The sequence below is a fragment of the Hoplias malabaricus genome, chromosome Y, assembly GCF_029633855.1.
Source record: "Hoplias malabaricus isolate fHopMal1 chromosome Y, fHopMal1.hap1, whole genome shotgun sequence".
Taxonomy (NCBI): Eukaryota; Metazoa; Chordata; class Actinopteri; order Characiformes; family Erythrinidae; genus Hoplias; species Hoplias malabaricus.
In genome coordinates this window covers 3,429,880-3,703,108 of record NC_089820.1, presented here as the reverse complement: position 1 = coordinate 3,703,108, position 273,229 = coordinate 3,429,880, and the positions used below count along the sequence as shown (strand labels likewise).

At 39.0% G+C, this 273,229-nt stretch overlaps 7 protein-coding genes across 10 annotated transcripts; 1 reads left to right on the top strand and 6 right to left on the bottom strand.

The window, feature by feature from the left end:
- Positions 1–12,685: 12,685 nt before the first annotated feature.
- On the bottom strand, positions 12,686–13,306 carry LOC136677836 (transmembrane protein 119-like). The gene has a single exon (XM_066655502.1). It carries the CDS (start codon positions 13,304–13,306, stop codon positions 12,686–12,688), a length of 621 nt encoding a protein of 206 aa, XP_066511599.1.
- Positions 13,307–27,190: 13,884 nt separating this feature from the next.
- On the bottom strand, positions 27,191–31,280 carry LOC136679296 (P-selectin glycoprotein ligand 1-like). The gene is made up of 2 exons (XM_066657743.1): positions 31,187–31,280; positions 27,191–30,501 (listed from the first exon to the last, which is right to left on the bottom strand). Exons 1-2 carry the CDS (start codon positions 31,187–31,189, stop codon positions 29,569–29,571), a joined length of 936 nt encoding a protein of 311 aa, XP_066513840.1. The 5' UTR covers positions 31,190–31,280; the 3' UTR covers positions 27,191–29,568.
- A 185-nt stretch (positions 31,281–31,465) lies between these two features.
- Positions 31,466–89,358, bottom strand: LOC136678022 (coronin-1C-A). Of its 2 annotated transcripts, none has more exons than XM_066655776.1 (11): positions 87,604–89,358; positions 63,183–63,382; positions 49,636–49,758; positions 45,575–45,704; positions 42,430–42,611; positions 40,981–41,100; positions 40,213–40,317; positions 39,929–40,074; positions 39,138–39,195; positions 38,317–38,565; positions 31,466–35,905 (listed from the first exon to the last, which is right to left on the bottom strand). In XM_066655776.1, the coding sequence occupies exons 1-11, from the start codon at positions 89,012–89,014 to the stop codon at positions 35,786–35,788; spliced, it is 2,844 nt and encodes a 947-aa protein (XP_066511873.1). In that variant the 5' UTR covers positions 89,015–89,358; the 3' UTR covers positions 31,466–35,785. The 2 variants fall into 2 exon arrangements, with proteins under 2 accessions (XP_066511873.1, XP_066511874.1); XM_066655777.1 differs by lacking the exon at positions 87,604–89,358 and adding an exon at positions 85,021–85,168.
- Positions 89,359–100,992: 11,634 nt separating this feature from the next.
- Positions 100,993–170,820, bottom strand: LOC136678114 (protein phosphatase Slingshot homolog 1-like). Its single transcript, XM_066655972.1, has 15 exons — positions 170,386–170,820; positions 165,474–165,511; positions 137,560–137,657; positions 125,224–125,288; positions 123,751–123,872; positions 120,891–120,959; positions 119,170–119,235; positions 116,772–116,966; positions 116,071–116,164; positions 114,753–114,881; positions 114,553–114,599; positions 113,946–114,092; positions 111,509–111,709; positions 110,628–111,288; positions 100,993–109,513 (listed from the first exon to the last, which is right to left on the bottom strand). The coding sequence occupies exons 1-15, from the start codon at positions 170,470–170,472 to the stop codon at positions 108,470–108,472; spliced, it is 3,063 nt and encodes a 1,020-aa protein (XP_066512069.1). The 5' UTR covers positions 170,473–170,820; the 3' UTR covers positions 100,993–108,469.
- A 2,338-nt stretch (positions 170,821–173,158) lies between these two features.
- Positions 173,159–194,288, top strand: LOC136679128 (D-amino-acid oxidase-like). 2 transcript variants are annotated; one of them, XM_066657435.1, is made up of 11 exons: positions 173,159–173,229; positions 178,087–178,282; positions 179,872–179,986; positions 180,432–180,508; positions 182,240–182,305; positions 182,796–182,850; positions 186,660–186,764; positions 187,909–187,991; positions 189,480–189,597; positions 190,127–190,225; positions 193,310–194,288. In XM_066657435.1, exons 2-11 carry the CDS (start codon positions 178,089–178,091, stop codon positions 193,439–193,441), a joined length of 1,044 nt encoding a protein of 347 aa, XP_066513532.1. In that variant the 5' UTR covers positions 173,159–173,229; positions 178,087–178,088; the 3' UTR covers positions 193,442–194,288. The 2 variants fall into 2 exon arrangements, with proteins under 2 accessions (XP_066513532.1, XP_066513531.1); XM_066657434.1 differs by lacking the exon at positions 173,159–173,229 and adding an exon at positions 176,638–176,695.
- Positions 194,289–194,322: 34 nt separating this feature from the next.
- LOC136678001 (synaptic vesicle 2-related protein-like) lies at positions 194,323–222,827 on the bottom strand. Of its 2 annotated transcripts, none has more exons than XM_066655747.1 (16): positions 222,692–222,827; positions 214,218–214,378; positions 212,872–212,957; positions 211,734–211,832; positions 211,354–211,425; positions 211,124–211,248; positions 210,449–210,512; positions 209,419–209,544; positions 208,206–208,334; positions 206,692–206,765; positions 205,882–205,958; positions 204,992–205,096; positions 203,978–204,089; positions 202,401–202,482; positions 201,435–201,524; positions 194,323–198,327 (listed from the first exon to the last, which is right to left on the bottom strand). In XM_066655747.1, the coding sequence occupies exons 1-16, from the start codon at positions 222,724–222,726 to the stop codon at positions 198,115–198,117; spliced, it is 1,650 nt and encodes a 549-aa protein (XP_066511844.1). In that variant the 5' UTR covers positions 222,727–222,827; the 3' UTR covers positions 194,323–198,114. The 2 variants fall into 2 exon arrangements, with proteins under 2 accessions (XP_066511844.1, XP_066511843.1); XM_066655746.1 differs by having other exon boundaries at positions 214,218–214,381; positions 222,692–222,826.
- Positions 222,828–226,343: 3,516 nt separating this feature from the next.
- Positions 226,344–272,383, bottom strand: LOC136678000 (kinetochore-associated protein 1-like). Its single transcript, XM_066655745.1, has 61 exons — positions 272,189–272,383; positions 266,104–266,224; positions 265,896–266,011; positions 264,519–264,597; positions 263,836–263,913; positions 263,696–263,730; positions 263,429–263,539; positions 262,806–262,896; positions 262,437–262,489; positions 262,070–262,182; positions 261,766–261,817; positions 259,405–259,509; positions 259,239–259,282; positions 258,376–258,441; positions 258,198–258,273; positions 257,988–258,113; positions 257,587–257,753; positions 256,983–257,094; positions 255,398–255,541; positions 254,795–254,851; positions 254,579–254,650; positions 254,153–254,272; positions 252,883–253,026; positions 252,177–252,272; positions 251,764–251,867; positions 251,239–251,341; positions 250,423–250,557; positions 249,296–249,415; positions 249,131–249,203; positions 248,651–248,718; positions 247,983–248,317; positions 246,736–246,908; positions 245,776–245,873; positions 245,397–245,538; positions 245,085–245,141; positions 243,722–243,885; positions 240,361–240,465; positions 240,143–240,271; positions 239,943–240,059; positions 239,260–239,369; positions 238,584–238,818; positions 237,808–237,897; positions 236,724–236,892; positions 236,263–236,321; positions 235,533–235,749; positions 234,296–234,369; positions 233,633–233,843; positions 233,053–233,165; positions 232,401–232,456; positions 232,220–232,298; positions 232,000–232,124; positions 231,043–231,178; positions 230,193–230,288; positions 230,023–230,079; positions 229,096–229,150; positions 228,921–228,984; positions 228,653–228,782; positions 227,511–227,600; positions 227,241–227,395; positions 226,898–227,000; positions 226,344–226,472 (listed from the first exon to the last, which is right to left on the bottom strand). Exons 1-61 carry the CDS (start codon positions 272,315–272,317, stop codon positions 226,437–226,439), a joined length of 6,690 nt encoding a protein of 2,229 aa, XP_066511842.1. The 5' UTR covers positions 272,318–272,383; the 3' UTR covers positions 226,344–226,436.
- Between the last annotated feature and the right edge of the window lie 846 nt (positions 272,384–273,229).

The window sequence follows — 273,229 nt, the reverse complement described above, 5'->3', positions numbered from 1 at the left end:
TGAACAGCAAATAAAACTGCACCTGACTTTTAGACTTCCCAAAGCAACAGGCCTCAGTCAGGATCCAGAGCAGAATGTCCTGCTCTGGATATCTCTCTGAGCAGCCCACCAGGACGAGTCCTCTGTATTGTCAAACATCACAAAAACGTTTAGATTTTTAGGTTAATTTCTATCAATGTTAACAGAGCCTACAGAGAGGAACCTGGAGTTGTGGTGTAAAGACAACAGGCTCTCAGAATGTCTGCAAGAAAAAATAAATGATTGTGGATTAAGGAAACAATACCACCAATAACTTTGGATGGGCCTTAGGATCATTTGGGTGTGCCAAAATGTTTTGAGAATGGGGGGTTGTGTGGTGGGGGACGAAACGCCGGCCAGCCATATTTTTCAATTAATTTGTTTCACTATATCGGATGGGCAGATAATTCCTCTAGTTGAGCATGATTCCGCTGGGTTCGCATTGCCCACCCAAGCCTACCCTTGGACTTGCTTCTGGAGCAATGGAAATCCCCATAACAAAGAAAAGGGTTTTGTGACAAAACACAAAGGGACCATCTTTTCCAAGTTTTCATCATTCTCAATATTAGATGACTGTCCCAGGATTTACAGTAACTGTTTCAACTAATCCATTATCTGTAACCCTTATCCAGTTCAGGGTCACGGTGGGTCCAGAGCCTACCTGGAATCATTGGGCGCAGAGAGAGACAGAGAATATCATTAAACAATCACAAAATGTTGCAATTTCAAACCGTTTGGAGCCAAGAGTGGTTTTAGGGCTGATTTTTTCCCACTGGGTAGAAAGACGTTCATGTGAAAGTCTATGATTTTATTTCATATACATTGTATTATTAACAAGTACATTTAGTACATATTGTACAAACCCCGGGAATGGTGTTTTTCAAAATATGTAGGAAAGACCAACCTGAGGGGAAAGCATTACCCCTCTACTCAAATAATTCTGGTCACTCATCAGATACAGAGTGTGTTTTAAGATATCATTGCTTGTTTTTAAAGTTCCGCCTTAATTATTAAATTTAGTATATTTAGTTTTAGTTTACTTAATTATATTTAAATAGGCACTGTGGACGAAACGAATGACACAACATCCCCTTTAAAAGTCATACCCACAGTAGGAGTGAAACGGCGCCCCCTGGCGACTGTATGCGTCGCCGTGTCTCAGTGCTGTATACATTCGTCCCCGTCTCTGTGAACCAATGTGAACATGGCGCTGTCTTCGGTCGGGAAGTGTTTCTCGTCTCTCGGACTTTTCAATCGAACTCTGTCGACTCCGGAGCTCAGAGCTGCTTGCTGCTACCACAAAAAGGTCGGTGGATATATTAACTGCTTTCTTCGAGACCTAATACACACTGTATCTTAATGGACTTATTTTTGTAGCTTGTTATCTAACGTTGCGTCGTTGTCTGGGTCGTTAGCTCGAGGCTAATGACAACTGAACTCAGTCATTTTTTTATTAATTTACAGCGTAAGTGTATTTATAAAATGTCATACAGGACAGTTTTGCAAGCGAATATATGGATACACTGGCCGGTTTAAAGCGTTTATAGACTTTAATTCGACGGTTGTATTATTTCAGATATTCACTTCAAAAGATGACATCTCACACGACGTTTAACTATTAGCTAATGTCTGTCTTTTGGGAAGAAAGTAGCCACAGGTGGTTTTGTTGTGTTCCATTCTCGGCTGTAGTTTCTGTTGAATTGTTTCTAGCTGTTTTGAGGTATCTATTTCAGTACACGAATTTACAGTAAATTTCTCAGTAGTGTTTCAGTTCCACCTTAAATGATACATAAGTTAAAGTATACTGTTTAAGGTGGAATGTGGATGAGGAGAAGCTAACGGTTCCTGTTTTCTGACAAGGCAGCGTCACAAACCAGTGTTAACTTATGTAACTGAAGATATAGGTTGAAATCATGAATTTATATCAATTTTAACGGGGGATTCCGCCATTTACTCCCAAATGTCTGCACGATTCAGTGGTGGTGGATGTAATATATATATATTATGGTGAGAAATTATTAATTGTGGAGAACCTCACAGAAAGAATGTTCTTTACAGTGGTGATGATAAGAACCGGGGTCATGATGTCTACAACACAGTTATGAACACTTTATACTGTACAGAACCAGAATAATTACACATATTTATAAAGTGTATTACTAGTGTGTGTATGTGCAAATATATAGTTTGGATTTACAGTTTTATACATGTATCTTTCAGCCATATACATACATCTCAAAAATATCATAAAACACCATGTTGTAATTTTTCATGATGTTTCATTTTATACATTTTTGTGAAAACGTTATAGAGACATTTCTGATGCCTGATTCCTATTAACACCTTTTTTTAAGTTACATTATATACATATATATAAATAAACAAATCTGCATTGTCACATTTATTTAAACCATGGCTTAGAGATCAGGGGTTAAAGGGACTTTATTTTAAACAAAAACAAATGTATTATATAAAACACCAAGGGCCAGTTTCCAGGACTCAGATTAAGGCTAATCCTAGACTAAAATGTATTTTCAATGGTGATTTTCCATTGACACTGCAGATTAGTTTAAGTCTAGTCCTAATCTTGTTTGGAAACTTTCCCTGAATCTCTTTAGGAACTCAAGACGTTCAGTAGGAATAGTGCCAACACACACTTCACAGGGTGAAAACTTGCTTACTGTTTATTTATTTATATAAAGAAAATAGATAGTATGCGCCATTTTTGTTAAGTCTCTCACCTTTTATAAAATAAAGTACTGTTTTTAACTCAAGTTATTCATTTTAAAGGTGGTGGACCATTATGAGAACCCAAGAAACGTCGGGTCGTTGGATAAAAACTCCAAGAATGTGGGGACAGGTTTAGTGGGGGCACCTGCCTGTGGTGATGTTATGAAACTGCAGGTATGTGTTATGAGTTTGACCTGTCCACTAAAAAAATGTAAGTAAACCATGCACTCGAATCTCCTGTACGTGGCTTGTAATGTTTTGAGACTTTTTTCTTTTTCTTTTTAAATAGATCCAGGTAGATGACAAAGGAAAGATAGTGGATGCCAGATTCAAAACTTTTGGTTGTGGATCAGCCATTGCCTCAAGTTCCCTGGCAACAGAATGGGTCAAAGGCAAATCGGTATGTCACCTCATGTTTTAATATTAGTTTTAGTTACAACATGATTAAATTATACATTACTCATATGTAATAGCGTTGGGCATTCCTTTGCTGTGTTTTTGCCTTTCAGTTATGGAGTATTTTAGATTCCATTACGTATGTAGAAACCTATATTAATAACTGCTAAAGTGGTCCTTGTGTCTTGTATCCATGCCCATAACACTTCTTTTCCTTCTTAAACGATGTCTAAATGTTGATGACCTCTCCGCTCTCCTTTAGGTTGATGAAGCTCTAAAAATCAAGAACACAGAGATTGCTAAAGAACTGTGTCTTCCTCCAGTCAAGCTTCACTGCTCGAGTAAGCTTAAGAGAAGAGCTTTACAAGACTGTTAGCTTTATAAAAGCCATTTGTATTGAGCTGCTCTTTAACTTCATATATAGGTATGTTTCAAGGAATGTCAGCCTAAGCCTGACATGGAGGGTGGGTGGTCGTATTTCAGTTTATCAAGTTTAGGGTGGCGTCTAGCTATAAAAACTTAATAACGATGTCCTCATAATATGTAAACATCCTGTGCACATACTTTGCTTTCTAATAGTTTTCTTTGTTTATTTTCCTCCAGTGCTCGCAGAAGACGCCATCAAGGCTGCACTGGCTGACTACAGACTTAAGCAAAAGGATGAGGAGAATGTAGCGGAGGCTAGAAATTAATTGCAGTAAATCTGTCGCAGTTGCAGAAGAATGCCATGACACAGAGTGTGTTGTGTTTATCCCAAACCAAATATATCCCTACAGCAATGTCATCCTCCTACTGAATATGTAGATAATCTGCTGTGTTGATGGCTTGAATGAAGTGATGTTTGTGTTGCAGGAGTGTTTTTAAGCATTCATTTTAAGAGTGCTGTATGAAAGGGTGGTGGGTTTTGATCCTCAGTGTCTTTTTGAATCACGCACAAAAGCTTGCTTTCTAGACAATGCTTAAGTCATAGGCAAAGTAGGGACTTTTAGAGGGTATCCACCTCAAACTCAGATCCCAGATGAAGTGTCATTTAATACAAGCCTGGACTTGTCCAGAAAAGCAGTCCAATAACTCCTGGTGATCCTTTATTACTACGTTGTTGTTGTTTTTTTTCATAATTCTGACCTTGTTGGCATCTTACACTGATGTGGGGTGATTTTTCCAAAAGTGAATTAGTACAAAGGTAATTCTCAAATTGTTGAGTGAGAGTCTCACTGAACACTCTGCACCAGTTAAAATGTTCTTGGCACTAAGATGCTGAGTATGCCAGCTTATTTTTAACACGGTAAAAGAGATAAAAGGCCATTTGTAAAAACAAAAAAAAAAGATTTATATTTGTTTACATCTCACTAGTATATTTTGTATTTGCTGGTTTCTATTTTTTTTCTTCTTCTCCTTTTATTTTCTCAGAATTGCTCTCTGATGTTAAATGTCCTGCAAAAAAATGGCAGTTGATGGAATGCAGTCATACACGCACAATGCACAAAGTGTATAAACAACACAACAATACTGGGAAGTGAACGATGCTGTGTCCTCCATTGGATTAGCTTAATAAAATTCCTCAGAATATTTGTCTTGTGAGATTTTTACTGTTCCCATTCACATTTTAAAACAAGTTTAATTATTTACAAAATTATAAACCAAATGTTTCACATAATTACAATATCATAATATATTTATATAACAATATTGTGTGGTCCTTGAGAAATGCAGTTTCCTTTGTAAACATGAATCATAATTGTGCTGTTTGCCCCCACACCCTCCTTCCCCTTGCATGTATGTTAGTGATTAAAACTAGCGTTCAATTTACAAACTGGTACATGACCATAATTTAAAAAAAAATTCTTACATTTATATGAATTCCTATAGACTTGATATTAATATTCATCCTGCATCTCTTTTGTATTCAAACCTGACTGAAGCCAATTTCACATCGGAAAGAATGTCCGTACAATTCCACAGTGCTTGATTTTTCACACCAGACACCAGGTATACGTTTGTCCTGCTTTATTCCTGGATAATACCATCTACAGAAGTCTTTATTATTTGTATATTGCTTAATTAACGTTTATGATGACTAAAGTTAAGCACAGTTTTAATTTAAAAAAAGATCCAGGAAAAAAAACCCTGATTTGCCACATCATCCTGTTAGTACTTGTACAAGGTCAGGGGTCAGGGACTGAACACTTACAAAGCTGCTACAATTTAAAATATATGTTTGCTGACATGTCTGTTGGCCTAGATTGTACATTCTGCAGTACTGAATTTTGTACTGTTTCTGCATAAAAACTACTAAATTGCCACATGGTACACATCAAAAATAGACGCAAAGTATATTTGCACACCCGGTTAGTGTAAAATGTCACACTGATTAATATACCAGTGTATTGCATGTGGCATGTTTACACCATCTGGTGTGAAATTAGCTTGAGAAGTGCTCATCAGAAACTTCACTGGACATCATAGTCTGTAGTTGGCTAACGTCAAGAACTCGCATTCCTTTGACTGCTCAGTGAGGATGGTAGTGGAACTATTACCTGATTTCTCCACAAGAGGCTTTTCAGAAGCAGAAATACAGTTACCACCAGAAGCCCTGTTAGCACACACAGCACAGAAAGTAACGCAATCATCACTGTATCGCCAGTTTGGGCCAGAGTTTGAGAAGTTGCACCAATATGCATTCCAGTGTCACTTGTAGGGGAAGATAGGTCTACAGGGACTGCAGTCCTAGAGACAGCAGTCTGGAGATTGTCCCTATTGTCTGTACACTCAGGTTCCTGTTCTGGGGCAGGGCTGTATGGCATCTGGGTTGACTGCGGGACAAGATAAGTGGAGTTTAGTAATAAACACTGTTCATAGCTAAGTCCTGCTGAAGAGGATTTGTTTGACCTGAAATAAGACATTGAAGCAGGGTGATTAGTGGAGACCGAGTAGCGTGTCCTGTTTGAGTTCAGAGTCAAGTTCCTACAAGAATGTCTTAATGTTCTGGGTATGCTGGCGGGAGGATCTGAAAGTTCCTCTGAAGGTAGATTCTCTGTTATTTGCTCTTTGGAGTGCCTCTGCATTACTCTGCCAGAAGCTGCCGTCATGTTAAGTAGAGCTGATCTCTCGCTTGGCTTCAGGACCTTGGGGCAGATGGCCATGATGGACAGGGTCAGGAGCAGCTTGTGCGCCAGGTGCAGAGGGGCGGTACACACGAGATCCACTGCCATCCTTAACCTATCCATGAGCAACCACCTGTAGAGATACATGATATCACATTCGCAGACCCACAGGTTATTGGCCAGCTCGACAGAGCGTAGGCGTGGTAGTCCATCAAAGGCATGATCGGGTACAGACCGCAAGCAGTTGCTGTTGATCTTTAGCACTTGGAGGTTGACCAAAGTGACCAGTGAAGCCAGGTCCAGTGTTGAGATGCAGTTGGCTGACACGTCCAGGTGAGTTAGTGACGATGGCAGGTGCAGAGGCAAGCTGGTCAGTTTGTTCCCCTTCAGTGACAGCATCTTCAGCCGGCCCATGCCCAAGAGTGCCCCTGGCTGGATGGCCCGTATACGGTTGTTTTCCAATTCCAGCCTTGTGAGGTTGCCCAGATGCCTCAGGGCCCCTGCTGTGATGTATGTGATACGGTTTTCCCCAAGCTGCAGGCTCTCCAGGCTTGACGGAAGCCCACGAGGGAAGCGATCCAACCAGTTATGACTGAGGCTCAGTTCCTGCAAACTGGAATAGTGTTGCAGGATGTTGTCCACATTGCAGAGGCGGTTCCATGCCACGGACAAGGCTGAAGTAGTCAAAGGGACGGAACGAGGGAGAGCATGAAGACCCAAGGACTCGCAAAGGACTAGCACACCTGGCCGTGGACAGCAGCAGCCTGCAGGGCAGGGAGAGAAGATCGAATGGCAAGGACGCAGAGAGAGGAGCAACAGCAAGAAGAAGCAAGGATGCATGGCTCACTGAGGGTGGAGAGGATAAACCATAGGACATGTCAGCTGTGACATAACTTGACATAAATCAGTTACTTAGACTTGGTATCTAGCTTCTTTTCTTGTATCTCTCGTCCTGATCCTTATCTTCCTAAACAACACACACCAACTCTACAGCATGAGTGACAAAGTTCCCCAAAGGATCACTCACCATTCTCTTGCTGCTCTGTTTCCTGTCTCTCAAAACCTCTCAATCATCACCCCCTGGCTCTGTGAAGCTCCTTCCAGAAACTGCAGAGCTCTGCGGCCACCTGGAGAATTCTGGGCAAGGGCCCATCAAAATTTAATGGCAGACCTAAGGGTGTTGCCTTACATGTTCTGTGTCTTCTTCACCATGTGAATTAATTGCATTATCCAGTTGCTTTTCCCGCTGACACGAGTGCCTAAAGCCAATAAGGTGGTCTGTGCTTTTCTCCAAATTACTTAATCTATAGTTGCATCTGTAACTGTATCAAATGTCAGTGTAGTACATTTTGATTAATGAAGTCCACCTTCTGCCAAAGCACTGGGAGACCTCAGAAAGCCATATGTTAGACATACAGTCAAAATCAAGATCATGCTGCCAGTGTTTTTTTTTTTTTTTGGGGGGGGGTCGGCATGTGAGACATGGGTGTTCCATTCTTTGCTACAAAGGCGAGAGTGAAAGGATGGCAGATTCCCGGAATAATTCAGCACCCTGAACACAAAAGCAGGGCAACTTGAGCTGGAGCTGAGGCCTTTTCTGGGCTCCGGTTGCAGCTTTCACTAGGAGCGCAGACATTCTATCAAGGTTTCCTTTTTTGGGTAACTAGAAGTTGCCAACACTTGGCCTTGTGCCATGGCAGTTTGTGCTCTTATTTGCATTTCTAACCTAATTTGCCAATCAGTCTACAGAGAACTAATACGGTCAAATGAAAATTATTGAATTATTGAGCGATTACTGTGACTCTGAACAGTGATTTTCCTCTATTCATTTTTGAAAATATCTCCATCTCCAAAAGGGTTGCATTATTAGTATGGGGCCATGGTACCTCTTAAAGACAGATTTTAAAACACCACAGAGCATGAGAGAAACCCAAATCTCAAATCACTCAATACTCCCTACATAGTGCCGTATAGATGTCATAAAATTACTGAATCTAGTACATTATATATTTCTAACAGAACATCAAATGTATATATTCTAAATCTAAATCTAGTGCTACCTGCACTAGATCCACTCATACCAGCACAACACACATGAACACCACCACCACCACCACGTCTGTGTCACTGCAGTGTTGAGAGCGATCCACCTCCCAAATCATACCTGCTCTGTGGTGGTCCTGACCATTGAAGAACAGGGTAAAAGTGGGAAAACAATGTATACAGAACAACAGGTGGCCTACGGTCTGTAATTGTAAAACTACAGAGTCCTCCTGTATGGAGAGAATGGATAGTGTGTGTAGAAACAAGGAGGTGGTCATATTATTATAGTTGATCAGTGTATAATGTAAAAATGTACAATTTCCAAAATTTTATGACACTGTCACATCAACATTTATTCTAATATTGGCAATAGCAACTGTATAAATGTTGATTCTGTCATTCAGAGACTGCAAGTTCATTCCTTGGTGTTGCCCCCAATTTTGTTCTCTTGGACTTTTATCTGATTGGTCAAATAGTTCTCATCTTCTTTGCCATTTTATATGTTTTTCAGATTTTGTAATCATCACTATGTAAACAACCTACATCCTGCCATTCTTCTATGTTTGTATCGCTTTCTTCACATATTTTAAATGAACAATGCCGTTTATAAATTTCTGTTTTAACTGAACTGAGATGTGAGAGTAAAATCTAAGCATCTCAATTCAGACATGAGCCAAGCCTATTTTCAGCACACAGAGCAGAAGCTCTTGTACCGGCCTCCTGAAATATTGATTGAATTCTGTATTGCAGACATTGTGTGACCAAGGGGCCTTTTCTGCCGCTTTGCTCAGAGGCCTTTGGAAAAAAACAGAACAGAGTGTGCTGGTACATTCACCAGATCTAAGTTTACACACCACCTTCCAGACCGGAGTACTAGGTCTCACTGAAATCAACATTATACAAGCATTGTGATAAGTTTACTGTGGAATGGATGTTAAAATTATAGTGTGGAGGGTACGGATGAAGAAATGTGGGTTCACTCAGCAAGGAGCAGGCAGGACTCAAATGAACTCTTTCCGTGAGAATTTATTCAAACGTAGCACACGTGATGACGTCACAATGAGAGAGGTACCCGAAAAGAAATGAAAAGAAAAGAAAAGAAAACGAGCGCGTTGGAACTAAACAGACAGTTTGTCCATACAGCAGTTCCCTCTACCTTTACCTGGCTACTGCAGCCAAATCCCCCTCTTTTTTAGGAACTTAGCCCCACCCCTCTCTTAATTGGACTAACCCAACTCTGGCAAAGGGGTAAGAAAGTTGCTCCCAGGAAGATATTTATTCCCTTTAATATAACCATTAACAGATATCCCCCGCACATCTTATTCCGGCTTCACTGGTAAGTGTTTATCTATGTATATAGTTTGTTAATGGTTTTACTTATTTGCTTTTTCCCTTTCACAGGTTCCTGAATCCAGCTCTTCCCTCCCCCTCTCTATACCTCCCCGTGGGCCCTTCGGCTAGCACAAAGAGAGACAGGAAATTCGCTGCCATTCCCCTAGGAACAGGAACTGAAACACAAGGTAAGTAATAATACCAAGATACATTCCTTAATGTATATTCCAGTCTTGGTGATGGGTCCAATTCACTGACCTCATCACATTTACATTAAAAATTAAATAGAAAATTAAAAAATAGAAAACTGGCATTTTTGTTAGTTACACTGTATGTTCAACCCAAACTCCCTTCCCTCGGAACTGTAGGCCAAACAAGGTGGACCTATAGGAGAAAGTGTAGGGGTTTCTAATAAAGGGGATCTGGTTATATGAAGATGATTTGTGTTATTCCTCACAGAACAGACTACACAGAATACACAGTTCTCATCTGAAAAATGTTTTAATATAACAAACAGTATGTTAAAATACATCTGATATAGAACAAATGGCTGACTTTCAACAGAGATAATGGATATAACTTAGAGTTGCCAAAAACCTCTTCACAAAACAATACCGTTTCAAACAGACTGAATACTGAAAGCAAAATCACTGTTAACAGATAAAAGATTTTTCAAGTCACTGAAATGGAAAGGCAAAGTACACTCATGTTCCTCAACTCCAAAATTATCACACAATGGTTAAGTATAGTTTATGCTACGAGTACTAATGATTGGCTTCAGGTTTGCAAGTCATCCTGTGAGTGCCCAACTCTGCTCCTGAATAGTTTAGCCAGAGGTGGGTAATTCAGGTCCAGAAACTAAGAATCCTCCTCCTTATGTTTTCGTTAAATCTGACATTTATGAGTGGGTAACAACTAAGATTTCGCCCTGTCTTTGTAACTATATTACTCCTGTTAACTAGGACTACCCCGGTTAGCTGTTGTGAAATAACACTATCTAATAACTTCTAATAACATAACTGGTTTAAAAAAAAAAAAAAAAAAAATTGGCACCTGGAACAAAATTTTTTTTATGACCCGCTCACTTGTGGTTCTAAAAGAGACGAGTTGGGACTAAATCATGACGTGTAATCCTTGCAGACTGCCAATTGGCCACAGAGACTTGTCAATCACTAAGAGATGCAGACATCCAGCACTAATTAGGAATTTGTAAAATCTCCAAGCTAGAGCAGTGATTTGTTTTAACCCGCTAGGGTCAAAGAACATGCCGGCGCATCAAATACAACCATTCGTGATGTTTCTATTAATATCTTAGCAATAACACAGCGCAGAAATACAGTTTAAACACTCCGTGAATGTGCAGAAACTGCTCTTTCGATTGTGTGTTATCACGGCAGTATGCGATACTGTACATCCCGAGTTACCAGCTTCTGTATAAGCTTGAGACACTCCTCCTCTGCCTCTCGCCGTGTCTAACTGGTGGACGCTTGTTTTTAAGACTCTGATAAAACTTTTTCAATCACCAAAACAATCCATCCGCATGAGTAAAGGGATGTTTTGACAAGAGATATAAAAATTTTCTAAAATTGGATTTTTCAGGGTTAGAGACAGATTATCTCTTCATAAAATTCTCTAGGTGACATAGGCCTCTCTTAATGAGAGAGTTGAGACTGTTCTAAACATTTTTATATAAAACATGTGGGTAATATATTATAATACAAGTGCTTTAAAGGCAAATTTCAGAAAATTGAGAAAATGTCCTTAGACCCCAAAGGGTTAATCCAACTCACAATGGCAGCTTGTAAAATTAAGTCATTGTCCCTTGAAAAGGTCCAAACTTTTCTTGGATTAATGGCCAACAAAAGAATCATGTGAATACCACATGGCGCAACAAGAAATTAAAGAACTATACTCATCTGTCTGAACGCATGCAGCTAAACTATGTTAATTCCCAAAACACAACACACAAATACATGCCAATTGTGCACATTTGTACTCCTTGTCTTGAATGGCACCATTAGGGATTAAACTTGCATTACTGGATTGTTTTGGTTGTTTTATAAATGGTAGCCCACACCAGACGGTTAAACAGCATGGAATAGAGGGCTTTTTTTTTCGTAGGGCACGTGTGGTAGAAAAATCTAGCAGCAAATGTTAAATGAGTTGTCCTGAGATAACATCTATTACCAAAGAAGTATCTGGATCTGAACTACAGACTTCAGGAAACGGTCCTAATTTAACACCCTTAATCCGCTTAATTGTGAGGAACATATATAAGAACATCAGAGGTAGGTGTGTTAATTTAGGGTTGGTAATAACCTCCTTAGGGAAGCAGATCTCCAGAAGCAGGGTTGGGCAGAATTACCGAAAAAGTTGCTCTGTAAAAGAACAAGATTCGTCTAAGGTGGTCCCACCCTGTGCACTTTTTTGTGCTTTGTCTCATGTAACACCATGGATTTGTATTGTTAATCTTTTTGCGGTCTGGGTCAGGTGTAGTAGTGAGAGGAGAATGCAAAAATGTGCAGAAAATGGAAGTCCTTGGACTGGAATCGGGTACCTTATCTGGCTCTGTATCTCGAAAACAAGTATCTTTGCCACTCTCTTTGTTTCAAACACACAGTACTTGTCAAGCCTCTCAGAAAAAGAGTGCTGATTCAGGTTAACAATAAAGACTGATCCTGGATCTGCTGTTTTGGTCTGAGAAGTTTCACAAGTACAAGTTAAACAGAACTCTAGGAGGAACAGTAAGGTAAGACCTATCTGTATCTCCAGATGGTGAACACAGCTTAAAGTTAATTTCAACAACGGGGAAACAGGAAAAACACACATGATCCAGGTAAATCTGTAATGAATTTGGGCAGATAATATTCAAATTCACCCAAGTAAGTGGCAACCCAAAAGCAGATGACCTCAAAGCCCTAATATGATCCGTCTCATGATGTTTCCCAGAGCAACAGAAACATCTGAACAATTGATCTTACAGGTTAGACAAGAGTCAAGTGTGTAATTCCTGACAAATCCACTAGATCCCAAATGCCATTCCCCTGTCATTTGGCCCCTGCTCAGTGAGCCTTCCTCAGGTGGCAGGTACACACCAGCACTTGGCCGTTTCCTGCTGAAGTGCTTGGCATTGGCACCTCCGTCTTCTTCTTCTTCTTCTCCTCTTCCTTCGGTACCTCCACCTCTTCCACTTCCTCAGCGGGTTTTGTGGCCTCTTGTGGCTTGGGCCTGGGGTCCTTGCCCTCCTTTTCTCCCACTAGAGCCTTGGAAGGTGTGCGAAGGTAGCTTGTGGTTCCCTGGGGCTTGTGGTCTGGAAGGGCTTGCTGTTGCTGTGGTCTATCCTGCCCAGGGTTTGTTGTATACTTCCGAGGCACACGCTTCTTGGGCGGGTAGTAGGCCTCAAGCTTGCGCTTGTGGCTCATGGCCGAAGCACAACACACGATGAAGACAATGACGACAAGCAGTGATGTTACGACGATGATGAGGAGCAGGTTGTTGCGCAGAAAGTCCACCACCCGATTGAACAGGAAATCCTTAAGGCGGATGAAAGTGGTGGTAATGCTTGGTGGAGGAGAGGAGGATGGAAGTGATGCAGGTGGGCCTTGTGTGCTATGCGATGTGGGGAAGATCAGTTCCTGTTCATCCCCGCTGCCTTCCATGGACATGTTGAAAGGGAAAGCCATGCTGGAACAGCTCCATCCCAAGAGGGCAAGGAGGAGGATGCAGGTAAGTTGTGGAAACCCTGAAGATGACATGGCGCTCGTCTACACCTAAACTGGAGTCAGGACAATAACAGTAACAATCAGCTATTTTCAGCAGTAAAACAATACATTATGTTTAAAAAAACAAATATAATCATAATCAGAACAATAGCATGTCAGGGAGGGAGGATCCTGGAGCTATGTGACAGCGAGACTCTCTCTTGCACCACCCATATATCGTATTAAGTGTACAAATACATTTTAAAGCACTTTTGTGTAACATATTCTAATTGAGGGTGGCACGGTGGCGCAGCAGGTAGGTGTTGCAGTCACACAGCTCCAGGGACCTGGAGGTTGTGGGTTCGATTCCCGCTCCGGGTGACTGTCTGTGAGGAGTTGATGTGTTCTCTCTGTGTCTGCGTGGGTTTCCTCTGCGTGCTCCGGTTTCCTCCCACAGTCCAAAAAACCCACGTTGGCAGGTGGATTGGTGACTCCAAAGTGTCCGTAGGTGTGAGTGAGTGAGTGTGTGTGTGTTGCCCTGTGAAAGACTGGCGCCCCCTCCAGGGTGTGTTCCCGCCTTGCACCCAATGATTCCAGGTAGGCTCTGGACCCACCGCGACCCTGAACTGGATAAGGGTTACAGATAATGAATGAATGAATATTCTAATTGACAATTCACTCATTTCCTACTCTTTGATCATTTTATGGTAACTGATCTACAAATGATGCATTAATATGTCACATTCACAATCACCAACTTTGAAATCCCCAAAACCAAAACAAATGTTTTTTTCCAGTATGAAGCTCATAACGAATGCATTGACAAAAATTCTTTATATTATATATGTATATATATTTATATATGTATTTGACAAAAAGGTTATTTTTTGTTGAATATAATGACATTCGTCATTCTTAATACTATGCAACAGTTACCATAAAATGATAAAAGGTCAGGAGAATGTTTGAATTTTAAAATTCAATTATACATTACCAAAAAATTAAAAATTAAAAAAATGCAAACCTAATAAAAAATATTACAGAAAATATAATATATTTTCATATATTATACAATATATATTTCTGCTTTTCTATGAGATATATAATATTGAAAACACATGGTGATATACAGAATCAAAATGTTCCCATTATGGACATCATATATTCAGTTCACAGCTTGTACAGAGCTTAAGGTCACTATGCCCAGTAACATGTTGGTGGTAGGAGGTAGGAGGCACAACACTGGGATTTTGAGCAGTGGAACATCCATCCATCCATCCATTATCTGTAACCGCTTATCCAATTTAGGGTCGCGGGGGGGTCCAGAGCCTACCTGGAATCATCGGGCGCAAGGCGGGAATACACCCTGGAGGGGGCGCCAGTCCTTCACAGGGCAACACAGACACACACACATTCACTCACACACTCACACCTATGGACACTTTCGAGTCGCCAATCCACCTGCAACGTGTGTTTTTGGACTGTGGGAGGAAACCGGAGCACCCGGAGGAAACCCACACAGACACAGGGAGAACACACCACACTCCTCACAGACAGTCACCCGGAGCGGGAATCGAACCCACAACCTCCAGGTCCCTGGAGCTGTGTGACTGCGACACTACCTGCTGCGCCACCGTGCCGCCCGCAGCAGTGGAACAGTGTTCTTTTAAAGGCAACCTCTAAAACTGGTGGGGGAAAAACTGTTGTCTCTTTTTTTTTATGTTCAGAACAGTATTTCTAAGGGGAAAAAAACGACTGATATTTGTAGCTAAATTTGAACTTGTCTGTAAGCTTTTATTCACTGTTTAAATTGCCACAAAACTCGTTTGTAACATGAGTTGTTTAGTCGCACTTCACAGTCTGTGTTTACTTTCATGTCTTTACCACTCTCCGGAATTTAGAGTGAGTTCTACCTTAATAGAACGTAATAGCTACAGCAAAAATGAGTCGATATTACCCATCTATGGAACAGAAATATCCTCATCCCAGTTCCTGCTTTTTAGTGTTTGAAGATCTATTTTTGGTGTAAAAGCCTTGAAAATGCAGTTGTTCTGCCATGAGCAGAGAGAGAGAAAGAGAGAGAGAAAGCTTGTAAACCAGACTGAGACGTTTTTTTTTTTTACCCATTTACAGACACTGGGGCTTCATAAACACAGTTTTGCGAATGCAAACCAACTGGAGAGTTAGCAAATGGTGAGAAAACATCCTCAGCGTTTTATAAAATATAGTTTTTTTGATTAAAATAGTGAACGTCACCTTTAAGTAACAGAGCATCAATCAAAACAGTGGTGATGTTTCAGAGCGCCAGAATTAATCATCAGTCCCTGCCCTGTCTAAAGCTGACTGAATGCAGTCAAATGTTCCAATATCTAGCTTTAAGCCTTCTCAGAAGAGTATAGCAGAACAAGCTTCTGTTCTATACAATAATGTTTGGCAACATTAGTGTCTGCTGTGATTTCATTCTCAATGGGTGTGTTGGCTTTTCTTAGAGAAGATCTCAGCACATTTTTATCGCTCGTATGCAGATACCTTGCTATGGTCAGGATGTGGGAAGTGTGCCACTGTTCTCCTCCCATTAGTTTGAGCACGGGTATGAACACCTTTACATCTCAGAAGTAGTTTAGAAATGAAAGATTACAGTTTTAACAGAATTCTGCTGATAACTATATGCCAGTTTGTCAACATTTGCATTTCAAACAATGCTCTCGTGGGCAGCATCTGCTGTGTTTTGTTGTCCAGATTCTAAGATTAGAATGGTAAGAGACTTAGCAGTCATGTGCGCCAGAGGAAGGAAGCCTATCATCTGAAATCTATTTATTCATTTCTTAGAATCTCTGACAGGAAAAAGATTGCTTTGTTCAAACCATTCACATCCGGGCTGAACAATATATTTGTGTTTGCATGGTTATATACACAATACACAAGAATACAAGTACTGTAGTAACAGTGCTGCTACTGAACATACCGGAGCACTTTGCAGAGCAAGAGATGGGCTACAGTCTCTTTTTTTAATTGTAGAGCGCTCCTGTTTGGTCAGTGGAGCTGGAAGTGAGTGTAAACACAAGGAGGTGGTCATAATGTTATGCTATATAGCGCAATGGACAGAATATTAATATTGCAGCTATATAAAGATATTTATCCAGTTCATGGTCGCAGTGGGTCCAGAATCACTGGGCGCAACGTGGGAACACACCCTGGAGGGGGCGCTGGTCCTTCACAGGGCGACACACAGTCACACCTATGGACACATGGGGAGAACACACCAAACTCCTCACGGACAGTCACCCAGAGCTGGACTTCAACCCACAACCTCCAGGTCCCGGGAGCTGGGTGACGGCGACACTACCTGCTGCACCAACGTGCCACCGAAGATACATATTGCAACAGCCAAAATATGAGTATTAGAATCTAACTGAATATTTGTGTTACAGTTATTCTGCCTCATATGGCAATTGACAGATTACTAATATTAGTATTATAGTGCATGCTTAACAGGCTGTATATTAAAATTGTGATATACCTGTACATACTGCAATGCCAGAACACTAATATCACAATTAAATGGTTAAATGCTGTATTGCAATATATTTAAATGTATTACTGGAACACTCCTATGGAAATGTGATTGGTTAAAGGAGCTCACACCAGAAACAAAACACTGACTTTCTTGAGGCCTCATTTAAGAATATAAGAATAAGAATATTATAAACAGCAATTAACTTCTCTGTTTAGTGGTTTGTGCACTTCACTCTTTCTCTTTTTAATTTTTGCAGTTGGACTTTTGGGTGTTGGAGGAAACCCTTTATTATGCCCTTAACGTATCTCTCACGAACTACGAGCAATTATTTCAGTGAAAGCCGAAGTTAAGGGAGTAATATAAAACACATAAAAAATCCAAAATGCCTCGCTCTCCACTACCTTATGGCAAATGTTCTCTGTGTTTATACAGATGCCACACTGCATTAAATCTATTCTGGTCACTGCAGGTCATTACTTATTTGGGGTGGGGACAGAGCAAGCCTGGGTATGCTTTGTAATTTGGCTTCGGCCCTCTCACCACAGCAAAGAGAGAGCAGTGTGCCATCTGTGTGTGTGTGTGTTTGTGTGTTTTTGTGTGCATGTGTGTGTGTGAGAGAGAGAGAGATACCCTATACTTACATAGGCCTATTTCTGCAGCTCATTTATATTTCTGCGTGTACAGTCAAGAAACTTGCACAATATACATCTCAGTACAATTTGAACAACTCAGTACACACACAGGCTTGTGTCCCAGCCAGGACTATGTCTGTCTGAAATGATGGAAAATCACAATTCAAACCAGGACTAGGCTAAATCCCTGTCTAGAAAACCGCCCCTGTGTGTTTTGTATTTAAAGGAACATAATATTTATACATTAAAATCACAGTTTAAATATCATTGTGATGCTAAACTGGGCTGTAATAGTGAGAAGAGTCTTTCTTGTTGCAATTCTGGGCTCAGAAGTGCAGAAACTGCACTATATCGTGGAACTCCCCCTAGTGGAATTCATTTTTACAGCACTGTACTGAAATCAGTGGGAGAGGGGACATTTCCCCCCTCATTTCACCTCTGCTATTGATTTCAGTACAGTGAGAGTAAAAATTATTTCCACTAGGGGGAGCACGAGGAGCAAAAATCCCAAATATTACCTAGTGTTCTTTTAATCTGTATGAGACACTACGGTCCACTCAATTAGACACACCACAGAGGTTTCTAATAAAGTGGCCAATGAGCAGTATTTCAAGGTAGGAGTTTCTAATAAAGTGCAGTTTCTCTTAGGAACCGCTTGCCGTCTCTGGTCACTTTATTTGGAATCCACTAGCTGCCTTCTATTTCCACGAGTTCCATTCCTTGGCCACTTTATTAGAAACGTTTCCACTGCACTTCTACTGGCTGGCCACATTACTGGAAACCTCCATCACATAAAACCACTCACTAGGCATTTGTTTAGAAAGCTTTATCCTGAAATTCACTTCACTGGCCACTATTACAAACAAAGTATGTGCTTATACACTGTGGCGGTGTCTGAAACGGCTCCCAAATTACATTTTAAGACACACAAGTGTTCTTTGAGTGTTTGAACGCTAAAGTGTAATTCAAGTGTGATTTCGAGGGCAAAAAATCCGCCCACAATGCAGCTGTAGCTAATGCCCCTTTTACACGTGCGCGGTAATCCGGATATGTTCCGGCGTTTACCGGGCGGAGCTGTGTGTGTGAACGCGACCACCCGCACCATTCGTCCCGGACTTTATCCGGACTTTATCCTTCTCGAGCCCTATGCCACTTTCACACATGAGCTCCGGAGAACGTCTAGAGAAACTAAGGAGTATCGGGGTTCGGAGGTGTCCCGGAGTGGTCGTTCACACATGCACCTCGCAGCGAGAGATGAAACGCGAGTTTTAGGCGTGGTGCACAGAGATTGTACGGAGTGCTGGAGAAACCCCAGAACATTTTCAGCACCATTCTCACATGCGCTGACTCGGACTTTACCCGGAACATTTACTAGGGCGTGAGGAGCGTAAAATCCGGGTAAGGTCCGGGACGACCTGGAGGGGGCGCCGGTCCTTCACAGGGCGACACACAGTCACACCTATGGACACATGGGGAGAACACACCAAACTCCTCACGGACAGTCACCCAGAGCTGGACTTCCACCCACAACCTCCAGGTCCCGGGAGCTGGGTGACGGCGACACTACCTGCTGCACCAACGTGCCACCGAAGATACATATTGCAACAGCCAAAATATGAGTATTAAAAGTCCGGGTAAGGTCCGGGACGAAGGTTGCGGGTCGCGTTCACACACATAGTTCCTCCGGATAAACACCAGAATATTTCTAGATTACCGTGCTTGTGTGAAAGGGGCTATAATAGTAAAAATCGTAGCTCGCTATGAGCTGAATGTGGACCACGGTGTATTGCAAGTTTCTTTGTTACTAAGCAACAGACAGTGGAAGATGTCTGAATTCGCTTGTGTTTCTCTGAGCTACTCGTGATGCTTTTCCATTGCTTGGTATTAGCTTGATTCGACTTGGCTTTCAAGTAATTTTAGGAACCTTAAGCAAGCAGGGATTAATTTGTACATTCTTCCAGGGACCAGATTTGACTAGTGGAATAGCAAAAGTTGAGCTGAGTGAAGTCGAGTGGTGTAGGTTCCATGAAGTGGAAAAGTGCCATTAATAGTGAATTTAATAGTGCCTCACTATAGTAATCCCTCACTACTTCGCGGTTCATCTTTCGCAGATTCGCGGGTTTTTTCAAGGGAGCTTATGGCCGCTATATCGCCTAAAAATATCATTTTCTTATGGTGTGTTTAAATTAAAAGTATTTTTTAAATTATTTACATGTATTAGACTGGGCCTGTACGTGACAAAATATATCATTTACAAGTATTTCTTACGTACAGTACATGTGTTGTTCATGTCCATATCCGAGTGAAATTTACTTACGCTAAATCACAGCTTAGGATTTACTCTATCAGAAACCGGTAGGATATCACATGTAGTTCCAGCTGTAGGTCTTGGAACGCATCCCCCACAAAAAACGAGTGATCACTGTATAGCACAATACGAATAAGGGATTAGGGAGCAATTTTGGCAACAGACTATATTCCATGTGTTCAGTTAAAGAGGCTCTGTCAGGGGCTTTTAAACACATCAGTGTCTCTACGATCAACAAAAATATATAAAAAAAAAAAAATACAAAGCTCACGCTCAGTGGCTAAAATATAGCTGTGCTTTGACTAATGTGCTACAATCTGTAAGCAAAGGTAAAGTAAGTGCCCAGTGGGGCCTTAAAGAAGAAAACTTGACAGAGGTTTGCTGTTTAGACAGAACCATTACCTTAGGAACAATAGATAAGATGTGGTTTTTTTTTGTACAGTTGCAGAATGTAATTCACATTTACAGCATTGTCATAAAATTAAGAGTAAAGGGGGAAGGTTTTCTACTCTTCTTCATGTTACATAGTGCAGATTCTGCAGTGCAGTGAAAGATGCTCTTTTTTCTCTGTTAAAGGGCCATGGAGCATCCCAATGATTTTGAAACGTATGTTGCTTTAACTGTTAAAGAAACTGCCAAAAACAAGCTTTTCCATAAAATCATAATGAAATTTTAGTCACTTTGATCTGATACTAATTTTAAAAAGAGGAAGCCTCAACAAAACCTCAATAATAAAAGAAGGCCTTTGATGAATGTGGTGTATATATATATGGTGTGCACATATTTTAAATTATATTTGTCTTAATATCTTTTACACTTTTTCTGTTCTTAATGGTCACAGTTCCTTTATTCATTCCCATCATTCATTCACAAGTTATTATTTTTTATTTTTTACTTTTCTTTGTAAGATAGAAATGTTATTTTATGTTAAAATTGGAGCGACAATTTGAAAACTTTGGAAACATTATGAAATTGTCTTTGATATAAATCACTGAATAGCACCCCCTTGTGTAGCGGGTTCTGGACTAGCTTTGTAGACATTTAGGCTAACCATGAATGAGTGAGTGAGTTCCATGAGCTGCTTTGCATCTAAACATGGTCAAATAATTTGCAAAATGTCAAAAGTTTGTGGACACCTGCTCATCCAATATTTCTACTGCAATGACAGCATTGTCTCCCCTTTGAGGATTTGATGCATCTGAGTAATCATGTTGGATCCTTAGCTCTGGCACTCCAGCTCATCCCAAAGTTACTAGGAGGAGCTCTATCACTCCAGAAAACCCAGTCCCACTGCTCTACAGCTCAATGCATAGCTCTGGCAAACACTTGAAATTGAGCATGGGGATTTAAAACATCCTGTTTCTTGCTTTTTTATGGTGTTAATTTAAGCTGTGTGCACACAATTAAATATCTGTGAACCAAATTCACTAAGAAGTGTCTACAAACCTTTGGACATAATGTAATCTACAAATAACCTATCTTTTGGTTTAGTTCAAAGACTACATTTGACAAACAGTACTTGATCTTAAGGTGGGATCCTTGAGTCTACAAATCATCAGAAATACATGCTATGTGTAAACCACATCTAATGAAAGGCTTGGGAATGCCTCCTTGGATGGGGCTAATGTTTGGGTGGCTCCTGCATGTAGAACCTAGCGCAGTCCAAAAATGTAGCAAATAAGTGCTTAAATTACATCCTGAAACATTTAACTCTCTCATCTCAGATGTGTGGACACTGTCGAAGATCTCCTCATAGGCTTGGTTTGAAGTTTAAAGGACTGGAGATAAGCTAAAACCGATACTAGCGTCATACATGGCATGCTAACATAGCACAAGAGAAGGTCTCGTTACTGGGGGAAGCAGATGAGGGTGATTTAAATATCATGGAAACCCCTGTTCTGTTTTGGTCTCTGTTCTAGGGCCTTTATGTCAATTGGTTTGAAAAATGTGGCTTTATATATTTTTTAATGTTTTATTTATTTAATATATTTAAACATAACCTTAATAAAAAGGTTTTGCTTAAATGTAATTGCTCTTTGAACAGGTTCAATTGCATTATTATGCTACTAGATATTATGATATTAGATATCACTTCTCAATTATTTTTGGAATAATATATTGATCACACACAAAAAGTGCTTCGTGAATCCCTACTGTTAGAGCATAAAGATGCCTCTGAGCTACATTTTATTCCTCAGAAATACCACATAGATTTTCACATTTTCATAATACAGTATAATGTAGTAGAGTTCACTTTATCTAAAAGCTAATTCAGAGGAAATTCTTACATGAAAGTTTTATGAAGACTCATTAAATCTTTATCAAATTAGATTTGTTTTCTTCTTTTTTTACAGCAAACTTGAACTACAGATTGTTTCTATTTAGATTAGCTCTTACAAGGACTGTGAGATAAAGAGTTGTTCACAAATATTATTATACAGAATTTTCCTAAAAGAATCATTTCATGGCATGATTTGCCAGTATTTTTCCATCATCATTATATATAAAAAGTTGTTTGTTCCATGTTGATAGTAGAGAGTAAATAAAATGAATAAATTTGCATAGTGCATTTTAGTAATTAAACCTTACACCACCATTGTAGCGGAAATATATGTGAATAAATACTCGTTAAAACTGAACAGAAATATTCTGTATTAAAAACAGCATTTCTAAAACGCTTGGACCGTATGTTAAATTTACAAAAAAAAAATAAAATAATATAAAATAATTCATAACTAAACAAGGGCGGCACGGTGGCGCAGCAGGTAGTGTCGCAGTCACACAGCTCCAGGAACCTGGAGGTTGTGGGTTCGATTTCCGCTCCGGGTGACTGTCTGTGAGGAGTTGGTGTGTTCTCCCCGTGTCCGCGTGGGTTTCCTCAGGGTGCTCCGGTTTCCTCCCACAGTCCAAAAACACACGTTGCAGGTGGATTGGCGACTCGAAAGTGTCCGTAGGTGTGAGTGTGTGAGTGAATGTGTGTGTGTCTGTGTTGCCCTGTGAAGGACTGGCGTCCCCTCCAGGGTGTATTCCCGCCTTGCGCCCGATGATTCCAGGTAGGCTCTGGACCCCCCGCGACCCTAAATTGGAATTGGATAAGCGGTTACAGATAATGGATGGATGGATAACTAAACAAATGAAAGCGCTTGGACCATGAGAAGGCAGTGGATCTTATGGATCCTCTTTATATACATTTTTTTTAAAGACATGTTTAAATTTCTTTTTTGTGAATGCAGCACTGGGAAGTGGTTTTCGGCCCCTGCTATGATTTCCTCTACAGAATCCTGTATGTATTTAGTTCATTGCCATCTGAGGACCTGAAGATTACCGCTGGCTAATTCTGGTTTTTGGCCTTGTACATTACATATAGAGATTTCTCTGGATTCTCCAAACCTTTTAATAATAATAATGTTCTTTACTATTTTTAAGTTTGAAGTTTTAATTGATTCTTATTTTTTATTTTTATTTTTTGCACGTTTTGCCCACGCAGTCTTTCACGCAGTGGTAAACCCCTCCCCATCTTTACGTCTAAAAGACTCAGCTTCTCTGAGATGCTCTTCTTAACACCAATCATGTTATTGACATGTTGCCAATTATCCTCATTTAATTTTTGTAGCATTACACAACTTTTTTACAGCATTAAACAACCTGTTGCACAGGTTGTTGGCATCAAACTGAAAATAGGCTTTTTTATTCTCATTTTTAACATTTGAAATATTGTCTTTGTATTACTTCCATTTAATAAATGGCTTAAATGGTTTGCACATGATTGCATTGTGTTTCTATACACTCTCAGAACTAAAGGTACAGTAGAGGTACATTATTGGTCACGATAGGTACAAAAAGTTTAAATGTACAACAGTGTTTAAAAGTTCTGTTCCCTAAAGGTACATTACATTCTCTTCTCTAGGAGAGATACGTTTGTAATCTTTCTTTATAGAACTGTGTCATATAAAATAAATAAATAAAAGTCCTGGAGATGAAATTGCGCATATGAAATCAACACAATTTTAAAATCTACAATTATGAAAAATAAAGTACAGTTATGTTCCCTAATTCAAAGGTACAAATATGTGCCCTTGAGAGTACCACCACAGAGACAGGAAAAGGTACCACCACAGAGACAAATTTTCTGACAGTATACATTATATATGTGTTGTATTTTTGGAAAAGAGGTTTGTATATAGAAACAGAAAGATGTGACATTAGCTTCATATTTTAGACAATTGTAGGCAGTTTTACACTAAAGCAGTCACAAAACATGATGTTTGAATTCAAAGCAGCTTCCAGGAAAGGCCTAGTAATTTCTGAGCAAGAGATGGGTTGTGGCGCAACTCTTTGCCAAACAAATACACCGCAGGATAAACCAGAAGTGTATGGGCAAGGGATTTTTGAGATTTCACCCTCTACAGCGCACAATACCATCTAAAGATTCAGGGAAATTCGAGAATTTTCTGTGTAAAGGTCAAATAAATATATACAACAATGAAGACCAAGTGCTTCTGTAATCAAGGCATGTTTAACAGAAGTATTATAAAACTGGATCAGTTGATGTCTTCAGCCTTAAGTGCTTATTCATTTTTGATAAAAGATATAGTGTTATAAGCATTTGAAGTATAAACATTTTTTTAAATATTTAAATACAATGTATATACAGCTTTTTCCAGGTTTCACTAGAATTTCACATACGATCACACACTGTGTTTGTAACTGGAGTTTGTATTAAGGGTATTAATAAAAATACTTACTTGTATGCAGACTGAATTCTTGTCTTTATTCTCTGTGGTTCCTGGAGCTCCCAGTGCTCTCCCTCAAGAACAGGAGGGCAAATGGGGAAAAAAAAGGATGGAAAAGGAGGAGGGAAATCACAGGAAGTGCAGCCGCCTCTGCTCTGGCTTGAGAATCACACAGTGCTATGTGTAGATTTCTCCTTCCAAAAAACAGTGGTGAACATTCCCTCCCCTTTTCTCCTTCTCCATTTCGGTCTCCTCCTCTGTTCCAAGCCTGAGGAGGGCAGCGAGGGTCCTCTTAGGTACAGTGCCACAGGTAACCACACTTAGGTCAAATCACCCATTTCTCCCCAAACCTCAACCACCACCCAACTTTGGAGCAGCTGCATCTGACGTAAAACTCACTATACGCTGTGCCAGTGGTTGACCAGAGGGGTTCTCCATGTTCTCTGGAACGATGGCGCAACTTCCAATCACTCTGAGATGAGTTAGAGTGGCTCAAAAACCAATAGGAGTATCTAACAGGGTAGACAGTGAGTGGACAGTATTTAAAAATCCAGCATCACAGCTGTGTCAGATCCACCTGTACCAACACAACAGATACTAACACATGACCATCACAAATCAGTGTCACTGCAGTGCTGAGAATGATCCACCACCCAAATCATACCCTTTGGGGGTCCTGACCATTGAAGGACAGGGTGAAATGGAGATGAGAAAGTATGCAGAGAAACAAGTGAACTGCACTATGTAATTGGAGAATTACAAAGTGCTCCTGTATCCAGTGATTATTCAGTGTAGTGCTCTGCTCCATCATGAACAACCTTTTATATTACAGTTATAAAGTCTTTGGACTCTTTAACCTCTGGATTACTTCGTTTTCCCAACAATGAAAACTGAACACATGTAGCATGACATGTCTAAACAGTGTTGGGCAGCACCATAACATTTAGAAACAATACATTACAGCAGGATGGCCAAGAAAAGAACACATTTTTGCCCTGTTTATTTGGGAGAAATGGGACTGAGCATTTCTATGCTCTCATTGGTTACATTAATTAATTGCTAAAAGAATGCATGGAATATCTTGGATTCCCACAAAAAATTAACACCATTTTCTCCACAAGTTTTCTGAACACATTCTTCAGTCTGCTGTAGGCCTGGGAGGCTCCACCCATGGGTGAGGTTCTGTGGCTGCTGGGTGTAGTTATATATATATATATATATATTTTTTTTTTTTTTTCTAAACCCACTTTTTGCCCTCTCTCATCAGGCCTCTGCTATTACAGCCTCAAGACCCACAAAACCAGACACATACAGGACCTGAACAAGCTTTAAATAACCCCTACGTCTAGAACATAAATACACAGGCCTACTGCAGCCTACAGTGGAAACACAGAACTTTAAACAAGGAGGAAAGGCAGAATAGAAATGGCATTTCAGATTTGAATATTCAGACAAATCCAAAAAGGGTTTGTGAAAGTACCAAAGATGTAAAAAAAACAGAAATCAGCACATTTTGTTGAATCTACGTTAGAAAAATCATATCCAAAAGCGTATAATAATTGTTTGGCTGGCTCAATCCAGTTTTGGAAGCTGATTTTTTGTACAGATAACCAACTTCATTGCCATATTTTCATGTTTTTCAATGAGAGACAAATCAGAACGGCAGAAAATCATTTTGGTACCTGAACTTCAGTTCTGTTGTAACCTGTGTATTCGTGATGCATATGAAAGTCACCATCAAGTAACTCCTGGTCCAATCCATCCAATACATTTAGAGACACTGGGTTTTGAATTCTGCACTGGTAACACAACAGGGTTTTATTATAGCGCTTGAGCCATGCACTGTTGATATTTACTGATGTGATTGTGTCTCAAGAGTTGAAACAGACTGGTTGTATTAATTTTGTTTGCTGACACTTATCGTCAGTATTTACATTCAGCTTCTTCATGTTAAGCATCGTCTTCAATAAAGTCAAAACTACAACAGACAGCATCGAGCTGCTCGAGACGCTCAGCTGGCCTCCATGTTTAGGTTCTCCTCCATGTGGCTGATTGGATGGGGTAATGGTTTTAAGAGGACAGTACATGAACACAGTGAAGGACATTAACAAAAATAAAATAAATAAATAAATAAATAAATGGAAAAATCTATTTAATATCGGCAAGATTACGTCATTCAATTAACTGCCAAGTTGTAGTTTACTACTTTGGCTCGTAAAGATATGCAAAATCTATTATTTCTCCTATAAATATCAAAAGTTGCCTCATCAGACATCAATACATTTTCATACATTTGCAACAAACATTTGCAGATGAAAACTCAGCCGTGTTGCCACTGGTTGGACCTTGATGAAATATGGCTTCTACTACTTTTTGTGAACACTTTTTTTTTTAAAAATATATATATTTAGTGCTGAGTCGACGTGGTGACACTGATCTCAGAAACATGGGTCTGTTAATAAAGCGGTGACTGAAGCATTGAAAGACACAGGCATTCAGTTGTGGTTTTTTGGCCTTGCCCTTTACACAGATTTCTCGAGTCATACTGCTGTTAGACTTATTTTTTTGCTGTTACCCATTTAATTCTTTTCTTTTGGAACATTCCACAAAGTTGCTACTCATGTATTGCATCATGCAATTTTATTTGTTTCAACGTATTAATTTACTTTGAATGTGTAGAAATTGATGTCTGCAACACATTTACAAAATACTATTAAAAAGCTATTAATTAAATGTCCATGTGCATTTATTTAAATACAGCTAAAATAGATAATACTGATATCAGCATTTGGATTTATTTACATTTTACATGTTGTCTGGTGGTGCAGCAGGCGGTGTCACAGTCACACAGGTACAGGGACCTGGAGGTTGTGTTTTGAAGTCCTGCTCCGGGTGACTGTGGTGTATTCTCCCCGTGCCCACATGGGTTTCCTCCGGGTGCTCCGTTTTCCTCCCCCTCTCCGAAAACACACATTGGTAGGTGGATTGGCGACTCAAAAAGTGTCCATAGGTGTGAGTATGTGTCGCCCTGTGAAGGATCTGTGCACTCTTACAGTACCAATCTTACTCCACTGGAATTGGAATAAATTACAAGGCTGCTTTCACCACAGGAGGGAATATAAGATGCCCAGCTGAATTTTTTTTCCAACTTACATTCTCAGTTTAGTCTTTAGTCAGCTCCAATGTCATTATGATACCAATCCTGGAGAATGCTCACACATGCCTCTTTCAAGGCATGTAAAGGCAGCCTTCGCTTGTTTTTGTAATAGGTCACACCACTTGTCTGGCAGTTACGCATTCATAACTGTGTAACTTCTTCAGTACTTTACAATAAAGTCATTCTAATCAGCTCTGACTTTCAGAAAGCACAGAGCAGTTCATGGTTACAGTTGCTATGCAGGTTTCTATTCACTCACAAACATGCAATGGACATTATTTAAAGAAGCCTACTTCCTCTTCCACACGTCATTTCTCAGATGCTTCCTGTGGCTGATGCTAATGTGTCTCATGTGGGCTGACGGTTTTAGAAATTCATCAGTAAAGGAACCAACAAGGCAGATGAACTAGAGAAAAGGAAATGGGTAAGAAGTAGGAGTGGCTTGCTCTCAGATCGTTTAGGTAAACTCTTAACACCATCAGAAAACCTGCAAAAACTCTTTCAGTTCATACTCGAGTTTCGGCAAAGTGGGCGAAGCGTCTTCCTGATCTTTACATGCATTTCTTGAAATGAAGCACTTTCCAGTTAAAGGCATGAAGTGTCATTCAGTCAGTTTTAAAGAAATAATCCCCAAATGTTTGACTGTTGAAAATTTGATAATATTTTGCTGTTTCACATCATGCACATCTTTGAGTGATGTATCATCAAGAACCCAAATATATACTGTATTTGTAAATAAACTGAACGTGGCTTAGGAACACCTACTTTGTATATACACACACTGTCCATTTTATCAGCTCCACTGACCACACAGGAGCACTATGTAGTTCTACTATTTCAGCCTGTAGTCCAACTGTTTTTCTGCTTACTTTCTTTCTTCCGTTTCACCCTGTTCTTCAGGGGCAGCACCCTCACAGGACTCCCACAGAGCAGTTATGATTTGGGTGGTGCAGCATACTCAGCGTTGCACTGACACAGAGGGTGTGGTGGTGTGTTAGTGTGTGTTGTGCTAGTATGAGTGAATCAGACACAGCAGTGCTGCTGGAGTTTTTAAACCTCTCGGTGTCACTGGTGGACTGAGAACAATCCACCGACCAAAAACATCCAGCCGACAGCCTCTTGTGTCCAATGATGAAGGACTAGGGGACGACCAGCACACACCTACGTCTCTGGCACAGTGTGTCTAACATCAGTGTGACTGCAGAGCTGAGAATCATCCAGCACCCAAATCATATCTGCTCTATGGTGGTCCTGTTGGGGTTCTGACCATTGAAAAGCTGGGTGAGAGGAGATAAAGTATGCAGAGCAACATATGGACTACAGTCTAATTGTAGAACAACAACGTGCTTCTGTTAGAGGTTCCTAATCCAGTCAGCGTTCAGTGCATATATAGAAAGTTGTACAAAAATGTAAAAATAAAATTAATTAACTCTAACCCGCTCACCCTCACTTTTAATACCAATGGTGATGGGCCACCCACATCTTTGGTGTCTATAGTTAACTCTTTTAGATGTGCATGCTGCAAAATATTACAAGTAAGCACGGAAACCATCTTACATTTATGCAGTATATCTAATAATATTCGATGAAAGAATATCTGATACCTATGTGCATACAAGAAGTAATGTTTACAATAAACAAAATGATCCACTAATGAACGTACCCAAGTGCACCAGAGCTACGGGGCTAAGCTTGTACCTGCCTGAAGCCTGAGCAGTCACACACTTGTGCACAACACGCCATAAGATGGTAAGTAATCACTTATAGATTTACATGGACCAAGCGTCGGAATAATTGAGGGTTATAAATTTCTACTTTTTTGCAATAAGCAAACCTCAGAAACCAAATATGTTCAAACGAGTTCTAAAGCCGTTGACGAAAAAACTAATAGCAACTTTTACGCCACCGCTTCTGTGTCAGGGAGGAAGCTGTTGAGGGTGAGATCGTCCCCGTCCTCATCCTCAGTGTTGGGAATCAACGCACCGTTGCTTTTGGGGTGCCTCGGTTTAGGAATGGGGTGTTCCGTGTCGTTCATGAGGGCCGAGATGCAGACCATCTCCGTATCCTGAAGGAGGATTTCACTGTGGCGTCTGTATCTCCTGCCCGCTATCTTTGTGGCTAAGATGATAGTGGACATGATGAAGATAGTCACCAGGGCGGCAAGCGTGGCGATGGCGATGAGGCAACGGCCAACAAGGCCCTCTCTCTTTGGGGCCTCAGTGGGACAAACGTGAGCCGCCTTGGTGGTGGTACTTTTGCTTGTTGTTTGCTTTGCAGTGGTGGAACTCTCTGTTGTAAGTGTGGGAGAACCATTTGGGGTTGTCAACAAGTCAGTGACTGCACCTGTGGTCTGCTGCTGCATTACCCAAGCGGAACTGTTGGATGACGACGTATGACTGGAGCTCACAGACGACTCAGTACGCCCAGGGATTTCTCCGGTTGTGAGACTTTTTGTACCTGCCTCCAGGTGAGTGGTGTTGGCCCTTTCAGGTCCACTGCTGGAAGTGAAGCTTCCAAAAGTTGTGTTTCCTTTTGAAGAAGTTTGGCTGGTGGCCTTTTCTGGAGCTGAGGGTATGGTTGTATGTTTTGTCATAAGCTCCTGTTCCTCGACCACTGCAGTGTGTGTGGTATGTGAAACCGTTGGACCCATGGTGGATTGACTTTGAAGATTGGTTTGGGGTGTGGTCTCCATAACACGTTCCTGTGCAAGGGTGGAATTGGTGGTATTCATTTTACTGTAGCCATCCTCACAGAGGACATGTATAGAATTCAAGCTGCACGCAGTCAGCAGTAAAAGAAGAAGTGCAGATCTGTTAGTCATGGCCATCATCTGTATCATGAAAAGAAAGCAGAACTTAGAAGCGAGGTCCAGAATAACAGGGTTTGACAGAGTTTTGAAGCATCATCTTCAAAACAAATTAATTCATTTTATATATACACACACATGTATAAAATTGTCCAAAGACAAAAAAATTAATCTCCAAAATAGCAACTTAACAGGAGAAGGAATAAACCTTAACTTTCAATGGAAGTCAAATTTCTATTGGTCCATAGATCATGACATTTTCACATAGTGAAGGACAGCTGCTGTGTTCAAATGATATAATAGTAATAATAGTAAATTAAAAACCCAGCTCTAATCTGGGCTAGGAATAGTGTTTTTAAATCACTAAAGAGGAAATTTGAAACAGAAATATGAACCATTTGTCAACCCAAGTAGAAACTCCCTATATTCAAATATGGCTTGGGTTTTGTTGTGTGTAGCATGTGCTACCAGTACACATCACTAAAGACCCCCTCACATGAAGCACAGCGTTAGCCAACACCAGCTACAAAAGTATTATCAAACAGGTTTTTTGTGCAAATGGCAGATGGAGTGGTCGTAAGTAGACACTGTGGAACATCTTTAAATACTCAAAACCGTTCCACATCGACTACAGTCTTCACTGCATGTTAAACAAAAACACCAAAGCAATTCAGCAAAAACAAGTGAAAATCTAGGTACATGTACTGACCATGAATCTTGGAGTTGAATCTATGTCAGGTTCTCAAAGAGCTTGAACTGCGTCGAAAGCTTATCGTAGCTTAAATTTAAGTTCAGGAAGTTGTCTAAGCGTCAGACCAAGCTGAGGTTTCAGACTCTGACGCAAGCAGCAAGCGAGCAAATGTGAGTGTTTGTCAGGCTTCAGTTCCCTTTGCGAGCAATTGACAATGACAGTGACACACCGAGCAAAATCAGATCATCCTTAGCCAAGTGTGCTCAGCGCTGGAAAGAACGAAAAGGTACAAAGCGATTCAACAGTTAATATTTATTTTGTCTGATAGCCATTGAGATTCTCGGATGCTTGCAACAGAACGAGGAAGAAAACAGTACAAATATCCACAAAGCAATTTATGTCTTAAAAATGGTCACCAGTTGTCAATTTGGTCTTTAAAAATGGTTTTGAATGATGGGGGCTGTATTTGCTGTAAACAAAACAAAACACCAAAAAAAATTAAAATAAAATAATAATTACACAGCAATAAATGGAATCCCATATACTAAACTTTCTAGTTGCTACTCGACCTACAGAAATCCCTTTAAAACTTTACTACCTACATATCTCCATTCCAACACACAAGCGAGACCACCACACAGTAACATTAGCTTCTTCACCCTTCACCCTAATAGAGAAACAAGCCTGTTTTCATGATTTGAATTGGGGCTGACCTAGATAGACACTGGACAAGGGCACTGAATGGGAGTTTGGATCAGCTGCAGCCTGAGACCACTCAGCCAAGTGTTTCCCTTAAGTGGGTATAAAGGCCCCTGCCGCTGGGCTATGGAGCAGTGAATTGTGTTGTCTGAAGTGACAGAGCTCCATCCAAAAACTTTGGCATGAGTTGACCTGGTGGCGATGGTGACGTCCAATGTCAGAACCTGAGCTCACTAACGGTGCCTTTCCACTGCATTTTCCCTACTCTATTTGGCTTTTTTTCCATTATCTAAATTTGATTTCTAGTACCTGGAACCAGGAAGGTTTATAGGCCCCTGCTGGATCCTGGTTCCAAGCGAGCCAAGTATGGAGTATAAAACATTGCACATGACTGGTCAGAGACTTCTCAATCATAATGGAATGCAGACATCCAGCAAAAACTAGCAATTTGTAAAATCTACAAGCTACAGTACAAATTGCATTTATTTATATTTGACTTTCAATGGCAGATTTCTAAAATGATGCTGTTTTGTGATGAGGTTCAAATGTTCCTTGGATTGGTGGCTGAGAAAATTATTCTCCAAAGAGAGCCTGAGCAACAAGTGGGTTACTGCTGCTAAAGTTTTCGCTGCCATTGTTGTGATTTCCAAAGCCTGTGGTTCCCAATAAAGATGGTGTTTTGCAACATTAACGTGTTACATTTCGGTGGGGGGAGGGACCAAGCACTAAGGTAAAAAGGGAGTAGAGCAAGTACCATACAGTGGAAAAGCACCATAATACACTTGAATTGAACGTCATCAAATCCTCAGAGCAATTTCTTCCAACATGTAGTTTAAGCCTTCCCTGAGGAGTAGAAGCCGTTACTGCAGGTCAAACTCCCCAATGACAGCCTTGATTTCAAGACTTGTTGGATAAGCAAACATGTTACCCTTTGCTTAACGACATGGTTTTAGATTTCACTGAACTAAACTCCTCTATTAAGGCCACCAGAGTAAAGGCTTTTTTTTTTCCAAGAATCCTTTCATCCATCTTTCCTAGCTCTCACTAATCTACCAATTCACAGGGACATTGTAACCCTCTCCCACTCTTCCTAATCCATTTGTGCATATCAACGCTTCTTCCAGAAACCTAATCTGGCTAATAATGCATAGAACCTACTGCAATGCCTACAACACGGCACACTTCTCTTTCACCTGTAGCGCTCTTCCAAAAGCTTTCTTTCTTTGTTAATCAACATTATTTGGGCAGGAACAAGATTTGACTGCACTCATCAGTAAGTGTACTGCACTGACCCTGCGGGTGGTGTGATTAAAAATAAAGAGGATGTAAAACACCTGCAGACATCTCAGTTCCTGCAGGAATTAATTACAAAGACATGCTTTGCAGTGGGGACAAGCAAACAAAGGGTGAAAACACACTTGATACATGTTCAGATGTTTGGTCAAAAATGGCATTGCACAAAACAAAGGGGAAGAAAAAAAAAAAGAAAAAAATTATTGGGTTCCCTCATTGTCTACAATAGAAACATTTGAATATTCTACTGATCCAGGTCTCCATCACATCATAAATGAGTCATGGGTGTGTGGCAAAGTTGTCAACGTCAGAAGAAGGTTTAGACACAGCTACAGCCCTAAAGAGCTGGATTAGCATGGCTAATAGAGCAGGGCAGTCATTGATTCGCAGCGGAAACAGGAAGTCAAGCACGGCATGACTGTGGCACTCAATGCCCACACTGATAACACAGGACCAAACACTCATTTAAAATATTAACCTTCAGTAAGCAAACTCCTGAGCTTATGGTTCAATGAGGTTGAGACGAAACAAGAGCTCAAATGTTTCAAAGATTAGGACAGAACGAGAAAGCGGAATTCCAAAGTTTAAAAAAACGACAAGCTGCAGAATTCAACGACTGAGACGTAAACAAAGTCATTTACAGTGGTTTGATGTGCAATGGTCCATTCCAGAGAAATTTAAAGTATTTAATGGTAAGGAGTCACAAATCTGGCCATTTTACTCATCATGCAAAACACACAGTGGATCTTAACACGTGTTTCTAATGGAAAACCTTTTAAAGCTGAAAGTTTTTTCTTGTTTTTCATTGCTATTTTGCAAAAACTATTTCAGGTGTTAGGCACGACAAAAGTAGGAACTTATAAAAAGGTATTAAAACATTAAAGTGGCTATGGAATAAAGCATTTCACATCAATCCAATTTTAATGACAGTTTACTTGTTTTAAATAATTGATCTGTTTACTGAGTTTACTGAACAATGCGGAAATGATGAGTGTAGAGTTTGTCCAATTATCCTCAACTGCCGGTTTCTATTTAGTCTAACAAAACACAGTACACAACACAGCCAATTAAACTTTAACAATAACATTAATGTTAAACTAAGATGCAAGTTTTGTAGGTTTGGTCACTTTGGAAGGGTTTCATTGAATTAGCCCTTTTATGAACACTGTAATATTTTTATCTTAAAATTACAACTTCAAAATCCTTGTTATGCTTCGCTGACGGGGGAGAACAGGGCCTCTGTCATTGCTACCCTAGGCTCAGCACTGTGGCAATGTTTTGCTGGAATTGAGTTCAGTACAGCACTGTAAATAGAATTAGACTGGGGGGTTATTTATAATAAAGACCACAGTTTGACAGTTAGACTCAATGTAAAACAAAGCATCAAAATATTATTTCAAAATTATTTTATCCTCTTCTCTGGTTAGGAATCCTATTCTATGATCAGATTCCAAAGAACACAACTCAAACTGATCACAGAGCAGTTCACCTGAGAAGTCTGCTGAACCTGGAGCCTTGGAACTACAAATAAATCTATGATACAATTACGATGAGACAGATCCACTGCTTTCTTCACTCTGAAACTCTGAGTAGGGTTTTAACTGAAAAGAAAAAAAAAACAATTAAAAAATAGTGGGGTAAACCCAGGAATGTAAAAATCCAATTTCTAATTAGAAAAAGAAATTTTATTGCCTGCTTTCAGCATAATGAGAGGATGTTTTTGGGAGAGAGGCAAGTTGAAGGGAATGATGGGAAACGTCAGATCTCAATGGCTATGTCCATGGCAACTAGAAGAACCAGGCTGATATACAGTATTTCAGTATGAGGAATGCTCAAATTACTCACGTTTTAAATGGGCACCTGAACAATGATCAAACTAAAGACTTAAGACTCTTTCAGTAGGTGAATGCTGTTTTACTTTTGATCTGTACATTCACATCGACTGTACACATTTGCCTTGTTGGTTAAAATCAGCTTGAAAGGAATTTTTTCCTTGTACTATATGGTTCTAATAAATCCCCCTCCACTGCATTACCAGCCTATTGCATTGTCCCTTATTAGTACAAAGTCAGAATAAGACAAAATGAAAAGCTAATGTCAAAATACTGTCAAAGAGTCATGTACACAAGTCTCCCCCTAATGAATTTGGCAAACAAATGGGGGTAAGGAGGGGAAACGGAGGAGTACAATACTGATGGCTATTTCAACATCTCAGCACATGTGAGTGCTTCACACTCGAACGTTGGTCACAATTTTTGACAGTAACAAAGAATGCTAAGACCTCTGAGAGAGAGAAAAAAAATCCCACAAAAATAAAACACCAAGTGCCACTGAGAGTGTCAGAGTAAGGTTAAGTAAAAGATCAAATCTTAAATTTGTTGAGAGACCTATGCTTTTTCTCTCTCCCACTCTCTCTCTCATTTTGCAGACATAATGGGTTTGACGGTTAGAAAAGGGATTTAAAAGAAAGCAAAAAAAAAAAGTTCATCTCGGAATGTTGGTGGGGATCGTTGCTAGGCAGGTTTAAGACGGAACGCTGTCGTGGTGATTGGCAGTGACGGGTCCCGCCCACCTGGCCAATAGAACATCCTGAACAGTAGCTGGGTGGAAGGGGATACGGGTCCTTTAGATGTCCATCTGGGACAACTGCTCCTCAAGTTTGGCGATTCGCTTTTCCTGACTGCTGACCAGCTCTCGGAGAGACTTGATTTCCTTTAGCACCTCATCAAGCTTCGCTTCACCTTTCTGCAACAGAAAGTACAATACATGGGACCAACAATTATTTAAAAAATGTGGAGCACTATCAAACTGATAGCAAGCAAACTTTTCACCAAAAATACACATATCAGGGCTGGAAAACATTAAAATAATTAACTGCAATCATTCAAACTGATTTGAAGATAACACTTGACTTGTTTATCCATATTAACACAGGTTTTCACATTTTCCTCAATGGCATCCAGTAAGAGGACGCATGTCCCAGTAAATGAATGCACATATCACGTACTGTACAGAAGATCCAACTCCTGTAGCCTCCTTTTAGCCTTTCTACCTCCCACCCTCTCCTTCTATTCTTGATACAGCAGAGTCTGGTGAGGACCTCTGTTAGTTTGCTGCTCTTTAATTTATCCAAAGCGTTCATGTAAGCCCTGTCCACCACAGTTTGCTGCAGTTGTTGCAGGTATGACATTAAAAATCATTTAAAATCAGTCAACTTAAAAGGCCATATTTGTAAATTTTAGCCTAGCAAACTCTTGAAGGGTCAACTTGTGAAAATGCTTTTAAATATTAAAAAGGTTATGCCTTCACTTTTATAGCCCTAATAAAGATGATATATAATATACTTAGTATGCATGCTGTTATCCTTTAACTGGGTGGTCCAACATCAGCCTTGATGACTCAACTCTAGGTACAAAAATGAAGCAGTGCCTCCTCCCTAGAGCATTTCTTCATGGATACAGACTATAATTATGATCACTTTGACCTTGCTTGTTTCCAGTGAATGTAACAAAATAGTTGTATGGACCTTCCTTCTGTTACTTCCAGATTTATTGCTGACCTCATCGCAGTTGTTTATTATGAAATAGTTTCAGTGCTCTGAGGTGTAGAAAACATGCGGAAGACATGTTCTACACCATTTTTCATCTACGGGAACTTTTCAGGATACAAACATACCTACCATATATTTTAATGTGATCATCTTACACTGTAAACAAAATTACAAGCTTTTAGGAAACTAGGTGTCCATGCACTACCTTCCCATGAAAGCTGAACTGCAGCAGGGTACTATACTATATACATGAGGAGGAGTAGGTGCGTCAGCCTTTTGCTGTGTCTATGGCGTAGTAAATCTGATTACAGATATGATCTGGACTGTGATGGGTGGAGCCACATTTGTGGTTGCTATCATGTGGTAAAATAAGGAGCGTCAAATTTAAAGGCTCAAAGGCTTTAGCAGTGAAAACCCTCATACTACAGAGATGAAAGTTGCTCTTTTTAGACAAGAAAAAAAACAATGTGGGCGAAAAGTTAAGACTTCCTGCTAATACACTACCTCTACAAACTGTCGTCTACATACGAACCTGCAACATTCAAAGATGTAAACATCCATATTCCTTTGTTTAAAGTTAGTTTAAATAAGAGCTGTTCATGAAGCACAGCATAGTTACCTTCTCATCTATGAGGAAAAGAACAGAACCACTACCCAGATATCAATAAATCTGTCCTTCAAGAAGGTGGATTAACACAGGCCATGCTTTGAACTTAAAACGCCACTTAAAATGCCATTGACATCAAGTGTTACATCTTGCTGTCCATCTCATGTTGCTGAAGACCCATCTCCACTATCTCCCACTATCATCTTCTCCTCCTGCAGTCAGTAAATCATTTCATATCACCACCTGCCATCAGTTCAGTGTTTATTACAATACAGTGCTGTGTGTCATAGGTTAATTACAATGCTGGATGCAGAGGCTAATTATGGAGCTGTGAGCAAACTAAACATGTGAAGGAGCTCTCAGAACGGACCTTGTTTGTAGGCAGAGGACTAACATTATTAAGGTTATTAATAAGGAGTTCCTCTTTGCTTTGCTGATGTCTCCTTTAGGCTGCATGTTGAAATATATATAAGAATATTAGTGTAGCCATGTACTGATATTGAGGTTTAATTTTGGATCACAAAATCCACTTCCACACATCCAAAACTCGAAACCACATCTTTCTACAGAATGCAGTTCCACTGCTTGGGACCAATCTAGCAGAGACTTGGCACTGGCTAGGTAATCTCAGGATCATGTGTATAATAATCTTTTAATCTTATTTTAATTTTAACTAAACATGCCAAAGCTTTTCTGAGGTACTAGATCTCAGAAATGTTCTAATACTCTATTTTTTCATGCTTTATAATAACTGTGAATCAACAAAGGGTGAATTATAAAGTAACTGAATTTACTATATTTACATTTAAAGCATATATATGAAAAACTAAGTTTCTAATGCAGCTAGGAAGGCAGATGCAAATACATGTTACATGGCGGTGACAAACAGGTAGTGTCCATAAACAGAGGGGAATGCAGATCAGGGCTAAGAGTTAAAGAGACGGAAGAGAGAGAGAGAGAGAGAGAGACAGATACTGCCATTAGTTTTAGAGCACTCACAATAGATGGGGCTGAGGTGGCTGTTTTGGTGGCAGGGTTGGCATGCTCAGTGTTCTTGCTGGGCTTGGGCTTGTTGTCCAGAATATTCTTCTTGACCACCTTGAGGTCACGGTTCTTGCCGGGAATGTAGCCGTGTTTAAGCGAGATCAGGATGGGATCGCCGCTCTTGCCATCAAACCAGTCCTCTGCCTCCAGAGCAGGGTCCGGACCAGCTGTGTCTGGATACAGGTCATCCTGGAACAGGTCCGACTACAGAGAGCCAGAGAAGTCACAGCACACGTTATGAGATATTGCAGCAAATGTGGACGCAGAAAAGCAGCCTGTTATATTCTAATAAGCCCTTTTCCTGTCCCTGTGGGTTGAGGAGCTATTTAGTAATGAATCGTCTCACTTTTGTTCCAGACTGCTACCCAATGCCATGATCTCCAACACAATTCAAATCAATTACCAGGCTTTTCATGAGCTGAAATTAGAGAATTTACAGCAGTAACATGCACAGAGAAAAAAAAATGCTGTGAAACAGTACGTCAAGTTGTAATGCCAGAAATTCCACCTCTGACATTTTATTAAAGTCCTTATCTGCAATATTTCTATTTAACTGACACTCCCCAAAGGTATTACAGACATGTTTTTCTAAGGATTCTAAGAGCAAATTCTAAACTAGGATATTCCTCCTCTCAGTGTCAAGGGAGGACCCAAAGTCAGAGCTTCTATCCAGCAATTCTTTAGGTTTGTGAATTCCAGTTTATTCAGTGCCCTCTGGTGTAGAATGACTGTAGGAGCACTGCAAATTAAAATGGTTAAGAAATATAATGGCTCACTTTTCTTGGCACTGTCATGACGATAGGCTCGCACTTCCTCTCATGCAGTTTGTAAAACCTAAAAAAAAAAAAAAAACAGAAACATTGTTAATGTCATGCTTAGACTGACGGCAATTTAGGAACCACTATCCACACTGATACAAATCCAATGAATCACTGATACAACCCTGGACACTGATTCCTCATTAAATGAATATACTAGCTAGTCCCATTAATCAGGCGATTATTATCACAATTCACATACAATTCAATATACAATTCACAGACCATTCAGTGTTCTCAAGAAATATGTGAGTTATGCCTTTGCAATCTAAAGTGGCAATTGCAAGACTCCTACCTAACCTGTATTTCTCAACTGTGGCTCAATGACGCCCTCTAAAGGATCTCCTGTGCAAAGGTTTTTGAAATGCAGATGTGTATTCAGAAAAAAAAAAAAGAAGACAATTTCAGAAACCAAACCATTTTGGTAGCACTGCTGCTGGGGGGAAAATGAATTTAACATACAACAATCAAACTAATATCTGTAATAACTATGCAAGTACTAGTCCAGATTATTGCAGTCAAAAAATAAGAATTGGCAGAACACTGGCAGGCATATTTTGAGAGCCAGATTAATCATTCAAAAAATAAATAAATAAATAATAAACTTTGTCCATCAAGCGTTTCATACTGGCTCCAAAAGGCAAGTCAGGCTTGATCTCAGTTGGCTGCCACCTCTGCATAAATACTAATTAAGTTGCAAATATTTTACCCACTGTTTCACCAGCCCAAATACACAAAAAACATCTCACCTGGCGATTTCACACTTGTTGACATCCAGGCCTCTCTTGGGCATGTAGCCCATGCCCCTCTGAGGCTCCTTAGTGGTGAAAGTGTTGAGGTAATGCACATAAGGAGCTTCATCCGTGATCTCAAAATAACGGATGCTGCTATCACCCTGGAAACACACAAAACATTGACAAGTTACAAGCTTTAAAGAAACCTCGGGTTTCTAACCTCAGGTTAGATCTTACAAGCAATATCTACATGAGGGAAAGCACACAAGAACTTCCAATATGCAAAGGAGCATGTTTACCTTTCCACACAGGTAGACCACACTGGTGTCTGGATCATAGAAGGGCAGGAGGACTCCGTTACTAGTGTCCAACTCATGGACTGAGATCGGCTCCTCCATGTTTTGCTGGAAAATAAACCAAAAGTCAACAAAGCAACAAAGAAACAGTGTTAATGAGTAATGCTCATATAATGTTAATATACATACATTTAATACAATACACATATTCCAAACATAGACTCAGCATCAGTGATGCTTCCTTCCAGTTCTGGAGGGCCATAGCCCAGGATTGCTTGGGTAAATTCCCTACTCAAACACACCTGATATGTTACATAACAGATCTGTTAAAACCAAACTCTGCTGAACATAAATGAGTGACACACGAAATTAATTCTATGCCAAGATATCCGGGAGGAGAATTTAATATTTTGAAAGAACACCATTGGTAAGTGATTACTGGCTTCTTTCAAAAACTTGCAAGCCTGATCAGCAAAGAAGGGTCTGTTGGAATAGATGTGTAATGATGAATGGTGCAATGATATGAACCTAGTAATGCAATGATGGTTACTAGACATCTCTGATTGCTACAATGATGAAAAACCAGAGAGAGCTCTCTATAAACTGTTGAGCACTGCTGAGTAAACCATAAAGTCTTGAAAAGAACCCAAGTTATTTGCATGAGTTTTGAAAGGAAATGTCACAGTTGAGCAGGATTGACAAACATAACATTCCATGCACATCTGCAAGGTAAATGAGAAAAAGCCTTTCTTATTTTAGCCTAGAACTCACCGGGTTCCAGAGTGCAAGCTGCCTCTCGCTCATGCGGCTGAAGCCAGTGGTTAAGACGTTCCCATCGGCAAGAAAGATAGCTCTCATGGGTCTTGCTCCTTCATGAGCCTTATCCTTCTCCTGGCAGGAACAAGGAAGAGACTCGTTTTAACATGCAGAAGGTGGAGTAGGTCATGATGTCACCATTTTGTCATCAGTTTTCCCGATTACACGGCAGAAGCTCCCAGTGCAATATCACACACATGATGTGTAATTTTCAAAGAGTTGATTTATAGAACTCTGCATACAGTCAAGACAGGTAAGATCTGTCTCTGAATATCTGGGTTTGAACAATGCCGTAGGGCTTGGCAATTAATTGAAAATGAATAAAAACTGACATTCAGAACTTCTAATCGACATAATCTTGTATATATTCTGTTATGTCCCCAACGTGTCTACGTACTGTCCCTTTAAAATCAATCTACCAATCTGTAGTCACGTGATTCTGCCCCCATCTGCCACATGGACGCAACCTAAACACAGAGACCAACCAAGCGACTCAAGCAGCTCGTACCCAAAAAAAAAAAAAACTGCGGTTTGGACGTGCTTTGTTTTGACTATAATTAAGACAACACTGAAGAAAAAAAAGTTAAGAAAAAGAAGTTACAAGCCTCATCACTGAACTATGAGGGTCAAAAATACAAAAACAAAATTTTTCAGTAATTGTAATCGTGGTAAAATGTAAAGTTAGTCGTGATTATTGTTTTGCGCTCATATTGCCCAGCACTACATAGGAGTTTGAAAGATTCTATGCATTCAGAAAAGGCAGCTTTCTCGATGTGCCATGAGAGAAACAGAAAAAAGACAAGAAATTAAGACACATCAAACAAAAAAAAACCCAATATTTCTGTTCAATGTTTTTATTACCTTTAAGGCACTATTTACTCACCATTACATTTCTCCTCCACACACAAAATTACAGTCTGAATTACCCAATTTTCTCAAAACTCAGCAATTGACTGATAGTATCTGCGTCTAGATACAAATATTTGACTTTTCAGGCAGTATTTAATATTTTGTGTTCATTATGTAGTCTGCAACCACACCAATCATATCTAGAGACCTTCCTGAAGACAAATGATGTTAATGAATATTTACTTAAGCATTTATTGGTGGTGGTAATCTTCCACTTCCACTGGGGATGCATTTTTCTAGTCATCACAAAAGATACATTTCCAGCTACATCCAGCTGTATGAAAAATTATGGGCACCACTAGTCAGACTGGCATGTGTCGTTAACTTCTAAAGTACACATCTTGGATAGGAAACAAACTTGTGCATGTATTAATGTATAATTATTTAAAAATCTAAAGTAAAAAAATTGCTAAACAAAAAGATTTCCACACAATGGCATTCACAAAAGAGAGAGAGAGAGAGAAAAAATCAGAAGACATATCGAAGAGTCCATACCGCAGTGATCTCCTCCTTGCGTGGGTCAATAACCCGGACTTTCTTGTCCTTGCACGCAGTGGTGATGAGGCTGCCATTGCGGTTCCAGCACACGCTGTAGATGACATCTGGGTGCATGTCCTCCAGAGTGATCAGGGCCTCACCTGTGCCCACGTTCCAGATCATGATGATGTTGTCACAACCTGCACACAGAATAACACAACGATACAAACAGTTCTAAATACACACTTAACACTGTCAGGGTGTGTGTTGTTTTATAAAATACTTGAGAAACAGCATGTGTCACTATTCTCATATAATATTTTCTAACTTTGCTTACTTCCAGTCTAAGCAAGGAGTAAGTTTGACACAAGGAGTGTCAAACATATCAAGTCAGATTGCCCCATTAGCTATCCCTTAGACCAATGGTCCTCAAACTGTGGTACGCATACCACTAGTTGACCTAGAAAAATGTACTACTTAATTAAGGATTTTATTCATATCTGAAAATCTAATGTTTGTGTGTAAATTACATAATATTTCACAGTTTTCATAATTATGCCCCAATGAAATTAATTTGTGTTGTAGAAAAATACATGCTACGCATTCACCGTTTGTAAGGGAATGGTGGGTTGAGGGACACAGCGTTCCTCTGCTTTTTTTTTTCCAAGGAGGGAACGCGATCCGCCAGTTTTTTGATAATCTGCATAAGCGAAGGCTACAGACAGACCTGAGCAATTTGAGAATGCTGTACACATGAAGACAAAATAGAAGAAAACACTCGGCTGAAGGAAAACATGGCCGTTCTTTGCATCATAACAGCCCTAAAACAAGGTTTAACACAGCGCCTCCCCTCCTTCCCCACCTGCCCAAAGCTCCAAGCTGTTTTCACCTCTAGCCTATTAAAGCACATAACTGATATTAAATTGACCTCTTCTCATTTTTTTTCTCTTTCAAAATGCATATTGCCCATAAATTTATGATCTCATACATGTATAAGTGTGTTTAAAACATTTGGTTTAGGCCTAGTTATTTGTATCTTCTTTCTATAATTTTTAGCAATTATTTTAGATAATTTTGTGTTATGCATGCAAATTTAAAAATAAATAAAAAGCAAAAAAAAAAAAACATGCAAAAGAGAAAGAACACAGAAGAGAGAAAGAACCACGTTACCACATGTTTCTGTGGTAAAAATCATAGCTGGTACTTGGAGGATTTGGTTTGATAATGGGTGATGCTGTGTCTAAAAACAGTCCCATTAGCTATCTCTAATATCTGTAGTAACAGTAAAACACAAGTGGAAATACCAGTGAAGTAATTACCATCACAGATTGAAAAAAACATGGTACAGATTGTGTAATTTCACATGAATCATGTCAGTGTGCCTCATTCAGTTACTCACAAATATATCTTGAAATATTACATTTTTCTGTACCCAAGCTGTACCATGGTATTCGATCTGCAAAGTTACTTCATCACTAGTAGTCACACAGGGTCACCCTTTAGAGAAATGTATTATAAAGCTAATAAGAGCATATAACTTTATTTAAATTGCAAAAAGATATAGCTACAAAGATCAGATAGGACAAACTGTGTGTGATGCATATGAATGCAACATTATTAGAAATTAAGATTTTTCTGGGTAAAATGATGATACAAACTATGAACATTATGAAGCTAGCCTCTTAAAAGAACAAACAAGTATAGAAGGGTGGGAAAACAGAAAAGGGTAAAGGAAGAGCAGAAGAAAATCTGGCACTGAGGCATTCCCCCTTCACTGGATGTGTTCTCAAAACCACCACTGTTAGGCTGCAAAGATAATTTAGAGTATACGGCTAAAAACGCATGGTACAGCAACTTTGCTGCTGTGTACATAAGGATACCACTAAATATTTTAAAATATATATTCAGCTTATTATCGGAAAAGTACCTTTGATATAGAACCAGAGCTCAACAACAAATCATAGCATTAATTTAATGTCCCTGGCTAAGAAATGTACTTTACTTTTATGGTCTGTCTGCTTGACTGCAGCTTCTCCCTGTGCCTGGCTCGTATTTTGATTGTGTTTGTTCGGTTTGTGTTTATCTTTATTTGTGTTATATTTGTGTTTATTTATGAGGGCATCAGAGTGCGGCAGGTTTCCCTACTGTGCAGCTGAGTGTTCTGACTAGGTGTGTACGGGATTCTCCATCGCTGCCTGATGGTTAGCTGTCTACTATCTCCAAAGCTAACAGCTGACTAGGAGAAACTGTATTCTTCAGCTTGGACTGTGGACAGAGAAGTACGTTGTCATCACCTGTGGTTTGTGTCTGTAACAAATGACGACCAGGGACCCACTGAAACAGTCTGACAGGCAATGGTTTGCTAACACCGGAGCTAGCTGCTGCTGTTTCGGGAAGTGTGTCGTTATGGCGCTGCTTGGCAGCGGGACGTTCACCTGGCGCTGTCCCGGTTGCTGGTGGTGATGGCGGCAGTGAGCGCAACCTTATGCCGCTGGCTGTTCACTCTGCTGCTGTGTCGACATGGCAGCCAATTTCAAGCTACCAGCTGCTAAAACTGCCATTATCTACAATGACTGCTAATTATAGGACACGATTTAACACTTTGGCCCTGTGTTGTTCATTTGCCACTACATGCCCTCATTATTATTTGTGTTGTCTTGTATTGTTTTCTTTATTGCTGTGATGTTCTTTGTTTTAGTTATTTTGTAAGCGCTTTGGGTTCTTGAAAAGCACTATTCAAATAAAATTTATTACTATTAAGGTCAACTCCTCATGTTCTATTTGGCTGAGGTACTTCCTCTGGAAAAATTAGTATCAGAAATAACATATTTTGGCAGATATGGCAAATGCTGACATTATCTTGAAGAATAGTCATAAGCTATACATATTAGCTATGAACTCCTCTTTTTAACCTGTATTTCTTCCTCTGGTGCGATATGTACAATGGTAATTATGAACTTGTTTGTCCAATGTTAACTAACTTTGAACCTGATTTTGTGCTATTAAAATAATTCAACTATAAAAACGTTAGTTGCTAATTACAAAGAGGCAGTAAAGAGAGTGTAAATCAAACATATTTACCAACATTTACAAAGATATTGTTAATCATTCCAAAACCTTAAATGGACAGTATATTAGTGTTGGAGCAGGTGTTGTCAATCACCTGCACTGAGGAGAATATTGCGGGCAGTGGGGTGCCAGGTGATGATGCCCACTCTTTTTGAATGACCCTCCAGCACCACCACAGGTTCTGCCATGGAGGTCACCAGGCCATTCTCAGGAATCTGCCACACCTGAAAAAGCATGCAAGAAGAAACAAGACTCTCAAATCATAATTTAAATCAGTTTTTATATATTCCAGGACATAGCTTTGAGAACAGTGTAAATATGCACTTAAACAGTCAGTCAGAAGAGGGCAGCAGAGTGTATGGATTGCAATCTAATCATCACTGCACTGCTGATGTAGGGGATCTAAATCTGAACCTAGATCAGTACTCCTACTGTGAGCTATGTTGCTCTAGCGGTAGTACATAAATCACAGGGACAAGCATGATTAAAAAAAAAAAAAAACTACACTGTTTAGTACAAATGATGGGCCAAATATGGTAAAACATTTAAAATCCCCATTACCAATCAGTGAACACAGAGGGAACTGCAACAAATTCTCCTATTTACTACTTTCTCAGTATTTTTTTTTTTATCTCAACCACTGTTCCTCTTTTCACTTACACTTGCAATTTGTTCTGTTTGCCTCCATCTCCCCCTGACAAGTTCTACCCCAGTTTTGTCTCTCTAACCGCACCTCCGTCTTAATCTCAGTAATGCCAAACAAGTTCCCTTGTGCCATTATCTGTGTACTAGTCAGTTTAGAAAGTACAACATGCCTTACATGTAATCTGTGTTTTGTATTCCAGTAACTACCTTTTTTTCTGAAACCATGTGGTCTGACATTAATTTAAGGTTTATAATCTAATTATGCTATGATCATGTAAACAGTATGGTTTAATGGCCATGATTCACCATAGGGTTTAATTAATGAGAATGACTAAGGCTGTGTTAACAAACATATTTGTACTTGTAAAATAAATAAATAATAATAATAAATAAATGAATAAATAAATCTTGGCACATCTTGCCTTTGATTTTAATAAGAGCAATGCATTCATGGATGAAGGAGAGGAACGCAGGGCAATGTGTTAAATTTATTCTCTGATGTCTGTTTAAAAAGTTCAGAGTTTAACTTTGATATAACGCACTCTGACACAATAGTGCATCAGCCAATAGAAGATAGTTTAAGGCTGGGCTTAATTCACTCGCAGATTTTGAGCAACATGGAGGAAAAAACTGCTCAACAGTCTAAAATATTACTTAAAATGTTTGCTATGGAGATGCAACTCTCAGACTACTCTCTGTTAGGGGTGAGCAATATAACATCTTATTCTGTTGTTTCCAAGCAATATTGTGGGTGTTCTTCAAAAAGAATTTCAGGTTCAACTTCTAGCCCAAACCCTGTCATAAGTTTTGTACAGCAAATTCTGTTCTAGTGTTGCTGTGGGCTGAATTTAGTGCCCCAGTGGGTCCATCAGTGGTTACCAACTATTCTTACTTATAAGATCACGTTAAAAATCTAAACAAATGAAAGATCTACCTGCACAAATGCCATGCTTAGGCAACTTTAAATAACATCTGTATATGTCCCTTTAGCCTCCAATAACATAAAATGGAACTGTCTGCAAATGCTAAACAAGTGTTCTGACAAGTCGTGCTACCAATCGATACTTATCCTATAGGAGCTCTACCCATGCTGAGACCCACAATTTAAAATGTTTTGTGTATTTTAAAGGTAAATCTGATTTCTTCTGGTGCGTTATACTGTTATACAATCTTAGCTTACTGTTATTTGCTTCAGCGTTCTAAAGTGTACATGCCGAATCAAATTTGCAAAGAAACAACCCGCAAGGATAAATTGTTAATTATTTTATCGTCACCGTAAAGACTTTATCTACGTAGGATTTAGACTGTGCATATCTCCTGCTTATAATTCCGTTGGAAGCATTTTCTGATGTGCTTCTTTTAGCTTAGCAAAATATTCTACCTACTGCTTTATTTAGGCAGCTGTACTTAAAGTACACTATGGTAGCACATTTCCACAACATAGCACAATTTGACAGAACACTGGGGTACAGTATCTCACTTGTGTTGTATTTTGTAATCTGCATGAAAAATTTGTATAATATTTCCTGTTTTGAAACTGAAACCACCAGCTCTGCTGCCATGTTGGCTCAGGCAGGGCAGAGACAGTACAGAGCAGCGCTATTCGTCAGGGACGCGAATTAGCGTGCCAGAATGTACGGACAAAAACTCTCTGTAACCACGACGTTAAATGTCCCTGATTAACTGGTTAGCGAACCACTGGAGATACAGAATGACGCAGCTATAGTAACTTAAACGCTATAACTAGAGTAGCCATGATTTATCGTGATCAACTTGCATGGGCTTGAAAATCGACCTGTCAATCACAATTTGAGTGCACTTTGAGCTTCTTTAGCTTGACACACCCACAGAAAATACCATGGTTCATGCTGAAGGGCTCATCATTTGTTGATTCCAAACAGGAAGGACCTTTTCTAGTTCCAGAATCTATTTAGGTGGAAATGCACCGAACGATTTAAAATTAGGTGTGGGAATAGGTACGGAACCTGTTCCATGTTTGTGGAAAAGGCCTATGTAAAAGGAAGGTTAGTGGCAATAGGCAGCAATGCTTAAGTACTTTCTCTTCATAATCTTCATAACCAAAGAAAACTTCCCTAACATCAACTAAACGAAATTATACAACTATACATTTTCCACCACTGAGGTTCACATACAGAAACATATAACCTAATAACCTGTAGGGCTGTTCCAAATAGCATTTCTAGGGCTTCGAAACTTCGGCATGGATATTAAAGTATTTGCACGACTGCACTGTGGCTCCGCTTGCTAACCTGCTAAGGGCAGAGTATGAGGTAACCAGACAATCATAGAGGTTGTCAAAAAGAAGCTGACAAAATCAGCTGTGGTGTTGGCATGCTTCATTGTAAGTGAGCAGTTTTAGTTTTTTGCTGACGAGCCTGAATACAGCTAGGGTGGAGCTGTGTCTATATAGATATCATTTTAATTTAGGGAGGAAATAAAAAACAATTAGAAAACGGACTAAGATAATCTTATAACATATTAAATTAAAACTACTAGAAAAGGATACAAGCAGAGCTTAACATGGCAGAGCTTAAATTAATCTCAAGTCACACATGAGAGGCCCATCGCTGCCGTCTTATCGGCAGCTATTTTAAATGAGTCACGACTATAGGGTTACCGCCAATTCAGATGTGAATGGACTGTGTGGGTGGTACCCATGAGTGCTTTTACTAATGTACATCATCTGGCTATTAGAAATGACATGGATACAGTACTCTGCGAAAAATCAGAACCCACATTTCATTCGTGTTATTTTAAATCAAACCAGTCCATTTTTGGGAGATATTTCAGAGGAGATTATATACAAGATAATCAACTTGCATACACAAAGAGGAAATTCAAAAGTATATAGTAATCACTTGTCAACAAATCCATAATTAACACTCATAATTAAAATGACTCAGCCTTAGCAGACTAGAAAAGAAACGCTTAGAAGTTTATATATATATATATATATATATATATATATATATATATATATATATATATAAAAAAAACACACACACTAAGTTTAGATTAGTAAGCCTATTAGCATTAGACATTGATTCTGGAAATACGTGCTTTTGTCAGCTGCTGTGGCTATAATGGCTAGAGTACAACCAAAGTTACACTTTATGGCTGTAATAACACGCTCCAGTGTATATTATGAGGACTTGGGCCCTGTACACATAGATACAATCATTTCTAAAAACTGATTTCTACTCCCTCCATTTTTTAAAAAATATCCCCTTTCACACAAATATGAAAACAGTTGCAATATTATACCAGTCCAGTAGGAGGCCAAGTATGAGCAACACCCTACGCATTGCACTACACAAGTCATGGAATTACAGAACCTAGATCTTAATGGTGCATTATACATTTCTAATACAACATAATTTATATTTATTCATATGTGGAAATCTGTAATCTAATAAAAATTGCATGTACTCACTGTATTCAGGGACTTAATTTCTTGGACAAATGTATAGAATGATAGATGGAACATACCATGACAGTGCAATCCTCCGACCCGCTAGCAATGACCTGGTCGTTGTGGGGACACCAGTCAATGTCCAAAACTGGCCCTGTGTGTCCACATACCGTAGGGTAGGACTTGTCTATGCGACCCGTCTGCAGCAGGGGAAAAAAAAAAAGGAGGGGAAGATATTAGATAAGGGAAATACATTTTATTCTGTGAAACGAGACCAATACATTCAAGAATGATGTCCGTATCATAGCACACTTCAAAATTTGTAAATACTCTGAGAATAAGCAACACACAACCACCCCAAAAACTGAAAAATAATACTTTTCTAATATGCACTCATGAACAATGGCACTTCCTACCAGCACAGCTTTTGTTAACATGCCTGTGTTTACTTACACATACGCTTGTGAAGTAGGACTGGAATGAAGCCAAATTTGCACTCTGGGATGGTCCGTTCAAATAAATCCCTATCAAATGGTCAGGATAGAAACTCTTCATATTTGAGGAATTACTTATGCATGCAAACAAAGCTCCATGATGCCTGGATGTTGGCAGCCTTCCTGAAAATATCGTAATCTTTTATGACTGTAGTGTGTGTGTGTGTGGGCTGATTTCGGATGTTTGTCTCAGTGTCATGCTTTTGTCCTTTCGGGTTTCATACCGCTTGAATCACAGAACCGCATGATAGGCCTGGCTCAGTGTAACCGAATTCCTCTGGAATGAGCTTATGGTCAAATTCCTTCAGAACGTGTAAATGAGTGCTTCAAGAGGGACTGTGTACTGGACTGCAGAAGGTCAGACCCAAGATTCTCCAAGAAAATTTATAGCTGTTCTAAGGTATATGTGCAGGCACATGTGAAATTGAGCAATATTACCATTTCTCCTCACTGACCCCCCTTATATAAACCAGACCGGAGAAGCACAACATGTTTAGAAACTCTTATGATCCTGATCATCATAATACTGACATTGCAGACTTGTGAATGTGTAAATAAGTCCGCCAAATAGTGCACAACGGTTTGTTCTTTGTGCTTTCAGCATCTTGAAATATAAAGACAGAGGTGGAAGGTTATAGACAAACAAGAGAAAATAGAAGCCAGGGATATATAGAAGTGAATACAGTTAGAGAATACAGTTCAGCAATAGAGTTTTGTATGTGACGAGTCCAAAAAACAGCAAACCCTAAAGTGTCACATCTGCAAACATTTAGCGTAGTGTACCAGCGTACGTTCTAGAGGTTTTCTACAGGCAAAACTCAAACTGCATTAGCCTAACTCTAACAGGACTTTAATTCGAAGTCATTCTGCATATGCACATTTGTGAAATGCCTATATTGTAAATGCAAAAACATAGCCCAAAAAAAAAGAAAACAAAAAGTCAAACAAATGTAATAATTTAAAGAATTTGTAAGAGAAAGAGAGAATAAGAACCTGGCCTTTAGAGAGTAAGAATGAGCAATCTGAAGGTGTAGCCTAAATATAAAATTAGGAAAAATCTTTTATTTCTTTTGGAAATATTCTTGTAAAGAGCAATATTCTAAAACTATCCTTATGTATACAGATGAAGTGTGGGGGGGGGGGTTATTATATATAGTGCAGACCATGCGAGATAAATCATGACAAGGTATATACTGGAACATATCCCACAATATACAGCATTGCAGTAGTATTGTAGTAGGACTTAATGGGCAAGAATAACCACATCAGTGAACCCTCTCTCCCCACTCACTCACTCTCTCACACACAAAAGGCACCAAATAAAAGAAAGCCTGCGGATTTGCTCGCCACCAGCTGACATCCTGATGACATCAGCTCCCTCTGGGAGTGCTGGGCCAGGCACCTTTGGCCTCTTGCTCAACAATGAATGAGAAGGGGCGCGTGAGCAGGTGATTAGGCACCCAGTCACTACAGAAGAGTGTGTGTGTAAAAGTGATCACATTACGGCTTTTTGGTCCCTGGTTCCCACTGCTGGACACCATGCTAAGCCAGTTGGGGTAATAACCTCACTGGAAAAACACTAAATCCAACTCTATATAAAACATAACCTGACCTGCTGTAAAAAAAGAAACAGCATCCACACAGACACACAAACAAACCACCATGCCAATTTAAGCTTGCACGCAACATGTCTGGGCAGGGTTACAGCTCTATGAAAGAGCTACTACGCAAACATAATTTGCTGATGATGATGTCGATTTAAAGCCCCAGGGAACATAAATCCTTACCAGTTTGCTTTCTAAGTAGGTTAATCTTGCTCTTGTAGGCAGAACACAAGGTACATGTACCATGTCCAGGGACAAACTTAAGATTGCAGTGTTGCCAGAAAATTCTCCGCTTTGGATGAAACTAGGCTGTCTTAATCTTCGGTAGACATTGCGTAAGCATTACACGTGCCCATTACTAGGCAGACACCACCAAACCTTTAACAAACATCAAACATGTGTCCCCCACCATCTCATTGAGTAGGAATGCTTAATATAGTAAAAGCAATAAAAACATGAAATGAAAACACCCAGTGAAACAGTGTAGACATAGCAAGGGATACACCAGAGATGTCCACAAGTCACAAAATACAAAAGTCAGTGTCAAGTCACGAGTAGTCAGAATCAAGTTTATATATATATATTTCAACATGTCAAGTGAACAGTAGTCTCACATTGCCAGACTATGGAAAGTCTGGTACCTTTTGACACTTAAAGGGCCAACACCCACCTACTACTGCAGAAATTTGACTGACGCGCAAAATGACTGATCACAGGTCTGCTATTCTGGCATGATGTGTGGAGGCAGACTTTCCATCAGACCAGTAGCACAGCCAGTATAAAACGATACACGGAAGTACGTGTTCACGGACGTACAGAGAGCCAATCAGAATGCAACTTGCAGAATCCTGACAGTGAAGCCAGATTAGTGCACTGAAGGTATCAGATTCTCGTCTGTGTCTGAGAATGTCTGTACAGTAACTATGTCAAGCCAGAGTAAGCTAAGATATCAAATATCATCCAGGAAAAAAGCGTGCTGTGTCCCAAATCAATTAAGGTCAATACAGATAGAGAGAGAGAGGGGGGTGAGACGCTTATTTTTCGAGTCAGGAGTCATTAGGTACGAGTCAAAGTCGAGTCTGACATCTCTATGTATGCATCTTAAGTGCAGCTCAAACTTGATTAGCTAAAAGAAGTGCCCATCCATATACACTTGCATGTTCTCACTATAAGAACAATAACTGTTAAAAATAATAGTTTAAAGTTAATATAAAAAAGTGTTTAAAAAAAAACCCTTAACATTGGACTGGATTGGACCCTTATAAATTTAAGTCAAATGGTCCTTGGTTTTGAGTTTGTGTGTGTGTGTGTGTGTGTGTGTGTGTCAATTTGAATGAGTGAGATAGTGTGTGTCGGTTCTCACACACAAGCACATGCCACAAAGAGGTCAGGGCAAGCATCCAAACAGATCCAAACCTGCCAATTAAACTGAGCTGCACGAATCTGCTGAAAGTCATGAGGAGAAAGAAACCATAAATGCTGATAAAGCCATTTCTTACTTTGAGTATGGCAGCTTATGTTAGACTTTCTACAGTCTTCTATCCCTTGATTACTGGGAGTTTAAGGTGTGCTTAATTTACTGGGAGTTTAAAGTCACAAGTTAACACAGTTTTCTGGGGTAATAGGACGTGTTTCATACTTTGTATACAATAGCTAAAAATTAAATAACAGCACTTTCCTATACCCCATCTAATCAGCCCTGTTCCTCCAAGTAGGAAAGAACCTCTGTTTACTCTAAATGCCATAGAGCCCAGCAGTGAGGCCGTTTATGGACTGGTAGGAGCTTTAAATAAATCTCAAAACCAATGTGTTAATGAACATTTAAAGCAAATGATCAGGCACAAATCAAATTGTAACAATTTGCCCCTGAGTCTTCAAGGTTAATGTAGCTAACTCATATAGCAAGCTTGTAATCTCAAATTCGATTTGATTAAGTAGCCTCAAATAGATGAATAGAATGAATCTTCGTGTGTTTTCAGACTTGTCGGCTTTTGTTCACTTAAAATAAACCCTGGTGCAATTGTTCTGTTATAGCCCTTTCCCACCAAAGAGGAATCGGAACGGTTCCAGTTTGCGAACTAAATTTGGAAACGTTCAGCGTGTTTCCACCAACAAACTGGTTCGCGAACCAATAAAGTTCATTCCCAACTGGAACCAAGGAAGAGTTGGTTTTTCAGTGCAAACCGTGATGTTGTCCATAGGTATGTTGAGGTTCAGTAACTCAAGAAAGGGCTCAGAGCCCCAAACACAGCATTATCGCCCAGTGGAGCTGGACAGGGTCATTTACAAAGTTTCATATAAATAAATAATAGAAAACAAAACAGGAACACGCTCCGGAACACACACACCAAACAAGTGGACAGAGACCGCCTGAGAAGGTGGGGGTCTGTTGGTTTCTAAACACACTCTTTTGTAGTTTAAGTATGAATGCCATATGAACCAAAGACATCTAAATGAACCAAATACAGTACAGTCTCCAGATTAGTGGTCAACAGATGTGATTTCTTTTAATGGTCAATATAAATATTTAAATTGCATGGTGAGCGATGGCTGATGCATAATGCCAATAATAAATCAATAAAACCTTCCTTTTTGACACTAGATAGCTTAAAGTCTGCTTCAGTGGAACAATCATTCAAGGCTTAAAATAACAGACACTTGGGGCAAGTTATTCATTCAGCTTCAGGATTTTATATCCATTTAGTTCCATTTGCGAACTTCAAAACCAGTGAAAAAAGCCCCCATTATTTTAGGGGTTACTCGTGTGTAATTGGGTGTTGGGATAACAGATTAGCACATTTTCTCATTTACTAGGGTCTTAACACAATTTCAGCCTATGCATTTTCTCAATGTAGGCAGTATGTGCCCAAAAAGTTTAAAGTAGTCTGTCACAAAACAAAGACTTTATTTGGTCACTCATTTATTAAACAAGTAAATTTAGAAGTTTATTCTAAAAATAATTTGGCCTGCATGCCGTTCTAAAGTGCTCCTTCAGCCATTATCATTCCTAGCAGTCTCCCCCCAACAGAGCCGCTCACAGCCTGGAGCTGCTCATAGGTCCATAGTTACACTAAATCTAAGGAGGGATGCACTAAGCTTTGGATTCTGATGGGAAGACTTTATGTAAAAACTGTCCAGTGCCTGGGGCTAGGAGCACCGATATGCTGTATAACCATTACGTAGGAAATAAAGGGATGTTTACTGTGACATGGGAATAAAATGATATGGCATGGTAAGAACTCATGGTAAGAATCACAAAATCTGAAGTCACCTCACATGTTTGTTATTGTTTAATAGTCAGACTTTTAAATGGCATCATACTCCAGGTATAAACTGTTAAGACACGGCAGGGTGAGCTTAGTTTACTTTTTCTGAAAAACAGCTGAAAATCGTTGTGCACGTAGTTGAACAATTTCTAAAAAAATCTGAGTTGGTGTTTATGGTGTGATAAGAACATCTGATGATATCAACAAATTTACTTACAGTAAGATTGTTGCAGTAAGAAATATTCTAAAATTCTTAATTAGATTTAATTAGATTCTTAATCAGAAAGCCATACAACCGTGTAAAATCAGAAATTCATCACTAAGGAACAAGTTAATCAAATATGGTATGTTAATAGAGACAAAGGGAGAGTCCTACGCTACATCTACGAACAAATAAACAGCCAAAGGTTAGATATAATCCATGTGTGGAGTCCATTACTGTAGATATGAAAGAAATTGGACAGGGTCTTTGGTTTTGGCAACTGTTTAGATTTTCTGACCACGTTTTTGTTTATTTTCTGGGTCTCTGATATCTGAGAGGAAGGTCAGGAAGGGTAGAATAGTAATTATAGCATGGGTCACCAGGGTGATACTTGTCTGACCCTGGAACCCAAAACATACTATAATCAACAACATACAAAATCAAACCTGACAACAAAGAACAATGGCAAGCCCAATCGTAAGTCAAGTACAATATACTTGATAGCATCCTGATCTTTGCCTCCTGTCCCAGCAAACTTGGCCAACCCATAATATTTTGAAACTTTTACCAGTCTTTAAAATACACATAACCATGTCCAACACAGTATTTCCTAAGATGTCAAGAAGCAGCACATCAGACACAGTCAAGCTTTCAGACCTGTTGCATAGCAACCAGACATCACTGCAGTCTAACAGCCCACTTGCTAAGTTTAGGCCAAGAGCAAGGGGGCTGTCATCCTGACATTTAACGATTTGAAAACACAGCCATTAAAACTCGAGAAATTCTTCGAGATTGGCCTCTGGGGGAGAAAAGCAAACAGTGTGTCCCCATTAGAGTTCAGCATGAGGGCAATGGGAGAGAGAAATAAGGGAAGGCCAAATAAACCACAGTTAAAATTTTGCAGAAATTAGTTTCCAGGATATATATATATATCTGGGGATTATATATATATATATATATATATATATATATATAATTCCCAGTCAAATCTGTGTGTGTAAGGCCTGTGTTTATTTGTCAACACTTGAGGAAAATTGTCAACACTCATACTACAAATGGAATATTTAAAACAACATATGGCAACTGAACACATTTTCATAATACACAACATTCACCAAAATGTTTGACAATATTTATTATTATGAATATTACTTCAAAGCTAAGAGACTACTGGATATTTATGTACAAGTCACGTATTATTATGGAACAACATTTATGTATAGGTGTACTACAAATAAACTTGATATAGTTTGATACTTGATACTCATGACACCTTAATTTTCTACTCAATGGAGGAAGTGAGGAAGTGTTTGTGTAGTGCTACTAGTGGATGTGTTTCCTATGAAAACATCCTTTTTTAGGAAACATTCAGCCAAGGCCAGGTTATTCTCTGTTACAGAGAATAGGAGACAGGACATAGGTTATTTGACATTCAATCTGTTTCAAAGAAAGGGTCCTACATGGACAAACCTCATTATGCCCTGTCTAGTGCCTAAAATGGGGAGGAATCCGTGTGGAAATCTCCATTTCCTGTTTCCGTTCATGCCGACCCAGAGGGTGACTAGGCTACAGCTGCGCCCCAGCCCATGCACAGCAAAAGCCAGCCATTCAGACTTCTGGCTGTTTTGCATTACCCATGGCAACAGCCAATGAGCTGGTACAAGGATGAGCACCTCTTGAGGATGGCCAGTTAGAAACCAGGCTAGTGTGAGTGAGTCATGGGAGTAACCATTCAGGTATGAGAAAATAAGAGAGCAGCTCGGGGCTGTCAGGTGGACCAGAATGTCTTGTTAATGTCAGATCCTGTTTTTTTTTTCCCCCCAAGAGAAATCTTTATACAGGGGGGGAAAAAAAGAAGAGCAAGCATCTTTCCTGCAGAGCAATAATGACTGGAATTTCATCTGTCCATATTCAAAGCATGCATTCAGTTCACACATGTTCAACAGCCTACGGCTGCAAAATCCAAACCGCCATCACCACACCCCTGAACGTATGCCTAAGAATTTGCAGCGTTCATCTCCCATTGACCTGCATTCAGAGTGGGCAGAGCTACCGCAGAACACAGCGAGGCACTTGACTCAAATAAAAGAAAGGGGGGAATCCTCAATCCACACCCCCTCAGACATCTATCAGAAGATCTGTTGGACGATGGCCCTGTAGCTTAGCCAATGGTAAGGCAGGAGGAAGCAGTGCTGGAAGGCTGACAGGCAGGGAGCTGAGGATGACCATATACGGTAAAATCTGCACTCAGCAGCCTTCAGAGCGGGGCCTGCGTGGAGCAAGCAGGAAGGGGCTCCTGGAATACAGATTGGGAATGACAATGACACATGCAGTACAACACACACACACATATTAACACGCAAGAGCAGGTGAGATGGCTTCCTGCCATTTGCTCCTTAGGGGAAACATTCATGAAGACCTATGCTATCAATATACTGATTGGTAAACTTGGTTCTGGGGCTCATTTAGACTTGATCACATTCTAAATCATATACACACAGTTTGACATTAGCTTGGAAGCTTGTGTATATCTGCACACATTAGCAGTCAATTTTATAAATCCTGATTTTATACATTCAAAAATATTTTATAAATGAGGCTCCTGTTTTTTGGGTGCTTCTAAAGTGCTAATTTTTGTGATTTTAAATATTTCTAATTTTATTTTCTTGATAACTTATAACACATAATAAGGCTCTCTTTCATATCTCAAAAAAAAATATCAGTCAATAAAGAACTACTAAAATTATTAGAGAATAATCAGTATTATTGGTTATCCAACGTTTCAGCCACATATATTCAGTTAATAATAAGGCTTGAGAGGTGCAGAAACATGCATACACTTCTGTTTGCAAGTTACTGTATAGCAGAGTTTTAACACAGGATATAAAGAGGACTTCCTATCTCCCCGTTCCTCTTTCCGCTTCTCTGTCCCCCTCTTTCTCACCGAGTCTGTCGGTCAGGCAGGAAGAGACAAGGCCATTATGTGGATCATTGTTCCACTCAGCAGATGCTGGAATACTCTCGATCATCTCCAGCACAATGGAGACTGGAAATTGAATACTACAGCAGTGGTGGTGCTGAAAATTCATGAATCAAAAGAATCAATTTCAGCGGCAACAAAACTGTAACTACCAAAATTTAAACTGGGGCAGTCTTGGATGAGAATCCAGATCTGACATACCACCCAAGGGATGCCCACACTCTGACTCCACAGTGCGGGTGATTAGGAGAGAATGAGGTCTCATCCGCTTTTGAACCGTCGGTCCAACCTTTTCATTCACAGTGGACAAAGTCCAAACAGACAGCTGGAATGCTAGAGCAGAGGCTGTTGCTGGTGCTTGTCACAATCTATCTCCTGTCTTTTCTTTCATATGATAATGAGAGAATATATAATTAAGCTGCTATAGGGAGAAATAATAAATTAAAAGGAGAGAGAGAAACGGCATGTGACTAGACACCTGATGGTCTCAGAGTCTTGAAAAGCAGGAAAAACTATCAGTAGCTCAGTCACTTAGGCTGAGTCATGCGCGTCATACTCCTACACAAAAAAACAGGAATGTTCCCGCCCAGAATCCCCTAAAAGGCGCTGCTGGGCATGCATATGCTGCTGATTGAGAGGTGACTAAAGCTAAGCACAGCCTACACACTGTGTGGTGACGTAATACTTGACTATGGCTAAGCTTCATGCTGGCAAAATGTCTACTAAAGTATTAGGCCACTCTTATGTAAGGAATACCGTGCTCCATTCAAATGATTCATCTTAACAACTCTTTGCTGTCCAAAATGTTGGTTTTAAACTTTTAATCTTTACCAGATAGTAAGCAGAGCATATATAGTTACGATATCAATTTAATATAAGGTTTCCCTGTGCATTCAGTAAGTCCAAAAGAAGTGTTTAAAATACAGAAGCGCTTAACATACAGCTCGTTGTGCAAACTGAGAGATGACTGGTGTTCAGTGAACCATCCCATAAGTACTACCATGCAGATGCTTGTCTAGTTCCTCATTGCTGGAAAAACAAGAAGTCTGAGTGAATGTTGAAGCAGCAGAAATGTGGGTCTGAAGGCATGAGCTGCTGGAGGGTTTCTGGAGAACCCCAGGGGAGCTTTCAGTAGACAAAGGCCTGGGCAGGGCTGGGACGCACATGGGAACAAAAGAGTCCCCCCCCTCCCAGGGCCAGCTGGCCCACCAGAGACAGTGTGGTCAGGACAGTGTGGCCAGATGGGCAAGAGACAGCTGCTCAGACACACTAAGGGGTATGGGAATAGAAAAGTGAGTATGTGTATTTGTTTGGAAAGTGTGTGTGGGGACAGCAGGGTGGTGGGGGTGACACAAAAAATTTAAATAATATCAGGAGTGGGAAATATGCTCTTTACTGCTTGAGTAAAAACTAGCTCATCTTAGCATTGTGTAAATTACTGATACTCAATATAACAAATTTAACACATAACTAAATAAACATAACTACACAGTTACAGATTAAATCAGATGGGTTTAATGTGAATAAAATATAATTGTGGCCAAACGTAATGTTTATCAATAGTTTTGAATGGCCCCATCCCTCACAGCCATTTTAAATATCAATGTAACCTATCAACCTATAATGTACAAGAGCTTATTTTGTCTTGCAATGCCCTGCATGTATCTCTTCACCTTAATTTTAACTTAACTTTAAAACATAAGCTTTAGAAAGTGTATTGGTAACCATTTTATGTATCTGCTTTCTTTGAGGTGGCTTTCAGAATGATTAAACTCTTCAGGTGTGAGGGGGTGGGGGTGAGATAGATCAGTTTAATTTTCTTTTAAAATTTATTCTTCATAAACATGGAATTTAACTGGCTCTCAAGATTGGATGTTATGGTGCTATTCCACTGCATGGTAGCTACACTATCTGATTTTTTTAGGCATATTTGGAACCTGGATCTAGGTACTTTAGTACCTACTTGCTTGTGGTTCCAAGCGAGCTGAGTGGGGACTAAATGTGACATGTAAACCTTGCAGAGCATTGACTGGTTGTAAATTAGCTCTTTAAAACGAGTGCCCTTGACTTTAGTGTGGAGATTTTTCAATCTGACTCAATGGTTGTGTAAAAGTTTTGCTGTGGTATTGCTTTCCTTGAATTGATGATGGAGGAGAGACACCAGCAAGAGCAAGACAGTTCAACAAGGAACTGTCAAGGAATGGGGGGGCAAAGTGCAAAGCAAACAACAAAAACAATGCAAACTGAAAATAGTTGTAGTGTTAAACAAACCAGGTACCAAAAAAAGAGTGGAGTCAAGTTGCAGAGATGTGTAGGTACCATGCCGTGAAAATGGACCATAAGGTTTTCTTACATGTGTGTTTGCACACTGCATTCACAGTAATTGCACTCAGCACTTTCAAGAACATGTTCCCTGTTTTTCTGGTGTAGTCTGTTCCACATTCCTAAACCTCAGTTTGCATTGTGAAAATGCTTTATATTTAGGTGGTTATATTTTGCCATTACACCCACCCCTAACAGACACACAGAAAGGCCAACATACAACATTCAATCTAAGTGTAAAGAGGCATGCCACATGCACAAACCAAGATTCAACGATCAGAAACCAAAACTGAAAGCTCAAAGCACAGCAGCACCTCAGGGCACACTCAATGACGCATTTTAAATCCAGACCAACAGGCCGAGTTTAGCACTTTAGCCTGCGTCAGAAGAGAGGACAGATGGGCCAGTCTCAATCTGACAGATAAGCACAAAAGATGCAGCAAATTGACTAGAGTAAGAGCTGTGTAATCTGTCTTGCACATAGGGACGTTTCTCAAGAGCTGTTGTAATATATGGAAGCAAAACTACATTTACTTCTGCTTTGTAATTTAATTTGAGAAAAACACACAATTTCTAGAATAATTATGCTTGAGAATGTTCGAGAAGCGTGTGCCCGAATAAGTGGTCATGTGAGACGTTGATGACAGGTCTCAGTAGACGGGTGTCAAACATGTCTCGTATGTCATGGTCATATTTCAACACCCTCTAATCAACTGCTTGAGTTTGGCTTGTCAATGTCACCGCAGCCACACAAACCCATCCTGGTAAATATCACATTCCATCACCACCGTAGATGGCTAGACCGCTGAACGAAAGACAGAGAAATGTTGTCCATCAGCCAAGATGTGTTTGCTTTTTGAAGTTTGCTTCTTTGATTTGCATTGGAGCAAAAATATCTAGCTTACTGAGAGCTTGTTTTTATATAGATGACTTCATGTCATACAATACTAAAAACCCAATATATTTGAGTCTATCATTCAGAAAAGCTTGCAATACACTAGTTAAATTAAATGGAAGGGAAAAGTTTCCCCAGTTCGTGGCAGGTATGATTCTTTAGCCTTGCAGTTTGCACAGTGCTGTTTAGAGGTGTACAAATTTCAATTATTTGTTAGCTCCTTCAGACACATCTCTAGCCCAAAGAGAAAGATGCTTTAGCCGATAAGCTAAACTTGGGCAAGGGAAAATAGTTTAGATATTATAATGTTGATAAAATGTGTTCAAAAATGTGTCTAGCTAGCTTCCTAATCCCTTAGGAAAACAAAGACTGCCCTCACAAGATCTATTTGTGCATGTTTCAGGTGGACCTCACCTTGATGATGCATGTGTTTACTAGAGAATTACTGTCCTTCAGGGCACAGCTGAGCAGTTTAAATGTTTAGAAGCTTACACCCCACTCCCAGGCTAAGCCATTGTTTTTAAAAGTTTGTGTTAACCAGCAGCATTCATTTATTGCATTTACATCAATTTTAAGGTAGATATTCTTCCTGCTAATTGCCAAATCAACTGAGCTAAACCTAAATAAGTATCTGAGGAACAGTAAGGATTGTCAAAACTTTGCTTTCACCACTAAAAGAAGCAGCTTTTTGATTTATCCTAGACTGTTGCAGACGCCACCGACAGATAGTTCTAATTCCTGACTTTCTCAAATTATGTACACATCTGTGGGTGCGCCTCATACACTAAACCAAAGCTGAAGCCCTTGAATTGCTGTGCTGTACACAAGCAACATTAAAACAACTTGTTTTGTTGTGCCTTGTTCAGACTCTATTCACATACCTCAAAGACAATATGTTAGACATGTCCAACCATTTCTATCCTAAACACGGCAATTATCCAGCAATTGCTTTGGTTAAAATTTCGCCAGATCAACAGAAGTTAAAACCTTAAAAACCTCATAAGGAGAACCATGGGCATAATATTTACAAAAAAGGAGGTGTAAAAGCTAGAGAGACAATGCAACTGTGTTATATCATAAGTAAATCTTTGTCTTTGTCATTATGGAGGATTTCCAATCAGGCCAGTGAGGACTGTGCATTACGTTCTGAGGTTACAGAATCCCTGAGGATACTAATCACCCGTATCCAGTAGCAGAATGTTCTAGGTGTGTTGTTGCTTGGGAAATCCATTTTTCCTCCTCTCGAGACAAAACCATTGAGAAACATGATCTGCTTACACCACCGAGAGACAGGCATCACTCTATTTGCTGCCTTGGCAAAGAGCTAGCGAGAGCTAAATGTCAATACCGTGGCTCTCAGGAGGCACTACAGATCTGAATAAGCAAAAGTTACCTATTCAGGGGTTGAGTGTAAACGCTTAAAGAAGAGGGGATGACCTTGGAGAAGAATAGTAAAATATTTAATATAGATCTATAGCTTCAAAAAGACACAAAGCTTACATTTTCCACTCACTAGACTTATTGAGACTCTCTATTCTCTGTAATATGACACCAGAGGGAAGAAGAGAAAATAAGACAAGAAAAGGAGAATGGGGAAAGAGACATCTCCCGATGTCTGTGGGTGAAGCGGTATCTGGCTAACATGCGATTTAAAGCATGAGTATCACTCTCTGCAGTAAATCCAACTCAGTGTGGAGTACAGGTCATGCCAAGTAATGGGAAGTGTAACAGCCAAAACCTCAAAAATTGTCAGTCCTCTCTGTATAGTTTGAATAGTAATGGTTGACACAAAACAGTTTTTTTAATAATACTTTTTTAAATTCACTTTCAATACACTTTTGTTTAATTCCCTGTCACTTACCTTATGCAGGGGCAGGACGAGGAAGGCTCCACCCCCACTGGCCTCCACAATTATGGCAACAAATTTGGGGTTGACTGCGCAGAAGGCGCTGTCCCATGTGACCCTAGACACCCTGATATCATCATAGCACTGGTCGTTCTTCACCGCCTGGCCGAACACGTGCCGAAATTTACTCTGCCGCACCACTCGTCTGAACATATCTGTTGAGAGAAATAAAGGGAGAGAGTGAGAGAAAAAAAAAGCCAGGGCACACTAGTTTTCTAAGCAGGAAAAATAATGAAAGAATACTATCAAATACTATCAGGCTCCTCATTTTATGCCAGGGATACATTATACAATTTTAGTCCTGAATTTCAGTCGAGAAGGTTTTGCTGGTTAGCTTTAGTCTGTAGATTTTAGGTCAGCTGGTTCAAAAGCAGATGGGAAATTCAAGCAGTGCAAGGCGCATAGATACTAGTGATGCACGGCGGCCAGGATATTTGCAGATATGTGGATTTCTGTTCTTGTCATCTGTCCGATATTATGGTATTTTAGCCAATATTACAATCAATAAATTGGTGCCTTTTTGTACTTGCACATGACGCCTGTAAATACACAACTTCTGTCTGCCGTGTGGAAGTTTTTGCGGTGAACAGTTCCTGGGATTAAATTTCTCTGTGTTGAAAGCTAATTTAAAATATCAGCGAAGCTCAGTACACACACATACACACACACACACACACACAGATGACGGTGTAAACCCATACACACACAGATAGTGGTGTAAACACACACAAAGCAGGTTAAATGACAGAAAGATACTCTCAACCAACCCAGTGCAGAAGCCCCTCTTATATAAAACACATGAAAATTGTGTCATCCAGCACCTGAACTTATTACTGAAACACGATGATAAATGATTACACACACTTGCTCAAACACTCTCTCCCACGCTCTCCAAAACAAACCCGGTGCTGTGCTAATTAGCGCCCCTCTAAAAACCATATATGCGGAACCAGCAGTAAACCTTTGATAAAAGTATAAATGAACTACAACTAATAAACTTCAAAACTAAAAAGTACAAAAATGTACAAATACTGAAGAAAAGTCTATGAAAACCTATGACAAAAAGAATTTTGTCTTGCTTTAATCTGCTAATTGTTAATTTGCTTTAATTACAGAAAGATAAAATGATCAGTTTTTAATATCAGTACCAGCTACTCCACAGAGCTAATTATTGATATATCGTATCAACCCAAAAACTTAACTGAACTTATAAATTGGTGCTTAGATAATAGATATTTTGCCTCCTGATCTTGTTTCAGACTTGCATAATTATTTTTTTTAATGATTTTAATATTTAAACGGACTCAAGTGTGAACAGGTCCTGTCATTGGCTAATGAAAACACAGGAACCAGATAAAGAAACTAGCAAAGTGACAAATAACACTAAGAAAACCATGGAAGTTGGAATGAAATTCAAATAAGATGACAAAGTATGAAAAGTAGCTTCCAATATGCACTATGCTACTCATTTCGCACTCCCTTTGCAGTCAGTACAGACACTCTTCCCAACAGCAAAACCACCCAAAGGCGTTTTTCTCATATTTTTCTTTTTGGGTCAGCACAAATGGTGATGCAAACAATGAGCAAGCTGCTTTACTTTCACGTATCTATCCGCATCTCCTATCTGCCCAAGTTTTGGAACATGTTCAGTTTAGTTCAGCTGCAGGATCGAAGGCGAGTAATGAATCCCCAGAATCCCATTTTCTTAGGTACAGGGTGAGTGTGTCCATGGGGTTTAAAAAAAAATTATAAATTAATGATAAAATGTATATAAACATGCATTAATTTCTTTAAACATATGTGCTGCAGTCATGGGGGGTGGAGTGCTCTGTAGAGTGAGGGAGGTTATTTGGTAACCAGACTAAAGAGAGTGAATGCTGCATGTTATTGTCATTATAATGAGAGCAAGCTTTTGCAAATTTAGTGTCAAATCAAATTAAAATATAAGCTGTATGAGAGGTCTGACCAAGTAGGTCCAGGGCAAATCTGAATAAACAAATGTAGATGAAGAGAACAATCTTTACATGGCCGAAGCCACATTTGGTTTTACACTGGTCAAAGAGAACCGATGATATCCATTTCAAAGGCAGTAACTGTGGAGTTCAAATTGAGGCAAGCCCACTTTGGCAGTGCCCATGCCAGGTGTAGTCATGAAATCAAAACGTAGAAAGCTATGGATTATAAACTCTCCTTCAGGCACAGTACACTCAGCTAGGACCATATACACTTCAACACCTGCCTCTTTTGTGTCCTAATTGTCATCCAATTGTCTTGCTCCACTGCTAAAACAAATCTATAATACAAGAACATACTCTTTGCTCCATGCTGAAATTATGTGATACTTCCCAATATAAACAACAGAGAGCCAATGACAACTTGGGAACTTTTGGCATGGATATGCTCAAAAGCTTTACAGAGTAGGAGGAAAAAAAAAAATTAATCCATGCAAGTGTTTAGCAAAGACAGGTCTGTAAAAGGACTGTTGTATAAAAATGGTTGCATTTACAGCTGAGACATATTTTAAAAATAATAATAATAATAATAATAATAATAAGTGTAAAGCTGTACTCATACAGGATTAGATTTACCTGTAGATTTGAGGTTATATATATATATATATATATATATATATTGTATATATATATATATACACAATTTTTTACAGGCCTTCTTAAGAACGGAGGTGCTGAGTGACAAAATATACTGTTCAAAAATGAGGCAAAAACTAAGCTCAGCTTCTGAACACAGTGCATGTCTGCAGACACACTATTGGGACTTCTCACCCATTATCTATTTTGAAAGACTAGAAGACACTGTCACTACAGGTTGGATATTTTTGGTGGGAGGGCCTTTCTCAGAACAGTAGTGACAGTATAAAAACTCCAGTAGCTTTGCTGTGTATGATCCACACTATGTAACAACAATGTGTGTATAGAGTAGCCACTCCCATTTCTGTTATATTCACCAAGATTTCTTATCCAGTGCAAATCCATCATAAACATTACTGACATCCATTCCCCAAACTCCCCACATAAAGCTAATGCCTTTCAAGTAGGGCTATAGACAGGACCAAAGCATTCTCTCTGGTGTTTTAAGTTGTGGGGCAACAATTTATTATCTCAAATGAAATTTTTATAACCCTTCTGTGGGTGAACATTGTCCCAAGTATAAATAAAACAAGTGAACTTTAAGAGGTTCCACTGCTGAAAGGAAAAGGGAATGATTCGGGAAGTGGATCCTGCTGGTGGGTGTGGTAGCCAGTGTGACTCAAGCAGATAATGTGGACTTTGTCTCTTGATAAAACTTCGCTTGTGGTCACATGTTGAGCTGTTGCCTCTACAGCTCCCTACATATCACTTGAATATTTTACAGTGCACTAAGCAAGAATTTAGGTCCTCATGTAACAGCATTGATTTGGGACTGTGACCAAAAACGGATTTACATTTGTGTTTTAAGGCACCATTGTAAATGTTTTCTGAATCATAAAATGGAGACTTTGAGGGCCTCACAATTTCCCCTAATGGACTTCTTGTTTCAAGTGAACTCTTCAGAGAACAGACAGAAACGCTGGCTAACGTACAAATAAATAATTTTTTTTTTTTATGTATGGACATACACCAATCAGGCAGAAAATGACCAAGTGTGTTTCTACACTCACTGTCCATTCTCTCATCTCCACTGACCATACAGAAGCACTTTAATTCTACAAACAGAAATGCAGTCCATCTGTTTCTCTGCATAATTTGTTTGCCCCTTTCAATGGTCTTCAATGGACCCCACACAGAGCAGGTATGATTTGGGTGATGAATCATTCTTAGCACTGCAGTGACACTGGACTGTTGGTGTGTTAATGTGTGTTGTGCTGGTACAAGTGTTGTCGCGATACCAAATACATGACTTGCCTAAATATCTCGATACCGATACTGAAACGATACCATGGCAAAAACCTAAAACATTATGAAAAGCAATGTACTTTCTCTACAAGCTGAGGGCGGTCAGCAAAATCTCTGGTATCTGTTAAGTGTGACGCCACACGTGACATTTAGTCCTGTGTCATACTTTCATAAGACACGTCTGCTGTTTCAATAAAGCTGAATGCTTCAATCAATTGTGTGACCTCAATTCAGAAAAAGGAATAATCTCAACATTAAAGGAAGCAAACGTTTCTTTGGCAGCACTTTTTGCACATTCGCAGCTCATTCTCAATTGTGTGAGCTGCTGTGCGGACAGTCTCTGGAGCAGATGAGCTGCATCGAGGGGAGCAGCGTCTCCGGGACGCTCCCGTTCTCTGGGAGCAGAGAAGCCGTGGAGAGAGAGCTGTCTCTGCCACTCACGGTCAGGGCGATTATCTTCTATATAAAGTAGCTAAGGTTTGTGCAGAAGTTGCTGATGCTAGTCGGGCTTTTTTTTTTTTTTAAACTCGCTAGAAAGCACACTTCCCCCCTGTGGCACTCGTGGGAAATACCGCTCTAACCGCTAGAACCGGTACTAATTATATGGGATATTGTACTGTTTTTAATGACAAAGATTCTTTTCTAGTATCGGTATACTGTGCAACACTAGGTACATGTGGATCAGACAGCGTTTAAACATTAGTACCCACTCACTGTCCACTCAGTTAGTCACCTACCCCTGTGGTGCACCTTGCAGATGTAAAGTCAAGAAACAGTGGCTGGAAATTTTTGGTTGGTTGACCAAGAAACTTATCCGCACTGCTGTGTCTGTTCCACTCATTCTACACCGCACTTTTTTACTGAGACACTGAGTATGATCCACTACCAAAATCACACCTGCTCTGGTTTTTAACTGAAATGATTTTAAATTTGACCTTTATTCCACCTCTCATTATAGACATGAGAGGTCAAATGGAGAAGTTTTTCCCATAAACGGTGACCATGTCGCTCAGTTTAAAAAAACAGGCACTTCAGCTTCAAAAAAGATGCATATGTACTTTTGAGGCTTCATTCTAACCCTTCACTGCATGCTTGCCTGGCCATGTGAAGTCCACCCCAAGGTTTCTAATGTAAGAGTTCCCTTATTATGCTAAAAGGTCACACAAGACCAGTTTAAGTCAGAAGGCCTGAATTCCACTCAATCCATGCAAAACAAAAGCAGTGTCACTTCCTAAATCTGACCCTGTCATCAACTCATTTCCTCTAGGCTTGCCTCAAGAAGGGTGAGATGTCTGGAAGCTGCACGTGAAGCCCATAAAAAGGACAGAACATTTGGCCTCTGGACATCTTGATTTGTGGGACCTTTTAAAAAGGAACAGAAAGCTTGAACAAAGATACGGATTATTAAGAAGAACGGATAAAACAGTCATTCAGTTACAAGGTTGTGAAACTGTTGTGCACATAAGTGAAGAACAGAACAGTAACTGAAAACTGTTTTTGGACAAGCTTTTTTTTGTGTTATTCATTTCAACACTGACATCCACTGTATAGTAGTTCATTAAATCAAGGAAATAGTTCAAAAACCCTTGACAACAAGAACATCCAGAACATACAAATTTAAAAAGAAAATGCAGACACTGGAAGACCTTGTAAAAAAAAACTTGGAGGTTAAAATAAACAAACACAGGAAAATAAACATAATAATGAGTGAACATTAAATCTTGACCAAGAAAAACACTTGCCAGTCTGAGCAAAGTAAGCCACCCCACCCCACTGTAAAAAGGCTTCTTCAAATATCCATGTTATCTGTTGCAATGAACACAGCGCCCAAGCAAAGAAATTCCGAAAGGTATTGCTCAGGCTCACGCTTTTAAACTCTGAGCGAATTTCTCACTCTGTGCTGATATAGCCTACAGCGATCTGGCTACTGCAAAGTCATGATTCACAGTAACTTGGAACAGGTGTCCTAGCAGATTCCTCACGTTCACTACATGAACATAAAAGCAAATAATTCAAAAGAGGCAGATCATACACATAAATCAATGTGAAGTTAATGGGGTAACAAAGTCATACAAGAAGTACAAGTTATATACTAATGTTTCAATATGTCAAACGGCTAATACTAGTACTACTACTACAATTTCTCTATCTTAAAATGTGATACGAATAACTTAAAAGTTATGAAGCTAAATCATGACATTAATGGTTAATAAAGAGGAAGCAATATGTGTGGAGATAAATGGCTCCCTGGCAGCATTCATGTGTGTGAAGTGGCTAATTGAGGGGACTCTCTAGCAGACACCTCAAAAGTGGTTCAATTAAAAGCAAATGGCTGATGGCAAAGCCTCATGTCACTATTTGCTTGCCAAACTAACTCTGGCTACAAGCAAGGAACTGCTAGGTTGTTGGCCGAGCTTGTGCATTTCAGACTTCCAACAGGGGAAGCTTGAGGGGAAGAACAGCACAAGTGCCCTTTTCTAAATGAGCAAGAGAGACGTGCTTTAAGAATTGTTTCATCCATCATTTAGTGTTACCACTGTAATCTAACTATAACAGTGTTTTGATGACAAAATTCTTAGACTTTCAGAGATTCAGAGATTGTACAGGACGAGTACCTTTGAGTACTCAAAAGAAAAAAATAAAATAAAATATGAATTTGATCCAAGCTTGTTCCAAAATCTAGCTCAAAATAGTACACTCACATTGTGATACGTCTGCATATTTTTATTTTTATTTTATTAGTTTAGATGCTTGTCTTAGGTGAAATGCTTAAAATAAACAATAGCTCATTGTACAGCACAATTCATTCCCCTATTAAGAATTGAGTTCTAAGATCTATTTTAACATTTAAGAAAAGTTTAATAGACAGATGACTCTCTTCCACACAGGGTAATTTCAGATCATGTGCAAGGCATCTTGAGCTCTGAATACACCGAAAACACACCGAAAATGCAGAATAAATTATGAATAGCAGGGCTCCAGAAGCTATTCCCAATCATTTTTTTTACATTACAGAAAATCCCTATTGTCAATAACAACCATACATCATATTATTACCATCACACCGAACCACAGGGTTAAAGAGGGGCTCACCAAATTGACAGGCACTGTAGGTTACTAGTTGGATATGGGCTCTCTTGGTCGACGTTTACATCAGCTAGCAGTAGAGTCAGCAGGTTGCTAGCCACCAGTTAGCAGCAATAATGATGTAAAAGGAATAACATGAGCCCTTTCCAGGGCAGCAGAATTCCATTCAGCCCATTGTAATATAATAGCATGGTCTAGTCTAGCACTGTCTTATACAATATATTTTTCATAAAGAATTTATGATATGTAAATAAATTGCAACACCAAAGTATGTAGGGATGCAGGGGAAGTGATAATGACTAGAATCCAACATAAAAGGAAAAAATTAAGCCAAATTATGCAATAATAATTTGCAGACATCAGCTGACTTTCTGTAACACTGGGTTTTTGCTTTTTCGCTTCACTTCGCAAAAGGGACACTGTAAACACTCCATTTGGTCAGCAGTGTTCTATTTGTAGAACACAAGTATTATAGCAACAGTGGTGAAAATGAGGCGCTCTCAGAGGAGGGTTTATTAGTTGTAGCTGTATTAACGGTTACATTTGCTTGTGTTGTATTTTGTTATCTGCACTGAATATATGTATAATCTGGTGTTCTGAAACAGCAACAGTTAGCTGTACCTCCATGTTGATCGTACAGAGCATGTCAGTGGTCACACAGCCATAGCAGCAGCACTATTGGTCAAGGATGTGATTTTGCACGTCAAAGTTGAACTCCATTGCAAAACATCATAGGCAAAATGTATTCACCTGGAAGGTATGTATGTTAAATTCACCTATCAAGGTGAATCTGGTCAAAATGAATGGGATTTCGCACACAAAATCACAGAAAATGCCAGTGTGACAGCAGCGTAAGGATATATGGTTCTTTACTGTTATATACGAAAAATGCCACTCCTCTAATCTAAACCCATACTACACAACCAATGCTAAATAGGCTCTGATCCTCAGAGGGAAGGGAGTGTGGAAGCCACTTCAGGAAAGAGACTGGGTTACTGTGAAAACCTGCACTGTACACACACCCAGCTGGCTGTGTTAAGCCACATGACAATGCTGTCACGCTAAAAACAAGACACGCTGGGATACCACACTGCTTTAACTTGCCTTGGTCTGCTGTGCACAGGGTCAGCCCAGGGTCACAAGTGCAGCATTCCTGGCAAACATACATCAAGTATAGTGGGGAGTGTGTGAAAGGGGTGGGGGGTTTGACAAGCACATGTTTTCTCAGAGTGGCTTGTCTACAATTCAGGGCAGATGTGCAGTATTCATTCAGGTCAGGCCAGACTGCAGGTCAACGTGTACACAGACTACATAGAGGCTGGTTGCTGGTGAGTGACTCACTTAAGCCTAATACTGGAGACATAGAGCAGAACCACTGTGCCAAGACACATGCAGTCCTCTAGTCAGTGTTTACCAACACTTTCATGCTGCCTAGCAACATCAACCAAAAAGCCCAGCAGGCACTTCTTGCAAAAAAAAATGAACTAAGCGGAGAATCAAATCTGACCTTTTATGTACAAAAAGCTCAGAGGATACTGCTGGTTTTAAACAGCCTTCTAGGAAAGTACAGAGGGTGCTCTGGAGGAAATAAAATAAATGGTGTAACAAAACTTCCTTTGGGGCATCTCTGTGTCTGCACATGTGTGCAGTATAAGTGGGCAAAAATGCACTATACAAAAATCATCTACTCCACACATGATAAATACAAAACAAATCCCTACAAAAGATTTCTATTACAGTTTAACAAAACATTCTAAGATTTCACCAAATGTTTCTTGCCAAAAGGTGTGATGAAGAACAGCAGTAAGGCTATAATAATGACCAATGATATCAGCCTAAAAACATGTAGCACTGTGTTACTTCACCACTGCATTACTGACACTTCTGCAATGAGCAAGTCACTTATGTAACTCCAAACCTCAAAAATAAGTCTCACAATGCTAATAAATCACATAGGCTAATCCTGTCATAATGACAGTCTATAAGGCGAGGCATTGTGGTTGCTGCATATACTGAGCAACTTGTTGAATGAAGATGTTGAATGGTATGAAAATGTCCTTTCAAAAGCAACAATGGAGACTTTGCCGAGCCGTGACATAAAAAGCACAACTGCGTCAATTTAGAACCAAGCCACACAATATCAGTTCCCAGCTGGGTGACGAGCACTCATCTAATCATTAGTTGTCACAGCCACAGGAAAAAAAATGGTCAGAGTGAGAAATGTGCTATGCACAAAGCAATAGAAAATAGACACAGGCCTTTTAAGATTGTAATTTTAAAAGTTTTGATGTGTAGCCTGCTTGATTTTGCCTGAATTAAGGAGGCAAAATGCTAGCAAGTTGCAAAATGCTTTCTAAATATCTTTGTCTCAAAATAGTGGCCATGTCTCTGAAGAAACTTCTAACAAAACATAGGTAACTGCTTTTCAGCATGGACCACAGGCCAAACTTTTCCTGGAAAACATAGCCAGTGCAGATGACTTCAGCATGTAGAGATGGCCTTGGTTTCTGTGAAAAATTACACTGTTGCCTCCCTCCGGGCCTTATGTCAGCTAATGGTGGAAAAAGAATTTCCTACTGCTTGCCTGGCCTGTCTTTCATTGAACTTTCAAGTGCTTGAAAACATTGTATCAAACGTTCTTCAAAAATGTACAAAAAATTGAATATTTTAAATGACAAGTAAATGTATGAAAATTGTTCCTGCTTGTGCTGCTTAGGTTTAGTTTAATCTCATCTCCAAATTAGGAATGGTTAGGCTTCTGGTTTCCTGTAAACGTGTCAGGACTGGGCCAGTGTTTGATTAAAATACTTCAATATCAAGTGTGGCCCAAAAAAAAAGCTTTAGGACAGAGTACTAAAAATAGAATACCTCTACAGAAACAATGGGCAAACAGGTCACAGTCAACGATTCAGCAGAAAAACATCATGGTCAAAGGAATAAGCTCTTCACGTCTGAAATCCCAGTTAGACAATGAAAGAAGAAAACAGGGGCCGTCCAACATGCCTGATTTGCCCCAAATTGGGCCACGTAAAACACCACCCCCCCCCAAGTACTGGTGATGCTGAATTTCCATTTCCTTCCCATGTTTTCCAGTGCCTATTTGGCTGTCAGCCCACATTAAGACAGGAGGTCTTCAAGGCAGAATCAGAGGAGAGAGAGAGGGGGAAAAAAAATAGTACAGCCCATGCAAGCTTACCATCCAGACAAGCCGGCAGGCAGGAAGGCAAGCATGACCCAGAAAGAAAGAGTATCACATGATCTTATGGGCAAGGCATGTTGTGAACACATGTGCCACAAAAAGGAGGTCAAAGAAGCAGGAGTACCACTGGATAGATTCTCCATATGATTACAAAGGTGTAATTTTCACACTTTTACTTCCCACTCTCCAACCAAGCATTTAGCCCAGAACTGACAAACTGTTGGGGTTTTTCTCTACACAACAGGGTGAGGCTAATTCAAAACGACTGAGAGATATGGTAAATTTTCAGGAAGAGAAGGTAGCTTACCTAAAAACTAAAAAACTAAAAAACAAGGGGGGGGGGGGTGGAGGGGGAGAATATATAATTGTGATTTTTATGACCAACATTGCGATTACAATTTGAAATTCAGTGTTTTGCTATAACTACAAGTCCAGACCTATTCTCATTACCAAGACCAGTAAGATCTGGCTCTCATTTTGAGTGCCAGACTGCCATTTAGTTATGTTTTTTTAGGATCATAAGGTAGTAAATTTACCTCAGTTTATAGAAACTAAATACTCCTGTTTTAACATTTTAAGACAATGTTTTGTTAATGCAGTATAACAATAAAATACTGAATACTGCAGCGTATGTGATTTGTAATTTGCATTTTTCACATTGTGATTTCAATAGAAAAACTACGAATCGTTCAACTCAACTACAGATCCTGGGGAAATGGGATTTAGGAGGCTTGAACAAAGACAACTATTCAGAATTTCTGTTAACATTACATTCACATTTCATAAACAACTGCATCATTAATAAACATAGCCTAAAGATTCAATTTTACAAACTCTTAGATCAGGCTTTATGTTGACTCCTCTTTGAAGGAAAAATGTGTGGTCCTTAAAACCAAAAGCAGGGCACCATATTGTTTTTCAGTTTGACAGTGACAGATTTTGACAGCTTAGTGTGGATTTGGCCATGGTTTGCGGAGGATCACACCCCTCCCACTTCAACAGCAGCATTAGTTCCCATACTGCACGGTAAAAATGCCCAACACAATGCTACATTAGCAAGGAACTCACTTCCAGATCTGGAGGGCTACAACATTGCAAAGGGAAGCACTTCTAATTAAGTGCTTGCTAAATAGCTGACAAGTTAATTTGACATAGTACAAGGGGTGGATATTTATGACATCTGTATAGCAGAAATTTATATAACAGAAGCTATTACTGAAATGGGAACCTATTTACAATTTAGGGAACTACTGAGTATGTCGGACATTGTGTCTGAATTGTACAAAACGAATTTGAGCGTGATTTTGAGGGCACTAAAATCTCCCACAGTGTAGTTGTAACTTATATTAAATATTGTAGCTCACTATATGAGCAGAATGTGGACCACAATGCAATGTGAGTTTCTTTGTAACTAATCAACATTGTTTATCGTTACTTAGTTTAAAAAAATAAATAAGTAAAGCAATATAAAACATGAATATCTAATATCTGCATAAATGTTCATGACAGCATGGCAAAAGTATGTTCAGCTTGAAGCACTGTTACAAACAATGAGTCCAAAACACGAATGTCTAAGCACTAATCACAGCAGAAACTCATTACACCCTTGAACAGTACAAAGTTCAAAGTTCAGCAAAGTTTAAATAAAAAAATATATATATATGATGAATCTCTCCTCAAATACGACCAAAATATCTCCTCAGAGCTCTCTGAGAACGATGTGAGCATGGTCCAATACACTAATGATCGTGCATGACTGACAGCTGTCTGAAGAACAGAATGCTGTTTACATTACCATGGCATCACACAGCCTCGAGACAATTGCATGTTTTTTTTCTGGGTTTTTACTCTGAACTGCGGTTGTCATTTTACACAACATACACCATAAAATGGCAGAGGCAGACAGAATTGACATTAAACAGCCGTTCGTGTATGAACCTACGAACGTCTTTTTTCCTTTTGTGTGTATGTGATATGGTTTTGTGAGATTAGTTTGTTAACACGATTGTACGATTGCTTTGGAAATTTAGAAAAAACGAATAACTGCATAGGTCATGCGGAGGCTTCGCTCACAATGTCACATGCACAGTGAAGCACAGCGAACTCCACGGACATAAACTCTATGCGCCAAAGCTTTTCACTGGTCGGTACAAAAGAGACGTGTCACAACACAAACATGGACAGCTTTACTTGTGTTCCTGTATTCATGGCATTTATCATAACATATCATATCTCCATCTGCAGTAGTGGAAAGTATGCGACAGGGAAAATGAAACCGCAGAAAGCGGTTTGTGTTGGGGTTTTTTTGGTTTGTTTAAACATTGCTGAATGCTTCACATAACACTCAAATCTAAAATAATAAATAAATAAATAAATAAATAAATAAATAAATAATAAAAAAAACACACACACACACACACACACACACACACACACACACACACACACAAAAACTAAATTTCAAAATGAGTTCCCAGGGGCTTCAACCTGAGACCTTAGTTTAACCTTCCGCTTCATCATCAAGAATAAGATCTAAGTTGCATGCAGGACTCTTTTTACTTTTGCCAACTTTCTCTTCCCTGGGCAATGAATCAGAGAGTCTGAAGCCGCCTCCACAACCAGTATGTGCTGTGATTTCTTCAGTTCCTGAATTTATCTATGCACAAAGGATACATTGAAAGCCCTGCAGAATCAGACCTGGAGGTCCACGGGGAGGCAGAAGTGGAGAAAGGTTGGTAGTTGTCCTTTGACAAATGATCTACAATTGGTCCTGTAATTCCACTTACAAAGATGTTTTTCGACAAAAAGTGTGCATGTATCCAGCAATAGAAGACAATATGCAAGGAAAGAGGCAAGGAATAGGGTTCTCTTGCATTTAGCCCAAGATCTATGACTTGTTTAAGATAACGCTGGTCACCACGTGTTTGGGCGTTTTTTTCAAGAGCGCTATAAAAACTCAGGCACATTGTTCTGCTCTGACATAACTGGGGGGGGGGGGGGTGCATTCACTAAACTCCAGAAGGGCTTCTTTAATTTCACTCTCAACACAGACATTTAACACCATACATGGTTATGTTCGAGCCAATCCAATTGCCATGGTTCATTTACACCTGAGCAGCATTGCTTAAAAAATAATAACAAACTGGAATGAGATTGTCATTAAAAAACCCTATTCCTGATGCTCTTAAGCTAGGCCTGCAAATGCTACCATTGCTGCAACGTTCTTGCTGTTCTCCCTAAATCTCACCAACCACATAAACATGTTATGAACTCTGACAGAGATTTTGCTTTTAGCAGTCAAATTAAATAAGAAACATCAGGGTTTCCCACTGTGCTTTACAGTTAGGGCGGCCACCTCGACAACGTCGCCCACAATTCATTTCGTGCAATACGTTCAGTTTCTTATCAAGGCTTCTGATGTGTTTGCGCGTGGCTTTCTGCTATGTCCAGTGATCCGTGATTAATCAATCCATTGTAAAAAACACTCAATAATAAGAGATCCTTCAAATTTCCAAAGTACATTCCGCGACTTATTTAATGCGTTTTTCCTTTTCAGTCACAAACACATGTTCTGAAGTATGATCCAGTGTTTAAGGTGAGCCGTGTGTCATCTCTGAGACCCCAGTGGCTGTGAGTACACAAGGTCAGAGCATATGCAGCCCATGCTCGTAAACAATGTTTTGAATTCGCATCCATTTTGTGAATCAATTCACTCAATGAGTCGACTCTACACTCAACCCACTGTGCAAGTTCCTCGAAGCGTCCAAAGACCGTACAGCACATAATTCACAAAATATCAGTGGATTTTTATAACACAGAACGATGACTAAGTTTGATGACAATGTTGTTGCCCTGTTGTCCACCACCCCCCGTCACAAAGAAGAACCGGTGAATCGCAACCACCACACCCTCGCCCTCCCCGGTCAACAAAGGTACCACCCTGACTAAGCGATCTTCTTCTGCAGGAAACCCTGAACATTCAAGGTGCCCACAGCCTTTCCCCATAAGGGACAAGCCTGTAATCTCATATGATGATCCAGAATCAGAGTCAATAAACCAGTGGCTCTTTTGATAAACCTTCTGTCAGTTTTGATGCTCTCATGTTTTCTTTAACAAAAGGTTACTAATTAACATGAAGGGAAGTGAAATTTACATTATTCTTCACAGTCATGACCATCTAACAAGTTTAGCAACACACCGCATTTTGTTTAGCTCTGTTTCAAAGCAACATGCCTGTAAGTGAAGTCGTTTTTGACATAGTTTTTGACTGAATCATGTTTTGCAGACAAACGCACTTTACTTCCTGGTTACAACTGCTTTTTCGAATTCTAAAAACCTCAGTGTATCAGTCTGTACTCATTTTCAAACCTTTGTCTAAACAGCTCAAAACATTTGTATTCATTTCAAGGTTTTGAGAGGTCATAAAAAAAATATAAAAATCATACTAGCAGTAGGCATAATCTAAACTACAACACGTATTAAAGGGAAAATTAAATTAGAGACACGTTTAAATTATGTAAATGGAAAACAGTAAGAGTGGATAAATAAGAGAACCAAGCATAAATGACAGACAACACTTCTATTCACGACTATGCCAGCTGATTAACACCAACCCCACCCCCGCTTTTATTTATTTATTTTTTGTTTAATTTAATTTTATTTATTACTATTTCTTAAACTAAATTAATTGCTTATTCATACTCTCTGGGGTTTAGAGCTACTGGGTTAGTGTTATTGGGGTTTTTTCTCATTCTCTGTGATTATTACTAGGCTGCTGAATCCAGTCATTCTGAACAGGGATGCTTGAATAGGGAGAGAAAGGCTCCGTGTTGTTTGATCCTTGTGGTATTTTAGGCAAAGCATGTCAAACATTTCCTTAAGAACCAGTGATGTACCAGTGATAACTTGTAGAAAAAGGTGCATAACGTCACCTTTAAAGCTGTTACTAAAACAAAGTTTATGCTTTCAATTTTCTAATTTGTCAATTAATGGCACTTGCTTGCAGCCATAGTTTCCAAGCATCAATCTGCCTTCTGTCAATAGGAATATGAAGACAATGACATCACCAAGATCTCTTTCCTGTGTGCTACAAAAACAGCATGGAATACCAACTAAAACACGATCTTTCTAAGAAGCCAGATAAGGTGAAGGTTCCTGTTGCTGCTTCCAGAGAAATTCCCATTGGGAGATGACTGAAGGCTGCTGAATGGCAGAGCTGCACTGTTTTACTCATTCTGATAGCAATTTGAACTGAACATGCTTATCTGGGAAGGAAAAAGAAAAAAATATATATAAAATAAAAAAATTGGTCAGTGAATTCAGCTTGATCTCAATCAAGTTTTATCATATTCCTATACTGTAGTGTAATTCAGACAAAGTCCAAGTAAGTAGTGGCAAACTGAAGGGCAACTTTCACCACTGTGATGTATACATGGCACCTTCTTTGCATGGACTTTCTTGCTTTACATTTTAGTGAGTGGGTAATGAATGTTCAAAAAAATATTATTATTATTAAAAATTAAAGAAAAGTTTAATTTTTCCCAACTGTTGACATCTGAACCGCAGTGTCTGAACGACACGGGTGGTAATATCGAATATTGCAGCTAAAGGTATTTTTCTACAGTTTCTATGTTTACACAAGCCATGTCCAAGGTGTGTTCCTGCCTTGTGCCCAATAATTCTGTGGCAGCTCCCAACTCATTGCGACCCTGAACAAAATAAAGCATTAGGGAAGATGAATGAATGAATACTGACACTGTAAATACTGATGGACCCAACTATTCTATTAACTAATTATTCAAGTTTTGAACATTGATTAGTAAAAAAAAAGGACAATTTACCATATAGCGAAAAAATGCCTGAGGAATTGTGGGACATCTAGCATTTACTGTATGCAAATTACACACAACACCCATGCCACTCTAACCATTCAGGTAAAAGCAATATCCTGTTGTGTGTGCACAACCGTATTTCCATCTGTGTCTCACCTTTTAATGTCATTTTTTGACCCAAAATGACATTAAAATTAAATTCAATTGAAGCATTTAACCTTCATATTTATAGCTAAATACATCTGCTTTAAAATAATAGCAAATTTGATCGGGAATGCCTGATCGGGTTTACAAGAGTAGTGCACTCAAACAATTTAAAATATATTTAAAATCCACGACTTCATGCGTGACATGCTTCTTTGCATCCTGCGATGTAGACAGGCTTCTCAAGCAACAAGGCACTAGCAAAAGAGGCAGACAGAAATCCATGACACGTAAAGTGGACATGTATCGTTACACTAAGCAACGGTGTGTAATGTTTGCTTATATGAGTAGCAATGGAACAGGAAAGGCCAATTGGAGAGATTTACTCAGAAATAATAATCAGCTTAATGGGGAACAGAGATAATAGCCCAATACCGGCAGTGCCATTAACACTAACTGGTGACTGCAACTGAACACTTAACTGCCAGTGTCAAACTTGATATCAGTATGTCCTTCTCAAAATGTTTTCACAAACTAATATAGCAAGGCTCGACTGTACTAGCTCATTGACTGCCCCTTAGACAGAGCCAAATCAAACAAAAGCAGTCTGTCATGAGACAGAACATCAGCAGCCCTGTTTAAACACGCCACCACACCCCCGCCACACTAATCTCAGTGAAATGGGATTAATTTTTAATCAGAAGGGTTTGCTTCAGGCATGCATGAGGATAAAATAAAGTAAGTCTGAGAGAACAGGGCGTAATATAAGATCGAGGGAGCCTAGCACTTGAGCAGAGCACACACAGTTTAGCCATACCAGCTACTGGATGAATCCTGGAATTGTGGCGAAAACATAAAATCACAGTACAATTAGTGATATGCCCAAGCAGGTACCGTATAACCATACAACAGAGCCAATAGAGAATCAAAGCTAGCTAAAAACATAACATGCTAACATTGTTATTCTATTATTGTAAGGCCACACAACAACTGTTTTCATAAACTACCCTTCCAAGTCCTTCTATGTTGCTTTATCTCGTGAGAGAGTAGGCTGTTCTTGAGAATATGACACTATGTTGATTATATTATACTTCAGATCAAATAATTTGCCATTTAACTTGAAAGAAATATTTATGAGCAGAATGAATGCTATCTGATTATTTATCGCTGTGTCCCAAGTTACACAGGGACAGACCCAAAATGAAACTAAGAGAAGACTGCCAAATTCCTTAGCAATTAATTTCCTTTAACTAAGCTAGCCATCAAATGCCAAACATTTCACTTTGTGTAAACAAATGTGGTAACCATCTTGCAAGATAACTTACTCTCCGTCTGTCTCCCTTACATGCACATACTTCCTTAACCGCATCCTTTTCAGCTTTGCAGACACTTTTCTGCATCCTTCGCCTAATTTTAACCAGCACCCTGACCCACTTCCCATCAAACACAAAGACATAAGCGTTCGAGACACACCCACACAAAAAGCATGTCCGGCGTTGGTGACCCACACTGACATTTGCAGACATCCAGTCCCTATATGACCATCCCCCCCCCCCCCCCCATGTTCAAAAGGCTGCTATTAGTAAGCAGATGAATTGTTGACCAGTGCTGCAGAACTAGGGTTGGGAGGTATAACGATAATATACAATAGTATTTTAAAATGAGGGAGGTATTTATGAGGTGTGTGTCAAATTTCGGTTCTGTGTCTTTAAAAGTCATCTAAAATGATCATGTGCATTTAAGAGAGCCACAGGGAGGGGGCGCTGTGGGAGTTCAATGACTGCTGAAAATGGGAGGAGAAAAACACAAGCCCAGTAGCCCACTGCAGTTGTAAGTTTAGCGGCGAGTTTGGGTTAAAAGAGAAAGGAATTAAGCTGTAAACAGACGTAATTCTCAGAAAATCCTTCACCCGACTTGTGCTCACAGGTATATGGCTTTATCCTCTAAATATGTGTGTTTTGAGGCTCAATTCGCTGAAAAATCTGCTGTGATGTGCTAAACCACAATTTATTGTTATTAACCATGCTTATCTTCACACTTTTCTGTTCTTTCAGCACCGGCTGCTCAAACTTGCTTTCCCAGAAACGGGTTTTTATCGTCAACTTCTGGCTGTGTTTAGCTAAATTCACTTGACTTTGTGCTCAAAAGATACAAGGCTCAGCGCAGCCTGACAGAGAATACCGAGATATTATTCTGAGACGGTATTACAATATGAAAATCGTGGATACTGCCCATCCCTATGCAGAAAAATATTTATTAGACAGAAAGCAGGAGCATACCACACAGCCCTCCCAAAATACCATTCTATTTAGAAAAGTGCATAAACAGTAAAGGAGTGACACTATTATTAGGCAGTAATTTTTCCTCCACAAGAAAATACTCTAATAGATGTTTCACCCCTACCTCCATTAGATATCAAACCAAATATTGTAAACTTGTTTTCAAACAAACTGTTATAAACAGACAGTTGTGACCTCTATTTAAAACCCTTTGGGAGTCCAGGAAAGCAGCACTGATCGCACTCTCTTTGGGTGTGTAGGCTGGCCCCTCTCTCTCCACCCCCACCACTCTGCAATGCCAGACCAGCACAGGCATTGGTTGGCTATAATGGAAGTGGGCAGTAAGCAGTGGTTTGAAAAGACACAGTGGCTGGTTTCACATGTCTCAGAGGAAGAATGCGTTTGCCTTCACTCTCCCAGCCTAGTAGCATTGTGTGACTGCGGGAAGAGCTAGCGAATAGGTGGAACCGGGGAGAACATTAACCCCCCTCTGCCATATAGCACGTCACTTTTTCTAGATTTAAAACCAATCACCAAGTTTGATGTTATGTTTTAGGAGGAATTTGGCTTATGGCTCACAGAGGTTGGTGTGTCCTCAATAAAACAACAATAGCAACTATTAAGCCACACAAGTGAGTAAAAGACATGTGGGCAACCCAAGAAACCACTAGGTTTCATATCTTTTACATCACAACCCACAATCCTTTATATTTAAGTAAGGTTTTCTGTAACTTTCAGTGATGAGAATATGATTTCTTTTTTTTTTCTCCTTTAAGTGTTCCTGTTTTAAATAAATGGAGGGTACTCATATTGGCAGCTTACTGTTCAAACTACAGCTGGGTTTTAAATAGTAAAACACCTTGGCTGACCCTGGTTTGATAATAAACCCCAATGCTGAACAAGAGGTTTTAGATCAAAATTATCCCAAACTGCTGGACTGTAGCTCCTCTTTTGCAAACCCTTTCACAAAATCCTCTTCCTCACCTCCTTCACCCTCTTTCCCCAGTATTCCAAGAAAATTTTCTTTTTGATCTGACCTGTAGTTCATGGCCTCACTACATATATATTTACAGAACTGACTATTGTTTGGATGCACACAGTTTTAAGACCATCGAACACTAAGTAATGCTGGCAGTAAAGGAAACGCAATTGTTTAAACTCAATCTTTATCTACCCCCACACACTTTTTCTCCCTTTTCCCCCTCTCCTCCTATCTATTGGTCTTTCTCTCTTCTCACTTGCCCCACCTCCCAGTCCACCAAGCAGTGTCCCATTATCACCCTACATTAAACACTCTATTCATTCATAACCATTCGCCTACACTTCCAGTGAGGGCATGATACAAGGTTTAGACACAAGAAAATAATTTCTCTTTCAACTTTGTAGCACTATTTTTTTTTTTACCCCAGTGTCTGAGCATACTGATTTCACAATCTGTCAGTAGAGATATTCATATATCTGGTACATACACCCAAATATTTAATAAACAAAGCTGGAGATAAGTGAGTGAAAGCATCTGTAGGAAAGCTGGAACCAATGTTTTAATCGTCTACCAAGCTCCAAACACATCATAGTTATTTTTAAATAAACTAACCATTTTTGACTTTTCATGACTGCATTGTGTTTTGTATTTGTCTTTATTGCACATGTTCTAACCATAAACTAATTTTATGAGCAATATGAGCACAATGGCCAAAAATCCACCTTTTATTAAGTTGCACAAATCATGGACAACATCATTAAAGCATGAAGTGAAATTATCTCCACCAACTACACATGAACTTATAGTCACACCCTATAGGAAGCATGGGCTAAAGGGGCATAGAGCCTCTCCAGCACTGAGCTCAGAGGAACTGTTCTCTGAAAGGAAGGAGCTCAGTTGAATAACTCTGGGAAGAGCTGAACTAATCATCCAACATTAGTACCTCACCTCACTAACGTGTCCATGGCTGACTTGCAATTAGAAGCTCAGAGACATGTTCCAATGTTCACGCACAGGCTGATACTGCAGCAAAAAGGAATGTGCGACCTCTCAGAAAATAACAACAAAAAAGGGATCTCCTTAGTATATCTGCAGTTTCTAGATCAGACGGAAAGACAAAGCTCTCAAGCTCTTCAGACACTTCTCTGGAGCAGAAAATGACAACAATCCTAGAAAACTAACCCTAACCCTGGTTTTTGTCAAGATTTGAAAAGAAAAAGCGGCACACACTGTGCTTTCTATACGCGAGATACTAATCTGCAACTGAACTCTCATCTCTCCATTATCTCTCCTGTATCTCATGCTTCCTTTTGGTCTGATGCCATTTCTCCTGAGGAATTTTTAAGAGCCATTAAGTCTCTTCAGATTTCAGAAAGCAACATCGGAGCAATGAAAAATGTACCACTTGGAGACCCGTACAGGATTGTGTAAATAAACATATTCAGTGTTGAAAAAATATAATAAAATGATCAGAATCAAGCTTCCAAATGAGACCATAAGAGCAAAGCCTTGCGGATAGAGCAAAGGAAAGAGGAAAAAGAAAACACTACCGCCCTGAACTGCACCAACTGGAAAAACCAGTGCATGTTACTTCACGCACAATTTTATGAAACACTGAAGCATAAGTAGTAACGTTACTGCTTCAAAATTAAGTCCAAGGCCTTTCTTACTTTATTAACCCGACATTTTTCAAAATGTAATACCTGCATCGTCTCTGTCGTCTATGACTGAAAAACTACTTTATCCAGCTGTTCAGCACTGGCCTGTAAATGCTTGCTAACACAACCGCCTCCCTCAGCGAGCTACACGTTTACTCCGGGATTTCGGACCCTTATAAACAGCCTAGTTTTGGCCATTTTCGTTCATCCAAAACCTCCGGAAATATGAACCTCAAAATGCCCCTTTAAAAGGCTCCTAAGACCTATTTGGCCCCAGCTGTGGTCCAACTTTGTCCCTTCACGCCTCCATAAGGATTCCATTCAATAAACATTACACCAATCACGATTGTAGACTCCAACCTTTCAAACAATTTTACAGCTGCAAACACGCGATTTCTACAAGAATGACTCGCAAATAATGGCTCTTTAAAACAGTCGGACCCTGTAAAAAATAAGAAGAGTGGGTAGCGAGTTAACCCGATCTCGAGTTTCCCCAATTCCACCTTAAATGTTCCCTCGGCGCCTGAAAGTAATATAACCGCTGCTCCGTTTAAGGTGGAATTCTGAAGAGAATTCAACTACAGCTGGTCTAACGCTGCCGAGCTAACGGGCTACAGCGCTGCATATCAGCCTTTAAAACGGAGCTAAAATGTATGGACGTGTGAAAGGACTGCTTTTCTTCACATGAACGAAAAAGAGCGGCTTTTAACCATTGCTCACCTTCTCCGAGAAAGCAGGAAAATCCTTTAACCGGCGACAACTGTGGAGTATGTTAGATAGAGCGGGAGGTTGTTTCTTTTTTCTTTTTTTTTTCTTTTTTTTTTATCCAACGGCCCGGAGCGGTTTGAATGTTCGTGGCCTCAGCGCGGCGGACTCGCCCTTCTGGCCCCGGCGCCGGAGGCCACGCCCCTCTCCGCCTTTTCTAACCATATTTGGAAAAGCCGACAGTTAACCTGACCAATCCGAAGGCGTGTTGCGAGGAGCCCCGCCCACACAACCAAGTAAACAGGTAAATAAACAACAGTTTATAACGTTAGTAAAATTATTAATACATAGCATTTTACGGATTTTGAGGGTTATAGGTATGTGTCAAAAAAAAAAAACATACTAGTATACACAGTGTGTCCAAACCAGTGTGTCTCAATCTCAATGAGAGTATTCCTTTTTGTATAGCATACAGAGTACAGTAGAATGTGGATTTGGAAGTAGGCAATGTTTTCTTAGCCACAGTCACGTGAATTTCACAATGCAAAAATTACCAATTAGCCAGATTACTTGAGCCCAAAGTCTTGTAACAGCAACGTTTTTTTAATTACCTTTTGTTTGTTAGGTTTGAGCTAAGGTCATCAACAGAATATTCCACAAAACAGGATTTCTCATCTAACCAGGGGTCTGTTCCACAAAGTAGGATTTCCCAGTTTAGCCAGATAAGTTAAGCTTCTATCAAATATATCCAGTAGGACAAAAGCTCTGGGACAATTCCCAGACCCCCTGTTTAGGAGAGAAATCTCAATTTCTCTAATACCCCTTGAATTTCCCATTTAGACAGATACATGCAAAATAGAGAGTAAAAGATTTTACAATATTAGTTAATAACAGCTTCATTCACATGAGACAAGCTTGACTTTGACTTTAACTTATCTGGTTAAAAAGGTTAGTCCTGCTTTGTGAAATATGTCCCTAGTTAAACAACACATTACTGTTATCCATCCATCCATTATCTGTAACCGCTTATCCAATTTAGGGTCGCGGGGGGTCCAGAGCCTACCTGGAATCATCGGGCGCAAGGCGGGAATACACCCTGGAGGGGACGCCTTCACTCACACACTCACACCTACGGACACTTTCGAGTAGCCAATCCACCTGCAACGTGTGTTTTTGGACTGTGGGAGGAAACCGGAGCACCCGGAGGAAACCCACGCGGACACGGGGAGAACACACCAACTCCTCACAGACAGTCACACATTACTGATATTCAAAGTGGATATAAATACGCATCAATTTTACGTTTATATATTTTTTCCACTGTATTATTATGTTTTCCTTTAGAAGATGCATTCAATTAATTTTTCAAATATCAACAATCCATACCTTTTGATCAAAGGTGTCAACACATTTGCCTAAAACTATGTGTGGGTTCCTTTAATTAAACAGTGAATGTGTTTCAAACACGTTTCCCACAAGATGGCACTATAATGCAATTTCAGAGGTGAAAGGGTTCAGGGATTGCATCCCAGATTTGTAGAGCATGTCTAGCATCAGCGTGTGCTTCTCATGTCGTAAGATTTCAGATTTATGAACAGCTGGTACCCTATAACCGATTCTAGATCAGCAGCCTGTCCTTGAGATGCATTACAATTAGCCCTTGAGGCTTTAACTGTGCACTCTGGCTAAAATCAGCAACGTTACCATGAATTAATCTGTTGTAAACATGTCTAGTCTCCTCGATATTATGTTACAGTGGTATCTAGAAGGGGATTTTCAGTCCAAAGACATTGAATACCCACCTTCTGCTGACTTCAATAGAAGGCCAGTATCACACCTGAATCTATCAGCTTCTAAATAAGTGGCTATGGTAGCACTCGGGATTAGTGTTTTTTCACCTAGGAGGGATTCCTCATATTCAGTATTTTACTGAGTGAAAACTGTGGAACAGACTTATAATAAAAGCATATACAATATCATGAAACCTTTGCGGTTGCGAGATGCAATGCTGCACTGCACTACAAAACGTTACATAACATAACAGAAATAGCGCTTAAAAGGCAGGCCCAATGTTCAGTTCATCACTCTCATCTGTACACAATCCTAATCTTAGTTTTATAGAAATATGAATTAATTTACTTAATTTCAGCTCAATTAAACCACTAGGATGTTGGTAAAGTAAATATAAAATATTCTGAAGAGTTTAAAGCATTGCTTAAATGGGAGCAGACAGTAAAAGCAAAAATTGTTTACAATAAATGGGCTTTTTTTTTTTTGCCTGATTTCTGAGACATGATTTTTTTTGCGACTATAATGTATTTTTTTAATATGTTGGAAGGTCAAAGAGAAAAAAACAGCCCCCTTTTTTTATTACTACATCCAAAAATTCAGATGTGTGTATGTCCCCTGGTGGTTCTAAATAGTACATAAAATTTACGTGGTGAACCCTTGTTCCTATCTATTTCAGACCATATCAGAATGTTGCAGTATTATTGCTGGAATTGCCATTTAATAGTGAAATAAATAACTGAGTAAGTCTGAGTAAGCCCATATATATATATATATTTATGAAAGCATGATATAGTCACAATTTCTTACCTTTCCTTGTTGAGGACTTTCTCTCCAGCCCTTTGTCTGGGGATTTTTTCGGCGTGTCAAATGCGGCCTTCATCTGCGCCACTTTAACTGACTGCGCAGGGTCTAAAGCCACGTCAGCTTTGGGCTCTGCAGGTTTGGTCCACTCCCTCATCTTCTCATGTAGCTGGATGGTCTCTTTTATCAGGTCAGACACAGGCCTGCCTTTTGAAGCGTTTTGTGTCTTTTCTCTTACCGTGACACCACCTTGCGTGGCAGGAGTCGTCTGGTCATTCCAAGTTCCACTGCTTTGATCTGTCTGGCTTTGCTTTGTAGTAGTCTCGGGGTCACCCTGCACCCTGCACCCTGGAGTGGAGTTTTGCAGATCTAGGCGAGCTATATCCTTAATCGCAGGCTTCTGCAATGCATCACCATCCTTCAATTCTTTTATGGGGTCTTCCATGGAAAGGGTTATGTCATTTGATAGATTCTGTTTGTGCTTGTCCACAGGTAGAGAGGAATTACTCAAAGCATCAACCACAGTCTTTGACTGTACATGAGAAAGCAGTGGTTTGTTTTCTGGCCTGTCCTTTCCATGACCTGTGATGATCCCGGGTTCACTAATGAGCTCAGAGAGAGAACTGGACGCAGATGTTTCCTGCAAAATATGAGTTTTCTCAACACACTGGCTCACTGTGTCTCTCTCTGATGATGTCTTCATATCCATGGGTTTGTGACTATCTTTCTCCGGCATTACCCTTGATAGCTTGTCTAAATGTCCGTCTACTGACGTCAAACCCTCCCTGTCTCTCTCTGATGTTGTATTATTGTCAGAAGGCTTGTTCCACTTTTTGGGTTCTGACATCATGTTCCCATCGCTCTCAAACGCTGCCACTTTGGCAGAAAACACATCTCTGGCTTTTATCTCTCTCTCCTTGATTAGTGTTCCTTTAGATTCCATTACTGCACCCAAGGCCAAGCGAGGGTCTGATTCACTCTCATTGCCATATGCAGTGCCGGAGAGTGAAAGCATCTCTGGTTTAGTGCCCACCATCACAAAGCTCCCAGGCATCTTCTCAGTTTGAATTTTGGGCTTTTCAGCTGTAGGGCAATCCTCGTCCTTTCTCCCAGTCCAAATACCTGGTTTAGTAGATAGGTCACTGTCTGTTTTACTTGAAGAGGATATTATATCTTTCTCGTTCTTTTTGGTTCGCATTGTGGGTTTATTTTGGCCTGGTGCACAATCGGTGGCAGGCTCCAACCTTTCAGCCAATGCTTCTTCCGTCCTTTGTGGAGACAAGAATGTGCTCTGGGGTTTTGTTTCACAAGAGTGAGAAAAGTTCTGTGAAATAGACTCTAGCTCCTCAAACATTCCTCCAGCTGGTGACCTGTCACATGAAGTGTCAGGTTTTCTGTTCTCCCTCCGATGGTCCATGCCTAATGCTGAACGGTGATTTTCTTCTCTCTGATACTTGTCCAAATTTGATGTTGGTAGAACTTGGTTGTGGCAGTCTGAGTCGATCTTGCTCCTCTCTCCTGTGTCTGGTGATATCACTTCCAGTTCACTTGTTAAATTATCACCCTCAAAGTTCTCCCTGGTTTCTCTTGTCACTTTGAGGACTTCAGGCACTTCTCTACCTGATAATACTGCAGTTGCTGCTGTGTGTGGCCTATCTGTTGGCAATTCTGTGTTGTATTTGTGATCTAAAGTTGGGATCCGCTGCTGCAATTCAGGACTTCCCTTCGGAATCAACTCATCGGACACTGCCTTCTCTTGAGATTTGGTCCATAATAATGGCAAGTTTTCCCTGAATGGAGCAGAAACATGTGATCTGTCTGCCGCCATATTAGACATGGCTGAGCCAGGGGCCTTTACCACAGGTCTATCTTGGCCTAATGAAGATACAGGATTTGAAATGTGAGGGGTTTCGTTTGACAGCATTCGCGCATTCCATAGATCATGGTTGTCCTGCTTTTCCACACCACTGGAAAATGCATCAGGTTTCTGCCCAGGCATTCCATCCAAGATGTTCTCCGTTACTGGGAAGGCCCTGACATTTGAAGATAGCAAAAAATCACTCAGGGTCTTTCCTTCTTTTTTTGTAAGGTTGTCTATATCCTCTTGCTCAGTTTCATTGTAGATTTCCACCCTTGAAGCGGCTTTGTTCGCTGCCTTCTCGTCATTAATTGATGGTTCCTGAAGATCCTTGTTAGGTGGCAAATTCCCATCTTTGCTATGTAGAGAATCCTTATCCTTTCCAATTAAGTCCCACCCAAGGTCCTGGATGTTCTCCTGATGACATGGAAGGGGCTTCAGTTCTTGTCCCTCATTTAGTGAACTCTCTGGGTCCATTTCTTCCACAGCTGTGAGTTCGGGAACAGGATCTGAAGAGCCGGCCACCCCAGCACACAATATTCCTCTCTGGGATATTCTGATATTATACGGCTGCTGTGCTACCCAAGGTTCAGCCCAACCTCCCTCCCCTCCTCCTTTTTCTTTTCCTCCCTCTCTCTCTGCATCTCCTCCCTTCGTCCACAGTGTCTGTGCCCGGTCTGTGGGAGGGCTGTGTTTTGCGTGAGAATGCGTGTCCAGCTCCAGGGTAGGTAATGTTGGCTCCATGCCTAGGAACAAGTCCAGCCTTTCACCGTTGGCTTGCGCTTGATCCTCCCCCTCGCCACAGGTTGCCTCTTTGGGGTTTCCTTCCTCCTCTGGCCCTGGGCTGAGTCCCATTTCCTCCAGGTCTGCTGGACCACCCTCATGTTCCCTCACGCTGCCTTGGTTCTGACCCATTGCATTCTGTGGAAAGAAACATTGTTATTGCCAGAGTACAAGAGTGGTGGTCCAGCAACGAATGATGCCATGGGATTGGCATGCGAGCTATGCCAGGTCTTATCTTGCACAAGGCTGAGCTTTCTCCAACTCCTTCATATTCACTCCCCAGTCTCTTCACATCTGTATCTGCAATGACGTTCGCATGCCATATCAATTTCATGCTTCTACGCAATCATCTTTAACAACATCCACCAGAGCTGCAACTTAATGGTGCCGTTGTTCGTTATTCTTTTCCCGTTTGAATATGTCATAGTTATATCACATAGTTAATCTAGCCCACAATTTCCTGTCCAGCCATAAGCCGGTAAAAGTGTGTTTTGTCTTCGAAACAACAGTGAGGTTGGGAACTTTGAGCTTTTTGTGGGAACTGAGTGTTTTCCCTCGGTGTCTTGTGACAGAGGCATTTCTGAACGACCATTGATCGCTCATGCTGCTCTCGTTACATGGGCCACAGCATCAGCAGGAAAGTGGGAATTAGAGTCACAAGGTTATGCTGGAGATCTCCGCAATGAATCGCTCTCTCTCAATCCTTCACCTCAGCTGTTAATGGTACTATCAGACACACTGGCTACCTCTCCAGGCCAAGTGGTGACATGCTGTTAAATAAGAGCTTGGATGTAACAGTCGTGTTTCCTCCATGCTCTCCCTCTCTCTCAGCTGTCGCTCTTAATGTGTCATTTGTGTTTTCTAACGAAAACCATTCTGGATTTTTGTCAGGGATTCCTGTACACAGCCACTTATTTACACAAACACTGATTTGACCTTGTAGGCCCTGAGCTGCACATCTCTAAGACTGAGAATGTTAGAGGTCTGCTTGGGCATAATTTTGAAGCCTGAATGCAACTAACCAATTTCAAGCCAAACATACCGAATAACTGCAGTCACCGATTTAATGGGACATTACTTAATATTAGTACATTACAAATATAGCTTCAGAATCATTGTGATGCTCCACTGACCTGGTACAGGGAGAATAGAGCCTCTGGTGTTGCTACACTGGGCCCAGCACTGCAAAAACCGCACTATGTAACATCTGAAGCAAGGTATTACAGTAGGGCTAGCCTAGTGTTTCTTTAAGAAACAATGCTGAATGGAAAATTCAAAACAGAGACCCTTCATTTATTACATTTCCAGTCAATGGCTACTAAGTTCAAGTAATTCATTTTTTTATACCAGGAATGTAAGTTCCTTTTGTACACTGTTTGATATTATTCCATCTTTCATTCGTTTCAAAAAGCTTTATTTCAGTTTTTAGCTTTAGTAAAAGTATTTCAAAACAAATTCCAACATTCAGCATCACAATTATATACACAGCATTTGAAAAGATTTCAATAGGTTACTCAATACAAGTCATGTATTCTGAATACGTTTTAATTTGTTTCAAAACAGTGTGAAGTTGGCAGCAATGAAAATGTTAGAGTTTATTTATACATTACTTTAAAGGAGTAAAAACTATGAGTATGTAAACAAAAAATATTCAATGAAACAAGATCCCAAAACTCCCACCTTAACGCTAAATTCTACGTGTATTTTGTGTTACAATTCTCTAAAACAGAATAATAAATTTCAAACACCAGTTAAATAAGACCAGAACTGACTTTTGCCATTTTCTTTGCATTATAAGTGGTGTGTTTATTTCAGACAGCACATAAAACACAAACGATACGCGTTTGAAAACCATTTAAGGTGGAACTTTGGAGCGGCTGAATGTTGTGAGCACCATATAAACTGGAAAGTGTTTCAGAAATTCTTCACCATTTAAGACGGGGAAACAACACGTCATAGTTACAGCAAATTTTAACGTGGATCAAAGGGCCGAACTATAAACCGCCACACAATTTAAAGTGGAACGCAGCAGCAGAGTTTGGAACTCTGGCTAGAACACAGTCTCAGGGCCGAATTAGACGTTTGCTTGTCGTTAAAAATGACACAAAACGAACAAACCGTCGTCAGATTTGTACACCCACTGTCTAACAACTACACTTAATGATGTGTGTTTACAAGAGCTTACTTTTCACTTCTTCGGCTCCAGGAAATCTTCGATTAATCACACGAATCGGTTGAATGAATCAGTTCATTCAGGACTAAAGAAACCCAGTCAGTGAACAAGCGATTTTAGCTAGAAAAAAAAGGCCTGAAATGATGTTAATAGCTGACAAACAGAGGCTGTGCTGCATAATAACAGCCATTTTCCTTGCTTAATTGTGAAATAGTGTTTGAATTTTGAGTAGTGTGAAAGACAATAAACGCATTTCTGTCCTGTCTTTAGGGGCGGCACGGTGTCGCAGTCACACAGCTCCAGGGACCTGGAGGTTGTGGGTTCGATTCCCGCTCCGGGTGACTGTCTGTGAGGAGTTGGTGTGTTCTCCCTGTGTCTGCGTGGGTTTCCTCCGGGTGACTGTCTGTGAGGAGTGTGGTGTGTTCTCCCTGTGTCTGCGTGGGTTTCCTCCGGGTGACTGTCTATGAGGAGTGTGGTGTGTTCTCCCTGTGTCTGCGTGGGTTTCCTCCGGGTGACTGTCTGTGAGGAGTGTGGTGTGTTCTCCCCGTGTCCGCGTGGGTTTCCTCCGGGTGCTCCGGTTTCCTCCCACAGTCCAAAAACACACGTTGGTAGGTGGATTGGCGACTCAAATGTGTCCGTAGGTGTGAGTGAATGTGTGTGTGTTGCCCTGTGAAGGACTGGCGCCCCCTCCAGGGTGTGTTCCCGCCTTGCGCCCAATGATTCCAGGTAGGCTCTGGACCCACCGCGACCCTGAACTGGATAAGGGTTACAGATAATGAATGAATCAATGAATGTCCTGTCTTTGCTGTGCCAGTTCCATTAGCTTGAGTGAACAGGCAACTGCAAACATGTTGCATGTTTTATTTCAGGGGCTTCTAGGAAATATGATGACTATAATTGGATTTGAGAGTGAACAAACATGTTAAATAGATTCCCTTTATCTAATTAATGAATTTCACCAAAGTAACTGCACTGTCTATTTACATTGTAACCATACTGGAGTACTAATATATTAGTTATATTGTGTATTCTAACGCTCTACAAGTATTACTACCCAACACTGGATATTCTGGACTTCTGTGATGTTGAGGTGTGGCCACTTCGTTGTTCAGAGGACACCAGCAGATTGTGTTTGATTTCCATTCCCCCGCATGCCCCCAGTAAAATTGGCCAGATGTGGGCCAAACATCCTGAGCTGGGTTAGAATTGTGTTAACATCATAATTCAAGGCCATGTGTGGGCCATAAGAGAACTGCAGATGTACCACATTTGGGCCAGATATTAATTGCTATCTGGCATATTTTCTGTTGGAAAATTTAATTATTCATTCATTAATTCATCGTTTGTAACAACTTATCCTGTTTGCGGTGTGTCGGGAGCCTATGCAGAATCACTAGACAGTGACACACCGTGGAAGGGGTGCCTGTCCATCACATGGCACTGTGACTCACACACTCACACCTCTGGGCTTCAGGATTCTGGATCTATGTGACAGTGACACTACCTTTTAGCGCCTATATATTTTTAAATTCACATAATTTCCTGTTCATTCATTCATTATCTGTAACCGCTTATGCAGTTCAGGGGTCATATTTTCTTAGATATACGCAAATTGCATCCAATTGCAATGGCACCCAGTGTGCAGTACCTTTTTTCTTCAAGTCACACTCCTAGGACCCCTTCTCTTTAGGTGGGTGCGCATAATTCATTACATAACATTACATAAGATTACATTAATACACATTATCTGTCGATAAAGCATCTTTTTTTTAATTATTTATTTATTTATTAGGCCCCAATGACAAGGTGAACTAGGATGAAGTGTGTATTAATCAGTTTATTGTCCTGCCAACCAGAGTTCAAACCTGCCCCCACCCCACAAATCACATTATTTATGTACTATTTACAAATATTTGCCCTGGGTGATTTTGCTGGTATCACCAACCTGGAAGCTCCCTTTCCTCTGAACAATGTGTTTCAGCTTTATCTGCGCTCGCAGACTCCTCCTAACTTTCAACTACATGAAAGAAAAAATCCATCACCTCCATTATCTCGCCATCGTCCCTCCTGCTGATTAATGGTGCTTAAGGTCTAGAGGCCGCATCAATAGTGATAGGTTTACCAGAACTGTTCAACTTCACCACTACCTGCTGCTGATCAAAATGAACAGTTAGGTAATGTATGTGCACGTCTAAATGTATGTGGACACTCCTTGCTGACACAGGTTTTGAACTGTGCAACATATATTATCTCCATAGAAATGCATTACAAACAGGCGAACAAGAGCCTAAGATCTGCACGCTCATTGCCAAGTGTAGCAATGGAACTACATTCTCTGGAGTGATGGAAGTCCATCCGATACATTTTGATTATCCAGCAACAATGATTAACCTCAGTAATTCTAAGGCTGGATGCACTCTGATTGTCACAGCACTGTTCCAATATCAAGGAAAGCAGGTGGTGTCGCAGTCACACAGCTCCAGGGGCCTGGAGGTTGTGGGTTCAATTCCCGCTTCGGGTGACTGTCTGTGAGGAGTGTGGTGTGTTCTCTCTGTGTCTGCGTGGGTTTCCTCCGGGTGACTGTCTGTGAGGAGTTGGTGTGTTCTCCCCGTGTCCGTGTGGGTTTCCTCCGGGTGACTGTCTGTGAGGAGTTGGTGTGTTCTCCCCGTGTCCGTGTGGGTTTCCTCCGGGTGACTGTCTGTGAGGAGTTGATGTGTTCTCCCCGTGTCTGTGTGGGTTTCCTCCGGGTGACTGTCTGTGAGGAGTTGGTGTGTTCTCCCCGTGTCCATGTGGGTTTCCTCCGGGTGACTGTCTGTTAGGAGTTGGTGTGTTCTCCCCGTGTCTGTGTGGGTTTCCTCCGGGTGCTCCAGTTTCCTCCCACAGTCCAAAAACACACGTTGGTAGGTGAATTGGCGACTCAAGAAGTGTCCATAGGTATGAGTGTGTGAGTGAATGTGTGTGTGTGTGTGTGTGTGTGTTGCCCTGTGAAGGACTGGCGCCCCCTCCAGAAGTGGGACAAACTATCGATTACTCTCATATAAACCTTTTGAAATACAGTGTATTTAGTAGCAAACATATTACGAACGATCAGAATATGTATGCACTGGTATTTTATGACGCACACATTGGTCCATGACTCACATTGGACAGAGGTTCTACAGTGGCAATGTGTTTCCTGTCCCTGTGCCTTTCCCTACCTCTTAGTCACATTTAGTCAGACAGGCAGACACAGAAACACACCAGCTTAGTGATAGTTTAGGTGGCAAAAAAAAAAAATAATAATAATATATATATATATATATATATATATATAATGAGAGAGAAAGAGTAAGAGACAGAGATAGCGAGAGAGACCTCAAAGTCATCTTGAAAAAAAACAAACAAACAAACAAAATAAAAGCACAAACAACTTCATTACTCACTTGATATAACCATAAACATATAAATAAATATGGGCTTCATTCTTGCCTCGACCCAAGCCACATTTCTAAACAGAAATGCAGAGTTGTGAGCTGGAGGATGTTACTTTTTCAAAACAGAAAAGCTATTATGGTAATACAGCAGTATCAATTGTGCATTAAACAAAGATTATATCTTTATTCTCCACATAGACACGGTTTTATTTATTTATTTATTTATATTTACCCTACCAGCAAGCGAACAGTAGCCAAACATATCTAGGCTGCCAGGTAGAAACCTCACTGACATTTAGCTGAAGCTTTTGCTTGTGTGCTGTATCTGACTAATTCATATTTTAATTAATGATGATGACTTGAAGAAGTTTATTTCTATTGTTAAAATAAGATATCTGTCTTCTTCCTTCTGTAATCACCAGCTAACGAAAACATATCAACCAGCTTGTCTCATATCAGTTGTTCAGATGTTCCTCCCACTTTCTCTATCATCAGAAGAGGGGGTTTCCAAAATATCATTCCACAGAGTGTCCGTTTATAAATGGGCCCCTAGAGATCCTGTCCACATCAGAGTAGGAGTGCTTGTCATAAATAGTGTCCTCCAGAGCATATACTGTCGTTTGTAAAAACATGAGAGAGGAAAAAAGTGAATCCCAGACCAGCCCACAGTCTGAAGCGAGACCTCTATCCCACCCTGTGCTGCCACAACTGCCTTATTGTGCTGTTGTTTTCAATCAGGCTTAAGGCGAATCACTTGATCGCCTTGTGCTTTCCCATCTTTTCCCCTCCACACAACACAACACACTTTGGGGAAATGTTCCTCGAACTCTACGGGTTGAAGGGAGTTAGGATCAGAAGAAGTGCTGAAGTCAAAGCCTGGTTCCAGAAGGACACCTTAACCAAGTAGCCATGCCTTTGAAATATGTCACTCACCGGTGTTCCTGGTTGGATATCTGCAGCTTAACAGCCCTGTCCGGTGGGACAAAGCCACTCTTTGTTGGAAGGACAGATGAGGCTTCTTGTCCTGCTCTTCCCCTACTCCAGTGTGTCTTTGGCAGGGCCTTTTATTGCTCTCCTGTGTTGTGATGTCACGGTCTCATTTGCCTAATGTAATAAGTTACTCCTGTTGGACATAGAGCTGGTGATAAGGGCGAAGTGTGAGAGCAGTTCTATAATCGGCCTCCTCCACAGTCTGTAGACCTTTGTCCACTGTGGACTGATGGGTAAAAAACATCAGTTTTTTCAGCCTAAATTTTAAGGGAGATCAGAAAAAAAACGTTTCTAATTCACAGCGAACAGAAGGTTCTCTGTAGTGTTTTTCACTGCTTTAATGTGCCCCCTCCTGACATGAGCTTTAAGCTGTGCATTCACAACTTGTATAATCCAAAATGAGGGCGGTTACATGAGTGTAATTGTCCCTTTAAAGGTACAACAGTGTTCTAAGAGTCCAGCTGTGTTCCCTGAAGGTACATGATATTTGCTTTTAAAATAGGAAACCTAAATAGAAGTCCTGAAGTGAAATGAGATTTATGAAAATAATGCAATTTCAAATTCTGCAATTAACCCATGGGGACCAACGTTTTTGATTATGTCCAGAAAATGGCCACCATCTTGAAAGCTGCCCTATTGGGTCAAGGGCAAGTTTTTTCCAATGGGAAAGTGGTCACGTAGCATATCAAAGAAATAAAAGCATGTCCTGCGAATTTTGACTCACCCTGTGTTGTATATGCACCCTTGATGGTACCACTGCTGTGACAGTTATTGTGAGAGTGTATAAAAATGATAGTAGATGTAATATATCATCACTTAATATCATATTAATATCATATATCTCTGTTTTTGTTGATTTTTATTTTACTACCTCATTGAAACAAGGCAGCTGTCCTTCACATTGTGTGATTTATTGACATCCAATATAAAAAAACTAAGACGTTTATTCCTTCTCCTGTAAAGGTGCTATTGTGGAGATACTTTTCCTTGGACAGGGACAATATGTGTATTCTTGGGGGTCATTTTTTTCATTAAATGTCCTTGAATATGTAGTATATCCTGGTATATATTCAGTAGAAGAGTTTTGCTGGGGGCGGTACGGTGGCAGGTAGTGTCGCAGTCACACAGCTCCAGGGGCCTGGAGGTTGTGGGTTCGATTCCAGCTCCGGGTGACTGTCTGTGAGGAGTGTGGTGTGTTCTCCCCGTGTCTGCGTGGGTTTCCTCCGGGTGCTCCGGTTTCCTCCCACAGTCCAAAAACACACGTTGCAGGTGGATTGGCGACTCGAAAGTATCCGTAGGTGTGAGTGTGTGAGTGAATGTGTGTGTGTCTGTGTTGCCCTGTGAAGGACTGGCGCCCCCTCCAGGGTGTATTCCCACCTTGTGCCCAATGATTCCTGGTAGGCTCTGGACCCACCGCGACCCAAAAATTGGATAAGCGGTTACAGATAATGGATGGATGGATGGATGGAGTTTTGCTGGAGGAGAAAACTTCAATATCGACTAAATCTCCTCCCATTTCTTTGTAATTCATAAATATGTCAACTATGTTTTTTTTATAAGCTTTTAGACTAGACTGTATATAAAACATCTTATAAAGGAGATGTTTTAGGGTGACACGTCTATGCTGTATTCAGCGTAAAACACTGGGTCTCTTAGACTTTGATGCTGACGTATGATGTCACCAAACTGTAATGCAAAAACACACAATCCTTCTTTGGGCCCAAAGGCTACAGTGTTATCAATCCAGTATATGACCCATTAGTCTTACTGTATCAACAGCATTTCTATTCCTGGTCGTAGACAGTTGGAAATCCATCCCTCTGCTGCTCATTTATCTGTATTTATACATGAGCTGTGCCACGTGGCGAATGACTAATTCTATTTTGTTAAGACGAAAATCAATCCACATTCCAGAGGCAGTTGAAGTACAAAGTGAAAAAGGGACGCCTTGAGCTTCTTCCAGACTACGTACAGGATCCTCTGGACTAAAATAAAGGCCAAAAGTTTGCCAGCAGTGTTAACGTTCTGGTTAAACATTGGTCTTATTTAGTTAATTTGTTTTGGACTAAATTCTACATTTAGAAGGGAGAGAGAGAGAGAGAGAGAGATGCATTCACTAAACTCCAGAAGGGCGTCTCACTCTACAAATTAATCACATCATCAAAAAGAGTAACAGCACAGTGGTGCAGCAGGTGGGTGTTGCAGCCACACAGCTCCAGGGACCTGGAGGTTGTAGGGTCAAGTCCCACTCTAGGTGACTGTCTGTGAGGAGTGTGGTGTGTTCTCTCTGTGTCTGCGTGGGTTTCCTCCGGGTGACTGTCTGTGAGGAGTGTGGTGTGTTCTCTCTGTGTCTGCGTGGGTTTCCTCCGGGTGACTGCCTGTGAGGAGTGTGGTGTGTTCTCTCTGTGTCTGCGTGGGTTTCCTCCGGGTGATTGTCTGTGAGGAGTGTGGTGTGTTCTCCTTGTGTCTGCGTGGGTTTCCTCCAGGTGACTGTCTGTGAGGAGTGTGGTGTGTTCTCTCTGTGTCTGCGTGGGTTTCCTCCGGGTGACTGTCTGTGAGGAGTGTGGTGTGTTCTCCGTGTCTGCGTGGGTTTCCTCCAGGTGACTGTCTGTGAGGAGTGTGGTGTGTTCTCCCTGTGTCTGCGTGGGTTTCCTCCGGGTGACTGTCTGTGAGGAGTGTGGTGTGTTCTCTCTGTGTCTGCGTGGGTTTCCTCCGGGTGACTGTCTGTGAGGAGTTTGGTGTGTTCTCCCTGTGTCTGTGTGGGTTTCCTCCGGGTGACTGTCTGTGAGGAGTGTGGTGTGTTCTCCCTGTGTTTGCGTGGGTTTCCTTAGGGTGACTGTCTGTGAGGAGTGTGGTGTGTTCTCTCTGTGTCTGCGTGGGTTTCCTCCGGGTGACTGTCTGTGAGGAGTGTGGTGTGTTCTCCCTGTGTCTGCGTGGGTTTCCTCCGGGTGACTGTCTGTGAGGAGTGTGGTGTGTTCTCTCTGTGTCCGCGTGGGTTTCCTCTAGGTGCTCAGGTTTCCTCCTACGGTCCAAAAATGCACGATGGTAGGTAGATTGGTGACTCAAGTGTCTCCCTAGGTGTGAGTGAATGAATGTGTCGTCCTGTGAAGGACTGGCGCCCAGTGATGCCGGGTAGGCTCCGGATCCACCGCGACCCTGAACTGGATAAGTGGTTACAGATAATGAATGAATGAATGAATGGAATGCTGTCCTGACTCTCAGAAATACACTGCAGAAACTGATCCTGACCTAGTACTGACTCTGTGATCAGGGCCTGGCTGCCATTTTATTCTTAATTTTAAATAATGCACACAATTGGAGAATCCTAGAAACCTTTTCTGGAGAGGGCTACCCCACCACCTCGCCCCACTGTTAAATATATAACAACATGCCAGCGCCTGAGGGTCAGCAGGAACATTACATTCTTGTGCCAAAGACGACAACTGAAAAAAGAGCTGCACTCTTATTTCCTGTTTTCTGTCAGGTTCTCTCACTATCACCATGGAAGCAGAAGCAGTCTCCCTGGAGTAAAGATATGTTATCAAAAGACACACACACACCCACACACACACAAACACAGAGATGTCCTGTAGACTGAATGAAAATGAGAATGTGATAAATAATATTTATCACTATTCAAAAAAAAACAAACTAACTCTCATAATTCACTAAATTCATAAGTTTGCCTTTATTTTATTTCATATTTATTTATTAATTTAAGTTCATTTTAAGGGAATTTTTAGTTTGTTGGCTGTTTTGCTGTGAGGGAAATCTCCCAGTTTAAACCCCCTCATTTACAGTACATAGGAGCATAGTATTTTAATTCACTAAATCTTTAGTTGCATCTTCTGCTGTTCATGAACTAAAATATATCTTCCAATGTTAATCAATTTCTATTACTGAAATTGACTGGCGTCCCCTCCAGGGTGTATTTCCGCCTTGCGCCCGATGATTCCAGGTAGGCTCTGGACCCCCCGCGACCCTAAATTGGATAAGCGGTTACAGATAATGGATGGATATTACTGAAATTTCGGTGACAAATGCTCTGAAGCCGATGGAACTCTGGCAAAACTAGTCTTGTCTGGTTCTTGTTCATTTACACTTTCAAGCCTGTTTTCCCATTTGAACAAAAACAGTGAAACTTGAATGCAACTGAATGAAAAAAAAGTTTATTCCCATAATATACACACAGTACATCATTTCCACAAAATGTACAAAGTGCAATATGCATCGAAAACTACAGCAAGTTCGCAGTACAAAAGACAGAATTACTGCATACTTAAATATAAAACAAACCAAAACATAATAAAAATAATGGTAACAGTGGTGACAGGGAGGAAGAGAGAGGTGAACAGAGAATTGCTTGAGGGAGTCAACTTTGTCACGGTTTGTCTTTGTTATTAGCATCAGCAACATGGCGGCTTTTTTCTTTTGGTTGCCGATTTAGGCCCAGGCCTGCTGTGGCCTGGATTAAGATGACCTCTCTCTCAGTCACTGTAACCATCCTTTCTAAAGGTGCAATAAAAGTGGCATCAGCTAAAGAATGTTGGCGCGACTGTGGTTACTCAAGAAAGCGAATTTCTATACTGTGGTGTTTGGACATTTTTTTCGGTAACGTATGACTTTGGTCGTGGCGAACCACACTTGCTTAAAAACAGTTGCTTTTATTTATTTCGTTTTTTGAAATGAATGAGAAAACACAAGGTTGGCAACTCTATAAAGTCAATTTGAAGCATATTTTGCTTCATCAGGATTTGTTAAAAGCACTCGTATTCTTCCAAGCTAATCTAAAAAGTATAAAAAAAACAAGTCGAATTTAAGAGCACAGCAATAACGAACTGGAGCAGCCGCGACATAAAACATCCGACATCTTCATATAACAAAACTGCCTGTTTGACCATCGCTTCTCTCTCTCTTTTGGCCTGCTTGGCAACGTGATTGAAGGGAAGATGTGTACGAAACTGCCTCTGGAATCTCCGGGTAAGGCACTTTTACACTGAAAGTATGACACGAAACCCGGCCGACCTGAACCAGCTACTCTTGCGCAACCTTTCAAACTTGACGTGGCATCAGAGGCAAGAAGACGAAGGCTCGGGAAAGAGGGGTGGTTTTCAGGACATGAAACTTGAAAATCCTCTTGGCATGAACTGGAGCTCGGTGGAACAGGATTGGCAAACATTGCAAGCAAGACGAAAGCTTGAGCACTAGGGGGCAGCACAAGTGTTGAAGCGGCAATTGCCTACACAAGGACTTGCACAAGGACCTCCAGCTACATACTGACAACTGCATATTAACCTGCGAGAGAAGAAAAACAGAGGCCCTCATCCCAACCGCCAGTCTTGTAAAATTGAGCAGTAACATGTCTACACTATCTTGTTTATTAGAAACACCTCGCCTGCACATACACACACTGGACACTCATTCGGACCTAAAATAAGAATGAGGTCCTTCACCGTTTTAGATCCGGTAATTACAGACAACTTTGGTGCTTTTCCACTGCATGATACCTACTTGACTTGACCTTGCTCTACTCTGATTTTTTTATTTTTCCATTAAGCAAAATTTTGAACCTGGAACCTGGCACTTTTTAGCACCTGTTTGTGGTTCCAAGTGAACCAAGTAGGGACTAAATTTGACGTGCAAAACTTGTAGAGTGCTGTTTGGCCAGAGAGACTTGTGTGTCACAACAAATTGCAGCAAAAATGAGCTAGTGGAAAACCCACCAGGTACCAAAAAGCAAGTCAAGTAGAGTAGAGTAGGTACCATGCAGCAAGACTGCTGGGGCAAAAGTGACACTTGCATTACAACCTCAAATGTCAGCCACAACCAGCTCTGTACCAGCAACTGATCATTGATAAAGGACTGGAGGATGGCCAATACATATCAGGGCTGGTATCATTAGGCTTTATGTCTGACACTCAGTAGTTCAGAACAGTATCTTTACCGATCTGGGATCACATATTTTGTCACCCTTTCGCCCAAGCAAGCATCTCCAAGAATTTGTGTGACCATCTCTCAAACTAATCCCATCAACATTGACAGTGCTGTGATGTAACATGGGCACAGGAACTCAACCAAGGTACGGACAATTCTGGATTCAGATTAGTAACCATACTGCATTGCTCACTGGATGAACCCTTTAAGCACACACCAGCAAGCTGAACCTACAAGGTAGGAGTGTTTAAAAAAGTGTCTGGAATTCCTTAAAGAACAATTACCTGACAAGTCAACATAGTGGCTTGTATAAGGGACTTGCTCAGCAAAAGTGGCTCTGGAAAGCAAATAAGAGCTTATTCTACTCTGCAGTGGAATCAGAACCCATTCATTCATAGTGGAAGCATTTAGGACAGCTCATGTCAAGCATTAACTGTATCGCATGCAAAGAAAAAGACAATTGTAAACAGCAGTCAAACTCATCTATCAGGTGCTAGCTCTACTGGTTCTGGTTCAAACTGATGCATGTCCTCAATTATATCTGAGACACTGCATCGTGTCTTCGGTTAAGGGTCAGTGCACGTATCGGAGAAAAAAAAAAAAAATTACATCCCAAACACAATTGCACATCCCGAGCTAGGAACAGACTCGTAAACTCTTTCCAACAACAAATATCACAACGTGGACAGTACTAGTGTTGAAGCATCGATTGGGATTTTGACAGTAATCAGGCAAAAACTGCCCCAAAAACAGTGTGTGAACTGTTGCCCCGAGGAATTCGTACAGCTCTGCTCCATAAAATGTTTTTTTTCCATAGGAGGTTTATAATGGATCTGCATGCATGTGAGGTAGCGCTTTTTCCGACCAGAAAGCGCATGATATTTATGGACAGCGATGTGAAGAGAATTCAAGTCTTGAATTGATTCCATCCAACTCCTTGGACACAGGTACCATTGGTTGGCCTTTGCAATTTGGGGACCTACACGCATCAAAAGTTTGTGCATTCCTAACTTGTTAATACATGAGCATGTTTTCCTTGTCAATTTGGAATTGCATATTAAAGACTCACCCAGTTTAAGCTGAGAGAAGCATAAGCAGTTCTAAATATTTTCAACATTCAGTCAGTTGTTCAGGGTCAGTTTACCTAGGTTTTACTCCCCATTTTAGTTGCTGCCAAACTTCACTTGCTCTTTAAAACACTTAACGGCTAAGTATCAGCTAACAGTTACTCACATTGTCTAGCCTCAAACTAAGTGGATGAGGGTAGGCCAGAAAGAGCAGGGGCAATTAAAATTTATAATTGGCCACCAATGTTTGGCATCTAAGGCACCTAAGTAGTGCCACTGTCTAATGGTACTTTTCCACTGAATGGTACCTGCTTGGCTCAACTCAGCTCTACTCATTTTGTTTGTTTGTTTGGTTTTACTTTTCCATTAGGCATATTTGGTACCTGGTATGTGGAACCTTGCCTTTTTTTCAGTACCTGGTTTAAACAAGCAGAATTGGGACTGTTGTAGTTGAAAAGCAACCCGAGGACCAGGTCCCAAAAAAGTGAGTACAGCAGAGTGGAGCAAGTACCATGCAGTGGAAAAGCGCTATAGGTATTGGCCCAAACAATCTACTAAAGATCACAAGTTCAATCGCTCAGTCATCCGAGACATGGACTTGGACAGGATGGCAGGATGGCCCTACTTCTCCCCCATCACTCAGCACAATGCTAGAAAACATTGGCATCTATTAGTTGACATAACAAAAGCACCTTGGTGTTAAATCTAAAATGGTACAGAGATTATTCAATGTTAAGCTTGTTCTACCATTTACAAATGATGATAAAATCCGGCTCATGGCAGTTAGTGTTCTCCTCCAATTCGGTTCAACTGTGGAATTCTTTATGTTTCAGACAAAGCATGTGCAAGCTTTCACACTCCCAATCTAAACGTACTGTGTGACTGGGAGACCTAAGTAGTGGGTGGGCACCTGAAATGAGAACTGAGAAAAACAGCGAGTTTGTGATGAGGTAGTAAGATGGGCTTACCTGATAAATTCAAATACAACGTCTTTAGTCTTTAATATGTTAAATGACCACTAACTGTCCAAGAAAACATGCTTATGTTCATGAAGACAAGTTGGGATTTTTTAAAAACATTTGATGAGCAATTTATAAGTATTTATAGATATATATTTATATATATTTTATGTACAGTGCATTGCCATGCATGTGCATTAGGGTGGAGGATGTGTGTGTTGTATGAGCCTGCTCATGACCTCATTGATAAATCCTAGCACGCGCGCACACACAAAATTTGAAGGACTTTTTCCTCACTTTCTCATAAATATTTCACAGTAATCGCACAAATGCCGCTCAAGCTCATTTGCACACTTATGTACAAGACACTCGTACGCGCACACACTTCACATTTCAGAAGCGCACGTCCAACACAGTAACAGCATAGTCAAATGTACAAAATAAAAAGTTATTAAAAAAAGTGAATAAAAGTCAAAGTGTGTTGCATAATAAAAAATAACCTCAAGTAATTCAACGTTGTAATTCCCACAGTTGGCCGAATGATCTCGAAATAAAGGGAAGGAACCTGCTGACTGAACAAGAAAGAACCAGCATGATATACACTTTATGTCCAAATGTGTGTGGACACCATTTGTCATTTGTCAATTCAACAATTGTAATGTGCACTTAGCTCCTAGGATCTCCAAGGAAAAGCATGAAATGAAAAGGGACGCACTGGAGCAGCTGCACGAGTAAGGTCCCATGCGCGTTGTCAAGTCCTGGCTGGAATGCTCTTAAGCCCCTGTGCTTTGGGCTGTGGAACTGTGTTGCTCTGCACCTCTATGATGAGTTGAATTCTGTACATGTCAGTGCACATAGCAATCTGACATCTAGTATAATGCCTTCCCAGAAGAGTAAGAGCTGTTACTGCTCTCTTTAAACACCCTTGGTCTAAGAGGAAATGTGTCCACAAACTTTTGGCCAAATAGTGTAACAGAATGGTAAATCATACATTAGCTGGACTGATGGAATGTGTGTATGACTGTGTGTAAAGAAGGGGGGGGGGCTGGGGGTTAAGCTGCAGATCTTGTGATCTCATGAACTACAATAACGGAACCCTCAGGATACACACACATACACACAAGCACATGATTCACGTTTTGTTGACTGTTGTGTTCCTGGACCGACACTGTTGTGAAACTGCATGGGCAAACAGGACCTTGTCTTACAGCAGAACATTAAAAAAATTGTTTGGCAAATGATTTAATGTTCACAATTTCACACTTAGCTCAGATATAGTTGATCACCCAAGACCTGTTTGGTGTCTAAACTTTGCTTCTTTACTTTAGCGCTAGAGATTTAAAGCTAACATTGACATCAAACCTAAGTCAACAACGACCATAATCTTTTTCCATTAATAGACTTCATGCCCAGGTATTTAGAAAGTTGATGAACACTCTTTAAATCAGAATTCAGTGTAAAATGGCTGACTGATACTTTCAGCTACACAGTGAAGTTCTATGTCCTAAACCATATCAACAAGTCTGTGTGAACTCAGTGAAGGCCAGATGTAGTTTGAATGGGCTGAGAGAGGTTTTGTGGATTTATTTGCACACCCCCTACCAAAAAAAAAAAAAGTGTGTGACTATCAACTTTAAAGCAACACTAGGTATTGTTTTACCGTATAATTACATATTCAAATTCATTGTAAGACTCCTATGACCTGTAATAGGGAGAACAGAGACTCAGTACACTGGGCTCAGCACTGCAGAAACACCGTTATGTAACATTTGAAGGAAGGTAATAAATCCTGCCCTTCCCACTTGATTTCAGGACTGTGCTGTAAAAGTTAAGTAAACTACTGTAGGGGGAACCAGGGAGCAAAAATACAAAATCATACTTAGTGTTCCTTTAAGTACCGAGTAACATTAGCTTTGTAGCTCCAGAGCTAAAGAAAAGAAGCAATCTGATTGTCTACTTTGCAATTTTACACTGGGAAAACTGCAAATATTTCTCCTATTTCTTTAATCCACTCAACAAACATGGGTGATGAATGGAAATGGAAGGACGTCAATACACAAACCCTGCCATGCTTGTGTAACAGATTGTTTCTTAAAATCTTTAACTGAAAAACATACAAATACCTGTCTCATTCTTCATTAATCTTGTGAAAATCAAAATCACTCCTTATTCCAAGATTTAAAACAATTTGGCTCAATATGGAAGTCAACAAATATCACCTTCAAGCCCAACAGCTGAAAAGAAACATCTAACGTTCCTAGTCAACAGAAGAAATCCGGAAGGTTCTCCACTCCTTCAGCACTTTCAAACTACACCAGTGCATAAAATATCAGTGAACTCAGGTTAGAGGTCAGATGAGACAACGGAAACAGTCATCTATTGCATTCGAGAACCAGCCTTGAATGTGACTGCTAACTGGAGTATGGCTTTCTATGGCTGTAATTTCCCTCTCCAAGGAAATGGAGATCTGCTCCCAAGGTAAAGAGGTTCAGCTTCTGTCAGATCCTCAGGAATTTACCTTCATGATATTGTTATGATTACCTTGCTTCTTATATTAACCATTCCTTTAATAATGTTACGAGACGCACATCGTTAAATAATGAAGATATTTGTGCTATTTTTCTTTTGCTATGGGAAATGCACCGCCAGTGATGGGTTTTTTTTCACATTGACGTGAAGGAGAGCACCACAAGGAACTGACATGAAGGGTCCAAGTCAATCGACAGCTCTCTAAAGCATTTCGAAGAAGGCTGTAAATCTTTGCACACAGACACACTTGCGCACATTAGCCTTTCTCTATTATAACATTTCCAATAATGTGTAACCATTCTTGTTTGTTGAAATTCAGTAATAAAATGGATTATGGATTGCAGACCAGAGCAAAGAACAACCAAAATGTCTCCAGCGACTTCTGCGGATATACCGAGCAGACGGAAAACAGCACAGAGATTGAAACAGAATTGTCTTATCTATCGGCGGTCCGTGACTCAAAAGTGTCGTTCAAAGTCAGCAGGAATATGTGATTCACACTGAGACGGGACACAAATGGGTGGATGAATGGAAAAAACAGGTAGCAATCTCTTCTGCCTCGCGGGGCAGTGGCCTAGGGAAATATGGCTGCTTGGTTCTGCCTCAGACACAGCAGATCAGTATCAGTAGGAAGGGCAATAGTGTTGAACCAAAGCAATGATCTCCTCGAGGGTTTGGCCATAGAGCGGCATGTGCTCTACACGTTTTTGTCACACACATTTAACTTTAGCTCCATGCAAAAGCCTTTCAACCAGTGGATCCATATTATCAGTCAAGGAGAACCTCGGCTCTACATATTTCAGTTTTCCTGCTTTAATAACTCCTTCTTCTGCTCCACAGGGGCTACAACAGGGAAAAGCCTAAGATATGCAGTCTGGGGGCCCTCCAGGACCTGGGGAATCAATCACTGCTTGAAACCAAGTGGCCTCTCTTGAAATATTTGGCTATTTGTTTTATTTCATTATTTTTTTGTCTTTTTTCTTTAAATAGCATATGTTTATATCAATGGCCTTTAAAATGTCAGTCTTTAATCATGTACAGTACTCCTCCCACAGCTGCGAGAACACGTTCCCCTCTGAGGGCTTTGCCAAAGATGAGAAAAGGGTTTTCTTGGGCCGTGAAATTCTCCTCAGGCATTAGCTCACAGGAATCCTACACCCATGTGGTCAGCTGCTGGGTTCATCCGGGCCAGTGCTCCCTGGACTGAAAAACCAATCTGGGCTCATGGTATGACCTGGCTCTGGCGACAGAGAGAGGAGCAGCAGGGTCCCGGCGTCAGAGGAGCACGCTGAAGAGCATAAGTCCTCCGAAGAGAAGGTGAGGCTGCCCAGCTTGGCGAGTGAGTTGGAGCGCTTGAGTCGCGAGGGCACTGTAAGGCCAGCAAGCCTCATGCGAGCTTCAATCTCCTGTGCCCGCTGACGCACAAGGCCTGGCTTCCCTCTGACACTCCGGATGCTGTCGCTGCTGGAGCTGCGAGTGAGCGTGGAGCCGTGTGGCGAGGAAACAGGCGTCAAGCCCCCTGATCCCAATACGGCTAACAAGGCCTCGTTTGTTAGTGGTACAGCTGCAGAATCTAGGGACGACTCTGCTTGTGCTCCAGAGGACAGGTCTGCAGAAGTATGCTCCGGTGTCTTCAGAGGATGATCTTTGGAGCGCTCTTGAAACAGCCCCGCAAGTTTCTCCAGGCGTTCGGCTCGCCGACGGACAAGGCCAGACCTCTGGAGGTGCGCCAGTGCCTCCTGCTGTGGTGGGTTGCAAGATCCTGTTGCCTTTTCTGAGCCCAGGTTCAAGCCACCATCTCTGGGTATGCTTGTTGGACTCACCCCTGCCCTGTCTCTTTCCACTAAACCTCCATGGCCTTCGACCGCCTGTCGCAATGGTCTGTCCACTTTCACCTGTTGGAGGTTCTGTGATTGGCTCTCTGGCTTGTTCAGCATGGCAGAATCAAGGCACGGATTCGAAGCTGCCTTGCCGCACTTGGCACAGTCGCAGCTAGGGCCGCAAGCGCGCAGAAGACTGGGCACCATGGGCATGACCGGCACATTGGCACAGGCTGGCACCTCAACGGAAATACTGGGCACATTATGGAGGGGTAAAGGGGCAAGGCCTCGTCCGCTAATATCAGAGAGTGTGCTCCGGCTGGGTCTGGGTGTGGGGAGAGAGCCAGGTGATGGTCTGGGTTTGCCTGGCTGCTTCTTAAGGATGCTTTCCTATAAAGGAACAGGAGAATAGAAAGATGAGACCTAGGAAAACTGAGGAACTTCACCATTCTAACTGGAGAGCTTCCTCTGACAGTACAGTTAGTGTTTAAATTCATGCTAGCCATTCTTAAACAAAGGTTCTTGGCTGCATATTTTTGTGTATCCACTATCAATTTAGCAGTGACACTGTTGTGCCTGATACAATAGCACCATGCCTCTAAAATATCAGTGTACAATGAGAATGGTACATGGCACAAGTAATATCTGGTAAACAGGTGTCCGGTCGTCAGTCTGGGAACTGTACACATACACAGTGGTCCTAAAAGGTATGTGCTAATAACAAAGTTGCCAGTAAGGGGAAGCTGAAGGCAGGAGTTTATAGGTAAGTGGATGGTGAGAATTTGGGAGCTAAATGCTGTAGCTATAACACAAAAAATCCACATGTATATAGACAGTTTTAAAAACAATTTGGCCTATCATCCACACTCAAATGATGTTTGGAATACATGGAATACATGGATAAATGGAATACATGTGTTATGGGCAAAACGAAGCTTTTCAAAAGCACTGATGTGAGCAAAACAAGTCTGTTTCGGTTTACATTATTATAGCATGTTCAGAACCTGGGGGACAGCCGTGGCCTGGGTGTTATGAAACTGGGCTTGTAACCGGAAGGTTGCCGGTTCAATCCCCAGAGCTGGCAGTCATGACTAAAGTACCCTTGAGCAAGCTAGGGCTACCCACAGCTCCGGGCATGTGTGCTCACTGCCCACTGCAACCCAGTTTCACTACATGGATTGGGTTAAATGCGGAGAACAAATTCCTCTGTGTGATTCTAATTCTAAGACCATAGATACATATGAACAGTGTTTTGAGTTGTGCAGTTTTTAAATTCTTGATACGTGTGGCCAATCTTTAAAATATATTTTAATAGAATCGACTTGAACTACAGTGAAAATGTGTTGTTTGAAGGTACAGTCCTATAATTTCATTAAATGTATTTTATTTTTAATAGTTTTCAATATAATCCTGATTTTAGATGTCATCTTGTGGTAAACTGCAAATAAAAAATAAAATGTTCGACAGGTAAATAAAAGACATTACAGGTAAATGATGTACTCACAGCGAGGCTGTTTCGTGTTCTGAGGTGATTGTTGTTGTTGGAGTTTTCATTGCAGAGGTGATTCATGGATCCCAGATCGATCCCACTCTCCTCACACTCTTCCTCCTCCTCTTTTGCTCCTGCTGCACCTCTCCTTCCCCCCTCAGCCAAAGCCTCCATCTCCTCCTGCTCTTTCTGCGCCTCCTCTTCATCTTCCTCCTCCACTGTGCTGAACTCCAGACGCAGCCGCAGCTCCTCCAGAGGCTCTGCCCCCCGTGATACGGTCTGGGCTGCCGTTCCCTCTCCTGGTGCAGCAAAGCGTGGCAGGTGGAGGCCCTCCCGCCCCTCAAAGGTCTCATCGTCCAGGAGGGCATCCCGCTCCACGTCCTCGATCTCAATGAAGACGCGATCAACGTCCAGAAGTGGTGGGGCACGGACAGGGGTCGAGGGATCGCTGTCCAGCGCAGAGTCAGACAGACGGCGGAAGTAGTAGTTGTAGTTCTGGGGGTTGGAGGGGTCCAGCTCCAGGGCAAGGGGCGAGGAGTGGGCTGCAACTTCGCAACATGGAGTAGCGCCAGGGGTCACACCCTCTGGGTCACTGCAGCAGGAAGCAGCGGCCTGCTGGCAGTCCGGGTGGTCACATTCTGTGTCGGGACGCCACAGTCGATTGTGACGTTGCTTGCTGAAGAGTAAATGCAAAGAACACAGTTCAGTTAAAAAGGTATTTAAGATTCAGGTTTAAAACCAATGGAAATATTTACAATGCATTGTAACTTTACATGAAACCTCAATAAAAATAGCGTGTATTACTCTGACTCTAGTATCTAGTGCTAAACAGAATCTAGCACCTAACAAAGACCTTTCTCTAACAGAACCCTCCCCACTGAGCAGTAAATTGTCACCTGGCATCCAGAATGCCCTCGTATTCAGCAAGCTGCCTCATGAAGCTGTCGTTGGGCCGTGTGATGCTGCGTTTTTGTTTGACAAAGTTGTACGCCTTCTCCAGCGTCCAGCCGTACTCTTTCATCGCATAGGCAATGACTGTGGAGGCTGAACGACTCACGCCCATCTTACAGTGCACCAGACACTTGGATTGAGTCTTTCTGTGAAAACAGAAGATGAAGGATGATGGTTAAAAAATTTAAATTAAATAAAAATCTAAATATTTATATATAAAGATACTCAAAATTGTGGTAAACATCAATAATAAAAATATTCTGCCAGGCTTTAAAAAAAAAAGTCACAGTATGGATTTTATTCATTATCTGTAACCCTTATCCAGTTCAGGGTCGCGGTGGGTCCAGAGCCTACCTGGAATCATTGGGCGCAAGGCGGGAATACACCCTGGAGGGGGCACCAGTCCTTCACAGGGCAACACACACACACACTCACACCTACGGACACTTTTGAGTCGCCAATCCACCTACCAACGTGTGTTTTTGGACTGTGGGAGGAAACCCACGCGGACACAGGGAGAACACACCAACTCCTCACAGACAGTCACCCGGAGCAGGAATCGAACCCACAACCTCCAGGCCCCTGGAGCTGTGTGACTGCGAAACTACCTGCTGCGCCACCGTGCCGCCCAGTATGGATTTAAGCAAGTAAATACTTATCTGTGATTGTATTAACTGTTCAACTGGTCAACTGTTATTTTAACCCTAATTGATCCACTGAATCGCTACTGATTTCTTAAAAAAAACTAAACATACTGGAAGGTGTAATTTCTGGCTGTGGAAAAGATGTTATTCAGAAGAGTCAAAACACCGGTCTGAAGCAAGCAAAGAAAATACAACTAATGAAATTGAAATGACTAGAACTGAGTTAAGAATTCCATGAACTGTCTGAGTCTTCTGAGTCTATGAACTGTCGACTTTACAGAATCATTGTGGTTGGGAAAAAAAAATTTGAACGGCTGTAACTGGAGATGAATTAAAAACTTCATAATTTTAGATCATGAAAATCCTCAATGGATTGGCAGGACAGGAATATTCCAGGACCACTGTGCCAGGAGTCTCTAGATGCAAAATGTGAAAGAGTGCTTCTGGGAGCTTGAGGAATCATTTTCACACATGAGCTGGGCACTGCAGAGTCCTGACACAAGTGCATTCAAAGTCTTCAGGATGTGCTGGAGCAGACATTACAGAATTGTTTGTCCTGCCAACAATATTCAGAAATCTCAGCCAAAAATGAATGTAATTCTGGATGCAAATAAATTTTATGACACTGCTTAAGATTGTCAAAGCAATCACACAGCAAATGTGCACAGAAATGAAAATTAAAGGCAGTCCAATGAAATGTTAGTGTGTGAGACTTTTAGGCCAAGCAGTATATTGTGGCTGTCCAATTTAAAACATGTATCTTAAATTTTTGTGGATTTTTTTTATTTGCTACACCGTTTGAACACAGCAGCTATCCTTTCATAGTGAATGAACCAACGGAAATTCTCCAAAATTACTTCAAAATCACTTCTATTGAAAGTTAAGAATATTTTTTCCTTCTCATGTAGAGTTATTATTTTGGGAAATACATGTTTTAATTGGAGAGCAACACTATATATATATATATATATATATATATATATATATACATTTTTTTTAAGGGAATACCAGACGAAGAATGCACAGTTAGCAGATTGTGTAGCAGAGTATTCTGCTTTTAGTTGGTTTAACAGAAATGTTGTATTTTATTCACTTAAAATATCCTAGCATGATTTATAGCAAAATATCCTAAATCCTATAGAAATCTTAGTGATGTGAACCAATCCTGTCTGCAAGCTTACACACTGATCTAAAAGCTAATAAGTACAACCAAGCTAGCTTTATGAAACCCTTATCTTAATCATAAAGAAGGTCCTATATTTAGTTCACTCCAGTTTTATTTTTAGATGTTCTCTCAAAAACAAGTCTAAAATAATTACTAAAACAATGTAAAGTACGTTATTTGTAGTTTAAAAAGTTGAATTTTCAAGAAACATCATTAGAAATGGATTTCTTTGTTTTTAAACCAGAAAAATTCACTCTACAGGCTATACGAGACAGTTAAATCCGCCATTTTGTTTTAAATATCCTATTAATAAACACAATGCTGCCTGTAAATATTATCATACAGCTTACCCATTTTAAAAGGTTCTGCCTGTTGTACAATGCCTATCTGTAGAGTTTGAATTGTATCTGCAGTGTACCACACCAAAATATCTCACAGAGGATAAAAGGAATACATACTGCAAATTTTAGTAGCAGTCTAGTTCTTATTGTAATGTCCATCAAGTGTTATTACCAAACATGAATTGCCCATCATTCATTTCCAGACAACATGAGTTTAGGTCTGATCCCTTACTTTGCTTTGACAATGAAGTTGTATGTGTCGTTCCAGTGGGCCAGCAGGTCAGTGGTTTCATCATCATAGACGCGGACATTGTGGTAAGAAAATGTCCCAGGAAAGAAGTTGTCGATTTCGCGTGTGACATTTAAGATGTAGCCCACCCTTAAAATAAAGCAAAACAAATTTCAGTTCAGATGAATGGTGGGTGTAGCAAAATGGGTGACAACAGGTTAGGGGGTTAATTCCCAGGCTGGTATATTAGAACCAATGAGAGTTCTCAAGCAAGGCTCAAAACACCTCATCTCCATATTTAAAACTGCACTTAGCTCATCAATTGCATAATGCTAGAAATATAGACTTAATTTGTAATGAGAATGGAAGGCCCATGACAAAGAATTAATCTGGTTTTGATGCATATTAAATTAAATATGAAATAGTATTAATACAATATTAATATATAAAGTGTATTAATATATAATAAGGGGAACTGAAAGGTATTTAACCCCATTTATGGCAGTAACAGCTTCTGCTGTTCTGGGAAGACGTAGACAAGGTGTTTACATTTTTAGGTCTGGTACTAATATACTATATATTTAACTTCACTCATGTTATTGAAACTTACCCAGTCTCCTGGAGCTCTTCTAGATTGGAAGCATTCCATTCAGAGCCCTAAAAAAATTATGCAAATCTTTAAAAAAAGTTTTCCATCACCAACGGCATTCATTCAACCCATGTTTTGTCAAATTTATCTGCATTAAGTGAGGTTTAACAGTTTCTCTAGGTCAATTTATCTATCAACAAGTAGAAAGAACCTCCACTGACCAGGTAGAGGTGGTCGAAGATGAGTGTGGCCTTGTCCATCTGACCCAGAATCAGCAGCATCTCATTGTCGATGAACTCTTTGTACTCTTTTAGGTTAAGGTTCATGTGCTGCTCTAACTCATTACGGATCTGACAAAACAGAAACACCACACAGAATGTTGTTTTCATCTTTTATACCTCAATTAATTTAAAGATTAAAATTAGGGAGCGCAGTTGAATATGTTTATTCATTATACTGCATGATGCCTACATTATCATCTCATGACATCTCACCTAAACCTACATTAAACATCAATAAAGCCTGATTTAAACAAGAGGGAGTTCTCATATAGGCTGTTTTACAAAGCGTTAGGACACTAACACTCATAGGAATATATCCTATATTATAAATAAATGTCATTTGTGTCATCTTGACAGCTTTTAGAGGTGACACAATAATCTACTGCTTAATCCTTAATCTACTGCTAAGTTACTTAATATGATATCAATTCTACTAATATCTGAGCTACAAAAGTTGTGATATATATATTCTTTGGTATTTGTAAGCAAACAGACATTTGTCCTTTTTTCTTTAAACTGGACAGATCTCTCTCAAAATGGCTGCAGGTTTGTAGAAGTGTGGTTATGTTTTATACCTGGTTTGCACTACAGGATTTTAAAAACCCTACCCTGGTAAAACACCCCACAAATAATTATGTTTTTCATGGATTATTTTGTGCTTGAACATTGTTAGTCTTCAAAGTCCCTACACTACACGACCTGCCCTGAATGAAGCACCACCCACTTTCAGATTGCTCACGCCCCACAGACCGCTTTGTTCCTCAAAACCTTGCAGGAGCAGGTGAGAGTTTCTGATTAACTAGATGCAAAAAACACAGCGGATGGCAGTGAAACAATAAACCTAGCTCGGCTCTCATTAGTTTACATCTTTCAGGCATCAGAGCTATCGGAGCAGTCCCGTCTGCAGTGGGAGGAGATGGGAGAAGTCCCCACAATACAGGAGAATGTGAGAAGGTAGCTGTTTACAATCACCCTAATATCAGGAGCCTGATATTATAATCTGACTGACTATACTGCAGTGTAGGACAGGCATTAGCCAGTTGTGTACTTACATAAAACAATGCTTTTAAAATGAACCATTTTTTTGGCTAAAATGACTGCAGTGCTTTGACTGTGCTTTTATGTGGTGGCCAGCTTGAACTCCTAATCACCACATTGTTCTGAGACTTCCCCCCTGTCGCTCACTGGTCCTTATCTCTGTATCACTCAGTCTGAGGTTCCTACAGCTGTGCAGGTGTTGGGGGGTGTAATCGCGCACCTCTTTGGACGTCACATTCTCCAGGTCCTGAAACATCATGATGCTTCGGAGTTTGGCTTTGACGAGGCACTCTGTCCTCTCCCTCTCTGTGGGCCTGGAGAAGGGACACAGAAAATAACAGAGAACAGTTAAAACACACAGGACGCAGGACATTCTCTCCAAAACTAAGCAGGCAAAGAAACTGAGTTTTGAGTTTCATTAAAGTCTGTAATGCACCCAGGCTCTGGTTCAGTTTCAAATGTACACTGAAGTTCTGCAGAGCGCTTAAGCAACTCTCAAACTCTAAAGCTTCAAACCCTTCTTGAATTCTGACAGGGTGTCTGATGAGGTATTTGGAGATATTATGATTCCTCAAAAATTATGGAGAAAAGGAATATAATAAAAGGAAAGGAATAAAAAAAAAGCAAGAGAAGTGAAAAGGAAAACACAAGACAAGAGCAACTGAAAGTCATACAACAAATGATAAAAGAGAGACCAAATAAGAATCTGATTCATTTGTAAAAAGAAAGCACATTAAGTGAAAATAAAAGACAGTAGAAGAAAAGGAAGACAGACAAATGTTTAACAAAACAAGATAGAATAGATAAAATAAAATAACAAAAAGCAAAGGAAAGATAGAAAAGATGAGAACCCAGAAGGGAACATTAAAAAAAAAAAGGAGACAAGAACAAATTTCAAAAGAAGAGACGAGAAGAACCAACTTGTCGTTGAACATGGTGGGAGAGTCTGGTCTCATCGTCTCGAGGTCCTGCATGGCGTTCCACTCATTGATGCAACTCTGGTCTGAGGAGATGCAGCTCTCGTAGTATCCTATCCAGGTCAGAGCCATTCCCCCAGGAAAGTAGTTAAACCGGCGTGCCACCTCACACGCCTTGTGTAGCACCTGCAATGCTGACCTGAGGAGAGGGTCCAGATCAGAGGAATATAGTATATTTAGTTTCCAGTTAAAATTACCATGAGGTACTACTCGCTTTTCAGAAGATATTAGAAAATCCATGTTTTTAAGAAGGAGAAAATCAAGGGTAAATATAAAATTCAAGAGATTCAAGAACAAGGTAAAAACATCTTGAAAAAATGAGACTGTCACCATGTTTAATCTTTGACAACAAAAATTAAGCTCCACTTTTGCCTCAGATCTGAACAATCCAATGGCTGTCCCTCCTACCTCTGTGAGAGGAACAAATCAAAACTGGAGGACTCAAGGATGTGTAATTTTAAATGCTACAATTGTAGTGAAGACCAGTGAAGTTCTGTGTTTATAATGACACATCCTGGAACAACGAAACGGACACAGTGTTCCTAACTGGGGGAAAAATTTAATAAAAGGCTTTTTCATTGATATAGAATTACAATTACACGTTATCACCACCAGGTGGCAGCAACAAAACTAGTATGATCACTCTCAGCCAATTTCCCAAAGGTCCTCATTGCTTTAGAACAGTGTCTGCACACCACTGCAGACCCCAGAGGAGCTGCAGCCCGCCTTTCACTCGAAAATAAAGCTCAGAGGACACAGACACACCCAGTTGAATCAACAAAGGCTTCTGAATGAGCACAACGACTCGTATGAAAGCCCTTGCGTTTCACAACTACCAGCGCTATGTTTGGGTGTAACGCCTCCTGCCCGGAGTGACCACCATGAAACTGAAGCTCACTAGAGCTGGGAATAAATATAACAGTGTCCATTCTGAACACAGTTATGTAGAGCATTATAACACTTCTCAAATCCAGAGTGTTCATCAAGGATCATTCATTTCCATTGCTATGTTCATAATAGGTTCATGTCCATATTTGGAATTCCAGTTCTAACCTCAATTTCTCAATTAAAGAAATGAATGGATGCATTTTGGTAAAGGAAACAGTGCCAAGCCCCATATGATTTATCATACAGATATTGCTTTTTCAAATATAGTATCCACCAAATTATGACCTTATTAATGAGTCAAAACATGACTCAAAATCTGCTCACCCTACATCCTACATCTACTTTGTCCCCTTTGCTAAGGTAATGGTGTTTGAAGGCAGTCTTACACTAGATGTAGGTACATTTCTGTGAGGATCTAATGGCATTTGGCTATTAGAGCATTAGTGAGGTCAGGTGTAATGATGGATCATTAGCTCTGGGCATCAAAAACTACTCCAACTCATCCCAAAGTAGTGAGCGCAAATCAATATCACGATTAATTGTATCTTTTATCACGATTACGATTAATGAAAAATGACTTTGTTTTTGTATTTTTGACCCTCGTAGTTCAGTGACGAGGCTTGTTCTGAAAATATTCTCCAGTATTAAAGCTGGGATATTTTTTTCTAATGTTGCTGGGAGCTTGTTCCTCTCTTGCTTTTTGAGCACTGTTTATATTTGGTGTGTGATGGTGCTTTGGTCGTTTTTTCTCAGCATTTAGATTTGACTTCTTTTTTGTTCAGTGTTGTCTTAATTACAGTCAAAACACGGCACGCCCACACCACAGACGCTGTGTTTTTCTTTAGTATGAGCTGTTTAAAACGCTTGATCGGCCTCAGCATTTAGGTTGCGGGCAGAATCACGTGACTACAGATTGGTAGCGTGGTTTTAAAGGGACAGTACATGAACACACGGTGGGGACATAACAGAATAAAAATAATTTATATAATTGATATAGACACGATTATGTCAATTAGAAGTTCTGAATGTCAATTTCAATTAGGTTTCAATTAACTGCCCAGCTCTATCCCAAAGGTACTGGAGGGAGTGCCATCACACATCATGCACACTTTACAAGGCTCTGGTGGATGCTTTAAATTTTGCCTGGTGACTTAGGCTCATAGTGTCCTGTTAGTCTACAAAATGCATGCCTGCAAACTAGCATTGCTACACACTGCGATAAAATAATCAGACAGGACACCTCAGCAGGATAACATTTGCTACATAGTTGAACTGACTGGACTTAAAGGCTGAAGGAGGACTAAATATCTAATTGTGTTATTAATAGTAATATTAAACTTCAAATATGGTGTAAATTAAAAACCAAGCAATCAACAGAAATATAGTTTAAATAAAGAGACGATGGTAGACATCGAACTATTGGTTTCAAAGATGTGTGTATGTTGTTCTCTTACCACATGGCCTGTACAGACACAGGTTTGAAGATGTGCGTGCGGCCGGCGGTGTTCACACTGAAACCCCTGGAGACGAGAACAAATAGTTCAGCCAAGTTCACTCCACACAGTTCAAATTAACACATTCATTCCATAGTCATTAGCCCTGCTATGTTTCCATACCAATTAGCAGGAAAAAAGGCTTCTAAACAAAACGTGTGGTTTCATAATGCACATATTGTAATATATTTTACATTAACTAATATTTAATTTCAGTGACACAATAATAATTTCTATGCTGATATCTGTTGCCACAGTAACTGCTGAAATATGTAACGCTGCTAACAGCTATGAAGAAAAAAAACTTGACTATTTATCTGCAACAAAAATATTTCAACAAGGTTTTACATTTTTTTCTTGTTGACCTATGAATGTAATTGTATTAATATCAAATGACTAATATAAATTTCCTTGCATAGTTTATGTTGTTTTGTAGAAGTACAGGCACTTACGGATTAAAATCTGTTATATAAAATATCTGTATTCCACTGATAGCATCTTTAATATTTTCAAACTAGTTTGTGTTAAATATAAGACCTAATATCTAATGGACTAGTGATGTGTTGGTCGCGAACGAACCGGTTCAAAGAGCCGGCTCTTTTAAGTGAACGATGAGAGCCGGTTCCCGTCTAAGACCGAGCCATTTTTTTTCTAAGGCTTGTCATTCAACCAATCAGAGAACAACAAGCAAAAGAAGGCCATTCAAAGGCCTCAGTTTACCCACGGCTAGTCAAGGTGACGGCAGGGCGACTGTGTATTGTAGCGACATCAGTACCCTCTGAAAGGATCTTTTCAAAAACCGGGCAGATATTAACAGAGAAAAAAACGAATCAACCCCTCCGAGCTGAGACACTTGGTTTTCCTGAATGCCGATCTGCCTTCCAAAAAATAGTTGAAGAAATCAGTTAAATGTCTGTTGACAGTTGTGGTTGTTTTAATCACTACCGTTGAATGCTGCTGTTTTGCACTTTGCAGAGTATTTGTTTATTTTATTACCCAGAAATGGATGATTATTTAATTTAATAAGCTATTTTATAATACCTACCTTTTGGGTTCCATTGGCTGTATTTCAGAGTTTACAAGTGATTTTTTATTAAGGTGTTTAAATAAAAATCCAGTTATTTATACAATTGAGAGTGTGAGTGCAATCAGTGAGTTATTACAAGACAGCCATAAAAACAATTGGCCATTGCAACACTATGTATTAGTTTTAATATTGAACAATAATATTTTGTCCATATAGGCATGTAAAATGTAGATAATATTGTTCTGTACCAGTGGAAATAAGTGGTAAAACAAAGAGCCATTTAGGAGCCGAAAGAGCCGGCTCTTTATGAAGAGCCGAGCCAAAAGAGCCGGCTCCCCAAAAAGAGCCGAAATTCCCATCACTACAATGGACTCTGCCAGAACAAAACATGAGTGTGAAGACTTTGTTTCCTATAAACTTATTGGTGGTCTTTGCAGTGTGATCTTTGTCTTGTTGAAAGGTAAAATTTGACCGTTCCTTTTTTCAGTTGTGGGAAGCAAGCCTTTCTGCAATATTATGTTCAAAAAAAGGCTATATTTAATAAAAAAAAAAAAACTACGTGTTTGGCCATTGTGGGCTCGGCTCATTTTTATTACGTATGAGAGACATTTGCATTCATTGCCCATAAGGTGGCAGTGCAGCAGTGCTCACTCACCCATCTCCATCCAAATGGATCTTCGTATCGCTCCAGAGAGGCAGCACCATCCCAATTGAGCAGCTCTTACTGTGGAAAAAAACACATTAGACAATTACGTAATAGGGTAAATCAAAGACAAAGAGCAGGGGTTCTGATTTCACTCCCCAAAAATCCCCCCCCAAAACACGACCAACTGCACTGACCCATGGTATGGACTGACAGAGATACAACTGTTGATTCAAGATTAGGTGCTTTCGGTTCCACTCATTCTGCAGTGTTTAATTTAGAAATTTTAAACTAAACAATAAAACTCCATTGAAAATGATAATATAAATATAAATGAACCTTCTCAATTTCAACACTATAATGTCATATTTACTAGTGTGACTTCCTGATTTTTCTATGAGCCCCAACTTCTAGGCTTAGGGGGGAGTGTGGAAAAACAAAACGTCATGGCGACCCCAAGATTCACTGCATGTTCACTGCATGGGGTCCCCTAACAAAAGCTATATGAATGCATATGGCGGCACGGTGGCTTGGTGGTTAGCACGTTCGCCTCCCAGCACTGGGATCTTGGGTTCAAGTCCCATCTGGGTGGAGTTTCCATGTTCTCCCCGTGTCTGCGTGGGTTTCCTCCGGGGTCTCCGGTTTCCTCCCACAGTCCTCCCACAGTCCAAAAACATGGAGGGTAGGTGAATTAGCTTCTGTAATAACTGTCCTGGTTTGTGAGTTAATGAGTGTGTATGTGTGAGGTCGTTTCTGGTCGAGAGTACGCTGTACGCGTTTGGCTGCCGCTTCTCGCCAGTGTGTGTGTGAATTGAGCGTTTTGAGCAGTGTAGATTGTAAAAGCGTCCTTGGGTATCTAGAAAGGTGCTATATAAGTGTAACGATAATAATAATAATATAATGTCATGGTTACAACTTCTAAACCTGTAAACTAGGAACTTCCACCAAGGAGAACTGAAAGGCAGCTCATCCTCTTTTAAAGAATGGCCTGAAACCTAGTTTTATTCTTCCTTATACTAACATTTATTTTTATTGATTTATTGTGAAGCACATACAATTGACTTTTTAAAATGACCTCTTTAAGCAGCTTATCATATCATATCAGTTTTAATTCAGATTCACAGAAGTTCATCGAAGGTTAATTTAGACTCAGGTCAAATGAGGTCAAATGATAAGACAAGACAAAGCCTGTCCTGCTAAACTGACTGGGCTAAATTTTAGCCTGCCAAACGTAACCTGGTAACCTGCAAAATCAGCTAAAAATGATCAGCTCTATTTAGTACGCTTCAATATTAGCAGGTTTTATGTGTGAATTAATTAATTTTCTTGATTAACTGAAATTCTAATTTTTGCACTGATTATTAAAAGTTATAACAAGGTACACATTTGTTTCAACTGAGCTTAAAATAATGGCTAAAATATTTTAAAATGTATTATTTAACATATCATTTTTTTATTTTAGTTATGTGTGTATGTTCAGGGTTAGAGGGAGAAGAAATTTACCATTTTGTGTTTTTGTTGTTTCTGTCCAACAACAACAAAACAATCTTACTCCATTGTTGATTTTTAGTTTTCTGTATCACTTGAACACAGCAGCTGTCCTGGTGTAAAAATGCCATGATGAATGGACGATAACTTGGAATAACATCTCTTTACATGGCTTTCCATTAAAAATTAAGATTTTTTTTTCTTTCTCCTATAAAGTTACTATTTTTGAGATAAACATTTTTCTTTGGACAGCGACGACATGCAAGGTTTAATTACAATGAATATCCTCTACTCCGTGCCAAATCCAGTCATCGTGAATATGAAAATGAGAAGACGTTTCCAAACCAGTTGAAACTCTACCTACATCTTCACCTGAAGTGAATCACTTCAAATTAAGTTCTGCCACTAGTCTGTTTTTGCAGCTGTTCCAGATCAGCGTCCTCACCACACTGACTAAGACTGCCTGAGTGTGTTCAACCGCAGTGTTAGACACAGTGAACTGGATGACTGCATAACCACAAGGATTAATGTACTGTAGCAAAGCTCAGGTGGCTTGTCTTGCAATGGTGGAAACAACCCAATGCTCGTCAAACTGCTAACAGTCAAAACACTGAGCTTACTGTCTCAAAAGCAATCAGAACATTGCTGAGATTCCCCTTGATGGAGCAGTCTGGATTTGTTTTTGGCAGCACTTGGCCATCTGTTGTTTGATGCTAGATGTTTTGCTTAGTTCTGAACAGCATTCACATTGTGGACAGATGTGTGAGTGGGAAGAAAAATGGGTCAAGCTAAGAAAAGAACACACACCATAGCTCATAGTAGAAACAGTTTATCGACAAATTTAATTTACAGTGTCCATCTTACTCCAGATGTAGACCGTCAGCCAACATATAGTTGGTTTATGAAGTTGGATTTGGGTTTGCATCAAAGCTACAAGGCTAAAGTAACTCTTATTTGTAAAAAAAAGTATATTGCTTAAACAATATCAGCAGCATTAGTAGCACCAGTATTCTTTTTAGTCCAACCACAGCGAGTCAATTTGAGCTTATTGAACTCAATGCAGCAAGTGCCTAAATCTTTAGACATGGAGTTTACATTAAGCTAATATTATTACATTCACGTTGGTCCAGCTAAGTGATAAACACAAGAGCAGCTGACCTCCTACTTCAGTTGGCTGCACATGAGTTTAATCCCTGCAAGGTGCATTCTTGTATATTCAACGTGATATATATTTTCCATTAAATTATTTATTTCTTATGGAATGACATTAAGAGTGAAGGAATATAGCATATTTTTTCCCCTCTGAATTACAAGAATGTTTACATGGTGAACAATTTGCTTGTGCTTACTGCTGTCTTGATTCCACAAGTGTGGGGCAGCTCACCTGTCTTTGTTGCTGAAGTCCATCCCAAGCAGAATATTCTCTTCAGTGTCCTGCCTGCCACTAGTGTAAACCACCACCATGTACCGCACTCGGTCTGACCACGCACTCTCCAACCGCACGGCCTGACACACAAACACATTCCCAACCAATTAACAATTGGTGAACATATACATTACATAAAGACATTGTGTTTGAATATGTGCATTAAAGGATTACAATCAACTGACAAATGTATTCCTCTTGTCCTTAAATGTAGCCAAACAGCAAGACAAGCTGTCTTTTTCTTTCAGGGTTGCACTGGAACTACAAGGCTATTGTTATTTCTAACAATTAAAATATGCACCTTAAAATCTAGTAATATGTAATCTACATGCAAGCATAGACAAGTCAGCACACATTTGCCCCAAACTATGTGCTAATTGCTAAGTAATTTCAAACAGACAAGTGTATGTGGTTTCTAAAAGGTACAAAAGGGCATGCAAAATACAGGTTTCAAGATGGCTGCTACTACTATTTTTAGCTATGTATGCGCTTAAAAATAATGCTTCTACAAAAGGTTCTTTAGTAAAGAAAAGTGTTCTATTTAGAACTCTGAACATTTGAAGAATCTTGATTAAAGCGTTTAAAGGGTTCTTTGTACTGTAAAGGGATTCTTCAGATTGACGACTATGTGCTATTGTTCATGGTCCTATATAGAACCCTTACCTTTAATAAAGAACACTTGTACAACAATCGTTTTTAAGAGAGTACTATAATGTTGTTAATTTCTAAATATTGTGATAATTTGGGCATTCAGTTCAGCAGCATGTTAGCTTCCATTGCTCATTAGCTACTTGTAGTTCCAGTGTAGAAGTTAAGAATCATAGTTGTCTAGGCTGATAAAATAATTCTGGAGTGCATTTAGAGAATGTTTGCTGGCCAAACTATTCCTGGGCTCAGGTTGGGTTTGGACTTAATGCAAAGTTATGGTGTCCACCACGACTTGTCCCTCAAGACAATGTTAAACAATTCATGAAGATGTTGGTTGATATTTGGTGTTGAGCTCTTTAAAGGTAAATTGCTTTATCACTTCATTTGACTGGGATTAAGAATATGCAACACTACATCCTCCTGGGTTGGTAGTATCATTTCATAGGGCTGAAAGCTAACAAGTGTGTAGTTTGGCCTAAATTGGAGCGGACCGAACACTCGGACTTCTTAACAAAGAAGAATGTGGGCCACAAACACTTGTGGACATGTGAAAAATGTGTGCTTTGCACACAGGATGAATGCAGGCAAATGCATTGGCCCCCGCATTTCACTCGTCGCCTCATGTTGTGCATGGAAACACTCCGCAATAACACATGTACACCAGAGCATGTTCTCATCTCTTAATGAACACAACAAAACACACACAGCCTCCAGCCAGCAAGCAGTAAAATGCATCCAGGCATAAGTGAACGAGTATGTGTGTGTGTTTGAGGGTGGGCTCACCAATTTGATTCGGTCCTCCGAGCGAAGAATGTTGATCATTACCTGCAAGTGCTGAGGTAAATCTCCTATGGAGAACCAAAGAGAGTGAAAAAAAAATGCTGTTAAAACAAAACAAGACCATGACAACTTGACCCAACTGCTTCTGAACCCAAGAACATTGCTCAGCAGCATGACATACCTCATACATTAAAACAACACAGAACACAGCACGGCAGCTAAAAAATGAAACAGAGTTTACAGAGGTGAGACAGGAATGAATGATTCATATCTTGATGAGTGAGGAGATAGTTGGCCAGAGTTCCCTACAAGCAAATACAGAAAAGGCAGCTTCAAGTTTTACAATGGCTTAGTGACTACTCAATATTTCTTAAAGTAAAAAGATAAAGTATTCAAAAATATTTTACACAACTCAATTTTAAACAATTCTGAAAAATTGCTGTTTTCAAAAATAGCTCATTCCAATTAATATTTTAAAATCTTGGATGTGAAAATTCAAAATTCAAAGAAAAGGAGCTTAATGTATTGAAAACAACACTAGTCAGAAGGGCAGCTCTGTCAGGAACACAGGGAATGTCCTATTCACTGTTTTTTCTTGCACTCATTTCCTATTATTCTTTAGTCATCCTGAATAGTCAGAAAAGTGTCACACAAGTGACACAAAAGGATTTAACATTGTGAAAAAAACCCAAATTATTGCAAACCCATACCTATACTACTGCTGCCTGAATTGACCCCTTCACCCCCTAAGGATAGTGATCTCTAAAAAAATATAAAGACAATTTCCCAAAGGCATTGTTTGTTTCATTTTTTTCATTTAATTTTAAGTAACTGCTTCATTCTGTTCAAAGTCTTGGTGTGTACGGAGCCTACCGAAAATCACAGGAGCACACGCTGGACGGGGTGACAGTCCACAGTCACACGTTCACTCAGACTCACAAATTTTGAATAGTCAATCTACCTACTAATATGTGTATTTAGATTGTATAAGGAAACCCGGGGACCCGAAGGAAACCCACACAGACACTGAGAGAACACACCACCTTCTCACAGACATTGGCGCAAGGCGGGGCTCCAACCCAGAATCCCAGAACATTGGAGCTGTATGAGAGTGACACTACCTGCTGTGCGACAATACTGCACCTTTCCCAAGTCTGTAAAAAATAAAGTGATGAGAGGAACCAAGAATTACAACAGAAACTTATCCTCCTCCGGGATGCTCCAGATGATGTCGTTATGATGCAAAACTGTTTTTTGATCATTGAAACATAAGGATTTTAATCTACTGAACTTCACTTTCAGGTCTGCCAACAGGTCTCTAAAGGCCTATTGTCTCTTTGAGGTTATTTAGGGCTCAAATTAGCATGAAGCGGACTTAAAAAGGTACACTATGTAATATTTATAACTTACAACTTGATTTGCAGTTCCTGAATGAAATACATAGTGCTTGAAAACAACTGAAAGAGTGTGTGTGTGTGTGTGCACATCTGTAGGAGTGTATCTGTAACTGTGGGTGTGAGTGTGTGTAACTGTGTGCGATTCTGTGAGTGTGCATGTGATTTTGTGTGGGTGCTCGTGTCTGATTTTCGTTCATTGAGGACAAACTCGAGCAGAAATCCCAGTGTGTTATTTGTAATGAAGTGCTGGCACGAGAGCATGAAACCATCCAAACTAATGAGAGGTTTGTAAGCTAAACTTTTATACATGCAGTTGTCATGTTCCTCCTCAGTTTCTTAAAAAGATTAAAATTCTCTTTGCATGCATATGTATGTTTAAATGTATTTTTGAAGGCTATTTTTCAAAAATAAATTTGCTTGGTTTGTATTCTATGAAGGGCGGCACGGTGGCGCAGCAGGTAGTGTCGCAGTCACACAGCTCCAGGGACCTGGAGGTTGTGGGTCCGATTCCGCTCCAGGTGACTGTCTGTGAGGAGTTGGTGTGTTCTCCCCGTGTCCGCATGGGTTTCCTCCGGGTGCTCCGGTTTCCTCCCACGGTCCAAAAACACACGTTGGTAGGTGGATTGGTGACTCAAAAAGTGACCGTAGGTGTGAGTGTGAGTGAATGTGCGTCTGTGTCTGTGTTGCCCTGTGAAGGACTGGCTCCGGGGTGTATTCCCGCCTTGCGCCCAATGATTCCGGGTAGGCTCTGGACCCACCGTGACCCTGAATTGGATAAGCGGTTACAGATAATGAATGAATGAATGAATGTATTCTATGAAAGTCGGTCGCGACTTAATGACCATGAGAAAATGTGGATCCCAGGCTGAAACCAGTTGAGAACCCCTATATTAGACATAGCTGTGCTGCTGGAGTTCTTAAACCCTGTGTCCATTCACTGTCCACTCTGTTAGACATTCCTCCCTTTTTGGTCCACATTGTAAATGTAATGTCAGAGACAGCAGCTTATCTGTCACTGCACAGTTTGTGTTGTTTGTCCTGTAGTCCTCTATCAGTCGACACAGGATGCTGTCGGCAGGAGGTTTTTGGTTGGTGGACAACTCTAAGTCCAGCTGACACTGAGGGTTTTACGTCAGCATCACTGCAGTGCTGAGAATGATCCATCACCCAAATCACATCTGCTCTGTGGTGGTCTTGCCCTTTGAATATCAAGGGGAAAGGGAGCTAACAGAGCATGCAGAGCAACATATGGATTACAATTTTTAATTTAAGAACTACAAAGTTCTCCTGTCTTTCTCCTGTGTTTGTGTGTGTAAAAAAAAAAAAAAAAAAACTCGGCAAAGAATAAATAAACCCTCCCAGGTACGGAACTGTTCCTGCCTTGCGTTCAGTGTTTCTGGGTAGGCTCCGTACCCACAGCGACACTGAACTGGATAAGTGGTCACAGACAATGCATGAATGAATGTGCGAAACTGAAAACGTTCTAGCTTTCCCACTGTTATAAGCCTTCCACTGTTGTAAGTCTTCTAATGGGTCAAGTGCAATATGTTTACAGTTCAGCACAGGGAGTGATTATTTATTTATTTATTTATTTAGTGTATTCAGTCTATGTTTATAGAAGGATGTCCTTTGTCACAGTGTGACATAATGTTAATATTGTGAAAAATATCAAGATCGATCAATACAGAAAAACCTATCGTGATAAAACTTTTGGCCATATCGCCCAGCTCTATGTGTTGTGATGGTACGAGTGGATCAGACACAACAGGGCTGCTGGAGTTTTTAAACCCTGTGTCCACCTCACTGTGTGTGTGTGTGTGTGTGTGTGTGTGTGTGGTGGAAGAGGTATGTGTCAGTGAGAGAGAAGAGGGGCCAGGCACGTGCTGCGTCTGTGAGACTCCGTAGCAGTTACATTTTGGCTGTGACATCATCGATGGCCGTTAAGATTACATTCCGTCATGTATTTCATTGGGGGATTTTTTTTATATTCAAATTTATAAAGAACGACAAATCAGATGACTACAAAAATACATAGCACACTTCTCAGAGCCGAGAGCTTCAAAAAGCAGTTTGAACAAAGTCTGTACTTTAAAAGGTTCGGACCGTATTAATTGCAGAAAACTGGAGAAGAATAATAACTAGATTTGCATTTCCTGAAGGAAATACATAGAGCTTGAAAAGAGCTGAAAGTGTGTGTGTGTGTGTGTGTGTATGTGTGTGTGAGTATGTCTGTTGCTCTGAATGTGAGTGTGTGTAACTGTGTGTAATTCTGAGTGTGTGTGTGTGTGTGATTTTGTGTGAGTGCTTTTGTGTATGCGATTGTTTGAGAATGAATATACACCCATATCATTATGCCATCCTCCTTGCTTCTATACTCACTGTCCCTTCTCTCAGCTCCATTGTCCATAGGGGCACTTTGTAGTTCCACAACTGCAATCTGAAGTTCATCTGTTCCCTGCATACTTTGTTTGCCCTTTTTCACCGTTTTTCAAATGGTCCCCACAGAACCGCAACAGAGCCGGTTTAATTTGGTGGTGGATCATTCTCAGCACTGCAATGACACTGATGTGTTAGTAGTGTGTTAAGTGCTGGGCAATAAAACAATATTGATTTGTTTCACGATTAATTTTTGCTCAATATCAATGGTAAGCTTTGTGTAATAGAGCTCAATAAACCTTCATTTCTATTCCTGGTTAGCACAGCCAGCTGCACTCTATCAGGCGTGTATACTCATGCTATTACGGTAAATGAACATAGGAGACGGCATAAATGTGAGAACGTAAACAAGAATATAACGTTTTATTCAAGTGCTTGTGTTTATGTATTTAAAAAAAACGATATATATATATATATATTTTTTGTTTTTCTCCGTTTGCAAGAGCACTGTTCGTTGCTTGACGTGGCTTTTCCTCACACAAAATAATTTTCCCCCACTCACGGATTTTGAATTGGATCCTGACGCCATAGAGCAGGCTGCATCTCATATTTAAAAAAATAAAATAAAACACTCGGCAAAGAATAAATAAACCCTCCCAGGTGCGGAACTGTTCCTGCCTTGCGTTCAGTGTTTCTGGGTAGGCTCCGGACCCACAGCGACACTGAACTGGATAAGTGGTCACAGACAATGCATGAATGAATGTGCGAAACTGAAAACGTTCTAGCTTTCCCACTGTTACAAGCCTTCCACTGTTGTAAGCCTTCTAATGGGTCAAGTGCAATATGTTTACAGTTCAGCACAGGGAGTGATTATTTATTTATTAATTTAGTGTATTCAGTCTACGTTTATAGAAGGATGTCCTTTGTCACAGTGTGACATAATGTTAATTGTGTGAAAAATATCAAGATCGATCAATATAGAAAAACTTATCATGATAACACTTTTGGCCATATCGCCCAGCTCTATGTGTTGTGATGGTACGAGTGGATCAGACACAACAGGGCTGCTGGAGTTTTTAAACCCTGTGTCCACTCATTGTCCACTCTGTTAGACAATCGTACTACTTCGGTCCACCTTGTAGATGTAAAGTCAGAGACAGTAGCTCATCTGTTGCTGTACAGTTGTGTTGGTTGTCCTCAGGTCAGCAGCGACACTGAGGGGTTAAAAAAAAAATTCCAGCACCCCTGCTGTGTCTGATCTACTCGTATCAGCTCAACACACACTAACATGCCAGTATCACTGCAGCGCAGAGTATGATCCGCCATGAAAATCATACCTGCTCTGTGGTGGTCCTCTGGGCGTCCTGGGGGCTGATCGGTGTATGTTTGTGCCTGTGACTGTGTGTGTGGGATGGGGATGTGAGTGTGTGTCAGTGAGAGAGAAGAGGGGTTGTGCATATGTGCTGTGTCTGTGAGACTCAGTTAGGTTTAGTTAGAGAGTGACGGTGACATCATCAATGGCAGTTAAGATTTGAATCTGAACATTCCCCCATTCATTTCAGTGGGGGATTTTTTAAATTTAAATGCAAATTTATTAAAAACGTTACATCTATACATAGCATACCTCTCAAAGCAGAGAGCTTCGAAATACTGTTTTAACTAAGTCTATACATTAAGCGGTTCAAGCTGTATTAATCACAGAAAACTGCAGAAGAGTAATAATAAAATTTAAGACGAGGAATAACAATACAGTGCTTTTCGAGCACTATAATTACAGCTTCAAAATCACTGTGATGCTTCACTGATCTTTAATAAATAGGAACAGAGCCTCTGTCATTGCTACTCTGGGTTCAACATTGCAGAAACTATACTATGTAACTTTTGAAGGAGAGTAGGAAATTACCACCCTCCTCAAATCTTACTAAGTGTTCCTTTAAGAGATCAACAAATTATCAACAAAATATGTACAGCACCAGAAAATAATAGACCTCTGAACTTGTACTGTACATTTGGCTTAAGTCTTTAAACCTAAATGTATCAGATTAAGGAAAACATACATTCAGATTATGTTTGACTGTTATTGAATGACTCTCCTAATTGTGTAGCTATGGGGTGGCCTGGAAGGCCTTAATCTTCTCATGAAGCTTCAAAGATTTACAATAGTTGTTGGATTTCATCTTCAATATATCAACGTCTCAGGGACTTTCAAGCTTGGCCTCCACACCAGCTGCTGTAAATTTTGCCTATACACCACTGTAACCCCTGTCAATTAAAATAAACATTCCCACACTTAATCACACTCATTCAGGGCTTCCAAATGAGCAAAAAACCCCATTCTCCACGACCTGAAAAGCACATCGAAGCCAGAAATCCAGTCTCGAGACAAAGACAAATTTTACACTCATTATTATGCGTGCTGTTCCCAAGTTGCCCTGGCATGAATGTGGGCAACTCAGCAAAGGATGGTGAAGATCACGTGTCAGTCAGACGAGCTCATAAATCTAAACCACCATCGACAGTTTGGGTTCATATCAGTTGATGCTTCATGCTCAGTTTCTCTGGCTGTTTTTCCTTTATTTATAAATAGAATTGAACCTGTTTGAACTCCTATTTTGTAGGACTGTTTTTTTTTTTTCTTTGGCAGCCTTGCAGGTAACTAGTTTTCCATCACTGTCATTGTGCGCCCTCCACAATCCCTCCTTCTGTGGTTGTCATGGTGATAACGTGTCTGGTGTCTTATCTGAAAAGAATCTCTCAGGAAACTGGATTTAATTTAAACAAACCCACCTAGTTTATCTAGTTTCAGATTTCTTCCAACTCTGGTTCATTTTCTAAAGAAGAATGCTGGTCCAGGATCAGTTATTGGCCTTCTACACATTAACATCTATGTGTAAAAGTGGGAAACATATTCTAGCTCCGCTTTGTTACATACATTGCTCTTGCTATTCCACACTGCTTTAAGAATAAACAGGTGCAACTTTGCAAAGTAGCCCTGGGTCAAATTTCTGTTTCAACTCATTTACAATCAGCTCCACTTTCTTAACCCTCAGTGACCTCAGGTCATTGCCAAAGGGGAGCAGCTAACCCCAGCTGCACACCCTCTGACATAAAAAGTTATTCTATTTTCAGCATGATCATAGTTAATTTATTTCTGTGTTCTGACACACTTCTTTTGAGGGTTTGCAAAAGCAGAACATCTGAGTACTAGAAAATGATTATGAGGGAAATGCACTAGAAAACAATACATTAAAATTAAATTTTACCCCATAGTATTTGCCTCACTTTGCCTCATAGCCACCATTTTAGGGGCAGGAGAAAGCCCCCCCAAAAAACCTAGGCAGCCTACCAATTTTTAGCCTACTAATATTTAGCTAAATGGTCTGAATGGTTTTATACATTGGTAAATCACCAAAATACATCATAATTATTTTTAGACATTTGATGTTGCAGCCATTAAATCAGTTTTAAAAGCCCACAACCCCTTAACAACCCTGCCTATGTGATCCTATTTTCACAGTGTTGCAGAAATGGTGGGTGGTGCACAATAAAAGTGCACAGTCACGAAGATACACAGCTCATATACATCTTACCCCACTCTCCACTACTTGGAGTACTGGCTTTTTCTGAGGACAACCATTACCTACTTTACATCACAAATCATGATCCTGCCTAGTGTGCAGGATTAGAATGAATAAAATGTTCTGTATTTTCACCCTTTTTACTGATATCCACATCTTAAACCTCCAGGACCCAAGAACATTTTCTACATTTTTGCAAATCTTTTTATATTCTGTTTTAAATGCACTTGAGTCCTGTATGTTCATGTCCATAACAATTTTGTCTCTCTCTCTCTCTGTAATGGCGCCCCATTTGATCTTGAACCCTGTGATAAGAGATCATTTGGCTGTAAACCTGTAAAGCCAATGTCTGATTTCAGAAATTCCCTTTCTTTGTGAGTGTTCATTGGTTAGTTTCACACAAAATGAAGACGGATACATGAATCCACCAATTTCACAACTATAACTAAATGTGTCATGTATTAGAATCAGTATCAGAATCACTTTATTGGCCACAGTGCTTGCACACAGAGGAATTTGTTCACCACATTTAACCCAAACTGTTCAGTGACACACATTTACACACACACTAGTGAACACAGTTGGGCACTAGGCACTAGGCAGTGAGCACACATGCCTGGATTGGTGGACGCCCAGGGAGCAGGGGGTTAGGTGCCTTGCTCAAGGGCACTTCAGTCATGACCTGCCGGCTCTGGGGATCGAACCGGCAACCTTTTGGTTACAAGCCCAGTTCCATAACCACTAGGCCACGGCCACTAGGCTCCCCTATCTCTTGAGACAGAATCAAGAGGCCAAACTCTTTGGGTTCAGGAAATGTTTGAAGCATATTTTTTTGTCTATACTGTATTTTCACCAAGCTATTAACAAAAACATCTATGAACACTGAATTTAGCACATAGGCACTCGTATCCAGAAGTATTTCTACCGTTCCTTCAGAGTAAACAATGATGTAAATGTCTGAGGGTTGCCAACTTACTTGTTCCAACAATGATCTGAATCATGGTTGCATGTTCACGTCAACAAAAATATCACAAGAGTTTGACATGACATGAGCGATACAGACATGCAAGTGTACAAGAAACACTTTATACCAATGTTTTCTATACTACTGTTTTGACAACCTTTACAAACAACTCTTCCTCTCTTTCTCTCATCCTGATGAACACCCCCCCCCCCAACACACCCAAAAAAGGATGGTGTATCATTCCTGTGTCCTCAGACTAGCTGATGTATTCAAAAATAACATGTAAAAATCAAACCCCCTTTTTTGCCATCAGCAGCATAATCAAGAGCAGCTGAAACAACGGTGCTGAGATAACATCAGATGAGCTAAGTGGGTTAACAAGGAGAGTAATAAAGAAAACTGGGGCATATGAGAGTACAAATGGCAGGACAAGATGTTCAAAGTGAGAGGGAGTTTATTTACCCCAAGCAGGCAAGTTCTGCCTTTGCTGCGTTGTTCTTGTCCCATTGATTGGAACCAGAACCCCCAACCAGCCAAAGCTAATTTGTAATGCCTCTGAACATGTCATTCAAGGTTTATTCATTGACTTAACGTTTCACATCTCTGGGAGCTGAAACTACGTTGGTGTCCGCATTGCGCCCAGTGATTCCAGGTAGGCTCCAGACCCACTGCGACCTTGAACTGGATAAGCAGTTGCAGACAATGAATGAATGAATGAATGACTTTCTGCACACAACTAAACTTCCAGTCCCAAAGAAACCCTGCAGTTTAAAGCACTACAGAGACAAGAGCAAACACCCTGAGAAGAGTCCCCACAATATCCCGGTCCTGAGACTCTCCAAGCCTCAGTCAGGCTCTAACACACATCATAGCACTCTCCAACACATCACCCCCACCCAGACCACCTTCTAAAACCAACTCGTTACTAACAACAAGAACAGGTATCTAGAACACTGGGAGAACGAACTCCAGGCTCAGAATATACTGGAATGTTTCTGTGCAATAAAAAAGGGTACAGACTGGAACTGTATCTCCTGAGCATCAGAGATCCACAGCAGAGAGGGATCCTGACCTAGTACTGGCTCGGTGACCATAGCCTGGCCACAGACAAGGGCAGGAATAAAAAGTCCTGGCTTCCCAGAGAGGACAGAGAGTGTGTCGTCACTGTGAAAGTGGCAAGCAATATAAAATAAAGACACAGGCAAATAAATGACCAATCACAAGTCTGCTATTTTGGCATGAGGTGCAGGAGGAGGCAGAAAGCCATCTGGAAGAATCCTGACAGTGAGGTTTGCTGAAATGATCAGACTCTCCGTCAGCCTGTGGGCGAAGCGTCGGTGGATGAGACAACCTACATTGTATCTACACTCATTGTTCATTTTATCAGCTCCATTGAGCAGTGGATCAGACACAGCAGTGCTGCTGGACTGAGAAAAGTCCACCAACCAAAAACATCCGGTCAATAGCATCCTGTGTCCACTGATGAAGGACTAGAGGATGACCAACACACACTGTGCAGCGACAGAAGAGCTACTGTCTCTGACTTTACATCTACAAGGTGGACCAATGAGGTAGGTGTGTATTAAAGAGTGGAGAGTGAGTAGACACAGTGTTTCAAAAAGTGTCTGATCCTCTTGTACCAGCGCAATACACGCTACCACACCACCACCACCACATCAGCAACACTGTGTGCTAAGAATGTCACATTCTCTGTGGTGGTCCTGAACATTGAAGAACAGGGTGAATTGGGGATAAGAAAGTATGCAGAGAAACATGGGGACTACTGTCTGTAACTGTAAAACTACTGCGGTATGGTCAGTGGAGTTAAAAGACTGGACAATGAATGTGTTCTGGATGAATAGTTCCTAATCCAGTGATCGTTTGCTGTATAATGCTACACTGTGGCTGTAAAAAGCATTCCCCATAATGTGGTCAGTGAGCAGAAGCAGACAGGAGGTATCACCCACCTGGTGTGTGGGATAAAATACGTTATATATAAAGCTGAATGGAAACTCTAGAGTGTGGTCAGTTACCCCTGCCCTACACCTCATCCCACACATTGGAACAGAAGTGCTGTGCTAACATCTCCAATATGCTGCGCTAAACCGCTAATCCGGCTAATCCACAAAAACACACGCATGCCACCCTTGTCTGGAACATGCTTAACCAGCACTGTGGAGTGTGTGTGTGTGTGTGTGTGTGTGTGTGTGTGTGTGTGTGTGTGTGTTCTCAGGCCCTGAGAGTGTTATGAGCCACTGCAGGTGCTGTACAGCATCTGTTTTCCTCACACAGCCTCAGGACACACACATACTTGAACAGCGCTGGCTGAAGGTTATCACTACAGCATCAGGGGCAGAGCACAGGCAGAGAAAAAGGGAGTGAGAGCTGAAGAGGATTGGGAGATTTATAGCAGAAATTGTGAAGGGAGGGAAGCAAAAAGGAGAGAGAAATATTGGTATAATAAAAACTGAACACATCTGACTGGAGGTATTATTTACAGAGTAGTTGTACACAGATGATAAAACCAGTGCATCACAATTTAGAAGTACTTGGAAAATTCTCATGAGAATTACACTTTGGCCAGAAAAATGAACTCATTTATCCCAGTGCGGTATTGCATCTTTCCTTCTCGACCGCGCCGCATCAGACCCATAGCAATGAGTCTTTTCTAAGCACAGGGATGGACACCAAACTGCAGCTTTTCAGATCTGAGTGGAACTTGAATTTGTCCAGTCTGATTAATCTGATGAAATTCTTGGAGCAATACTAGGGCTGTTCACATTACCATTCTGGAGTGTCTCAAATGATCATTTTCTGCGCTAATGTGACTCATATCTGATCTTTACATGGCTGTGAAGACTTGTCAAATCCGATTTAATGCATCTTTTTGTCTAGAGCTTTCACCTCAGCCAGAATCAGCAGCAAAACAATAACGAAGGACAGGCTTGAGTAGTGTCCCAAATAACACAGAAACTCCCTAGATAGTGCACTTCAAAGATTATGAAACTAAAACTCCTACACCCAGAGAGGGCACTAGTTCTACTGGAAGATGTGAAGCTTAAGGCCTATTACTGTTTTATAATTCTATGTAAAATACACTATAAGTGCAGAAACTGTTATTTTATTACCTACAATGTGCACTACAAAGAAGGTAGGGAGACATTTGGGATTCAGCCAATCCCCTGGCCCAACAGTAAAACCCAATGGGCAGTTTACGCCTTCTCATTCTAATCATGTACAGTCGACAAGACGATTGCAGTCCTTCTGGCCAAAATGTGATGCCACATAAGCTATCAATGTGTCTGTTTCTGACGTTTTAAAACAAATTTGTCTTTCTTGGTGAAAGAGGCGATGTGCATAAATGTTTTAGTGTGCACCAGCGTGTCTGTTCGGAGACAGATTCGTTCACAATAAAGACAGATACAGGCCACTTACACTTATGAATGTGAAACCACCAAATCCGATCTGAGCCAAAAACTGGAATTGACGAATGAGGCTTGTAATGTGAACGCAGCCTACGGCTTTGGAGGTATTCGTTGTTTGGAGTTCCATTTATTCTGTATCTTTGAATTATTTTTGAGAAAACTGGAAATTCCTGCTTTTTTATATTTATTCCTTTGACTTTCCTGTTCCTGCGATCTTTAGCCTGTCGTATATCTAATCTCCTCAGGGGTATCCGCTTTACCTTTTACATTAAAGTAAATAGATAAAGTAAATACTGATTTGAATTTGTACTTGATTTTGCTTGCAATTGTCTGTAAATATGTTGATTGAAAAATAAATAATCTGTGCCTAATTGTATTTTTGACTGGAAATTAATTAAATGAAAGCTACATTATGACTTTTGTACACTTCTATACAATTACAAAACAGATGTAAATTGCCATCTACATTGTACATTGTATTTCGATATTTTAGACATGTTTTAAAAGAGACATAGAAGAATATGCAGTGTAAAGGCGGATTAGTATTTATATAATAAGATAAAACTGTTTCTGTTTGTGTCTGGTGCATGTGCACTCACCTGCATGTTTGTGGTGGGGGTGTGTCCTCTGACCCTGTGCACTGCCCTGCTGAAGAAACAATGCTGCCCCCTTCACCATGAAAAAGCTCTCACTCAAACTGAAACAGAGAGAGAAAAAAGAAAGGAAAATATTTAATGTTATATTATATAGCTATTTTGTTCAAATTCTTCTGATTATTTTCCTATCAAAGTGCTATTTACTCTAGATGTGCTCTGAAAATAAAAAACACTCTCTCCAGCTACAGCCAAAGTCTTAATGTACACAGAATCCCAGCCAGTACAGTATGTGTCAAAATGTTGAAAATACATAGAAAACTGGCAAAAGGGTCCATTATATACAGCACCACACTGGCTCCAAGAATTGGCAAATAGATCCAATGCACATAGCACTACAACCATGCTAAGAACAAAGTGCAAAAAGGTCTAATACACTCGCCACCATACCAACCCCATTAACTGATATAAAGGTCCAATGAACACAGCACCACGCCACCTCCGGTGAGTGGCAAAACGTAAATGAGAATCTTCTACAAAAACTGCCAAAGGTTCCAATATGTTCACCATATCTAGAGATGGGAAAAATCTCATGACATGACATGGGTTGAGCCAGGTTTAATAAACTCCTGAAGGCTATGCTAGTTTGGAAGCTTTATCCCAATCTGGAGTCATCTCAGGAACCAGGGAGACAGTTAGGTTTGGGGATGGTTATGCAAGCTGTTTCACCTGCTCTGTCGCCAATGCTCATGACAGCTCTTCATGGTTTGTGTGTTCAAGCGGGATGACGGTTAATTTCCCATGTCTGACTCCTTGGCAAGAACAAAAACAGGTGGACGGCGTTAAATCACATCAACCTCCACATATTTCAGACTGAATAACAAGGCTGCAAGTTCAAAACAGGGGTACCTGAAAAATATTTTTGGCTTTATCAGTGATTCATGATGTGATCCTGTATCAAATGAGCCAACAATTCATAGCAAATTATAGAAAACAAATGGAGGCTGTCACCTGGAGTTCCCTACGAGGAAATCTGAAGTGAATCACAATTTACGATAGTGATATGACCACTAGCATTTAGGGGTTTCCCTATTCCAGCAGTTACACCAAACAAAGTTTTGGAAATGTAGCAGAATAACTGCAATATAGCCTTATCCCTAACCAGATCCAATCATTGAATGCTTCAGAGGTCCCATTTTGTTTGGCACCTGCACCATTTAAAGTGGAATGTGAAAATTAGAACTTATTCACTGTTCAGAAATTATTCACTGTTTCAATTAACACAGAAAGTCATTTGTAACTCACCAATTTTGGTACTTTTTTTTTGGAATAAAAATGAACGTAAACAAACGAGAGAACAACAGTTCCCTGAAATTGCCAAAGTTGCCTTTAACACCACTACAATAAAATGCATCTGTAACCATTGCTTTTTATATAATCCTGTACTGGAGTTGTGAGAGGAATCAAACACTTAAGATGTCTGGTTCCTGTCACCCCCACTGAAAAACTGACTGATGGGTTTTCAAGAATAACGCCGCATCACACCAAACCTCTTAACAACGATTTTCTTACAAAGACAATATGAAAAATCAATGGAATTCCCCTTCTAAACTAAACCAGCTCCAGCATGTGAGTCAACCTGCCAAGCAGGAGGGATGGAGGAAGGGCACCAAACATTACTGGGCTGTGGGGTTTTCTTTCCTTGTCCAACTGGGGTCACGACCTTGTGCTGACTCACCCTCCTGAATTTTTAGACCATTGTCTTGCTCTGACTGGACTTCTCCATGGCTTGTGTCCAGTGTCCTGAGGAACTCTGAGCCACGCCCACTCTCAAAAGATAAAGAGACAAAAACAGAAGTGGCTTTGTCCTGCCACCTCTCTTTTCCCCCCTACTCCCTCTCACTTTATCTGAATCTCACTTTCCCTTTTTCTCCAGTCTCTCTGTTTCTCTCCAACCCCTCCATCTCTCCCTCTCTCTCTCTCTATCGCTCTCTCACTCCAAAACAAAGTTGAGCTGTGTAAAGGATGCGGGGGTGTCTGCAGATTACAGGGGCTTTTGTTTCACCCCCGTTTATTTCTCTCTCTGTCCATCCTGCCTGCCACAAATTTACACCAGGCCTAAGGGTAAGGGTGGCTGATGTCTGACGCCCTGTCTGAGAAAAAGAGAGTGATGGATGTGACAAGAAACCACAGAAAAGAGAGAGAGAGGTAAATCAAAGACACTGCACTCATCCTGAGGTGTGTAATTACGCGAAGTTTCGTAGCAAGGCTTCTGAAAGCAACCGTACAAGTAAAAGAGGCTTTTGTCTGCAGTGAGCCATTAGGATTAACGCTGAGTTTACAGACAGAAAACCTGGCAAATGCACATACTTTTTGTTTTAGTGATCATACAGGTGGTAGTGGAGGCATCTATAACCACTGTGCAACCACATGTACTACAAAGTATCCAGTAAAAATAATTTTACACTACATTTTCAAATGTGGGCAACACATAATATAAACAGTGAATTCAATTACTTTAAGGTGCACCCTGTGTTGGCAAACATCCAATTACACACACCCAAGCTTGTACAAACCCTGTGTTTGGGACATTTTGTAAAATGCATTAAAAACAAGGATTCATGTCTATCACTAACTATATTGTAAGCTGGGATGGTTTAACAGTAATACCATATGCCATATGCCATGATATTTTAAAAAAGTGGATGCTATCTCAAAATGAGGACACAATTTCAAAATTACGATGAGCCTCGTGTGTCAAATTTCTGTATGTGTGACCAAGTTAAAGGTGACGTTTATGATTGTAACCAAAAAGCACTTTTTATAAAATTCAGAGGATGCTGCTCTCAAGTCTGTTCGCTTGCTGAAAACCAATTGAATTTGTTTACAAAGCCCTGATGTCAGTAAACGTTTTTTAAAAAAAGCCTTGGTTTAGACATGCTAGGCTTCCTCTCAGAGAGCAGAGAGTCCTCCAAACGAAAAATCATGACAAGACATTAGGATACTGCTCTATTCTTGCTCTATAGGTGGGTAATGTTGACTCATCTTTGCAGTTTCAGATTATTTAGATAGGAACCCACTCTAAATTCAGGAGAGCGCTAATTACATGAAAGTAAACACAGACTGTAAATGCTGCAAATCAAAATAACTGGAGTTACAGATGAGTTTCTGTGGTAATTCAAACGAGGGCATTTCAGCTATGGTTGTGGGGATCAAACCGGCAACCTTCTAGTACCAAGCCCGGTCCTCTAATCATTAGCCCACAGCTGCCCCTGTGAGTTTAGGGTCCATTTGGGCTTAAAAGAGAGAGAAGTTAAAATCTGACAAAACACTCTAAAGACTTTTGCTTGACTTTAAGTGTGTGTGATTTGAGTTTGCATGAACAAGGTCTGTGCTGTGAAGTTTACCCATAGCTCACTTTTCTAAGCCTATATGTTTCTAAACAGTGCAGAACCTTTTTTATTTCTCTTATTTTCAAACTTTTCTGTTCCTCCAGTGCCAGTTGTTGGTCTTTGTTCTCAGACGTGTTGTTTGTGCCCTTTCAGGCTGTGCTGAACTGAACGGCGCAGCCAAGCACAGTGCAAACACTCAGAAAAACACTTCACTTGACATTGTGCTCACAGATATTAGGCTCAGCGAACTGAGGGTATGACAAATATGCATCCAGCCATCCCTATTATATATATCATACATAATATTGTGAAAAGATTCTGGAAATCTAGTGTAGGGCAAGTCCAAACACCACTGAACACTCTGCAAGTTAAACCAGCAATGTAAACTTGATAAATATAGTCACTTGGGCAGTGGAGTACATTAGAAACCACTGTCATTTCATACAGCTGGCTATCGCTTCAGGAAATACAACCTGACACTTTATTTCTCGAAGAAAAAGCCATACATTAATTCTATGCAGAAACACTGCTGAGCTCTTTGGGCCCAAACTCAATTCAAGAGTCGTGTGCAATTAATTGTCACTGTACAATGAATGCACTTCATCTACCTTAGTGAAGCGAGCACATGCACATTTTTATACACACTCACAATTATGGACAATTTTGAGTAGCCAATCCACATACCGATGTGGGAAGAAACCCACACAGACACAGGGAGAACACACCAAACTCCTCACAGACAGTCACCCGGAGCAGGGATTGAACCCACAACCCCAGGACCCTGAATCACTTACACATGTCATATACAACGCTGCACAGACCCTGCTGTAAACAATGGATAAACCATGACTCTGTGCTTACTCTATCCATTTATGTCCTGGAGAACACCAAGCTTCCAAGAATGCAGAAGGGAACCAGTTTAAGAACCAGACGTCATTTGGTCGAAAGAGGGGCTTCTCTTTGAGTGTGCAGGATGACCCAACTACTCAGTTCATCACATCATAAGCAGTACCCAGTGCGGACGACTGTCAGCTGATTCTGAGTTGGGCAGGACTTCTCAAATGTGTTCGGCTCTCCAGTGGCCTGGAGGCATCCTAGCTAACTTGGTAAAATGAGCCCAAAACCCAGAAAAAGTTCAGAAATTAGCAAAGGTGTCATAAAATATATTTGGGTCCTGAAGAATAAAAAAATGCTCATATTCTAAATAAGAAAACAAACATCATAAAGTAAACGAGTAAACAAATAATCACCATTCAGAATGTGCATCACGGTGAACGCTTGGAAAGATATTTTTCCTCAGGCAAGGGGTGTGCATTGTTGTTTTCATGAATGCTTGAGTTGGTTCAAACCTTAGAAGACCTACTGACTACGTTAATTACGTAAAACAAGCAGAATTTGCAGCAAGTCCTCCAGATTAGATCGGTCATCTGTAAGAAAGGTCTAGGCCTTTGTTGACTCTTCTTTTACATATGTTTTTGGGATGAGACAGAATTTTCTTGGATTACAGTTGGGTGCAGACAGAATTTTATTGTGCTACAATTAGATGGAATTGGAATTGTCGCTGAGAATTGTGTCAGCATAAAGTAAGGTTAGGACAAAATTTTGTTGGATTTGCAGTCGGGTTTGCAGACTCAGTACAAAATACAAAAAAATATATATATTATAAAAAACAGAGACACCAAAGAGCCAGAACCAGCACAGTGTAATGTCTCATATAAACCAGGTTTGATGGCATAATAAATCAGAGAACAAGCTTGTCATACTGGGGCAAACTCAACCAAGTGTTCTCTACAGCCAGCAGCCTCAGGGAACCTGCTATCACAAACCCCGCAAACTACAGCTGGCTAAAAATATACTCCCTATCGCAGCAAACAAGAGCCTCAAGCATGTGTGTATGTATGTGTGTACACTCAAACGTGCACTCAGCCCTAACAGTCTTGAGGAATACCTGAGTTGCATTCATAACCCAAGTACAAAGGCTTTACTGAAGTATTCCAGCAAATTCATGTGCTAATTAGAAATGGAACGACCTGTCACTCAGCCCTATGTATTCTGACAGATGACATTTGGCATTATAATTTTCAAAAGCAATGCTGTGCTAATGATCGTAACCCGCTTACGCACCAATGGCTTACTGTCAGGCACTTCCCCGCCTTCCATGACAGCTCAGCAAAACAAAACCCCAAAGGATAAACACTGCACGCTAAGCCATTTCTCCAGTTCAAACCAGGCCTACATCAACTTCATCTTAGGCATTATAATAAAGCAGCTAGGAGCTGATGCTATTGCATAACAGCTTGTCCCTATTTTCTTAAATACTTACTGGTGGATGCCTACCACAGCACTTGGACACTTCTTACTTGATCCTGTGCAAGAAACAGATTGCAGTCATGGCTTCATTTATTCTCTTCCTGTTTTCTCCAAGAGGGTGTCAAATTCACAGCGCAGCACAGTGCCAAGTTAGTTTGTTAAAAATTAGTAAGGAGCAATTTTATAACAATTTTATGACAAAACTGCAATTTATTCCCCTTAAAAATGGATGCCACATTTATGTTCATTAGGGGTGGGCAATATGGCACCGAAATAATATCACAATATTTCAGGGTGTTTTGGCAATAACGATATTCTTATATGACAAAACACTGAAAAATATTTTTGTTTCATTCAAGAACAGACTACTGCAACAACATAAATGTTATATTAATATTAAATATATTTAATATATTAATAATATGTGTTTGTCATTTCTAACATAATACAACGGTTTAAGGTACATCTCATATTTTGTAACCAAACCACCTCCACACTACTGATGTCACTCTCCTTTTTTGGAGCTAATTCCTCCAACTCAGAGCCACCTTACACCGTACTTCACTGTGCCTAAACGACTCATGTAAAAAATGTACACCATATTATGAATAACATGCTTAATGTCATTACGTAAACAAGTCAGAATATCACTTTCATCACAATATCGGTTTTTTTTATATAGTTTTAAAACTTATGACAATATTATTGCGAAAGATACAATATGGCACAGCCCTAAAATTCAGACACTATGCCCAAACATTGTAGATACTTCTTTTAATGAGCTACATTAGGATGCACCCACTGCCTCAGTGGCATTAGATAATCGTCACAAATCCGATGAAACATATACAACTCCAAATTGGTAATTTTACAGGAGATAGAAAAACTATGTATCTATGTAAAAAATAATTATTCCAAGTAATTTTGGAACAATTCTACTGGTGCATTCATCATGAATTTTTCACACAGTGTGAAGGCCAACTGTTGTGTTCCAATGATTAAGTAAAAAACAAAATATCTCCTCAAATATGGAGATACATGTTTTTCACCGGACAGCGACACTACACACCAACAATATGTACTCCTCCGATAAAAAGTGGTGTTTGTGATTTACAACTAGTCTGGCAGCATCCATACTTGACTTAACCTATGTTTTTGTGGCAATCAAATCCACACAGTTAAACATTCTGATGCTTACAGCAAAATTTCCATGAGGAGTAGAGGCTGTTCCTGCTGCAAAGGTGGAATATCTACTTATTAATACCCTGGACTTCAGAAAAAAAAAGGAAGTAAATAAATAATAAGTAAACAGGAAGTAAATAAATAATAATCTGCAGTATAATAGAGTTTGCTAACTTATATAGGTCATATTAAAGCCACAGCCCTTTAAGCAAACAGTATATTGACATCAGGTTTAAAATACTCCACTTCTGGTTTCATAATTCAACAGATTAAACCATCCCTGAAAAAAACAACGTAATCAAAGTAGCACAGACATTGTCATTTTTAACAATGAGAGATTTCTAATGTGGCAAAGAGCAAGGTGTATTCACAATAACCAATAACAATGACCTGCACAGCTTGACATCAATAGAGATCTTTCACAAAGAAAGGCTTGGTCCCAAACTCTATCCTCAAGAGAGGTTTTAAACAAATATGTCTGAATGAACTGCTGACATGCACGTAGTTTGGTGTACCTCATCTACAAGGCTGATCCATGCAGAATGGCTTAACTGTAACAATATATTGATGCACTGGTTAAAACAGCTTGGTCATTAAAATGCAGTCAATCAATTAAGATGTGTTTGGCATCCAAATTAAATTTATTTTGTTTAGAAATCTATCAGTGCCACCATTAATCAGTATAATCATACATACGAAAAGCTTAGCATTTTTTTATTTATTATTTTTTTTGTGTGTGTGTGTGTTCATCAATTTTTACCGCTTCCTACAAATTACTGCAAAATAGCATCATCATTAATTAAAAATGTTATGCAAATCCATTCAACAAACTGTAACAGTTATTCCAAACTTTTGAGCAGTAGTCATATGCCATGCAAGTATTCAGGGACCTCAGCACTGCCTAAGCTGCTCTGTAATATTAAAGTTTCATGACCAGAGTCTGAAAAATGACAGGAAGAATAGCAAACAGAGCCTGTTCAGCACGCAATACTGTAATCAATTTCACATTATGCTTATTCTGATTGGAAAACCATTCACATGCCACATGCACATAATTACAGGAGCACATTAAACAATGTAATGTTCCTTTCAATTAATCCTATAGCATTGGTAAAATCGATATCTTCAGCCTGGTACCTTCTGAATATAAATGTATAAATATACAAAATATCGATACAGCCGTATATCATATAGTTAACGTTTGCAATACGTTACCGATAAGTGGCATCAAATACCAATATTTTTACTGAAACGTAGGTGCTCTACACTCCCCAAGACTTCATAAAGTCACTGCTTCAATACTCCATGTGTTGGCGCTAATCAAATAAATATGGTAAACCTGCGGAGAAGAAAAAGAAATTCTCAGTGGAGAAATGGCGGGAAAAAAAATCAAACACCATCCTTTTTCAAGTCAAAAGTTTGAGCCCACTTTGGCTTTCACAACACAGAAGGGATAAACGAAATAAACAAATACTATGAGATTTGCAAGAACTGTCTTGTTAAAATAAAGTACAGACAACTAAAATAAAGGCAACACAACTTATATGCAAAGACACCTTGTCCGTCATCATCCTGAACTAATTGTTGAGAAAACATTTAACGTTACCACAGTGTATGTTAAAGAGAAAAGAGCAAGCTTAGCTATGTACTAAAATGTACATTGAGTGGATAGAGATTTGTCTTGTAAATTCACAGTATCGTAATATCACTGTTATCGTGGGCAATTATCGTGATAATATCATATCGTGACATGCCCTGTGATTCCCACCCCTAATAACTACACTACAATTCCAAATGTTACACAGATGCCCGGTTCTGAAGGGTAGAAAAGCATGAAATGAAATGTGACTCTGTAGAGAAGCTGCACATCAACGTAAGGTCCTTGGTTAGAAGGGTATAAAGCCCCCCAGCGTTAGGCTGCATAGCAATGGAACTACATTCTCTGAAGTAAACGAGCACAATCTCTGAGAAGAGTGGAAGTTGTGTTTGGGATCCCGTATGTGACCTCACTGCTATTGCCATAAAATCCACACAAACAAAAGTTCTAATATCTAGTCTAGTATCTTAAAAAGCAGAAACTGTTACCACAGGAAAGGTGGACAGACGTCTTATTGATATCCTTCATTTCAGTACACACATTTAATGAGCAGATGGCCAAACGTTTGACCATGTAGTGTAAATCTGTAGGTCTTTCAAATGTTTCTCCACATAAATTCTCTCTAAATACAGCCGTACAATACAACAGTCTGAATGCATGTTAGGATTCCACTGCTACATTTTTAGTCCCTTTAGAGACAATGCTCTGTGAATCTCTATGTAAAATACATATCTGTATCCATACGCCTTGCAAGTATATCTCTATACCAATGCCACCTTTTAGACTTTCTCCCTTTCTCATAATTTCTCATTCTTAGTGCCTATAACCAACAGGACTTCAGAACTGTCCAAGAATTTAAGTTTCAAAAACACACCAAAAAAAAAAATTTTTCTATTCATTTACATCAAAACCTAAGCCTTAGGTTCACACTCACATGCGGTAGATCTCATTCTGTGTGAGCACTGCGTTCTCCACGAAGTACGGCAACATGGTGAGCACGGCCTGTGGACGGGTGTCCAGCACCAGGTGCATCCTGCTTGGGAACAGGGAGCGCTGCCTTGCCTCCAGCCAGAACCAGCAGTCGCCCCGTCCCAAAATGCAGCACACGAGAGAACGTACACAGTGGCTAGACCCCAGCAGAATGAGCCTCTTTCTGTTTGAGCAAGTTCCTGGTGGGCTGGGAATGTGTTGCTACTCCTCCCTCTCTTGCTTGCCCTGTCATTTGCTTCCTCTCTCTCTCTCTCTCTCTCTCTCTCCCTCTCTCTGCTCTGTGTTCCCTCACAAGAGAGTGGAGGTAGACAGAGTGAAAGAGAGAACGACAAACCGGCTTTCCCAACTCTGTGCTCTTGAGTGACTGGCAAGATCTCCGCCCCTGAGCCTGAGGCAGGCTGAGGCGGTGTGTGTGTGTGTGTGTGTAGGTCTGTATCTTCTTTTGTCTTTGAGGAGAAAAAAATAAATAAATAAATAAAAAATACAACTCCAACAGGGTTCTCAAATACAATCTGGGTCTATTTTTTTCAGAGAAAGCTGCCCAAATAGAGAGACTACCTGGCTTTTAACAGAGCTGGATTAACGGCAGGCCGAGAGAGACTGGAAAAGAGTATATGGAAAAATGAGAGAGAGCGAGAGAGAGAGAGAGAGAGAGGGAGAGAGAGAATATAAAATCTCTCCATTTCACCTTCTATGGTCCAAAACAAACAGCTTATGTAATTAAAAAAATAATTTAAAAAAAAGGAAATATATTAAAAGTGAAAAATAAAAATAAATCAAATCCCAGCCCTTCTCACTTATAGTTCTGTTGTTCTGGTTTGACCTATAGTGCCTGGACCCCTATTATTTGCAGCAAAATACAACTCAAAAGGAACACCAATCTTGACACTCGCTTGTTCTTGTCTTCCTTGACAAAATGCCCTTCTTTTTCCCCACTGATGCCGTCTGTTTTTCTACAAATGATAAAGAACAGAATGGAGGACATAACAAGAAGTTTGCAACACTTTTGTTGCTTGGTCCATTATTACAAAACAAAAAACTCAAGAAGCGCTGCTCTTCTTCTCTTCTTTGATAAAAGAACCACCCTTGTACCTCCTTCTGGCAGACCCTGAACTGCTTTGACAATTAAAAGAGACCAACAGGATGATGGATAACAGAAGAAAGCGTTCCTGCCCTGCTCGGACCCCTATAACAAATAGTACAATATGGCGTAAAGTAGGGCCAGTCTTCACAGGAGTGGCTTTCTCTTCTCTGCTATTCTCCTTTGTCTGATAAGAAGAAAATCAAGAAGCTTCCAAACTTTTTGTCCTCAAGGTCTAAGTCTGTCGGTACTGGCTTGTTATTGTCCAAGATGGCATTGATGGATGACAGGGGGGAAAAAAATAAAAAATCAAGCACGCTCCAGTATTTCCAGTATTTAGTCCCCAATAGCAAACAGCAAAACAAGACCTAAAAAAAATCCCCTCACTGGAAGCAACAGGATATTCTCTGGCTAGCTATTTGGACTGACCGGAGCACAGCTGCTGCCTGTCCACCCTCTCTGTCTCGCATGGGATGCCTATGGCTATAGGATGAACTGGCAGAGCTCCGGCTAAATCTTATTAGGGCCTAAAGGCAGAGAAGGGCTTCCCCCACCAGGCTCGGAGAAGTCACGACAATCCCAGGACACAGGACAGGAAGGAAGCTCTCCAGCTCTGCCCACTCTGCTTCAGTATCTAGCTGTGGGCAAGAGGGTCCAGCCGTAGACAAGATGAAGCTAAGCACTCATCCCCTCTTTCTCTATTTCTCTCTTTCTTACTCTATCACTTGCAAGCACTCACAAACAGATTAAAGAGGGGAACTGAGGGGCGGGGGGCTCTTAAAGCTGATAAGACTGTACTGAGGCAAAGCAGAGCGGGAAAAGAAATACAGGAATGGGGAATGGACAGAGAGAGACAGAGAGAGAGAGAGAGAGAGAGAGAGAGGACAAAGAGAGGAAGAGGAAGACAGAGAAAATAGACAGAGGAAAGAAGGACAAAAATACAGAACGTAAACGTCAATATCCTCAGTGTTAATATGCTGACCTAAGCTATCACTTAAAAAAATGTAATAAAACAATAGGTACCACTTTTTTACATATGATTATTAATGTTTGAAGTGTTTACAACCTAATTAACAACTATCCTAAAACAGACTGTAAAATCATTTCTAAACCTTTATAAGTGTAGTCTTCTTCTAAAGTGGTAACCAGCAATGTTTTAAAACGTGAAGCTCAGGGACACAGACGCATTCACGTATCACAGTTTGCTTTCAGAGAGCACTTTTTCCCACTGGAAGCTGCTCTTAAGTCATAAATTAATGAATAGCCACGACTCCAAACTAAAGACACAAAGGGTCCTGCTTTGTGTGCCCTGCCCTTCTACCTGCAGCACATTTAAATGCTGAGCAGCAGCTACAAAACACATTACTTTTCACAGTATATGGTCAGCGTGTTCAATACAGTTCAGCGTCCTGCCCTTCATCCATGACTGCACAGCTTTTGTGTTCTGAGAGTCGGAGTGGTATCTAAACTCTTTTCAGCAGGCAGCACTGGTGCTAGAATATTTGCAAGTGTTGGAGCACTGAGTTAACTTCTCCAAAAGCAGAATCCATAACTGAGAAATTACATTTCAAAAAGGAGAGAACTGTTAATAATATTGAGAAATTTAAATACATGGTTGTGTACAGAATATTGCTGTATTTATTTGGTATTTGCACGTTTCATTGGGCTTCTTCTTGGTTACACTTCTCTCAGCATCGCTTTCAGTTCCAAAACCCTCTCAATTTTGTTTTCCTCTGCCTCACTTTCTGTTCAAAAAGCTTCTCACTTATGAGTCCAGGCCCTGTTTTAGCGGGAGGGCAGGATCTAGTCAGCCACTGGCTACTGGAGATAAACCACGCCCACTGTGGTTCTCAAAACCTTTAGCCGTATTTTAACGCCATAGTATGAAAAGAATGTATTTACTGTGACAAGCCTAGTACTGATCTCACTAATGTTTATTCGGCTAAACTCATCTATGTTCCAATATCTAAAGCTTTTTGAGAAAAATAAAAGTTGCATTTCCAGTTAATACTCTTAATTTCCAAAGAAATGTTGGAACAATACTGGATCTTTTTTTCTGTGAAGGTGTCTGCAGAACCTCAATATTAAACAAGATAGAATGCCCCTTTTCCACAAGTAAACAAAGTTCTGAGGTCTTAATGAAAATCTGCTATATTTGGTCAAAATCAAACAACACAGCAGCACTCTCTCCCTGTCAAAACAGCCCCGTTCAGAACGACTGGTTTCAGCACCCGTTCCTTTAAATGACAATGAGTCTCAGCTCAGTTCATGTGCAAGAGCCCAGGAGTGAGGTGCAAGGAGCAGAAGCTCTGGTTTTAAGTGATTTTCCTCTTCTATACATTTGATCAGTACTCTTACTTCTCTATGCTCTGTGTGTCTGTTTTACTCAGATTAACCTCATCTTTGGACCCTCACAAACTGGCAAGGACGTGGGACAATTCTTATTTTCTTGCACATTGCATGTACTTTTCAATAAAAAAAATAAAAAATTCCTCATTTCCTCGTTTGTGGGTTGGAGCTCCAGATACACAAATAAAAAGGCTAATGCACTGAAAAACATATTTATTTCCATAACATGGCTCCTTGATTCATAATAAGAGAGAAAAGAATCCCATGCTAAGTAACTTTATGTATCTGTTTAATTCTTGCAAAATATATAACCCTTTAGGCATGGCCCTTCCATTTTGCACAGGTGTGTATATGGTCCCTTTACTTAGCCACATTGCGGTTGGCTTGTGCTTGTTTGCTCCTGCTACCAGTTGCAAGCCTGGGTAAAAGGGTGGAGTTGTGCCACGTAGGGCATCTGGCATAAAACCTGCGCAAAGTCTAGTGCGAGGATTACCTGCTGGCCACCACTTGTGAAACCAGCAGAAAGTGGAAACAATTTTTAGCCATATTAGTCTACCTTTGGAACAGAGGAAACACCAACCTTCAGCCTTTAAATATGGCACACAATCACTTCAGTTTTCCTGATTCCTAAGGTTGCTGTAATTAATAAAACATGCCATTATAATAAACCCAAAACATCAATATTGCTTAAAGGAGACAACAACAGAATCTTCATTTCTCTTGGCCATATGTTACATGAGCGTGTGTGTTTCCAGATTAGCCCTGGCTGGCTCTACTGCTGTAACGCTGATTCACAGTACATACAAAACACCCTCCAGCTCAGGCCATGTGACTCAGCATTACCATGAGGACTGCATCCAATTGCAATGCTCCAAGCAGACCTCAGGAAATGCCGACAGGTGTCCTGGGTCGAGATGCCACCTGCACACTGGCTGAGCTGTACACACAGGTGTGTGTGCGTCTGGCTTAATCCAGTCAGCATATCCACACTCATAAAGGGGTTTGTTTTTATACACAGTCGGGATATGGAGTCATACATATTGAGCCTATACACGGATATATGCATACATCAAAAACAGCAGCTGCTACCTGCATGACCAAGAAAAGTAACAGTATTCATAAACACTGAATGGTGCTCCTTCACCCCACAGTCCAATCTTTTAGCTATCTAGTCAACACTCAGCACCGGGCCTGGCGGTTATTCAGCTGCTCCAAAGGGTTCCACTAAATTTCCTGCTTTCCTATGGAGATTTGACAAGATCTATATTCGCAACTGAACACCTGTGTCAGCAATAGTTATAACATGAAACTGTCTATATCACTCTTTAGAAGAGGTTTCTACAAAATTTCTTAATGGAACTCTAGATCTAACCCAAAACTGAAATTCACTATTCCCTACAAAAATGTTGTGGAAATTTTCTTTTTTTTTTGCAAAATGCTCAAGAGTATTATATTGGGACTGTCCTGAAAATGTACAAAAATAAGCACACACTCTATCTCTCTCACACACACACACACACACACACAGTGCTACAACACAGAGAAGCTTTATTCTTCTGCAACATCCACACACACACACTTACTTCAGCACCAGCAGCAGTAACAAAGAAAGTCCCTTCAACCTCCATGGACCAATGTTACATAACGTGTATATTCTGTCACTGACTCGCACTGATGGAGGGATGGAGGAATGAAAGATGGTGAAAGATTGAAGAAAAGAAAAAAAAAAAGGCTAAATCTACAGCTGTACATTGCCAGCCCAGTCACAAGCTTTTGTGAAAGCAGTGGATGTACAAGCAGCCTCAACACAAAACACCTTCATACTTTTAATAACTTCAGATCATGTTGTGTAAAACATAACTAATTAGCCAAGGCATGGTTGTGGTCTGAAGTTTGCTTTTTTAAGTAAGCACACCAGTATCGTGCTGTTCTTTTGGTCATTAGCTGCATTAGCAAAGGCATCTGTGATGACAATGGACCTAAACGTATTTAAAAAATCATGACCTATATGAATGATATCAAAAAAGGGTTGTTTTTTTTTCGTATACAGAAGAATGGCATTACATCAAGATGTAAGATATAAGACACATTCAAACAAATACAGAAAATAAAACACTCAAACCAGAGAGCATATTTTCATAGCCATCTCTATGTAAACTATCCTAGTAATAAACTATTTTCCTGAAACTTCTTAATGCTCAGGCCTAGCTATTCAAGGTGGAAAAAAAGTGTCCAATAATACCTTTTTACTGCTGCTCCAGTAAATGGCAACATTAAAGCATGTTTGAAACGATGTATGAGACTTCTTTGCTTTTTTTGCCCTTTATTTCACTGTTGTATAAAAGCAAATGAATACTCAAAGTTGTTTATTCCTGCAAATAACATCATGGCTGAGATAAGATGACCTGCAGCTGAATCACAGAACATGTGGTAACACCTTCTTGTGTTCTACAGCTTAAGCATAGCTTATGTTGGATAAGAAAGTTATGAAGTTGCTGTCCACCAGCAATAAGTCAAAGGCTGCCCAATTGACACAGAGATTTTCTTCCCCCTATGATGGTCATGCAAGGGTAAGACCTTTACAGCTGGAGTATCACAACTGTAATTCTGATATGTTAGGCGTACAAATGAGTTTTAAAGTGTTTGTTGTGTAACCATTCTCCTGCTCTTTTGTCATTTTGTGGTAACTGTTGAATGGTATTAGAAAATACAACTGTCATTTTATAAAAATAAATAAATAAATAAATAAAAATACAAAACGTTTTGTAAAGATTTTGTAGTTTTAAAATTGCATGCGAGAAGAATTTATTCATCATGTATGTTCTGTTCATGGGGATAGTATTGTATCCAAAACTAATTGAGAGTTTTGGTTGAAATTATTTAAATATGTGGTTTTAATATTAGTGATTATGAATGTGGGGCGGCACGGTGGTGTAGCATGTAGTGTCACTTTCACACAGCTCCTGGGACCTGGAGGTTGTGGGTTCAAGTCACTCACAGTCTGTGAGGAGTGTGGTGTGTTCTCTCTGTGTCTGCGTGGATTTCCTCCGGGTGACTGTCTGTGAGGAGTTTGGTGTGTTCTCCTCGTGTCTGCGTGGGTTTCCTCCGGGTGACTGTCTGTGAGGAGTTTGGTGTGTTCTCCCTGTGTCTGCGTGGGTTTTCTCCGGGTGACTGTCTGTGAGGAGTTTGGTGTGTTCTCCTCGTGTCTGCGTGGGTTTCCTCCGGGTGCTCCGGGTTTCCTCCCACAGCCCAAAAACAAACATTGGTAGAACTCGTTGGATTCTCGACTCAAAAGTGTCCGTAGGTGTGAGTAAATATATGTGTGTGTGTGTGTGTCACGCTGCGAAAGACTGGTGCCCCCTCCAGTGTGTGTTCCCACCTTGAACCCAATGATTCCAGGTAGGCTCCGGACTCCCTGAACTGGATAAGCGGTTACAGACGATGAATGAATGAATGAGCATGAATGTAGTGTATTAACATTTTACATTTTTTATCTATTTATTTATTTTTTTTTAATAAAATGACAATTGTCTTTTTTTTTTAATTCAATTGTCTTTGAATTTTAAATGCTTTAAATTCTATTTGTACACCTTATCAGTTACGATTCAACACCTGCCCAGTTGCCTTAATTGTAAAGCAGTTTTCAGTTCATTTTGGATTCTTTTCCTCAGTACAGGGAAATAATATTTTGCGGTTATGGAGGGTACGATTCAAGTGCAGCACATAGGGGTGAGGTTAAAAAACTGGAAACATTCTCTCATTCAACTCATGCAGAAATAACCGTATATCCACCTACCCTAATTATACATTAAGTTATGAGCGTTCTGTTTAACAGACTGGAAAAGCTGAGTCATGCTCATAACTAGCCTTATTCCATATTGTCCACAGGGCAGACACAGTTAATAGGCAAAGAAGGAGACTGCTTCACTGAATCGACCAAGAGGACCCCAGAACAATGCCTGTTTTCTGCTATTAGATGACCAGGTGTCCTCGAGTGTCACATTTGTGTGGGGTTTTCTGTCCATTCAGAAACAAAGCTTGTCTAAATAAAACAGGCCAAAACAAAAGATATTGCCAGTACCACACAGAAGCATGAGCTCCTCCCAAATTCAATCCAATTTATTTCTGTGTAATTATGCAACTGCTGCACTTAATGCGTTCTAGCCAAATTCCGAAATTCCTCGCACGTGTTCTCTGATAGGAGAGCGAACCCAAACAAAAACACAGATAGCTGTGCTTGGCTGCTCCTGCGGCTGTCTCTACATGCAGAAATTACCCGGCTGGATCACAGATGTAGCAATATGACTGATGCCACTGTGGAGAAAAAGCACGTACAATTATCTCGGGAAGAAAGTAACAGTATAAGTATGAAATATGCTATTTTCAGTATTGTGGAAATGTACAGCCTTATAAAGCTAGCTTGTGGGAAAACTTCTGAGACATGTAAAGCGAACCTACCACTTATATTTGAATTGCTGCTAACACAAAGCCACTGAAAAATTTATCACACCAGGGAAGAATGCAAACTATCCAGGTCAATCACATCAGCTTAGAGACACCCATGCTAGCTGGCACCGTGAGCAGAGAGAATAGGGGAGACCATCCTACCTACAAGGCCTGACTCCTAGCCTTTTGAATAGTCACTTTGAATCAATTTTGCCTCATTTCCCATTGATTTCAGAACAGTTCTGCAAAAGTGAATTACATTCTGAAAGTGTAGGGGGAGCCAAGGAGCAAAAATACCAAACCAAAGTTTGTGTTCTTTTAACTAGTTTTTGAACCGAAATCCAAAATGTTTCGTCTTATCAGCTCATCTCAGAATATAAACTGACTCTACTCTTTTTTCTTTTAATATATATATATATTCTTTTTTTTAAGACCCTTTTGTGCCTAGTACCTGCAACTGACCTGCAAGTCAAAATCTTCACCCTCTCCTGATACTAGGGCAATTGCTCAGTGATATTACGTTTTTAATATATATATGGCGGCACAGTGGCGCAGCAGGTAGTGTCACAGTCACACAGCTCCAGGGACCTGGAGGTAGTGGGTTCGATTCCTGCTCCTGACCTGCAAGCCAAAATCTTCACCCTCTCCTGATACTAGGGCAAGTGCTCAGTGATATTACTCAGTGGGTTCGATTCCCGCTCCGGGTGACTGTCTGTGAGGAGTTGGTGTGTTCTCCCCGTGTCCGTGTGGGTTTCCTCCGGGTGACTGTCTGTGAGGAGTTGGTGTTTTCTCCCCGTGTCCGTGTGGGTTTCCTCCGGGTGACTGTCTGTGAGGAGTTGGTGTTTTCTCCCCGTGTCCGCGTTTGTTTCCTCCGGGTGCTCCGGTTTCCTCTCACAGTCCAAAAACACACGTTGGTAGGTGGATTGGCGACTCAAAAAAAGTGTCCGTAGGTGTGAGTGAATGTGTGTGTGTCTGTGTTGCCCTGTGAAGGACTGGCGCCCCCTCCAGGGTGTATTCCCGCCTTGCGCCCAATGATTCCGGGTAGGCTCTGGACCCACCGCGACCCTGAATTGGATAAGCGGTTACAGATAATGAATGAATTAATATATATATATATATATTTTTTTAATATTATATTAAAAAAAACAAACAGTAGTTGTAAGATGACAATATGCAACAAATCAAGCAATCTGACCTGGTGCAACCAAACTTCTGTACATGGCTGGTCACAAGGAAATAAGTTTTGGACAATACTACAAACTAAAAAACAGCAAAAATGAATTCTATGCATTACACCCAGCCAGATGAATATTTGTGTTTATAAAGTTTAATGATTCCCCACACCAAAACTAACTTCCCTGTGTGAGCACCAACTCTTAATACCTAACAAACACTTCTACTTGAGGTGCACAATATTTAGTGTGAAATTCTGCAAAGATTACAAAAGTGTTCATGCAAAAAGCCTTCCATGAATGTGTTTATGTTGGCCTCTCTCACTCTGTCCTTATCAAAAGCTGCCTGTTTCTCCCTCTTTGAAGGTTTGATAACTTCTACTGTACTGGAATGCAGAGCGAGTGAAAGAGAACAGTTGTAGGAGGCAGAGTTAGAAGAAAATGTCTATTTTGTGCTGATCTAATATCGCTTTCTGATCCTTTAGCAAAGATTTGAATGGGGTGATGCTGATCCTTGACCATAGCAAAATGGAGTGGGAGGCCAAGCATTCTTACAAAACAAAAGCAATGGAGGGTCAAGAAGCACACAATAGCAATTGCTTTGTTCCGTCTGAAAGACGGGTTGTGTCGGGGGCGGCGAAATCTGAGCCGAACAGTTGAGAACAGTTACACTGGGCCAGGAGGACAGAGAGGCAGCAGTGCCTAGGAATGCAGCAAAGTTGCACTTTGAAATCTAGAGACAGCACTGGGGGACGTGTAAAGGCCTACAAAATGAAATATTATTCAACCGAACTCTGCAGGATTAAGGCTCTACAATCCATACAAAATGTAAAAGTGACTTACAAAAAACTAGCATGTATAATAGTTTGACTACTATTATATCAAAACACCACCGAACCTGATTATCTGCAACAGTGATTGGTCAAGATGCTAACAGCTCACGTCGCAAAACTCTAATTGGTCAGAGCAGAACTTTGGTTTGCACTGTGAAGACTAATGGGTTGCAAACAATATGAGTTTGTTTATTTTAATTCAATATGCTATATCATTTAAGGCCATTTTGAAAGGACCCACCGCGACCCTGAACTGGATAAGTGGTTACAGATAATGAATGAATGAACGAATTAATTAATTAATTAATTATTTTTTCCATTTATTGTTCATTACGTTTTAGGGAAAAAAAGGATATAAATATTATTTCTCCACAAGGCAAATTATGAGAAGCCTAAGATTCGAGAGAGACTTTGTACCTAATGAGTTTCAGTGATGACAGTACTAAGTATCACCAAGGCTTGTATCATAAAAATAATATTAATAGTAATAATAATACATTTTTATTGCTATAGCACCTAACATACATAAATGCAGCTCAAAGTGGTTTACACAAATACTTTTAAAAATAAAAATTATAAAATATGAATGGGTTAACAGTGTAGTAGTGCAAAAACGTGATTTAGCGTGTGATTATTTTCTAGAAATTAAAGACCATGTGTTTTTTGGGGGGAGGAGGTTATACCACAGCACACATGAGTGTGCTAGACATTGATTAGGCTTATTATATATCTCTAGATAGTTCACATTCTCTGTTGCACTGCGTTACAATTTCCCAACTTTTAACTTAAGACACCATTGTTAAAGATGTAGGCTGTAGGTAATAAATACTACAGCTCTTACAGTTTGAAAACTGTAATCTTTCAAATTGCAATTAATCTTTCTGCTTGTTGGCTGTATCTAAATTGAGGATAGATACCAGTCTGGAGCTAGACATCTACCCTGGGTTTGGTGATATCAGTCCTAATCTGGGATCTGAGGTGATTTATCAATACAAGCTCTGGACCTTTTCACATAAAGTCTTTTCCATATGTGCTCATTAAGAATCTATGGAGCAATCTGCACCATGTGGTACAGTAATCTCATTTTTCCACCTGTCATTTCAGGCACATATCAAGCAGGTCAGTGTTATGCAAGTGTAATGGAATTTGTGAGGGTTCAAACATTTTTACAAGAATTTTTTTTTTTTGTTGCGTAATAGACGGCTGTTACTTCAGGGATAGATGAGATCAGCACAGGACAGGCCTGAACTCATCATGGCTATCTCACATTTCTGCAAGCACACAGGAATATAATATAAAATTAAGAGAATTCAATTCTTAACACAATTTATTAACATGACCATGAAGGGAGTAAATGTAAATCTGGGGTTCATCTGTGCATGTACAGCTTGTATAATCTCCACAGAACAGTAGCTAACAGCATGGGACACTTAGGAGCAGCTGCACATAAGCTAAAAGTACAGATCTGAGACAATGGACTTAAACACAAAAGGCTACAAAACAAGCACCTGAGAATCATTGGTCAGTTTAATAACTAACCACTCACAGGTGCACCATAGAGTAAATGAGGGGCAAGGAGCTGAATAAAACAAAAACACATCGACTGGAAGATAAAGCAAGAAAATATCATTACATAAGGTCACCATACCCAATAACAAGCATAGCCTAGAGGGCCTAACTGGGCTGTGGAACTGTGTTACACGGACCATCCAACTTCAGAACCAATGTTCTCATGGGTGAGTGCCACAGATACTAACAGCAATGTTCCAACATGTATTCTAAAACATTCCCAGGAGAACAGAGGCATTTACATCAGGAAAAGGGGGGCAAACGACCAGATTATAAACTGGATTCAAGGTTATAACAAATGACTCTACCTCTGATTTCACTACTAAAGTGTAAAATGAAAATCTAAAGTATACAATTATATTGGAAGTTATCATCAATTATTTAATTATTATTTTAATTCACTGTTTGAATTACCACAGAAACTCATTGTAATTCAAGTTGTTTAGTTTTATAGCACTTTTGGTAATGCATTTAGGCATCTCCCGAATGGAGGTGATATGTAACAGCAAAAATAAGTCAATATTACCCACCTATGGAGCAGTCACTAGCAATATCTACATCCCAGTTCATGGCTTTTAACGTTTGGAGTTCTCTCTATTGTCTAAAAATAATCCAGATGCCTCTGCCATGAGTAGGGAGAGAGAGAGAGAGAGAGAGAGAGAGAAAGAGAGAGAGAGAGAGAGAGAGAGAAGCATAACGGACAAAACCAATGGGTCTTTTTACTAATCTACACACTTTGGCTTCATAAAAACACATTAGACCAGTTTCAAGCACGCAAACAGACTGGAGATCTGTTTGGAGATCTGGAGATCTAGCAAGCGAGGAAACACCTTTTGAATTTCATGTAACACTTTACACTAATGTTCACTTAATTATAAAACGAATAATGATTCATTTCCCATTATTTACTCAATAGTTAACTCTTCATTACCTGTTACTAAGCATTAACTGATACTTAGTAATTGATTGATTTACTAGGCATTGGAAATTAAGTGAACTGGTAATTAATAGGTTAGTTTATATCTTAATTATTCATTAACTGTAAACTAACTGCTACTTAATCCATTGTTAATAAATTAGTAAACATGATGGTCATTCATGTAAATAAGTAACATAACTTACTATTACTTCTGCATTAATGCCACTAAATATTTTAATGAATCATTATTAGTAAATATTTAAAGTTTTATAAAGTTTATTATTAAATATATTAGTTTATTCCGTATCTTATACAGTAATCCTGTATATTATTAAATATTATTCTTATATTTAATAATTTCAAGCTTGCTTGGTGGTTAGCATGTTCGCCTCTCAGCGCTGGGGTCTTGGGTTCAAAGCTCGATCTGCGTGGAGTTTCCATTATGGAGAGAGATTAGTCTCAAAATACTTTACAAATGCGTAAATGTTAATCCACAAATTAAACACAAGTCACATGTGTTTCACTGTTCACAAATGAATACATCCCAATCTGTGTCTCACAGTCTGCAATTTGTACAAACACAGTCACATTCATAAATACATGTTTTTGTTTTTCATAGATATATCTCAATTTTATGCGAAAATAAATACATTTGTTTAAATTTACTACCTATTGCAAACGCACGTCACGAAAAACACATGAGTGACTTGATTCACAAACGCAGATTCTACATTTTACAAATAAATTTTAAATTCGAGACTTCAACTTTACAAATATTTGCAATGTAAATTTAAACAAATGTGTTTAATTTCACATAAAATTGTGATATATCTATGAAAAACAAAAACATGTATTTATGAATGTGACTGTGTTTGTACAAATTGCAGTCTGTGAGACACAGATTGGGATGTATTAATTTGTGAATAGTGAAACACATATGTGACTTGTGTTTAATTTGTGGGTTAACATTTACGCATTTGTAAATTATTTTGAAACTAATCTCTCTCCAATAGAAAATGGAAGCCCTGACAATCGTGCAAGATCAGTGAGTCCACCAAAACTTCACAACAAAAATTAAAGTTCACACTTGCTTCAGAGCAGAAACTCACAGGAGTTTCTGTCAAAGCTGTAGTAGGAGGAACACAAAACAAAATATTTTTTTTATTTACATTTATTTTTTGAGGCTTGTTTGTAAATTTCTTGTTTTCTGGAAAAAACAACACAATTTTTTCTTCTTTTGAATTGTAGTTTAAAATGTGAGGGGGGAATGTTCATGGACAAACTTTGAATTTGGCTTGCCACATATCGCTAACATCATTACAAAGTTAGCTTATATGCTTAATAGCTATGAGGTTACATTTGTAGAACAATCAATCCAATGCTACCTTTAAAATACTACCAGCTTAATAAAAATGTCAACTCAAAAGTGATCATTTTATTTACTCTTCCATATTAAATAAATTACCCTTTTTAAATAAACCTCAAAACCATGAAAATACTGCCAAGATATTTTAAATGCCACATTTAAAAAATAATTTAGGCTTCCACTTTAAATAAAAAAACACTTCATATAATCTTTAAAACCTTTAAAGGGCTGGCAATATATTTTTAGACTACCACCTTAACATTCTGCATTAAAACATAATATTCTTAATTAAATGACCACCTTAAAAACTACACCACCTTAAAAATACAGCCATTTTATTTTTAAACTTTCACATAAATAAATTGCCACCTTTAAAAGACTGCAATTATACTTAGTCTGGTACCTTAAAACTAATTCCACTTTATATTCACAGGACCTATTATGTCCTATCCACCTTAAATTACCTGCTAAATGCACTGACTAAGGGCTGGATGGCCCCTGAGCTCTTCCATGTACTGACAGTACTGCAGGACTGAAGGAGAGGAAGGGAGCCATACGCATTCTCTCCCTGGTGGGAGGTGCTCACTGTCACATCATCATCTGAACATTCCATAACGCATTTCAATGGGGGGATTTTGTATGATAATTGTACGAAAATTTTGCAGTTTGGCTCAGTGCATTCCTATGGAAAAAAATTCCCATTTTGGAAGCTCATATTCTGAAATTCTGAAGTCGGATCGCTCCAAAAAACACAAACAAAGTGATTTTGGTCCTATAATCCTGTGAAATTTTGTGGTTGTAACTTGAAAACCCTAAGAGTAGCAGCATTAAAAACAAAAAAAATAATAATAAGATTTCGATAAACAGTAATTTGGCTTGACAAGGCAAATTAATTAACTGAAACATAGTTTGCATCCCAATTCCAATGACAAAGTGATTATTCTGGAGCTCTGAGAAATGGATAAATCTTCCACAGCTTGCTAAAGAACTAAACTTCAGACACCAAACTTGTCTTGACTGATCAACAAAATGGGGAACTGTTCCATTTGATATCAAAAACCTTTCTTTATTTACAGTGCAATTACAAGTAAAACAGATTCTATATCATAGAGCAGTATCACCAGGAGGTAAACAGCTAAGTATCACAACATACAGTAGAGCTGGGTTTACACAAAACAGTAACAACACAAGTTTTAAGCTAAGAAAAAGTAAAAACTAAAAACTATATAAAAAGTATAATAAGCACTATAAATAACACATCAGAGGCAGACACTGTTGGCTTCATGCTAAAAATATCTGACCTCTTTTCCCGCATCCTGGTTTTGAGAATAATTTAAAAAGCACTGATTTCTGAATCTGTCATTATATATATATATAAATAAGAGAGAGAGAGAGAGAGAGAGAGAGAGAGAGAGAGAGAGAGAGAGAGAGAGAGAGAAAGTGGGTGTGTAGTGTTCCCAGAGAGAACAATTGTTCCTTTACTTTCCACATGAACTTATTTAGGTCAAAAACACCTTCTGTGCTAAACAGGACACTAGAGAAGAATAAAAAGACAGGGGGAAAATCCTCTTTATAATAAGCTGTCATCTATTTATTGAGAATCATTGTGGTCCAAATAGTATGATTTATGTAATTATCACGCAGCAGTCTTAAATTAGCTTGATTATTATCTTTTACATGAAACATTCTATTAATATCATTATCACACAAAATGGCTTTCCACAAATAAGGGCTGCAATCACAAAACGGCTTAAATTAACTCATGCAGCCCTGCAGTGGTGCTATTACATGGACAGAATGTAGTTTTCAAAGTGGGAAATTTTAAACAATTATCTAGTCCTTCATCAGTGAACACAGGACGCTTTTGGCTAGACTGACTATTCTCAGTCCACCAGTGACACTGAGGGCTTTAAAAGCTTCAGCAGCACTGCATTGTCTGATCCACTTGTACCAGCACAACACACAATAACACACCACCACTACGTCAGTGTCACTGCAGCAATGCAGTCACTGCAAAATGATCCTCCAGCCAAATTATACCTGCTGTGGTGGGCCGGACCATTGAAAAACAGGGTGAGAGAGTGAAAATAAAGTATTCAGGACAACATATGGACTGGTCTGTAATTGTAGAACTACAAAGTGCTCCTGTATGATCAGGGACTCAGAGAATGTGCAGCGAGTGTGGACGAGGTCGTAATATTAAGGTTGATCTGTGCATGTACATTTATTTAGGTTTTGACTATAGAAAATTATAAAGTTTGTAAATATAACTGGTAAAATCTGAGAACAGCATCAATAAAAAGGTTCTAAGTTATTATTAAGCACTTAAAAGTGATGTTCATAATTGTAATAATAAAAAAAACTTTTTATAAAATTCAGGAGATGTTTCCTCACCATTTGCTAGATCTCCAGCCTGTCTGCATTCTGGAAACTAGTCTGATTTAAAAACAAACAAACAGACGGACGGACGGACGCCTGTCTGTCTGTCTCTCTATGGCAGAAGCATCTGGAGTACTTTTAGACAACGGAGAGAAAGTATTGACTTAGTTTTACAATTTCGGATTACTTACATTTCAGCCACATACAAACAACACTCTTTTTTCCCTCTCAAACAAATTGTTCCACATTAAAAGATGCTTAGCTTCTGAATGAAAACAACGAGACAGCTGTGTTTAACCACAATCATAGATATTCCCTTTAATGCTTTGAAGAATTTCCTTAAAAATTTGCATTAAATGGGCTACCATATTTGGTATATACATTTATTTCTCATATAGATTTACTGCTTTAAATTTACCTTCACGGTGTAAATAGAGTTACTACTTTAGGCACAATAAATTCTCCATGTTATTCACACTTATTTAAAACATTTTCATAGGATTAAATGCTTATTTGTTGCTCAGCCTTGTCCATAACATTACAACTAACATTCAGCAGTAGACTAACATCAGGCAGCAGTTAAGCTCAGCCAGGTAACACAACTACATGTGCCATCTAGAAAAGTCCAGATTAGTTTTCTAAAAGCGTTGCTGCACATCAAGCAGTGAGTCTGTGACTATTAGTGCTGTCTCCTTTGTAGCTATTACACTGCTAAGTCTATGGACAACAGAGAGGATTAGGGGTCAGAGGAAGCGGAAGTCTGCAGAGGATTCTACAGGTCAGTCTCCAGAGCTGCAGAGGTCATGTAACACAGGAAGTGACTGGTGGATTGAATTTGACATCCCACCCTCAGAAATAACTGTACTGCTGATGTTAAAGGAGAAATATGCACAGCAAATAGTTGGAAAAACATGACAAAGTCATTACAGGCAAGTCTGTCCACTCAAGGGCCAAATTAGTAATGTTGAGTAGTTATTGGCAGTCATAAAGGGAAGGGACATATAAAAACTTCTTCACCATTTGCTACTTCTCTGTTTGGTTGGCACGCTGGAAAAAAATCCGGTGTTTGTACACTACCTAGGCTCTGTAAATGGGGAAAAAAAACAAAGGGTCTCGGTCCAAAATGGTGCAGTACATCGCTGGCTGAACCACAACCATGAAAAGGCATCTGGAGGTGTTTGGATTGTGGCACTACTTCTGAACGTTCAAAAACATAAAGGGTTAAGAATGTTGCTCCATTTCTGCTTGTTTTTTTCTACTGTGACAGATTACTTAAGGTGGAAATGTCTCCAAATCCCAGAGACCGCAAATTGCATGAAAGTAAACACAGCACGAAACTGCTACAAAACTAAACAGCGTGTGTTACAAACGAGTTTCTGTGGTAACTTGAAACACTGAATAAAAGTTTACAGAAAATTTCAACCTCAGCCATGTCCAAGCTACTGTCTGTTTCTTACTCATACCATTCCACCTTAAAAGATGCAGAGTCGTTGGCATTGCCTTCAAAATAAGTTGTATAATTTTATAAATATGGCTTGCTTAAATATCACAACAAATTAAGACTATTGATTTCCAGTGGTCACTGGTCTGGTCAAGGTCAAGCCTGTTTTGTGTCTCAGCTGACCGTCTCGACTCAGTGCTGTGTACATCTCTGAGATGAATACTCAATACTGACCTAGTATTTACAAAACTACATCAGTAAATATGGTTAAAAACATTTCACCTACACATTTTATTGCTGTCGGACTCTTGCCCCACATTTGGAATGTGAAAGCACTTTTACCACTGCTGACTGTATCGCTCCCCGAGGACCCAAGGCCTAGTTTAAGAGTAATTTTGAGATGCATTCTGCCCCAAAACATAACCTGTCATGTTTATTCTAGCATCCTCACAGTGCCAGGACTTAAATATTTCATACAGCTCTATTCAAAAATGCTGAGTCACCCTGCATGACATTGACAAGGCAAAATGTAGCAGCTGGTAAAAAGACAAGCATTAAAAGCACCTCTCAATTCTGAACTTGTGTGACCTCTGAGACCTGACCACATTAAAAGTCTGTGTGCATCTCAAAATAATGGCTTGCTGAGAGTGCGCAGGGTAGTGATCAACCCATTGGAGACAAAGTCTCCTTGATTACCCGTTACAATACAGCAGCAATGCAGACAACAGCCTCTTAAGTGCCGGCTGAGGTGAAGGCTCCACCAAACACAGCTCAGATGGGTTTCTTAATCATCTGTTACCAAGGCTTGGTGCGTACTCGCGAAAGGACACTGGCTCTCCCTTTTCCACACACTAACATACGCAGCCACAGACACACATTCAGCAGAATTCTTACCTTTGATTTAGCCGCCTTTCATCATCACTGCCAAAGTCCTGAAAAAAAAAACCAGAAAGAAAGAAGTTAAAAGGGCTGCCAGATCATCCACTACATAAAAACCCCAGACAGAGGTCTGAAATAGTAGGCTGTCACACAAGCCACCGTTCTGCACGTTAAAGAAACATTCAGGCATTAAAAACACCTTACAAAACAGATCACATCACACTAGGGCTGGACGATACGGCCAAAATTTATATCACAATATATTTTTACATTTTTGTCAAAATGATATAATTCTGATATCGATATAAACAACATAAAAGACACAGAAAAACTGCCAACACCAAACAAGAAACATGAAATCACCATGAAACATAAACCTATTGACTTTATTAATACTAATATTTTTAAACTAACTTTAAAGGTGAGGTCAATAAACTGACGAAAGTGCCCTATAATGAACAAGTCAGTGACTGATGTATATAGCTGTAAATAATGTATACTGAAATACTGAAAATGTGATTAAAAACCATATCAGTGTTATTGAAACATTTTATATTGCAATACTAATCAACCATAACAGTTTGAACACCTCCTTGTTTCCACTCACTGTCCATCCTCTCAGCTCTACTGACCATACAGGAGCACTTTGTAGTTCTACAAATACAAACTAGAGCCCAGCTGCTGCTTTGCATATTTTGTTTGCCCCTTTCACCCTTCAATGGTCAGGAGATCATTCTCAGCGCTGCAGTGACACTGACGTGGTGGTGGTGTGTTAGTGTGTGTTGTGCTGGTGTAGAGTGGATCAGACACAGCAGTGCTGCTGGTGTTTTTAAAGCCCTCAGTGTCACTGCTGGACTGAAAATAATCCGCCAACCAAAAGTATCCAGCCAACAGCTGTGTCCTGTGGATGGCATCCTCTGTCCACCCATGAAGGACTAGAGGACGACAAACACAAACTGTGCAGCAACAGATGAGATTCTGTCTCTGAATTTACATCTACGAGGTGGACCAATGACGAAGGTGTGTCTAACAGAGAGGAGTGTGAGTGGACACAGTGGTTCACAGAGCAGCAAATGGACTATAGTCTGTAATTATAAAACTACAAGGCGCTCTTGTATAGGAGGATCAATGGGAGGTGGGAGGTGGTCATAATGTTATGGGTGGTCAGTTTTTTTATATTGATATTGAATTATTGCCTAGCCCTACATCAGATAAGATCCTGAAGAATCCCCAATGGCCCCCTTAGACCTACATATATTAATATCAAGAGGTGAAAGGTTTTGGTGAAATTTTACATTGCTTTCCCATTATTCTGGCTGGCTTTTCAGACATATATGTTCTATATCTTAAGATGCTGAAAAACCTGTTGTACAAATTTGGTTTCATCACAACAATAACCACTTGAAAAATAGTTCCTCACTGTATGTAGGATGAGAGACTCTGGTGATTAGGTTACTGTCAGACGCAGAGAACAATAGGAAAGGCAGGTGAGCCAACTAAGGGCAAAGGCCTGAAGGGAAGTGTCTCAGCTTAAACCGAAACTGGCCCTGGGAAACTCTTCCACAATGCAAAGTTCTCTGTCTCAAAACTGAAGTTATGTTCCTGTACATATAACATCAAGGGGAATACCATAGATATTTTAACATTTCTGTGGAGTTTAATTACGGAAATGTAAACAGAGTCGATTAGAGCAGTTATGTTTAAAATGTTGCGATGTAGAGTAGGTTTTGGTCGAAGTCTGGATGTGTACAACACAAATATAGCCATTTCATTCAAAATGACAGTTTTGGATATGATTTTCCTCAGCCTAAGTTTGAAAATGTTTAGCCAAGTCATAGCTGAAAAGAGGTATAGGAAGCATCTTAGGGCATAAATCTTTATCATAAATCTCTAACAGATCACAAATTTAGTGTCAGAAAGTTTTAGCTCCAGTGCCAATCTAAAAAGCAAAGATACCTCTCTTGATCAACCAGAAATGGGACACAGTATAATTAAGTAGATGTGCCTATAAATATATTGAGACACTGTATGATGCATGTGGCGGAGGATATAAAGAAATAACCAAACTGATCGGCCGGAAATTGAGCCTGTGCCAATTTTGCTTGACAAATAATTACAGTAAAGCCAGAGGTGCCACAACGCCATCCCACACTTGCAAGTGTCTATGCATCCTAAATACTGTCGTCTTGCTTTCTTTTTCCACCTTCTATTCATCACAATTCTCTGCTCCTCATGTGCCTATCACTCCCTCTCTCTCTGCTAGTGCAAAGAGGTGACATCATTGCAGCTGTGTGTTCCTCGGCTGGACTGGCGAGACTGTGCTGTGAATTTAAATGTGTGAGTGTGTGCAGCCATAAGGCGCTGGAGCAGCCCCACCCTCACTAGGGACAGTCCATTTCATTCTACAGGGGGGGGGGGGGGAACCCCAACCCATCCCCAAAAACTATGACCATCCCATAGCGCATTCCAAGGATGTGGAAAGATTCACTGGCCCCGTTTGGGAACTAACGACAATGATGTCATACGGACCGCAATGGAACCTTCCATTAAGCCCAAATAAAACATTTAGTTCCTCTAAGCAAAACTGACAATTACCTCAACAAGGACCTTGCAGTGTCACCCACTAGAATGAACATCCAAAGCTACCGAGCACAAATCTGGCTCTTGCTGTTACACATTAACATGACTTTGCGAGGAGAGGGCTAGAAATAAGCAGTTTTCACCCATGACGTAAGCATGGGTCATATGCAATATTCATATGTTATGCAATAACCAGAGACCACATACTAATCTGTGAAGGTCCTCTGACCATACTGCAGGGGTTGATTTAATAAAACTGTGCCTATCAGGGACCTAATCCGCTTTGTTTACATCGCGGTTGGCTCTAAGCTTGTGAACCTAGCGCCCTCTGCTGGACAAAGCCACAGGTTACTGCACATCGTCTGACAAAATAAACATGATGTCAGGGTTAAACTGAATGGCCAGACTGGAAAAACCACAACGGATTGTACACCTGATTTAAAACATTTTATACAGAATAAACCTAACTAGTCAGCAGTGTCTGGAGCTGCTGTTGTTGATATGCATCTCTAAAACTGCTCTAATGATGCTGGTGTGTTGCTACACTGCGGTAACCTGAGAACTCCTGTGCTTGGGCAAAAGCCCAGCAGTACCAGGGCACGATGACCAAGCTTTAATCACTGCAAAATGGAAGCCCGGTGGTCCTCAGGGCTTTCACATCTCTTGCACAACACAACACCCTGGAGCAAACAGAACCAGGGTAAGCACATCCAAGGTGGACTTGAGTACCAAACTAACCACTGCATTCACAGGAATAAGGACAACAATGGTTGATTTTGTGAATCCTTACAGGATAAAAACAACCGAAACAGGGAAACAAACATGGATGAATGGTTTTAGTGTATTTGAGTGCCACATGAGGTTAATGGCACAGGCAAATGCCAGGTGTGTGCGTATATGCAAAGTTGTATAGGCAAATGACAAGTGTGTTTTGTGTGTGTGTGTGTGTGTGTGTGTGTGTTACCGCACTCTTTTCTTTTTCTATTCAGATTGAAAGCACATGACCAAAACCTAGTCTCTGCTTTGACAAACATCTTTTCAAAACGTCCTGACTACAACCATGGCTAAACCACAGGACTTAGGATGTATAATTCAAAATATAAGAATAGGCTACATGTACACAAACCTACATGACTAAGCTTTGTGCTAACACTTGGGCAATTTACAACATATTTAGCTACATTTACATTAGGACTCTAAGCCTAGATATGACGCATGTTGACAAAAAGTGGTTTAAATTTTTAGGTAACTTAAAATTTAGTCATTTAAAATTGTTCTTCTTGGGTTCCTGAGTTTTATATAGAACACTTTGGGTCTTTGCAGTGTTCAGTGTTTCCTAAATGACAGAAAACTTGATATATTTGCCTCAACATAACGTTTTTCCTTCTTTATTTTTGTATTATACAGAATCTTTTTTTGCTAAGAGAGTATAGAGAACAATACTTCTTCACTATTCAACACAAAAGCTGAAAGCTGTGATTTTTTTTTGGCCAAACGAGACCAAGCCTTTCTAAAACTGAATTCTGAGGAAAACTGACAGGTAGCTTAGCTTAGCTTACCCGCTACCTCCATTACATGAGCAACATTATAACCATAAACAGCAAATAAGCACGCAGCGAAATGTTAAAAGATGTCATTAATGGCGAGTTATTAAAATAATTTAGTCAGACTAGGACAGGATTAATATCAGAAGCGCCTTCTTGATAGCTATGAAGTACAAATGCCAATAAACCATTTGTAGATTTAAGGATGCCATGACATAAATGCTAACAAGAATAAAATGAAATAAAAGGACATTATCGTTAGTCATTAGAACTTGTTTGAGTTTACGATAAATGTGTAGCTATTTATTAAATACATTTTTTAAACGCCAATGAGCAAGTCATTGATATACTGGAGGGATGGAAATGACAATTAAAAAACAGTTTTACATTAGAAATAACGACTGGATTTACAATATTGCTAATAGGCGAATGGGCCGTTCAGTTGGCTAAAAACATCTTAAAGTGACAGTAAATTAGCCGTATTTTTAATTTTAAAATTTATTACGCAGAGGCCGAATGAAGTGAGTCGTGTGGGAAAAGGCGGTTTTCCTGCTAGCTGCTGTTGGCAGAGCACCAAGCGTTTGTCAACATAAGCGAGCTCTAGCTGAGGGAGCTAAACGTTCAGTGAAAACGCTCAGTTCGCTTTAATGTTATGACGCTTGTAACCCAAACGCTGGCAATAAACTAGTGGGTTAATAATTATGAAGCTATTTTAGCTAGCGAGTCGGGCCTGCCCCCTCCTCCTCCTCCCCGGTGTGTCGTTAGAAGCGGCCGTGGTCCGGAGGCGCTCTCGGCGGCGTTACCGTTGTGTCCGCCGCGGCGGCGGTGCTGGTGCTGGCGGTGGACGCGGCGCTGGGGGTGGGAGACCGCTGCAGCGTTACCAGAGCCATGGCTGAGGAAAGCACCCCTCGCCCCCTGCCCGGATAACGCCCGCCTTCCGCTCACAAAGCCGTTATTTTCTGGAAGACAATATCCCGTACAAAGCGCAGTCCCACGGTCAAGTCACCGACTCCACCGCCGTTAAACCTCCATCGTCCTCCCGTAGCGGCTAGCGTCTCCACCGCCCGTCCACTGGGATCTGGGGGATTCTTAAGTATTCTTTTGCCAGATTAAACCCTTTCTGATAAGTTAAGGCCAAATACAGTCTCCTTGTCAGTCCGCAGGCTTCTCTTGTGTATATGAAGCAGCCGTCTCTGTGTACGGTCTGCTGAGGGATGCTGCTGAAGGCGGTTAATCTGAATCTGAATCCACACACAGACAGAGTTAACGCTGCTGGAGTCTGTGTGGAGAACCTCAGTCTGGGGAAGGACAGAGATGACTCTGTTCTTCTCATACTCACACTAACACTAACTACTCTGTCGAATATGGAATAAAACAGCTTTGGCCGCGTTTTTTCAATGAAAACTAAATCTGTCTATGAAATATAGCAAACCAGTCCTTGACAATGCATAATTATCTATCTATCAATCATTCTATCTGTCTGTCTATCTATGTTTAAACCCTGTATCCAGAATATGTCAGACATTATTTTAAAGGCAATAAAAACTAAAATCTGTGGTTTGTTAATTCTCTTGAAAATGTAGAAGAATTTACATTGTTTTTCTCTGAAATTGATTGGTTAACCATTTTAAACAAATAAATTTGCTGTCTGCAACAAACTCCAACTGTTGGGACAGAAAAATAATTTTAATTATTGTTTAATCATTTAGAAAATGAGGATACTATTTTTTTAGTATGTTAAAGTGTTTTTTGTGCATTATTTCTTGATACAAGATCAAATCAAATCAAATTTATTTATATAGCGCTTTTCACAACTGATGTTGTCACAAAGCAGCTTCACAGAATTCCAGTAAGACAAGACCATGGTTGCTGTCCTTAAATAATACAGCACAGGAGACTGGTCTGGACTACAGGCAGGTCTGACATGCACATACACTGTGCCTGTGATGCCATTTTGCTGTAGGACATGCAGAATGAGGCATGGCATTGTCCTGCTGAAATAACCATGGAGTTCCCAGGAAAAGACATCATGCTATTGGTAGTGTATGTCTCAATGTATGTCTCTGTATGTCTAAAACCCACTGTTTGCCTCCACATCAATGAAAATGTCTCACGAGTGCACTCCCAATATCGTGACCATATCTGTATGGTCCTTTCTTCATTAGCATGGAAATACACAACATTAAATGTTTGCAAAAACAAGCTGAAACATGGCTCTTCCAACCACAGCGCGTTTGTCTTTTGTTATATGAGAATTGGCGTGTGGCTTTCGCCTTGCATAATCGAATTTCATTGCTTTTTTCATTTTTTTTTTTTGAGGTACTCCCAATCCCATGTGGCTGAGTGTATCACTGTTTCTTGACAGTTTCTTATGCAGAGCCATCTGGGGGATTGAAGTCACACACCAGTCATATTTTGCCAATATTTAACTGTATATATGTACTCCAGTAAACAAATTCTTATATAACTTCCAATGCTTGCTCACCTGAAAAAGACTTGCATCCAACTAAACGAGAAGCCATATGGTGATAGAAACAATAGCAAATTTTAATACTGGACTTATTATTTTATTTTGGCCAGTGAAGATGCCAAGAAGAGTGTGACAAAAATGATTACAAAGACTGAAAATTTGTTAAAATTATTATTGTCTCCCCTGGCAAAGATAAGTAAAAAAAGGTTATAGGAATTAATATTTCGGTAAATTGGCTTAATCTCACACTGAAACATGAGAAAAATATAAATGAAATCAATTTATTTAAACAAAACATTTCTAATCAAGACTAGGTTAAAACAACATTACATAAACATACACCAATCAACCATAACATGACCATGACCACCTGCTTGTTTTCATTCTCTCAGCTTCACTGACCACAGGGGCACTCTGTTGTTCTACAATTACAGACTACTGTAGTTTACTTGTTGCTCTACATATGTTTTTTGCCCAGATTCACCCTAATTGTCAATGGTAAATGGTATATGCCAAAATGATTATTATTCAGTATTTTGTACAGCTTCCTTCTACTTATAAATCACAACAGGGAAAATGAGACAATTTAACAGAATCTCTCCAGATCATCCAGGGTTCTGGGTAATTTCTGGTGCACTCTCCTTTTAGCCCGCCCCACAGGTTTTCTCATTGTAAACATGAGCATGGTAGATACATGTATTTGTGTTTAATATACTATTCATGTGCTAATCATGTATGCTAATCAATGTATGGTGGACATCACAGATCCTCCACCATACTCAACAGTGTGCATCTTTTCAGTGTAGTCATACATTGTATACCCCAAACCTACCTTCTTGCTAATGAATCTCAATTTTTGTTTCATCTGATAAGAAAACATTATCGTTTAGCAAACTCCAACGTAGACAACAGGAAAACACTTTATTTTTTTTCCGGAATGTCTTCCAAATCATCTGCTGGCATGAAGGTGATATTTGATGGTAGTTTTGGAGAGTTTGTATCCCCAAGACTTTACTTTTTCCTGTATCCCTCCAGCAGCCATTCTTGGGGATTTTTTTTTTTTTTTTTTTTTAATGGATCCATCATGTCGAACTGGCAGCTTTGAATTAAGGAGAATGCCTCATCCATTGGAGGCCTGGAGTAATAGAGACAACAATTAGCTTTGGTGTCTGGGTAGGTAAGATGGCCCCCTCTCCCTACATCAGCTTATTGTGCTAGCTTGTGACAGATCTGGACAGTTTGCAAACTTCCCTGACACACAAAAATGTTCAATGAAGACACATCTGCATCAGTTCGGAACAAAAAGCTGTTGGCTGGACTCATGTACATTGTGTGGGATTGTGGGTAATTTGAAGAGGAAATTTGTCAAAAAGTGTAAATGAAAAAAGTCAAATATTGTTGATGAGAATATACACATGTACACATCGTTTGCTTCCAGACACCACTGGAATATATTTTAAACATTATAATACGTACAAAACTGAACCTTCTTATTGGACAAAATGAAATAATGCGACAAATCACTGTTAGAGTGGAATTCACTGGAAACCACTGAAATAATGGTTGAATTTTCTCACTTTTACTTTGCAAGATTAATTTACCAAAAGGTGAATTTCTTTTAACTCTTTGTACTTACCTTCAATAGGAGTGCCGATTATTGTGAAGGGAACTCTATATTGTGATTACAGCCCACATTATATGATGTAGCAGTTACATTCACCAGGATATAATTGCTGTACCATTTAAGGTGCAATGGCAAATTTTAATAAGTAGCTGGTAAGTAAGGAGGTAACTTCGGTTTTGTCTACACCAATTAGAATTAGCCTGGGTACCTCTCCATAAGTCTATTTGCTGCGTTAGGTTACCCTGTCAGATTACAAAAAAGACATATAGGTGCATAGTTGTGAAAAAGGTATCTGTAGATGTCACAGTCCTGTTAGCAACAGGAGGCTGTTGAACTATAGAAGAAGATTTTGGAAAATGATCTGCCTATAGGGCGGCACGGTGGTGCAGCAGGTAGTGTCGCAGTCACACAGCGCCAGGGGCCTGGAGGTTGTGGGTTCGATTCCCACTCCGGGTGACTGTCTGTGAGGAGTGTGGTGTGTTCTCCCTGTGTCTGCGTGGGTTTCCTCCGGGTGCTCCGGTTTCCTCCCACAGTCCAAAAACACACGTTGGTAGGTGGATTGGCGACTCGAAAGTGTCTGTAGGTGTGAATGTGTGTGTGTCTGTGTTGCCCTGTGAAGGACTGGCGCCCCCTCCAGGGTGTATTCCAATATTCCCAATGATAAGCCTGTGCTGTTTTAGAGTCTTCACGCTAACCAATTGCGCTACTGGATTTTGCAGTATTGTGCCTTATTATTGCATACACACTTAAAACGTAGTTATGATTAGAGACTGAAGTGGTGAGTCTTCAGACGATAGCAGTAAGAACGGAGTGCAATGCAGAGAAGTTTGTTTGACAAAGGGTAAAAGCACTAAAGCGCAATATCTCGGCTTGATGGGCATGGTTACCATCATTTGAGCCTGAAATAAGTGGAAACTAAGTGGAAAAGAGATGATAGAATAAAGGCCAGAATCTGAAGACCTCAACTTAACCCCTGGTGTGTATTTCAGGACACACACTCCGTACTGGAGAAAGGCATATGGTGGAAGGCCGACAAGTAGGGTATTGTAGTGAAGAGTAGAAGACTAGCACTAGCAGCCAAGATATGGAGTTAAATCAGAGTCAGAACCTGAACTTGAAATCATGATGCCTGAAAAAAAAAAGGTCTGTGAAATTATTTACATTTTTAATAATTTTTTTTTACACCTACAGTTCTGTGCAAAATGACAGAGCATTTGCAATTTCTCCTCAGCGGCTAGTATTTTGGATCCAAGTTAAATAGGTGCTCCAGATGGAGCTTGAACTCACAGTCTTGGTGCTGCTTTGTAAATACTCTCATATAAGTGCTGTGCGTTAAATGTTAATACTGCGTTAATACTGTATTCTAGCCTAAGCTGCTATGCTACACATTTACATTTAGTCAAGATTCAGATATGGCAGAAAGAATTGAGTGACTGTAGTGCAGAGTTCAAGGGGAAGATTTTTTCAACAACTGTGGGAAACCCTAAAACAGTAACATCTGACTTTAAGAAAATAACCAATCAGAAAACCATAGCTGATATTCTGATGTGAGTTCTTGATGAATAGATGAGAAAAATCATATACATCCATAGATCTAAGTGAAATGGCCCAGTACTTAAGCTGCTCGTCCACATTTATTTTCATGTTAACACCTTGCACCCAACTGTGAAGCTCTGTAGTGGAGAAATGGCACATGGTGTCAGGCCTTTAAAGAGAACAATCAAGTTAAGAATCATTTTTAAACATAAAGGGGTAAAAAGGCTTCTTTCCTCCTGATTTTGTGCACAAAAAGAAATATGGATGTTGTGTGATAGGAAAAACTGAACCTTCTGTAACAACCCCAAAAAACTTGAGTTCTGCCTGACAGATGGACAGTGAAGGAGTAACTTATTTCTTTGTAACAGCTTTTAATCTGTGGATCTATGACTAGGGACATCTGAAGGTATCTACCCAATGTATGCAGACCAGCAGATTATGCACATCTTCAGTTTTGGCTCATACACTTGCAGTTCAAGGTAAAATGTACATGGAGTAGGTCCTCTACCTCCAGTTTGGTGCAAGCATTTTGGATCTAATCTAAATGCTTCTCCACATGAGGCTTGAACTCACAAATTCAGCACTGCTTCACAATTTTCTGTATATAAGTATCACACACTAACCCTGTGGTTCCCAAAGTGGAGTCTTCTAGACATAGGGGGACTTGCCATGCAGAGCTTGACTGGCCTGTCTGAGGTCCAGATCTGTCTCCTATGGGTTATCATTAAGAGGAGAATCAGACAAGTGCGACCTTTGGCTGAAGTCTTATATAAAAAAAATAATGGATAAAAATTCCACTCGCAAAACTGCAACATTTAGTATCCTCAGTTCCCAAATTATCAAAGAGTGTAATTAAATGTAAATGTGATGTAACACTGTGGTAAACCTGCCTCTGTTCCAACCTTTTCGGTGCGGTTGCATGTGTCATAATTAATATTTGTTTATTTATATTTACAAAGCATAATTTAATTGGTTGTTGAAAACATTGGATATAATTTTATTTGTGTTTTAGTCAGTTACATGTAATGATTCAAATTTTCGGGTGCATGAGTTTGGTCACAAATACATTGAGATAACATGCAAAAATATTTTAATGTTGTCGACATTAAATACAATTCCTTAATTAAAGTGCCTAAAGTTATTTATTTTAGCTTAAATATTCACTTATATTATATAATGGTCGAAATCATATTCATTCCAAGTGGTGTTTTCTTATTGTTAAAATAAACCAAAGTTTCTTTATCAGCCAAAGTGATCGTTGGGTTTCATTTGGCAGAGAATCGCCAAAGTGATGAGGTAACACGATGTAAAGGGCATGATTTTACGAGTCAGCAACATTCACCCACGTTAATATTGAACATGTCCTCATCAAAGGCCAGTTCGCCGTTTATGAGGAGCTCTTGAACTCTGCATTCACCACATTCCACCCACCATCCCTCCGCTGCTCCGCAGTTTTTGTGGTTTACGTAAGAACAACGCCAGGGTAAGTACATTGACGGTTAACTCTCCGACACACGCTTGCGCTGTAAACTCAACTAAAACAACTATTTCGGTTTTAGACACTAGTGACGTCAGTCATATTTTTTGTCGAATGCGAAATCCCCCTTTCACCTCGGTTTAGTTTCGGGAGTCGTCCGTCTGGGAGCCGTTGTAAACAAAGTAAAATATAGTGGAGGGCCAGTGGAGCTACAACAGCTGTTTAATAAATAGTATATAAGTCTGATAGGCTTAAGACATACATTTTAAATTAAATTTTAAAACTTTATCATTTATTGTACACCTCATTTCAAAACATGCACATTTAATGCTTTATGAATGCATGTCTTTATACTTTTATTCACTGGCGACACCTGTTAAAATGAGTGAATTAATTTAGTGTCACCCATTACTGACTGGTTCAACTGGGCACACACAGCTTGTCTAATCTTAACACTGAAAAAGTATGGTCAGTAGAATGTGATGCTTAGGAGCAGCTCAGAAGAATTGGCCTGCACAGCCCTGGGAATGTTTTTTTTTTTTGAGTGATGGTGATCAGTACCTTTGGGATGAGTCGGATGCACGTTCTAATCCAACACCAATACCTGACAAAATCTACAAGATTTAAGCTCTCCCAGAAAAGTAAAAATGGTTACTGCAGCAAAAGGGGACATGTAATTTCAAAAGATACATTTTCATGAACTTTTGGGCATATATCCATCCATCCATTATCTGTAACCGCTTATCCAATTTAGGGTCGCGGTGGGTCCAGAGCCTACCTGGAATCATCGGGCGCAAGGCGGGAATACACCCTGGAGGGGACGCCAGTCCTTCACAGGGCAACACACACACACACACATTCACTCACACCTACGGACACTTTCGAGTCGCCAATCCACCTGCAACGTGTGTTTTTGGACTGTGGGAGGAAACCGGAGCACCCTGAGGAAACCCACGCGGACACGGGGAGAACACACCAACTCCTCACAGACAGTCACCCGGAGGAAACCCACGCAGACACGGGGAGAACACACCAACTCCTCACAGACAGTCACCCGGAGCGGGAATCGAACCCACAACCTCCAGGCCCCTGTTAGTGTCTGTTAAATCAGCATTATCAGAAGTCGCCTCACTGAGGACACATTGTACGCATGAACGTTTTGAGTGGTAGAGTGGTTCCCACATATTTTTCCTGAGGTACCTAAAATGCAAAATAAATACAACTAAATAAGTAGTGCTTTTAAAAATGTATTTTTCCATAACATTATTTGGTGTGTTCAAATACCTAGTCAGCTGTCTACATAGGTTGAAACAACAGCCTAAGCTATAATGTGCTCATCTTAATATTTATGCAAAAGTGAAATTTATAATGTTTTGTGTCCTATTATCTCATTGCAGCCATGCGGGTGGCAATCATCGGAGCAGGGGTCATTGGCCTGTCCACTGCCCAGAGTATTTATCAGCATTACCATGACAAAGTCAAGGCCCTGAATTTAGAGGTGTATGCAGATGTGTTCACCCCTCTCACCACCAGCGATGGAGCAGCAGGGTTGTGGCAACCCTACCTCTACGACGAGGGCAATGTCCAGGAAACGTGAGGACTGTCACGGTCTTTCTGTAGCTTCAGGTCAAACTCCAGTCCTGGAGGGCAATATATGTTCTCTCTGATTTAACACAGTTGCAGCTGAGCCAATATTACACAGCCGGTTTATTCACTACACCCATTGTGTATCAACACTCATTGGCTATTTTAGCTGAAAGATTGTGTTGTCTTATCTCTATCTCAGCTTATCTTATACAGGTGCACTTTGTAGGTTAACAATTACAGACAGCAATATTACTGCATGATAACTAACAAAAGCAGCTAACATTAGAAAAACATATCGCCGTCACTGAGCTGGTATTATCGGGTGGTGCACCCTTCTCTACACAGCAGAGAATCTGACATACTTCAATCATGGCAAATGTTGTTACTAGTGTAAAGTGTTCATTTCCATTGAACAATATTTAAAGCCAGGAAACACTGTAAAATTACTGTCCACTCTATCAGACACCTTGTTGCTCCACACTGTACACTGTAAAAATAAATCCATAAAATTTACGGTAAATACTGGCAGCTGTGGTTGCCAGAATTTCACCATAAAATACACGGTCACGTTTTTGGCAATCATACATTTTACATTTAAGGACTGTTTTGTTTACAGTACATTTCTGTTAAAAAAACAGATATACACTGTAAAAAACATGGTATTTACATAAAAATAACAAAGAAACATTGTTTTGCTATAAAATTAACATGTAAATTGTGTGATAAATTAGAGAAAGGAGACTGAGATAAAGCCAAACTACATCCTGTATTCAGCCCTTAAAAGGAGATATTGCTGAAAGGACTAAAGAAATGTTCGGTATCTGGGTGCCACACGCGGAACACAGGCTGATGGTGAACTTTCCTGACCAACACACGTCTCGACATAATATCCACAGAAACACAAACACACGCAGTGATCACCCCAATGCAACCCAAAATCAGTAAGTCTCAAAGACAGAAAAAAACAAAGAAACTCTGAAAATCACAGAAAATATGGAGAAGCAAAGCATGCTGGGAGCTCCCTAATGAGTCTCAGCTCCTCCCAGTCTTGGACACTTGTACCGCTCCCTAATGGTTTGTGTGTTTAACAGTGAAATAATGTATATTTTACAGTAAAGAGTTGTAAAAAATGTTATTTTGGCTGATAAAAGTATTTACGGTATTTCATTGTTACAGAAACTGTTTTCAACCTTTTTAGAGTTTACAGTAATTTACTGTCATGATTTTACAGTTTTCCACCGTAAAATTCACAGACATTTTTTACAGTGTAGGTATAAACATACAGGAAGCACATTTGTTGCTGCACTGTTTGTCCTACTCATCATCCAGTCCTCCATTAGTGGTCAGTATTTGGCTAAAAGAAGTAATAATAAAAACTTAGTAATTGTCACACTTTCTTACAGTAATTTATTACATAAAATTGTAACGAATGTGCTGCATCTTGTCTGAGACACCTTTATGTGGTCAGTTTCTTGCCATAGGACCCGGTTAGTTGGGTATTTTTGGTGGGAGAGTTCTTAACACAGACGTGAAGCAATGTTAGATTCTTGTTTGATTTTTTATGTCTATGTCTAAACCGTTGAAACCTTTTCCAGGAAATGGAACAAAGAAACATTTGATTACCTCCTGAGTTTCCTCAGCTCTCCAGAATCTATTAAAATGGGGATATTTCTTCAGTCCGGCTACAACCTGCTTACTGAGCGTCTCCCAGTAAGCGCCCCGTCAGTTCTTCCATGTTGTTTCTGTGATATCCTTAAGAATCTTGTTGTGTACTATTTTCCATATGCTTTTTAAAATTGTTTTGTTGAAATAGAGTTTTATAAACAAGTTATTGGGCAGTAATACAGTCATGCAGATATTGCTATATTCCCAAACATCAGATTTGAAACAATGACTGTGGTCTTAAAAGGGAATTCTCTGTTTTTCCAGATAATTTCCAGATTATTAGGTGGTTAAAATATTCATAATGCTATCGAAAAATGAAAATAATCATATATGATGCTTGTATAGTTCACCCAGTATTAAGACTTAAGATGAAATTTATTCATTACTGTTAACAAGTAAGTGTTTCAAATTTGAATGACAGGCCAAACTAGCTACATTATCTGCAGCGTTTTTGTTCTTTAAGTCTTTAGTGACTTATCTTTTATTGCAGGAGCCCTCTTTTAAAGATATTGTGTTGGGTTTCCGTGAGCTCACCCAGCGCGAGCTTGATGTGTTTCCAGGATACAGGTATTGACACATATTATATTTATTAACGCTTTCTTATTATCAGCTTTAAGACACTGCACTAAATATGTGTTTCATAAATGTTTAAATGTCTCCATACACTCAGAAAATAAGCTAACGTACAGGTACGTTTACATTTTCATAAAGGAACAATCAGTGTAAATGTACATTTAAAAAGGTACAACAGTGTGTTCCCTAAAGGTACATTACATTCTCTCCTCCAGAAGGAGAAGTGAATATTTGTAAGATTTCATTGTAGAGCTGTGTAAAACCATCACAACTTAAAATATACAAATATTATTAAATAAGGTACAATTATGTTTCCTAATTAAAGGTACAGAATATGTTAAAGGGCTATAAATGAATCCTGCAAACAGTTGTGGAGCAGTGGAAAAGCTATCATTCTCCGATTCTCTCTTTGTCTGGAGGGATAGAACTTATTTCAATACATTGGAGATGAGTTTCTTTGGATTATTCCTTCCAGGACTAAGCATTCAACATCAATAACCTATCCCACTAAATTTCCCGTGACTGAATGCAGTCACATGCTCACAGCTATATTCCAACGTACAGAGAAAAGCCTTATCAGAACAGTAAAAGCTGTTACTGCAGCAAAGAGGAATAAAACTCACTAGTCATGTACTTACTCTCAAAAGAAATGTTGGATGAGCAGGTGACAGATTTTTGCTCATGCTGTGCATTTAAGGGGACATAGTATATCCCCTTTCAACAAGTTAACACAGTTACCAAAGTCTTAATGAAACATCTGTGACATGCTTTGGTCAAAATACCACAAGGATCAAGCAATTCCCCCTTCCATTCTAAACAGTCTTGTTTGGACTGGCTAGTTTCAATGCCTGTTCCTTTAAACGAGAATCTGTGCGAGAGTCCAAGAGTGAGAAACAAAGAGAAGTTCTGGTTTTTAACATTTTTTTTAACCCTGGACATTTTAATTTGGTTCTCTTTGTTCACCATTCTCTTTTTTGCTGTATTCTATTGGTATTTTTCTTTTTACACAGCTCATTGTAATGTACTTGTTTGGGCAGGTCAAAAAAAAATGAATGGGTTGTTTAATTTCACAGTTTGTATGTTGGTAGCAGTTTCACATTCACAAATTAATGTGCTAATACATTGAAAAATATTTTTTCACGATATGTATCCTTTAAAACATGGTGTCGAACCCATACATGACCAGCAAAGTCCTGTCATTTTTCAATCTCAGTACAACAGACACTTTTGTAACTGTCCAGGTTTCAGTGACACTGGTGACATTCACATATTGTGATGGCATTTATTAGTTTATTTTTATTCGTATGGTTGTGATCTCTGTGGCGACATGGTGGAGCAGCAGGTAGTGTCGCAGTCATGCAGCTCCAGAATCCTGGGGTTGTGAGTTCAATCCCACTCCGGGTGACTGTCTGTGAGGAGTTTGGTGTGTTCTCCCTGTGTCCGCATTGGTTTACTCTGGGTGCTCCGGTTTCCTCCCACGGTCCAAAAACACACGTTGGTAGGTGGATGACCGTAGGTTTCCGTAGGTGTGAGTGTCTGAGATAACGTGTGAGTGTGTGTCGCCCTGTGAAGGACTGTTGCCCCCTCCAGGGTGTATTCCTGCCTTGCGCCCAGTGATTCCAGGTAGGCTCTGGACCCACCGCGACCCTGAACTGGAAAGCGATTACAGACAATGAATAAATGAATGGTTGTGATCTCTTCTCTAATAGTATGTGTTCTTTTCAGTTATGGCTGGTTTAACACTGCTCTGATGGTGGAAGGGAAAACCTACCTCCCCTGGCTCATGAATTGGTAAAGGAGTCATCTTATGACTCATCTAACTATATTGAATTAAATATTGCTTTTTGAATAAACTTTATTATTTTCTTGGATATTTACCTGGGTCTTACTAATCCTCAATATATGACAAAGTGAATGGGACAAGACTTGAAATGAGTAATTCCAGAATATCTATTTTTAGAGCATACCTCCTTAATTTGGCTCACTGTTCAATAAATGAACAATAGCTGTGAATGAATCACAGCATGCAACACACTCAGAATTTGCTGTTATTGTATTGTCAAATTCAGCAAACTAGGCCAAAACAACAGCTGTTTTTTATCAAAACAACAATCTGTTGTTTATCATAGTGTTAATATGTGTGATGATATTCTCTATTTAAAGGCATGCGGTACTGTCTGATGTGGTATATTTTACATGATACATTCTGGCTCTTCGCATGTTTGGTCTTGATTCACTTCATCACTTTGTCCTCTTTTGTCTGTTTTTTATTTCCTGTTAGGCTGTCAGAAAGGGGAGTCAAGTTTTACCACCGGAAAATCAGTTCATTTAAAGAGGTTAAAGAGTTCCTGTTTACACACATTCTTACAGTTAGAAGCATACTGTAAATTGTTGGACATAAAAGGGACTGCATTGTGGATAAACAGTTTCCTACATAAATCAAAGAGGTTTATGTAGTATGTAAAAGCTCTTTATATTTTTCCATAACACTATTCATTGATGAACTATGTAAGCTCTCAATTTTTAAAAAGCATTATAGAACATGCAGTGTAGAAATCAAAAAGGGTCTATATTACTTTTAAGCAAGAGATTTTTTTTAACCAAAGTATACAATTGGACTAACTGCTTGTTTGGATTCACTGTTTTTATGATGTCACAATCCTGAACACATGTATTCAGTTCTAACTGCTTATAAAAAATTAGCCTCAGACAAAATCTGTGAAGTTATATGACCTTTCTCAGATGGTTTTTCAGGTTTATTTCTGTAAGAGGCACGTAATCAGAACAAAACTGGTTTACGAATAACGTCTTAAAAACAATAAGAAATATAGCCGCAAGCGGCAATTAACGGGGTTCTCGCTTAACAGGCCTGTTTGGAAGCAATAGGCCTACATCGCTGACATGCTACATTTAAAAGCATTTCTATAAGTAGAATCTGAAATTTGAACCCATTTGAGTAAAGTATGAAGAAGTTACAGATGTTCAAGTAAAACCTGTGATAAGCTGAAGAGGTTCATTTGCATATGGCGGCCAACTTGAATCAAAATGTCAACATTCGTTCTATAATTATCTAGGGTCAGACGCATGTGAACGTTTTGGCACCAAGCTCAAGGGAATTGGTCAAAAATTCAAAGACTTATTGACAAAAGTATATTTTGCAAATTAGCTCAAAATCTAAGTGGGCTGAGCTAAATGATCCAATAGCAAATTAGTTTGTCTAAAGCCAAGGAATAAGGGAAAAAAAAGATTTCATCTATAGGCCTTATGGTGTAGGAGATATAGACCTCAATGCTTTTCCCTTTGCTATAGCGCCACCATCTGGCCAAAGAGTGTCATTTTCCTTGGCTGAGTCATTTCACACCTGCTGGATGTTGCTGCCAACGGAGGTGTTTCTGGGCCTTATGGTCTTTGCTCCACATTGCATTTTGCATAATGTCTCAGAGCCACTGTAGTTCAACAGCACAATGTGTAGTTTTAGACTGCCATCTGCTGGTGAGAAATAACTACTTTCACATATATTTAGCTCTGCCATGAATGCACATATAGAAACATTTGAGCGTGTAATCCTATGTGGATATTTACCTAACATGGACATATGTGGTATTAGCTGAATCCTAAGGATCCGAACTTTAATACTGATCAAAAAATTGTTGCCTTGCGCCCAATGATTCCAGGTAGGCTCTGGACCCACCGCGACCCTGAACTGGATAAGCGGTTACAGATAATGAATGAATGAATGAATGAAAAAATGGTTGCACTTTTATTACTATGTAGCTTACAGGCCCCTCACAATAAGAGAAATCTAGCATGTATTCCACAAGTCAAATATATGCTATTTTTGTACACTAATATACAACTATATCTCAAAAACGCTTTCCCAAAAATTTTTAAAACTTCACATGCTTGATCAGACTGAGGAGCAGATGTCATAATTAAGTTGGTGTGCCACTGCATTCCTAGATGGCGCTATAACATAAAAAAGCCAATTAAATCAGTTTTTGTCCAATTGTAGCGCCCCCTTTTGGTAAATTTTGATCATATTGTACATACTTCTTCAGGGTAGGACCATACATACGTCTGTCACGGTTGGTCTTGATTAGATTTAATTTGTTTGAGTTATAGCTAAAAGAATGTTTAAAGCTCCACACGCTTCAATTAATTGTTTTATTACAACAAAAGTTTGTCCAAATGTTGAACTTTTTTTCATAATTATTTACCTACAGACTCTGCAGATTCCAACAAGGTCAACTGTTTGGGAATATCGCAAAATTCCACGGACTAGTTCGAAAAGCTTCAATTTTGAACAATTTAAAATTGAGAAAAAACGAAGCATTTTTTGACAACATTTGCAATTGCAAAGTTGTTAGGCCCTCTGCAGAGTATAAAATGAAGCAAACTGTGTGTCAATATGCTTAATTTTCACAGAGATATATAATATTTTCTTGATATAGCGCCCCCTAGTGGCTATCGTTATGACAATTTTTCTGCTCTTAGGGAGGCCTCCCAGGGACATACCAGTCAAATCCCATGATGATTGGACCTTATTAAGGTTGTCAAACAGCTGCTGACAGCTGATTGGTCGATGACGATCACAATTTTGCCCGAATCGAGTTGTCCTTAATTTTCCCTCTACAGCCTTGCCCATAGAAGCAGCGTGCCAAGCGGCGGTCCAATCCGCCTTACGGATGCTGAGATATAAACTTGAAGCATTTACAGCGCCCCCTATATGAATATTGGCTTCTCCTTTGACGTGCTACCTCAGAATCATGTCTGAAAGTTGAAAATGAAACGTAAACACATTTGAGTAAAGCATGAATTTGTTATAGATTTTTAAGTAAAACATAAAATAAGCCGAAAAGGTTCATTTGCATATGGCGGCCATCTTGAATCGAAATTTCACATTTTTATTGATAATTATTAAGCTACAGACTCCTGCGAACATTTTGACACCAAGCTCAAGAAAATTGGACAAAAATCCACGGAGGAGTACACAAAAGTAGGTTTTGCAAATTATGCAAAATAGCAAAAAAAAACTAAGTAGGCGGAGCTTAGTGGTTGTATGTACCTTTTTGATTCGGCAGGACCCAAGGAATCAGGGAAAAAAAAGATTTCGTCTCTACGCCACACGGGGTGGAAAATCTTTTAATGAAAGCGTTTACCTTCGCTGTAGCGCCACCTTGAGGCCAATTGGGCTGATATTTTGCGCCTGAGTAGAGACCGACTACTACCTATTGACCAAGTCTCAAGTCTCTAGGCCTTACGGTTTGGGCTGTGCGATTCGTTTTATGGCAGAAAAAGAAAAAGAATAATAATAATAACAAATTAAAATCAGAACAAACACAATAGGGTTTCAAGCACTTCGTGCTCGAACCCCTAATAAAGCCTGTGCAATTTATCAGGAGGGCAGCATGGTGGCGCAGCAGGTAGTGTCGCAGTCCCACAGATTCAGAAACCTGGATGTTGTGGGTTCAAGTCCCACTCCAGGTGACTGTCTGTGAGGAGTTTGGTGTGTTTTCCCCGTGTCTGTGTGGGTTTCCTCCGGGTGCTCCGGTTTCCTCCCACAGTCCAAAAACACACGTTGGTAGGTGGATTGGTGACTCAAAAGTGTCAGTAGGTGTGAATGTGTGAGTGTGTGTTGCCCTGTGAAGGACTGGCGCCCCCTCCAGGGTGTATTCCTGCTTTGCGCCCAATGATTCCAGGTAGGCTCCGGACCCACAGCGATCCTGAACTGGATAAGTGGTTACAGACAATGAATGAATTTATGAAGAGAGGTTGAGAACTGGTTAAGCACATAATGGCTGAGTTTGATCCATAAAACCACTTAAATGTTTACACTCTCCATATCTACGCAACTGCAGGTTCATTAAAATTGTTGTGGTACAGTAGGTTAACAGAAAACACAAACACAGGTTTCTATCAAGTCATCGTGGCTGTAATCTGTTAGAGAGTTAATTTACTATCTTTTTCTTGTCCTCCTAACATTTCCAGCATTAATAAATTGAAATATTTTCATGTACAGAAATGGATTTTTGTAATCACTGCTTAAATTAATTAATGATTCTTAATGTACTTTTAGGAAAAAAGGTTAAAACGCATGTCATAATTATTCTAGCATGTTTTTTTTTTTTGTTTTTTTTGTGAGCAGCTGGCAGACAGTGGAGCAGATGTCATTATCAACTGTTCTGGTGTTCGATCAGGAGAACTACAGCCTGATCCTGAGCTCACTCCTGGACGAGGGCAGATCATTAAGGTCAGAGTAATGAAGAGGTGGAAAAAAAAAATCATGACCACGCTCAAAATTATTTGAACACATAGGAGATACTGAAGTAATGCACAAATTCTGCAAAATGTACAATGCCCAAATGCAATTGTTCAGCTATGATATGTTTGTGTTCAGATGTTTTTACATTTTAAAACATTAAAACTGGAGTGTTGAAAGATGCTGATTGGATAAAGCCATGGAATCCCACCCACAATTTTTATGTTCTTAAAACAGCCATCTTTAGAGTTTTTTCCTTTATTTATTAGTCATTAAATGTTTGCCAGATTTTCTCACCAATTATTACTCATCACCATTTTTACCCATCTACAAGTCTCTACCAGTCACATATAATGCCACTAAGTCCTTTAGTACACAGGGTAATCAGGAAGCATACACGACGGACAAACAAGGGTTCATAGATACAAGGAGCATACACACCCCAAAGGTCTAAACATGAAAACGGGAAACTTAAACAGGAAAAAATTCGGTACACAAAAAGCCATGAAAAAACAACTAATAATGTGCTCAGTAGGTACAAAACCAAAACACTAAGCACAGAACATGGTTAAACAGACAGGTGAACATTGTTAAATACATTCCAAAACAGCTGAAAAGAGTCAGTACTCAGGGGAGGCTGAGCAATGCTGTCGAGTATGATTGGCTGAGTGAATGTCCCTGGGAAATAGAGTTCCTGCTGGTTTCAGTGGTGGGAACACAACCTAGAGACTCACATTGTGCCAGAAACTGCCCTCTATTCACTATTTTGGGGTTCCGCCATTTTGTATTAGTGTCCGAAATCATTCACTGCCTTCCTAAAATTATTTCCTGTTAATAGTGGACTATATAGTGATTATTATAGGAAATAGTGAATAGGGAGCCATTTCTAACACAGGGTCAGTTTCAACCCAGAGAGAGAGGCCAGTTGTGTTCCTTGGCTAAAAGAATTTTTCACCAATGATACTTGTTATCTATAAGCTTCGGTTAATGATGAGCTGCATTACCCTCATAACTCCAGTGTGAAACAAAAGAGGCAAATTTTCACTACATTTGATACATACAATGTATTTTTGGTTGAACTGTGACTTTAAGGAGTCTTATGCTGTTGATATTTATTCTATTTTTCTACTACTAGGTAGATGCTCCTTGGATAAAGCACTGGATTCTTACCCACAATTTCCCAAAAGGAGTTTATACCACACCTTATATTATTCCAGGGTAAGATTTATGCAATGTGTTTCATAGATTAAAGGCATAATCTGAATTAGAAAGCTAATGTTACTTAACTCTTCAGGCAAGAAGTCAAAAGCAGCTGAAAGTCTTTTATGATGAGTGACAATCATGTGCAGCTCTGCCTACGTTTGTGCAGATGACTTTGGGGTGGTGATAACCAATCAGAAACAATGTACTCTGGCTCCTGAGTGGTGGAGCAATCTAACTGTTGGCTCTGTCAACCTGAGACGGTCTGTTTGAGCCCTGGTGATGCCTCAGCTATCTGAGGCAAGGAGTTTCAGAGAGAAGAGTTGACCTTGCTTTCTCTGGGTGGGTAGGATGTGGCATTTGTATATTGCAGATTTAGGCAGTAAGGGTTGGCAGTTAGTGTGTTAAGATGTTCAGGACTAGCATGTGTTTCCTGGCAATGATTCCTTCTGCTTAATTTCTATGAAAATTACAGGAAAGCTAATACGGATGGCTGTATGGATTTTTTGTTTTTTTTTGTAGTATTGACCAAGATAGCCTTTTTCAGGTATGAACTCCAGAGAAACAGGTCCAGAGATTTTCTGGAGTTATCCTTTTACACATGTAGTGTACAGCTGGAGCTTTTTTGTGTCAAATGTGTTCTTGAAGTTGAAAATGTTTGATGTGTTTTAGACATAGGAGCCTGTGCAGCGTGTTCAGTAAACACAGCACAATTCTCCAGAACATTAGTGCCTCGTTTCACAAAAGTATTACTCAGACAAAGTATTACCTGGACTTTGTACTAGGGGGCTAGCTAGATAAAGTCACAGTAAAGTCTGGGACAGATGTTTACGTTCACACATACAGCTCCTCCAGGTAAGGTTTGGTTAATTCTAGGTTTTCCAGTTCAGGGTCATTGTAGGTTTAGAGTTTACATTGAATCACTGGACGCAAGGCAGGAACACGCTCCAGTCCATCACAGGGCTTACCTCGTGAAAGTAAATGTTAAATAAAACATATATAAAATTTTCCTCCATAGCAGCAAAGCTGCAGCCAATAAAGCTAAAAGCTGTGGATGAGGATAGCCACAGAACTGATACATTTAAATTATGAATATTCTCAAGTAGACTTGCTTATGTGTACATACAAAAAAGAAAAAAAAATCCAACAAGCATGGTAGTATAGCTGAACACATTGTAACATATAACTTGAAACAGCCACTATATATAAAAATGGAGTATATAATTCTGGTTTGGGTGCTGCCCCCTGTTTTATGGAAGCATGCTAGCAGACAAGAACGTCTGCAAACAGTCATTAGTCTTTACAATAACTGCCTGACCACTATTCTGCTTCATTCAAAAAGCAGACTGAGTGGAAATGGGTCCAACAAACTGTCAGACGCAGTTATCTCTTCACTTCCCTCTTGTCGGGAACAGAGCATACACATTTAAATATATTAGCCCTACAGGGATACTGTATTCTAATAGAAACTGTGCACTAAGCAGGTCTTATTTTTTTCGTCTACAGGAGTCGTCTTGTGACGGTCGGTGGAATTTTTCAGCGGGGTAATTGGAGTACACAGAACAATTCCATTGACCACAAAAAAATCTGGGAAGAAGCCTGCAAACTCGAGCCCAGTCTTAAAGTATGAGAACTATAGTAGATTTTCTTCCTTTGTGGAATGGATTATTGTGACCAGGAACTGTTTTGGTTTAAGTAGGGTTTTAAATATGTGTTTGATGAGCACTTGTTTTCTTTCATTCATTTTTTTTGTTTGTATTTGTAAACAGAGCTGATCTTGTGATCTAAAGTGAATCTGAGGACTCATAATATGAATTTATAAAACAGGTGCATAATTCTCAGACATATAATCAATTATATTGCATAGGTTTAAGTGGAATTAATGATATACATGATTGCAAATTAGTAAGTAATTCTTGATTAATAGCCATCATTATAGTTAGTAAAAGGTTATACATTCGGAAACTAAGCTATAAAAACATGTAATATCTATGAAAACTTGTTAGTTTGTATATGCCCATCCATTCATCCTTCACCAGTTTTAGACAGTTATTGGAGTGGAAGGTGTGGGGAATGTGAGTTAATGTTACTCTCCAAAGTGTGTTTGTTATGTCTATCACTTTTTTTGTTTTCATCTCTTTCTTGCCACTTAGCATGCCCAGATTGTGGAGGACTGGACTGGTCTCAGGCCAGTACGCAGTAAAGTGAGGCTGGAGAGAGAGACCATTCCTTCAGGACCAAACACATTTGAGGTGAACCAAACTCATTTTAATGTAAACCACATTAATCTTGTTGAGGTGAATATATTGTCAGGTCTCTTGCCAAAGCATATATATGCAAAGAGAATTGTGAGGTTACCTTATTGGGGACCAGAACCTCAGTCTGATGCATAGAGGGCAGTGACATCACTACACTATATTAAGAACATAGTAACAAGCTTTCAGTCAACTATGGCCTTAGTTTTCTCAAATGAAATGGTATTAAAGGGAATGTCTACAATTATGGGGAAATGCTGTTCTCTCTGGTTTGTTTATGTTTAGAAGCACTGCGTCTTTTAAAGTGGAACAGTATTTTTGAAGAAATGAAGGAAAGTTGTTTGTACGTGGTTGAAGATTAACTTGTCTAAGCTTTTATTCACTCTTTGAATTACCACAGAAACTCATTTGTAACTCGAGTTGTTTAGTTTTGGAGCATTTTAGATCTTTGTTTTCTTTCATGCAGCTAGCGATCTTAACGAAGTTTCCACATTAAAGTTCCATATTAAGTAATCTGGAACAGCAAAAATTAAAACTATATTACCCACCTATGGAGCATCCTCATCTCAGTTCAAGCTTTTCAGCATTTGTCTAAATAACCCCAGTTGATCAGAGAGAGAACCCTAGCATACCGGACCGAGACAATTTACAAAACCCCAGTGTCAGTAAATGGCTAAAAAAAGCAAAGACATTAGACTGGAGGTCAATATCTATTTCCCAAATGTATTGCAGTAAAAGTTTTTAATCCCTTTGGGAATGCTTTACAATAAGTATTTGTAAGTCCTGTGTGATTATTTCCTGTGATGTCACCAACTTGCCATTTCTGAGATATTGTTACTGAGAGCAAATGTTTTATTCTTGCACAGCAGTGAAGCACTAGATCTGAAGATTGACTGTAATCAAGAAAATTTGTGCTAAGTGTCACAGCCGTCATTTCCTTTAAAGTTTGCTCTCATTAAAACAAGACATTACAAATATATTCCAAATTTAGGCTGTAAAGGTAATCAAAATTAAGTCATGTTAAAAAGTTAATGTATATATGATCAGGGCTCGACATAGCCCTAAATCTGAAACCTTGACCAACAAATATAAATAATACAAAAACAGTAACGTGTCATTGTAATGGAAAACCAACAACATTTGACACACAAATAACCAGAATTTCTAAAATGTATACAATAATTAAGTGTATTAAATTAAGCTACAGCCTTATGGACAAAGCAAAAGTTAGCAAAAATTTAACAGGATTTAAAATCTTTCCCTTGGGCAAACACTTTTTTTTTCTTTTCCATTGTGGGTCTTATTAGTGGACCGTATTAAATAATCTTTCACACAACATGAATGTAACAGTTTACCAGTTAAAGGAAGTGAAAGAAATGAAATGTCTAGGGTTGACTAAATATACAGAATGGCCTTGGTAACAATGATAAAAATGGCAGTGAAAAGAAAGTCCTTTTTGGTTTCAAGTCATGTGTCAAAGACTGACTGATATTGTAACAATTCTATCATGGTTTGGTTGCATTCTTCCATGAGAGAATTAGGTGAAATCAGGTGTTATTTAATTTTGGATTTTTAATTTTGGATAAAATTCCATCACTCCAGAGAACAAACACAGTTCCAGTGCTGCACAGCCCAGTTTTGGAGGGACTCATACCCCTCAAGCCAACATCTGGCATTAAGCATGGTAACCTTAAGCTAATCTGAAAGAGTTTCATCGCATCCCATTTCATGCACAAAGTGTATATTATTAATACCACCTATAGAAAAGATTCAAAAATTTTAATATTTGTCAAATGTTTGGGATGATCTTATATCTCATTTTGATTCATCATTGGATATTATGGGTGATGTTTAATTGCAGTATAAATCATTTTATTCCTAATGACACAGACACTGAAAATGGATGTGACTGGATGAATAGCCTAGCCTTTAATCAGCTGACAATACTGAGTCATAGTTAATTGTTACGCTCTTAAACAAAAGTGAACTGTACTTCAGCTGGCCAAGGTTCAACAAGACATCAGTAAGATCACTGATGACTTAAAAGAGTTCAACTCTGTTTTGGTCAATTTAGAAAAGAGTTTAAAAAAAAAAACTGAGTAAAATTAATTTACTTAAATTGCATTTCCAAAAATACCATAGAGTTTAAGACAGAATTGACTGCTTTGGTCTCACTGATGATAGTGAATGCTTGGGGGAACAATTGGCACAAGCTAAGGCATCGCTGCTACATAATTAAATGTAAACTTTGTTTCAAACACCTACTGTTTGCAAACAATTCAGATCGCAACCTAAGATGGATGCCTAAGACTTTTGACAGTTCTGTATTCCGTAGGCAAATGATCAGCATGGTAAAATTGAAATACACTCTTCTATATTTACTTCATCATCTGAAAATTGTCATTTCATTATGACTATAGGGGACTGTGTTACCTTTTGGAAAAGGAGTATTCATTCATTGATTCTTTCATTGTCTGTAACGTCTTATCCAGTTCAGGGTCTCGGTGGGTCTGGAACCTACCCAGAATCAAGGGTGCAAGGCAGGAACACATCCTGGAGGGGGCGCCAGTCCTTTGCAGGGCAACACACACACTCACATATTCGAAAAGGAGTATGTCTCTTTTTCTTTAAACTTTGAGACCACTTATAGAAGGTGCACACAACTTGTATAATTTCCATTAAAGTGCACTGAAAATGTCATTAGATGCTCCAGAGAAACAATACATGATCTCAATACAAGCTCACAATGCCCAGTGCCAAGCACCAACCAGAAAAGTATAAAATACCCCAGCACTGGACTGTGAAGCAGTGTAAATACATTCTTTGAAGTGATTTAAGTTGTAGTGTGGTTTGTGATCTAGAACTAAGCAGTCAACAATGGTATAACATCAAAAACAGACCTCACTAATGTTTGGGACTGATTGTAGCCAAATCCACACAGAAAGGTATTAGCATTGAATGTCCAGCCTAATACTGCAATGGGGACAACCACCTATTAAAACCCTTCGCTGCAAAAGAAATGATGCTTTAATATTCTTGTGTAGAATTAAGCTCTATTTTCCTGATTCTGTCTCGTCTCAGGTCATCCATAACTATGGCCATGGAGGCTATGGTCTGACCATCCACAGAGGCTGTGCTGAGGAAGCTGCTCGCTTGTTTGGAGAGATCCTTCAGCAGAATACCTGGCAAACAAAACCGAAGTCTCGTCTCTAATTCGTCAAATTAATAACATTGATACTAATCCAGCACTATGACACCATTACATAATGGATTACTACAAATGATGCTAGGTCCATTCCATTTAATGTTGATTTCTACAATTTTTTCTAATGTTCTACATAATGTACTAATGTCACTCTTTTGTCACTTACAAAACTCAAATTTTAAATTTTAAATTAGAAAAAAAAACAATCAATCAAAAAATCAATGTTCCGCAAAACATTGATTTCAAGATTCCAAGCTGTTGGTTGCTGTAGGAAAGTGATCTCACTCTAGTGAAAATCAGTGTTTTCTATAAAAATATTTTTGTGATTAAACCTAACACAGTATTCATTTTGTAAATGAGTGTAGAGTGTAGTGTAAAAGTCGGAGACCACCCTTCATGAACTTAATTTCCAGTTAAAATTAACCACTAAATTAAAGTTACTAAATAAATAGGAGATATTTTTGAGAAGACTAGATAGATGATGACAGGCATGCATAAAGAATGTTTTTGAAAATAAATGCACCAAAAAACTGAAAGCTATAGAGACTTAACAACCAAGAACGATGACTGAGAGTCTGTTGAGCTGTCGAGAAGCTGTCAATGAAAAAAAGAAAACCCAAAAGAAGTGAATTTTCAAATAAAAAATGCAGCTGGTGTTCTCAGAACAATGGATTGAGAAGAAAATGCTGGAAATTCTTGATATAACTGATGCTGTGGCTTCTGTGAAATTTTCCCCTTAAATGTATTGTCTGCTTTCTTTCTTGATGCCGAAAACTAAATCGTTTGTACTTAAATTAGTTCATTAAAAACTACCTGAAATGTGATCAAATGACTTACTGAACTAATTTACAAATAAACAGAATGGAAAATTGATGTTTAATTTGCTTTTTTATTTGAAATATAATTTATTGATACACATTGATCCAGTGTGGTGTGGGATATCTGTGCACACACACTAAACTCAGAACTGAGGCAAAGGCAGGCATGTAGGAGACAAGACAGCTCTCAGTCAGGACACACACAGGGCTGGGGTCAGTTCCCACAAAGAGGCAACTCAGCAAGGTGAAGTTGTTTAATAATTCACAAATTCTGTTTGAAATGTAAACCGCTGGGTTTCAGCCACTTTACTGAAATAGCTGAGGAGCACTAAATGAAACCTAAATGGATTCAGTGACAATGTCTAGAGAAAATAAAACGTAAAGGACCCCAACCCTAAAGTGCCACACACTTCACAACTTTTTGACCATTTATAAGCCTTGAAAAGCTCCCATCCCTAATATAAAACCAAAACTTTAGTTACTGTACAGTTGAAGTGTGGAAACAATGAACAGAATAAATGAGTGGTGATTAAAAGAGTTGTGTACAGGAGGATTTCACTGTGGCTCTGGAGGATATCCATGTTCAGTCTCAATTAAATCAAAGCCTTAAGTAGTCGAAGAATTGGAAGTTAAAATCCTTTACAGTAAGCAAATAGTTGCTGTTACACCCTAACCTTTATATGTTTTTTTTCTCGATCTTCTACAAATGCCAGCTGTCCTTGGCAGTGGGTCATATTTCACAACCAATGGACAAACAGAGATTGTCCAAGGAATTATTTATGAGTATGTCAGACACATTTTGGAGATAGAAGGATTTGTTACTACAGGGGAAAAAAAAGACAAATGAACTAGACCAGGGCCTGGATTGTTACAGCTTCAGAGTTAAATTTCCGCTATAGGATCTGTTCCTGTTTAAAAAGCCCAGTGTGTAAACAACGCAGAATGGTAATGGGATACAAATTTCATAACCATTTACTTCAAATCAGCACCCTTTTATATCAGCCAATTTACTTATCGTGAACTCTTCTTCCAGTATTGGGATAGTAATAAAGACAGGCTAAAAATTTAACAATCTTCTTGTTTTCAAGACGTTAATTTGGCAGTCTGTAAAAGCCATTACAAGTTCTATGTCACTTAAGAGTGTGTAGGTGTGTAGAGCAGACTGAATCCATACTCAAGTGAAAATGATGTTATATGGATAAAATACTAATACAATAAAAGTATTTTGAGTGGCAGTACAAACTACTTCAGTACTGAGTAAATTCTAAAAATGAAGTGGAGCTTCTTAGAACAGCCCAGGGACTGAAGTATGTTTGGCTCTGTTCTTTTCTTTTTGGATCCTTTTGGTCTAAAATAATTTGGTCCAAAGCTCCAAAGTCTGTCTCACTAACAAAAAAGAAACAAACTGAACAGAAAAAAGGGGAACTGGTGACAAAACATGAATGGTTAAAATGGTAAAACGTTGATTGATTTACTAAGTAGAAGTACTGGGAATGAAAACTCAGGAAAGTACAAATCCTATGAATGTTTTACTTAAGTATTTGACTTGAGTAACGGTACCTTGATACTCCGCATCTCTGCTCAACATCAATTTCTGACCTGGTTGCAAGGTTTAATTTAATGCAGCAATGGCAAAATGCTGAGTGGAACTTTGTCAGTATGGGCCCTAGTAAATCAGGGCAATTTCACTTAAATTGATCAAATAGAAGCCACTGGGCCACTGGTTTGTTGAAGAAGACTATATTCTCCTGGTAGAATCAAAGACCTTTGATATGCTTAATGCTAATAAATAATAAACAGAGTGAAATTCACATCTCATACATTATTAAAGTGATCATCAGTGACACTGCGTTAATTGGGAACACCATACTAACACACTTGGATCCTGGTGGGCAGAAGGAACCCACTGAATGCCAGAGAATATCAATTATATGTTGGAGTGGTCAAAATGACAACGGCTTTTGTGTGTACAACACATTTCATTCCACTTCACAGCGATAATGGCAGCAAAATGAACTGTGGGCCCTAGGTGGGGTCATTAAAAAAACTTTTTAAATTTAGATTATGAGCTATAATGCTCTGTGAAATCAAATCTCTGGCAAAGTCGTCCTGTTCTCACTCTATCGCTTCATACATCCACACTACTGCCCCTGCTGTGGTCAGTTAGCATAGTGCAGTGTTACTCAGGATGATTCAATTCCTCTAGCTCAGGTCTCTGATTCAGGTTTGGACCTAATTGCTATTTATACAGACCAATAACAAAACATCAGTAAGGGCAGAAAAGAGACTGTCCTCATAAATGTTTTACACAGTATACCATCTCCATTGTTTCTTGGCGTCCAGTCACAGAGCTTGTAATGGTTTCCATGAAAAGGGCATAATTCATGCGGCAGTTACTTTGTTGTAGACTTTGAAAAACGTGGCCTAGCAATGGTAAATTAACATCAGGTCCAATAACTAAAATGGCATCTTCAAAATGTTTTCATTTCTTATTTTCTGATAAATGGACTGAATAATATTAGTCTCACTTCTTTGACCTCTCTGGACATTCACCTGAAATTTGGTAAAAGGGTCTTAAACATTCTGGTGTGTGGTGTACTGGTAACGCCACTATCCTCTATGCAGCAGACTACATTTCATTTACCCGCCTAGGCACCCACACACCAATAAGCGTCCTTGGGTAAAACTCCTAACGTGCAGTTACCCACCAGTGTAGCCTTATTAGAACTGTTAAGTTGCTCTGGGTAAGAACATCTACTAAATGCTCTAAATTTGCTCCTGACCTTCTCCACTTAACATCTGACAGAATGACTGCTTGATCTTCATGACTGTCTTGCCCCATCACAAAAAGACGTTTAGCAAGTTCCAGTGTTAAAAACCTTCCTTACACAACTCAATTAAGGGCATTTGTTTATCAGAGAGTACCTATAGCCACACCTATAGTACTATGCCGAAGTTGAAGACCATCCTTTCCAAGAAGTAATACTTTGAGTTGCACTACTGGAATTTGGAAAGATTTTTTTACATTTTCCTTGGACTCACCCCTTTCCCAAGAATGTGGATTATTTCACATCTAATTTCCTCAGGAAAGAAAAGAGAAATAAAACCAATACTGCTAATAATATCACACCTAGTGTGAGAAGCCTTTATGTTATTTTCTGGTAAATAGTATTTACTGCTTTGCTTTTTCTGAAGATTAAATAAATAAATAAATAAATAAATAAAGGTTGGTCTTTGACTTTGGCTCAGTATATAATTCATTTTCACACATTTACCCCAAATGCAGCTTCTCCATGGGGGAAATAATAGATAAAACAATGTGATTTAGCCGTTCAGCATAACCAGCTAGTGGTTATAGAAATCATCAGGTGTAGTCAATAATTACAATGCACTCATCCATAAGAATCTCTTTTTTGGACCCTGTAAGACATCAGTTACAAACTTAAAAAAGACCTGACATGGTTAACAATGAATGCAAGCTAACGGGTAGCAGTTAGCTTCACCTTGTTCATGTAATGCTAACTGGCTTCTACTAGCTTTCATTTGTTAGCAATGCTAGGTTTTTCATTTGTTTGGGTTTTTCTTTTCTTTTTTTTTTTTTTAATGGATGGTTGCTTTGAACTTGAGCACTTGTCTGAACTACTAGCTAACACGCAACTCGCATTTCCGAGTTGATTTTTGACACCCATTCCCAGCTAAAGAAGGCTTCCCCAAGTCCTGTCATCGTCCTTTGTGGCAGTTTGTCCTGGGTCATGTGACTCGATGGAGGACTCCAGTTTTTTTCCTTCAATGTATTCACATCTGTTATGCCACTGCCCTCTATGTTTTGCCTTCTTTCTTGTCCCCCTCCATTCATCCCTCTCTCAGTTCTGTGATCCGGAGCTGGAGCGAGGGATCGCGTCAGGGCTGTGGCTGGATCCTCTGCCCATCATCTCCTGCCCCCACTCCCTGTGGCTGGACTCCTGCAAGCCGCGGCCCGTGGTCTCGATGGGCAGAGCACACGAAGCTACCGCAGCTAGGAGGCAGCAGCAACAGTAAACTGACAGCGTCAGGTACACAGACGACTCCAACATCACCTACAGGATGGATGGTGGAGGTAAAGGTGGTCTTATTATTAATTAATGATTCAATTTAAACTAACATTTAAGCTATAATTTAAAACATAATAAAATAATCTATGTTGAATAATACATTTTTATATCTAAAAAACTACAAGACAAATCCTAAACCAAACCGCTCATTAAGAATGCAAAGTATATTCACGACTATTCATTCGTTCATTCATTATCTGTAGCCGCTTATCCAGTTTAGGTTACGGTGGGTCCAGAGCCTACCTGGAATCATTGGGCGCAATATCCATGACTATGCAAATTTTAAACACACTCTAACATGCCTGTTTCCAAACCAGCCTCTATGTGTTTGGACAAACTAAACGAATGGCAAAATAATAATCTATCACTTTTGCTGAAGCATGAGTCCACACCCTCACCACCACTTTTGTCAGATTAAAACCATACTAAAATATGCCAGTCAGGGGTCGGCAACACACACACAGATGAACACGTAGATGATTTTTCAGTCAATCACAACAAATGTATCAAATAACGTCAGTGACAAGGGAACGCAACAGATTTGAAAAATGAGCGAACAAGGTGTGTGAGTGAGAGTGTAGGAACTCAAGGATTTATTTCCATACTGTAGGCCTAGTTGTAGAGAAAATGTAGAATTTCCGGAAGTTATAATTGGTCGTGATTGTAATAAACACAATAATCACAAAAAAAATAATTTTACTTCTGCATCCGGGAACACCCCCACTTTTGTAAAGCTTGATACACCTTTTTTTCTGTTCCCCCACAATCAGTACAGACTTTTTCTAATTCCATCCATCCATCCATTATCTGTAACCCTTATCCAATTTTAGGGTCGCGGGGGGTCCAGAGACTACCTGGAATCATCGGGCGCAAGGCGGGAATACACCCTGGAGGGGGCACCAGTCCTTCACAGGGCAACACAGACACACACACATTCACTCACACACTCACTTTCAAGTCGCCAATCCACCTGCAACGTGTGTTTTTTGGACTGTGGGAGGAAACCGGAGCACCCACGCGGACACGGGGAGAACACACCAACTCCTCACAGACAGTCACCCGGAGCGGGAATCGAACCCACAACCTCCAGGTCCCTGGAGCTCTGTGACTGCGACACTAACCTCCTGCGCCACCGTGCCGCCCTTTATCTAATTCAGTTTCATTTAATAAGGTTTTGGTTGTTAACATATTGTTACTGACCAATTAAAAACATTTATCTCAATGTTTGACTGTGTTTAATTTACTATAGTGCACACAATCACAATTTATTTCTTAATTAATTTTTTTTAATTGTATTTATATATATATATATATATTTTTTTTTTTTTTAAATTAATTTTAAATTTCTTAATTATTTCTTAATTTTGGTCAATACAATATTCCGATATCGATATGAACAATAGAAGAACCACAGAAAATCTGGCAATAACTGAAAGCAACTTATACATCATCTTCAAACAAAAACCTTTTGGATTTGTCAATATTAAAGGCCAAGCACCACTTAATGGACCTCCATGAATATTTCACATTATTTTAGTTACTGACAGATATAAGTATGAATTAAAATGAAAATAGCAGCTTAATTTGCTTTAAAACTGACAATTTTATTAAATCGATGTTAGCTTAATTTATTAAATTAAGCTAACGTTAACTAACACCAACTAAAACAGGCGAAGTGAGTGTCCTTACCCTGTTTACCTCCATGTTACAGAGGCTCTTGAACACCTTTCGTTGGTGTCCTTACATGCCCATATTGTTGGAAAAGCGCCAGTGAAATGAGCTACAGATAACGGAGTGAGGATGGTTCTTTCCAAAGTGCCCGTTTAAAGTGGACAAATTTAGTCCATTTTCTGGATATTTTGGGATCTTTGGGCCATTTGTTCACAGATGTCCCACTGTACATTGAATGATTGCAGCCAAAAACAACACACCTTTTCATCATTTTGCATTAAATTAAGTGCAGCTTCTAGAGTTGTTGTCCACCATCTACGTCACAGGCAAGACGCCTATTAGAGTTTCCCAACACCGTCTTTTCAACCTTATTTCTTGAATTACTAAGAAATAACATGTTTTCTGACTATCAATAAACACAAGTTAGGAACTCAAATTCCACTGTATTTATTTGTTTGACACTTTCATAGAGTTGGTGCTTAGCCTTTAATATTTTTAAACTAAAGTTTAGTGCAATGAACGTCAGTCAGTGACAGGTGCTGTAAATAATTTATATTGAAATATTGAAAATGTGCATAAAAATCACATCGTTGTTATTGAAACATGTTATATTGTGATATTGTCACGAGGGTGTGATGAGTGGATTTACGGATGCGGACACACTCGCTACAACACAGAGTTTTAATAAAGAGATAACAAAACAAACGAACTTAAAGTTAAACACGAAATAACAACTAATAAACATAGGAAAGAGCAGGAAACAGGGCAAGCTAGAGACCGAAGACGAAACGAGAAACGAGAAAACAAGCTAGAGAAACAAACACTACAAAACACAAACGAACTAGAGGGTAAACACAAATGAGGCATGAAAGGAGTAAGAGAGACGGGCAAGAATGAGGATATAACAACTAGGAAACAGAACGAAACATAACACAAACACAATACAAACGACACGACTTCACTTGAACAGGGCAAAACTACAAATGACAAACAACAACGAAAACAAAATGACCGATCCCAGGAAGTGAGGGAAGAGGACTTAAATATGCGAACTAATAAGAAACACCTGACACATAACGAAAGACAATGACAAGGAGGCGGAACAAAGGTGGAGCTAGAGTGAAACGAGGGCAGAGATAGGAAAAACAACAAAGACAGAGCCACATGGAAGGGGAAAATAAACAAGAAAGTGCCAAGATGTGACAGATATATATTGATAGTGAATTACTGTCCTGCCCTAGTTTACTACAATCATTTGAACACACCAGATGTCCTTCACATTTTGTGGGCATAAAAATGAACATCTATCATTACTTCATGATTAATAATTAACTTTCTTAATGGTTTTGCACTTAGTGGACTTTAAAGGCAGACTGAGTTAATGTCTAGTGTAAAGTAGTTATGAAGTTGTGTTGAGGTACCTGAGCCACAAACGGGGTGATCAGAGCTCCCACCCGGGCCATTCCACTGCTGGTGCCGAGACCAAGTGCCCGAGTCGCAGTGGGATACACCTGTAGAAATCAGCAGAGATAAAGACATAATGTAATTACTATTGTCCTCTAATATTGTCCTCTATGAAATATAAATATTGTTATCATTTTAGCGGGACACATGGTCTTTCTACCTGACGTCATGAGATTAGACAACAATTAAAAATATGGATGTCAAGTAAATTCATAGCTAAAGTGATACACAATAAAATCAACAAACAAATATGCATAAATTAAAAAAAAAAGAAAAAAAAAAACCCATAAATGACTAGTTGAACAGCATGTCCAATAATAAAATAGTCTAAATTTCAGGAAAAAAAAATACAAAATTACAAGGAAATGTCTACTATGACACTCCCAATTGTCGACCAATGGATGAAGTTTCTGCATATGGAGCACATGACCCTGCCTTTGAGGCTACAGAAAGAAAGATCTCTTTCTAAACTCTGGTGCAAATGGGTCAATTTTCTTAGCAATAAAACAAAAGATGCAACACACGTTAAAATTTTGAATATTGACCTGATGAGATATATATATTTAATATGACGTAGTAATATATTCTTCCTTGGACCACTTTTGGTAGGCATTAATTGCTGCATATTGGCAACAAGTCCCACTTTTTTGTTGATGAGATGCTCTTCCCAAAATATTTTGACCATCACATTTCAGCCATGGTCAAAGCCGCTTAAGCTTGCTCATTTTTCCTGCTTCCAACACATTAACTTCATGAACTGAGTGTTCACTTGCTGCCTAATATATCCCATCCCTTGGCAGGTGCCTTTGTAATGTGATGCTATTCAATTTAGGTCTCAGTGGTTTTAATATTGTTGTTGATTGGTGCATACTGTACTCTGTACTACAGCTTAACAGCAGCAAGACTGCAAGATGTGAACATACCTCTGGAGTATACACATAAGCTGCCTGGAAGCCTCCAGCAATAAAGGCCCTCGCAATGAAGATCAGAACCGTTAAAGAAGTCCTGCAATAAACAATCAGAAATTTCACATACTCAGTCAAAATGTTTTTTTTTAGGAACAATTTTCTAAATGTCATTATTGGTGAAATATGTCACAGATTTTACACAAACATTCAATTATGCACAAAGAGCTTGGATAATCCTCATAGAAAACATGCCATGGGACTTGCAGCATTAGCCACTTCAGGTCTCCATGTCCACGATCCTTAGAGATATGTACATTCCCCCATATGGTGTAACACGGTCTCAGAAAAGTTTAAGTAGCAAATATGTACAAGTTTCATTATTAATACCCTTGAATATAATAATCTTCTTTTGGCCATGTTGTATATTTAGGAAGAATAATGTTCCAAGGCTGTTCAACATCTTGTAGTGTCCTAACACCATGACACGTTGTTTTTTTCCCCCTTTTGTCTCCTGTCTACAGAAATAGCACAGCTACAAAATTGAGCAGAAAAAAAAGAATTTCACAAAATCCTTCATGTTGATGTCCACATTTGAACAATGAAAATGCATGCTCTATTTTTTCAGTCTTGCCCATCAGTGCGGTCAATAGTATAAATATTAAAATTGACTGTCACGTTTATAATATTTTGAATATGAAGCCACGTGTCTAAATACATCAGTAAATGCGCAATTGCTCCAATGTTTGGAAAATTTGCTCACTACCGACTGCCAACATCTCGGCATCAATGATGCAATTGCTCAGAAGCCAAATGAAGTGAGGTCTATTTCTTACTGCCAGTCTGAACAGAAGGGCTAGTGGGTGACGTCTGACTTAGGGCTCATGTTTGCATTGCTGTCCACTCTATTGGTCAGATCAGATCATAACCGACCAGAATCATGGTAAACAGTAGAATATATACTCACTGGACACTTCATCAGAAATCTCTCAGCTGTAGATGGCATAGAGTTAAAGGCCTAATGGTCAATTTCTGGACAAACTGTGCCTCAGCAGTGCACTTTAGAAGTAGGCTTGTAAAGTAATCAGTGGGTGGAAGTACAAGGTACTGCATAAGTTTGCATAATCAAATGGTAAAAAGGGGTTGCCAAGTTGTGCAAAGGGTGGGGAGGATGTCCATCCTTTTCCCCCATTACTCAGCATGATATTAGTACACACAGGTGTCTGTTAGCTAATACTACTGGTTCACAGCTGGTGTGGACAATCGTTAAAATGTCTACATCTGTGTAATAGATGTCAGCTTCTGGAAGTATGTATTGAGAATGCAACATTTCGCATTAACAAATATAAGAGTTAAGGGAGAATGAGAATGAGAGAGAAAATGGGGAATAAGAGAAAGAGAAATTGAAAAATGAATTGATAGAAAGGGTGAGGGAGAGGCAGAAATTGTGAAATGAGTGAAAGCAAGAGAGAAAAAAAAGTGAAAACTGTGGGAGGGAGAGAAAGAAAAGGAAAGGGGGAAATGTTGGAGAGAGCTACAGACAGAAAGCAAGAAAGAGAGCTTTAGTCAGTGCTGGATGAATGTACGGTGTGTACCTGCCCACACAGGCGTAGAGTGGAACAATGCACAGCGAGAAGACAAGGAAACACAGAGCCATAGTCTTCCTTCTGCCCAGTCTGTCGATTGCCCACAGAGTCACCAGCAGACCTGCAGCAGAGCTCTTATAAATAACACTCACTGGTCCTGGGATGGTGACAAATTTCTTACCATAATATCAGTGGCCAAAAAGATGAATTCCAAAGAGGTTTTTTACATTTCTGCAGAGCACTCTGCTGTTGTTGAGAAGGTCTGGATTAAAAATGGTTAAATGTAGAGAAAATTAATGTCTCTATGTTTCTGTACCATAATGCTAAAAGAAAAAAACATGTCCTGACCTGTCACCTCTGAGTTTCTTATGTAATGTTGATGATGATGTAATTGTGGTAATTCTGAAAATAAATTACTTTCTTTGCAGCCTCTTTCTGAGGCCCTACAAAGCTCTGGACATACACTCTGCACCTGAATGAATCATTAAACATTTATAAAAATGATCAATAATAATTAAACAAAGCCATGTGATAGACAAACACAACCTGGGCCTGTTTCCGCCTTATGAAAAGTGTGTCAATGTTTCATATATGTGTAAATATTTGGTCCCTATCACCACCACTGCCAACAATTCTGATTCAATATCTTTAGAGCATAGCATCGTACATCAAATTACTCTGCCTTTTGTTTTTATTAGGCAGTAATAAGGATTTATTATCAGTCACTTTCTCCAGGGATTCTTGTTCACATTATAAAATGACCATTTACTGACACCTGTTGGCCTGGATGCATCACCTTCTCTGTACTGAACGTATTTAAAAACATTGTTGACTAAATAAAGGGGACCCACTCTGTAAAGTGCTAGCTGGTTCATTCAGTGACTACAAAGCCATTTGTTTCCTTGCAATATTTTGATGCTCAAAATGACTTCTTTAAGGATAGAACAGAATATTGTCGCTCAGAAAACAATCAGTGAAAATGCAGGAAGTAAGTGCATGTGTCCAGTAAGAGACTGAAGTTACCTGGGAATTCAGAGAGTGTAGTCCACAGCAGGTCTTTATAATCGTCGGAGTTCAGGTATTTACACTCCAAATTACACCTCAGCTCTGTCTTACTTCCTTTAGACGCTAGGGGGAGACAGAGGGCCAATGTTAGCTTTGCTAGCGCTTCCTTCACCTACAGCAGGAACCTCTCAAACTCCAGTTCCTGCCAGTATGGAGTCAGATTTAGGTCAAAAAGGTACTTACTGCATTTGTGAATTCTGATTTAAAAGCAGACTTAGGTTTTGAAAAAAAATTTATAAAAGTGCAAATGTAAAAAGGGAGTTACGTATGAAATGTTTTTGTGCAAAACCGGTACAAGATTTAATCTCAGTTTACTGTATTCAAACTTTTGGCAATAAATTGTGAACTGTAGATAATTTATTTCCCCTCAGTGTTTTTGCCTGACGTTTTAAAGAAATTAGAAATGTATTGCCCAGATAATTGTACGAAGCTGCACGTTTAATTGATGTCTCTACCTCCAATAGAACACCTCAAATAGACAGTGTGGAGTTTCACAGACTAGGATCTGCATTATCTTCAAAATTCAACATGATCAACATTTAAAATCTTTTTTTTTTTTCCTATGATATATTTCCCTGTAAAACCTGATATCAGGAAGGGCCTCTCAGCTATCTAAGCTTTACCTTCTGATCTAATGCGAGAATGGTAGGAAACATGATGTTTTTGGGTGGTATTTTTTCCCCACCCACTGATGTGTCGTCAAAATATCTGAAAACATTTGAAGAATAATTTTTACTTTGATAATTAGGAATTTAGTCTGGAATTTAAGTGGTACGATAGGATGGATTATTATTTCTTAAAAATAATTCATTGACAATGTCTGTCCTAGTTGCTAAAAAATGACTTACCTCCACAAGCTCCACCCTCCTGGAAAAGTTCAGTAGTGAGCAGTACAAGGCCATAGTAGGAGAACGCATTCGAGAACCTGAAACAGGGAGAACAACAGTTCTTTAAGAAAAGCCATACAACAGGGTGCAGTACATTTATAGGCGTGTTAATCAAAGACCTGTTGTTGTCAGTAAAGTCATAATAATAAATGAAAGCAGTTATACTTGGAGAAGTTCATATTAACCCAGATGTTTTCTATTACAGTAATAAAAAGTACATCTGATGTTACCAATGGTATATTCAATGAAGTATGATATTTTATAACGAATCAGAGTATGTCCAAAACTGCGGATTCATTCAAGATTTCTTCTAAAATTAAAGGTATTATTTGAGTTTGCTTCAATAGATATTGGAACATTTCTATGAAGATGTAATACCATTGCGCCAAGAGAGCATTAGTGAGGTCATATATTGATGCTGGACGCTTTGTTCTGAATCACTACTCCATCTCAGAGGTAATGGAGGAATCAATCCAGAGAACACAGTTCCACTGCTCCACAACCCAAAGCAAGGGGGCTTAGTGTACCTCTAGCCAAAGTGTGGTGTTGAGCATGGTGGTTCTAAGCTTGTGTGCAACGGCTTCAGAGTGACCCATTTTATTTCATGCGTGGGTTGAAAACCTCTCTAATTATTCAGGGTATCTACAAATTTATAATGCATTTCATTTCATCAATCCCTAATTTACTTAGCGCTAAATCTGGTATAAACCACATCCTTGGTTTCATAATTGAATATTGGTATGGAAAGTGAATTATTGTACTCATCCTCACCATATGAACCAGAGCAGAACCGTCGTCCAACGGAAGTGCGGCAAGAACAGGTCCTTAATTTTCCCTCTGTCCTCCTGTCAAAGAGACAGGTAAAGAACCAACAAGTTATGACCAGTTAAAGTGATGCTACATTCTGCAATGCTAGTCCTCCATTTAACCTTCTTGTTCCAATGCAGTTTTAATGCAGTAAGATGAACTGAATCCATAAAATGTGCCTTACCTCCAAGCTCTTATTTTAGTTTTTCTATTTTTTAATAAAGTAAAGCAATAATAATGGTAAAATAAATGTCTTTTTTTAAGATTAAATCTGAACCCCAGTTTCATACAGACAACTGGAATATTTCAATAAACTGTTTAGTAACAGGGCGGCACAGTGGCGCAGCAGGTAGGTGTCGCAGTCACACAGCTCCAGGGACCTGGAGGGTGGTGTGTTCTCCCTGTGTCTGCGTGGGTTTCCTCCGGGTGACTGTCTGTGAGGAGTGTGGTGTGTTCTCCCTGTGTCTGTGTGGGTTTCCTCCGGGTGACTGTCTGTGAGGAGTGTGGTGTGTTCTCCCCCTGTGTCTGCGTGGGTTTCCTCCGGGTGACTGTCTGTGAGGAGTTTGGTGTGTTCTCCCTGTGTCTGCGTGGGTTTCCTCCGGGTGCTCCGGTTTCCTCCCACAGTCCAAAAACACACGTTGGTAGGTTGATTGGCGACTCAAAAAAAGTGTCCGTAGGTGTGAGTGAATGTGTGTGTGTGTGTGTGTGTCTGTGTTGCCCTGTGAAGGACTGGCGCCCCCTCCAGGGTGTATTCCTGCCTTGCGCCCAATGATTCCAGGTAGGCTCTGGACCCACCGCGACCCTGAACTGGATAAGGGTTACAGATAATGAATGAATGAATGAATGTTTAGTAACAGACAATATTACGTTAATTTAATTGGAATAAAGAGAAAAAAAATAGAAAAATCTGATTAACCCTCCCATAATATACAGCAGCTAATAAAGTGTGATGCACTAGAACTCTTCTGTGTTAATGGAATACAGTGTGTGTGTGTGTGTGTGTGTGTGGCAGCAGGAACCAGCAGTGCTGCACAGAGTGTGGTTTTATTTTGATTTCTATCGCTTGCCCATAATATTACTCAATACCATCATTTGTCACAGCCCAATCTGTGGCATCTCTTGTTTACAGGCCTGGCTGGTGAATCTGAAGACAACACTCTCTACCTCTCAGACTCAAAATCAGACTTCTGTTGTAAATTTGGTTTGATTATTTATTAGGATTTACCAATTCAGTTACAGCACGCATTTGTCTTCTACACTCAGAGGTCATACTGCTACGTGAGAATGGGTGTTGATCTGAGACAGCCATTTTCACACTAAATTCTATGAAATTCCATGGAATACTGTTTTTTTATTTTATTTTAAAGATCGTTTCTTACAGGCGCAGACATTCATAGGTTTGGGTGAACTTTGGGTAACCTCTAAACAAGATTCTTAGGGTAGATGAAATTAAAAAGAATAGATTGCACATATGTTACCTGTCTGGCCACTATGAGTTTGCCCAAGGGCATTGGGACATTGTTCTCTGTGGCGATGCGTTTGAGTGTGTTCAAAGCTTTCTCCTGATTCCCTGACAGAACGTCATAACGGGCACTCTCTGGCAGCCACTGTAAATCAAACAAGCAGAATGTATATACACTTAAAAACAGTGCCATACCCAGCTTTATGTGTAATGTTAAAGTATACATAGAAAAAAATAAAAAAAATCTTGATCTGCCCTATGACTCAAAGTTTAAGAACTAACCATGTCTTAGGTTTGCTTCAATAAAGTGAATGCACGAATGTACCTTATATGCCACTAATTAGCATCATAGAAACTACAAGCCTAAATCATGGAAAACTTTTTGGTTTTGTCAGAATTCATTCTATGCATAAATGTGATTCCACAAATCCTCTTTAAAACCTATAACAATAGGGTAGGAGTTACAGACCATAATAAGCTGTTGGAGAGTTGTCAATTGAAACAATGAAAAGGATTTTAAAATTCCCTCAAGAAGAAAATCCAACACAAACAATAGGAATAGTGTGTCTAACATTTGTTCCAAGTATAATCAAAATGTGAGAGTTATAATGTCTTTAGAATAAAAAAATGCACAACAAAACAAACGTATTTTCAAAGGGGTGTAAACACGACTGAATGTTTGTGATATAAAAAACCAGCATCAAAACCTAAACAGAAGTCAGATCAAGATTACAGTGGACTAAAGAGATGCATGGACACATGGACTGTGGATAATTGGAAATAGCTGATATTTGATGAATCACAAATATGCATTGGCCAAAGGGATTATGCTGGACCTAATGTCTCGTACTGTTCTAACAAAATAAATAAAGGTGTCCCCACTCCCCTGCAATATGGGGTTGCTTGTCAGGTAACGGTCGATTATAATAATCATTTTGTGTCTTTTCTTAGATATTTATTTATGTGCTACAACGTAAAAATATTTGTTAACATCCTTTATGTGGGTTGATTCTATCATTTTTTGCCAGAGGTAGTACACTCATAAATAATCTGGTCTTAAAAAACAAACAAAAATGTCCCATGTCCACAACTACCATGATAGGTCACTTATCTTCAGTTAAAATAATCACAATGCTTCTACCATTTTTCAGCAGTCACTAGGAGCATTAGTGGTGTATAATGTGTTGGTTCAATAAAAGTGGGCCAATGTGTGCTGCAGTATGCCGTACGAAGCAGAGAATGGCGAAGATGAAGAGGGGGATGGTGGAGAGGGCGAGCAGCCAGCGCCAGCCCAACGTTGGCATCACCAGGATGGCCAGCAGCACCTCAAACACCGTCCCTAGAGCCCAGAACACCTACACACAGGTAAGTAGACCGTTAGAATGGTGAGAAGAGAGAAACAAAAACAAAGAACATCATTATCCAATGACTTAAACCAACTGTTCAGCATAAACATTTGAATTCTGTTTCCATTAATAATATTATTAATAATACATATTATTATTAAAGCACTTTTTGTACAGAGCATCTCAAAGTGCTTTACAGTTGAGGGATAAAGTTAAAACGTTATAGCTAAACATTAAATACCAAAAAAACAACCCTGAAATGATAAACAAAACTAATAAAATGTATTTATTATATAACATACACAACAATGTATTAATAATATTAATATTAATACAATTACTTAGTATATCATAAGTAGCTATGTGCTGAACTTAATGAGTAAAAAAAGAATTGAAGTAAGAACAAATCATATAAATGTCAATTGTATTTTAATGAATAATTTTGTTAAAACGATGCATTAAACGTTAAAAATGCATTGCTAAAGGCTGGTATATGCTGCTCTGGTACTGGTATATTCGGGCATTCAGCAGACTCAAGCTTGTTGATCAGCAGACCAACATCCAAAATGTCATGATGAACAGACCAATAGAGTTGGTCCACAAAAACCATAATGCAAATTAACTTAAATAAAATGTAAACAAAATCTTGTCCTTCTCCAGAGGAACATTTGGGGTTTTCATTTCAATACCTAGTTTAATGTCTCCCCAGAGACATTTGAGGTAGGACAAACTACCTCTTATTATCCGAAGAAACATTTCATAACTAGGTTTCCACAAAATATTTGGACATATAGTGTGGTGAGCATTCATAATTTCTCATAATTCTGTACAAATGCTATGATCAGGCTTATGGCTCCAAAAGCACTCATATCAGTACTGTTTTCTGAGGTATATTTAAGATATATATTGTTACCTCAATCAGCAGAATGCATGTAGCTCTGGATCTCATGGGCAGAAACTCAGCATACAGTGTCACTCTGGAAAACAAAGAAGACAACTACACAATACTCCTACACAAATACAGCAAATACAGACAACAGGAGGAGAGTGTTATGTCATTTGTCAACATCCTAGACAGCAATGAATGTTTGGCCCAAACATGGCACACCTGCAGCCACTATGCCTCACATGGCTTTGAATGACAACAATGACTCAGTGTGAGTCTGGCTGCCTTGACTCAGCCACAGGGGGACAGATGTCCAAAAAAGGCTCAAATTAGGCCAAAATATGTCAGTTACCTGGGATGGTACTAATAAAATGTAGTTGTTTAGGTTCCAAAAAAGCTAATGACAACCTAGAGTCTTCAGGCAGAATGCCTAAATCACTGCCACCTTCTCTCAGTTATCCTTCTCCAGTTTGAGGCTAAGAGTGCGCTCAGTCTCACTCAATTTCACAAAGTTCTTGTCAATGCTGTACGAGTGGATACAAAATTAAACAGTTATTGGAATGGAAAACCTACTGTGCAACCTAGCATCTTCTTGGGGAATGTCACAGCATTATGTTTTAAGAAAGTCAGAACAATAATAAACATAAAAATTCAGTGCAGATTAAGGAAAAAAAGTCAACAACTGTATCATAAGTAACCTACGATTGTGGAGCTCCTCCAATTCCAAAGCCCACCAAAGCTCGGAGGAACAGAATCCAGCCGTAAATGGGAGCGAACGCACTGAGGATTCCATAGAAAAGAGTCCACAGCACACTCATCTTCAGACCCTGTAACACACATAATCACATGTGCAGGTGCATATAAACATAGGCAAGTTAAACTCTATACATTCAGTAATGTCCAAGAATTTGAGTTCAAAACATGTCACTTACTGTTTTACGCCCATATTTATCAGATATGTTCCCCCATAGCGATGAGCTGATCATCATTCCAATAAACACCACCTTCACCACAGGAGACAGTGAATGAGAGAGAGTGAGAGATTAAGATAGAGAGAGAATCTTCAATTAATCTAGAGTTTAATTGATTGGCAAATCATTGCATTCTTTTTATTTAATCACATTTTGCGAAGCATCCCAACTTTAATTCAATTATCACCTTGCCTATAGATGTAATAATATTCATCTGTAACTGAACTAAAATATAGCAGTCTGTGCTGAAAGAAAATCTCCAGGACCTGGGCTGGTGAGCACAAGACTATATTATCTCAATAGAGACTTTACTTCTGTTAAGGAGCTTGTAAAAACCATACCGATGTGAGCAGGGCCACCTCCCAACTGGGCAGTCTCCATTCACAGTGCAGCTGTGGGGCAAGGATACTGAGGATCATCATCTCCATAGCATCCGCCATCTACACACAAACAGCACACATCAAACACGTCTTCATTCCTGTATCACACCCAACAGGAGTTACATGGCAAGTAGTATCCGTCAAAATCTGTACATTTACAAATAGAGAGGATGCCACTTTTTTCAGATGCTACTATTTAAATCTGACATTTCAATGTTTTTTAAACATAGCATTTAATAGCAATATCTAAATATATATTATGCTCAGATTACTCATACGGGAGGTAGGCAATAGGCCGATATTTATAATTATTGTGATAGATTATGTCACAATACAGATTTAACAACAATGAACATGTAATCCTGGGGCGGCACGGTGGCGCGACGGGTAGTGTTGCAGTCCCACAGCTCCAGGGGCCTCCAGGTGCTCCGGGTTCCTCCCACAGTCCAAAAACACACATTGAGAGGCATTTCAGTGTCCATATCTATGTAAATGTGCCAGAGTTAGCTAATGAGCTCATTTTCATGTGTAGTCCCTAGGCAGGTGATTACAAATAAAAAGCCAACATCAGCAGCTTAATAAATACTACTGAAACAAATAAACAACAACAAAAACGCAATATTAATATAACTACACATGATTACGAGTCTGATATGCTTTAAGCCCTGTCCTAATTTACGTATAATTAGTGCTCCCTCTTAGTTGTGTCACTAAACTATTTGAGAAATGAGTGGCTCTAATTGAGAAGACTGCCCAAACGTAATATTGTAATAACACAGTCCCCTCTGGTAGAAGCTCTAGTTGCCCTGCCACTGCTGTATGTCTGTTTTAAGAACGGACTCATGGGAGGGGGCTTTGAACTTAAAACCACCTGTGTATACTATTTCAAATTAGTTTGGTTAGAGGATTATATCATATACATTACTGTTTTTCCCTTTCATATCTGAAGGAGCATGTTCTGCCTTGTACTGATACCAAAGAATACTGATGTGTATTAATACCATGTGTACAGCTCTGCGGAGAATAACGGTGTGTATTCCCGTCAGTGGCCATTACAGACATTTGAGCTGAAGTGGAGACTGAAAAAAGTGGCATTTACCCAGGAGAGTCCAGTGAGGATAGAGAGTTTCCACTGGAATGTGCCAAAGCCAATAGCCTCCACTGCATCTTCCACCATGAATGTATCTACAGGTGACGGCACAAAGCATGTGATGACATTGAGCAGAAACAATGAAATGTGTTGTAAAGTTCCCTTGGAAGTGCTTAAATATAAACTTGCTAAAAAAAAAAAAAACCCTGAAAACACCTCAACTGAAATGTTCAAAGGTCAAAAACAGACCTGACACATAAAATAATAATAATACAAAAAAAAAAATAAATCACACATTATATAACCCTTTAACAGAAAATCCTAATGTAGTTCATTTTTAAATTTTGGATCCTATAATTTTTGAATGCATCATATTTAGGCATTTACCAACTTTTATTTCTTTAATTGGTCTTTATTTAGTTCACTGCATCAGTTAAAACTATTCTTTAGACTTCTTTACATTTGTTTTTCTTAATTTTCTTAATTGATTTCATATTAAACACTGCTCCAGAGGTCCTTGACCTAAGGGTACTCCGTTCTTCTCTCTGACCTTTTTACATTTCGTATACTGGTGATAATAATAACACCAAAGCCACAAATGCTCTTTTTTGTTGATCTGCACAACAGTGTTTCCATATTTAGAGGAACTACAGTTGCTTACTGTCTGAACCTTGGTTTGAGGTATTAGGTCATTCAACATACCTTCTATACTCATCTGTATCATCATCTTCTTCCTCTGAATCTGTCTCTCAAAATCTATGTCGACAACTAAGTCAACATGTTTTACACACAAAGGCTTTTGGAAAACTAAAAATACATTTTTGTTTCATAAAAATACTTGAAATTGTCTAAATGAATATTTATTATAATTCATTAATGAGCATTTGACAGTACATTTATGAAATGGAACAAAAGCATCATTCAAATTCATGGAATTGCTTCAGATTTGCAAAAAAATGAAAAAAAAAATAGCCTTGAGATTTTCTCCTGTGTTTCCAAAATGATAGCAACAATTGTGTAATGGTTTGGTAAATGCATGGAAACGCTTCCACTTCATTTACAGTTCAGTAGAGGACTCAGAACACTTGCCCCAAAAGGATGGAAGTTTGTTTTGATATCTTGTTTTCATTAGATGACGAAAGACCTCCAAAGATCATGTGTCACATCTGATACGTTTAGCTTTAAAGGGTTACAAAAACTGCATCAATAAATTGTTAATATAGTTTGTAACTTCTACAAGCCAGGGGTTCATAATAAACAAGTATTCATATTTAAGGAAATTAAAAATAAATAAATGAATGACGACTGGTACATCTCTTTAGAATGAATGAATGAATGAATAAATATATATTTACCGTCAGTGGGGTTGGCGAACTCGCGGGGCACTGGAGCTCCATCAGCAAGGGCCACAGAGCCCACGTCCATCTGCCCTCCCTCCACCTGCACCATCTGATCCCTTGTTGCAGTCTCATCATCCGAGCGTGTGCTCTCGCCAGTGCGCCGAAACTTCACCACACTGCTGGACAGAGGACACAGACGTCATCATCACACACACACACACACACACACACACACACAAAGTGTTAAAATGTCAGAGTTAACCCACAGTGAATATATGTAACACCATGGAGAGCCTAGGTGCTCTAAAGCTGGAGTTAAAACACAGTGTAAAAAACCTTAAGACGTGCAGTGAAAATTCTACTCTACAGAGTGATAAATTTGCGTTTCTGTGCTGTCAAAGTGCTACTGTTTGGTAATTAACGTGTTCAAAACCGTAAATAGCGTTTCTTTTTCTAACGTGAGGTCATTTTAGAGTTGTATTTATGCTAATTGGGATCAGTGTTGTGTTGAGGTAGTTTCGCGGTAAACTTTCCGTTAGCCGTTTAGCAGCATAGCTAGGACATTTTCTGTAGAAGGGCAACGTCTTTTTGCTCATTTTTTAAACATAAAGATTCATAAAAGAGCATTGTATCTGGTTAGAGATTCTAATTTACTTAAATTGTGCAGCTGTGTACAGTTTAGCGTGCAGTTACACCTTAAATTATGAAAGTTTTCATGTTGGCGCTCTGCTACACCTTAAAAACGATGCAGCAGTTTAGATTTTTTGCGATAAGATCCACTTAAATGTAACCCTAAAAGTAGTTTGAATGCTCTCGTACTTTAAAATGTGTGGAAGTTACATTCTGAATCTCGTTCCACCTTAAATGGTGCAGCAGTTTGCCTTTTATGTGTATGTTCCTCCTTAAATGGTGCAGTAAACATATTCTAGAGGCCCCTCACACGTTACAATGTGGGGAAGTTCGACCGTTCCACCTTAAACCCTTCTGTCGTGTTCACCTCCCGCCCCTTACTTTAGTGTTTCTGAAATTTTTCACCACCAAATGTTTATTCAAAATTCTTTAGCTGTGATGTGAACAATGTCTCAAAGTAGTTTTTAACGTGAATTTACAGAATTAGATATAAAATAACTGCAGTGAAAATACAAATAGGCACTGAAAATGTATTACAAAACGAACATGTAAAAAAATCAATTGAAAACCAAAGACCAAACTCAAAATGAAGCAGTGTCTGTGTGTGTGTGTGTGTGTGTGAATTCATGCACATGAGTGGCATGTGACACACAGGTCCTCAGGTGCCTCTTCCTCTCCATCTGTTGACTGGTCAGTCTCCTCAAAGTCTGGATCTAAATCTTTGTTGTCTTCCACTTTTGAAACATCTTCCTCTATCTCTGGTTCAATTTCAGTGCCCTCTTCATTATGTTCAAAAACCTGGACCAGAACCTCTTCGACAGATACCCGCTTGGTCAGTCGCCTACTCATTGTGAGTAAAAGGAGTGCAAGGCAAACATCAAGCTATATATATATGGGGTCTGTGTGAAGATGATACATTGATTAGTCTGAAAAGTGGTTCATGTGAGGGATAGGCACAAAAGCTTGGGAAAGAGATGGGTTAACATAACACACAGCTGTCTAGTCTGTGAATATATCATATATTGTTTCATCGGGAAGTTGGTTCATGTGGGAGGATCGGCACATAAGCATGGGAAAGAGATGTGTACCCGCAAAAGACTTGTGTGAGTGAGTGAGTTGGGGTGGTGTGTATGGGGATGTTTTTTGTCTGATAGATCAATATAATATGGAGCCTGCGAAGGGACATGTGTGTGGAGGGGGGGTATATCAGTATTTCTTGATACATTAGAGTTATCATTGTTTTTGTTTTTTTAGTACGTGTGGGAATTTTTTTTTTTTTTTTTTTTTTGTACATTAATTTTTTTTCCTTTACTTTATCTCGGGATCTCGAGATAATTTATTAATTCATTCATTATCTGTAACCGCTTTTTTCAGGGGCACGTCACAAATCCACCTACCAATGAGTGTTTTTGGATTGTTTGGAGAACACACCAAACTCCTCACAGACAGTCACCCTGAGCGGGACTCGAACCCACAACCTCCAGATCCCTGGAGCTGTGTGACTGTGACACCATCTGTAGCACCAGTTAGGTTATTAAAGACCCAGCTGCACGTTTATCAGACACTTTCTGGTAAAAGTTAGGGTTAGAATGATGAATGAAGTGGGATTCTAAAGAAAAAACATCAAACTGAACCCAAAATTAAGAAGTGAAGACATTACTGGAGGCTTAATTGAAGGCAGGCATGCTTCAAATATAGTTTCCTCCCACCGTCCAAAAACATTGGTAGGTGGATGGGCTACAAAAAATTGGCTACAATAAATGATGATATTATTGTGTTATTGGTTTTGTTTGATTATGTAATCTAAGGTATACAGTATAAAGCAATTATTATTTAAGAATTATGCTTTAAAAAATACACTAAATGCAACTGCTGTAGTGTTAAATATGAAATAATTACACATTTAAGTGACAATTTATAACACTTTCAATTTAAATTAACTATGACATGTGTAACTATTTTACTCCGTGCAGTGTGATTAAAAAACAGTGTTAACTACATTTACACATTTTAGTGTCACATTTTTTCTTTTTTGAAATTTGAAACTATCCATAGACAGCAACAGAATGTTTCAAAAATGTAAATTAACACTTTTGCTTAATATGTAAAATATTCTAAACAGATGCCAGTACTCTGCAGGTTCACAAGCTTCAAATAATTTGTAGGAAAAACAGAAGCTTCCAGAATTGTGAACATAGGCAAGTGGTTCCAATTTTGAACGGTATATTACTTTAAAGCAGCCTCCCTTTTGTAACTGTGGCTTGGGTTTGAGGTTCAGGTTACTCTTGGAGGTGAAGGCAGGCCAATGATTCACAAATTAATGGGAAAAGATGTAATGCTAAACACTGCATCTGTTTACAGTGAAAGCCTGACAGAGAGCCCTCATTCGCCAGAGACGTACTCTGGCATTATTTGCTGCTACAAATATGTGGGTTTGTTCAGATTTAACTAGTAATTTCCAAAACACTTTAGAAAACACAAATACATTTGTTTTTGAAATGTTAGCGAGCTTTCCTCAGTCAAAGACAGACAATTCTGGTGCAGTATGAGAGAAGATTAACTGCCTGGCAGTGTCACACAGATGGCTGTTGATACACAGATTTGTGGCACTTGCAAAAATTTGAGACTGATTTTTTTTTCTATATTGTATAATGAATCAGCAATCAGTGAAACAGAGTGCACATTATCCACAGTGACTTTATCTGAGGACAGCCCAGCTACTGAAGTATGTATGGGTGGAATTAAACTGTTGCCAAGGTGACAGGACAGCTTGATTTTGTTCCAGAGAGAAAAATTGTTATATACATAACGTGTAAAGTAAAAGGAGCTGGCATCTTAAAATGGAAATTGTTTTCTTGATAAACAGAACAGACTGGACCATCTTCAACTGCTGTTCACCACAAACAACAGTGTTGCCAAGCTGGGTGGGTGACGTCTAACACAGGATTTCTCTGAGAGAAAGGTGCCACCTCAACTTTTCAAACTACTGCTAAACCCCCGCCCAAAGAAAGGAAAGTTTAGCACACTTGGAGGAGAGCATTAATGAGGTAATGCAGGGTGACCATCCTACTCAGAGAGAGCAAGACCAATTATGCCCTCTTGGCCTTTTGAGCTTGTGATCTATTAGTAGATGGACACTACATTCTTCACACTTCAGCTGAAACTCACCCCAGCAAAAAAAACATTTTATGATAATACTAATTTCTGTTAGTGCTCTTAACAGTTTGTTAACACTAACAGGTTCCAATGATGATTGAAACAAATTAATTCACCTTTAAAGTAACACTAGGTAAGTTGGGCACACCCCAGTGTAATTAACTTTTCTATAACTGTACTGAGGGAAGGGAATAGAAAAGGAGGTGGTTTCCTACAGTGCAGTTTCTGCAGTGCTGAGCCCAGAGTAGCAAAGACAAAAGCTCTGTTCTCATTACTACAGGTCGGTGGAGTATTACAATAATTTTGAAGCTGTAATTTTAAGGTCAAAACATTACATAGTGTTCCTTTAGTAATGTGACTATGTACAGTTTATGACATGTTAGCCACTTTGGAGAAGCATTGAAAGCTGGGAAAATGCACAACAATTTTCCGTTTCTCTAAATAAACATTGCCCTTGTTGTTGACGTCCACACTTAACCCAGCAAACTAAGCCTTTCTGAAGACGTTGGTGCTTCGGTACAGAAATATTTTAAGCTTTAGTTGGGCAAGTGTGTTAGATTAGCATCGGAAGGCGGTTTCAGAAGAAGTGTCAATTTGAATACTGCTTTTGAAGTGAAGCATTACCACTGATCTGAGACCTGAAAGAAACTTGGGGTTTAATTACTGTAACTGCACAGCTGGTGTGTGAATAGCTGTTTCTCCACTGTTCAGAGAGCAGTGAGAGACGAGGACAACCAGTGTCTCTAATAACAGTAATTACAGCAGCACGAGAGTATAAAGTGCTTGTGCTGAGAAAGGCAGTGTAATTAACCACAAGCTTTCATTTAGTCTCTCTTACGGTACGACTGCCTAAATCAGCTCAACGGTGCTGCTTCACCACTGAGAGTGAACACGGCACAGAGAGTGGGGAATGAACTACAGAAATAGTGTATAGCAGAACACAGGACTCATAAAGAGCAACTTTTTTGTTCATTCATTCATTCATTATCTGTAACCGCTTATCCAATTCAGGGTCGCGGTGGGTCCAGAGCCTACCTGGAATAATTGGGCGCAAGGCGGGAATACACCCTGGAGGGGGCGCCAGTCCTTCACAGGGCAACACACACTCACACCTACGGACACTTTTGAGTCGCCAATCCACCTGTAACGTGTGTTTTTGGACTGTGGGAGGAAACCGGAGCACCCGGAGGAAACCCGCGCGGACACGGGGAGAACACACCAACTCCTCACAGACAGTCACCAGGTCCCTGGAGCTGTGTGACTGCGACACTACCTGCTGCGCCACCGTGCCGCCCCAACTTTTTTGTTGTTTGTCAAAAAAAAGTAGACGCATATATATATATATATATATATATATATATATATATATATATATATATACATATATATATATATATATATATATATATATATATATATACATACATATATATACACATATACACACATATATATATATATATATATATATACAGTAAAACGGCAGCTGTGGTTGCCAAAATTTCACTGTAAAATATATGGTCAATATATATATGACATTACAGTACTATTTTTGTCAAATATTGTTTTGTCAACATTGTTTTGCCATAAAATTAACAAATCAGAATGTGAGAATGAAGACTGTGACAGTGTGATATAGCCACACTGCTAATAATTCAGCCCACACTGCTACATTCAGCCCTTAAAAGAAGGTATTGCCGAAAGTATCAAATAAATGTGCAGTATCTAGGTGCCACCCTCCAGCACTTCACCACAAGCTGATGGTGAACTTTCCTGACCAACACACATCTTGTCACACATTAACACTAAACATGCACAGAAACACAAATACACACACAATTACACAAAATAATCCCCACAACATAAGCCTCAAAGACAGAGAAAAACTAAGAAGCTCTGAAAATCAAAGAAAATATGGAACTACAAGGCATGCGGGGGAGTTCCCCCATGAGTCTCAGCTCCTCCCAGTACTTGGACACTTGTACCGCCCCTAATCATTTGTGCGTTTAATTGTGAAATCATTTACTTTTTAAAGTAAATAGATGTAAAAAATAGTGTTTTGGCTGATAAGTATTCACGGTATTTCACTGTTACAGAAGACAATGTTTTCAAACATTTTAGAGTTTACTGTCATGGTTTTACAGTTTTTTTTACCATATAATTTACAGACATTTTTTACAGTGTGACTTTTCATACCATGTTCACTTGAAAAACTTTGAAAATATTTTAATAAAAAAGCTTTCTCTCTGCGTTTTGGCCTCCCGTTTGCACGAAATCTATGTTTTAGATCACTGAAAACTGAGGTTTTTGAAAACGCCATTGTTAGTGTTTTTGTGTGGATGAGGAAAACAGGTTTTTGGAAACACTGAGGTCATACAGTGTGCCTGTCTCAGGCTGAAATTTAAATAGCTCCTCACTCCCTATATACTGAATTATCTTTAAAATATCTTTGAAATCTCTTTAAACCACAATCTATACATGCAGACAACACTACATTTCAGATTCTCACATATGAATAAATATGATGTTGTATTAGAGATATATAATGCACTATTAAGATCTAGATTCAGTAATATCCTGACTTGCGTAGTGCACCACAACGGGAGTCATAATAGAGGCCTTGGAACAGTACAAACACAAGTTTTGTAAAAGCATACGTTTTATTCAAACATAAGTCCAAATTCCCCAAAATCGCTCTCCAGATGCCAATAAACGCCACTGACCCCTGCTCGACCGGGCAACATTCAGGCCCTGAGACACAGCACAGCAGGAAGCATTAACATGAGTGAGATTTACATTCCTCATTATGTCATGAAGCAGGCTTTCATTGCGTCAGTTCTAATGCCAAAGATGCTCCTTCCACTAACATGCAGGATACACTCTTCCCTCAGTTGTCTGGGGTAGCTCATAAATTAACTCACAGTAAAATTCACAGTAATTACCAGCAAACCGTAAGGTCAAACATTTGTGGACACATTCTCATTCAATATTTCATCTAAAATGAAGGGCAGTGTGATTAAAAAACAGTGTTATGGATATGATGGTATTCCGCCTTAAGTTTGTTAGTGAAGTCAGGGACTGACGTTGGACCATTAATACTGGATCACAAACTCCACTGTAACTCATCTCAAAAGCTATGTATGGGACTTCAACATTCACAGTTCAGTGGTGGTGGGTTTATGACCCTTTAGCCAACATTGGCATTGAGCATCTGCCCCACAGCATCCCTTTTCATGCATTCTATGGGAGTTAAACAAGCTATATAAAAAGAGATTAATTTAAACATGTAGAAATATAGTGTAACCTGCAAGGTATATGTAACCTCATCATTCTGAAATGAATTCAGTGACGTGCCATTATGTAACAACAGCAACCAACCGTGAAGGTTTAAATTAATCATGGGAAGCAGCATGGTTTCTTAGCGGATCCGGATCTCAGGAATTACAGTGCCACTAGAGCACATCCATGCAAACACCAACCTCAACCTGGAGGTCCTTTAAATGTCTTTTTATGATTGGAACTGACTGTATATAACTGCTTTGTGGAAAAAACATCTGTTTTTACATATATATGTGTGTGTGATATTTATATAATATAAAAAAAGTTATTTTGAGGCTACAAAAATAAATAATAAAAATCTTAGTATATTTTAAATGGGAAATCCATCCATTATCTCCACACTTCTGCATAAATAATTGGTTCTGAATAAAGTTATCCAGAGTAGTTTGATAGAATAGTAGTGAAATAAAACAAGTTAACAATTAAACAAATGAATACAATCAACATCTGGAAACAAACTTTTTTTCTTCACACACGACACGACATCACAACATATATACTTTTAACAAGAAAAAATTTGTATTTTTTTAAACGTACTTATTTAAGTTTTTGCATTTATTTGAATTAAATGTACATAATTTTACACAAGCACCCTGCTTATTGACAAGAAAAAGCGATCAAAATAATTAAAACCTTACGTGCCTAAGACTTCCGCACAGTAATGTTTTTCAATAATGAGATCCTACCATTGTTCTTTATGAAAAAGCCATAATAGTCAAAAATTTAAGAGAAAATGGATCATTACTACGAGTCATTATTATGAGGTGCTAATTCAAAGTATGGAGCTGCTTAGTCGTTGCGAGATGTTAATGAGATGAAGCCATTATTATGAGAAATTAAGTCATAGTCATGAGAAGTTGATGTATAGTACCCTAAGACTTTATCAATTGTCAATATTATGAGGGAGCAAGTGCTAAATATAAGGGAATGAGTCATTATTATGAGATTTTAGGTCCTTATATGAGATGCCAAGTCATAGGTATGAAATGTTAAGTAAGTTATAAGATGTTAAGTCATTATGGTACGATGCCCTTACTGTGAGGTGTTAAATAAGTATACATTTTGAGATAGTAAATGTGAAACGGGCTCCGTAGCCTTTAGAAAGGGAACACTGTGGTGTTTACACAACAACGACAACACGGCGAAAGACCTTCCTCGCGCCCACGGGAAACAAAACACGCACCGCCTCGCGTGATTTCGCTCAAAGCAGTTGTTTTTCGGAATATAATGTTCCGTGTAGGGCGTTAGAAGCGCTCATTTAGTGTCCGTGTTTACAGAAGAGCACGATGGGCGACGAGGGCGCCTCGGTAAAACGGCCCAGTTTGTGTAGAAACCTGTGAAACCAAACGTATGCGGACACTCACGGCAGCTGCCTCAACTGGAACAGATCATCGTCCATAATGGCGCCGTTGGTCTCCGCGCTCACCTCTTTCTTTCATCGCCGTTACATTGTCCACGGAGAGCTGTGATTTTCAGCACCATGGATAACACACAGCCATTACACTCACTAAGGTGGACTTTCGTTTCCCACCCGTATTCCGGGCAGGCCCCACCTACCACGCACGGATTGGCGGTGGGTTCTTGCGATTCTGAAAAAGAACTGTGAAGGATATGGACCCATCTCACTAGAATAAGGAACCTACGGAGCCCCTAAGGTGACATGGTGGGTTTATTTAGCAAGTCGTGGCCACTATATAGTATTTTGAGGCCACAAAATAATATATTGTGGCCACGAAGTTACCGCACACCCTGACAAACCGTGTACAAATTTGATTCTCCTCCATATCTCTCTCCTGGAGAAAGTTCTCAGTGTTAAATTGAATTGGGATGGTTGTTGATACTGACAGTGTGGCACAAACAACCCCACCTAAAATATTTTTCACCAGCTGCCATTGGAGGAAGAAAATGGTCCCTTTTTACTACTAATTTTACCGGACTATCTGGTGCAATTTCACAGAGAACAGAAGGGAGTCCCTATTCCCTTGAATGGAGACACTAACACAGAATTTACAGAGAATATAAAAGGTCCCTATTCACTAGAGAGTCAACTGTACATTTCTAAAACAACACAATTCCTCTTATACACAAATCTGGATCATTATTAATGGCAATGGAAATGTGTCTTAATCACTGTTCTCTACAATCAGAAATCTAGATCACTTTACAGAGAACTATTTTAAAGAGCTGATCCAGTCTTGCTACACTCTACATATGGAAATCAGGATCATTCAACAGAGCACTATTACAGGGAAAACAGATGTGTACATTCTGTAAGCGAAGAATAACTACCTAATTGGGATGCTTTACACACAAATCTACTGAGCATCATTTATGAGGAATATGGTTGGAGGTTTAATAAGAATATGACATGGGCAGGACTTAGGCTGAATACAGGTGGAGAAGGGCGGGGCTTGTAAGAAGACAGCTGTACAGAGGCGGGGTTTCAGTAGAATATGGGTGGAGCGGGGCTTGTTTGAATTTTGTCACTAGTGAGGTGATGTTCAGTCATGATGCAGACACAAGAGCAGATCAGCTTCACTAATCCAGCTAAACATGAGCCGGGGAGTAAACAAAAAGCAACAAACACTAATGAGCTGCAGAGTTAACAGTGAAAATAAGTCATTATTTTAATCATTTTGAATGCAAGTTTAATTGCAAATCTTACTACAAATCGTGGTGTATATATATAAAATTACTTTAAATGAGAACTTTATTGGAAATGACAGCACTTAATACTTGTACTTTTAAAACTGTATTATTGCAATTTTATTTTGAAATATTCAGTGTATAAACTTCTAAATATACATTTGTGAAGGACTGATTTTGTCTTAAAAATAAAAAATCTCTCAAAAATATTTACATTATTAAGAAAACATTATTTTCTGAATAAATGTTTTTGTTTTGTGTAACAGTCACCATGAATATGGAGAGTTTGTGCTCTTAATTCTGGAGTCATCAGTGCTATATGAAATGGGGAATGGCAAATAGTGACAAAGAACGTCCCTGGCTTTAGCCGTAACTGATGTGTATTTTATAGGCATTGGTTTCCTTCTGCAGTCAGATTTCTACTGTCAGGTTTTTTAATCCTGGTTAGAGCTGAGAAAGAAAATCACCTTTGCTTTAATCCCTTCAGACTGAGCATGCAACTAAATTAGCTTACACCTTCCATCCTCTCAATCACAACAAAGTACCCTCTTACTGTACACACACACACACACACACACACACACACACACACACACAGATCTGTCACGCAAACATGAGGAAGAATTCTAACTGAATTTTTATTTATTTATTTTTAAAAACAGTTAGTCTCATCCATTTACTAAATGTAGGCATTTCAGATCATTTCAATTGCTCAGGAAACAGAAATATATATATTTTAGTAGAAAAATCACTATAAAAATACTGTTACAATCAACAGAGGTTTTGGGTATATTTTAAAGAAATACTGCCTTAGAATTTTATCTGCATTTCACCGGTTCACCACGTGGCCAAACCTCTGAGGAGAACAGTTGATTCAACATTTCTTCTGAAATGAAAGATATCAGCTTAAACATGCCTATGAGGATTTGATGGCCTTCAGCCACAAGAATGTAATTTGTGTGTGGTACTGATGTAGATATCCATTTCTAAACTGATTGAGATTAAAATTGCACAACAGTGGTGTAGATTGATATGTGCCGATCCCATTTACAAAACGTTTGCGACACTGACAAAAGAACAATCATCAAATCAATTTAACACTATGTTTAAGTGAAAATAGTACAAAGACAAAGCAACACGTTCCAGAAAAATTGAGATGGGCATGTTTACCAGCATGTGGCATCAGCTCCTTTTCAACAACACGCTGTAAGCATTTGGGAACAGGTCCTAGCACCTGGACTAAGGAGCCATTTTGTTGTAATCCATGGAGAATATGATTTGGCCTTATCTTACTGAAATAAATAAGCCATTCCTCCAAAAAAAGACATCTGGATGATAGTGGGTTGCTCCAAAACCTAAATATATATTTCAGCATTAATGATGATTTCACAGATGTGCAAGTCACCCATGCCATGTGCACTACCGTACCCTCATACTACCACAGATGCTGGCTTTTTTACTATGCGCTTATAACAAGTCGGATAGTCCCTCTCCTCTTTAGCTTGGGAAAGGCAACATCCGTGATTTCCAGAGTGGGGAACCTAAGACTCTCTGAGGCTTGTTTTAAAGCCAATCATGTCACTAACATTATTTTTGGTAGCATCACACAACTTTACCTGTGTATTGTTTTTTCCGGTTTAACTTTACTGCACTGTTTTCATTTACATTTTATTCAGAATTCCTTTTCTGGAAATGGGGTTGTTCTATTTAGTGGGATGGAGGCCACTATATCATGACCATGATGAAGGAAGCCCAGTAGTAGACTGCCCGGCATATTTGATTGGTTTGTAAATGGCCAGCACTCTCTCCCTTGCTCTGGCCTTATAGGACAGGTCAAACATCTCTATAAGCTAATTAGGACTGACAGGCGCCGCTGCTGAAGGAACTGAACAAATTCACATAAAGAATAGTTTTTTTTTCCACATATTTTATTATTTCAGAAAAACATAGCATAATAAAAAGAACATTATGTTTCTGTAGTATAAAAGCTGGCATGTAACACCCAATTATCTTCCAATAAGTGACGGATTTAGCTACTTATCTTTTTAATTGTAGAAATTTAAAGTTTGTAACATTACTTTTAAATTGACACAAATATTATTCAATAAAAATACACAATTACTGTAATTGTTATGAAGAAATCTGTCTTTTTTTAAACTCTTTTTTTGATGTCATATACATCTACATTGATCATGAGAATAATGCCATTTTTATAAATAGTAAGCTGGCATCTGTGAATACACACAAACTTAGAAGTGTGCAAAATTAAAACGTATCATTTCTATAATTTAAATGTAAATACTTTTTAAACCACAAAAACATAACATTATTTAATGATAACCAATTGTGTAATATAATAGTCATGTCATGTGCAGAGAAATAACTTTAAGGCCAAAATTTGTTATGTTCTACAAAACCTTTATTTAATTATCTTATCTAAAAGTGCAAATACATAGGTTTTTCTCAACCCCTGGATTCCATTGTTTTTGTTAAGAAGTCCTGAAACGGGGAAGAAAGAGAATAATTTATGAGTCAAAAAGACATGTAGACTAAGTTCACTAACAAAAGTACTATGTGGACTTGATTATTTGTAGAAATGGAGGAAGAGACAAGCATTTTGTCTACACAAGCCGACAAAATAAAAGGTATTCTGTCATATACTTAAGGTGTTATGTATGGAGCTGTGATTAAAATGTAGTTTCTTTAATTTTTCAGATGTTGTTTATACAATTACATTGCAGTGTTTTCATTACAATTACATTTAATATTTGTAATATTTGCCAACTGCCTAAAAGCCATAGCTAAGAGGATAAAAATTATGGTAATGATTCATACCCTTCTAAATACAAAAGCCAGCCTCTGTATAAATGTATATTATTTCACTTCATAAAAACACAAAAGAAAGAATTCATTGTTTTTATTACCTTGATGGGGTCAGAACAAGGAGTATTTGCTGAAGTTTGTGTTGCTACTTTTAGCCCTTTACATCTTAGATATTCCTGAGCAAGACCAACAGCTTCCTCCTCCCTATTAGGGACAGAAGGAAAAAAAAACACAAGGACTAGAGCATATACCTCACAAGTGTATAAGGCTATCCCTTTCCAAAATGAAAAATGATGATGACTAATATGAACAGAATTTCTAGCCCAGGGCTGCCCAATGGAGGCCTGTTCCTGGAGATCTACCACCCTGTACACAATCAGGCAGACTTCCTGAAAAATGGCTATGGCGTGTATAGAAGTCCTGCTGTAATTAAACACTACTGACCTGTTGTGATTTACAAGGTACTTCACCAGTTCATTCACTTGTTCAGAATGACCCTTTAAGACAAAGTGCTTTGTGAGGGCCTGAAAATGTTCAGTCTTCTTCAAGTCCTGGTAGCGACCGGTTTGAAAAAGGAAAGAGAGCACCGTGCCCTTGATCTAAAGTTCAGAAACATTACAAAAAAGTGTCTGGGTTTATTACATTTAAAACACAGAAATAATATTGGTGAAATATGAAGAACTAGCTAATGTCAATAATAACAACATTTAAAACCTGGGATGGGACACCAGCAAGCTCTCCAGTGTTCATGTTCTCTTCCAGTTGATCCAAAATAACCACAGGGTTACAGGAAGAAAGGAAACTCTAATGTAAGGGTGGGAAATAAATAAATAAATAGATTTGGAATAGACACAGTGACAGATTAAACACTAGGGATGGGTGGTATCCATATTTTTCATACCGTCATACAGTCTCAAAACATTAGCGCGGTATACGCCCACCCATGGTCCAAAAAACACACATTGGCAGTTAGATCGGCGACTCAAACATGTCCGTAGGTGTGAGTGAATGTGTCAGTGTGTGTTGCTCTGTGAAGGACTAGCGCCCCCCTCCAGAGTGTGTCCCTGCCTTGTGCCCAGTGATTTTGGGTAGACTCCAGACCCACCGCGATGCTGAACTGGATACGTGCTTATAGACAATGAATGAATGAATTAATAATCAAATAAACATGTAATTTGACCAGGAGTGTTTAAAGCCTTAAGAGGGGGAGAAATGGGGGGGGGTGTGTCATATACTACCTTTGTTTTATTCAACTGCACATAATTCCATTTCATTAGTTTAATTACATCGTTGTCACTTCACCTATTTGACTTACATTTTAGTGTTTCATTTTTTTTTGTCTTAATGTAGGATACACAGATCTTCCCCTTATCACAGATGTATTGGACTGGCCAGGGCATGTCTGGTTTCTGAACATTACTGACAGTATATTATGCAGAATCAGAAACAGCACACTGCTGCAACTAGAAACTAGGGCTGGCCCTGAATATTCAGAAATTAATTTGTTTATGTATTCTGTTTTTAATTTTGAGATTCAGATATTAATTCTTAGGAAAATGTGGCAATTTATAAAGGTAATGCACCACTCCACTCATATTTTGGGCTTTGTACATGAAATTAGACAGCGAACCCTGGTTAACTGGTGTATAATCTGTGACTTTAGTGGTGGGATTAGCAAGTGAGTCTAACAAGGAGCTTCAGAAAATGCAGATTTTCTGAATTAACCCAAACACAACCCACGCTCACCCCTAGAGATCTGGTTCGGAAGTGGAATTCTTTGGCTCAAAAAATAAGCTGCACTTTGCCCAAATTCTACATGAAATCTCAAATATTGTTTTCACAGCTAATAAATTTACCTGGATTTGTTGCTCCCTCTTTCTGGAACAGGGGATAAATAAGAGGGTCCCGAGAGAATAGGCCATCAGGTTGAACTGAGCAAAACGCTTGGCAATGCCAATCAGATCCAAACTCAAAAGAAAAGGGCATCTGACCACAACATACAGAGTCATTAGAGTTCAACAGTGAAGTCAGTATTATGATTCTTACATATCATTGCTTTTAACCATTTAGTGGTTAATATCAATAATAAACTAGGTTTAAAGCTATGTAACTAAGTACGCTTACTTTAGTAAGAGTACAAATGTCTTATAGAAAGTGGCTTGTTGATGGGGGCTCAATGGAAGCGAAGCTGTAAAAGAAAGAGTAACAGTGTTCAGAATAATACACACAACCCAGTGTTCTACCTTACACAAACTTTTGACCTAAATATAAATGCTATGTTCACAGAAAGCACAATTACCTGTCATAAATGGAGCGAGGATCACACTGCGCCAGGTTCTGGACAAGCTTGGGATCTGTAAAATGTGACAAAATACTGACACTGTTCAAAGTAAATATATTTTTTGAAAGTTGCACTTACAAATTACAAAAACGATATCTGGTAATTTGATGACCAGTGCAGGTGCAAACATCTAACCAATGTTAAGCCTTGTTTTTACAAGGTATCTGTTGCACATTCTTTTGGTTTACTGGTCTTCAGTAACGTTCTGTATTTCTGTGAATTAATCAGTGAATGAGAAGATCAAGCCTGAATCTGCCATTCTGATACCTCCATGTTCCCAGTAGCTCTTGTAATCAGGATGAAGCTGCTCAGGTTAAAAGCAAAAGGTGTTTTCAATCTGCTTTTAGAGGCTGTGCATATAAAACATGTACATAAAGGTGTGCAAAATGGCCAGAAAACTCAGACCTCTCTGTTTTCAGAATTAATAAATTACACCAATATATTGCTATCATTCATTATAATATTTTGCACCCTCCACACTCAAGAATGCTACTGCTTTAAATGAAAAATAATTGTTTGGTGCCGGCATATAGTTGGGAAAATGCTGAGTTATGCTTGTGTTTGCGCTTAGACAGGGTCACAGACAGCAAATTTGCTAGTATATTTTTAAGACGATATACGTACCACAATATATAGCTCTACCAGTGCCACAGGCACAGTTTTTTTACCCAACAAATGACCAAATAGGAAAAACTGCATATGTGGCTTAAGAAATAAGTACATTAACAATGTTTTCCACTGGAGTGAAAAGAGCTCTAAACTTTGTACAGAAGGTAGTGAGTTTCAAAATATGAAAGAAAAAAAAAATCTATGCTAAACAATAAACTTATCTTAATCTCATATGACCACGTGTGTGATAAAAGCAAGCAGAAGGCCGTTCAATACCTCTAAAAGACTGGGCACTGCTTGGAGATTTTCCAGAATTTTCTGCAGGTAGTTTATCTACACAAAAACAAAAGATCACATTTTTAATGCTACCTTTGTAGAGTGCACACTGATTTCATAAAGACATTCGCAAATGACAATATTCTCAGCTAAGATTAGAAAAAATATACCATATTAAACACCAGAAGCTTCTGCAGGATTCCACTCCATAAATGTGGATCAAACACCTGATACTCCAAACAAAGGTCTGCCACTAGACGCACAGCCTGCACAGAAATTAAGAGATGCCCTGTTCAAACTTGTGCATATGGTTCAGGAAGTGTTATTATAGCTCATTATAAAAAGAAAAAGTATACAAATGCTCCAGATATTGTACATAAGTGACAGTGCTTATAAATTGTTTGGAACAATCACCCAATAATTACTGACAGTTTACACACAATTTGTGAAGAGGGCCTACAGTTTACTGATGAATTTTCTTTAGAATTTTCAAGCTAATGAACAAAGTAGCAAATCTGTTGTAGCCAATTTTATCTTCTGGCAATAGTACGCTGATATTTTGACAGAATACTTTGCTTTCTCTATTTAACTTAACAAGTAAAATTATCCTCAAACTTGTGACTTAGGATGTCAAAGCAATTAATTATTACAAATTCATAAATATTCAATTATTTCCAGATTGTTTATTGAGAGAAAAGTTGTTGTGTTGCACCATGATCCTGGAGGAAAATGGTCTCGATTCACGGTTTACTTGAATATGGTTGAAAAATAATTTACCTGAAAGGAACTTTTAAATTGATATTTAATCAGTCAAAAATGCAAATGAACAGTGACTGCCTTTTTGATTTAATTTAGTTAAAGGGTTTTTGCATTTTCATCATAAAATGCAACAGCTGTACTTATGTCAAAAGAGGGTTTGCATTGGGGAAAACATCTGTAAATTGCCATAAATATCATCAAAGTTAGAGAAACCCTAAACCTAATATGTACCAACTGGTTGACAAAACCAGCTGTTTGTACCTGAGGTTCATTGCTGTGATTCTTCCATAAGCCCTTAATCATGCCTTCCTTAGGGCTGCTGAGAAACATCTCCAGGTTATAAGGAATGTTAAGAGCCTCCAGTTGAGAGAGATACACATAGCACTTCAGGTAGTACCTATGAGAAATTAAGCTTTCGGTAAGACCTCTAAATAGAAATTAAAAATAATAAATAAAACATTTAAGCACAATTTACATCTTAACATAAATTATGGCTTTCTGGGAAAAATGTTTTAAGCAATAACAAACCTCCACAGAAATTGAGGAACTAAATTCCATAAAGGAGCATTTAGATGGGAATTTGCTTTATGAACTTAGCTTACAAGAATATTTAATTGTAAAGCCAGTTTATAAAATATTGCACTGCTTATATAATACAGAATTACTTTAGAATTAAGAATAATTAAGACATTTAAATGTGTTATTTTAATGTAAATGTAAATTCGAGAATGCTTGTGTATTTAAAATCTACCATTCAATTTGCCATGGTTTAAAAAAAAATAAAAAATACATTGCACTTCCACATATCAGGAAAAATCTCTAGAAGCCTTTCTTATTACTAGACACAAACAGGTACCATACACTCTCAGAAAAAAAGGTAAGGTAGCGGTACATTATTGGTCACTAAAGGTACAAACAGTGCAAATGTACCTTTAAAGAGGTACCGCAGTGGTGTTACAGTCCAGCTGGGTTCCCTAAAGGTTCATTACAGTCTCTTCTCCAGGAGGAGAGGGGGATATTTGTAATGTTTGGGGATATTTCATTATAGAACTAGGTAAAAATAATATAAGTCCTGGAGATGAAATGGGACGTATGAAGTCCCAACTTTAAAATCTACAGCAAAAGATACCACCACAGTGACATTTTTTTCTGACAGTGTATAACCGGTGGGATCTTGAAAGTAAATGTAGTCGTTTTTATTGGTCTGTTGGCACATACTTCACTTTATTGCTGGGTGTGTGAGACAGAGCCTCCAGTGTTGCTGAGTCTGCAATGTGAATGAGACAGAACAGGGCACGACTGCGATGCTCAAAAGTCAATCTGAGACCTGATCCACCCAACGGCTGCAAAGTAAACACACATGATGGGAAAAGCTAAAATAAATGATACTAGAATTAATTAGGTGCGTGAGGCTAAAAATATCAGCATTATTTCTTACCCATGTCTCTGCACTCAAGATGGGACTGAGTAAACGGGCACTCATATCCATAGGGTGCATCTGCAGTAAGTACACCACTCTTTAAAATAAAAAAAGTAAAATAAAGTAATAATTGAACAATAGAAATAGACTTTCTTTTTAATTTTGGGAAAATATATTTGTATACTAGACAAAATTGTACCTCATTAGATCAGGGTCATCAGTTATATCAATAACCTGCTCATGGTACTGCATGTCCTAAAGTGATATAAAGACATATTATTATAAGAACAAGAACAGCAGCTACAATCTTATTTCACCATTGAAAGTCAGCTGTGCTGACTTTGGACTTGATATAACACAGTGGACCAACAGCAGCAGATGACATGTCACACTAGACTCAAGCAGCAGTCCACTACTTGTGAATCTCCCCCAAATATTTGAACGGCCTTTTCTTTACAATCCTTTCAAGGCTGCGGTTATCCATGTTGCTTGTGCACCAGTTTCTAAAACAGTTAATTTGCTTGGATACAGCAGGAGGGTGTCAATGACTGCCTTCTGGACATCTGTCAAGTCAGCAGTCTCCCCCATGATTGTGTAGCCTACTGAAGCAGACTAAGGGACCATTTTAAAGGCTTAGGAAACATTTTGCAGGCGTTTTGTGTCAATTATTCTAATTTTCTGAGATAATGATTTTCATTGGTTGTAAACAATAATCATCAACATTAAAAGAAATAAACTCTTGAAAAAAATTAACTTTTTGATGACATTCTAATTTATTGAGATGCACCTGTATAATCATCAGCACACAAATAGTTTAGGGTGTTGTACGGGTAATTATTTATGTAACCCACCTTGCCATTTGCCTGCTCAGTTTTGCAAATCCACTTCTCCAAAAGAATGTTCCGAATCTTCAGGAGGTCGACTCCATTGATGGATGCAATCTCTTTAGCCACAGTGTGAATATCTGCCCAAAAATATTTACATCCTTCAAGCAACTTGAAACATCTTGATTAAAAGTCATTTACTTTTATACTGTGTGATCTGTAAAAGCTAGATGGCTTGCCTGATTAAGTTCTAATTCTAAATTTTCTGTGCTCTCTCCCATTAATTATATATAGCAGAAGATTTAGAGCTCTCAAATGTAAGCTACAGTAAGCCAATATAGGCATTCCCTTTGTGTCTCTGGCAATCAAATGTCTTAATGGCAGAACTGTGGTTGAACAGAAGGTAGCTCTGTGGGTTGTGCAATATTTCTGTAGCAGATGGTATTCTTCTGCTACATTCTTCTGGAGGGGCATGTCACAGAAATATTGAACAATAGAGTGCTTATACATAAGTAATAAAAATGGTGACATCCCGACGATAAGGCCAATGGTTTAACCAATGTACAATATTTCTGTTCCATGGTTAAAATGTGATGTTTACTCTCACCAGGGTAGATGTGTCCAGCAGGGCTCTTCATGCGCTCCACCACTGAGCTGTGCTCAAACAGAGCAACAATGAGGCGACCGGGCAGACCGGTAAGTTTGAGGAACTCAGGGGAGTCCATCTGAAAACTTATAAGGGCATTTTCTGTGGCTGAGCGCTGGTACTGCAGCTGCAGCTTAGAGATCAACATTTCTCCCTTCATCTGTAACTCCACCTGAAAAAAACTGCATATTAATACTGTGGGCACAAAAATAATTTCAGCTGAAACTCAATAGTGTTGTGTTATGAACTGTAAAGTTTGGTAAAGCATATCAAACTTTATATTGCAGATCAGATATGTGGAAAAACCCCTTTAAGTATTTATGTTAAAATTTTCTGCCAAATTCAAACATAAATACTGCAGAAATACCATTTCAACCTACTTTTAAATATATGTTATGTTTATACATGAGGATAAGAGCTTCTGCTGTATGTTGCATTTATTCAAAGTACATTACCATAACACAGGACTGTTAAAACTTTTCATTCTCAAATGTGAAGTTTGCCCCAACAGGAATTATATTACTTCCCGTTGTTCTTTTGTATATTTTATTACATATGACAAAAACAAGGGTATATAAATAAGCTCCCAATAAGATCTCAGAACATCCATTCATGAAAACAAACCTCTAGAGTATCAGACTTCAGTAAATTGTGCACAAGCTCCAGGCTGAACTTTAAAAACATGGCCTTCTCTGCACCTGAAATAAATGAAAAATATAATAATATATGAACTAAAAAACATAAAACTAAAACTGCATATGGCAAAGCTTATAGAGAGTGTATATGCCTTTTGCAAGGAACCATGAACATCATTCATTCATTCGTTGTCTGTAACCAGCTTATCCAGTTAATGGTTGTGGTGGGTCCGGAGCCTACCCAGACTCACTGGGCGCAAGGCGGAAACACACCCTGGAGGTGGCGCCAGTCCTTCGCAGGCCGACACACACTCACATTCACTTACACACGCACATCTGTGGACACTTTCGAGTAGCCAATCCACCTCCCAACGTGTTTTGGACTGTGGGAGGAAACCCTCCCGGACACTGGGAGAACACACCAAACTCCTCACAGACACCTGGAGCAGGATATGAACCCACAACCCCAGGACCCTGGACCTTGTGACTGCGACACTACCTGCTTCACCACCGCCATAGCCAAACAATTTCAAACAAGAAAGGCAGGGATCTGACTGTTAACTTTAGCCTAATTTTATGTATATTATTCAGTAGCTATAAAACAAACTGATTTAAAAAGTTGTGAATTTATTAAAACAGGAGTAACTAAAGCAAGAACCATGAGAAACGAATGGGTTATTTTACATTGTATTACAGCCAATAGTTAAATCATTTACCTCTCTTCCTTTTTTAGGTGGAGCAACAAGATGTTAAACGTTTGATAGGGCTACATACACAGTAACATATCATAACACTAAACAATATAAGTGATAACAAATGTTTGTCTGATCAAGCACCAAAATGATTAGAGGTTTTGATATTCAAGTAATTTTTCAAGGATTATTTTTCATTCTGATGCTTACAATACATGTTAAATGATCTTAATGAGTTCTCTTTAGTATTTCAAGTAAGCTGCCATTTTGTAGTTAAAGATTTCTCAAACATTTACTGCTATATCTGCACGTTTTAAACATATTCATTGCAAATTTACTCTTTTATTACTCTACCTGCATATACATAAAAAGCATAACAGGTTCAGTCCGGTTTAACTTTTTTCATACCCTGTGACAAAGGTTGTTTTGGATTTATATTACTTCTTCATAGCTGAAATTTAAGATTCTTTCAGATTTTTTTTTATCTGTTAGGATTTTGAAAGCTATATAGTCTAGAGACAGCTTTAGACTGACCTGGGGGCACATCCTGAGCAATCTTGTGGATGGTGGCTGCAGCCAGTTCCAGGTTTTGAATGCAGCGGGCATGTTTAAATATATTCTGTGTTACAGTGGCTGTGTCTCTCTTTGGGCCATGACCATGCAAGCGTTTACTCTGATCCAGTAACAAGGGCATCATCTTGTGCTTGAATATATAATTCACAACCAAGACGTAAAGCTTATCCAGGCTGACCTGCGTAAAACACAAAAAATTTATTACACCCAGAAAGAATGAAACCTTTTCATCAACAGAAATACAGTTAGGACATAATCCTACTATTTATCACTTTAGTTTTAAATGGTCTAAAATTACAGACACCAAACCTTTTAGTTAAGCAAATTAATCACAGTAGTATTCTGCAATGATTATCCTGGCCAGTTCTCAGTTCTTAGATTCCTTATACAAAGATTTTCAACAGAAATCAAGCTGCTAATAAATCATTACAATTAACAACATAACTCTGAATGCTTTGCTTCCAAATAAATGAGTAACAGATATTTTTCAAAACAGTTTCAAAACATGTCATTTCTGTACATTGTTTTCTTTTTTTTACATAGCATTTAGAAATAGCCATACTTCAGACTTAGGAATTCTGCCCATGTTAATAAATGTCATTTGTCATCAACTTCTATCATAAGCCTTTTATAAATACTACTTTTCCTGAAAAATGAACATGCTGATGCCACCTCCACTCACTTTTCTTACCTTCATGAGTTTGGATATAAGGAGTAGTGTGGGCAGGGTCTCTTCATTGAGCTCTGGAGCTGTAAATAAAGATGAAAAAGAACATGCAAATACTTATACAATACGCTAAATTGAAAGGTCTGTGCACACAACTGGCCCCCTACATCCACAATCGGTGAACCTTAATGTAGCTGAATGTACTAATTATGTACTAACTAATAAGGGATATCAGCAAACATTTGGTAATTGTGTATTGTAGAGTATATAACTGAGCTCTGTTTTGACTTGTATTGTGTCATATTCCAAAAGTAATTTTGGCTGAAACAACCACAATATCTACATTTTGCTAGGTAACCTAGATACATAGCTATCAAAGGAGACATTTCTAAATACAATAGAACTGCTCTTGAATTAATCTACTATCCACAGATTTGCTGAAAATTGACAGCAGTAAAACCACTTTGACTATTAGTGATACTCACAAATAATTTTCCAGAAGTAGTGGTTTGTCTGGAGGAGAAGATGAAATGGCAGCCGAGTGTTGGCGAGTGGTGTACCCTCCAGAGAATGTTCCAGAAGATAAGTGTTCTCCAAGTCCGTGGGGGGAGAAATACGTTTGTGTGACTTCAGGTGTTGGAGTAAACCCATCATCTTCAGAGTGAGGAACAACAAATGAGAAGATTCTTAAAGTCATTCATTCATTATCTGTAACCGCTTATCCAATTCAGGGTCGCGGTGGGTCCAGAGCCTACCTGGAATCATTGGGCGCAAGGCAGGAATACACCCTAGAGGGAGCGCCAGTCCTTCACAGGGCAACACAGACACGGACACTATTGAGTCGCCAATCCACCTACCAACGTGTGTTTTTGGACTGTGGGAGGAAACCAGAGCACCCGGAGGAAACACACGCGGACACGGGGAAAACACACCAACTCCTCACAGACAGTCACCCGGAGCGGGATCAAACCCACAACCTCCAGGTCCCTGGAGCTGTGTGACTGCGACACTACCTGCTGCACCACCGTGCCACCTTCTTAAAGTCATGCAATCCAGCATTTTACACTGGCCCCTAATCACCATTTCAGAAATAGCATATAACCAACCAATTATACTGAATCATTAGCTACCATTTTGCATATTCATAAATGTAAATGGACAGGCACATAACTATTGGGGGAAAAATGTTTTACTCAGATTTTCACAGGATGGGAACTTTAATTTCTGTCTACATGAATATTAATGACCACAACATAACATATATTTAATTTCATAAAAAAAAGTTTCAATAGACAGTATTAGGCAGGCCATTAAAAACACTGAACCAAAGCAGTTGGGTAACATCACATCACAACCATTATGTACAAATTATCCTTCAAATAAGAGTAGCTTTCAAATCCAGATGTTGAATCCAGTTGCTGGTTATGGGTTTTGTAATCACTTGTATCTATGACACTAACTGGCCAGTTTACTCTTATCAATTACAAAAGTCAAGATGCAAAGTTTCTAGAATACTAGTTATTCTTATTGAATAATATATGTAAATGATGAAGGGATATAAAGTCTTACTTGACATAAGGGTAAAACAGCAGTGCTTTCATCAGCAGTCTGAATGGTTTTCAGCAATCTCTCAATCTTCTCATAGTTGTATGGATTCAACTGTAGAAGAGAAATGATCCAATGCAGAAACAGTAAAAACACCAAAGGGGTTGCCTTGTTGACATTCTGAAGTTAGAGGTCAGCAGCCCATTCTGATTAAAAGTTTTTAAAGGTGAGTTTCACGACTGTAATCTACAAGCTCTTTTTATTAAATTCAAAAGATTCCTCACCATTTACTATCTCCCCAGTCTGGAGATAATTTACCAATCGCCAGTGTCATTAAACAAGAATAAATAAATAAATACATAAAAAAGTGTAACTCTCACAGTCACAAAAGAAAAACAGCAAAGAGCCCTCAAAACGAATTTTGGAAAAATAATTCCATCATATATAATAATGAAATGGCTTGTTAAAAATGGAAATGTTAAATAACGTAAAGGCTGACATACTAAAAAAACAATGTAGTTTACGGTGAAAACATGTCTTGTGGATTCCCCCTACCCCCCGATGAATTAATAAATTATTTTAATGTCTGCTTGCAAATTAAATGAATGAAGGAACTTTGATGTGTGCATGGTATGGTTTAACTACAAATGCATTTTTAAAATCTATGCACTGATTTGGCTAATAACCTTCCAGTTTAACATATAAACACATGACAGATCTTAGACGTGTGCCAGACAAGCATGTAAATGAGAGTTGAGAAAAGCTGAATTTTTCCATATGGAAAATGCTATAAGGCAGACCTTGGTCAGTGCTGTGTGCAGACTGATAACCAGGTCTCCAGGGGAGCTGAGCTGAGGAACAATCCTCAGTGCGCGTTCTAATATGTCCTCATGTCCTAGTGGAGTGTCCTCATTCCCTGAGATCAATCTAGGGTCAGCAGCCCCGAGCGCACTCTGTTGAAATTCTCCTTCATCCTGCAGCAGTAGAGTGGTGATGTAAAGACTGACTGCAGAGTCACTGTCCAGCCCATATGTGCTACAAAGAACAAAAGGAAAAGAGAAGGAAAAACACAGCTCATTTTGTATTTAGATGTACACACATCAAATTTAAATTTACAATTTAAATAAAAAATTAGTACACAATAGTACAACAATATTGGAAATATAGCTTAATCTCCAACAAAGCAAGTAGTTGGCGTGTACGTCCTCTTACAACCTAATAACTTAACATTTATCTTTAAATAATATCAAATTAAAAGTTAAAATATAATTTACATGTGGCAAGTTTACACTGATCTGGCATTAAATAAACAATTATGAACATTATCCAGTGTGATAATAGTGAGATAAAGTGGACAGATGAATGTTCTCAGTTTAAAACTTGCTTCAGGACTGCTAGAGGTTTTAAGATGAAAGTTCAGCATATCTTCAAAATAGAAAATTCACCATTTTGTTATTAACTGAGGAGAACACATACTTGCAGTACTCCTGTAATACTTCCGCTGTGATGTTTCTGTTCTTCACAAGGACAGGAATCAGACTCCTCTTAGTCTCTGAACACAGTCTAAATACAGACTGGATAGAAACCTGCATGAATATAACAGCAAAGACAAAGTCAGCAATTATAGTTAAAGATGCCTTATATTATTAAATATTAAAGAGATAGAATACTAACATTCCGGATCTGGAAAACCCTTATGAATGTGTAAACAAAAGATAAGTAGTTTTAGATGTTTTAAAAGGTATATATATATATATACACACACACACACACACACACACACCCCTTTTAAACACACACACCTTCCAGCCATAACTTTATGACCAACCTCATGTTTGTACACTGACTGTCCATTCTCCAACTTCACTGACCATAAAGGAGCATTCCATAGTTCTACTGTTACAGACTTGTGTCTGTTGCTCTGCGTACTTTCTCATCTAATATACAAGGTGGACGAACAAGGTGGGAGTGTTTGTTTGAATGGACAGTGAGTGGACACAGTGTTCAAAAACTTCAGAATTACAAAGTGCTCCTGTGCAGTCAGTGAAGCAGAGAGAAAGGATGATGAGTGTAGAAAACAAGGAAGCGATTATTATGGCTGGATGGCATATTCCACTTGAAAATCAACAGTGAAATTGTAGATTTGCTTCATTACTAACCCCAAATTTTCCAAGCTTAATTCCCCAGTCTGCATCTGTAATAACTAGCAAGAACTTCTGTTTCTCTTCATCATCATTATTCAGTGAGCAGAAACGAGCACCAACCATAGCCACAGCCTGAGCAGAATGGGACAGAGGAATAAGTCATACAAAATACATGGAAGGATGAAGATGAAGGTTATTAACTAAGACTTTCTTACCATGATTTTATCATAGTTTTGCCAAGCACTTGTAATTATCTTCCAGAGAATTTCCAGCACCTCAGATTTACACAGAATTGTGCAAAGTCCAATGGCCAAATCACAGTCCACAACTCTCCAATTTAGAACCTAATACAGGATGCAGTGAATATGAAAGTAATGCAAATGACATGTTGAATCTAACTGAATGAATTTCGGGTATTTCATAGAACACTCACCTTATGTAACAAGGAAACCACAACCACTCTGATGGCAGACACAGCCGTCTTCTCTATTGCATCAAGAGTCTGTTTGTCTCGGACTAAACGACTGTTAGTATGAAGCTGAAGTGAAAAAATATCAGTGTAACATGTTTCTTATTCAAACAACACAGGAAGGGTTCAAAAGAAAAAAAAATGTAAATTATATTATTACTTTTTGCTTATTTGTTAGGACATAATCTCACAATATTACATGTTTCAACTCTCACAAAAATCATACGACATAAACCTACTTAAACATCTATAAAGTTGTCTTCCAGCAAGGGCCAGTGATTAAAACACTTTCTAGAGTGAATTTGATTAATAATGCCCTTATAAAAAACCTGGAACTTGCTAAAAAAAAGGAAAAAAAAAGCCTTCATAAATGTTAATATATGATTATGTCTTATGGAGGTGTCATAAAATGTTGCTTAATAAGCCATAATATATTGTACTACTGATAAGTGATAGCAAATTAACTGCTTCAGATATATGAGATCTTAGGAGAGGAATTAGTGCCAAATTAAAAAGCAATCAGCTAGGGTTGACTGGCCTGCCCAAGCCCAGCCATGGTTACACCCCTGGCTCTTTGAACCACAGTCTTTATTAAAGAACCATGTCCCAATTTCTGTAGAGCTGTTCAAAACAAGCTTGGACCTTTGATGCCTGTAATCTCTCCCATTCCAGTACTTATCAGAGAGAGAAAGAACAGAGAGTTCAGGTCAGATTCTGTGAATGTAGCCAATCTACAGCAAATAAAATGTGAAACAGAGATTCTGTGGCAAAGTGCACAAGTTACTAAGTTAGCTCTTCTAAATATCAGATCTCTCACAAACAAATCACACTTAATTAATGATTTTATTACAGCACATGGGCTTGATTTTATACTTTTAACTGAGACTTGGCTAAATGAATGTAGTGCTGCAACTGTTTTATTGGAGTCGGCTCCTCCAGATTTTCATTTTTTAAATGCATCTCGTGCCAGCAGAAAAGGTGGAGGTCTAGCTGCTTTGTTCCATGGTTCTTTTCAGTGCAAGCAGTTATCATTTGGAGACTTCACAACATTTGAGAATCTCTGTGTAGTTTTGAAAGGGACACCACAGATATTACTAGTAACTGTCTACAGGCCTCCGAAGTACAGCGCTAATTTTATTGATGAATTTACAGAGATGCTGTAAATCTTCTCTGATAAGTAACTACAGGCCAATTTCTAATCTACCGTTCATGGGCAAAATCATTGAGAAAATAGTTTTCAGGCAAATCACTGGTTTCTTGTCCATAAACAGTAGCCTAGACAAATTCCAGTCCGGGTTCCGGTCTAATCACAGCACTGAGACTGCTCTAATCAAGGTAATTAATGACATCCGCTTAAATACAGAGGCTGGAAAGGTATCTCTTCTATTACTTCTTGACCTTAGTGCTGCCTTTGATACCATTGACCATAAGATTCTTATAGATAGACTCGCAAACTGGGTTGGACTCTCAGGAACAGTCCTGAAGTGGTTCATTTCTTACCTGGAAGGCAGGAACTACTTTGTAGAAATAGAAAATAATATTTCAGAGAACATGCCAGTAACCTGTGGTGTCCCCCAGGGCTCTATTCTTGGTCCACTTTTATTTAATTTATATATGCTTCCTCTTGGCCAGATTCTACAGAACTATGGGCTGTCCTATCACAGCTATGCAGATGATACTCAGATTTACATGGCCCTGTCCCCAAACGACTCTGGCCCAGTTGACTTATTAAGCAAGTGCCTTGAACACATCACAAACTGGATGGGACACAATTTTCTGCAGCTGAATAAAGATAAAACTGAGATTATACTATTTGGGAATAGCACTGAGAGACAAAGATTGGCTACGTATCTGGACTCGAGAGCCCTCAAATCTAAAGAACTGGCTCGCAACCTTGGTGTATCAATGGACTCAGATCTCAGTTTTAGTAGTCATATTAAAGCGGTTACTAGATCAGCATTTTACCATCTTAAGAACATCAGTAAGATTAGAGATTTTCTGACTAAACCAGACCTAGAGAAACTTATCCATGCTTTTATTTCTAGCAGGATTGATTACTGTAATGGTCTCTTAGCTGGACTTCCAAAAAAGACCATTAAACAGCTTCAGCTGATTCAAAATGCAGCTGCCAGAGTTCTCACTCGGAGCAAAAGAAGAGATCATATCACCCCCATCCTCAAATCCTTACACTGGATACCAGTCTGTTATAGAATAGACTTTAAGGTGTTATTACTGGTTTATAAATGTCTCAATGGGGTAGGACCAGCGTATTTATCAGATCTGCTACAGAGATATGAGCCGAGCAGAGATCTCAGATCTTTAGGAACTAGTCAGTTAGTCCTGCCTCGGGTCAAAACTAAACATGGAGAGGCAGCATTTAGCTACTATGCCACTTTTAAATGGAACCAGCTGTCTGAGAATATTAGAAGTGCCCCAACGTTAGACACATTTAAATCAAGACTTAAAACTCTCTTGTTTGAGCAGGCTTACAGCTCAGTTTAAAATATTCTGCACTTTTCTGTAACGGCATTTTATTTCTTTTATTTCTTTTCATTTATTGTCATTTTAAATTGTTTTAATCATTTTACTCTTTTTATGTAATTGTCTTATTGGAATTTATGATTTTACTCTGGCTTTTAATGTAATTTCTTTTTCTGTAAAGCACTTTGAATTGCTTCTGTATGAAAGGTGCTCTATAAATAAACTTGCCTTGCCTTGCCTTGCCTAGAGGACTGGGATTGGATAGAGTTTGCTTTTCAATCATGGCACAAATACAGCACAGTTCTCAGCTGAAATGCAATTCCTGCTTTGCATTTTGCTTTGGCACGTTCACAGCGCCACACAGTGGAATACAATACAGTTGAGCTGATTGCATTGTTCGGTGGTTTGTGTTCAATTCTGACACAAATTCAGCATTTTATTCTTTAAACGAAAATCGACACACTTTTTTTTTCTGGTAAGAGACAGAGCAACATTAAATCAATGTAATGAATATTTGTTTTTCTTTATGGCACAATCTCATGATGTAAAGAAATACAGTTGTGTACATTTTGAGGTGATTGTATTCAATTCTGACACTAATTCAGCATGTAATTTTTTTAAATGCTAACTCTCATGTATTGTTTTTCAGTAAAAAGATCAAGCAACGTGAAAATAATGTAATTTGCTTTTAATTTTGGCACGGGTTCTTCATGTTGGTTTGGAAGAACAATGACGTGTGTGGATTGCATTTCACATTGTCCTATTTCAGTGATAGATTTTTAATTTGTCACTAATTCCTCTGTTTCACTGTAACAGATTCAGTGCTGTTAATCTTAAGACTTACCTTCATGCTCAGAGTTAGATCCATGTTGTTGGAGACAAAGTGCTGTAAAATGCTGCCATAAGACTCCATCAGGAGCCGAAGAGCCAGCTCTAACTGACTACACTCTTGCAGACTCTGAAGCATTGTGGCCATTGGGCCCAGCAGAGGACGAACAAAGTCAGTCCCTATAACAATAGAGAGAGATTATCCAATACAGTAATACAGTCACAAAACAAGCAGCCTTGCAAAATGACTAATATTACATTTAAAAACTTTCATATCCTGCTTTTATTTCTGTCTCTAAACATCCTTGGTTTATGTATCGTCACAAAACATGAACACTACAGCTGTTTATATATGTGGATTGTGAATTTTTACTTTCCCAATACCTTCAATTCCTGAATTTTTGTTACCCTCAAAGATTTCAGATCAAAAATATAATTTTATATATAAAACAATGCTGTTGTTCCCTATGAAAAAAGTAATTGCCATTTAGCTACTAAACCAATGTTTGGTTTTGTTTAACCAAATTCTATTGACAGTTGTCAGTAGCCACACCTAGCCATGACTACTGACAGACCATAAGAATGTAAATGGAGCCTCTGGCAATGTGCTAAAATCAAGCTAAAAGCTCTCAAAAAGCAGCACATGATATAATGTTCTTAAGAGATTCAAAGTCATTGTAATCTACCAGTCTGGAAAGGATCACAAAGCCACTGCTAAGGCTCAGTGGTGAACATTCCGTGGAGTGGCCAGATCACCCTAAACTTCTCCAAGAACACATTGCCATCGCAGTCAAGTCCAACAGAACCATTAAAGAACCTCATTTAAATGAGTGTACATGATTCCACAGTAAGAAAGTCACTGGGCAAAAACGACATAAATGGGAGAACTGGCAGACATCGTCTCGCATTTGCAGAAAAATATTTATTTTATATTTCATAAATATATAAATATTTATGATTTCTGGGATAATTAAAACAGTGTGTCACTGTTATCACAAGTGTTAGACTGCAGTTGTCACTGCCATGAAGGATATAACTTGAATAAATCTTTATTTTCTATAAATGGAATGATCACTTAAAAATAAGTTTTACTCATGTCTTTAACTTGTATTAAAATTAGTTGGACCATCTGAAATATTAATTCAACATTGATTAACACTCTGACTTGAGAATTAAACAAATATATATATATATATATATATATATATATATATATATATATATATATATATATATACATAAAATGTGTGTGTGTGTATGTATGTATGTATGTATGTATGTATGTGTGTGTGTGTACTGACAAAAACAACTTTCCTTGATCACCCATGTTGCAATTCTTAATCAAATATATACAACATATAATCATAAGTAATTTTTACCTTCTTGGAGAGCACAATACGGCAAGCAGGAGCAACCCAATGAATGAAATGTAGAGTCTAGAACAGCAGAAAACAAAAATATTTTTGAAATAGGCTTCAAAATCTGTTTACATCTAGGTTTTAATATATTATATTTTATATATATATATATATATATATATATATATATATATATATATATATATATATATATATATATATATATATATATATAATACACAGACACACATTTCATTATATAAAATTATATAACATTATATCTATTTAATTATATAAAAATATATATAACATTTTTCCTCTGTGTATACATACCTGAGAGTGGCAGTAGACTGTTGGTTATCTTATACTGCACTGGAAGCACCGAGACTGGATCCAGCACAATTCCATCCTCATTAAACACATCCTGAACACTTGTCTCGGTGTAGGCATCGTCCTCGCCATTCAGGACACCATCCTGTACATACAGCACGGATCACATATAAATACACACAGCAAGCACTAGGGCTGTAGGGATTCACAGAACTCAGTACCCGGTTCAATATTTTAAAATGTCTGATTCCAACTCTACAATACCAGGTATATAACTTTGGATTACTGTGTGTATATAATTTTGATTCCATTTTTACTGTTAGAAAAAGAACAGATGTTTTCACAAAGAAAAGATGAAGCCAAACTAAGGCAGTAAATGTACCTTGGTGACAAACCCGTAGTCATCAATCTGACACTGACGATAAACATCAGCGGCCCCTCGAGTGCTTTTACACAACTCCACGCAGTCCAGCAAAAGATCTGTCATACAGAAACATGATTTCTCCATCAGAGTAATTACACTGCACACGAAGAAAACAGTAATGTGTGTGTCAGAATAGATAGCTGAAAACATTTGATCCTGTATTTTAAGCAGGTGTTACCCAAGAATATTCATGTATTTTTAATATATTGTCACTCTCAGTAGATAACTTTGTACACTTTTGTTTTATACATATAAAAACATATAAAACTGCTCTAGCCTCTTAAAATTTTATGATGAATAAACTAACAGGAATGCTCAAAAATTATTTGATAAACAATCTCATTACAAACTTACAAGAACTTTTTTTTCCCATTTCTATTAAATATTTGATTGAATAAAAGATAAAAACAAAATTCTACCTGAAAAATATTTAAGTTCAATATGAAATGGAAAAAAAATTGTGTTTATACATTTCTAATTATACAATTATACTAATTAATTGTGATTTTATATATATTACTTTGTAATATGAAGATTATTTTGTCATTACTCATTTATTAACATGCTTTGCTGCATAATTTTTATTTATATATTTTGTGTTAATTAATAACTTGGTAAATAATAGATTTCCCCATGGATGAATGAGTGAGAAACATATAAATTTTTTAATAGCTTTCTTTAAATGTTATTCAAGGTTGTAATAAAATAATTATACTACAATCATTGTCTGTAACCGTTTATCCAGTTCAGGGTCACGGTGGGTCCGGAGCCTACCCGGAATCACTGGGCACAAGGCTAAACTACAGTCATCTTTAGAAAATTACATTTAGCAAACAAGAGATTGCATACATGTCACAAGTGTTTACACAGCATAAATAATGAAGTCAGTGTTTACTATGGGAAGAATTGAAGAGGTACCTGTGTGGCAGATAGTGATTGCCTGGCAGGCAAGTTTGTGGATGAGCACTGGGAGATTCACTCTCTCAGGTAGCACCATGGGAACGTTATCCTCCAGCATCTGACACAGCCGCTGAGCTGTGCTGAAAAGAACGCTGCCAGTGCTGGAGTTGGGATGATGCTCATACAGCTCACTAAAGACAAACAGCAACTCATTACTCACTTATGGGGGTGATTACATGATTACTTGTTTACCTTCAGGAAAGTGACTGGGTATTAAGGACAGCGTTGTTATAGAAACATGTTTTTTGATCATTAAAGGCTTTTCATGTTTTAACCTAAGAGACACAGACCTATTTCTGAACTATTTCATATTCTCCACAACACAAAAATACAAAAATGTATGCATACAATTCTGCCACTAAAACCTCTGCTAAAACATCCTAGGGCAGCTCAACATGCTCGGAGGAGGACGCCAATTCTGTTATGTCAGCCAACAGTTCTGAGTGACCTTTAAAAAGATTACACAACCTAATCCCAAATCTTAAAACCAACGTCACTGGTGGGCACAGGCTGGTATTTACTAAACAATTCATCTTGGTATACATCCTGTTTATCAGTTACATAGATTACCCAGCAATCTTAACTCTGGGTTGTAGACTCAAAGCAAAAAGCAACAAAAATAATAAAGTCAAAAATAGTGTAGATCTGTGGTTTTCAAACTGTGGTACATGTTTCAGTGGTGGTACGCAAGGCATCCTAAAGTGGTATGCCAGATGATATCTGAATATTTGCCAAAAAAAAAAAGGAATTATTGAAAATATATTTGTTTTTATTAAACAATCTGTTTCAGAATTTTCATAATTCAATTTAAAGAAAATATTATATATATATATATATATATATATATATATATATAAGCTCACTTATCTAGTCCCTTCCAATGCATGGCTAAGCTCAACCCTTTCAGTAAATAGTAAGCCGTAAATGCATAGGTGTGCCTACAGCGTAAGTGTTTTCATGTGGTGTTTGGAGTTTTTGGTTTAATAATAGGTGGTACTTGGTCTAAAATATCTGAGAACCACTGGTGTAGACTAATCTTTACTCATACTGCTTCAAATGTTCACCGGTATAATTGTTATATATTGTTATGTGCAGTATTGTGGTTTATAAAACTGCAATACGATATTTTATCAATATTGTGCACACCTCATTTTATAGGGGTTGCTTTTAACTTAAGAAAACAGTATTCTGGCCTTAGAACTTACCTGAGTATTTTAAGGGCCTTCTCCACATTACCAGCTTCTAAAGCTCTAACTGCCAGGTCTGCCCACAGCTCCTGCTCTGTTCTCTGAAGGTGCCTGGCCAGTCGGTGAAGCCCAGCCTCAGTGGACAGGGTTTTGGTTTTACCATCAGGATCATTGGCCACTGTTGCTTTGACCTTGTCGTCTGCTTTGAAGATGTTAACTTTGTCTGGATGCTTTTTCCCCGAGTGCCTCCAAGCTCTTGTGTTCTCATATGCAGTGATGAGCTGTTGGTTGAACTGCCTTCTTACTGCTGGGTCATCATATTCCTCAGGGGTCAGGAAGATGTCAAAGTCCTCCTGAGAATTAAGAGAAGACTTTCATACACAATGCAGTTTTAAGCATGTCCTTTAAAGGTTTATAGGTTTTACCAACCAAAACCAAGAGATGGTCTGGGCTAGTTTATCTAACAGAACCCACAGTTCTACAATATATACATTATTTAAAGCTTCATAAATTTCTTACATATATTTAAGAAGTGTGATAACTGAGAATCCGTCAACATTATTCAGTAAAGCCCTGCTTAACAAAACGTTTGTTGAATAAAATCAAAATATACAACATATATTTTTAGCACTTAGAGATTTCTTTGAAATGTAAAGTGCATTACAAATAAAATGGTTTTTACATGCCTGCAAGTGAGCGATGGTTGTAAACATTTTCAAATTGTTCTCACACCCCATTCTCTTTAAGGCATCATCTGTGAGAACAAAAAGGGTTAACTTGAGCTACAAAAACTTTCAAATGTTGTTTACATGCAATTATTCCCCAAAAAGGAAAAATCAGGCACAAACAGGAAACAAACACCATAGTAGCTTATGCGCCATATGCAAATGTTGGACCCCCCCGTTAAATTACATGTGGATTTTCTAAGAGTAAATTCTCTTAGAGAAATTAGAGATTTAAAAAGGCAACTTCTTCAGATAGTTTTAATTCACTTTCCATTTATTTATAATAAAACAGAATTAAAAAACAAACAAACCAAAAAAAAACACACCATGCAATTATTGGCATTAAAAAAAAATAAAAAATCAACAAAATATGTTATTTGGCATATAATAATCAGACTTAAGTGGTTTAAACATCCTAAATATTTAACCCCAAAAGGTTACCTTTTTGAATGTTCTGCAGGTATTTCAGTGCCTCTACCAATGTCTGGGCAACTTGCATCCTCAGTTTCTTGAGCTGATGAGGAAAGGTTTACACTTTTAAAACTTCATGTAAAATTGTATTCTTTGAAGTTGTACTTCAAAAGTTCTTGTAATTACTCCACAAACCTCCTCACTAATGTGAGCCTTATTTTGCAGTTGAAATCTTGCCCAGCTGGTTAGTCGCTCGATTACAAGTTCTGCTTCAGCAGAGGGCAACTTTTTCAGGTGTGCCGTACACTTCTCCCTCTGTTAAATATATAACCATAAAGACCTTGTGTGCAAATACAAATCCATATATTAATACATATACACAAACATTATCATCAGAAAATCTGCAAGCTTTTGACCCTTAACATGGCCTTTGACTGACCACTGTTCTTGTGTGAAGTGTAGGGAAAGCTAATATCAAAATGGAGCAACTATTCTAAACATAGTGAAAGAACAAATTTTAAGCAAAGACTCTCTTTTTACTTACTATTAACAGCTTGAAACAAAAAAATGTAAATACTTATGGTGTGTACCATGAACTTTCATTTCATTAAATACAGTGTATACATCTAGTTTTGACAGGCTCACTGTTTTCATGGTCCAGAGCAAGCACATCTGCCATAATTTACATTGATTTATAAAACCTTGTTTCATTTTAATAGTATGTTGTTTTTAACAGTAACTCAGGAAAACAGAATTCTCATTAAACCAGGACAAACTTTGGTAAATATGAAGTTGAGGGCCGAAGGAACTATACTCCAAGAGTTTGTATGTATCCATTTTATGCTAAACAGGTTCCAACATCAGCATTTTGCTAAGACAAAAGAGCTGAGCGTGAGTGCACAAGCTTCTTTTTAAAATGCATTATAATGTACAATAGCATTTAGCTGCTTGTGGATTTTTTGTTTGGAATCTTTGTGTAGTGAAGAGGGTAAAACACACACCAAACTAGGATCTGATTCCCAACTCAGACAACTACAGTACACTACACCAAGACTCAATGTCTCATTCGCCTACCTCCATCACATGATTAAACTGTAAAATATGCTACATAACTGACCAATGCATTATTTTAGGTTTGAATATATCCAGTTCTTACTCGGGTGTTCTTGAATCAAATGTCTTATTGTAACCTGTATAGCAGCAGGTGAAAACATTTGCTTGCACTGCTATCTGAATATGTTTTCTTACTTACTTTGACATGTCAAAAAAGAGGCCAAGCAAAGGGCTTTGTGTTTGCTGCTTATATTTTGGGATTAATATACCTCATTATGCTCCAAAAGCTGAATGCAGTGGATATAGTGGATTTCAGATGAACTGAGCTTATAGGCTTCAGCCAACTTCAGAGAGTCCTCTAGTGAGGTAGGCAGGTCCTGCTTCAGAATGTGCCGCACGAGCATCTGTTATAAACACACAGGAGTACTTAAAATATGGAGAGCAATTTTTCATTATGATATGACCTTCACATAACCTTTTATGAACTGAAGTTTGGTCAGAGAGTGTTGTTATAGTATATATTATAGAACTCATGGATTAAAGTCATCCACTAAAAAAACTAAATTACATAACAAAGGGCTCTAAATTTCCCAGTGTAGCATGGTAGTCCTGGACAGTTTAATTAAGGTCTATTTTTTTTTTATTTTACAACAAAATACGTGCATGGATGCACATTGAATCATCCAAATGATGGGAGTTTATCCCATCTTTTAATCTAGTCACAAAACCTAAAAAAATTAATTAATTAAAAGGTAAACAAATTAAATTGTCGCTATCCAAATAAAAACCTTGTATCTCCTTTTCTGTGATATTTTTAGTTTACTGCAACATTTGTATACAAAAGGAGTCCTTCACATTGTGTGAAGGTTTTTTCCTTCTCCTTTAAAGTTTTATTAAAGGAAAATTATTAAATTACTATTAAAGTTACTATTTTGTCGGACAGCAACGAAGGAAAACTCCAGTAGGCCTAAAGTCAGTTCGAAAACTCTCAGCTTTCATTACAAGCAGAAAAACCTTATACCTAAAATATACAAACTCATCACATGTAACAGACGAGCATAAAAAAGGTGGATTTCAACACTTACCATAGTCTCTCTTGAGTTCGAAAGTGTTAAGTTACGAATCCCATAACAAAGTAGAAGCTTCTTCATCTCCATCAAACGATAACTTTCCTTTAAGAGTTCCTGTCTATAAGTGTAAAGAGAAGCACGAGAGCAATAGAAAATGGATTTAAAAAGTCTTTGACCCCTGTGTTCTAAAGAAGTTGTATAGTTCTTATTCAAAATTGTACATATTAAACATACCTAATTATCAGGGTTGGGGGGGGTTTACAAACCCTTTTAAAATTGGTGAACTATTTCATCACAGTTTACGGCAGCAATCTCACAAACCCAATTTGGGAGGGTTATATTTTTAGCTGTAAAGCACCTTATGGAATTAGGTTGTATACTTGTATAAATGTTCATGGTTAAACATCATGGTTAGCTGAACTTCCCCACATGAGGGTGCTATACATCAAAGACAATGTGTCTTTATAACAGATATGATATAAATTCTGGACAACATACACTATAGATCATTTACAATATGATACTGGAGCCTTAGCTTACTTTGGGTGCTCTTTTTCCAGATGCTGCTGAACTAGTTTCTCAATGGATTCATTCCATGGAACCACAGCCTTGTACATTATCTCAAGCACAGCATCCATCACCAGCTGAAACACATAGCATTACAATGGAAATCAGACATTTCTAGTGCATAAAACTTTCTTTTCTTCATTAACCAAAAGTGCAAGTTATAATCATCTCTATAGGAAGCTATGAAATAAACATTTGAAAAGCTGACTGGTTTGAAATACCTGTGGGCCACAACACAGTTTGCTGATTATGCTACTGGATGTGTCCTAATCTGATCAAGACTTTTATATTATTTGACTTCCCAGTTTAATAAATAAGAATTTTTTAAAATATATTTAAATGTTTTGTTAAGATGATATTGGAATGTGCGAAACAATTGCTCTCACATTGGTGTCAGTCATGCAGCGGAGTACAGCAACTGCTTTCGCCTCCCACTCAGTGAAAAGAGAAGTGATCTGAGAACTGCAGCAATCCAGCAAGTCCTGAGAAGAAATAGCAATTTAATGTATTTGATCAATAGTTATTTTATCATGTCATCTTTTTAAATTAATATATTCTATTATAACATGACTGTTCACACAAAAATCACTGATATTTAAAATGTATTTATGTTTATATGTTTTTAAAAGTTTGTATTTTACAAAAAGTGCAGGGAAAGTCATGTAGCCAAGGAGACCTATTTGTTTTTATGGCAGCCAGTATGGTGGAAATACAGTCCTAAAGTTATTTGAGACTTCAAAAGAAATTTGAAAATGATGGCATGACGGAATCACTGGGTACAAGGTGGGAATACACTCTGGAGGGGGCTATTGAAACACAGTAAAACAGAAATATCCACAGCAAAAATACACTGTCCTAACTGTCTGGTGATATATATTAGGTGTAAAAATATCTTTTAAGATGTTATTGTTAAATCTATAATTGTAATTCAAAATTTAAACATTGCCCTGCTCTTTTGTCATTTGATGGAAAGCTCTAGGTAATATGAATAATGTCAATTGTTGTTTTATTAAAATAATAATAATATTTTGAAAATTTTATTTGAATATGCTACATTCACAATCACTAACAATGATTATATTCACACATTACCTTGATGTAGTCTAAGAGAACATGATCAAGATCAAGTCTGTGCTCAAGAGCATAAGGTCTAACACTGCTCTCAATGACGCCAGGAATCAGCTCCGGAGCAAGCACTTTATCGAGCATCAGAAAAGCCATACTGCGTGTACTTCCCTAAAAAACACCCAAAACATACAAACACAGGAAATAACAACTACACATTCATTATTATTGATCACTCATGTAAGTAAATACTACCAAGTTTACAATAATTTGTGTCATAAGGCCAAAGGACGTCTTTTGGCGTTTTTTCCAATGCATGGACCTACACGACTCGACATGGCTCTTTTGTTTTTCCACTGGCCAAATCTGGTACCTGGTCCCTGGTTTGCAGTCCCAGCTCGCTCCAGGTTCTAACCGTGCAGAGTAGGTACTAAATGTTGACATGTAAACCCTGCAGAGCACTGACTGGTCAGTGACATGTCTATCACCACGTAATGCAGAGCCCATTTAAATCCAGCACAAACTCACAATGGCAGCTCGTAAATTTACCTGAGATGTTTTGAAGAATTGTTCCTTGGGCTGATGGCCGATAAAAATTTCCAGTGAAAGCTGAACGTGCAACAAGTAAAACTCATCTGTGAGAACTGGGGCGCGGAGTGTTCAGTACAAACAACTAAAATAACACCCGAATAGACGATGAGTAAACAGCGCCTACGTTTACCGCTGTCATTGCTATGGTTTTCAAAGCCAGCGATTCCTGTTAGAGACAGGGTTTTGCAAAATCACCAGCTCTATATCGGGGGGAGCCCTGCCAGTGGAAAAGATACCAGCTTTAAGCATGTTGAGTGAGGTTGTGTAGAGCTCGTCCCATGCGGAAAAGCACCAATTGTTATGCTGTATATTAAATTGCAAAAAACTTGTAACTAATATGTAAATGTTTCATTACAAATGTTACTGCAACTTGATAATACAGTAAAAGAAATTATAGTCAAATATGCTATTTCTGCTTATTTTATATTATAATAAAATAATCCTATTTTCTGCTAGCAACCATAAGTATCTTCTAACATTTTCATGGGAATCAATTTCTAGATTGATGTTGGCAGAATAAAAACTAAATCAGTATAACAGACAGTAACTTTTTTTTTCATTGTTTGTTGCAGATTTGCACTGAGACTCTCATGGAGCTGACATAATATTTGTTTTTTATTATCAATTTAACCACTTTACATCTGGAAGTAAAAATGATGTGCAGGCTGCCAGTGTATATAGGATATATATATTCTGATCTGCATACCATCTCAAAGTCAGAGAGTGAAAGTCGGCAGTTGTATTTAGAGTAGAGATCGCACAGCTGCCGTAAATTTTTCACCAGCCCTTCTAGATGCTCCACTTCCTCTGATCTGTAGTCCTCTGTCTGTAAAATACAAAACCTGTTTGTTGAATTTTTGAAGTGATTATGCACACAATTTTTGACCCACAGCTAAAAAATAATTACAGTTAAACATCAGGTAACTGTCACACATCAACACCAAATGATCATTTGACAAAATGTGCAACTGGAGTTCTGTAATTCCCCATAACCATAATTTTGAAACATTTCTTTAATATAATGCAACCTAGTTGAACAAAAAGCCATTAACTTGTTTGGTTTTGCTTATGTGATCGTTGAATTGGTCAAGAAGCTTGAAAAATGTTCAAAGACAAATAAACTATATGCTACCATATTGGTGGACATCCAAAAGGATGGCAGGCCAAGCTCAGCAAGCATTAGTCCATTTTGAGGCCAGCCATTCTAAAATAAAATAAAGAACAAACAATAAATAACACACATATTATTGAATCCAAATCATGTAATGGCAAAGGCCAAAATTTGAAACACACGGATCAAACAAATTTGCTGACAAATCTTGGCATGCTGTACTGATGGACTCGATACCTTTTCTGTTAATTCTAGATCTCTTGCACGCAGCTCCAACCATTTGGCCAGGATTCTCTGTGAACACACAAAATGAACATACAGTCACTTTCAAACATTCACTGTCCTGGATTAATTCCATTTTTTAAATACTCAATGAGATATGTTTCTCTGAAACGTTTATGCAAATATCGAAGCTTAAACTTGCTGATATTGGCAAACAGCAAGACTTTAACACTCATCAAACACCAACCACCAACACGTACTGTGATAAACACATCATCAATAGCAATAAGAAAAATGTTTGACAGAACACTCAGTTGTTTCACATAAACGCATTAAATGCAAAATGGCTTTTTTAACAAACCCCACATCTACTCCCATCCTAGCTCTCAAAGAGCCAATCACATATTGATATGAGTATATCAAAGTGAGATCTCTCTTTATTCTGCATTCTCTCATGCTCTGTATTATAAAAAGGCAATTAAAATATCAATACTTTCAAAAATGTAAAATTTTGTGATATATTTTTCAGCTATATCACCAAGCCCTACCAAGCATGCATTCTCTGGAAAAATTAATGATCACAACCTCCTGTTTAAGTCTGCTCTCCTGCCATCTTACCTGTCCTTTTGGCAAAACTTTCCACATGAAGGGAACAACTAGTCCCTTGAACCAGGTTTTGAGGTCCAGTGATGGGACGTCTGATTGGATGGAATTTAACAGAGCATTCAGGGACCTCTCATCAAACTTAGCTATAAACTCACCCTATAGAGAAAAAAGAAAAAAAAATCTATAAAACTCACAGATTATTTTTCAGATTTTATGTTGAAATGTTTAAGGTATATTCAACAATGTCAAAATTCAGTTAACAGATATAGGCTAATGCTAATTTAAAATTAGCAGTCCAGTTATACCACACATTATTTCACAAATCTTTTACCTGAAAACATCAAGCTTTTAAAGAGTCAGTTCAGGAACTTGACAAACATTTGATAAAAACCTGTTAGAATTTTGTTCAAATAAACCTATAAAAGGTAGTACAATATTAGTTTAAACTTGATAAGCAATAGAGTCACTTTGCACTTTCTTTTTCAAGGCACAGGGCTTGTCATCCGATGTCCAATTGCCTTCAGATGGATGTTTGTTTTATAGGACTAAACAAAACCTTGACTAATATATCTGGCAATGTAACACACACACAGCACTCAGCTGCAGCACAGAGTTCATGGTTACTTATTGTAGGAATACAATGGAAAGCATAATTTTCTAAACATATCCAGAGAGAATCATAAATAGCTCATCCCCAAGACTAATTAAAAATTCACTCAAACAACAAAAAGTTTTTTTAAAACTCATATAGCATAAATATTCTCACAACAGGCAAAGATGTTGTAGTGCTCTTTTACTTTGCTAACACAACAATTGCTGACATGGCACCAAAAATCCAATTCCAAAACATTGCATTTAGAACAATGACATGAGGACTAGAAAATAGAAGGGCATTAAAAACTTCAAACCATTTTAATTGATTCTGACAAAGAGGTATATCAATCTAATGAAGCAAGAAAATTAAGGCTTCATTTTATGTACATACTTCATCTTAAATTGATCACAGGGGAAAATTCACATTTTAAATATGTGCACAGATGACTTGAACGGCCATCCCAGAGTGGTAAAGTTATTACAGGGAAAAACACATGCACTATATAATACACATGTATTATATGCTTCAAAATTCCTCTCAATTAGTGCTGAACAATACAAAATGACAATGCAATATTTAGTTTTTCTGCGATTTAAAATGTGATATTAAAATTGCACCAGATTCACCAGAAGTAAATTCAATCCAATATGTTATTTTATTAATAAGGCATATTTATTACTCTAAATAAAGGGTCTCTCTCTCGTTTCTGGGTAAGCTAAAAAATGTGATACGCAGCTCTAGCCCCAATCACACTGTGCTCCAAGTGACATTGCATGTCCTTAAACGACATATCATGCAATCTTACTCACAATATAATTGTGGTGCAAAGTTAATATTTGGTGGTTTTCTGAAAGATGATGGAAAAACACCAAATGCATGATTTAGCAACAGCAATCTGTAGTACTTTAATGGCCAGGTACAAAGGGTAAAATAGGGTTGAAGATGAATGAGAGCTAATATCATCTATCCTTCTTAAGGCCATCTGTAGAAATGTAGTTTCACCTCATGTCGGAGCCACAGGTATTGTGCGCCACTGAGATTTCCTTCTCGAAGGAGTCGGAGTATAATTTTCAGGTAATCGGTGCTGTTCAGGAATTCAATCCAGGAGACGCCACTAAAACAATGTAAGCAAAACATGAGTGGGAACATATTTCATTTAAGTATTTGTCAACTTTTTAAAATGATTAAATAAAAAAGGCTAAATAATTTGTCACAATTATCTATAAGCTAATGCTCCTAAGAGAATGCCACTGGACAGCTCAACGCTTGTAGAACACTAAATGCCAACTCTGTTATGCAAACTAACTGACAGCCACATTGGCTAGCATCATGCTGGTGATGAGGGGAGAATTTGAGCCATTCTACCCACAGAGAGAGAGAGTGGGCAATTATTCATCTTAGACACATTGGGTTGGATTTCTTCAATGAATCCCTACATTTTGTAATTCCTGATTAGAGTGACAGAAAAATCTCTGAATCTAAGTTTTCCCATTTTCCACCTTTCTGGATGTTATTACTTTCATACTCAAATATCTAAGAACAAAGCTATTTAAAACTGTGAAGTTTGGGCTAGGAAACGGCTTATTATAGTTATTACTCAACTTACTTGAAGTTGTCTGAGCCATAGAGGTTGCAGTATGTGGCAAGTTTGGCCAAAGCTGACTGAATTTGTGATGAAGGGAAGCGGTTTGCAGCATAGTTCAGCATCTCCTCCGCCGTACTGAGTGTGGGCCAGAAAGCATTGAGACAGTACTGCACCACATACTGCTCATCCTGGAGATATAAATAATATATAGGCAAGAGTTAAAGCATGTGTTAGAAGGCTAGTCTATTAGAAGGTATGTTGCAAAAATACAGACGTATAAACACTTAGGTTGTCATTTGAAATAAATACATATCAAAGTAATGCAGCTAAACACATTTGAGGAAAAACACATGTTCTCTATATGTTCATTACAAGTGCTTCTGTAATTTTGGAAGGTGTAAACAATTAAAATAAGACTGTACCATAATCTTCATCAGGTTTGTCTTGGCCTCTTCAACAAGGCCTGCCCACACATCCTGGCCTTGTCCGTTAACTGCCACTGAGGCTAGCTTCTCCAGCAGGAAGTCCAACTTTACCTTGTACACCAGCTAGAAAGAGAATAAAACCACTCCATGTACCACTAAATATACATAACATTAAAGACAAAAGTGTGACATGTAAAGCCCTTTTACCTCAACATCAAGCTCAAAAGCTATTGCAAACTTCTCTGCTTCTTCAAACTTATGTTTGTACAGAAGCCTGTTCAGCCTGTAGATGACAGTTAAGGCTTCAATACAAATAAAAATAATGTATATATAACAATAGAACTTATTAGAATTAAACAGAGCAAAAAAATATATGAGATCACACCTGTTTTCTGGTAAAGCTTCTGTGAAGCACCTCAGGACTAACCCAAAGGCTGATGCGTCCGGAGGGCTTTGCATTAAGAAGAGTAAATATTCATCAGTTAGTGAGCAGATAATACAAGCTCTGTTATATTATACATAACATGTCCCCCAAAGCACAACGTACCTGAATAAGGTTAAATTATACAAAATCCATAAAGACAATAACAGTTAATTTGTGATAAAGCAAAGTGAACAACCTCTGTCAGCTCAGGTTTCGATACTTAATCTGAGATTAACCTTATTTATGACGCTTATGATGCTAAACAAATATGTGGATGAAGCACACACTTTCAATAAAAGAAAAGAAAAAGAAATAATAATAATAATACATTTTATTTAAAAGTGCTATTCAGGATACTCAAGGACACTTTATAGTACAACAATAGCAGGGGACAACAGGGTAAAACAATAATAAATAATGCAGTGAGAAGTAAAAGACAAAATAAAAATTACAAATGATCATTTGTAATTATGACAGTGGGGGAAAAAATCACTGCTGCTGTGTATACTCTACTGAAATCTGCTTTTTTGTGATTAATTAAATATACTATACATATTTTATAAATGCGTTACTATCTACATGTTTAATCATCTTTATATTCATTTAGAAATAAACCACTCATAGTCACATAACTGTCCAACAGTGATGGACAGCATGATGACATAAATCTAGGTTAACAAGGAAAGTCTAACCAGAGTTTGGCATCTATGAATTAGGCAAATAATATCACTATGAAATCTGCTTTATACAGAAAGGACAACTAAGGAAATAAAGCATTTGTAAAAGTGATAAATAAAGTGCATCAATCTCAGTGTTCATCTCACCTCTTTAAATTTTCAGTAACACCCTCCAGCAAATAGATGACATCCTAAATGTATGGAAATGCAACGAAACAAATCCCAGTTAACATTTGCCAATATTATTAATGTGGAAAAAATCATTTGGTCTAAGACTACATAAGTAATATTTTGTTTGCAGTGTTAGTTTTACCATGCTGATTGTTTTCTGCACCAGTGAGGACAGTGCTGACACCTCAAGAGAGTAGAGGACATCCATAGTTGGAAGAGACTGAACCAAAAGCTTCCGAAGGTGAGGCTAACAACAAAGAAATCAATGCAAGTATAATACATGTATAAGAGCATACATTTCTATTCAAGTTATATGCATGTCATCACAAAATCTAGTTATTATTGTGCCTAAATATTAATGTCAATCTAAATATTCTACAAGACAAAGATTTTCCCTACCCAAACAGGGATTTATAAAATTGTCTACTGACAAATTTCACCCATAATTACCAATATAATTGGCCACTATTAAAGATTATAATTCTTCTACTGTTGCTTAGCTGAGGTTATGTTTTTAGGAACAGCAAACTATAAAGCAGTTTCATTTTTATAGTTCTTTAAATTCAAGTAGTAAGATGTATATATACAGCACCCTTTAAACAATTTACGCTGATAAAACTGCTGTACATAGTAAAAAGTAGAACACATACGATGATGACTAACAAGAAGCAGAACATGTAAGATCACAAGAGGAGGGAGGGAGTTAAGAGAGATAAATCAAATAAGCTTATGTGTAACAAGAAATAAAACACAGGTTTTTTATATAAAAAAACCCCCACAATATCAGCACGTTTTTAGATCTGGTTTAAAAACCAGACACAAGTGGTTTGGCAAATACTGGATGTTAGACTGTTCTGCAATCCAGGAGCATAAAAAAAAGCACAATCATCTTTAAGTTTCAGATCAGACCTAGGAGGTTTAAGGTATGAACAAACTAACAAAGAGGGGGCTAGACATTTAGTGCTTTAAAAACAAATAAAACGTTTACTCAACATGTTTCACCGGACTGTACCCAATGAAACAAAGTGAAGACTGGTGTAATATGGCCTCTTTTCTTGGTGCGGGTCAGTAACCTAACTGCAGCAATCTATACTAAATACAGGGTGGGCCATTTATATGGATACACCTTAATAAAATGGGAATGGTTGGTGATATTAACTTCCTGTTTGTGGCACATTAGTATATGGGAGGGGGGGGAATATTCAAGATGGGTGGTGACCATGGCGGCCATTTTGAAGTCAGCTATTTTGGATCAAACTTTTGTTTTTTCAATGGGAAGTGGGTCATGTGACACATCAAACTTATTGGGAATTTCACAAGAAAAACAATGGTGTGCTTGGTTTTAACTTTATTCTTTCATGAGTTATTTACAAGTTTCTGACCACTTATAAAATGTGTGCAAAGTGCTGCCCATTGTGTTGGATTGTCAATGCAACTCTCTTCTCCCACTCTTCACACACTGATAGCAACAGTGCAGAAGAAATGCTAGCCCAGGCTTCCAGTATCTGTAGTTTCAGGTGCTGCACATCCCGTATCTTCACAGCATAGACAATTGCCTTCAGATGACCCCAAAGCTAAAAGTCTAAGGGGGTCAGATCGGGAGACCTTTGGGGCCATTCAACTGGCCCACGACGAGCAATCCACTTTGCAGGAACCTGTTCATCTAGGAATGTTCTGACCTGACACCCATAATGTGGTGGTGCACCATCTTGCTGGAAAAACTCAGGGAACATACCAGCTTCAGTGCATAAAGAGGGAAACACATCACCATGTAGCAATTTCGCATATCCAGTGGCCTTGAGGTTTCCACTGATGAAGAATGGCCCAACTATCTTTGTACCCCATATACTATCCCATACCATCAAGATGTGCAGCACCTGAAACTACGGACACTGGAAGCCTGTGCTAGAATTTCTCCTGTGGTGTTGCTATCAGTGTGTGAAGAGTGGGAGAAGAGGGTTGCATTGACAATCCAACACAATGGGCAGCACTTTGAAAATATTTTATAAGTGGGCAGAAACTTGAAAATAACTCATGAAAGAATAAAGTTACGATAAAACCAAGCACACCGTTGTTTTTTCTTGTGAACTTCCCAATAAGTTTCAAATGACCCTTTTCCCATTGAAAAAAAAATAAAGTTGGATCCAAAATGGCAGACTTCAAAATGGCCGCCATGGTCACCACCCATCTTGAAAAGTTTCCCCCCTCCCATATACTAATGTATCCATATAAATGGCCCACCCTGTACAAATGTTAAAAAAGACACTGATTGAAAAAAAGAATTACAGTAGTCTATTCTAGAAGAAAATAATGCATGAATGACTTTCTAAAAGCCAGAGAAATTAAGAAAAGTCTTTATTTTGCAACGATTTTAAACTGGAAGAAATTACTAAGAGAAAATAAAAGAGGAAGAAAATCTTTAAATGTGTACACAGTTGGTTCCATATAGAGAAAAACACAAACAAGGGAATATTTATCAACACAGTCATAGAAAGGTACAGACCTTGCCCTCAACAGTAGTCAAGGTCATGATCTTCATGCGGCTGCCCTCTTGGCTGGAATTTAACAATAATTTAGTAAATATAATAACAGTCCAAGAAAAACATTAACTACATGAGTTAATTTACCATAGTTACCTTTCATCTTAACAGAGATAAGCCTGATGATTTTATTATTACTATTATTATTAAAATATTATTCAAATTTAGCACCAGTGGTATAACAGGTTTTTTTTTGTTGAACACTTTATTTTACCTGATAAAAATACAACCTGTTACACTGAGTTAAAGTAATAAAGAGACACTTGCGTTCCATTAGAGGTAGAGTCCCCCTCTGTGAGAAGCAGGAAATCAACAATGTTGAGGTTAGGCCAACAGCACAACATGACCATGGAACGAGTGTCCCACAAACTCAGCATTTCCTTAAAACAAAGGGAGAATTAGAGGTAGACTTAGGTTTATGAGTGAGCTTAGTTTGAATTCACAGAAACAAAAAAAATTATAATAAGAAAAAATACAGCATAAAACCAAGAAACAGGCTTTCCACTGTTTTTTCTTCTTTATAAGAGATAAATATTTGTGGGGGTTCTGATTAATCAAGGCATTCATGTAGTCTAAAAACTTCAAACATTGTGTGTCTATTAATGTTACTGAAACCCATTAAAATTTCCCTCACCTCTTCATTTAGCACATACATCAAGCTTTCCACCACTTGAATCTTTTTAACACCTGGGGCACAGGGACAAACAAAGAAAAATATTTACAAGTCACTGATCACATTAGATTCCTTTGCAGGGATTTAAAATTTAAAGGCAATTAAATATAGATATTTGACAGTCATATAACTGATTCCAATACTTGAAAAACCTAACAATTACCAAAACACTAATGCAATAAAGGAACATGATAAAAAAAGTCAATTTCATCTAGTAATTATCTAAGCAGATGTTGACTTTGTTAATTAAATATTCAGATATAATAAATATCTGTGAAGATACTTATTTAATTGTGTTCATTTATTTAGGGAAAGAACATGTAATGTTACCAGGCAATAAAGTTGAGTCCAGAACATTGCCAAGCGACATCTTCTGATCAGGGCCCATGCACCAAAGGGAAAGAATATTTTCATCATTTGCCTACCAAAGAAATAAGATTAAATAAAATAAAAGAAATAAGTTGAGTTACATTTAAAGCCTAGGCAAATTTCACGATTAAAGAATTCATAATTAAATATCTGATATATTAACAAAGTTATTCATGGTGGTGCATGGTGAAATTAACCATTCTAGAGAAACATACTGGTGTTTATAGGAACCAGATGTCTCAAAAATGTAAGCTTGCATGCTTAAAATTTAAACTTATAAAATCAGTAATCAATCGTTAACACAGAGAAAATTGTATAGATGTATGATTTTGGTCAAAAATACATTTTCAAAATGTATATTTTAATGATGTTTTGTATATATTGGGTAACTAGTGTATATATATATATCCTAGTTATTAACTTTCAAGTATGTTCAATGGTCATTTTGAAAAGTAAATAATTTGGATCGTTTTTTTTCTGTAGACAAGACAAGGGCACACTGACGCAAACACATTGTTCCACGTTCCATGAGGGGTTTCTCATCTAAAAATACAGGGAGATCCAAAAACAACTGCAAGCATTACTCCGATCATGATGTGCATTTCACTGCCAAAACAGGTCAATGCTGCTGAAATGCAACCATCTCTGAAGATCTCTTTAGTGGAGCAGAAGTCCATGTGAATGTGGCTTTGAATCTGAAATAAAAGGTAAACAAAAAAAAAAAAAACACTGAAAATGTTTTACAGGCTCAGCTAAATGAATAAATAAATAAAAATTTAAAAATAAATATGACTATAAGGAACACATTTGGAGGATGAAAAACAATCTATTTCATGATGAGAGTTACCAACCTCATTTAAGGCGACTAGATCCATATTTTCAACCGCTATTGATACACAAGAAAAATAAATGAACTTTGCAATGCAACACCAGGCCACATTCAAATGAATCATATGTACTGAATGTTTGTTTTAAAAAAATGCATAGAAACCTTTCTGTGTCTTTTCCAAAGCAAGACTAGATACATGAAAGAACCCATCATGGACAACAACGAAGAGATGGTACAATCCTATAACACAGGAAAAGTAATTTTACAACTAGGCTTGTCACAACCAGGAGATTTTAGCTGACAATTTAAAAGGCGCTGTATACAATTCTGGAGATACTGGATGACTGTTTTCTGCAGCAGAGCAAAAACACCAGTATCTTCAGTGCTCCTTTAGAAGCTCTGTGTCCCGTTTGCAGAGCCAGGGCTGGATATGTATTGGACTTTTTCAAGCACACAAACAGAACAGGAAGCTAGCAATAAGTGAGGAAACATTTGCTGATTTTTTCCCCAAAAATCTTACTGAATTGAAATTGTATACAGCGCTTTTAACTGTCATAAAAATGACTGAAATGTATATAATGACATTTTGCGTATTGCTAAGAACTGTAATAAAACCACTAAAATGCCTAGGAAAAAAACATTGCACAAGCCCTCCACAAGTTTTACAGCACCAAATCAGACAATTTTGCTTAAGAAATCTGCTTATTTTACTCCGATTCTAACTCTGACAACGCTAATGTCAAAAGAGACATTTATTCTATGGACCAGATATGATTTTAATCTAAAAACAAATTATTACAGGACAAGGGAAAGTCCCTGAAACAACAGATTTCAAATGGATATACCTGGACTATTTAGTGCTTCATGCAGAATTAGACACTTGTAGGTCGTCTCATGGCCATCTGATAGGTTCTGCTGCAGAGTCTGATAAGACAACATTAAATTCTCTTAAATTATATAAAAATATAATCATTATATTCCAATCAACCAAAGCATCATGACCACCTCCTTGTATCTACAATAATCATCCATTCTCTCAGCTTCACTGACCATACAGGAGCATTTATCACAGAGCAGGTATGATTTGGGTGGTGGATCATTTTCAGAGCTTCAGTGACACTGAGGTTGTTGTGGTGTTTTAGTGTGTGTGTGCTGTGCTGGACCAAGTGGCTCAGACACAGCAGGGGCATTGAAGTTTTTATACCAATCAATGTCACTGCTGGACTGAAAAAGTTCACATCTGCAAGGTGGACCAATAATGTGGGCGTGTCTAATAGACTGGACAGAGAGAGGACACTAGACTCGCATTGCCAGAGTCTCTACGGAGAGTCCAGTACCTTTTGCTACTTAACATGGCCAAGATTCATCTACTACTGCATGAACAGAAATTTGACTGGCACTCAAAAGGAACAATCACAAGTCTGATTTTTGGCATGACATGTAGGCAGAGGCCATCTTTGATTGACATTGGACCAGTACCTAATAGTAACTGCTTGTCCAGGTCGCGGAGAGGCCAGAGCATTCCCTGAATCACTGGGTGCAAGGCATAAACACACCCTGGAGTGGGCGCCAGTCCATATACACGAGTGACACATACAAACATTCACACCCATGAACACTTAGTCACCAATCCACCTACCAACATGCATTTTGGACTGTAGGCATAAACCGGAGGACTCAGAGGAAACCCACACAGACAACACACCAAACTCACAGACAGTCATCCGGAGCGGGACTTGAACCCACATCCCCAAGACCCTGGAGCTGTGTGACAGCTCCTGCAACACAGTACCACCCATTTTATGTTAATAATAAAATACAAATTTCAAACCAGTAGCAGAGCCAGTACAAAAGGATACATGGAAGTGCATACATGCAGATCTATAGATAGTGAAACAAAATGCAGCTGGCAGAATCCTGACAGAGAGGCCAGGTTAAAGCACCCTCCATTTACTTGTGGGCAGCACATTTATGGCTGATTAACACATCATCACCACAGCAGTGTCACTGCAGTGCTGAGGATAACGCACCACTCAAATCTTACCTGCTTTGTAGTGGTATTGACAACAGAAGAAATGCAAAGTGCTCTTGTATAGTCAGTGGAGCTGAGAGAAAGGACAGTAAATGTGGAAACAAGGAGCTAGACATAATGGTATGATTTATCAGTGTATAAGAACTGTATAATAAGCATTAATTAATTGAGAGCTATGTCAAAAACTTACTTTGGTCAAAATGGTCTTTTTCAGGGGCACATATATAATGTGAAGGTTGCCATTCCTCTCTCCGACAAATAAAAAACTCCCCTGAGGGCAAACACTCACAGCATCCACAGGAGTGTCTGTACAAAACACAGATGGTCATTTATAATTTTATTTGTAAATAACAGCTTATCAGATAAAACAATAATGAGGAGTATAAATGTTTGGTTACCAAAATAGAGGTGAGCAAGTATGGTTTGGAAACTTGGGTCAAAGAGGACCACAGTGGCATCCACAACAACAAGGCAGCAGTTTTGGTTATTGGAGGCATAGATCCTGGGGTTAGCCTGCACCTATTAAAAAAAAAGTAAAAGTTTAATTTAGTTACTCAAGCAGGGCTTATATTAATGTGCAACATTTAAAAAATAATTAAAAGATATATAGTATACATATGTATAGTAGTATATAGTCTATGTATATAGAAAGAACACTTATTTAGTCAACAAACGGTGGATTGTTAACAAAAAGTATTGGTCATGATTATATATAAATATCTGCCCCTTAAAATATCCCCTCCAGTAAAAATCAACTGACTACCCCTGTTAATATCTGTGTGCCATTTTAAAACACTGCATCATAAACAAAATATATGCAAAACAAGATTTTCAATATGGCGGTTTTCTATTAGCTAATTTTAGTGAAAACTGTCTATATATTTGCTGAGTTGAACATTTTGGAGAGGCAGTAATTACATGAAAAAAGGCATCTGCATGTACCGTTTGGATGACAGTGGCATTGAATTTTTCATGTATTATTATTATATATTTATTTTTTTTCCGTGACAGTGGCAAATGTTCCACTGTGGAACATCTGGCAGTAGCCTACGTTTAACTAGCACTTACCTAAACGTAGTGTGCCTAAATGACCATGTGCTAGCAAAACATCGGCGCCTTGCATGCTAGCAAACAGACCTTAAAGCCAAACAAGTGGAATGTTACAAACATAGCATCCCATATTAGCACATAGCTCAATGTAACTGTGTTCACGGATCACTAAACTACAAGCTGTTCCCATGCTAACATCACAATAAATGTCTGTGTCAGAGCAGCCGAGAACTTAAAGTCATTTATAGGTGCCAGTACCTACTGGCAATGTAGATGGTACATCGCATTGGCAAAATTTACAACTCTGCATGTCAGGTACTTGAAAGCTGACATTTCAACAAAGATAATTATAACTTTCTGAATTAGGCTCATAACATATCACACGCACTTCTATCCATACACAATCCAGATTTCCCCTAAAATAAAATAAAAAAATGTTTTCAGTCTCATGCAATGTTTGGACACCCCTGAATAAGTTATCTTATTGATTTTCTAAGTGACAATAAATTAATAGCCTCTAGATGGAACAAAGGTCACAATATCCATGGTATATGAAGGTTGACTAAGTTGCTGAAATTTAAGGCCTTTAAATTAATAAATTATTTATTTGTTGGCTCATAATGTGATCGATTTGTAAGTTTATAAGTGTTTCCCACAACTCCACACAGTATTTCATGTATGGGATTTTGAAAGCACAATACAGTATATAGAGTGACCGTTGATTTAGAATTTCCTTGGTTTTATGTAATATTGTTTTTTATGTAATATTGCTTTAATGTTGTTTGTGTTGTTACAAACATAATTTATAATCTATTATGACACCTAGAAATGTGTTTTCATAGACCCTCTCTATTTCAACATCATTAATCCTAGCATTAGTATTTTTCTTGATTTGTCGATTTCCAAATTTTTATAAACTTTGATTTACTCAAATTCAGTAACTTGTTAGTATTAAACCATTTTTTAAACATTTTTAGTTCCTGTTCCACTGTATTTAGAAGTTGTTCAAACTTTTTCCAGAGCAATCTAAATTAGTATTATCAGCAAATAAAACACATTTCAACAACAGATGTCAAGGTACAATATGAACTCCACGTGACCTTTAGTTCAGATTTGTTATTGTTTATTTGTACATATTGATATCTATCATCAAGGTAACTCTTGAGCCATGAGTATGCTACTCCTCTAATTCCACATCTCGTCAGTTTATTCATTAGTAAGTCATGATCAATAGTGTCAAATGCTTTTTTTTTAGGTCTATAAACACCCCAACGTTATACTCCTTATTATCTATTGTAGTGGAAATCTCCTCTACCAGCCGCATCACTGCCTTCGAATTGGACCTATTTGCTCTTAAACCATACTGAGAATCACTCAATAAACTGTGTTTATTTATGAACATATCAAGCCTGTATCCAAATACAGGTGCATCTCAATAAATTAATAACAAAAAAAATACATTTTATTTCAGCAATTCAATTCAAAAAGTGAAACTCTTATTATACAGCTGCATTACAAGCAGAGTGATCTATTTCAAGAGTTTATTTCTTTTAATGTTGATGAATATGACTTAGAGCCAATGAAAACCCAAAAGCCATTATCTCAGAAAACAATAAAAAATAAAAAAATGGTTTCCTTTTGTATGAATTACTGCATCAATGTGGCGTGGAATGGAGGGGATCAGCCTGTGACACTGCTGAGGTGTTATAGAAGCCCAGGCTGCTTTGACAGCAGCCTTCAGCTTGTCTGCATTGTGGGGTCTAGATTCTCTATGGTGTTTCCATCAGGAGAGTTTGCTGGCCAATCAAGCTCAGTAATACTGTGGTTATTAAACCAGGTATTGGTACTTTGGGCAGTGTGGACAGGTGCCAAATCCTGCTGGAAAATGAAATCTGCATCTCCATAAAGCTTGTCAGGAGAGAGAAGCATGAAGTGCTCTAAAATTTCCTGGTAGACGGCTGCGCTGACTTTGGACTTGATATAACACAGTGGTCCAACACCAGCAGATGACACGGTTCCACAAACCGTCACTGATTGTGGAAACTTCACACTAGACTCAAGCAGCTTGGATTGTGTGCCTCTCCACTCTTCCTCCAGACTCTGGGACCTTGATTTCCAAGTAACGTAACGTGTACTGTGCACTTATATGTCATTGTACAACTTACAATGAAATTTGTGGCAGTGAACACACACACACTGAAGTCCAAACTTTTTTTGCCATGTCAAAGTAAAGACGCTACTGACGTTGTCTCTGGGTCACGAGTGGCTTGACACCAGTTGTAGCCCACGTCCTGGATACGTCTGTTTGGTGACTCTCGAAGCACTGACTCCAGCAGCAGTCCACTCCTTGTGAATCTCCCCCAATTTTCTGAATGGCCTTTTCTTGACAATCCTTTCAAGGCTGCAGTCATCACTGTTGCTAGTGCACCAGTTTCTAAAACACTTTTTCCTTCCACTCAACTTTCCATTAATATGCTTGGATATAACAGGGGGGTGTCAATGACTGCCTTCTGGACATCTGTCAAGTCAGCAATCGTCCTCATGGTTGTGTAGCCTACTGAAGCAGACTAAGGCACTGTTTTAAAGGCTTTGGAAAACTTTGCAGTTGTTTTGTGTTGATTTTTCAAATTTTCTGAGATAATGACTTTTGGGTTTTCATTGGCTGTAAGCCATATTCATCAACATTTAAAAAAATAAACACTTTCTGTTTTCATTTCATTACGAAATAAAAGACTGACTGCAGATGTGTGTAACTGGTTTCATTGTAGATTCTATGGTATTTTTTACCAATGACATATCAATTTCAGTCCAGTCTGTAGATTTTTTATTTTCAAATTTATTTACCATACCCAGCATTTCCTTTTCCTCAGTTCCCCTAACAAAAATGGAGTGAGAGGTTTTATTGACAATAACTTCACTTACACCATCTTTATTTTTTAGCTCCCCAATATCTTTCGCTAAACTGTACCCAATGTTTACAAAGTAGCGATTAATTTGTGATTTCTTTTGTTTTATTTATAATTGTATTGCCCTCTTTTTACAAAGTAATCTAGATTGTCTTTCCTGCCAGGACCTTTTAATGCTGTTTAACACACTCCTTATTTCTTGAGTACTACTCATATACCTCTCCAGTAATGTCTGATAATGTTGCTTCTTACATCTTCCTTATCTCACACTAGTTGATTTTTCTATATCTTATATTTGTTTTCTGCTTTTGTCCTTAATTTAAGAAATTTCTTGTATAGTATTTTTTGTTAAAATACATTTGCTATCCGCTTCAAAATCCATGGTTTGTTTGCATATTTAATCTATCTTGTTAATATTTTTAAAGGACCACATAACCATATACATTTTTCCATATAACGCAATAAATGCTGGCAAAAAAAAAACTTCATATGCCTTATTTTGATAATCGTTTGTATACACCTCTGTCTAGTTTTGCTGCATTAAGTCACTCCTGAGTGTAGCGATAGCTCCTGGAGCTTTAAGTATACATTATCTAAGGCATTTGACAAGTTTATTATTCCGATTAACTGTAAATAGCTCACATCCTTCTTGTGCCACTTCAGACGTTTACTTTTTATCAAGCTATTTCTCCGATACTGCAATAATATGAAACTTCTGCTGTTAATAGGTTTAACTGATAAGCACCTTCCATATTCACATTATTATTGTACTGTTCTTTAGTGCAATTCTCACAGTTGCAGCTGATGTTATTATAGGAGTGATTTTCTGCGTCAGTATTATTTCCGAAATACTATTATTTATGTTCCATGTGTGGGCGCAGCAGGTGGTGTCGCAGTCACACAGCTCCAGGGGCCTGGAGGTTGTGGGTTCGATTCCCGCTCCGGGTGACTGTCTGTGAGGAGTGTGGTGTGTTCTCCCCGTGTCTGCGTGGGTTTCCTCCGGGTGACTGTCTGTGAGGAGTTGGTGTGTTCTCCCCGTGTCCGCGTGGGTTTCCTCCGGGTGACTGTCTGTGAGGAGTGTGGTGTGTTCTCTCTGTGTCTGCGTGGGTTTCCTCTGGGTGACTGTCTGTGAGGAGTTGGTGTGTTCTCCCTGTGTCTGCGTGGGTTTCCTCCGGGTGACTGTCTGTGAGGAGTTGGTGTGTTCTCCCTGTGTCCGCGTAGGTTTCCTCCGGGTGACTGTCTGTGAGGAGTTGGTGTGTTCTCCCCGTGTCCGCGTGGGTTTCCTCCGGGTGACTGTCTGTGAGGAGTTAGTGTGTTCTCCCTGTGTCCGCGTAGGTTTCCTCCGGGTGACTGTCTGTGAGGAGTGTGGTGTGTTCTCCCCGTGTCCGCGTGGGTTTCCTCCGGGTGACTGTCTGTGAGGAGTTGGTGTGTTCTCCCCGTGTCCGCGTGGGTTTCCTCCGGGTGACTGTCTGTGAGGAGTGTGGTGTGTTCTCCCCGTGTCTGCGTGGGTTTCCTCCGGGTGACTGTCTGTGAGGATTTGGTGTGTTCTCCCTGTGTCCGCGTGGGTTTCCTCCGGGTGACTGTCTGTGAGGATTTGGTGTGTTCTCCCCGTGTCCGCGTGGGTTTCCTCCGGGTGACTGTCTGTGAGGAGTCAGTGTGTTCTCCCTGTGTCCGCGTAGGTTTCCTCCGGGGTGACTGTCTGTGAGGAGTGTGGTGTGTTCTCCCCGTGTCTGCATGGGTTTCCTCCGGGTGACTGTCTGTGAGGAGTGTGGTGTGTTCTCTCTGTGTCTGCGTGGGTTTCCTCCGGGTGACTGTCTGTGAGGAGTGTGGTGTGTTCTCCCTGTGTCTGCGTGGGTTTCCTCCAGGTGACTCTCTGTGAGGAGTGTGGTGTGTTCTCCCTGTGTCCGCGTGGGTTTCCTCCGGGTGACTGTCTGTGAGGAGTGTGGTGTGTTCTCCCTGTGTCCGCGTGGGTTTCCTCCGGGTGCTCCGGTTTCCTCCCACAGTCCAAAAACACACGTTGCAGGTGGATTGGCGACTCGAAAGTGTCCGTAGGTGTGAGTGAATGTGAGTGTGTGTGTTGCCCTGTGAAGGACTGGCGCCCCCTCCAGGGTGTATTCCCGCCTTGCGCCCAATGATTCCAGGTAGACTCTGGACCCCCCCGCGACCCTGAACTGGATAAGCGCTTACAGATAATGGATGGATGTTCCATGTGTTTAAATGTTTTGAAACTTTCTATAGGGTCTGCAAGAGCGACCACCAACCCACTTCTCATTATAAGATATAAGCTCATCCTCCTCACTAGGCTCGGTCATTTAACACAGTCTATTTATTACCACAATATCCACATCGCACAAGCCTGTATTTATCAGTGTGTCCAAAAAAGAAGTACTGCAGCCAGGACGAGCGTTTCGATTTGTAAAATTCAGCATCTAACAGCTGCAACATGGAACAGGAAATTCCAGTGAGGATATTCAGCCTCGTAACGTTAGTTCATTTAACATTCAGTCTTAGCATGATAATGAAGTACCTGTTCAGAAGGAGAGATTCTCACTAGAGTGTCCACTTGATAAAGAGCGCTGCCCTGCTCCGAGTCACTGGACAAACGCACCGTGTTCGTGTCCTCGTTTATCAGAAGCTCGACGTTATTCCACATCATTAAAACTTTAGAAACGTGGTTGATACGTGACTTTTCTGGCGAAGTGTCAGTGGTCTCGGTGATACTCTTTTGTATGAAAACAGTCAGTTAAATCGATTTTGTCGCAAAAATAACCCGTTAGACCTTATTCAAAAGACTTAAAACTACTCGCAGCCCTTCGCGCATATATTGTCCACTTTTACGACAGAATAAAGGCGGATATTTTGTGCTTTTATATAGTAAACATTCAATTCAACTACAGACTCCATATTAAACTCGCATTTGGCGCCATCTAAACGTTTCCCGTGTAATCGGGTGCACCGCTCAAATCCCCTCTTACTCCCTACATAGTGCACTAGGTAGGTCATTAGACTATGGATTCTACACCAATATAGTGCACACTGTGCTAGTGAGAGGTCGTACACCTTATGAATTAATGTAAATAACTTTATAATAGACATGTGATGCCCTCTGAGTGTAGAAACAGTGGTTTCATGAACCATTCAGTGCACTCCGGAGGGCGTAGGGAGAAATTTGGAATTAGCACCGAGTCTCAATTTCCGCCTCCCTCGAGCCACTGTTTTTATTATACACTTTTATTATTGACGTTATTTTTATTATTTTACTAATATATATTTATTAGTAAAATAAATGTTTACTCTCCTTGCGTCATGTTTTCGTCATATCTTTATCCGGTTTGTGTATCCTATTTAGGAGTGTTTGTGTCCAAATCTCAAATGACTCCTTGTTCCATTATATATAGTGCACTAAACAAGTCCAAATATTATACTTAAAAAATTTGAGTGGTGTACAAACTATGGCTGGATAAATGTCGTCATCATCATCATCTTCTTCTTCTCCATCCTTTTCAGGGTAGCGGTGACAGCAAATGTATATCTTGCAAATGTTATTCCTTATTTAAACGTTGAACCC

What these genes read in the sequence shown, in the direction of transcription:
- LOC136678000 (XM_066655745.1), bottom strand. Translation starts at nt 272,317, where the DNA reads ATGATGTGGAATAACGTCGAGCTTCTGATAAACGAGGACACGAACACG. An exon ending in TGCTCAGGATGTGCCCCCAG is followed by an intron (nt 234,370 to 235,532) that starts GTCAGTCTAAAG and finishes CATTTATTTCAG; the next exon opens with GTGCAGAGAAGGCCATGTTT. An exon ending in AGCTTCTGGTGTTTAATATG is followed by an intron (nt 230,080 to 230,192) that starts GTATATTTTTTC and finishes GTTTTTGTGTAG; the next exon opens with ATAAACTACCTGCAGAAAAT.
- LOC136677836 (XM_066655502.1), bottom strand. Translation starts at nt 13,306, where the DNA reads ATGGCTTTCCCTTTCAACATGTCCATGGAAGGCAGCGGGGATGAACAG.
- LOC136678022 (XM_066655776.1), bottom strand. Translation starts at nt 89,014, where the DNA reads ATGGACCATCGGAGGGAGAACAGAAAACCTGACACTTCATGTGACAGG. An exon ending in AAAGTCCTCAACAAGGAAAG is followed by an intron (nt 63,383 to 87,603) that starts GTAAGAAATTGT and finishes TTCTCTCAACAG; the next exon opens with ATATGTTCAGACGAGTGGTG. An exon ending in TCATGACAGTGCCAAGAAAA is followed by an intron (nt 38,566 to 39,137) that starts GTGAGCCATTAT and finishes GGCTCTCTGTAG; the next exon opens with TCGGACCTGTTCCAGGATGA.
- LOC136678114 (XM_066655972.1), bottom strand. Translation starts at nt 170,472, where the DNA reads ATGGCTCTGGTAACGCTGCAGCGGTCTCCCACCCCCAGCGCCGCGTCC. An exon ending in CCCCCACCACAAACATGCAG is followed by an intron (nt 125,289 to 137,559) that starts GTGAGTGCACAT and finishes GGTTCTCCATAG; the next exon opens with GAGATTTACCTCAGCACTTG. An exon ending in ATCCATTTGGATGGAGATGG is followed by an intron (nt 119,236 to 120,890) that starts GTGAGTGAGCAC and finishes TCTCGTCTCCAG; the next exon opens with GGGTTTCAGTGTGAACACCG.
- LOC136679128 (XM_066657435.1), top strand. Translation starts at nt 178,089, where the DNA reads ATGCGGGTGGCAATCATCGGAGCAGGGGTCATTGGCCTGTCCACTGCC. An exon ending in GATGTGTTTCCAGGATACAG is followed by an intron (nt 180,509 to 182,239) that starts GTATTGACACAT and finishes TGTTCTTTTCAG; the next exon opens with TTATGGCTGGTTTAACACTG. An exon ending in CTCCCCTGGCTCATGAATTG is followed by an intron (nt 182,306 to 182,795) that starts GTAAAGGAGTCA and finishes ATTTCCTGTTAG; the next exon opens with GCTGTCAGAAAGGGGAGTCA.
- LOC136678001 (XM_066655746.1), bottom strand. Translation starts at nt 222,726, where the DNA reads ATGGACGATGATCTGTTCCAGTTGAGGCAGCTGCC. An exon ending in GTTCGCCAACCCCACTGACG is followed by an intron (nt 212,958 to 214,217) that starts GTAAATATATAT and finishes CGTCACCTGTAG; the next exon opens with ATACATTCATGGTGGAAGAT. An exon ending in AGGTGGCCCTGCTCACATCG is followed by an intron (nt 211,426 to 211,733) that starts GTATGGTTTTTA and finishes CCTGTGGTGAAG; the next exon opens with GTGGTGTTTATTGGAATGAT.